At 40.5% G+C, this 288,358-nt stretch overlaps 2 protein-coding genes across 7 annotated transcripts in view; both read left to right on the top strand.

The window, feature by feature from the left end:
- Nucleotides 1-1,223, top strand: part of LOC132380162 (solute carrier family 35 member G2-like) — a 9,643-nt gene extending 8,420 nt beyond the window's left edge. For 3 of the 4 annotated variants that reach the window (XM_059948821.1, XM_059948812.1, XM_059948828.1), the window contains one exon: nt 1-1,222. This exon is cut by the window's left edge. In XM_059948821.1, the coding sequence (XP_059804804.1) occupies nt 1-726 (726 nt within the window). In that variant the 3' untranslated portion in view covers nt 727-1,222. The other variant, XM_059948838.1, reaches the window with a different exon arrangement.
- A 48,378-nt stretch (nt 1,224-49,601) lies between these two features.
- Nucleotides 49,602-249,354, top strand: LOC132380151 (cytoplasmic protein NCK1-like). 3 transcript variants are annotated; one of them, XM_059948779.1, is made up of 5 exons: nt 49,602-49,797; nt 127,812-127,861; nt 185,532-185,775; nt 242,331-243,043; nt 244,157-249,354. In XM_059948779.1, the coding sequence occupies exons 3-5, from the start codon at nt 185,550-185,552 to the stop codon at nt 244,349-244,351; spliced, it is 1,134 nt and encodes a 377-aa protein (XP_059804762.1). In that variant the 5' UTR covers nt 49,602-49,797; nt 127,812-127,861; nt 185,532-185,549; the 3' UTR covers nt 244,352-249,354. The 3 variants fall into 3 exon arrangements, with proteins under 3 accessions (XP_059804762.1, XP_059804771.1, XP_059804779.1); XM_059948788.1 differs by lacking the exon at nt 49,602-49,797 and adding an exon at nt 73,099-73,227; XM_059948796.1 differs by lacking the exons at nt 49,602-49,797; nt 127,812-127,861; nt 185,532-185,775 and adding an exon at nt 205,215-205,333.
- Nucleotides 249,355-288,358: the final 39,004 nt, after the last annotated feature.

The following is a 288,358-nucleotide window of genomic DNA, read 5'->3' as shown; positions in this document are numbered from 1 at the left end:
GTGTGCAATGTCATTTCCATCACCTGTGCTTACACATCATTTTCAATTGTACCTCCAAGCAATGGGACCATCATGTGGAGGGCCACCACTACAGTCTTCAGTGCTATTCTGGCCTTTCTACTGGTGGACGAACGTTTGGACTATACTGATGTTGTAACAGTGGTCTGCAGCATATTTGGTCTTTGTCTAGTAATGATCCCCAATATCGTTGATGAAGATGAGTCATTGATGGGCAGATGGAAGGAAGCCTTTGGCTATACCATGACAGTCATGGCGGGATTGACAACAGCTCTGGCCATGATTATTTACAGAGCTATCAAGGAGAAGGTTAGTATGTGGACTGCCCTTTTCACCTTTGGATGGACAGGTACAGTGTGGGGTGTATCTACAATGTTTATCTTGCAAGAGCCTATTATACCATTAGATGGGGAAACCTGGGGATATCTATTGGGGATCTGTATCTGTTCTACTGTGGCATTCCTAGGTGTATATTATGCATTGAATCAATTCCACCCGGCATTAGTTAGCACAGTTCAACACTTAGAAATTGTAGTGGCTATGATTCTTCAGCTGCTTGTTCTCCATATGTTTCCATCTATGTATGATCTTATTGGTGGATCAATAATCATCTTCAGTGTCTTTGCATTGACTGGTTACAAACTTTACTGCGTTAATTGGAATAAGAGGCAGGATTACTTGGAGATAATAAACTCCCCCATCAAATGAATGTTGTGAAATATTGGAGAATTAAATGTGAGCAAGCTACTTTATGAGTGTCAACTGTGCAATGTTCTTTGGTATTGTGGTGTCAGAAGATGGTGTTACGTCTCAGTGTTGTGTGGAATAAAATGTGCCGCAGATAATACCAAGTGTTTGTATTTATTAATGAAAATAACTTATTGTATATGCAGAGTTGAGAGGATAAATCTTTTATTATCTTAGACTAGGAAACTAATGCCATATATATTTCATAATAAAAGGATATGTTAACTCACTATTTGGAATTGTTGTATCTGTTTTAACTCAGAAGTACTGTAGGTATGATAAATTCTTTGTTCATGGGTTTGTTTAATACTGCAGCTCTAATTCTATTTTTTCATGTATAGAAAATGTAAAAAGTATCTGCAGATAGAATCAATGAAGAATTCTTAATCCCTGTCCTTAACATTATATCAGGTTGAATAAACACCGAGTAAGCTTCTTGCAAACTGGAGTATAATTTTGAAGCACCAATGCCTCTGGCTGCACCAAATTCCCACAGTGCACATATGACTCACTATTGACAGATAGTACAAAATCTCAATTTCATTCTTACTTCATTGAATATGGTGTCTTTTGAATGGACAATTGCCTCTTTCAGCAGCATTTTTTTGAAACAATTAACTAAAATATTTCTTCAGAAAGCTATTTTTTCTCCCTTTCTATTCAATGTATGCAGGAGTTCTGGAAGTATATGGTATCCCATGTTTGAACCATAAGAGTGGAAATCAACAGAACGTTCATTTATATGGGTGTCCTAGTCTTTCCGGAGCAAGGGTCACTTTGAATCAATCTGGAGCTATGTTATCACATGCTGACACAAGATACTGAATCCAGTTGTGGCATCTTCCTTTACTGTCGTCTGAAATGAATTTGGTTCATGCAATGAGATCATATTGCTGTTTACTTAAAAATCACATTTCAAGTGGATAGCGACTTAAGAAACAACATCTAACAGATGTTGTTTGATAACATAGTTATTACTGAAGTAGATATTAAATGACCTTGGCTACTGATGCAAAAACATAAGTTTGAGTCCCACCAAGTTAACTAAATCCATAATAAATCTCTTTCCCATTATTGGTGTCCTTGAAACCTCTGGATTATTGTGAAGCCATCTGATTCACTAATGTACTTCAGTGAAGGAAATCTGTCATTCTTATCCAGTCTGTTCACCATTCTGGCTGATTGTTATCTGTCTCTAGAATAGCCTACTAGCCCAACAACTACACAAGACGTTAGGGATGACATTAAATATTGGCTTTGTTAGCAGCATCAATCATCTGTGAGTGAATTCAATAACTCTTGTACTGTTTTATTTCTCTAAAATGCTACATTCAACATAGCATACAAACTTCAATTATTCAATTAGAGAACAAAGCTGATGACTCTCCATGCTGGTACCAGATTAAGTCATGATGTATATATTCAAACCATATTTAGCCAGACGCACAATCAATCTGCTCTGCTGAAGGTCCAATATGAGCATAGTCCATCGTCAACATATTGGATAATAACACATTTGGATTTTAGGCTATGTTAATTCATGAGGAAAAGGTGAGATAATATTGATGATTCGAATATACTAAACGTCTCCCAAGCCTATTATTACACAACACTTGATGTCCTCCTCTTAATGTAGTCAGATCTACAGGTTAATCACCTGCTTTTCAAGAGTGTTTATTGCCTTTATTACCCTGAATATAACACAGAAGTGTTTTAATTTTTGTCAGAAGATAGCATGGCTACTAATATGGGACTGAGGAGGTGGCAGTGGGGGTAGAATTGAGGAAATATCTAATCATGATCCCTCGCTCATCATGAGTGTGGCACATGCCTCATGTTCCATCTGCACTATTCCCACTCATGGTTCAAATAAACAGATTGTAGATGAAAATGCTATGCACAATTCTGTGAACACTTCAATCAAAAGCCTCCTGTTACTCATTATGCTTTCTGATTGTTTGATACAATCATCCATGTAATCCTCATAAACACGTAATAAGCGAATGGGTGGACAAACAGATATCCATGTAAAGCATTTCATTCTGTTGATTATTTTTCTGCTGTGGACCTCTTGATATGTTTTAAACGTTTTCACGTCTTTTTAATTTAATTTAATGTAAGGATGTTGATGAAGGATTTGTCTTCATTTAGTGATTACTCTGGAATTCTCATTTGCATTGAACAAATGTAAACTGAATGGGTGTGACATATCATGCTATTTGTGAGTTTATTAATGGTTATTGATTCTGTATCATGTACTTTCTTAACCTCAACCAACATTAGAGGTGATAAATTGAATGCAATGCTTTTCTCTGAGAAGAACAAAAAAAATTTGCTTATACCAATATGGCAAATTTCTAGAGGATGTTTTTGGTTAATGTCAGCAAAGTCCTGGACATCTATTGAACCTCTACATTTACTTCCACTCTCCTGCTTCAAGAGGCAAAGGGAAGGTCTGGCAAGAAAATAACTTACAATGCTTGGCAGGGAAGATAAAATCATGTGACAAAGATCAAGAATGATGAATTGTCTTCTTTCAAAAGACTCCTTTACAATCATTACATTCAATAAGCTGAGGTTTAATGAACTGATTTTCAAAGTATCCCGTGCAATGGTTTTACTTTACTCTGCAGCTTTGCATCAGTGTGTTATGTAACCTTTCCAATAAAAAATTAAGATGGAGGTGTAAATACCTCACATTTTCATCTTAGATCTGGCATGGATCATTGCACAGTTACTAATATTTCACATCTGATCTCTGCACCAGAAAAAAAAACTCTAAGTAGCCAAGCCATGAAGGTGGGGGCAGTGGGTGGGGGTGGGGGGGGGGTAGTGGTGCAGAATCCTATGCTGAATTCCAATCAGTGGTGAAGCTGCTAATGGACGATAATAAAGGCACAGTCATTGAATTCAATTCCAAAAAATACCTGGGCCCTGCTCTTGAATGCAATTAGTTTCTATGGCAATGCAAATTTTAAACATAAATAAAAACAGGTTTTTTGCACAGTAAAATTGCCACCCAATATTCATTGGCAAGTTTAGCACATGAATAATCACCATCAAAGAGAGATGGCAATTAGAGTTAATATTCACGGCACAGAAATGGTAGTGGAGAAATTGATATGGGAAAGTTGTTGGAAATTTAGATACAAATAACAATGTTCAAGATGAGGCCTATTCCAAAACGTATGAAAACGGCAGCATTCCAGTTATGATTTTTATGGATGGAAATAAATTAATAATTTATATAACTTTAAAATATTATTTAAATTAATGGCACATACCTTATATTACACTAGACTAGATAGTCCTTAATAATTTAAGGAGTCAGATTGCAGGCACTTTTCTAAATGCTTTTTAACAATTAAAATCTATGATATGCATTGCTTAGTGAGAAGTAGTTCATAATTCACATTTGGTTTAGACACATTGAGAAGATTCTCCTAATGTTTATAGTTTCCATGTTAACCTAGCATAAAATAAAAAGAATTACTCCTGTTTACTAGGAAGAAACATAGGAAAATAAGGGCTAAAATTAAGGCATTAAAATTGACAGGTCATTTTGTCCTTAGCTCCTTTAGCATGCTGTTTCGTTTGGGGCTCTTACTTGAGTCTCGTCATTGGAGGTCCTTTCAGTTTGATAAAACATACTGTAGATGTACCTTCACCCATTAACAGAACAAGCTGATATTCCTCATTCAGTGATGACCTTTCTGGTAGAATAGGTCTTGAGCTCAAATTTGTCTTCTTCTAAGCTCCAAAAAGAATATTTGAGGTACTACCACCACTTAATTTGTCCTACATAGTGACCCAGACATCTTCTGTTCTTTTGCTCAACTTATTCCCATTTCTTTGCCACTATGTTAATGTATTTAGTTTTATATATTTATATTTTCTTCTCTGTGGATTGTCACCTTGTTCTGGTGGAGAAGCTTGTGTGGTTCTGAGATCCTGTGAGCGATGTTGTCTGTGCACCTGGTAGGGTCACCCATGGCATTAGGGTTGAGGTTGAGGTCCCTGACAAAGAACAATCCAACCAAGGCCTCAACGGTGGAACAGGCGGATGAAGTTACTTCGAACTGAACGGCTGAGAAGGCTGCAACAAATCAATCAGCTCCAATCGTCGTGGTTTCCATGCCACTGGAATAATTTGGTTGATTTGTAAAGTATTGTGTGCTTCTTGGAGTGCAACATCAAGTGCACGTTAAACGAATACATGCACAGGCGTCCTTGCTCTGTGATTATTAACGGAATGAAGACCATCATCCTCGACCTCGAGGGATAGCCACGACAAAGACGATTTATATTTTATACTTCCCTATGAGAGCTTCTAAAACATTCAATCTGTCCTATTTACCCATTTATTTCCCAGTGACCTATTCTCTGTCAATTCCCCCCTTTATTTAACTACCAACCATGCACCATAGAATTGATTTATAGGAGGCAAATGACCTACTGACCAGCATGTCTTTAGGTTCTGGGAAAAAGCTGACACTGGGTACTCTGCCATTCCAACCATGAATGCTGCAACAGGTGAATTAGGAAGGGCAAGTTGAAATCAGTTTTTATTAACTTGGTATTCTCACTTGGAATCAGTGTTTCTTCCAGCTGGTGCTCAACGATCCATCAGCTGAGGGAGGATGGGAGGGGCGAACTGTTTGAATTATGAGGAGCGAGCTACTCAGAAATACATAGGCAGCAATCAGTTTTTTTTCTGGGAAAAGTAATGTCTAAGGAATTGATTTTCCCCAAGCATTCTTGCTCAGTGGTTGTTATACCCTGATTAAGAGAGAAAAATGAGATGCAGGAGCTAAAAGTTATGATGACGAGACCAGAGAGTTAATCAATCAGCAAAGCTCTTCTACCAAAGCTAGTCCTCTCTCCAGAAGCAAAAATAATGTATCAAGAGATAATTCCAGCAGAAGTGAAAAGATGATATATATTTCCAAGTCACTGTGCTATGTGACTATGAGGAGGACTTGCAGATGATGATGTTTCCATGTGCCTGCGGCCCTAGTCAATCTAGTGGATGATGTATGGATTTGGCAAGTGCTAAAATTCCTCATTCAGCAGTTGTGGCATATTTGCATGCAGATTCTAGATAGGCACATATGCTGCATGTGTAGTCATAGGAAAAAGGCCTCATCCAGCTGTTGTATATTTGCATGCAAATTCCCGATAGGCATGCATGCTACATGTGTAGACTTAGCAATTGTCCCTGTCAAATCTACTTATGCTCATTAGCTTGTCTTTTCAAGTGCTCTGAGTAAACTTGCTATATCTAGGACTGATTGCCTCAACTCTTACAACATACACAATCTCATATTTAAGGTATAATTGTAATACTTACTTTCACAGTGTAAAACAAACCTTGTTACATTGTATTCCACCAATAATTGTTATCATTAGTTATTATTAAAAGGCCTTGGAAAATTTAAAGTATTTGAAAAATTAAAAGTTGTCAAATTTGAGAACCAACAGATTCACTCTTTTACTATGTAATAAATCAAAATCCAAATATTGATTAAGAATTCAGTATATTTATGGTTTCTAAGGAATTGATTTTAATATTCCTAACCGGGGAGAAAGCCTAGTGAGAAGCTTTTAAACAGAAAAGCAAAGCTGCTCATGTCTGATAAAAGCATACTAACAGAAACAGAAAACAATGAACATAGTTTCCAAATCATCATTTCTCCATATAGCATTGTAATTCCCATTGATAATTAGAGTCATAAAGTACCAGAGCACAGAAACATGCCCTTCAGCACAAAGTATTATTCTACCTAGACTCATCAAACGGCAACTAGACCATAGCCCTCCACACCCTTCCACATCTATGTATTTATCCAACCTTCACTTAAACGTTGCATTTGTTTCCACCTCAGGGTTTCAAGTAAACAATTAATCAACACAGATGAAAGTCTGCTTCTCACACTGTGTGCTATGTGAGGAAATTTTTTTCCAAGCATTAGTCTTTCATGAAGTTTAGAAATTTTAAAGCTGGATCAAATTGCAGGCACATAGACAGTACCTTACATCTATCTTACTTTGATGGCAGGCTTATTACCTCCTTTTTAAAACACATACAGATCTGTCATAATAATAACAATTTATTCTGTAATGTTCTTATTAACAGTAACAGGAATGTTTCAGGCTCATGGTTTTGCCTTGTCTATAACTGCTTTTTGTTCCCATTTCTCCATTGTTCCTGATGTGTGAACACAGAACAGTATTGCATAGAATGGTGCTTTACCTCACGATGTTGTGCTGTACTTTTAACTTACTCCACAATGTATTTCACCATTCCCTCCTATTGTCCATTTTATATTCATCCATGTGCCTAGGTCTTCCTAAGGTATCAGTTTCTACCACCATCCTCGGCAGTACATTCCATAAACCTACCACTTTCTGTGTAAATAACCTACCTCTTACATCTCTTCTAAACTACTCCACTCACCTTAAAAGGATGTCCACTCACACTAGCCATGGCCACCCTGAAAAAAAGGAACTGGTTGACCACTCTATCTTGTAATCTTATACACCTCTATCAAGTTGCCTCTTAGCCACCTACTCCAAAGATAAAAGCCCTATCCTGCTCAGCTTTTCCTCAAAAGATGTGCATACTGGTAAATCTTCTCTGTATTCATTCATTCCAAGTCTATTACACCATTGGCATTCAGGACATCAGCGAAGGTCCTTTATCTGTGATGGTCCTTGGCCATCTTCTCTATAGTGCCCCAGGTGTGGTTCAGAGTTGTCATTTTTGCCTCTATGGTATGGTGCTGAGCTGTCTTTGGTGTCCTGCATTTTCTCTGCCCTTCAGGGGTCCAGTGAAGTGCTGTCTTGATGATGGAATCTCTTCTCATCACATGCCCAATCCACCTCCAGCGTTTCCTCAAGATGCTGGTGGCCATGTCCTCTTTGTGACACTGAAGTCCCTTTCATAGTCTACAAAATTCACATATTATTGCCTCTGCCACTCCGTGCACTGTTCTATGATGTTACGCAGTGTGAAGATCTGGTCAACCCAGCCTTTGTTTCTCCCGAAGCCAGCTTGAACTTCCCTCAGGCACACATTGACAGCACCTGTAATCCGTTGGAAAATGTCATTAGTGAGAATCTTGCTGGGAACTAACCAAAGAATGATGCCACGCCAGTTGTTGCAATCACTTAGTACTCCTTTGTTGGGGACTATAACAATATCTCCTTTTGTTCTGTTGCTGCAACATTACCTCACAGCTCTGGAACTCAGTCCCCTGACTCTTGAAGGCTAGCACACTATATGCCTTAATGACCCTATCAACTTTTACAGCAATGTTGAGGGATTCATGGACTTGAACCCCAAAATTCCTTTATCCATCTTCACTGCAAAGAATCTTGCCGTCAACAATGTACTTTGCCTTCAAGTTTCACCTTCCGAAGTGTATTGCTTCACACTTTTCCCGATTGAATGCCATCTGCCTTTCTCAATCCAGCTCTGCATCCTATGCCCCATTGTAACTTTATATATCCTCAACACCACCAACCTTCATGTCACATGTGTTTACATAACTTTTGGCACCTGTCATCATGAGTGAATGTGGACAATAATAACTTCAAGGTTGTACTTCTGTGGGGAACACCAGTTCAAATTCATTGACAGTGATGCACTCCTGCAAGCCACTTTGAGAGGCCAACCCCACAATCCATGTATCTATGCATGTGAATTCAGAACGAGGACAAGTAGGTGGAGATATCTTGAAGCCAGGATCTGACCAACATTCAGGAAGATACAGCACAGAACAAAATCAGAAATTATAAGGTGCTTCAGAGAATGTGATTGAACTTAATTTCATATCAAGCCATATTAGCAAACGTGACAGGAGTTGATTAAAGCAATAGATTTCAAAGTCATCTTAAAGGAGAAGAAGAGGAGAGCAAAATGTTTTGGGGGATGAATCACAGAGCTGATGGGAATAGAATTCTCAAAAACTTCAGAGAGCTGTAATGAAGTTTAAAATGAAAGGGAGTGGTAAGACTGTGGAAAGTTTTGAAACAAAGATGAGAATATTGTGTGGAGCTGAGGACTGGTATATCAGTTTGCACACCAAGGTGAGTGGAACTTGGTGGAAGATACAGTATATGAGCTGGGATTTTGATGAGGTCAGGCCAATGGATGATGAAGGTGGGAGACAACAGAGGAATGGAGAAGCTTTTGAAGAACAGCTGGTTCAGGTGAAGAGATGTCAGGAAAGTGGAGCTGGAGAAGCAGCTAGGGTTGGAAGATTTACCTTCCCCATGAATACAAACCACCAAATTTTCCTCCACAATGACTGAGCTTGGGACATATCCTGAAGTAACAAGAGATTTAATCAGCTATTTCAACAGTAAACTGAAATCTTAACCAAAAGATCAGGCTTTGTTGCAGGAAATTTACTCCCTTCAAGATCTAAGCAGAAAGGAAAATAATGTCATCATCTTGAGTAGACGTATAACTTCATCCTCAGGAGTTCATTGTAGCCAAGAAAATGGCTCAAGTTTTATAAAAGGTTAAATCCCAGGGGAATGAAACACTGTGGCATAAAGTACTCTCAAATGTGGAGTGCTGTCTTTCATATCACTTCTACCCACCTCCAATACCAACATCCCCAACGCCCCATACCACCCTGCTACTTGCTTTGAACAACAGTGGTTAAAGAAGGAAAACAAAAATGAATTTTAACAACAATTTCTCCCACTCAAATCTCAGAATTGTCTTCCTTCTCCTGGAAAAAGCGATTATTCTGAATTGCCCCAGTATCTTTCATAATTATCTTTTCGTTCAGCTTCACTAACCAACCACCACCCGCTATTTAAGAGTGCAAAAAGTTGTTGCGCTAAAACAAAGTAAATTACTAGGGGCAACAAAAAAATAAACAAGTGAAGCTGCTTAGATAAACTTTGAAACAACAAACACAGACTAGAAATGTGAAGTCATTGCAAAGGAAAAAAACATGTCTCAGTTCCAAGTGAGTTCAACAGGCTGCTTTGACTCATTGCATACCAGGAATTTGGAACTGTGCTTGGAAACTAACCCATAATGGCCTACACACTTGGATGTCTCAAAGGGATTAAAATTGCACAAGGACCTTGACCATTTTTCATTCAAGTAATAAGTAATAAATAAGCTATTACCTTTCATATAATCTACTCTGAATTAATGAGCCCCTTTCACTAAAATCATACATTAAATAATAGTCTTATTCATTAGTATGCTTGTATTTTAGCTAAATATAAATTACTTTCTAAGTACGTTGCAACTAGTTGTGAAATAATATTCCATCAAAATTTGTAGCTGATCATGATTATGGGAACGTCCACAAGTTAATAGATTTAATTTTGGTAATAGTTGGTTTGCGGCTGACATAATTTCAGCAAAAACATATTCTAACCATATGGAATCACAATTTTGGAATCTAATCACAAAAATAAACTGAGCATGATGCCATATAGTGAATTGCTTAAGTGGGTCTCCCCATCAATTTTTGAAGTTGGATTGATTTGCCTTTGATGGTACTCTTGAGGGAGATCATTGAATCAGGTTGCTTTATGTTACTGGTCCATTCACTTGTTTATTTTTAATTAAATGAGCTCAGATTGCTTTGAATTTACAGAGGTGTGGATATAAATTGATCTTTGTGGGAGTACAATTATACTCTTTTCAACAAAGTTCAAATACAGGCTAAAGTTTGTTTTAGAGATACTACAGAATTGTTTGGTCAATCTTAGCATTCAATTACTTCAAACAAAATCATTTAAAAACTTCCCAGAGCTAGCATGAGAACATGCTAGGACGAGAAGAGCAGAAACCTGGGAACAGCAACGCTTGGAAATCCCCCTCCAAGTCACTCACCATCTTGATTTGGAAACATATTGCCATTCCTTCATTGTCACTGGGTCAAAATCATGGAATTTCCTCCTTAACAGCACTATGGGTGTACCCACACTTCAGGGACTGCAGTGGTTCAAGAAGGCAGCTCATCACCACCTTCTCAAGGGCAATTAGTGAGGGGCAATAAATGCTGGCTTAGCTGGCGACACCCACATCCTGTAAATGAATAAATTAAAGAGATGTGCTACCTTTCTATATCAATTATAAGAAAGTTGAAATAATGTGAGAATATTCCCCGGATGTGTCTGTCAGCTTGTGTGTATTTATAATGCTGATCTCTCTAATGTGTATGTTTTTATCTTTCCAGTCATTTGGTGTGGAAAATACTTTGCTCAGACTTCGGTTAACTGTGAAACGCTGAGCTTGAGGCTACTCTGAATATGAAATATTCTATCCAACAATTTGTGCCTGCATCAGATCATTACAGGAGCTTGAAGTAAAACTTGAGAAATATTGCAGCTTGAATTTCTACTGCGGCTTGAGATCGAACCATTTCTGTAAATGGTTCTTCATTTTATAATGAAAGTCTTCATTCCTTGATAACAGAATGTTTCTCAGTAATGTATTTTATAAGGTTTTTTTTTCCCCCTGTCATTAGCAGATTTTGAGGTTGCAAAACTTAATATATGCCATCCTAGAATATCATCGCAGCAAAAAAAAGTAGTTCTGGTGACCATTTTACATTTGAAGTACACACAGTTGTATTTTTGTGTTCCAAAATCTTCTGTAAATGGAAGCTGCTTCTATTTAATATACCTTAAAGAACTAACAGTAGCGAATGAACTACCATGTTTAATAGCTACAGTATCCTCATAAATTCGATTAAATGTATTCTCTAGAGTGTGCTTTACCAAAGCAAATCCCCAGATGGTGCTGCAGTTTTATTTTGTAAGCTGTTAACTGTCACAAGCCGCATACAGCATGACTGACAAAACCAAAATTACACAAAGAAATCTCAACTTAGCCTGACTCAAGTGATTATTTAAGTTCCTTTAACAGGCAGATGCTTATGTCATATGCATCAGAAATAATGAAGCTGCCCATGTTGTACATGAAACCTTTGTGGGAAGTGTTTGAACACATAGGGACATTTAGTTTTAGGGACCAGGAAATTAACTGCAGAACTTTGTATAGGCCTACCCTTTTCTACATCATAACAACAAATAGTAAATTAGTTTGTGATTGAACCACACTCAGTACAAAACAAATGGGGCTTTAATAAAGAACTAAGTATAGATTATTAGCAATGGCAAAAAAAAAACAAAAGCCAATCATCAAAGTGCTTTTGATTATTTTGTGGTCAATTAGCAGCCATAAGATGACTTTATTTGATCAGAAAGTCACAAATGTGTTCAACATCCAGCCATTTCACAGCCCAAAAATGTTTGGTCAGAAACTCTTCCAGTCTACCGCTATAGTGCCGTGTCATTCATTACAGATAAACTACAAACTGTTGAGTGAGATCAATTTAGTTTGGAATCATCCCTGTTATATACCTCTCATTCTTAAAAAGACAAAGGAGGCCATTCAGCCCAATAGGCCTGCGCCAGCTCCCCAGAAATCAATCTCATTATTCCTACAGTACGTCCTCCTTCATTTCCCAGTTATCTCACAACTTATTCTCTCATTCTACAAATGCCGAACTAACACATTTGAAATGGGAGGTTTAGCTTAAATTAATAATTTCTTTTGAAACGGCTTTCTCATTTTAAGATGTATATTCAATAAATATACCCATGCATAGTTTATGAAACATTGATGAAATGTAAATTAGTAAAGAAAATTACATTTGTAAATTTATGTAAACCGTCATCAATGTGCACACTGGGAATGGAAGGTGGATTCATCCTGTGGTGAAGGATCTAGAGCAACAATATGCAGAAGCAGAATAAATGGCAATTTCCGTGTAATTGAGTCTTCATCTAAATTAAATTTGGAAAGTACCCATGGAAGTACAGTACCAAGTGTTACACAGATAAAAAATGTTTCAAAGGGAGACTCTGTCACAGACCATTGCAGCCCCACCTTCCTGAGCCCCCTGCTCAGCTGCCCACAGAGTCTACACCTTCCTAACAAAAGCCTACAGGTGCAATCTTCAGCTGGGATGCCAGCCAGGTTGATCAACTCCCAGAGATGTCATAAGGGCAACTGAAGATAAATTATCAGACTTACTGGCTGTCAGAGTGTCCAATAGATTGAATGATTGTATATATCTTTCACATTGACTTAGAAAAATTCTCTAAGATGAATTCAAAATGTAAATATTACAGAAATATTCTAATTTTAATATGCTGAATTTCTTTAAAATATAGTATATTTAGAATCAATCAACTATACTTAATTATAAAAAGCAAACCAAATAAATGAGAATTTTTTCATGCTCATTTTTGGAACAGCAGCCATTTGTTCCCATTGAAATCAATAGGCACTCTGGACCCTGGCGCAAATTCATTGGGTAGATTTCCCTGCATTAGTGCAGACAAATTAGTGGAGGCTTGCATTCCTTGGGGTGTACAGTAGTAGGCTGCAGGTATCTCTGGAGCAGTGATCAGCTGAAAAGAAACTGCACCAGGGATTCCTAAACGTTCAGGTACTTAGTTACAGCTAACTACCAATTTTAAGCCAAAGATGCACACCACCTTCATTTTAATCTTTTTTTGAAGAGATTCCCATATCTCAGAGGAGTAAATTTATATTATTGCACAGTGCCTGTGGGAAGGGCAATGGACAGAAACATTTTTTAGCAGGTCTTTGTGTTTGGAGAAACACAGCTCCAGATTTGAGATGCTTCTTGTAGGACCCAGGTGGGCATGCAGCTGGAAACAATGCATACTGTCAGCACATCAGACGAGGTTGCTTTCATGTGGCCATTACATTAGCTTGAGCAAATGGGAAATTCTACATCTTGTCCATCCATGTACCTTCTCTCGGGACCTTGCTATCTTCAAGAGGAATTTCACCTCCATTGCAAGATTTCCACTTCAGCCATATGACTGCTGATCTAAATATGAAACAGAAAGTCAGCAGTTCTTCCCACAGACAGACCCACTTGAGTGTTTTAACATTATCTGTGTTTGCTTCAAATCCATACCAACTGAATTTTATTAATTCAGAGCTGGATCCTCCTGAATTGTCAGCCCTGCTGCAGAGCTACCGTGACTAGACGCATCTAAAATTTGTGAATTGTGTCTGAAATGCACCCATATTGGAGATCAATGAGCAGATTGGAATGAAATATAAAGCACATGTTGAGCAGAGTCAAATCTTTGAATGTTCAGCATGTGGTTTACATGAAAGAGTCAATGATTGTCACGTTGCAAGTGTCGCTCCCAACTTCCTTTGAATTTTGTATCCTTTCTTTGGTTGTGAATGTAAGCATGGTGTGTCGGGTGGGGATCTGTTTTACCAATGGGAAGCAGATAAGGAGGTTCATGAGCCCCCAGTGAAGTCTGCAAAGAATTACCAGACTCTTCTTTGGTTCTCAGTGTTTGCTGGGAAAGATTACACTTTTGTTTGAAGCCGCAGTTCTGGTACAATCTCTCTTATAACAGACCCAAAAATTCTGAAAGGTATTTCCAAGAGGCTGAAATGAAAATGTAAAACCAAAAAAAAGCTGATGGTGAACAAATGCAGTAATGTAGGAAACCGAGGAAAAATTACCTTCAGTTCCTACTTGGCTAGCCAAAATTTATGTAGCGCCCTGTCAGCAAACTGCAGTGAGGAAATATGCATATGCAGCAGACAGGTGCTTTCCCATTCTGTCCATAAATTGCTGAAGAGTAGGATAAACGTTCTATCTGGCTCCTCAGATTCACACCAGCGATCACGGCCATATCTGTGCTGCCCTCTTCAGTTTTGACTGGGAAGGTAAGTGAAGGTACTCAGTTTAAGAGTTTGCTTTATTTTAATTAATATGAATGTTCCCAATTAATTTATGAGTGTTTAAATAAACTTACTATTTATATGTTTTTACTTATTTATTTAGTGATAAAGCATGGAGTAGGCCCTTCCAGCCCCTGGAGCCACACCGCCCAAACCCTGACCAATCCATCAGCCTAACCTAATCACGGGACTATTTACAATAACCAATTAAACTAACAAGTACATCTTTAGACTGAAGGAGGAAACCGGAGGACATGGAGAAAACCTATGCACTCCACGGGGAGGACGTACATAGTCCCTTTACAGAGTGGCACCGGATTTGAACTCCAAACTCCAGAATGCCCAGAGCTGTAATAACCTTGTGCTAACTGCTACGCTATCACAGCACTCCAACTTAAGTTGAAATAAATTATCTATAGATAGTTGAACTGTTTCTACATGTCTCTGATAATCAGAAATATTTAGAGTCAGAGGAAATATGCTATTATAAGGCCTTGGCTTCCACCTGCACCCTCATAGCTACACCCTCATTCTTCCACTTCTGGAACAGCACAAACGTCAGAACATTGAAGGTCATGCAGGTGCCAAAGATTAATGAGAAGCAAATGTAAGACATGGGATAGGTCCTGCAATGAGGAGGCCCATTGCGTGATGTTGTGGGTCAAGAGCTTCTCCAAAATAATGATTTCAGTACCTACTGGAAATCTCAAAATTCCATAGTTAAAGGCACATGAGGCAACTCGGAAACATAATTCATAATATATTTGAACATATATTCTTGCAGCATTTGTGAATAATACAAAGTGAAATGCTGACATCAATCTCTTCTTATTATTGTACACCACTAGTTGCATGTCCCATAACCACAGAAAACCCACAGTTAGATAAAGTAATATTATCAGATTATAATCTAAACACTTTTCAGTCTGTTTTAAGATATGGTCTTCATTAGCAGCCTATGAGAAATGAAGTCCATCAGTCGGCTGAGATTGCACACAAAATGTGTAAACAACAGTGAGTTACAACTATCATACTTCTCGTAGCTACTGAACTGAGAACAGTAGTAACAATCTATGTAATACAATTAGAAGAAGATACTGATGTGCTCATGAGTGGAACTTTAAAAACTAAGATGACTGTAACACTCAGTTAACCTTGCCCATGATGTAATTGATTTTGGCAATGGGTTTGAGTAAGTAAGGAATGAGTCACAAAGTGTACAAGCTTGTTTTGTGCTTGACATTCCTTGAAAGATTTTTGTCCTATTTTCTTTGTTGCCACATTAATTGCATTCTTGCAGATTTGCCGCAACATTAGGGACATCCTCAATTTCTAAAGGCATCTTAATTTACCTGAAAAATCGCTGTTTATTGGATTAGATACCTTATAACATCATTCGGTACCGCAATTCTGAGAAAACTTTGCTTTTCTGGTTGGTCAACATTATACATAGGTGAAGTTAACCAGTAAATCATCAAACATCACGGAATCTACGTCCAAAACATCTAAGGAGTGGTCCAGTAGTTACATAAGAGATAAGATTTCACAATCTCGCATAGCAAAGATAGGGTGCAGCTCATGTACATTTAGATGGGCATTCTTCTGGTGCTTCGAAGCAATATCTGCACTAATGCACTCAGCTGCTTGACATTGTTTTAGTGATTTCTTTTACTCTAAATTCTAGATAATGTGATTTGATGGTGGGGGGGAGGGTGGGATTGCTTTTCCACTTTGGTAGAGTTCAGAACAAAGTGATGTAAATCTTAAATTTCATTACATCCTTTCCAGCCCATGTCAGTTTTCACAGCTTATCTATCAATATTATACCCCACCCATTTCCTGCTAACTCTTCTCTCACACATTCCCATCAACATTTCCCTGATTCACACACCAGCTGTCTTCACTAGAGACAATTAACGGTGCTCAATTAATCTAACAGCCAGCACCTCTTTGGGGTGAGGAAGGGAAGTGGAGCATCTGGGGAATGTTCAAACTCCATACAGACAGCAATGGAAGACACAACTCAACCCAGGTCACTGGAGCTATGAGACAAACTCATGACATACTTAAAGGAATCAGACAGAAGACAAGCAATATTTAATGAACATGTAAAGAATTAATGCATATTTTTCTAGAGATATAAATGTGAATGACTGAAGACATGATAGATAGTGCCTGTAGCTCTACTTTGACAAGCAATGCATTGGGGCAGCACAAAGCATAGTGGTTAGCATAATGTTAATATAGCACCAGAGACCTGGTTCAATTCCACCGCTATCTATAAAATGCATTCTTCCCATGACCACATGGGTTTTCTCCCACCTTCTGAAGACATGCAAGTCATTAGGATGTGTGGTTACACAGGTGTAATTTGGTGGCACATGCGCTTTGGGCTAAAAAGGACAATTAGTGTGTTATATCTCTAAATAAAAATATTTTGAGGAATATCCCAAATAATTTCTTCATGTAAATGGAAGAGCAAGTTTGGAATTGCCTCACAAAAATCTGCTGAGGCTTGATCAGTTGGAAGTTTGGAAAAAGTGATTGATAGCTTTCTGCTTGACGGTGTCTTAAGAATCAGAAGACAAACTGAATAAATGGAAGGAAGTTAGATTACAGTCTTTGTATATGAATAGTAAAATAGGCCAAAAAGGATTAACAGTCTTTTCCTGTTCTCATCTTCCTTCCTTTAGATATTAGTGACATATGAAACTGCATCATAGTTTAGAATTGCATTGTCTTAATTTATTGGCCTGAATAAAAATGTTGATGTTATTTGGTGAAAGTAACTTCCAGGTCAAACCTTGCTCAGTTATTCATTTTTGATATTTGCAAATTATGACAGACACAAGTTATCAGTAAGGTGTGCTGAACACACTGACATGAAGCATTTATATTTTTCTCCACCTTCTGTACTTGTGCACCGCTAAGTGGCTGGCACCAATTTCCTGACTGTGTATTATATCTCTTTGTTGCATTTCCCCTCTGCAGACAATGAAATAAACAAAGGCATCAAAGATAGCTGGTAGCAACAGTTGTGTCTTACCACCCGCTGTCTTCAATGCCTTTGTTCGTTTCACTGTATTTTCCTTTGGCGGGTATAGTGAAACAAAGTTTACTTTCTTTGACTATATAAGATCTGAACAATTTCAAACTTTCTTATTTTTGTATTGTGATGTTTATTGATATTGCTGATCAGTTCTATAAGAGGTTAAAAAGTAAAATGCATGCTATCAATATTCAGCAAGACAGCTAGTACCTCTGGAGAAAGAAACAGAACTTATGATTCGATTTTTTTTTTAATGTATTCATTTACAGGATGTGGGTATCCTCAGTTAAGCCAACATTTATTGCCCATCCCTAGATAACCTTGAGAAGGTGGTGATGAGAAGGTAGGTACACCCACAGTGCTGCTAGGGAGGGAATTCCATGACTTTGACCCAGCAACAATGAAGGAATGGTGATGTTTCCGGGTCAGGATGGTGAGTGACTTTGAGGGGGATTTCCAGGTGGTGGTGTTCCCCAGTATCTGCTGTTCTCGTCCTTCTAGATGGTAGTGGTTGTGGGTCTGAAAGGTGCTGCCTTAGGAACTTCAGTGTGTTGTTGCAGTGCATCTTGTAGACAGTACACACTGCTGCAACTGTTCATAGATGGTGGAGGGATTGGATGCTTGTGGAAGGGGTACCAATCAGGTGGGCTGCCTTGTACTGGATGGTGACAAGCTTCTTGAGTGTTGATGGAGCTGCACTCTTCCAGGCGAGTGGTGAGTATTCCATTATACTCCTGACCTGAGCCTTGTAGACGGTGGACAGGCTTTGGGGAGTCAGGAGATGAGTTACACGCCACAGGGGATTCCTCGCCTTTGATCTGCTCCGGTAGCCACGGTGTTTATATGACTAGACCAGTATAGTTTGCTGTCAATGGTAACTCCCAGGATGCTGATAGTAGGGGATTCAGTGATGCTGATGCCACTGAATGTCAAGGGGCGATGGTTAGAGCCTCTCTTGTTGGAGATGGCCATTGTCTGGCTCGAATGTTACTTGCCACTTGCCAGCCCAAGCCTGGATATTGTCCAGGTCCTGCTGCATTTGGGTATGAACTGCTTCATTTGAGGAGTCATGCATAGTGCAGAAATTGTGCATTCATCTGCGAACATCCCCACTTCTGACCTTATGACAGAAGGAGGGTCATTGATGAAGCAGCTGAAGATGGTCAGTCTGAGGAACTCCTGCAGTGATGTCCTGAGGATGAGATGATTGGCCTCCAACCAGCACAACTATCTTATTTTAATTTTAGTGGTTGGATACAACTGAGTGGCTTGGTAGGCCGTTTTAGAGGGCATTTAAGAGTCAACCACATTGCTGTGGGTCTGGAGTCACATATAGGCCAGACCAGGAGAGCAAGGCAGGATTCATCCTCTAATGTCCTTTAGGAAATTAATGTTGTTCTGAGCACTACTGTAAGAGGATTTGAATATAAGAGTAAAGATGGTAATCATTTGTAAGGCCTTACAGAGACTTCACCTGAAATGCTGCCCAACATTCTGATCTCCCAACCTTATGAAGAATATTCTTGTGATTAATGAAGAGCAACAGAGGTTCTGCAGCTTGATTGCTGGGATGAAGATTTTAGAAGAGTTTAAACCAACTGCTTTATACTCTCCAGAAGTTGAGAAGAATGAAGGGCAATTTCATTGAAACATAAATAATCTTAGTTTTTGATCAATTACTTACTGGCATAAGGTTTCCCCTGACATACAGGAGGTGTCAAGAACGAGGGAGTCACAATCTCAAAGGAAGGACAGAGATTAGAAGTAATTTCTCCTCTCAGAGAAGAATGAATCCTTGCAGTTCTCTTCCTAAGAGGGTTGTGGAGGCTTAATCATTGAGTATATTTAAGGCAGTGACTGGTACATTTTTGAATAGTAAGAGCATTTGCGGTTAATTCATGGACACGGTGCTGAAGTAAAACCAAAGTTAGCCATGATCTTATTGAAAGAAGGAGCAGACACAAGGGTCTGAATAGCGTAATCCAGCTACCATTTTCTGTGTAGGAAACCACCAGCAGCAGCCTGTTGAGATGCCTGCAGCTTGATAAGTGAGTGGGAAAGTGAGGAGAAACATTTATGGAAGTAATAGACAGGTACAGCTCATGGGAAGTATAGTCAGCATGGACCGGCAAAGGCTCAGTTTCATTGGGATAGATAAACCCCAGGGGGCAGAATGGATATACACCAGATTACCAAGGAAAAATTCAAAAAAAGTTTAAAGTACATTTATTATCGAAGTACGGATACAGAATACAAAAAGGTTGTATCTCCAGAGGCAGCCATAAAACAATGAAACACCATGGAACCCATTCCTGGGAAAACAAACACCCAACACGCAGAAAAAAGAATGCATTGCGCAAACAGCAAGAAGTGAGTGAACAACACGTAGGATATTAACATCAAACCAAACCATAACGTCACACCAGGAGTCCAGGGTTAGTTCAATTTGGGGCTGATATCTGCCTGCAGGCCACAGAGCCAGTCTACGCTGAAATGCCCCAGTTCTCACCCATCAACCTGCTCAAAAACTGCAATAGATTATCCAGAAACACATGCAACATGAACTGCAAAGTCCGTTAAAATGAGGAAAGTGAGGGAAGAGATTGCTGGGGCAATGACAAAGATCTTTGCATCTTTCCTGGCCACAGGAGTAGTACCAGAGGATTGGAGGATGGCAAGTTTTGTTCCATTGTTCAAGACAGGTAAGAGGAAATTATGAACCAGTGAGTCGCATGTCTATGGTGGGAAAACTAATGGAGAAGATTCTGAGGAACAGGATTTATGGGCATTAGGAGAAGTATAGTCTTATTAGAAGTAGACAGCATGGCTTTATGAGAGATAGATTGTGGTGCATGCATCTGGTTGAGTTTATTGAGGAGGTAACAAAGAAAATTGATGAAGTTAGAGTTTTGAATGTAGTGTATTTTAGCAGGTTGTTTGACAATTTTCCCCATAGCAGGTTCATGCAGAAAATCACAAGGCATAGGATCTAGGGAAATTTGGCTGTGTGGATTTGGTTTTGGCTTGCCTACAGAGGCAAAGGGTGGAACTAGATAGAGCATATTCTTCCTGGAGGTTAATATTTAGTGGTGCTCCACAGGGATTTGTTTTGAGATCCCTACTCTTTGTGGTTGACTTCAATGAGGAAAAGTAAGGGCGGGGGTCAGTAAGCTTATAGATGACACATATATTGGTGGTGTTGTGGACGGTTGTCTTTGGTCATAGATAGGATGCTGAGCTGGTTGGAGAAATGACAGATGGTCTTAAATCTGGAATAACGTGAAGTGATGCACTTTGAAAGATCAAACGTGAACGTGAAGTACAAGGTTAATGACATGATTTTCAGCGGTGTGGAGGAATTTGGAGTACAAATCCATTGATCCCTCAAAGTTGTTGTGTAAGTTAGTAGAAGGCATGGTTAACAAGGCATATGATACGCTTGCCTTCATTTGAAAGGGGTTTGAAAGGTTATGGTGCAGTTCTCTAAAACTAATCAGACTACACTTGAAGTATTGCATTCAGTTCTTGTCACCTCATATGGGAAAGATGTGAAAGCTTTAGAAAGAGTGCACAAAAGATTTACCAAGTTGCTGCCTGAAATTAGAGGTCATGTTTTATGAGGAAATTTTGAGAGAGCTTGAGCTTTTCTGTTTGGAGAGAAGGAGTATGAGAGGTGACCTGAAAGGGGTGTATAAGATTATGAGAGACATAGATAGAGTGGAAAGCGAGTGCCTTTTCCTAGAGTGGAATTGGCTAATACCAGAGTACATCCATTTAAGGTGAGTGGAAGAAAGTTTAGGGGAAACGTCAGAGGTGGGTTTTTTTTTTGCAGAGAGTGGTAGGTGCTGTCAAGTACCTTTTCACTATGTCTTATAACAAACGATGAATAACTCAGAGTGGATCATTCATAAACATACTTATTTTACTTGTAGCAAAGGGAGATTAACACAGCACTAGAGCTGGTAATAGTTTCAAAGAAACAGAGACCATAGTCACTTCTTTAGACACAAGTGTTGGCTACCCCGCCAGATCAAAAACAGGATGCATTCTGTTCATCTGCTTAATCAGTGCACTTGGTGTTCTTCCAGAAACCAAATCAGCTTTTCTTTCTGCAGTTTGTCTTATGCTCATGGTCCATCGGCATAACATTCCATGAACACTATTAGCAAAGCATGCTGGAGCAGTACAGATTCAATTTTGTTACAAGTTAAGTATATTTCCAAATTCCCTCTAATTTCTTATTTCATGACAACATAACATTTCACCAAATACAGTAACTGAAATATGAATATGATACAGTTTCAAAGCCCTACCCAAAATTCCCTCTTCATCTGCCCACTTCAATGAGTACCCATCCCTTTCCTTAATGTCCTCTCCTTCATCCTGTTATTTCACACAAAAAATTGTGAGAAAATAACAACCATTATTATAATACCAATAGTTATGTCATAATACAGAATAGTTGCCACCATACTCCCAGCACTCTGAATGGCCACCATCTGCCTCACAGAGTGTCGTAGTTGTGATACTGATCCCCTGCTTTCGTAAGCTCTTTGGTAGCTTCCCATATGTGATTTGCCAAATTAGCTATATTTTCTGATCTGTTAGGTATGCAACTCAGGCACCTTTCTTTTTCTGATAGAGTAAAATCCAAAGCTATTCTGTTTTGTTATGCTGTTGTACGAACAGCCATCAGTCCTGCCAACAACTTGGTTAATGCTTGTTGGGTTTGAGCAAAGGCATATAGTATGCAGTTTCATTTGCTGTTTTATCCAAAGCTGATTCCATATTAATTAGTTCCTGGGACAATGTCGCAATCTCATATCCCAGAAAGACAATCATCCAGAATCTCTTGGCCTCCGTTATGGATGGTGTGGACCTCTGGTGCTGCTGGACCAGAGGGCAGTAAGTTGGTAATGCCAAGTGTTGCATGTGGAGCACTACATGTGCAAGATAACAGCAGCCCTTCCAGGGATACCCGTCCAATTGCAGTGACATGTTACCTGAGCAACACCCTCAACTATTGAACCAGACATGTGGGAAATCTGGTCCCCATATTTCTTGTGGATGACCAATGTGCTCAAGGGGGTGGGGGAAACATACCATCTATTAAAACACTCATAATGGCAATTGCTGTCTGTCTGGTAACCGTTCAGGGTTTTCAGTTCAGCTTCACTCGTCCTTGAGTTATTCCTGAACTCGTATGTTGAACCCCATTCACAGGAATTAAGTGGAACCACCCATAGTGGAATTTCTCCGTCGGCATGCCCGTGGCAGTATCACTGGTATGAGTAGGGCAATAGGAGCAGCGTTGTGGAGTCTCATGTTTTTATTGGCTTGGAAATCTTTTTACAACACAGGGCATATGTTTCTCTCTTACCTTGATAGCTGTATTAGTCAACAACAGTACCTGGAATTGTTCTTCGAACTGAGGCAGCAAACAATTCTTCCTCTTAAATGCCTGGACAATCTCGTAATCTCCATGCTCCATATTGTGATACTTAGTGTCGCCTGTCAGTTGTTGTGCTTCCTTCACCTGTTGAGAACACTTGGTGATATTTTTTGTCAAGGATATACAATTGGCCAGCACGCTTTCATCCAAATTATGTATGACCATTTGATCAATTCCTAATGTTGCATCAAACTGCAAGCACAATGGCCATCCCATTATGATTTCATCGAGGTACAATCCAGTAGTCCTGTTGACTGGGGCCCTAATGATTATAAGAACCAAAGGTAATACTTGTTTCCATCTCAATCCAGATTCCTCACACATTTCAATAAGCTTGTTTTTAATAGTTCCATTCATCCTGTTGACTGAGGATGGTAGCTATATTGAAAATGTCAGTCAACATTCTTCTTTTGTTACCTTCCCAGGTAAGTGAGTACTGTTGTCGCTCAACAGCTTCAAAGGGATCCCAAACCTTGGGTTCAGTTCCGTCAATAAATATCTAGCTTCTGTAATTGCATCATTCTTTCTACAAGAGAAGGTTTCAATCTATCTCGAGAAACATCTATAATGACCAATAAATATTTATATCCACACAAAAGTAACTCTATAAAAGCCATCTGTAAATGCACAAATGGTCCATCAGAGAGTGGTGTATGAGATCCATCCAGCTTTGCTGATTTCCCTGGATTTTGTAAAATATATATCATACATTGGTCACAGACTTGATTTACAGCTTGCGATAAACCTGGGTCATACCCTATTTGACTTATACAATCCATCAATCCTCCCTTCAGCCTCCAGTGAAAGAGGGAACTGTTCCCTGTGGGGAAGTGGAGTACTCGGGTTCATGGTAACTTTATGTGTGAGCATTTTACCCAGTTCATTTGGTTGGAGGGCCCAAAGTCACAGTGGGACTTTGGAGAGTAAAGGTTCCACATCATCACTAAAACTCCACCTACAACTTCCTGTTCAAAGGTTGCCTCTGCTCCTAATATACTAGGGAGTGATAAAAGAAAGCCCTTACCTCCTTCCACTTGCCACAGACTCCATCCAGTTGTTTCCAAAACCTTCTGTCATGGCAGTCCTTAACTCTGCAAACTGCTAGAGTTGTCGGGATTCCCTGTCCTCCTGATTTTGTTTCATCCACTGAACATCGTGGGGAGGTTGTGCTATGCCACAATACCTGAATGACCCACATGTGTTTCAGAACTGTATAGAACAATTTCCTTACTGATGTAGGGTCCAGTTTTTGATGCAGAAAATGGTCATTTCCAGCCAAGTGATAATCAGTTGTACAGTGAACGTAACAGAGCCATCTACCGATTTGTAGGTCTAAACTGCATCTAGAGAAATCTCTGGAGGCTTTCAAAGCACTATTGTTAAAATGAACCATACTCCATGAATAATGGGTAGTGAGTAGCAGTCACATATACAAAACACATTGACTACTGCTGAAATAGTATCATCCACAATGGCTCTCTGGTAGATGCACGTTAAGTCCCTCAGGAGTGCAAATAATAGTAGCTCACATTTTACACAATAAATTACTTCCACATAAATTTACAGGCATATCTGGAGAAAGTAGAAAGGTAAGATATAAATCCTGGTCTCTGATGCTAACTTCTACCAGGTTTGATTTTGGGACATTAATAGGCTGTCCTTGGGAAGGACAGAATGCAAGTTTGGCCAAAGACCATTCGCAATAATACCAATTGTAGGTCCTGTAGTCTGTCCTTTTGACAGCCTTGAATATTGTTCCATTTTCTGTACTATCTCCTGTATATGTTCTTCTACATACTCATTTCCACCTTGTTGTGTCTCCATAATCTTAGACCTATTAGTCTTTTCTTATGGAAAGGCAACATTTAGTGCATCATACATATTTTTATAAGAGTCTTCATTTGGCATGGTGGCCAGTCCTGGCCTAGTGCTGTTCCAGTGTTCTTGAAAGCCCTGAAATTTAACCTCATGAAACTTGAGTTTGGAGCCTAACCATGTCCTCATTAAGGTTTCCAAATCCATCATACTAAGGTTGTGACACAAAACGATATTTTTAAGTTTCTGAATAGCTTTTTCCAAACCTGTCTCCTGGTTGGGCAGTTCTTCTGCCATGGCCCGTAATTCTCCTGCCATCCCAAGTTGATAGACACTCCTTGGTTCCCCATCCATAATTCTTCCATCAATCCCTTCCCATAATTACTAAATGTATACCATGCTGGTGTCCCCTTATTTGGGACAGGGAAGGACTCCATTTGTCCCATTATTACCAATTTCTAGTCTCTCTTCCTCACTCTATTTACTGTATTTTCTTTCTTTTGTTCACTATGGCATCCTGTAGGGATTAAAGTTATGAGTTCAGTTTCCACAAATCCTGCTCTTACTTGCTCTTTACCAGTGCGCCCCTGACACCAGATCTTAGGTCCTTGACACTCTTACTGTACAAATTTGGTGCTTTTCTGATGTCTGAGGTTCCTCTAACACTCTTACCGTTTCAATTTGGTATGCTCGTAATGTTACACAAACACTATTGGCAAAGCACTCTGGTACAATACAGGTTCCATTTTGTTACAGACGAAAAACTATTTTGTTACTACAAGTAAAATATGTTTCTGATACATTAGGAACTGAAAGTGTTGTATTTAAATCTACAGCATAAGAAATAAAATGTATGATCTTGAAATTCAACTATGGATTGGCAAGTATAACGTTGTGGCTGTTTCTGAAACTTGGCTGAAGCATGGCTGCCATTGGGAGTTGAATGTCCAAGGATATACAATGTATTGGAAAGATAGGTTAGTCAGCAAAGGGGGTGGTGTGGCCTTGTGTATAAGAAATAATATTAAATAATTAGAAAGGGATGACATAGGATTCGAAGGTGTAGGTCTCTATGGGTTGAGTTAAATGGCAAGGGTAAAAGGACCCTAATAGCAGTTGTATACAGGCCTCCAAACAGCAGCCGGGACGTGGATTACAAATTACAGTAGGAGATAGAAAAGGCATGTCAGAAGGGCAATGTTATGATAATCGTTGGGGATTTTAACATGAAAGTAGTTTGGGAAAAACCAGGCCAGTACTAGATCTCAAGAGAGAGGATTTGTAGAATGTCTAAGGGATGAATTTTTAGAGCAGCTCATTGCTGAGCCCACTAGGAGATCATCTGTGCTGTAATGATCCAGAGGTGATAAGAGGGCTCTTTATTTTAGAAAAGATATACTGACACTGGAGATGGTTCAGAGAAGGTTCACAAGAATGGTTCTAGGAATGAAAGGGTTATCGTATGAGGAACGTCTGGCAGCTCTTGGGCTGTATTCCCTGGAGTTCAGGAGAATGAGGGGGGATCTCATAGAAACATTCCAAATGTTAAAAGGTCTGAACAGATTAAATAAGGCAAAGTTATTTCCCATGGAAGGGGATTCTAGGACAAGACGGCACACTTCAGGATTGAAGGATGCCCATTTTGAACAGAAATGCAAAGAAATTACTTTAGTCAGAGGGTGGTAAATCTGTGGAATCTGTTGCCATGAGCGGCTGTGGATGCCAAGTCATTGGGTGTATTTAAGGCAGAGATAGATAGGTTCTTGATTAGCCAGGGCATCAAAGGGTATGGTGTGAAAACAGGGGAGTGGGGATGATTGGAAAAATTGAATCAACCCATGATTAAATGCAGAGCAGATTTGATGGGCCAAATGGCCTACTTCTGCTCCTTAATCTTATAGTTTTATGGTCTTATTTAAGAGACCCTTAGATAGGCAAATGGGTGTAAAAATGGAGAGATATGGATGGTGGAAAAGGTTAGATTAATCATGGAATAACTTTATTTAGGCCAGTATAACACTGAGGTCGAAGGAGCCATACTGTGCCGTGCTGTTCTATGTTCTATATTTATTGATTTGTCAACATAACAATACTTTAGATCCTCAGATCGACAAATTAGCAAATTATAGGCAACCACAACTTTATTAAGGAGAATCTGCTCCCTCATGCACTGAAGTGAGTGATGATAAGCCTGATTCTCTATTGTGGACTGAGTGGGTGATGCACCATCAATAATTCACTCTGAGACGTAAAGGCGAGATATCAACTTTTATTGACTGGAAGAAGGAACAAGCAGTGAGTGACCACCATACTACATCCTGGAGACTGAGAGGCCCGGCTCAGGCCTCGATCGCCTTTATACAGTTGTCTGTGGGAGGAGCCACAGGAGCAGTCAGCGGGGGGGGGGGGGGGGGGGCGTGTCCAGACAGGTGTATGTAGTTCACCACAGTGGGCAGGGAGAGTGGAATCATGGTTGGGAAAAGGGGAAAGGAGAGTGTGAGGCACCAGAGAGGCATTCTGTATTGATCAATAAACCAATGTCTATATGTCTATTTAGGAATCAAATGACCATGCCTTGTGCCTCAGGGCTGGTTGTATGTGCAGCCATGCCACCCCTGCCTCAGTTCTCCTCTGCCACCTGTCCCATGACATTCGACCCTCACAATTCCCAACATCCTTTGCATCCACTAGGTTCACAAACTCGTTCTCCACTCTAAGTTGACAAATACAGCTCTGTGCAAAGGTCTTAGGCACCATAGTTGTATATATGTGCCTAAGACTTTTGCATGGTATTGTATCTACTACAATGGCCAGAAAAGACACCAATATTATTTGTGCTGATGCCAGACAGAATGATTGGTCACTCTGGGTTCACATATCTGACTGGGTTACCATAGGAATGTACATGTGCCAGTGCAAGATGAATGGGAAACATGAAGAAGTGATGTGAATTCACAAAAAGATATTTGTGTGGATCTGCAACAGGCTATCAGGATACAATCCAAGATTCCTTAAGCCATATAAAAACACATCCTTCTGAATCAGGTTTATTATCACCAGCATGTGATGTGAAATTTGATAACATAGCAGCAGCAGTTCAATGCAATAAATAATCTAGCAGAGAGAAAAAAGAAAAAAATAAATATAATAATAATGACAACAAATAAACAAGTAAATCAATTATACATATTGAATAGATTTTTTTAAATGTGCAAGAACAGAAATACTGTATATTAAAAAAAAGTGAAGTAGTGTCCAAAGTTTCAATGTCCATCTAGGAATCGGATGTCAGAGGGGAAGAAGCTGTTCCTGAATCACTGAGTGTGTGCCTTTGGGCTTCTGTTCCTCCTACCTGATGGTAACTGTGAGAAATGGGCCTGCCTGGGGTGCTGGGGGTACTTAATAATGGACACTGCCTTTCTGAGACACTGCTCACTGGGTACTTTGTAGGGTAGTACCTAAGATGGAGCTGACTAGATTTACAACCTTCTGCAGCTTCTTTCAGTCCTGTGCAGTAGTCCCTCCATACCAGACAGTGATGCAGCCTGTCAGAATGCTCTCCACTGTACAACTATAGAAGTCTTTGAGTGTATTTGTTGACATGCCAAATCTCTCCAAACTTCTAATAAAGTAGAAGCACTGTCTTGCCTTCTTTATAACTACGTCGATATGTTGGGACCAGGTTAGATCCTCAGACATCCTGACATCCAGGAACTTCAAGCTGCTCACTCTCTCCACTTCTGATCCCTGTATTACCCTTTCTCTTACCCTTCCTGAAGTCCACAATCAGCTCTTTTGTCTTGCTGACGTTGAGTGCCAGGTTGTTGCTGTGGCACCACTCCACTAGTTGGCATATCTCGCTCCTGTGCGCCCTCTCATCACCACCTGAGATTCTAGCAACAATGGTTGCATTGTCAGCAAATTTGTAGATGGTATTTGAGCTATGCCCAGCTGCACAGTCTTGTGTATATAAAGAGTAGAGCAGTGCGCTAAGCACACACCCCTGAGGTGTGCCAGCATTGATCGTCAGCGAGTAGGGGATGTTATCACCAACCTGCACAGATTGTGGTCTTTTGGTTAGTAAGTCAAGGATCCAATTGCAGAATGAGGTACAGAGGTCCAGGTTCTGCAACTTCTCTATCAAGATTGTGGGAATGCCAACCAGCATAGTCATGCCAACCATTAATTTGCTATCTATACAAGCACTTGGTCCATAGTCTTCTAAGCTTAGAATCCAGAAGAACAAGAAACACCCACTTCAAACTTGACCATTCACACATAGTCAATGAAATGTAATGAATACCTTATTGCCATTAGATATGAAAGTGAACAAGACATACTGAGATTACACTTTAATGCTTAACCTGATCTAAAGACTTTCAGGACAAATCAGTCTGTATTCCAAATAATTATTGTATGCTTTGCTCTGTACAACACTGCTAGTTGGCAAATTTTGACCTGCACATAGAATAACAACATAGGCTTCTCGGGATGCTTTTCGAATGAGAATGAACAGAAATGAATTGCTGTATCATCTATTCACATTAATGCCAGGGAAAGGCAAATCCCTTATTAATCCATCATCATGCTGCTGACAAGTATAGAGTTGCACGTAAAATGCTCTCCTTCCATCCTTGCCCATTCCATTCAATTGCTGTACACACAGAGAAATGCTGCAAACAGTCACTCCTTCGACATCCCATCAATTTACACCTTCCATTTATCATCAAGCAAATCAAAAAGCAACTTCCTAATCAGCAGCCAAAGCAGGTAAGGTAAGATATTGATGCAAATAAATGAGATTTACTAAATAACTGAACCTTACAGCATAACGTGACAACAACCACGCAACTGCAAACTACTCCTTTTTCATTTCCTACAACCCCACGGTTTCATCAAAAGCAGACACAGAGTGCTGAATTCCCCACTTTCCTTTCAGGGATGTTGCCTGCCACCATCCTCTGTACTGCAGAACAAGGGAAAAGCACAGACTTCTTCCATTGTACTGATATGGATGGACATCTGAAGTCATGTGGAAAAGCATTTCTTCACATCTTCTCGTCAATATATGTATATCTCAACCAACAGGACTATAAGGCAAGAGATCATTGCTGAATGTGAACGTTCTGCCTTGTTTCCCTTAATGCAACCTCGTCTAAAATTCAACTGTAAGCCTTTTTGGCAAATCCTGGGAACATGAAAGGTATTAATCAAAATTATTGCTTTACTTATTCTCAGCCAACAAGTTAATTTTTAAATATAGAACATTCTAAAGCTAACTGTTCTGCTTGAGACTGCATATCTGCTGATGTGCACAATTCCCGTGGTCAGCTTGCACATTATTCACAAGAACAATTATGCTTTGACCTAGTACTATTGTGATGTAAGCTGTGTGAAAGATAGAAAAAGCAGAAGTCATGTGAGTTTCTATTTTATTCTAACTGACCTTGCAGAAAGTTTTGCATTGTACTTAGAAAAATGTGCAATTGGCCAAATATATTCTATTTAATATTTCCAATAATATCATAAGCATTAAGTAAAACGATAGTTTGCAAACCCTAAGCAGCTTTGTAGTCTATGGTTCTGAAACAGTCGTAGGTTCATTTTGAAGATACGGTCAGCATTACTGTATGCAGCACTTATTTTCCACTGCCTTTGATCAGACTTTCCATTCACCTCGGTTTAAACAAAAACTGGGGAGTTCTAAAAGAGAGTTAAGAATGACTGCCCTTGATGCCAGGCAGTACTTGATTAACTGTGGCACCAAAGAATAAAACACTCCAATTGTTGGAGTCGAACTTCACCACAAGGAATACGGTTGTTGGTGTTGGAAGTTATTCTTCCCAGCCACAGGATATCTCCACAATTGCTCGAAGAAATATCAGTCTAACCATTTTCAGTTACTTTATCACTGTTCTTCCTTGTATCCAAAGGTCAATAGTAGGAACGTTCTATAAGAATTTTTCAAATTTATTTACAATTACTATCCAAGTTAAGCAGTCTATGTCAACATACAGTATAGCAATATTAGTTTTCAGACAAAGTCTGATAAATGACACATAATATTCAAGTGTCAGGTTGCGATGAGAGGCCTAGGGAAGGATGGTAAGGACACAAGTGCTGGGGCATCTGAAACTACAATTGAGACTGAGATGAGAACATGGTACTAGATGAGAATCTGATGAGACAAGATGAAAATCTAAATGATACAAAAGTCTTAAATGCGATCACAGACTGAACCAAAGTCGAGTTGACGATTGAGCAGCGAACCTGTGTTCAGGTGCTCTTTAAATATCCAAATCTTGGTCCCAAAACATGGTTGCCAATTAGCGGAGCAGGCCAGAATCTTTAAAGGGTCTGTACCAGTAATCCATGTTCTGGAGAATTAGAGCATCTAAGCCCTGGAGGCCAGTGTGGTCGGGTGAAAACCTTAACACAGGTAAGAGAGAATCTAATCACTCAACATCAAAAAGTTATTGAGTCGTTGACATACGCAACATAACCTCTATGTAAACATGATAACTATCAAAGGTCTATCCTATTCCCATTTACTAGCCTAGCATGCATTGGTAATTCAAGTACTTGTCCAAATATGTCAAAGGTCCCCCCACCATTAACATCCTAAAGTCTGTCCCAAGCCTTAAAGGCTCATCAGGCCGGTGCTGATGCCGGTTTCCGTGGTGTGAAGCGACTGAGAGTACGAGACTCCCCCCGGATAGGACGCCCGTCTATTGCAAGGTTAACCCCCAGCATTTTGCTGGTACCCATTTTCAGCTGGGTGGACTGGAGCAATGTGCGGTTAAGTGTCTTGTTCAAGGACATAACACGCTGCCTTGGATGGGGCTCGAACTCACGGCCTTCAGATCACTAGTCCAACGCCATAACCACTTGGCCATGTGCCACACCATTAACATCCTAAGGATCAATATTATTAATGAACTCAAGTAGACCAACCACAGAAATACTGTGGATTTAAGAGCAGGTTAGACACTGTGTGTCTTTAAGTGCATAACTCACATTTTCCACCATCAGCAAGGCATGTTCAAACTTCAATGTTCAAAATAAGTTTATTATCCAAGTACCTATATGTCACCATATAGAACCCTGTGATTTATTTTCCTTCGGGCACATTCAGAAAATCTATAGAACAGTAACTATAACAGGATCAATGAAAGATCAACCGGAGTGTGGAAGACAACAAACTGTGCAAATATAAATAATAATAAATAGCAATAAATAACGTGAACATGAGATAACAAGATAAAGTATCCTTAAAGTGAGATCACTGGCTGTGGGAACATCTCAATGGATGGGCAAGTAAGTGCAGTTATCCCTTGTGTTCAAGAGCCTGATGGTTGTGGGGTAGTAACTTGTCTTGAACCTGATGGTGTGAGTCCTGAGGCTCCTGTACCCTCTACCTGAGGGCAGCAGCGAGAAAAGGGCATGATCTGAGTGGTGGGTATCTCTAAAGACAGATACTTTTCTACAACAGTGTTTCATGTAGATATGCTCAGTGGTTGGGAGGGTTTTACCCATGATGTACTAGGCTGATTCCACTACCTTTTGTAGGATTTTCCATTCAAAGGCATTGGTGTTACCGTGATGCAACTGTGATGTCAGTAGTGAGATGGAATAATCCCCATTTCCCTGGATGAGTGCAGCCTTAACACAGTCCTAACAACGCTCAACACATTCAGTGTCATGCATGACAATGCAGCCACTTTGATTGGAACTTATAAGCCATCTTAAACATTCATTCCTTCTGATACCAAGGCACAGATATTGCAGTACATTATATCTACAAAAATACGACTGCAGTTACTAACCAACAGTACCCATGACTTCTATCACCAAGAAAGGTACAGATAATGAAAACATGGAAGCACCACACCTGCAGGTTTCCCTCCATGTCACGCACCTTTATACTTGGAAGCATATAGTCAATCCTTCACCATCAATAATTTCAAGCACCCTGGTCAATGCCACAGCTGTCACATCACAAAATGTGAAAAAATAGAAGAGAAAACAGTTTGCTGCATACAGCTGCTTGAAACTATTCAGCGGTGTGCCACAGGGAAGCGGCTTGATGTCTTTATTGAGCAGAAAGATACAACTGGTGAGGGAACAACTCTCCTTGAGGACCAGAGGTATGGCACACAATATTTCATTGCTTCTGCAAAAGTGATCATCCCAGCATTAAAAGCCCCTAAATGTGCTGCCTACCTCCATTCCTCTTCATGACGAATCCTGCACAGAAAGCTGACTCTCAGAGAGAAAGGTGTGGCAGACTCTTGGGATCTGGGGTTGTTTCCAGCTTAGCTTCTGGCCTTGAGCAATGGTGCAGCAGTTTAGGTGGTAGCAAATTATTTGACTTCCCTTGAAAGATTATTGCTGAGCAAGTTCAGGATATTGATTTTCCTCTCAAAGCAGATTTAATTCACTTCCCATCATGGCTTTCCACTTACAAAGAAGCAGCCTGACTGCTCTTTCAGCTCTTGAGCAATATTCTGAAAACAGCCCACCTTGGACAAGAGTTCTTGTGACTCATTCAGAAATTCATACATTTAAGTCCATACATTGAGTACTCGGAAGTTCTGCATGAACTTTGGAAAGTCAGCCCTGCCTCTAAAACTATCAATCACCTGACCCATTGCCTGCACCTGCCGGTCTGTGATTCCCATGCCAATCTTACCAGCCAGCTCAGAAGCAGCAGGATTGGAACGGAAGGCACACTTAAACCTGAGGACCTGCCCAAGAAGAAAAAACTGTGTGTGTGTGTGCAATTGTGTTTGCAAGTGTGTGTGATTGTTTATTTGTGTGTGTTTGTGTCCACGTGTTGTGATGTGTTTTTGTGCGTGTGTGTCTGTGTGTGTGCGTATGTGTATGTGTGTGTCCGTGTATGTGTGTGTGTCTGTGTATGTGTGCATGTGTGTGTGCACGTGTGTGTGTGTCCGTGTATGTGTGTGTGTCTGTGTATGTGTGCGTGCGTGTGTGTGTGTGTCCTGTGTGTGTCCGTGTGTGTGTCCGTGTGTATGGGTGTGTCCGTGCGTGTGTGTGTCCGTGTGTCCGTGTGTGTGTGTGTGTGTGTGTGCGCACGCAGATGCATATCTATGAAAGGGTGTGATTGAAGGAAAGTGTGAAGATGTCAGTATAGATCCGGAGAGCGACTATGTTGCCAGATCTTCCATTTGGCGCTTCATTGGGGCATGAACCAGTCTGCGGGAACTCCTGGGTAAAACATCTGTTTCAGAGTCTCCATTTCTTCTGGCAGGATTTGCAGGTTTCTGTCTGAAACCCCCGTACAGTCCCAAATCTTTAACAACATTTGATGATGTTACAATAAAAGGAGTGTGATGATTTCCAGAAGTGATGTAAGATGTTGTCTGCTCTCCTTTTAAAGCTGCAGCAGTGCCCTCTCCTCTCACTGAGTTTCATAGTTGTGCCATATTGTTGCTATATCAAGTGTTTGTTAGGCAACAACAGTGAATCAAAGTACCTTATACATAAAAACGCACAAGCTGTTGCACTAGAAATGTGGGCAATAAGGCGACTCAAATAAACAGAGACAAATCGCCTGGTTCTTCAGTGCAGCAGCAATGTGGCACTCGGTTTTATGGGACCAAGCATTTCCTTGTCATTATTTCTTTCCAAATTCTTCACTCAGATCCTTGCTGCAGCAATATAGGCCTCCGCAAAACTCCACGATGACATGTTCTTGTAAAAGCATTCCACCAAAACACCATGACTGTCACCACAGGAAATCTGCTGAAACCTTTAGAAATAAAATTATCACTCTGGGAAAAGAAGACAAAAATAACTGGCAAGCACACAAAAGGCCTGTGGCTCTTTGGAAACATGAAGATGTTCATATAATAAATACGCTGTAGGATCAAATATCGTTAAGGAATTCAGCTGTAGGTAAAACAAATAATACCGTCTATATTATATTGGTTCCAAAGTGGGTGATATTGCCCCTACCCCAACACCCTGGAGGTGCTGTGAGTTTCGAAGGGAGCAATAAAGATAAATGTGTTGGTGGGGGGGACGATACTCTGTAGAACGAGTTGCAGCTGAGGGATTACAGGCTTAATTTAAGAAATGTATTACTATTATACAAATGTAATCCTCAGTGCCTTATAATTGATTACCATGATCACATAATCACCTAATCTCTTGCTAACCCACTGCTCTCTTCGACATTGCTCTAAGTGTGTTATAGTTATGGAAAAGCAATGTGACACTTCTGAATTGGCAGATCATGAGAAATCTGCATTGAAGAAACTGTGTTATTTCCAGCCCACTTTGTGCATTATTGCCATTCATATGAAGTGTTAGCTAGTATGATTCCCATGTTTTAATCAAGCAGTGACACAACTCCTCTGAATGAGGGTATGACATTCCATGGGGTAAAGTTCAAAATCTGCATTTTCGAATGGTCTTGTCTGCTTTTCTCTAGCCTATGGCCCAAACAAGGTATCGCTGCCCCACTTTAAGTATCTTCACACAGAGTCAGGTTTTGCCTGAGCTATGATCGTACCATAATTTTTCCCTCCGTTGACTGCAGTGCTTGAGGTTGAACTGAAACAACAGTTGATTGACCGTGGTTGTTCATCCATAACAAAAATGGCAGAAGCAGACCAAATGAGAAAGAAGTGTAGAGAGTGTAGTGTGGAGTATCTGGAATATGGATAGATACCAGCACCAAGCAACCAACAGCAGCCAATGTATCCGTTGTGTGAAAAAGTTCTTCAAATGAGACAATGAAACCGTCCGGGCTCCTTGAACACTGAAGAGAATACACTCTGATAAAGCAAACAAGAAATTAACTTACTTTCTGTCACTTTGACAAAACTTCCAGAAATGGAAACCACCACAAAACATGTTTGACAGTGCCTCACAATAAATCAGAGATTCCCTGCATGCTCCATACAACATTTCATTGCTCATTGCTAAACCCAGAAAGCCCCATGTAATTGGAGAATTATATGGGGCTTTTATACAAGGAAGGTTCTGATGATGATGTTGCATGTCACCAGACCAAATAATTAAAGCAATTTTGCTGGGCAACAACTCTGTTCAAAGATGAAATGTCTGAGAATGTGGAAGACACGTTATGCAACACACAACAACAGAATTTGCCTTGCATTTGGATGAATCAACTTCGCCAGGCAACAAAACTTTGCTTCTTGGCTGCATTCACTTCATAAAAGATGAAAACATGATTCAAAAGTTTTTATCTACAAGGGACTAGAAACAGATACAAGGAGGGAGTCAATATTTTGTGTAAACGAGCAAGTTTTGAAAGAGAATGACATTGTCTCAGCAGCCATCTTGCTTGCGCAAAAGATGGGGGTACCATCAATGACAGGAAGCCACCATGTTGTTATTTCTTGGAAAAAAAGCTGCACCAAACGTATTTACCATTTACTGTGTAATTCACAGACAAATCTTGGCACAAAAGATGATTGACTGCGCAGATCATTAAACACTATTATCATGGGAGTAAATAAAATCCAGCCCCATGCTCTCAATTCTCAACTGCTTCAAGAGCTTTGTATAGAGGATGATAAATAATTGGAACTCTTGCTGTTGCACACAGAGGTCTGATGGCTGTCCAAGTAAACAGCCTGAGATGCCTTGATGTGGTTTTTTTTTGAAACTGTGATAAAGTTCTTTAAAGGTACGAAAGCTTTATTCAGTAATCAACTCAAGAATATTCAGCATGATGTTCCTTATTTGTAGAATTATTTGCAAATTTTAATGAAATCAGCCTTCAATTGCAAGGAAATGATGTGAATCTTATGTCAAATCAGTCGTCACCAAACTTCTGTCGAATTAACCCTATTTAAGAGCAACGTTGGCTGTCGCAACCCTTTCCAATGTTGGAGAGGGCCTCTTTGAGTTGGAAAAGAAGGAAAGAGTACCAGATGATGAACTTCAAGTCTACTGTGCCCACCTGAGTAAGCTACATTAAAGACATATCGGACAGATTTCAGGACCTTCTCTCGATCCAAATTCCAGATTGGGTAATAAGTTCATTGCTGAACACTTGTAATGAAGAATTAATAGGAAGGATGGATGAAGAACTGGTCTTGCTACACAATGACTGAGGTTCAAATAAAAATCATATCAAGATCTTTGGTCACAGAATGAAATCTCTGAATGTTATCCTGCACTGTGGAAAAAGGTCAAGGTGTTCTTTATTGCCTTTCTAATGTCATGTTCAGTTTCAGTGCAGTCACCCAGCTTCTTTCAAAGCAATGAAACAGACTACAAATTACTGAATGTGGAGATCTGAGACTTGTTCTGAGTGACATTCAAACTGATTTTGTGAAGCTGACATCACTGCACCAAGCCCATCCATGCAAGGTGAAAAAGCAATGAAGTAATGAAGTTGGACTACTAATATGTTCTGAAATTGTTGATGAAAATAGTTTTTACTGCAAATAAATGAAGAAATAATCTTATTTGTAGCGTTAAATAGAAGTGAATACAAACTGCAATTATCTGTCACAGCTTTGAATTTGCAGTTCCTTTTTTCTTGAACTGTCCATTGTAAATCAAAATTCTTTATAGCTGTTATGTAATGGCCAGAAAGGGAGAGAGAGCACTAGTGATGTGGTCTGGGAGCCAAAGGGGTGGTAACTGAAAAAAAACGTTTGGGAACCACTGATCTATAAAGTCACTTTCCTATTTTTAACTGGTATGATAGTCAGGCACACTCGACTTGAATTGTAATCCTCCCAGAAAATACCTTTACTTGACTGAACAAATAACCTCACAATAAAATCTAACAGTTGTTCAATTGTTTGTGTTGAATGTGGTATTCAAACTCTTTGAAGAAAAACAGCATACTTGTCTGCATAAAGGTCAAGTTCCAAGAGTCCAATGTTTTTGCAACATATTATTTTTTTCCAAGGACTTCCTACTACTTTTCTCTTGTCACCAAATACATAAATAAAGTGGTTAAAAATAACAAAAAGGTACCTCTTATCTTTTCCTCTCAAAGCCAGTGAGAGGAAAGGTACAGCTTTCATGGCCTTTCATCCATGATGGTGAGCGGACATACTTTTAGGCTCAGCCTTAATAGAAATTCTTGGTTCTATTCAGCTTCACAAGACATCTCTGTGCTGCTAATGCCTGATGCCTACAAATACACACTTCCTTCCAGTTATCCAGAAATCCAATTAGATGTCAAAATTCAGGCTGATTTGGCCTGTAACTTAAACGAGAGTTTCTGTGAACAACGATTATGTCCAACCTGTTACCAGGCTAAAATCATCAAACTAGTTCAAGATCGGGAACCTCTGACAACTGAAAGATTAAGTTTATAGTGGACTTTATCCGACAATGCTTTCAGAGGATTTATATCAGTTGATTCTGGCAAGAAGGTGGCACGTTCAGATGCAGTGGCTTCTGCGGGGTCGACCAAAGTTGTAATTGTCTTTTTAAACATGCTTGTTATGATTGCTGTGGGACATTAAGAACTTAAAGTACTGTAGGTCTACCTCATCAGGGAGTTGTTCATTGGTAGAGAAACTGAAGGAGCTAGACTTAGTGTGGATCATGCAGCTGCCTGCGTCAGAGGGGCATTGGTGTGTGAAGGCGGTGTTCAGTCTAACAGCGAGGGACTGTCTTAGTTGCTTTTCCCTGGTGGATATTGGTAATGTGTGATGCTGCAGGTCCGATTCGCTGCTTTATTGGTGAATGGCGGAGAAGCTGCGTGGCCTCAGTCGAGGCGAGGACTGGTCCTCAGGCTGCAGTGTTGCCTATTTGCAGCCTTCCCGGAGAGAGGCATCGGAGCTGGTATGCTCCACCAGAATGGTGGAAATGGTGTGGCCCAGCGCCCATGCTGGAGTTGGTGCTGCTCTCCAGTGATTGCTCGGCAGAAGACATGATGTATTGCTTCTGACTGCTGGCTGCTGCAACATTCATGCACTCAGGGTCTTGGTCTCTGTTTTTTTGTGTGATGTGAGTCTTGTTCTGTGAATGACTGTCGGTGCTGTGTTTTGCACCTTGGCCCTGGAGAAATGGGTATTCATGCATGGTTGAATGAGAATTAAACTTGAACTTGGTTTGTACCTGTTAATTCGTAATCAACATCAGTCATGGTTGTTAAAATGATGAGCGAGCTACAGAAGAAGAAAGAAGAAGAAAGCCCTCAACTCCAAGTGGAGTCATCAGGACGCCGTCATGACAGCATTATTTTTAGCAGGCTTTCTTATTTTTACAAGGCGAGTTGCTAGCTCAACACTCAACCCAGCATGGATGGAAAGCATGCAAGGGGGCTGGCTGGATTTGAACTCAGGAGCCTTTGCTCCAAAGTCCAGTGCTGATGCCACTACACCACCAGCCAGTTGACAAGCTAAAATCTTAACAAAATTATCAAATGCTGAAGTAACAACCAACCATGCCTCTTTGGAAAACATATATGAAGGACAAACAAGTATACTGTGAAAAACAATATTAAATATAAGATATAAATAAGTTGTTTTCCATATAATTATCTACAAAAAAATTGACTGTTGTATATTTGTATCATAAGAAGCATTTAAGCAATTATTATGACTTGTTGAATATCACTTTGAATTGATTACTGAAAATTTGCTCTTTGGAAATTAACTGAATATACCTTCATCTATCCAGCTACAGCTTATAAGCAGTTTAGAGTCAGTCTCAGAGGTTTTATAACACATTCTACTAAAACAAACATTGAGCATTGAAATATGTAACAATGCTCTGCTGATATGAATAAACATTATCACTTCTTACAATTCAGGAAGTTCTTAGATTTTTCTCATTTTGCTGTAAGAAAAGATATGGCAGATTATCAGCTGTGATATAGACATGAGCAACTGTAAGTAAACAAAAAAATCAGAATACAGATACACACCATACAGGCAAAAATAACTTGCAACATAATTAATTAAGAACAAAGCAGATAAAACATTAATTTCCAGACAATATTGGGCTCAGGAAAAAAAGACTTTGTAGGGACTCCTTAATGTCATTAGGCAGCATTCACCCAGACTGTTAAGGGTTAAGTTCACCGTATAGGTTAGAAGTAATTACACTTGTGTTGATTTTTGTTGACAATCCAACAACTTGGAGTTGATTATACCTTTCATGATAGCAGAACGCCCAAAAGTACACAATGTCAATAAAACAAACCTTTGAACTGCAGTCATGTGGGAAATCCAAGAGTCACATTTTCAGTCAGCAATAAGAAAATGACTGAATAATCTGTTTTAATGTTTTAGGCTGAGAGATATCTATTGTTCTGGACATTGTGAAGAGCTTACTGACTCCTTTTCAGACCCTCTCTTTCTTCTCTTTGCAGAGATCCTTGGGATCTTTTATATTCATTCTGAGACAATATAGTGATTCTATTAGGCTTATCATCAAAAGGACAGTATTTCATTTCCTTATTACTCCATAGTGTTAGCCCAGTTAGCAATGTTCAAGACTCAGGAGTACTTGAGGTCCAAATATTATGTTATCAATTGTGTTGGAAGGATGACTCTGTCCAGACAACAAAACTTGCTCATATGTCTTACTGATTCAGGATTTTCCCAGAAGCAATGTATTAACTGATGTTTATCAAGATATCAAAGATTGTGGACATTATGAGTTCCAGCCTGGAAGACAGCAGCTATAAAAGCATTGAAGATCATAACCATAGACTCTGTTATAGATATACATCTTTAAAAATAAATTTACATCTTGTTGGCATGGATGGCAAGAGTCAGAATTTATTCCCCATCACTGTCAAAAATTGCTTAAAGCTGTACCTTTGCTGATGGCAGGAATAATTGCAATATAGCTAAGATCAGTCTGGATGAGTTGAAACATCTTCTCAAAATTATGATAATCTATGACTGTTTTGGGGGAAATTATCATTGATAAGCTTTTTAATATAACAGCTTATCATGAGTAAAATAGATACATACGTTGCCTGTCTTTATATAGAATTCAAGAGTGTGAAGTTTTGTTTGAAATACTTGCCTATTATAAAGAAATGGGTTGGTTAATGAACACAAAAGTTCCACATTAAATGTCAAATGGAAATTTAAATGTAAAAGAGAAAATCGAAAGGTTTGTAATTTCACATTTGGCAAAAAATGAAAACGACTTCAGTCTCAGTTCCTCTCTTCACAAAGATCATGAAGCAGTTGCATTCACTTTAAAGCTAAGTTACTGTATTTCCTTTCACTGAATTTCCCATCAAAATGTTTTCCTTTAATGAAAGACACTAGACAACTTTGAGAAGAAATAAAACAGAAAGGTGTGTGGCGAACTTTCTACCGACCTTGAAAATATCCATCAACAATTTTCTTCTTAAAACTGGTCCAAATAATAAGCACAACTATGTTCATACTGGCAATGGTTGGTGGATATTGCCCCACAATGCCTCTAATCAGACCATAGACAACTCTAGAGATGCTTAAGTGCAGAACAAGCAAATTGGAATGCCCCTGGGGCAAAATACAAAGCTGAATTCTCAGAAATTCCCGCGGCTTTTTTTTTGCTGAGTTATGGAACTTCAGAGACTTACTTCTCTTTCAAGTACCTACTAGAAAATTTTACATTTTGAACTGGATTTCCAATGGAAATTTCTTTCTTTGAAAAAGATGAAGAAACACATGAGGAAGATTGGAGAAACTAATATAATGGTGTCAGTTAATAAGTGAATTAAGATTTTAAATCAAACATAAATGATTATTTTGAATACAAAATACATGCTGTTTCTGCAATTGACAGTCAAGGCACAAATTACACCAATTGGAGAACCGTATTTTTTTCTTTAAATTTCATTTAATCTCATTGATATAGTATAATAAGCTACTGTCATAAAATAATTGATAATCCTCCTTCTACATCAAGGGTGCCTTGTGATACTGTTAGCTCAAACATCTCTGGATTAAGTTGTACAGCCAAAAGATGTTACAAATTATTCACTATGAAATATGCAAGATAAAAGTATTTTACAAAATGTTATTTCATTATTTTGTTTTAGATAGTGACAATGTAATAAATTTATTCAGTCTATATTGTTAACTCCCATTTAGCCTGTTTGAAGAATTTTGGATGCTTGGCCGTTTGAAGTTACTTTCTTTAAAGTAACAAAGATGAAGAAACGCATAAGGAAAAACACATGAGGAAAACTCCTCAGGTGAAGTCAGTAAATTACAAATATAAACATTTTCAATTATGCTTCCAGTCAGGTCACTGTGGGTTACTTAATTTTAAATGGCTGAAAATGATTTTAAAAAAACACTCACACAAAATGCTGGTGGAACACAACAGGCCAGGCAGCATCTATAGGGAGAAGCGCTGTCGACGTTTCGGGCCGAGACCCTTCGTCAGGACACTACCTAGTTGTCTGAGATAAATTCTTTGTAACTTGTGAAAGGAATCGTATTCATGAGTACCCTTTGACCCAGTATCCAATTTAATTTTAGAGCTTCCTCAAAAACTGGAAGCATGTGTAATTAGCAGAAATATATTGTGGCGATTAAACTATCTGATGCATGGTCGGTTCAGTCACAGGTCTTGCAGCCAGCACAATATTTTGTTTTAGATTATTAATTATTTTTGGAATTTACTGACACTTCCACTACTGGAGAAGAATAAGTAACTTCATTCGAAAAGAAGAAAGATTAGTAGGTGGGGGACAGGGGAATGGAGGGCTTTGTAGCAGGTGAGATGGAATGAGCTGCAAGGGGTGGATTATAAACACAAGAATTGATATGCAAAGATAAATGACCTCTTTCTGTACTGCAAAGTCAAATGTGATCCTTGTATTTAATCTCAAGAATCAAAATCTCTAAGAAGAATGAACACAGGTTTCGCAATTGAAATTAAATTCAACATTGGGGCAAATTAGAGCTGTATAGCCAAGCATTTCAGTAAACTTGTTCAAATCATCTTCATTTGATGCATTAATAACCACATTTCCTTTATGTCCTGTTATGATACACACCCAATCATGCCAGCTTCCAAGGTTTAGATGTTCTGATTCTCCATAAAACAGATAGCTGACACAGTCTCTTTAAGTAATCAGGCCTGCCCTGCTAATTGGCAGCCATGTTTTGCTGCCAAGATTTTAATATTTAAAGAGCACCTGAACTCAATCAGTGCTCAGTCATCAGCTCTACTTGGGATTCTCGTCAAGCATCTAGTCCTCATTTCAGTCTTGGATACTCCAGCACTTGGGTCCTATCCATCCTTGCCTAGGTCTCTTGTCAGTGTGACTGAGCCTAACATGGACCCAGCAGAGTATCAGAGCATCCTGCCAGCTGTGGCCAGCCACAGCAAGAACATTTCTAGACAGAGCCTGGAGATACATGACCTCCAGGTTTCCATGTGCCACTATGTCAAGGATGAAGCCAGTCACAAGGGCGAGGCTGTCGGTCGCTCTGCGGAGTCAGTCCATCTTCCAACTCAGGAGAGATTTGGCGGTGGCCGGGTTCTTGCCGCGGCTTCCTCACTCCGTGTTCATTGGTGTTTGATCTCCAGCCATGGTGGCTCCCTGCAGAGTGTGGAAAGGTGACCACATGATCTCTCTCCTGACTGAGACAGTCGTGGCCTGGGCCACTGCACATTGGAAATGGAGGGCGGATGAATTCACGAATGCCATGAAGAAGGTGTTCCATCATCCCACCAGAGCAAACAGAGACTCGGACTGTCTAATGAAGGTGCGTCAGGGTAGTTGGTCAGCAGCCGACTACGTTATTGAGTTTTGGGCTTTGGCCGAGGAGTGTGACTTTGGCCACTCTGTACTACCACGGACTCCAAAGTGATTTAAAGTATACCCTTTCCTTGGGAAAGCCAGTAGAGGACTTTGAGGATTGATCGGTCCATCTGCCTCAATGATCTCCTGGCGAAGACTACCTGAGAATGTCGAAGAATGCTAGCCCAAGCCTGGCCTCAATGCATCACAGTTCTACTTCCCAACCTTGGACAACGACCGACCTGTGTCCTGCACCAGATCCCATCAAGCTGATGCAAATCTGCTGCACAAGACTCTCCGCCAAGGAGAGGTGCTGGTGTCAGTGTTGAGGTTGCTGCTGTTGCTGCGGGGAAGCAGGGCACCTTCCAGTCAAATGTCCGCAGCTGCAGCCATCGGGAGAACCGTTAAGGCAGTTCAATGTCGGGAGGACTGTGACAATAGCAGCCATTACTCCCAGCTGGTTATTTCCTGGTCTTGAGGGCAGCCTGTCAACTCAACATGCCTCTGCGGGAGTCGAGCCAGCATGTGACCGCAGTTGCCCTGGACAGTCATCCTCGGATCTGGACAGATTCTGCGGTTTTACGAATGAGGATAGGGGGACATGTGAAGGACATTTGTTTCCATATCATCGATTCACCTCACGTAGCCCTGATCCTCAGGCACACTTGGCTGTCCAGCAAAACCCTCCTGTGAACTGGGAAGAAAGGAGAATCACTGCTTGGTCAAGTCTCTGCAAGAGGGAATGCTTTCGGTTTGTTGTTCCAGTCCCTAGGCTCTCCTGACGAGGAGGCAGTAACCTGAAGCCTTTGGGAGACCCAGTCCTGGCTCCAAGGGCAGACTAGCCGGCTCCATTTAACAGGACCATGCAGGTCCCAACCCTGTCTTGTCAATGGTGATCTGGAACTGAAGGGAGAGGGTCTGTAGTTCAGGAGCAAGCCAAGAAGCCCACCAAGAAGGTGCCCAAGAATTCTGGAGCCCTAGCAACCAAGATTAAGGGAACCAGTCACCATCCTGTCTAAGTGGAAGGCTCCAAAACATAGACCCTTGGAGCCTAGTCCCAGGAGGACAAAGACAGTTCATAGTGCATCATTGCTGTCCTCTGAGGAAACGGATCAGGATTTGGACTCTGTTTTGACTAAAGACTCCGGTGAACCTATGGAGGAGACTCTGGGGTCTGCCAAGTTACCCCCGCTACCTAAAGAGTCTCAGGAGTCATCCTCAGAGTGATGTTTGGGGTAGTTGCAACATCCAGCCAGTTGAAATTCCCTCCCTCTCTGAGGATTTGGAAGAGGCCTCAGCAAGGAAAATGCCTCAATTCTTCCACTGCTCTGACCTTATGATTGTGCAATAGGCCTACTGCCTGGTGCTTGTCCTCCACAGGGTCTCAGGCCTGGAAAGAGGTGCTATTGAGGGCTATATAAAGGAGGTTCTTGCTCTGGGATTTATTTGGCCCTCCATCTCCCCAGCATGTGCAGCAGCTTCTTGATTCCCTGAAGTCTTTCCAACATCAAGATATGAGCCAGCAGTATGGGGCATGGTGGAATATACTCAGCTAGCCTTGATGTATACAACTATAACAGTTAAGAAGTTCTACACCATCCAAGATAAGGCTCCTGCTTTGGTGGTTTCCTATTCATTTGTATATCTCTCCAAATCTCATATAGAATGGTTGTTTTATTGCTATGGGCAAAATATATTGTTGTTTTCTTCAAGTCATCTTCAGTAGCAACCCTAATTTCTAAAAAAACTTCACATAACTCAATTCTCACATATCTGATATTAGCTTTGCAAATGTTTTCTCAACAAACCACCCTGCCCCCGCACCCACTTTGAAATTCTTCCAAATATATGGTATCGGGAAATGAGCACAATATTTCAGCAGGCTCTACAGGGCTTTACTAGGGCTGACCAAAATTTCCTTGCTTTTTGTTAGAAGAATCATGAGATAGACTGGGTAGGATTTACATGCTTTCTTTCCTCAGAAAATGCCACTGAATCAGTTATTAATTTTGCAACAATGTGACAGACAGCTCAGTGGTCATTTTAATCCCAGATGTCACAATGCATGAAGCTGAAACCTTTTAAAAGTGAACATGAATTTCCTAACACTTGCTGTCAGTCTGAGGGTTAACTACTGGACTACTATATGACAGTTGCTCCTTATTTCTTGATATGTAATACATCTTGTCAGCTGCTGAGATGGCTACATCCACACGCAGTCATTATCTTGGCTGTGTACTCAATCGCGTGAAAGGTCAGTGGCGTGCTTTTGGGGGGGGGGGTGGGAAAATGTCATTTTAAAATATTGTTATGGGCGATAGTAAATAAGCAGCTCCACAATATTAATGACTTGGAAATGAGTAGACTTCCTCTCAGCCATTTTCCTTTTAGTTAATCAGTCGAGGAGCACAATCCTGATCTCGTGTATATAACTTCTATGCAGCTGACCGAGTTTATGGAAGCTCCTCAGAAAGTATATCGGGTGCGTCTCCGTTATTTGGGTTTCCAGCACCAGCAGATTTTCTCCTGTTTGATATTGGGAATTTCTTGCCCTTAGATAATATTTTTTTTCAGTTAAGACGATCAGATGTTCCTACGGTTGCCTGAGGAAGGAACGTTGTGATTGTGCTTGCAGAGATCCCGGGAATGGGGGCAGGTTTGCCGGGTTCGCGCCTCCAGTTCGCCGCTATTATGGATAGTATTAAGAAGTGACATTTTGACTGAAGAAAGTACCTAATCCTACAAACAATAATGCACGGTGGGACGTACTTCTCGTCCCATCCAATTTTAACTACAGATTAACACACGTGCTGTCAATATTATCCACCGAATTGGTTTCAGTTTATCTCCACTCAAGGGAAGCAAAAATATCTCTCAGTGGGCCACACGCGCCCTCCACGTGATTTTATGATGTTAGGTTTCTGGTTTTTTAATGTTTATTGTATTGCTTTCCGATATTTTTAGTGCTTTGCATTGAAGAACGTTCGTGCCAAAAATAGCTTTAACTCAACGTATTCGTTTGTAGAACGCTGGGCCTACTTTCAGTTCTCAGTTTTACTTCAATACTCCTCATTCTTCATGTGCTTCCTAAATATTGCGTGGGCATTTGTTCAGTATCGTTGCTAATGTCACACAAGTCGTTTTCGTCCAGTGAGAAACTCGTCAAAAAGATGTGCCGCCCCCAGTTGAGCTTGTCAGAACCAATTAGCGAAGCACTCTTTTCGAACCAGACCACCAGGGCATATATGATGGACCCGTGCAATTATTTATGGAATGACTAGTCAGTCGACGACATACGTTAATGATAAGTGACAGGAGTTAGACAATAGCGCTGCTAACTTAGGTCACGGCTAGGAAAAAGCCTTATACATTACGCAAATTATAAATCAGAACGACGACACTATCTTTTATTTGACCTTTATTAGTTACTTGGGGCATGTTGTATTTAGTATCAATTCAATACTGAGTAATTGATGTCAGATAACGGCAATAGAATATATAGTATAACATTAAATGTAAGGGAATAATGCAGAATTGTTGTAAATAGGTGGTTGCGAGTCTGTATAAGCTTGTTACGTGCGTTTTCTCCGGGTGCTCCGGTTTCCTTCCACAGGTAAATTGGTTATTGCAATTTGCCCCGTGATTAGGCGAGAATTGACTGGCGTTGCTGGGCATCGCGCCTCGAAGGGCCTGTTCCGCGTTGCAGCTCTAAATAGATAATAACGTCCACTTGTGAATTCCCCGGTTGGGTTTAGAGAAAGTCCTTATTAACTGTAGAAACTCGATTCCTTTTCAGTTTTATCAATTCTATTCGGACAACTAATTGCAGAGTAGTCAAAGCTTTTCAGATTGCTCATTTCTTTAATCGTCTGTACGTGACTTAGTTTCCACCATTAGCAGAAGGTGTGCTGTAAGGTAGCATATGTGTTCACTCAGTTTTCGTACCTACTGCTTTTTAACCTGCGTTTGTACGCATCATTGATGCAACCTATCAATACATTTTTTAAAAGTAGAAGTTAACTTTCACTATTCAAGGAATAAACATAGAACGCGAAAACCAAACAAAAAAGCGTAAAATATTCAGTAAATCGAGCGCCATTCCTCGACCTGAAACGTTCATTCTTGTTTCTCAGTTCGCAGATGATGCCTGACCTGCTGAGTGCCTCTTGTGTTTTCTGGTCCCCCCCCCCCCCCCCAGATTTCCAGCATTTGAAATTATTGTTTTTCATTTCCTTTTTTTTCTTTCTCGAGTTTTTCCAAATGTTATTCTCAGCTCTTCAAAAGGAAAATTTTCCGCGACCTGCTGTCATGAACACTTTTATTCGTATGCTCTTCTCCGTCATATTATATTGTGGTCTTTATTGTCCAAGTAATATATTCCTACGTTTTTTCACCATCTGCGGAAGATCTTTTCCCACGTGCATTAATAATGCGTACAAACGCAAGTTTAAAAAAACCCAGCAGTCTGCTGCATGGTGTCACTTGTATGAAAACATTGGTTGCCCACATATGAGACCGCACAGCACACCTTCCCAAATGAACACGCCCAAAGTATGGCTTTAGGCTGCGAACAGCGAAATGTTGTCGGCAGTTTTCTGCAAGCAAGTTAGACATTAATGAACCCAGTGTACTTCAGACGATGTGCTTTGTGAACCGCTCTCTCAGGTGTGCAGGAATTTGAATGAACGTGCGCGTCTTCTCTTTAAGAGAAGCTTCTCTTTAAGCCGCAGTGCCATTTGGAAGAATCCCCTGGAGGCGAGATCGAAACTGCACACGAACGTGTGAGCGGCAGGACAGGAAACGGCCAGCGGTTGCATTCATTCATTCGTCCACCTAACAAGGTGACCGGAGATGATCGCGTATAAAAATCCGCTTGTGCCTTTCCAATCTCCATTGATACATCTGCACATCATCGACATTCGTTTGCCTTTATTGCTTTTTTGCCTCATTTTGCCCAGAATTGTACGTTACCTTTGTTGTTACCTGAACTATAAAATTATTATGTGATTTCTCATTTGACAGACGAATGATACAACATGGCTTAATCCGTAATATAAAAAATGTAACCTTCCTTGCGTTGTGACAGCTGTATTACTGACTTCAGGGTCCAGATCAACAGATGATAACGTCATCTTTCAATGAAAAAATACTAAGATGATGACAACGTCGGTTAAAATGGGAGCATGTTAATAATTGATTACAAAGAAAAACATTTTTCCTGAAATAATTATAGTACCGGGTAGTCACGAAGAAGCTTAACGGCCCAGGTACAAAGTCTTTTCATCTGCCCTTTGCCCATAGCAATGACCCATTCTCCGATCAATACCATAATTATACTCGCACCAAAACAATGATTTTGAATCCGGTCGTGTGTTGTGTTGGGACTATGCAAAAGTTAAGACAAAAATTGTTTTTTTTTCAAAAGTACGGTATTTGATTGCAGATTAATTTCGAAAACAAAGGAAATTTATTATGTCAAGTAAATATTTAACATAAAGGTTGCATTATAATGTTCTTTAAAGTACATAACAAAGAAAAACGCGTCCCTCCCCAGTCAGAAAACAGAACAAATGCTATTTGTATACGGAACTTCTTCACAGTCCATTGCATGAAGAAATAAGGATTTTCCTGTTTTCTGTAACAATGTTAGTGGGCAATTTCACGGACTGTATTTTCTCTTTTTTTGCCTCCGCGATTGCGGATGACTATCTCAATGACGTCACTACAAAGTTAGAACTTGGCCTAAAAAGATCCCAAAAAAAGAATAAACGGGAAAATAATCAGAGACAGTTCTGCACTTGATCTGACGCGATCCCCTGCAAAGCGAGCTGGGACAACTCCGCCGGCAGATGATGCCAGACACATCGCCGAGGAAGCCAGCACTTTGTTACAATTGTGGCAATCCCAAGTCCAAGACTTTGATTGGCAGGACGTTTAACCAACAAGAGGAGAGAAAGACGACGCTGTCACCCAATAAAAGCGTGTAAAGGCGGAACTTCCTCAAGTAAAACTCGCGGTCGTGAAAGCTCTCATGCGCATTGAGACTTTCGCAGGTCTCGGGGTGGTGAAAGGAGAGTTTAATTGGAAAGAGGGAAAAGGGATCACTTTGTTGTTGGATTTTTAAAGCTCCGGTGGATGTTATCTTATTGATTTTGGCACCAAATTTTACAGGAGTGCAGTTTATTGTTCAGGCAAGTCCTTTTTTTTTTGCTCGACTCTATTTCCTATGGAGAAAGTAGTGATTACTAATGGTAGAGAAGAACAAGCGCTGCAGTTGGTCACCGCTACCAGTACGTGGTCGGTAGCCCGGAGGGGTGGCTGGAGCTTCTGATTGTGGAGCAAGGTCACGCAGGGTTAGGATTTTGGTTGTGGGGTGACTGAACGACTATGTACTTTTAACGTTCCGACGCCTGAATCCTCCACCATTTGGAGAGAGAGGGAGAGAATAACAGTCGCAAACAGTGAATAGTAATGCCGGGAGCTAAAACTTATTTTCCTGACTCTTGCTGCTTAACTACTGAATACCACATCTCAGCAGGTTGTCTTCAGCGTTCAGAACAATTCAACCAACTCTTGAACTATTACTCCTACTAGTTCACATTTAACCCGAGCCTTTTCTTCTCTCCTCATTGCTTTCGTGTCGGAAATTCTCCTCTTCGAGACCGTGAATTAACAGCCCACACTTCTGAATGGAAGAACTGGATCAATCGCCTGTAAATGCATTGAAAACGTGGTGGTGGGGGGGGGGGTCTTTGGAGGAGACCAATCTTGTTAAAACGTGGTGTGTCTCCCCCCCCCCCCAAATTCTGGCGATATAACAAAAAAATTCAAGCTTGTTTGCTCGTTCCCTTTATTTCGGGGGAGGAACGGTCAGAATTAAGCCTGAAGTTTTGTGGTGTCTCATCTTTTCTCATTGGGTCCAGTTCGCGAGCAGGCAACCTAGAACGCCTGTTTGCTTCATTAACACCAGTGAATTCTACTGCTAACAGTATGCACTACCAGGCGAGATTTCCAACTTTCCAGTGTGATTTTAAAGTAGGAAACGTGGGAGAACAACATTTCAGCCCTTTATACCGCGTAGCAGCGTTAGGAAATCACATGAACAGCCATCTAAAATCTGGTCCTTCAGTTTTCGCCTTTTCTCATGGTTTTAACGGAATTGTGAAGTTAATATTTTTCCCCTCGTGGCACTTTTCCCCTCTGCCCGTAAGTGCTCCCTTGTGTACACTAGTGGATATTTTGCTTCTCCGAAATGACCATTCACATCTGTATGCCGTTACTTGCTGAATTTGGAAAATAAATCACAATAGTCGCTCCCTGGCAAATGGATTGTTCAACCAGCTAATTGCAGACATTTTTCACACATGTAGGCAAGTTAACTAAATCGCAATTTCCCATCATCTTTGAGAACAATTTAATTTATTACCCCCCCTTCATCCGCCTCCCTATTTTACCATTAATATTTGCATAGTTTCTGTTGCAACCACCAAACCGTGAAAGTGAATTCACCATCTCTCAACTCTGGTATTGCTCCTGTTGAGGTCCCCACCCTGCATCAGTCTTGCATTTTTATTCCAGCTCCTACTGGAACCAGCTTCCACGTACCTCTTCTGCATTTTGTCCCCATTCATGTATTCATTCAATGCAGCCACTGTATTCATGTGCCTGCACTGTTTCTGCAGTTTAGAAAATATGAACAAAAATAGGTATTGGAAATGTGATTTAAAAACACCGAAAATGCTCATGTCAGGCAGCAATTGTGGAAAGGGAAATACTTCTGGTGTGCAGCCCTTCATCGGAATGTTGACTGTTCCTCTCAGTTTAAGTGCTGATTTAGCTCAACATAATTCCATTAAAACACCTTTATTAAAAAAAAATCTTCAATGACCCCCTTAAGTTGATTACCTTTTAATACACTAAGACAGCTTCTGACACTTGATAGAGGCTTTCAGTTACCTTCTGGTTTTTACTGAGATAAACATTGATTTCAGGTAGCATCAGCCTGTGTGGGAATGCTGTATGTCTGAAACTATGAAATAAAACTATTGTTGTTTTACAGAACTCGGGTTTGTTCCCTTCATATCTTTTAATACCTATATGTATCAAATAAACAACATTAAAATACTTGCTACAAGTTTTAGCATTTCACATTGCTTTGGATTTTAATTTGTTTTTGATATATTTATATGTTTTATCCGTCAGATTTTTAATTTGCATAGAGGCTGAGCGAGAGAGCCTGTGGTATGTTGAATTGTCAGCTGAATGAGCAGTTTTTTGGGGTACTGCAAGTCTGTGAATTTATTGATGCTTTGCTGCTTGTTTGAGTGCTCGGTGGAGGGTGCTGATGAGATTTTGCTGGTGGGGGAGTCGTTGTCTTGCTGCTGCTTGTGTGTGAGAGGGGGGAGTTGCGGGCTTTGGTGTTCCAATGTTTTTACTGTCATTCATTCTTTGAGACACCCCTGTTTTTGTGGCTGTCTGTGAAGAAGGAGGATTTCAGGATGTATATTTTATAGATTTCTCTGATATTAAATGTACCTATTGAAAGGTATCAAAATACAAACTGAACAGCAATGACTCTTGACTGAAGAACACTGCATATCATTTCAAACTATTCCTTGCTTTCTACTCTGTGGAGGGACTCTGAATCCCATTTTCAATATTTTCCGTTCATAGCCATAATCTATAAAAGTCGATGTTGCGTGTCAGAGTTGTTTCTGAAGTTCTGCTAAATTGTATTCATTACAATTTCCTCAGTTAATGTGGTTTCTGAAAATTTAAGGTTTGTTTGGAAACCTTTCCTGGTGGCTACAAATTATTCTTTATATAGTAAGAAATTTGGTAACTGTATCTTAAATTAAAGATTTTCAATTTTATCTTCAACTGCAAGTTAACTGGCCTGCAATTGACATGAGCAGAAACTACGGAAGTCACTTGGCTCTCAAACCTACTCCACCATTGAATATAATTGTTACCGATACTTTTCGTTGGTGTGACTATCCTGGACTACTTCCATCTCCCTTAATGCCATTAATGCTTACGAAATTTTTCATTATCTACTGAACTGAATATTCTCAGCAGCTGAGTTTCTACAGCTACACTGTGTAGAGAATTTCAAAGATTCCGTGATCTGTGTGAAGAAATTTCTTGTGTCCTGGATGCCTATTTCTGACAGTCTTGATTCAAGGTGTCCCAACCAACTCTTCATTTACCCCGACAGATATAAGAATTTTTGGATTTTTCTAAATTCTGATGTATGCGTTCTGTCTGTCTAATCTGATTTTCTACAATTTACCTCTGCTATAAGGAATTAAACTGGTGAACTTGAACTGCATTCCTTCTACTGCAAGTATATCCTCGCTTATACCAGACCTATGTGAATATTTTGACTACAGTCTCATTGAGGTCCTGTATAATTGGGAGTAAGATGTCACTCTTTTGTAGAAATCTCTTTGCAATACAGGTCAAGGTACCACTTGCCTTCCTATTTGCATGTGGTATTTTACTTCATAAAGGTACTCGGTCCTTTCTCGTTGTCAATGTCTTGCAGTTTCTCAACATTTTTAAAATTGTCTAATTACTCTACTAAAATGGGAGAACTGTTTTCATTTCTGTGATTGGTTCCGTCTTTGCTTGTCCTCTGCTATTAATTTAACCTTATTTTCTCCTGCTCTCAGCATACAGTCAAATTCCTTGTTATTGTGAGGAAGCAAACATATCGCTTATGATCCTGATAACCAAATTATTGACATGAATTGAGAGGACAGGCCATTTTAGTACTAATTCCTTTAAAAGCTTTAACCCAAAAGTAGTCCATTTATTCCAGTGTCTTTCAGACAACTTTTCTGTCCTTGGTACATAATGAAAGTTTTAAAGTATGAATTTAATTTCCAGGGCTTCTGCAGTTTCCCAGAATCTGAAATGTGTTCTGTCCTGTTACAGTGCATGTTCAGTTGTCTTTATCCATCCAACCTGTGCCCATCTATCTGAGGATTCATCTGTTCAAAATTCTCTTCAGTCAATATTTTTGGATGCACTTGCTTTATATGTGATATTTTTAAATATCTTCTGCCATTTGACAATCCTCTGAGAGAATGCCTAGATTTAAAGCATTCATGTGCTTTACTGTATGAAAAACATTTTGAATTTGCCTTAACACCTTCTCTCTTTGGACCATTCAGATCTTCTCTGTCTTTCCTTGCAAGTTGTTTTTTAAGAATAGATCTAATGATGCTCTGATCACATCAGGGATGCAACCTGGGGTCAGAGATGTTCCAGGTCTTTAAACATCAGATGCCCTCACCCAGGCGACTCAGCCCTGGTTGATCAAGTCACGACTGGTGTTCAGGTAGCATGTGGTGCAGATCCCCATGGACTGGCTGTCTTCATGCAGACCCACCATGAGTGGGTCAGTGATGTTGCCGATGACTGTCTGCCTCCTTGTACCAGGAATACTCAATGCGCTGAGGGCTCCATAAAGATGTAAGTGAAGCCCCGGTAGCCCGTTTCAGTAGGCATGCATTTTGCCTTTCTGCCCTGCCTCTAGCAGTTGCTCGTTCGTATCTGGCAAGCTTCCTCCCATGGGCACCTTCCAGATGCTCCTCCCATGGCATTGCCAGCTCCAGCAGGAGGATGTATTTTGCTGCCTCTGAGACCAGGAGGATGTTTGGTCTCAAGGTGGTCTTGATCATGTACTGTGGGAACTTTAGTTTGTAATCCAGGTCAGCTTTATTCCTGTCAAGAAATCAGTCGTTTAAAAAACCTTGCTATTTGGTTTGATATTTCACATCAACCAAAAATTTCAGACGGTTCTTTATGGTCTGGAATAGTTTTTCAGCTGCTGTATTGTTTTTGAACAGTTATTGCCTGTGCTGTGTGCTTGTTTTTAACCCCCAAGCTGCTTTCTAATCTTCTTAAATTTGCTAGAATCAACTCTGCTCTTCTATTTGACATAATGATTTCCTTTGCAATTGCATCTGAATTGCAAGATATGTTTATTACATTTTAACTGTTTAAATATATTTAACTCATTTATTTGATCTTTTAAATTAACTACCTAAGGTCTTTAACCTGAAATGTTAAATCATTTTTCCTCTTTCCTCAAATGCATTGCTAATTGCATTCCTCTTTTCACAAATGCATTCAGCCCTTTTAAGTTTACAAATTTCCCATTTTTACTTCTGTTTGTGGCATCTGCAGTTTTGTTTCTCTGGGATTAGGTGTGATTGGTTTTGAGATTCATAACAAAAACCAAAAAAATAATAACGCTTGTTCTTCATTTATTTGTGGGATTTTTACTCAACATAAAAAGAGATGGCTTGTAAAAGCTTCATTTTTATCTTGTGTATAATGCACATGTGCAATGATATTGTGCATTTTTTTCCTGCATGCATACACTTTGCTGTAGTCCCTACAGGTGTCAGCTAGAATTAATTGGTGCACTGAAATGTGGTCATATTTTTTCCTGAACCTAAGTGCATATTGCAGAACCATAGAACTACATATGAATGGGCTGCTTCTCATGTTCTGTGGTTTCTTTTGTAAAGCCATGCAATTGTTTCCATTTTCACTCTTTCTAGATATTTTGTCCTTCAGGCTTGCTTATGTTAGTTTTTAAGCTGCTACTTTGTGGGTACTCACAACACTTCAAAGACCATATTCCAGGCTGTGTATTTTATAAAATTTTAATTCCTTTTGTTGTTCAATTGCAGTTGTTCAGAGTCTTAGTCATACAACGTGGATGTGGGCCTTTCAAATCAACATGTCCATATTGACTGTTGCCCAGAGAGCTAGATACTTGCCTTGTTTGTTCCACAGCCCTCTGAACCTCTCATCTGAGTACTTATTAATTTTTTTAAACTTAATTTGTTACCTCTGATTATCAACTATCATGGGAAATGTTTCACCTCTACAGTGTGTAACTACTTGTCATTGTAAGCACTTCCATCAGTTATCCTCTGAACCTCTTTTCTAATGGGAAGACTTAGCTGTAGTTAACCCATATAGTAAGTTATTTTTCTGTGGTACCTTCTGGTCTGTTTGTGCTTTTTTTGATAGTGTGGAACGCAATCAAACTGGTAGTTTATGAAACTGTTGTCTTTAGTACTGTATGCCTTTATCCATGGTCTCCATCTTTGGTTATTTTCAAAGCATGGTGTATTTTTCCCCCAGTGCTTGCTGTTCTTGCTCCCATTAAAAATGGTGCAATTTAGTTTGTATTGTGATGCCATCTCTTATTAAAAGGTATGTTTCAGTCTTTCTTGCAGCTTACTCAATCCTTCCATAATTATAAAAGTTAAAATAAAAAGGCACCAAATTCCAGTTAATTATATAAAGCAGGGATACAGGATCAGGTAATTTGTTGTAGCTGCATAATGTGGGAGCTGTTGGACTCATTGTGGTTTCTGGTGGCCACATCTGCAGAAAGTACTGGCAGCTTGTGGACTCAAAGTTGGTGACCTGGGTTGTTATCTTCCAACACTATGACGTATCATGCAGGGTGAGAGTTACCTGGGCATGGTGATTCGGGCTGCAACCATGAGAATAGCTATTTCAAATTTTGTCTGTGGTCATGGTTAGGAAGGTGTGACTGAGTGAGGCAGGTAGGAAGAACCAGGAGGAAGTGCTGGAGGAACCAAGGTTGTGGATAAATCATTAAACTAAATAATGGTGATGGGGGTGGGGTATTCCACAGTTTGGAAGCATATGGATGAGGCAAAAGATGGGGGGAAGGTGAAGGAGGATTAGAGGTGTTACTGAAGTCTCCAGAATAAGATGTATCAGTATCACAGTTACGTAAAGGTAATTACAAAGGCACGAGAGGAGCTGATCAAAGTTCTCTGGAAGGGGACTTGAACAGGGATGACATTAGAGCAGCAATGGCTAAAGTTTCTGGGAGTAATTCCAACATTGCAGGATCTCAAACAGAAGAAACATTCTAAAGAAAGGATGAGGCAATGGTGTCGAGAAAAGACACAACGAAAGCCAGAGCATACAGTATAGCCAAAAAGTGGAAAGCTGGACAATTGGGAAGCTTTTTTTTTAAAAAAAAGCAACAGAAGGCAACTTAAAGCAATATGGAAAGAAAAGATGAAATACAAAGTTAAGCTAACCAATGGTATACAAAGAATAAAAAAAGGGGGTAAGAGTGTATATTGGACTGCTGGGAGATGTTGCTGGAGAGATAGCAGTGGGGAACAGCAGACAAACTCTAGTATTTTGTCAGTCTTCATTGTGGAAGAAGCAAGCGGTGTGCCAGAAGTTCAAGTGTGTCAGGGACAGAAATGAATGTAGTGACCATTGTTGAGGAGAAGATGCTTAGGAAGCTGATAGGTCTTAAGGTAGATAAATCACCTGAACAAGATTGAACTGTACTCTTAAGTTTCTGAAAGAGGTAGTTTAAGGGATTGTGGAGGCATTTTTCAGGAATCACTGGATTCTAGAATGGTTTCAGAGGACTGGAAAAGGGCAAATGTTGCTCTACTCTTCAAGAAGTGAGGGAGGCAAAAGACATGAAAGTGTAGGCCAGTTTGCCTGACTTCCATTGTTGGCAACATGTTGGAGCTCATTATTAAGGATAATGTTTCAGGGTACATGATAAAATAGGCCAAAGTCAGTATGGTTTTTTTTAAGGGGAAATCTTGCCTGACAAATCTGTTGGAATTCTTTGAGGAAATAACAGGATAGATAAAGGAGAGTCGGTGGGTGTTGTGTATGTGGAATTTCAGAAGATCTTTGACAAGGTATTGCACATGAGGTTGCTAAACAAGATGAGATTTTTGGTACTGCAGGAATGATATTAGCATGGACAGAAGATTGGTTGTCTGGCAGAAGGCAAAGTATGGTAATGCAGACTTTTTTTCTGGTTGGCTGCCAATGATTAATGTTCTGCAGTGGTCAGTGTTGGGTTTGCTACTTTTACTTTCTATATCAATGACCTTGTTGATGGAATTGGTGGCTTTTTGGTCAAGATAGGTGGAGGGGCAGACGATGTTGAGAAAGCAGGGAGCTCACAGAGAGGGTCTGGAGGAGGTTTGCAAGAATCATTCCTGAATGAGAAGTTTAATGTATGAAGAGCGTTTAGCTGCTCCACACCTGTTCTCACTGGAGTTTAAACAGATGGGGTGGGGGGCGTGTGGAGGCTCGTTGAATCCTACCATCTATTGAAAGGCCTGGATAAAGTGGACATATGAAGGATGTTTCCAACAGTGGGAGGGTTTATCACCAGAGGGTGGTGAATCTATGGAATTCATTGCCGCAGAAGGCTGTGGAGGCCACATCATTGGGTATATTTAAAGTGGAGGTTGATAGGTTCTTGATTAGTAAGGATGTCAGATTATGTGGAGAAAGCAGGAGAATGGCATTGAGAGGAAAATAAACCAGTCATGATCTAATGGTGGAGCAGAATTGATGAGTCGAATGGTCTAAATCTGCTTTGTCTTATGGCCTTAGATTTTCTGGTAGGTTATGACTGTTCATGATTGTACAAGGGAGGAATACTGAAGTAGTTTCTCGTTGCCGCCTTCAGTTGCAGTGTCCGTACTGGATGAGTAAACCTGGCCATTGATCAGCAGATTCATCTGCCCAGCGTTTTTAGTTTTGCAACCATAAATTCCAATTTGTAGAATCTGCTTGTAAAAAAAAAACCATCCACCACCTGCAAGCCATGGCTTCACGTGACCCTGATTGGGAGGCTGAACAGGTACTACACCTTGCCCAAGGGTGACCTGTAGGCTATCGGACGGAAGGAGTGCCTTACACTTCCTTTTGCTGAGCAATTGCACAGCACCGACACAATGCAGCAGAGATGTGGTTCCCCAGAAGAGTGCTATGCATATTGTATCCGGACAGGATAACCAATGAAGAAGTTCTACAGAGAAAGAAAGCAAGTTGTACATTACTTTAAAAAAAAATCAGAAAACGGCAATCAAAATTCTTTGGACACGTCATGCGAAGAGAGACATGAGAACATTTAGTTACAACTGGAAAGCTGGTAGGAAAAAGAAGCAGAGGCAGTCAGAGAATGAAAATGATAGATGGATTAACATCGTGGTTAGAAACAGGGGAGGCAACAACTACATTTCAGAGGGTTAGGGACAGTGATGGATGGAGAGACATGATCGCCCAGGCCGAATCGCAGGGTACCTGAATGATAATGTATGACTGTTATTTGCTCCATTGCTCTGTGCATAACACCAATTTGAAAATCATATCCTGATCAGTAAGTTGAAAAAAAGCATCAATTCAGAATTGGGTTTAATATCACAGGCATATGTCATGAAACTTGTTAACTTTCTGCAACAGTACAATACAGTACATGATAAATATGGGAAAAACAGACTTCCAGTAAATGTATATATGTACAGTATATTAAATTAAATAGTGGAAAAACAAATTAAAAGAAGTAGTGAAGTAGTGCTCAGGGGTTCAATGCCCATTTAGAAATTGGACAGCAGAGGGGAAAAAGATGTTCCTGAATCACAGAGTGTGTGCCTTCAGGCTTCTGTACCTCCCTCCTGATGGTAACTATGAGAACACTGGTGAAAGTTATTCATACTGCCCTTGATCTGAAGAATAACCACTGTTGTCTGCTTTCTATCTGGGTTGATTGGACTTAATCACAAAATAGCTAGTTTAAGAGTTGAGAGTCCAGAATTTTCTGACCAGTTGCTGCCTACACTTAGGCTAAATCTAGGCTTGCCTTGAGTTTACTCCCTGCAGAGCCCTCTGCAAAATTATGCACAAGGTAAGCTTTTCTGGGAATGTACTGTTACAACAGAAATGACAGAATAATAATAGATGCCTCACTAATCTGTTCCCTTAATTAGCCAGGTTGATAACAAAGTTGTACATTTCTTATTTCAGTTGTTTAAAATATAATTGAGGATTAAATAATGAGATGACTGTGCTGTTTGAAATGGATGCTAATTTCTTGATCATTTGGTAAATTTACCCCCTCCCCCTACATATTACAAGAGTGCCTATAGAAATATGTCCTAGAAAATTGGCTGTTATCTTCCCTGCATAGCAACAGTAGGTAGATTTCAACCTGCTGCTTCAGTTGTTAAATGATTTGGGATCAGTTGTCAAATGCTTTGGACCTAAAAAGACATGTCTGAATGACTGGCATCCTGTTGCACTCACCTCAATAATAAGCAAGTGCTTTGAGAGCCTGGTCAAGGACTACATCTACAGCATTGTACCACCCACACTGGACCCCCTACAGTTTGCTTAGTGACGCAACTGATCGACAGATGATGCAATAGCCACAGCTCTATATACGCACGCACGCGCACACACACACCTGGAGAAGAGGGGTGCTTATGTGAGAATGCTGTTCCTGGACTACAGTTCAGCAGTCAACACCATAATTCCCTCCAGGCTCGACAAGAAACTCGGAGACTTTGGCCTGACTTTGGATCCCGGACTTCCTGTCAGATCACCAGCAGGTGGTAAGAGAGGGCTCCCTTACCTCTGCCCTTCTGACCCTCAACACAGGCTGTGTACTAAACCCCTTCCTTTACTCTCCATATACCCGTGACTGTGTCGCCACCCACAGCTCCAATCTGCTAATTAAATTTGTTGACGACACTACACCGATTGGCCTAAGCTCAAATAATAATAATGAGGCATCCACAGAGAAGTCATCTTCTTGAAACTATGTTTCTTGACATAGTGGTGTCAAAAAAACAACCTCTCCCTCAATGTCGCAAAACAAAGGAGCTGGTGGTGGATCTGGGGTTGAGAAGGGGAAGAGCTTTAAGTTCCTCAATATAACCATAGAGGATCTCATGTGGTTGTATATAACCGGTTGTGTGGTGATAAAGGCCCGCCAGTGTCTCTTTCACCTCAGACAGTTGAAGAAATTTAGTGTGGGGGCCCCCAAATTCTAAGAGCTTTCTATAAGGGTAGAATTGAGAGCATCTTGCCTGGCTGCATCGCTGCCTGGTATGGGAACTGTACTTCCCTTAATTGCAGGACTCTGCAGAGAGTGGTGTGGACAGCCCAGTGCATCTGTAGATGTGAACTTCCCACTATTCAGGACATTTACAGAGACATGTAATTGAGGACCCGAGTCACCCCAACCACAAACTGTTTTAGCTGCTACCAAATTGGGAAACGGCTCTGGGACAGATTGTTAATATTGACTGTCCTATTGTACATTACTATAAGTTGCACATTTGGACGGAGGTGTAACGTAAAGATTTTTACTCATGTATATGAAGGATTTAAGTAATAAAGTCAATTCAATTCAAAATTCATTTTGGAAAGCTTTGTGCTAATTGATTGCGTTATCTCATGTACTGCTGATTGCCGGAAGGGAAAGGGACTGTTAAAGTGAAATTCTGTCCTTGACAGGTGGCCTTGATTTAAAGTCACACAGTCATTAGAAAGTCCATATTAACAAAGTGGAGAAGGTTTCTGCTGCAGTTCTCAAACTCAGCATGAGTTTACAACTTTATCTCTCTCATCTGCTGAGGAGAATACTCATTGGTTGTAAGATTTATCTTGAGTTTGACTTCTCCCAGAAACAGCATCTCTGTTCTACCTTTGTTATTTTAAGCAAGTTCACCACAGACCCGCTTGTTATGCAGATGAAGGTCAAGGAACACAGACTGGTTGTTCCAATTCGTCTGTCACCGTTCTGGCAGTGCTGTTGTACCTCACCCCCCCCCCCCGCCCCCCGTGAAGTTCCTCGCTGAAGCAAAGCAAATTTACAAATTGCATGGTAAACTTCAACTTGTTTGCTTCCACCCAGAAGCAAGTTGATTATTGAGCTACAAGTATGCAGATGGTATTTTTGTCTAGGCATACTTAGAAGCTAGTCTTCAAGTCTGGAGGAACATTGTTTTGTTTGGTTGTATGTACTGTCAGATGATAATAAACGAAGTCTGATTTGTTCACTGACATGCACCTGAGAATGGGCCTGGTCTTGTATCTTGAGGTTCACCTTGACTCATTCCTAGTTATAGCAGGTTTATCATACAAGGAGAAATTTAATTTTTGAGTTCTGAAGAATAAGAGGTATTGATATATATTGCATGTAAGCAAATTATGTCTCTTGGCTGAGTTTTGTTTGAGTTCACAGTTCAAGTAAAATTTATTATCAGAGTACATACATGTTATCGCATACAATTCTAAGATTCCTTTCCTGCGAGCATTGAGTCTCAACTGAATAGGTAGTCAGTTTTAAGAGGGAAATGAGATTTTGTGTCATTCAGAAGGTGGCTAATATTACTTCAGGGTATGGAGACTTGTAAATTGCATTTTTTAAAAAATGGTGGAGAAATCGAGGTTCATGTGGATAGGGCAAAGAATGGTGTTGAGGAAGAATGCTGTCGCTGATCTTGCTAAAACAAAGGGAATTGAATTGCTCCTCCTGCTCCTGTCACTTGCCTCTCTACATTCTCCTGGCTTGTGTAAAATGTCTTGCACAGCTGTCTCAACGTGGACATGTAGAAACTGGCTCCCAGTGTTATTCCCAGTTTAGCTTTGATACTATGTTGTGTTAGACTAAAGCAGTGGGCCTATACTTCAAGAAAATTATGCTGTTCCTGTATGCTAGTATCTTGAAAAGAAACCTTTGTGATCATTAACTGAATCACTAACTCATCACCTGAGCTGCTCTGCATTCGAAGTGTATTTAATGTTTCATTTTAATCATGACAGGAGGCAAAGTTAAATTTCAGTCCAGTTAGTGAAAGGAAGCTAAGTATTTTGTGTACCAAATGTGCTTTAGTTACTCTTTGCTCTGTAAATGAAAGTTGTGAATTGTTGTAAGACGAAAGAAATATCTATATCTTGTGTTGGTAGAACCCACTTCAAACAACCAAAGAGAACTAGAGGGCATTTTTTACTTCAGAGAACTGATGAAGTATTCCATGATGCACATGGTGTTCAATTGCAAGAGACCTAAACTGTGAGGTGGTCATTTTAATGTGAAATACTGCAACCTTGTACAAACATCCTGCTTTTTTGAGCAGTTTGCATTTTTGTTGAGATGCAAGTGCTATGATAAACACTTGTGAATATGTCTTTGATAATCACTATTGTCCTATGCAATACTCAATGTGTGGTCAGATTTGAGGGGAGCAGCCGGAAGTATTCATGCAGATAACATATTTAAAAAGAACTGCTATTGTTGTATCATCTATCTTCATCTATCTTAACTGTGCCACATTTTTGTGCACAGTTTCATCTGAGATCTTTAGAGGTGATTTATTTAAAATTAAATGGTGCCACAGTTTTAATACAGCCTTAATTTTCTTTTGCACTTTTGGAGCATGAGATAATGACCTCTGTTTACCTATCCAATTTTTTTTCCAATCAGTTTGAGGATTGCTCTGGGAACTTTGTGGTATAAAGATTGTGTGTGTGTAAATGATCACATTTTAGTGGATGTGGAATAATGTGTAAATGGAGTTTTAGTAAATCTCAATGGTCTACTCATGACTCCTTTATTTATAATATGACTAACTCCTCCCAATCTTTATAGAAGATAGTGTTTATTGTCATGTAGAGTTTGGACATTTTCTGAATGAGGAAATGTAGGCTTGATTTAAAATTGATATTTTGCTGATAGTGATCAGGGTTGGTTTTGTCTGTTGCAGAGAGTTTTTAAATACTGTAGTAGGCATTGTCTTGTTAGACAATTAAGTTTGCATCCATATTGAGGGATTGAAGCTACTATTTGATCTTTTATTCAAATTACTTCGGCTTAGTATTTGGGAGGTACAGTAGGAAATGTTGTTACCCACCCTTGGTAAGAAAAATATTACAGCATTGGAAAGCAGAGCATGTATCAGGAATCAGAAATGGATTCCATGTGATTGGGTTTGCCAAGTGATGGCAATGTCATCCATTTGGATCCGTTAAAAACTAAATATGCAAATGAGTAACCTTGAGCATATGACCTCTGTTTATCTATCCAATTTTTTTTCCAATCAGTTTGAGGATTGCTCTGGGAACTTTGTGGTATAAAGATTGTGTGTGTGTAAATGATCACATTTTAGTGGATGTGGAATAATGTGTAAATGGAGTTTTAGTAAATCTCAATGGCTCTCTAACCTGATGTCACCTCCACTGCCATTTTCTAGCACCACCACCACACCTGGTATAAAAGCAGAAAATGCAGGAAGTATTCAGCAGATCACGTAGCATCTCTGGAAAGCAAAATAAAGCTGATATTTTGGGTTGAAGACCACTTTTTTTTCCCTCTAGCATTTTCTGTTTTATGTTGTAGATGATCAATATCTACATTTTGTTTAAATTGTCATCACCGTAGATAAATTAGTTCATTGTTGTCACATGTGTCAAGGTCTGAGGAAAAACTCTGTATGCTGTCCATTGGATCATTTCATTGTAATAACGCAGTGAGGTAGTACAAGGGAAAACAGTAAGAGATAGAGAGAGAATGCATCCTTGGTTTGCCTTAATATCTAGTTATCTATCAAAGTCTGAATGAGCTGAGCAACTGAGCCTCCACAGCTCTCTGGGATGGAACTGTGTGAAGAAACTTTTCGTTCTATTCCTCATAACCTACCCTTCAATGTTCAATATCAAACTACCCATCCTGAACTTGGACCTCTCAGTCAGCAGAAACATCCTCCCTGCATCTTGCCTGTTGAATTCTTTATAAATTTTTTTTGAAATATTCTTTAATTTCTCTGAACTTAAAGTCAACCTGCTGTAACAAAGCTAGTTCAGTGAATCTTCATTTGTAAGATGAACAAAACTGTAGAAGCTACTCTCTTGTAATTGCAGCAAATCTCAGTACAATTACAATAAGATTTACTCCTGTAATTAATGATATCTTTATGATTTTTATTACAAACCTCATGGAAATGCAGATGTGCCACATAATTTGTTTGCCCCATTTACCTGTTCTATTTGTGACATCCTTAAATATTTAAAAATATGTTTAACTTCCATAAATTATGCTGATATTGTTCTCCTTGGTTCCTTAAGGTTGTCATAGCCAGGTTGAGGGGGGTGTGGTATAGTGTGGATGAACTCCCATTACTTATTAGATGGTAGTGGGAGTTCATCTCAAATGGTGTGCATCTCAAATAATCGACAACCAGGTCCAACTCCTGGCCTTTGTGTGTGGTCCAGCTACTAAGCCTAGCAAAACTGTTTCACCTGACAGGAGAAGGGGCAAAAGTGGGTACCTGGCACCTCAAAAGCAGTCACTCTGAGCAGGTGGGACTTCTTCAGGAGAAGGAAAGCTCTGATTTCAAATCTCCGCTGCCTTGCAGTTATACATATTCACAGGGAAGGCTTTGCAAGTAAAGCTTGAGGGGAAAAATACAGAGCTGGAGCTACTAAGGCAGTCCTTCGTTTAGTCCCACGCTGCCTGGCAGCTCCTGTGATGCCAGTGGTGCCAAACTATATCTGCTGTTCCTTTGGATTCATCAGCTGTGTGAAGGTGGGGAGGCTGCTGCAGGGGCAAAGCTTATTCTCCATGTCTTTCTGCTCGGCTTTCATATCATGTAGACAGCTAGGACACAATATCCATGCTCGACCCCGACCAGCAGAGTCCTTGGCTTAGGCCTGTGACTCTTTTCAAGGTGTTCTATTACTCCATCTTCCGAGCTTTCATCATAATTTTTTTGTACCATTGATGTTGGACTGACCATTTGACTGCCTCTGTTTAGTTCCTAATTGACAACAGCAAACCTAGAATCAGTACTCCCAAAACACAAACCATCCAATATTTCATTGCCAACTTTTCAAAATTCTAGTGTGTACAGCATCAGATAGATATTTGTGTTTCATCAGCTTTCAAGCACATCAGTCTCTCTTTTTGACTAATGTTAGTTCCTTCAGTTTCCCATTCTTGCTTGACTTTAATATCTGAAAGGCTTTCTGTGAAGACAGAACACACGCTAATTAATTTCTTTGCTATTTCCTCTATCTAGGGGGCCATAATTTGCCCTTGCTAGTCTTTTCCTTTTGATATTACTCTACTGTGAATGAATAGAAACCACCTATCAAGATGAATCTTGAAGTAGGTTTTACCTGATCAATGTTTGTATCCATTTGCTTATGTTTGTAAATGATTTAAAGCTGGATAAACTGCTGCCTTGTTACCGGTATCCTTGGTGTAGACAGTGCCTCATGGCATTTGTTTTTTAAGCTCTTTCCAATCTCTTAAAAAAAGTCCAAAGCAGCTTTCATCACCAATTTAAACCATGGTGTGTAAATGGATTCTTTGTTCCTTTGAAATTCCTCATTCATCATTCCTCGGAAGATATCCTGTACTTTATTCCTCATGTGGGCTAATTTATGTACTTTCTTTGGACTAACATTTAAAAGTAAGTTCTTATTGTTCTTTAACCTGTTTGTAGCTGTTGATTACTTGTATAAGTTTGGTTAAACTATATTATTCTGTTCATTCCATGACTAAACTTGAGAGGAGTGTAACAGAAATTGCTTGGCTTTAGTGACTAAAATTTTTGTTTTTCCATGCAAGTAAAGAAAGCTTAGAACATTAATGGAAGTGGTTTTCTGTTATTTGATTCTAAATGCTCATATAGATGTTTGGGGATGTTTTGATCACCCTGTTATTAGTCTGTCCACTGTTTGTTTTAAAGTTACTTTCACCGTTGTCAGATCTTGACCCTTGTGAGATGTTTGTGTTGTGCATTTGACTTTAGCTGCTAGAATTTAAAGGATTTTGTGTATTTAGGCAGAATTCAGTTGGTAATGCATATCATATTGTTTGACTAAAGTAATGCTAATTGCATTCTAGTTTTTGTTAAATATTTGCAGGGGAATGCACATTATGGAAAGCTTGTCCATGTCAGTGACCTTCCCTTGTTTAAGTTGAGGTCCACTTTGGGGAGGAAAAACTTTTGAGACCTACATAACTATAAAAAGTACAATGCTTACTTCATGTAATTTGACATAGCAGCTTGTGTAATTAGAATCTCCTTAATAAAACAATACTGGTTTTATTTTTAGATAAGTCTAAGAAACTTTAGAGAATTAAAAAGGTTCTTATCCAAGTAAACTTGGAGACGACTATTGTTATTTTAAGATGTAGTGTACAACAATAAGTGAAGAACCAGGGAGCGGGGCGAGATTTTAAATGAAGACTTACTGTTTATTTTTTAAAAAGAAGGATGTTATTGTTGAGGAATTTGGGGAGGGTGCTAATGGATTTCCAGGTGGATAAATCCCTTGGGGCCTTGTGATGTACACCAGGATGAAGTGAGAGAGAAAAAATAATAGTTCTGACAGAATTTCAAGTCATCACTAAGACTGCTAAGGTGCCAGATGTCTAGAGAACAAGTGTGATATGGTAAACCCTGACATCCACTACTACATTGTTCAGCAATTCCACCTGTTTAGCATATGATTCACTAGGTGATGTTTCCCATAGATGTTTCCCATGCTCCCTTTAAAAACTCTCGCAAAGTCACAGAAAAATTTTAAGTACTGCATTTTAAAACTTTTAAATGAAAAGGTGTTTTCGAAATGTGCTAACGGATTAGCAATTGTAATGCTCAGCGGACTGTAAAAATCTGGCAGTGCTGCTGAGGATGTTGGATTCTCAGTGTTTTGTTGTACCTTTTTATGCACAAGAATAGCAATGATTCAACTGCAATAAGCCAAATAATTACAGGCCTGTGTGTGTGTCAGTGGTAGGGAAGTTTTTGGAAAAACTTGTGTAGGAAAGTAGGGATGAATCAAAGGAAGTCATAGTTTTAAGGGGCATTCTTGTCTGAACTACTTGATTAAATATTTGAAGGGATGACCAAGTGCATTAATAAGCAGATTAAATAGTCAATGTTGGCTTCATTAAGGTCTTTCCCAAGACTGGCCGAAAGGCGGGGGGGGGGGGGGGGGGATCATGGAATCCAGATCAAGTTGTGGAATCAGATCCAAATTTTGAAATCTAATAGGCTTTGGTGATGGTGACCTTGCTTTTCCTATTGGAGGCCAGGTTGGTGGCTTGAAAATTAGTGGTGTTCATAGTGAGAAGAGTAATCTTGAGCTACATCATAATACTGAGTTGGTAAAGTAGACAAAGCAATGGTAGAGGGAAGTTAATCCTGATAGGGGTAAGATTCTGCATTTTGGAAGTCTAGTAAGACTAGGACATAATAAATGGTGCAAATCTTTCTGTATAGGCCCAAGGATCCTTGACGAAGGCAGCACAAATAGATAAGCTGGCAATGTAAGATGATGCCTATCAGTTGCTACGTAGAATAAGATGTTGGAGTAAAATTATGTAATTGTATATTTTCATTAGATAACAGCTATGGTACAGTTCTGCTTGACTATAGAAATGATACAGTGGAGATTAGCTAGAGTATTGCATGGGGTGAAGGGTTTCAATTATGAGAAGGGAGGGTTGAGGTTGGGTTTCCTTTGGAATTGAGGGGACCAAGAGATACCTGACTAGGGGGTTCAAAAATAGCTGAGAGACAGGAGTAATTTGTGGAGCAACAAAACTTTTTCCCGTGGCAGAAATGTATAAAACCTTTTAAGGTGAAGGGCAGAAGGTGCGGAGGGGATGTGGGAAAGAATTTAATTTGCCCACTAGATGGTCAGAGTATAGAGGATCCTAGAATCGTCAGTGCATGAGGCTTTGGGCCCGGATTTGGAAAGCAGGCTAGGTGTGGGTGGGTAGGTGCTGTGTGGTTGGTGTGGACATGCTGAGCTGAAGATCTTTGTTCTAGGTGGCATCATTCTATAAGCACGAGCTCTGGTGCAGGTGACCTCGGCCACAGCCTCCCTCCTATCGTGTAATGCCCCTGTTCAAGGGGTTCTTTCATTTGGCTTCCTTTCCCTGGCCCTCTAATTCTTTGATCTTCCTGCTTCCCCATGGAATATCCTTCTCTTTCTTCAATTTCTCTCTGGAAACATGGGCTCTGTTTCTCCTGCTCACCTTCCTGCTTCCCTTCACAGCTGTGCCCTGTCCCCATCTCCCACTACCCTTGATCCAGGTTTCCAACTCTAGACCTGCACTTGGGTTGACAGGAACTGCTACAGATTTGCAGGTCTTGGGAAGAACACTAGCCTGTAATTGTCCTAATCTTTCAACTGCAGTATCTTCAGCAGCAGAGTCTGCAGATGTTTTGGTTTGTAATTTGGAGGAAGAGCATGTTATATGGCCAGATTTAATGAAAATTATCAGAGTCAACTTCAAACCTGCAAGCTCTGTAACAGCCACTTCAAATTGATAATGGTTGAATTGTGCATTCCATGATACTTTGATACCAAAGGCCTGTTGCATTTCAAAAGCCAGCTTTGAGGAGGTTTATATAAGGACCATCAGTGGTAAGAGCGTAGTAGAATGCTAGCAGCTTTCCACAGTAGACATCCAGGGCTTTGGTTAGAGCAGCTTCATTCTAGTTCTTTAAACGAGTTCAGCATGAAATTGTAAAGGAGAAATGATATTCCCAGACTAGGTTGTGCTTGTGATGTTAGACATGTTTTCCTATTTAGATCACTGCAGGTGCTTGTAATCCCACCCAGTTTTTTTGTAGTCTGGTTTGTTGGGGCAAATGATATGAAGAGACAGTAACCTAATCTGCAAACACGAAGGGTCTCGGCCTGAAACGTCAACTGTACTACTTCCTCTAGATGCTGCCTCGCCTGCTGCGTTCCTTCAGCATTTTGTGTGTGTATTGCAGTAACCTAATCTGGTTGAGATTTTGTGAAGGAATTAGAAACGAGCAAAATTCAGATTTAAGATTGGATCATGGATGTGAAAGATTATTTCCTAAAATATTTAGGAGTTTGAGAAGTGCATACAGCAGGCTACGAAATCTATTTCTTTTATCCGAAAAACTTCCCACTGCTATTATACTTTGTTAGTATAAAGTCATTGAAGTAATAATAGGAAGTTTGGATTCAAGAATGCATTTTTGCCACTGAATAATGTGCGACTGCGGGTCTTGTGAAAGAAATGAAAGCAGATGTAGACTTGCTGTTCTGTAAAATCATTGCTCTTGCATTTGTTTACATTTTCATTCAGCTCCCTTGTCCTCATCCTAAAAGGAGTACTTGGTGGTTAAACATCCGCAGTTCCTCTGGTCACAAACCACCTCAGCCAGTAACTTCCTCTCAATCCATTATACCAGGTTGAAGTCTCACTCAGTTGTTAAAGCTTTCCAAACTTAGCTAAGAACCTCACAGCATCCATCCTTTTAACATGACTTTAATGGCATTACTCCTCACTCTTCAAAGTCCACATGGATCTCTCCTTGAACAAATCCCTGTACAGGTTGGAGCAAGAATTGCCTGCTCTTTTCTGCAACTTCCTTGCACGGCGCCACGGTAGCGTAGCAGTGTGACACTATTGCAGCTCAGGCTGTTGGGAGTTCAATCCCAGCATCATCTGTAAGGAGTCTGCATGTCCTCCCCAAGAAATGTGTGGGTTTTCCCCGGGCACTCCAATTTCCTCCCCAAGTCCAAAGAAGTACTGGGGAGGTTATTTGCTCATGTAAATTGTCCCATGATTAGGTTTGGGCTAAAATTGGGGTTGCTGGGGTGGAGTGGCTGGAATGGCCTACTCCATGCTGCGTTGCTAAATAAAATGGATGTAAATTATCCTGCGATTAGGTTTGGGTTAAAATTGAGGCATGCCTCAAAGGGCCAGAATGCCTACTCATCACTAAATGTAATTGAAAAGCAACATAACATTTGTGAGGCTTCCCATTTACCCACAGTCATTTTCCATGTTTCAGGAGCCAGAGCACCAAGCTTCTTCTGTACACTGACTTTTACTTTCTCTCCATTTTAAAAATTGCTTCTCTGATCTTCCTGCCAAAGTGAGTAGTCTAGCTCTTTCCAACATTGCACTTTGTCCATTCACTTACTAAAATTTTACATAATTCCTCATCGAATTTGAATGGATCTGGATCCACATGAATAAATTTTGACTTCTGTACAATACATTTTAATGTTTTCTTGTGCAAAAAAGCTGCAGTTTTGATTTTATTAAAATCTGGGTTTTGTATTTCTAAGGCAACTGTCACAGATGAGGCAATGAAGTCAGTGAATCTGGTGCCAATTTGAGGGTTGCTATGTTTAGCTCAAGTTCTGGAAATGTGACTCATTTGCCAGTTTGTTTCACTTTATTTTGTTAAATCTGGCTTCCTTTTCCTGGTAACCGGGTGGGTCTGTCAATAACAATGTAGATGAAGCCAGTTTGTGACTTATTACCATCTGTCTCTTCTGATATGTAATCCTGTACTTCACTGGAAGAACTTCATTTTTACCACAATCAACTTTATTTGATTTTATTTGACTTCTAAGTTGTAATTTGGGAATTGCACACAAGCAAGGTTGCTCTTGGCATTTGTTCCAAGAGTGATGCAACTAATGAACAGTTCAATCACAAATGAGAAAATCTGCAAATGCTGGAAATCTGAGCAACACACACAAAATGCCGGAGGAACTCAGCAGGCCAGGCAGCAACTTGGAAAAGAGTACAGTTAACGTTTCAGGCTGAAATGTCAACTGTGCTTTTCATAGATACTGCCTGGCCTGCTGAGCTCTTCCAGCATTTTGTGCATGTGTTGCTCCTGAACAGTTCGACTTCTTTCATTTCAACTAATATGTAAATATCTACCTTCTGTGGAGTGCCTGGCTTTGCATTCTTTGTATTTCGTTCATTCCTGAGTTGGTGGGTTCACGAAGACTCAACTGCATTCAACAGTTACATATGTTGAGTTGAAAATGCCCCATCATGCTCTGAGGTTAGAACAGTTAAATGCAGTGAAAGAAAAGAGATGTATTTCCAAGTTAGTTATCTTTTTGGAGGGGAATCCTTCTTGAGGTTCCCATGTAAGCCTTGAAGTACAGCAGTATATTTTGTAGATAGTAGTTGGTTTTCTTGCAAGTGCATTGGATTATCCTGGATGGCTGTGAATGTTTTTAAGAGCTGTAGAAAATGCCTGTCTGGAAAGTTGGAGTGTGTAGCATCATACTCTTAACAAGCTTTGTTTAAGGTATTGGGGAGCAGGATTGTAAAGTCTGTAAGTGACTTGCAAGGACCTTGGAGCACTTGTAAAAAAAACTTTTCACAAGGATGGAATGCAGTCCATGTGAGTGTAGTGTCAGTGTATCCAAGAGTCTAGCCTGAGGCCTATATGATCTTACCTACTCACCTCCCCCCCCCCCCCCCAATCTATCACCCAAGACATTTGCTCCCCCTCGAACAGGGCTACAGAGCTTCCCAACCTGGGGTCCATTGACTCCTCAGTTAATGGTGGGGGTTCATGGCACAAGAGGTCGGGAACCCCTACTCTGGAACCACTGCAACTTGGCCATAATGTGTGCTTCTGCAAAATGGGTTGCACTTGGTTTTGCTGAGCTCCGGATGTGCTATACTTGCCACCATGGAGGGCACATGGTAACGTCATTTTCAGGCTCCCCTCCAAATAGTACCCTGTCCTGACTTGAAAATACCTTATTCCCTCCTTGTTCCCTTCCTGACGTGTTTATGTACGGACCATTAAATCTGATCTGGCTTGTGCTGCCTGTATTGGGAGAAAATGAAGAGCTTGGGGGAGAAAAGCTCTTACTGCATCACAAAGGGCATGTGACCTATTCCTGTGGTCGCACTTGCTATTGAATAAGCTTCTAGTCAGTTATTTCTGTGGTGGTGTTACTGAGGGAAGTTATTGAAGATACTGCTGTTCAATAAGAAGTAGCAGGATCAGGGCATTTGTGTCAGTGGTGTATGCTAGTTGCCTCTTGTGTGTTGCAACCGTTTCCCAATGTCTGAATGCTGTCTATGTCTCTCTGGATGTAGGTGCATCCTGTTTCTCTCTGGTGGAGAGAACAGCTGAAGGTTCTTCGTCCGTCCGACTATCCTGAATTTCGGCAGTGTTTTCTCCCCCCCAAGGATTGATCAGTTCCTTGGGGAATATGCTTTGCAAGGTGCTTGATTGATTCAACTTCATTCATCTCGTGAGACACATTTAGTGTGTGCCATGGAAAGTGAAACTTTATCATGGCCTCTTTCTGCACAATAAGCAGAATGGCAGTAAATGTGAAATGAGCTCATCGGCAATTGGGTATTCTGCTCTGTTCAGTGTGGTTTGGAGCAAAAACTGGAAGGAAACCACTGAATTTTAAATTTAACTGCATTAGTAAGTGAAACAGTTGAGCACCTTTTCCTTTGCCAGAAGAGTTGTTTAGCTGTGTTCTTCAGAGCAGTAAATTGTACGTTTAAAACAGGTGACGCTGTTTTGTAACTGTTAAACATTAACATATGGTGTTAGTTAATGCTGCCATTAACTTCTATTTTGCCCAAATTAGTTTACTTTAACGGACATGCAAATCCTAGCAAACTGATCAAACCTGCTTTGCCTCAACATGCATTGTTGAAAGCAGAAGTCACTGACTCTTTGTCAGTCTCTTGGTTCAAGGGGGATTTGGTGTGAGGAGGGGAGGATTTAAGTGAAACGTGTGTGTGATCTTTTTACCATGAGGTTGAAGTTGCACATCAGCTCCCTGGAGAGCTGACAAAGCAAAGCTTCAATCTGCAGATGGAGGGGAGGGTGATGGGGAGTGAGTGGTCCAAGATGATTGGCGACCAAGCTCTGTTGCTTGGATTTATGAGTCCGTGAGCGAATAGTCCATCTGCACTGGACTTCAAGGTGAGTGGTCTCATGTTCGAATCCAGCCGACCCCTTGCATGTTTGCCATCTGTGTTGGGTTGAGTGTTGAGCAAGGCGTGGAGAGGAACAGCAAACAACATGGATGCTGATTAAAGCATGCACTTACAATCTATGGCCCACTGTGGCCCTCTCAGCTCTCAGTTCTTAGCTGTCTTCCTCTAGATTTCCTCAACCATCCCAATATCTCTTTCAGTCTGCTTGCTTCCAAATCGTCTTTCTTTCATTTTTCTGTACTCCTACCATTAAGAATCCACTAGTGATAGTTAGGAGATAATTGAATCTTAAATAGAATTGTAATCAGCAGTGCCTTTTGCTAACTACTGTTTGATACAGCAGCAGGACTAGTGATGGTACTGTGCAGTCTGAGCCAAGTTCGTAGTTTATTTTGGAAAAAGCTGCTGGGAGTTGATCTTATTCTGAATTTCCTCCAAGTACATTTCAAGTATAAACTTGGGAGTTTGACACCTACATGCAGATTTATTTTGAGCAGGAAAATTGTAATGATTCAAATGAGAGCAGATTAGAGAAAATGTGATGAATTTTGCTTTTTAAAAAAAAAATCCATACTAAAGGTACCTGTCCTTCTCGCAGAGACTGATTTCCAGCGATGGGCAATAATTTGCTTTTTTTTTGTTCGTAAGACAATGCTGCCAGGCATTGGTATTCATTGTTGATATTTGTTGTGTATTATACTGGTGGGGAACTGTTGCAAAGGTGAAGCACAAAATCAGTTGATTCAGATACTTCTGTGGGCTGAATACATTTCTGATGTGAAATTGTTTTTGTTTAATGGAGGAAAAAACATTTCAATCACTTTGAAAAATAACTTTTTTATTGTTATAACTTATAATAACAACTATTATAACTTAGTTGTAAATATTTGTAATGGAAATCTTGCAGACAGCATTTTCTCAATTATTTACAGATCTATTTTGGAACTTAACTGGAACATCAAAATATTAAGTGTTTAGGTTTAAACCTTGAAATATGGTCTATTGGCTTGGGTGACTTAACACACAATGAGAAGAGGCAGATGTGGATGCTTTAATTAGACTGTCTGTTGGATTTTTCTAACCCTGTTCCTTACCGCCTTGTTATTACTTGTTGCTGTAACAAGTAATAACAGGGCCACAATGTATTGCAAAAAGGAAGAAACATGAGATTTTAAGGAAAACAGAAAGGCGAGATTGGTGCCAAAAAGTGGAATGACTTGTACGATGACTTCTGCAATGCAGCTTTCCTATTGAGAAGTTGTAAGAAGCAGCCGGTAAAGGTTTAAAAAGTTAGTAAAGGAGTAGTAACACACAGAAAATGCTGGAGGATTTCAGCAGTTCAAGCAGCACCTATGGAAAAGAATAAACAGTTGATGTTTTGGGCCAAGTAAGAAAGGGCATTCAGAGTAAGGAGTTAGAGGGGGTGATGAGGAAAAAGTACAAGGTGGTTGGTGATGGGTGAAGTAAAGAGCTGGGAAGTTGATTGGTGAAAGAGACAAAGGACTGGAGAAGGGGGAATGTGATAGGAATATGTAGAAGACCATGGAAGAAAGGGAGGAGGACCAGCATCAGAGGGAGGTGATGGGCAGGTCAGGAGAAGCAGAAAAGGGAAAACAGGAATGGGAATTGGTGAAGGAGAGGAAAGAATAATTACCAGAAGTTGGAGACATCGATGTTCATGCTGTCAGGTTGGATGCTACCCACACAGAATGAGGTGTTGCTCCTCCAACCTAAGTGTGGCCTCATCGTGGCAGTGAAGGAGACTTGGAATGCAGGTTTGGAAAAAGGAGGGCAGACGACTTTAACTTGGTGTGAATTGTATACTGACAACAAAGATTTAATAACCTAATTTATGGAGCAGAGGACAAGATGGGGTGCCTTTTCTCTTGGAAGAAAGCTTTGTCTAAAGGTCCAATTTAATGTCAGAAATGTATACAATGTACATCCTGAAATGCTTTTACTTCGTAAACATCCATGAAAACAGGGAGGTGCCACAAAGAGTGAACGACAGATAAACGTAAGGACCCCAAAGACCCCCCCCCCCCAGCTCCCCTCCCTCCCACACGTCAGCAGCAATGAGCAACAAACCCCTTCTTCTCTCTCCCCCCCCCCCCCCACCGGCAAAAGGAAAATTAAGCATCGGTACCGCCACTTTGTGTGAGCAAAGCAATAGCAAAGACAGACTTGCAGTTACCCCAAAGACTTCAAGTTTTGTCTGGCATTCAACATACTGCAGATTTTCTCTCTCCCTAATAAGGGAGAAGGAGGTGTCTCTTTTTTTCCCCCAGCGAGCGTGGAGACATAGCAAACAACTCGCTGGTTTACGATGTTAAAAGTCCATTATATCGCATTTTTTTTTAGCTCTGTGCCTGAATATCACAAAGATCTCGGGTCTTTGGACACATAGCAATAGATTTTCCGATTCCCCAAAGACACACGGGTCTCCTGCTGTGACATCGAACCTCAATCCGCTCATTTCCAGAGCCCAGAGATCTTAGGCTTCCAAATTCGAGCCGGACTCTCAAGCTGAACCCTTGGCATGCTGAACAATGGCTGGTCCTGAAACCCTGAGAATGGGTCCCATTCCCATAAAGAACTGTAGTCAGCGTGTGCCTCCAGATCAGGGTTTTCAAAAGAACCCGGAAAAGAAAAAATAAAGATAGTAAAGATGGAAATAGAGCTGTTTCTGAAAATGCAAGCAAAGGAGTCGCCATTTAGTGCCATCTTAACTTCACTGTCAAAGAAAAAATGCAGTTAAACACATAATGCACCAATAAAATTGATTAAATGTGAAATAAAAGACAAGGAAACGCACAGCTGCATTAAGAAAAATGAATACTTTAATGGCTGTAATTTTTATATCATTCTTTAAAATTTTTTTTCATTTAAGTATACTTCTAAATTTTAAACCAAATGTTTCCAAAAAGAAAGTGTGAAAGGGAATACAAAATTCAGGTCTCCTAATTTTCTTTTAATGGACCATAATTTATTTTTCTCATACTTGGAGCTTTTTTCTCAAGGTTTAATCAATGGCTCCTGAAACCTAAGTAAGCTTGAAGCTGATATTTATTCAGGGTTTCATTATCTCTGCATGGAGATGATGTGCAGGGTTTGGGTGGGGGTGAAACAGCTCATTTATGAAGCTGAACTGAATATGGTGAAAAGCAATACTCCGTATACATGTGTCAAGCCAAAGTAACACTGCCATGATGTGGAAAATTGGGAAGAGCAGATGGTCTGCCACTTCAAAACCAACTAAATATGACTAACCGGGACCATCAGTCCACCAGGTGTAAAGGCCTCTGCACCACTGAGCACAACTATGTGGAGCATTGTCGCAGGAAAGCAACATCCATCATCAAAGTCCCCCATCTGCCAGGTCATGCTCTCTTGCTGCTGTCATCAGGAAGAAGGTACAGAGCTGACATAACCAGGTTCCAGAACAGTTATTACCCCTCAACAGTTAGATTCTTAAACCCGAGTCAGCTTCATTTGCCCCAGCACTGAACTGTTCCCACAACCTATGGACTCTCTTTCAAGGGCTCTTTGTCTCATGTTCTGTTTATTGCTTATTTATTATTGTTATTTTTATTTTTTGTTTGCAGATTTATTTTGCATGCAGTCTTTGATGCTATTGTTTATTGTATTCACTGGGATTGCCCACAGGAAAATGAATTTGAGTTGAATATGGTGACATTTGTACTTCAATAATTTACTTGAACTTTAATCTTATTCTGTAGCTATACAACACTTCCTCTCTACATTGATGCCTAACATTAGAACTGCCCCAAAGACATTTTTTACTCTACTACTTAGAATCAAGCCAGTCAAGCACCACAGGATTGTATCTGTTCCAACCTGTTTTTTTTCTCTCTGCTCCATCTGAATTTTTCCCTAACTTTGATCATCAAAATCTATAAGTGTAATCCACTATATCCTCTGGTATTCATCCAGCCTCCTTTATAAATAATCTATATTACTTGTTTGAGCTACAGCAGTTTGTACATTCTGATCATTCATTGGCTGTTCTTCAAAATTCCCAACTAGATTTGTTGGCTGTCGTACTGCTATGACCACTATTATTTTCTTTCCATGGGTAAGAACTCTTTATCCTCCTTCAAAACCTGTCATAATTTTAATGCGCTTTTATGGGGCTGTTGGAGCTATGTTTCTATTTTCTGGTGGTCTGTATTGGATTTTGTGTTGCGTGTGTATTATGGGGTTCAGTAATTTGTCATGGTTTGGGGTGTGGTACAAGCAGATGAGTTTAGTTGTATATGCACGCTTTGTCTTCGTTTAGTTGAGAGGGAATGAGCCATAGGTTGATTGTTTTTGTTGACTGCTAATTATGCTTAATTACACTAATTTGAAAATAAATTATTCTTATTTCACTATATTGCTAATTTAGTTTTGTTAATTTCTAATATTGCTGGAAGATCGTTCACTTTTGCTGCTCTCATAATAAAAGGTTGAATGTCCTTTAAGTAATTTGGAATCATGTTGTACAATGTTGATTCCTGCACTCAGATTCTGTTATAGTTTGTTTTCAAGTAACTGCTACCTTTTGTCCACAAAAAAATAGTTATACCAAACGAACAGCAGCTATGGCAAAGGATTCCCTCTGACCCGTTGGTGAAGCTGGAGCAGTTTGTGACAGGATTATCTGTGGCCTTTTGTTGATTCATGCTGTGTATTTGTGGTTTGAAGAGTTTTGAATGATCAGTGCTCTCTGTTGTGGACTGTTGCTTTATTGCATGCTGTTTATCTAACTACTCTTTTAATGTAAATACCCAATCAGCCAATCATGTGGCAGCAACTCAGTGCATAAAAGCATATAGACATGGTCAAGAATTTCAGTTGTTCTTCAGACCAAACATCAGAATGAGGAAGAAATGTGATCTAAGTGACTTTAACCATGGAATGGTTGTTGGTGCCAGACAGGGTGCTGGAGTGTTCATTGCTTCGCTTTATTGAAATATTAAAATATTCTTCTAGTTTCCAATTTTTGAATTGATCGCTGTTTGTTTGGTCTGGTTTAGGTGCTGTGGATGTGTGGACAGTTTCTTGCATACATTTATTGAACAATATCTACAGTGCATCTTGCAAATGTGAACAGTTAATTGTGAGTTGCGCATGAGTAAAGTGGCATGAGTGAATTGAAGGCATGAAACTGTTGTCAGTGACCTTAAAATTGTGGCTATCAAATGAAAAATTCAAGCTTTAGTGGGTTTAATCATGACTTCAAAAGAAGTACAAAACAAATGTGAACAAAATTAAAAGTTTAACACCATTAATTTAGGATCTTCTGGAAAATAAGGAAAACATCTCATCTTGAGGACTTGTCTAATCCCTGTGAAGCTGTTACTTAGCAACATCAAACAGTGTTGTTGTTAGTGCCCAAGGATGAACAAGAAAGTGTTTTCAAACACTGATAGCTATAGCAGTGCATTCATTGTGGTTGTGAAACAGTGGTTGCCCCAAACTTGTTACATTAAAGGTCATATTGCTGCAGAAAGTGGACGTCTCACCTTCCATCAGCTGATGTTCCGCAAATTCCAAGGCATGGTTTAACTACACATATAACAGGTGATCCGCAGGATAATGTGAAACTGAACGACAATGTGTCAAATGCCAGCACTTGAAGTTCTGCTGCAGGAACAATCTTCTATATCTAATGCCGCCTTTGCATGCATTAAAATAGAGGCTGATTTCGCTGCATTGATTGCACTTCAATGGTTATTGAAGTGAAGATGTGTTGGAAGAGCAAGAGGAACAGCTCTGGAAAAGGAACGATCAGCTTAAATTACAGGAAGAAATTGCCACACAGGTGGCCAAAGTTATTGTGCTAAGGGCTTTAAGTGTGGTGAGTGTTAAAAGTGCTCCAGCAGGACAGTCCTATGGTGTGGATACTGAAATTAAAAAGACGGGGAAAGAAAAAATAGTGTCAATGTTGATTCATTTGTTCTGCAAGTGATTGGGATTCAGGTACAAGACCGCCAAGAGGTAGTTCGGGGTGTTTACTCTCAGCCTGCACCCTGAAACAATGTTATGTCACTTGATGATCATTTTTTACAGGGACCAGAGACCAGATCTTACTAGCTCACTGATTGGAGTCATAACCAGTGTCAGAAAAGAGCCAGTGGTGATTATGGCAGATATTGAATCAATGTTTCATCAGGTTAAAGTACCGATCTGTTGAGATTGCGCTGGTGCCCTGATGATGACTTCAGCCAAGATGTGGTGGACTTTAGAATGGTGATACATCTCTTTGGAGCAATTTCATCACTGAGCTGTGCCAGCTTCACTCTTTGGAAATGCACAGAAGTCAGTGAAGAACAGTTTGACTGTAAGGGAGTGGATTAGGTTCTTGCTTTGCTTCTGTGTTGATGCGTCAGTGTCCTCTGAGGAAGAAGCTGTGTGTCTCTATCATGATCTTGTATCCATTTGTGCTAAAGGTGGCATTCGACTCAAAAGGTTATTAAAGTGCTATCTGTGATAACAGAAGAGCAAAGAGTGAAAGATGAAGGATTTGGATCAAGATGTTCCTTCAGTGGAGGGACTTCTGGGTGTGTAGTCTTGAGACTTGTAAGTTTAAGATCGCGATCCTCTGCACAGTTAGTTCCATGTATATCATTGAGGAACCTTGAGTCCAATGGTGATACCCACTAAGAAGTTCTTGCGAGATCTATGTAGGAAAGAGCGTGGCTGGGATGACGGTATACCAACATTCGTTGCTCATGAGTAGACAAGCTGGCTGGAAGAACTCTGTTAGATGGATGATGTCAAAATTGTAATTGCACAACATACACTCTCAGGTGCACAGTGGTTTTATCATGGGGAAAATCTAGGGCAGCTCCAAAGTCAGTTTCCATCCCTCGTAAGAAGCTTACTGCTGCTATGATGACAAGCTGTATGGGCACATTGTGGAGGAAGGAGTTCCACATGCATCTTCACGACTCAGATTTTTGGACTGACAACACTTCTGTGCTGATGTACATCAAGAATGAAACTTCCAGTTCCAGAACCCTTTTTGCAAACAGTTTCAGAAATTCTTAAGGACTCAAGGGTAACTCAATGGAGGTATGTAAACACTTCAATGCAGTAGATGTGGTCTTTAGAGGTAGAAGTTAAAAATATTCCTAATGATTGAGTTATGGGTGTCAGGGCTTCTGTATCTTCAGCCTGAAAGGAAATTTCCTGTGAATCTTGATTGTCCTGGAGAACTCCTGCTAGATGATCCAAAAGTCATGAGGATTGTTACAATGAATGCCATGCAGATTGAAGAGGAGTTGGATATGGTAACACATATAATCTATCACTTCTAATCTTGAACCCATTTTAAGGAAAATAGTGGCGTGGTTTCTTCGACTTAAGAACCTGCACGTGTTGCAGTCAAAAGAGGAAGCAATTGAACATAATTCTTGCTCAGTCTGACTTGGACGAAGAGGAACAAGGGTAATCTTTGAAAAGAGAAATTGAAAAAAGGTCAGATCAGTTAAGGTTGTGTCTCAGTGGAAGAGCTCTACAGCTGAAATGGAGATCATTGCGTTTTGCCAAAGAAACTATTCGAGATGTAGTTTCAAGTTTGCAAAGGGAAGATGGTATGAAAAGGAACATGGGAGAGATTGATCAGGTCTCATGCAAAAGGTACTCAATCTGGATGAAGAGAGTTTCCATACAGTCTTTGCAAAATAGAGAATTATCAATGGTTGTCCAATTACTAAGGCATCCTCTGATCCAATGATTTAGAAGCACTAACATTCAGTTATCTGTTGCTTCTGAAGACCTCCTTATCCTTGCCACCAGTAGAGTTCCAAAAGGAAGGCGTTTATGCTCATTGTAGATGGAAGCAAGTCCGATACTTGTCAAACTTGATTTGGAAACAGTGAATCAGAGTATTTGCCACAGTTACAGAAATGGTCGGGTCTAAAATGACCAATTTCCTCCCAGGAGACATTGTGTTTATGGTTGATAACAGCGCTTCAACTAGTGTATCATGGGAAGAGTAATTTAAGTCTTTCCAGATGAGGATTTTTACAGCACGTGCGCATCAATACCAAGACCAGCTGTTTCTACAGGCTGATAACCGAGATCTATCTTCTACAGGAGGCAGAGGTTGGAGGCACTACAGTTTCAGAAGCTTCATGACTTTGATTTTACTTCCTTACTTGACAGCAGTGGTAAAAATCACTGTGTACTGGGCTAAGTTCTGGTCTAGGTGACTGTAACACGACTCCTCTGGAAGAAGAAAGAGGACATTTGTATAAATGTTAACATGTTCACTCTTGAAGATTTCATGTCTCCTATTTTAGTAGTTGTGTAGTTGTACTTATTATGGTGTAATTAGGGGCTGGGATGTTGGAGCCATGTATCTAGTTTCTGTCTCTGTATTGTATTTTGTGCTGTGTGTGTACTATGGGTTTCAGTAATTTGTAATGTGGGTTGGTGTGGGAGAAACAAATGCGTACAGTTGCATTGTCTTCATATGGTTGAGAGGAAATGGGCTGGGAGTGATTTTTTTTGTTGAATGCTACTTTGATTCTGTGAATTGCTAATTTAGTTCTGTTAATTTCTAATATCACTATAAAATCATTTGCCTTTGCTGGTTTCATGAAGGATTGGATGTATTTTTTTGACATGGAATTCAGTTATGTGGAAGGGCGTCATAACAGTGTCAGTTCTCATACTCAGTATCTCAATAGTTTTGGCTTGTTTTCAAGTCACTGCAACAGGGCATCCCCTGGTGATGAATCTAAAATATTTCATTGTAGGTCTCCCCAGATTTACTAATCCCTTCAGCATTTTCTTCATGCACCTCTATTTCATGTGCTTGCTGTACATCTCTTTCCTTAGTCCTCGTCCTTTGCTATCCACTTCTGTTTCAGAATCAGAATTATTGAAAGATAGAAGCCATTTGCCCCTTTGATTCTGTGGTAGAACATTCCCAACAGTTCCGGACCGACCACAGGACTGGCAGATAATCTAATTTCCTCTCCAACAAGTGAACGTGCGCAGCGGTGTGAAACACCCTGGTTCCATCGGCTGCAGAAAAGGGCTTGGAGCTCGACGTGACAAGTGTGAATTCTTTAAACCAAGCATTACTTAATGTGGTCACTCTATTGACGCACAAGAATTACACCAGCACGCTGAGAAAGTTCAAGCAGTGGTAGATACCCCAAGTCCAAAGGATGTTTCAGAGATGCGGTACTTTTTAGAATTTGTCAATTACTATAACAAGCTCCTGCCGCGCCCAGCCCCCCCTATCTCATTACTAGAGATGGGGAAGAAATGGCAAGGACAAAGCAGTGTCAGGTGGCTTTCAAAGAAGTTTAAGGAAATGGCGACATCAGACACCGTACTTGCATGTTATGGATCACGTCGTCCAGTGCCTCTCCATCTCTGAGAATGACCTTCAGTGCCATGGTAGAGGATTCATGTGGATTTTGCTGGACCATTCATGGGCATAAATCTCTTGCAGGTGGTAGTGGATGCAGCTATCAAGTGGCCAGGAGTATTCCCAGAAGCCGTCACTACGGTCTCGTAAACTGATGTTTAGAGAAGCTGCTTTGCAAAGATAATGGACCACAGTTTGTGGCGGAACAGTTTCAATCCTTTCTAAAATTGAATGGATTAAGACTTATTATGTCTGCACCAAACCACCTAGCTACAAATGGCTTGGCAGAAAGTTTGTACAGATTTTAACGAATGCACTGAGTAATGTCGACAGGACACACTACACTGAAAGTGAATCAGAAGCTTGCCAGCTTCCTCCTTGCATATCTCAGTGCAGCACACTCCACAAGCAGCTAGACTGTTCCTGCGTCATCCCTTGCATTCATGGAGGACAGACAACTGCGACACATTGAAGGCTCAAACAAGGTTTGATGCTTCATTCTTGATGAGCAATGCTGGCAAGGGACTACAGAGGTGATCAAAAGTGGGTACATGGAAATATTAAGGATAGGCCTGGATCAAACTCCTACACAGTGGAGATTGTTATCTACAGGCACCACGAAGGAGGCCCCAGGACATAAGGTTGTTTTGAAGTTACAAAACATAAGTCTACCCATTCAGTCAGCTATAATCAGCCTGCCATTAATCTCTCTGTTTCCACGTGAACAAGTTTTGTATCATCTCCATATTTGGAAATCTTCAACTATTTTATACTCATTGAAAATATCCTTCTGTTCTCAAGTTCTCTTGGTTTTTGTACCAAGCTTAATAGTTTATTACTCTTCCTAATGTTTCAATCATTTTTGATCCCTACTGTCTCTGCCTCATTAACTGCAGCCAGTCAGATCGTATTTCCTTCCTGATTGGAAATGAGCAGAGTGCAAAAACATCCTCTCCCTGCATTTTTAATATACTAGACTAAATTTGGGTGCTGCAGATCTTGGTGTTATTCTTGTACTAATTGTCAAGTTTAATTAGTTTTCATAGGATTTTTGGACAATAGTGGCTACTAATGTCAAATATCCCTGATTTATCAGTAACTATATTCTGCTTGGGCTACTTTTAATAGAGTTATTGAATTTATTAACACAAATCCCTCTTATTTTCAACGTTATCTTTTTTTCTTGCTCTCCCTTCTGAAAAGTTCATTGGAAATATAATTGCCAACCCTGAACTACCTACAGATGTATTTCATACATCGTTAGGATTTTCTAAATTGATCTGTCATTCCATTTCTTTAAAAAAAGCTGCTTTATTATCTGTAATTTGCATTCTCTCTGTTTAGTACTTTTTTGCCTTTGTTCTAAACTTGTTCCATCTTATTTCCTGTGTCTGAAGCTAGGTTTCCTTTTGAGCTATCTAATCAATTTTTTGCTTTGTTTTTAAAAAATCTGCCCCCTGTTCTAACTTCCCTTTGTTTTAAAAACATTGTTTTAAATATTTTAAAAAATATGAATCATATTTCTAGTATCTGCTCGCTGATTATCGTGTCATTACCAGTTTCAAGTGGCATTATAACCCTGAACTTGAGGCATTAAACATGTCAGTTCTCATTCTCCTTTTGCAACTTGATTCAGTTCAATGCAAGAATCTTCTAACTCCATCCGTTATCTGTCTTGTTACATTGCAGAAGTCTTGGGATGTTTCCATTCTTCCTGCCCCCATCTTTCTCGAACTCCCCTCTGAAAGTGCATTCCAATTACACCTCCCCAATTCCTCTGCCAAAAACATCCTGAGAATAGAGCTTGACTTCCAGCAATTATTGCTTGTCTCTTCTCCATGAATGTCAATATATCAGAGCTGCCTCTGAATATATAAGATGTAGCTGAATGTCCAAGGTTACATGTTGTATTGGAGGGATAGGAAGATGGGCAGAGAGGGTGGCGTAGTTCTGGTAAAGAATGGCATCAGTAGAAAGATGTGACATAGGATTGGAAGATGTTGAATCTTCGTGGGTTGAGTTAAGAAACGTCAAGAGTAAAAGGACATTGATGGCAGTTATATACAGGCCTCCCAACAGTGGCTAGGAGGTGGACCACAGGTTACAATAGGAAATAGAAAAGGTGTGTCAAAAGGGCTATGTTATGGTAGTCATGGGAGATTTTAACATGCAGGTCGATTAGGGAAATCCAGGTTGGTAATGGATCTCAAGAGTGAGTTTGTTGAATGCTGACGAAATGGCTTTTTAGAGCAGTTTGTCATTGAGCCTACTGGGGATCAGCTATACTGGTTTGTGTGTTATGTAATGAACTGGAGGTGATTAGGGAACTTAGGATAAAAGAACCCTTTAGAACCAGTGGCCACAATATGATTGAGTTCCACTTGAAATTTGATAGGGAGAAAGTAAAGTCTGTAGCAGTATTTTAGTGGAGTCAGGGAAATTACAGTGGTAGAAGAGATGAGTTGGTCAAAGTAAAAAGCAAAATAGTACAACAGTGGCTGACAAGGGAAGTTTAAAAAAAGTAATGTAAAGGCAAACGAGGGCATACAGCAAAGCAAAAATTACTAGGAAGACAGGATGGGGAAGCTTTTAAAATCCTACAGAGCAACTAAAAGAATCATTAGGAGGGAAGAGACTAAATATGAAAGCAACCAAGGAAATAATATTGAAGTGGATAGTAAAAGCTTTTTCAAGTATGAAATAAATAATAAGAGACAAGTGGATGTCGGACCACTAGGAAATGAGTCCAGAGTAATTACAGGGGACAGGGAGATAGCAGATGAAGTAAATGAGTATTTTGCATCACTCTTCACTATGGAAGACATGCACAGTGTGCCAGATGTTGAAGGGTGTGAGGGAAGAGAAGTCATTGCAGTTACTATTACACAGTAGAAGGTGCTCAAGACACAAGTCACCCGGACCAGAGGAACTGCACCCCAAGGTTCTGAAAAGATAGTGGTAGAGATTGTGCCAGCATTTGCAATGATCTTTCAAAAATCATGGTGCCAGAGGACTGGAAAATTGCTAATCTCACTCCACTCTAAGAAAGGAGGAAGGCAGTAGAAAGAAAATTATAGACCAATTAGCCTGACCTCAGTGGTTGGGAAGATGTTAGAGTCAATTGTTAAGGATGAGGTTACAGAGTACTTGGTGACACAGGACAAGGTAGGACAAAGTCAGCATGGTTTCCTTGAGGGAAAATCTTGCCTGACAAACCTGTTGGAATTCTTTGAGGAGATTACAAGTAGAATAGATAGAGAATGCAGTGGATGTTGTATGTTTGGACTTTCAGAAGGCCTTTGACAAGGTGCCACACACGAGGCTGCTTAGCAAGTTAAGAGCCCATGATATTACAGGAAAGTTACTAACATTGTTAGAGCATTGGCTAATTGGAGGCAGTGAGTGGGAATAAAAATCCTTTTCTGGTTGGCTGCTAGTGACTAATGGTGTTCTACAAGGATCAGTATTGGGACCACTTCTCTTTATGCTGTGTATAAATGATTTAGATGATGGAATAGATGGCTTTGTTGCCAAGTTTGCAGATGATATGAAGATTGGTGGAGGGGCAGGTATCGTTGAGGAAAAGGGTAGGCTGCAGAAGGGCTTAGACAGATTAGAAGGGGCAAGAGAGTGCAAATGAAATGGAAAATGCATGGTCATGCACTTTGATAATAGAAATAAATGTGCAGACTATTTTCTAAACGGAGAAAATCCAAAAATCTAAGATGCAAATGGACTTGGGAGTTCTTGTGCTGAGCTTCCAAGTTGAGTCGGTGGTGAGGCTTTATAAGGCACTGGTGAGGCCTCACCTTGAGTACTGTGAACAGTTTTGGGCTCCTTATCTGTGAAAAGATGTGCTGGCATTGGAGAGGGTTCAGAGGAGGTTCACAAAGATGATCCTGGGAATGAAAGAGTTAATCATATGAGAAATTTTGACAGTTCTGGGTCTGCACTCGCTGGAATTCAGAAGGATGAGGGGAGAATCCCATTGAAGCCTTTCAAATGCTGAAAGGCCTGGATAGAGTGGTTATGGAATGGGTGTTTCCCATGGTGGGGCAGTTTAGGACAGGAGGGCACACCTCAGGATACAGACGTGTCCATTTAGAACAGACATGCAAAGAAATTTCTTTAGCCAGAGGGTGGTGGACTTGTGGAATTTATTACCACAGGCAGTTGTGGGGCCAGGTCGTTGGATATATTGAAGGCTGATCTTGGTTGGACATGGCATCAAAGGTTACAGGGCGAAGGCCAGGGAGTGGGGCTGAGGAGGGGGAGAAAAGAATAACCATGATTGAATGGTGGAGCAGACTCTGGGCCAAGTGGCCTAATTCTGCTTTTATGTCTTGTGGTCTTTTGGAGTGATGCTTGTACAACAACATCTTGATTATACAATTGAATTATAACCTCAATTTTTATATTTTCCCACAACAAGGACTTTTCAAAACTTGAAAAGCAAAGACACGATCGCTCCTGCACTGGTGAGGTTCCAACAAAAGTTTCCGAAATAGTTTGTATCACTGGTTACCCATTTGTAGCTTGTGAAATAATGACTGTAGCAAAATTGATCTTCAAGTAACTTGGTTAAAACGAAGGTAAAACAATTTCACTACAAGTCAAGAACTACAAAGAAGGTATCCACAATCATCTTGAATGTTATAGTGAAAGCGAAGATCGGCAGATACAATCGTCAGCATCATCGTATGAAAGCGGTCATTATCTGCACTGTCAGCACTGATTTCATTCATTTATAGTCAAAAGAATGACACGGATGAATTTCTCCGAAAAGTATAAGGAACTGATGCAGTTTTATAGTACTCTTGTACTTTTGGTAGTGTTCTCATTTGTTCTGTATTTCATTGCATAGTCTGTAACTCAGTTTGCCTTTCTGTGCTCTTTTTACTATTTCCAGTAACCATTGACTAATTGGGGCAAAATGTACTGTTCTGAGTGTAATAAGTTGGGCTACATACCATGTTCATTATTCAGTCATAATGTCGGCCTGTTTAGAAAATTGCTGCCATGAAGTCAGAGAATACTCTTCCCAATCTACCTTTTAACAATGTGCTCTGGTAATGGACTGAAGATGGTCAGCATCAAAATTCAAGCAAGAGTCGCCATTGATGAAATAAACCTTCTTCAGTGATTACCAACAATTAGCAAAGTTCAAAGTAAAGACTATTAGAGTACATACGTCTCACCACATATAACCCTGAGATTCTTTTTCCTGTGGGCACACTTTGCAAATCCATAGAACAGATTTGCTAGATCAGATTTATAGTAACTGTAAACAGGATCAGTGGTCAACAATCTGTGCAAATATAAATAAATAGCAATAAATAACAAGCATGTAATAACAATACAAGAGTCCTAACTGAGCGCTGGTTATCCTGTTTTGTTCAAAAGCCTGATGATGGAGTGGTTGTAACTATTCTCGAATCTGGTGTGGAAATCCAGAGGCAGCAGTGAGTGAGGAGCATGGCCTGGGTGGTGAGCATCTTTGATAATGGATGCTGCTTTCCTGTGGCACCGTTTCATGTAGATGTGCTCAGTGGTTGGGGGAGTTTTACCCGTGATGTACAGGGCCAAATCCACTACATTTTCTGCTCGGAGACATTGGGGTTCCCATACCAGGCTGTAATGCAGCCCAACAGCACACTTCCCACCACACATCGAGAGAAGCTTATCAAGGTTTTTGATGACCTGCCGAATCTCTGCAGACTCCCGAGGAAATGGAGCCACTGATGTGCTTTCTTCGTAATTATATTTGTATATTGGGTCCAGAGCAGGTCCTGTGAGATGGTGATACCCAGAAATTTAAATTTATTGACCCTCTCCACCTTTAATTCTCTGAGCACTGGCTCATGGACCTCTGGTTTCCCTCTCCTGAAGTCTACAATCATTTCCTTGGTCTTAATGACATTAAATGGAAGGCTGCCTTTACTAGACCACTCAGCCAAATTTTCAATCTCCCGCCTGCATGCTGATTTATCACCATCCCTGGTACCACAACAGTGGTGTCATCAGCAAACTTGTCTATGGTGTTGGAGCTGTACTAAGCCACACAGTCATAGGTGTAAAGTGAGTGGGGGGGGGGGGGGTGGGAGACAAGTACACATCGCTGTGGTGCTCCTGTGCTGATGGAGATTGTGGAGGAGATGCTTCTGCTAATCAGTCTCACTTACTCAAGATGAAAATGTATTAACTTCATCTGAACTGAAAGTTAAACCTAACTGGATCTGAATCAGTGGAAAAACTTATAGAAAGTAGTGGATACAGCCCAGTCCACCATGACAACATGAGTAAAACCCTCCCCACCATTGAGCATATCTACATGGAGAGCTATCACAGGAAAGCAGCATCCATCGTCAAGGACCCCACTATCTAGGCCATGCTCCTTTCTCACTGCTCCCAACAGAAAGGAGATGTGGGAGCCTCAGGATCCATATCAACAGGTTCAGGAACGGTTATTGCCTCTCAACATTCAAGCTCTTGAACTAGAGGGGATAACTTCACTCATCCTATCACTGAACTGTTCCCACAACCTATGAACACACTTTCAAGGACTGTCTCTTGTCCTTGATAATTATTGCTTATTTATTATTCATTTTCTCTTTCTGTATTTGCATAGTTTGTCTTTTGCACATTGGTTGTTTGTCCATGCCATTGGTGTGGTCTTTCAGTGATTCTATTAAGTTTTTTTGTGTTTACTGTGAATGCCCACAAGAGAATGAACCTCTGGTTGTATGCGGTGATATAATAAATTTACCTTGTGGTTTGTTTTATAGTAAACAGCAGCTACAATTAAACTCGGGTATCCATTATCTCGTTCTTTGATCCTTCACTTTTTTTGTCCATTGCCACTTCCACCTCTGGCTACAGACTTTTCTCCCGGTGAGTACTGTCCTCCATACTCCAATTAATCTGATCTCCTAAGCTAGATCCTTCATCATCCCTGTTCTTTAGGGATGATATGTATACAAAGCACATTAAAAAGCATTAACTCTCCTAACTGTAACCTTCTGATAGCCTCAGAATCTTTGCCCTTCCGCCCAGCTGTCTCCTGGTTAGGTGCTCGGACACTCAACTCCAACGGATCACACTTCCAAGCTGTTGGAGCCACAGAAATTCTCTAAAATGCACCAGCCCCTCCCCCCCCATCTCTGAATCCCTTTTTAATACCATCCATTACACTGATCTGTGTGCATGACATCAGAGCTAAATTCCTAAATGCATAGTCAAGTGCTGCTCAGTGAACTCGGTTCCATACCATCCGGACTAAATTGTGCTGTTTGACAGATGCATTCAAACAGTGGCTTCCTGTAAAACTTATTTCCTGAATTGCTGCACTAAAATGATCTTGTCCAGTTTCCTCTTGTTTGGTTTGTCTCAGTTTTCTGACAAGATACCATTGTTAATCTTCTAAGATGAAAAACTGCGGCATTAGTGTTTGCTGTGGTCAGCCCAATGATACCCCTGCTCATAAAACATGAGAAAATCTGTAGATGCTGGAAATTCAGAGCGGCACATAATGCTGGAGGAACTCAGCAGGTCAGGCAGCATCTATGGCAATGAATAAACAGTTGGTGTTTTGGGACTCTTGTCTGGATGAAGGGCCTTGGCCTGAAACATGGACTGGATGCTCCCGCTCGTGTGCTTTGTTCTGGTTCTGCATTTGCACTCTCATCTCTGTTATTTTTCCCCCTTCTAATTTCCCCGCAAGTTTTATATTTTATTTATCAGATGGTTTTTACACAGGGCAAATTGTGAAATTTGCCTTTGGTAACACTTGTTAAGAGGTGATTGATTGTAACATGTAGGCAGCTGGAGAAAATCAGTCTCCTCAAGAATCGGAGTTGTAATATGACAGGTATTCTTGAAATATCGTTGTTGATTTCATTTATCTAAATAGTAAAGTTTAATAATGAAGTTGTAAGTCCTGCAGGCTTAGTTATGCCGTGGTGTGCTTGCTGATGTGTGGCTAGCTGCTTCCTTTACAGTACTTTTGAACAGCAACAGTCATGCTTGCACTTTGAAGTTGGTTGGACCTGTACCCAGAACAATTGAAGATGCAAATTTTAATTCTATTGTATTCTATAAAGCATTTTCAAAAATTGTTTTTTTTTGTTTTGTACACCATAATAAGCAAAGTCAATTTCTTCACTACTGCATTTTCCCTATACCCACATTTCTGCTTCAAGTAGCTTAGCACTTTCAGCTGAAGTAAATTGCAAGCATTAAATCAAGCTTTAAGTAAAGTGAAGGTAGCTTCCTGTACACAATTTGTGTACCTCGATCAGTTTGAAGTGACCTTTTAGCTCTTGCTACACTCAAAGGTGTTAATATGGATTTTTGACTTGGGGCTCTTTTAACTGGAGAAAGATGAAGTCCCATGCAGTGCAAGAGGAAAACAGTTGCAAATTAACTCAACTGCAATTCATTCTTTTTTCTAGCTTTGAATTATCAATATAGATTACAATAAAAAGCTTTTTAAAAAATTTTAAAAGATCAGGTGACATTCAGTCTTGCTCTGTATATTTTTCTCTCCTAAGCAACCTTGTCCTTGGTTCTTATTTTAATGTTATTTTAGTTGTACATCAATTGAGTCATTTAACGTGTAGCCATTACTATCGGATAGTTACTTTAATCTCCAAAGGAATGGGGAAATTGATTGTCAAGCGTTCTTCAATACGCAGTAAATCATTTTTATTTTTTAAAAAATATTTTTCTAGGGGATGCTGAACAGGCCCTGTCCATTGTTCACCTATTTAACTGTAGCCTAATCACAAGACAGTATACAATGACCAATTAATCTACTGGCTGGAATGTCTTTGGAACGTGAGAGAAAACCAGAATACATGGAGGAAACTGGTGCACTGACAGAAATGGGACACAAACTTCTAACAGATAGTGCTGGAATTGGTTCCTGAAGTCCAGCCTGAGCTGTACAGTGTCATGCTAACTGCTAAACTGCTGTGATGCCCAAATCAGCTTTGAGTGCAGCTTCCAATCCACAAATGTTCAGATTGCTTGAGGGGTTAAAAAGATGATATTCATAAAATGCTAGTTTTGAAAACTGGTCATCATGAGAGCTACTATTTGGGGTGGAAAATATAAAATGTATTGTACTTGATTCCACTGCTGATTTGATCCATACCCTGGCTTTGGGAACAAAGGAATAAAGTAAGGTATGATAAGTAACTAACGTGATGAGATGTGAAGCAGGAGCCTGGGTTGGAACAAAGCCTGTGTGTATAAACCCCTTCCTTTTTAGAGTTTGTTCCAAAATAGCTTGCAGGTAAGAGCGCATTTTTGTATTGCATTTTGTATTTGTATTGGATTGTATTGGATCAACTATCGACTTGAAAAGTTATTTTTGTGTGTTCAAAGACTAATTTTTAGCCTAGAAATCAGAAGAGCTGCTATTCAAGTTCTTTCTTGCCCCCCCACCCCCATTACTACTTGCGAACAGCAGAAGTACAAAACTGTCCATGTAATCATCAAATTCTGATGTCTTGGCCTTGATGGCTTTTTTTGCTCGTGGTCTGCAACAGGGATTGAACTTCGTGGTATCATGTCACAATACAGTTGTCTATATTTGTCCTGTGTTTAATATCGTAGAATAACCCAAGGTGCATCACAGGGAATGCTTTCAAACCAACTTTGAAATGAAAGCAGGGAAGAAGTTTGGGCAGATGACCAAAACCCATGGCCAAGTGGGTCTCATTTTTGGCAAGTTTTGAGGAAGGGGAGCTGGAATCCCAGAAGTAATTGTCTTGGTATTTGAGAGCATGGCTGTTGATCAGCATTTCAACTCGGGGCAGTTCAAAGATTGGACAAGCACAGATTCCTTGACTGGTGGAATATGATATGACGCTACAAAGGTGCATGTAGACAATAGACAATAGGTGCAGAAGTAGACCATTCGGCCCCTAATCAAAGAAGTTGGAATGGATGAGAATTTAAAACTATGAATGGTTTCTCAAGCAGAATATCCGGGTGAGTAGGGATTAGAAACTGCACAAGTTTGGTTTTCATTCCGGCATGGGTTTTTTCACCTTTATCTTCAGCTGGATACTTGTTCTTTTCAATGCCCTTATTTTATATACATTTGTCTGAGCCGAGGGAGTGGATCTTTGGTGTCAAATAGCAGAATTGGGATGATCTAAGCTTTCTGCAGAGTGGAATGAGGGAGGTTAGATTGGTGTGCATTTGAATAATTAAGACAACTGATAAGTAGGAGATGAACTGCATAAGATAGTCCTCTCCTCAGTTAATGTTGATTTGGTGATACCTGTCAAGTTAGCACTGCCAGTTTGGAACAGTCCTGCTTTGTTTGGGCAGTTGCCAGGCCAAGTAATTGAATCGACTTTATTTCTTACATTTTCATATACATGAGTAAAAATCTTTTAATTAGCATCTGTCTAAATGTGCAATTTGTAATTGATAATAAATAGTATGTACAACAATATAACAGAAATTCAGTTGTCAGGATGAATTAATCAGTCTGATGGCCTGGTGGAAGAAGCTGTCCTGGAGTCTGTTGGTCCTGGCTTTTATGTTGTGGTACCGTTTCCCGGATGGTAACAGCTGGAACAGTTTGTAGTTAGGGTGACTTAGGACCCCAATGATCCTTCGGGCCTTTTTTACACACCTGTCTTTGTAAATGGCCTGAATCGTGGGAAGTTCACATCTACAGATGCACTGTGCTGTCCGCACCACTCTCTACAGAGTTCTGTGATTGAACTAAGTACAGTTCCCATACCAGGCAGTGATACAGTCAGTCAGGATGCTCTCCATTTTGCCCCTGAAGAAAGTTCTTAGGATTTGGGGGCCCATGCCAAACTACTTCAATCGTATGAAGTGAAAGAGGCGCTGTTGTGCCTTTTTCACTACACAGCGGTTATACACAGACCATATAAGAGCCTCAGTGATGTTTACGCTGAGGAATTTGAAGCTGGTATCAATAGGGTTAGCCTGGCTCCATTCCTCCTGTAGTCTGCAACCAGCTGCTTTGTTTTTATGACTTTGAGGGAGAGGCTGTTTTCTTGACACCACTGTCAGGGTGATGACTTCTTCTCTGTTGGCTGCCTCATTATTATTTGAGATTAATCCAATCAGTGTAGTGTCATCAGCAAATTTAATTGTTGTTTTGATAAAGGGTTTATAGTAGGGCTTTGAAATGACACCTTCAGACTTTTCATTGTTGTGCAAGTGGATCTGTCTGTTAAGTCTTTGCTCAATGTTAGATGAACAATTTGAGATTGGTGGATCAGGAGCAGGTCATAATGTGGATCTAGCTGTTAGTCAGGATTCTGGTAGATACTGACAACTTTTTTGCCTTGAATGAAGTAGTGATGTGGTGGACTTAGGATGTTAAAGATGGATCCTTGGGGCTAGTGATAATGTGTAGAAGCAAGACATATAGCTACAGTATCTCTTGCTATCTTCTGTCTTCCCCTCCTGTCTTCTTCTCCTATCATTTTGGATCTTCCCCTCCCTCCCCCCCCCCCCCACTTTCAAATCCAGTCCTGATGAAAGGTCTTGGCCCGAAATGTCGCCTGTACTCCCAATAGATGCTGCCTGGCCTGCTGCGTTTCACCAGCATTTTGTGTGTGTTGTTTGAATTTCCAGCATTTGCAGATTTTTTTGTGTTTGTGTTTTTAAATTCGCTACTATGAACCCTCTCCCAGTGATGCCTACACTGAAGAAGTTTAAATTGTCTCTTCGGGAGTTTAGTGAAACCCCCTCACACTGCTCCCCATCTATAAATTCTTTAACCCTTCAACTTTTTGACCACATTTTGACCCAGACCCGTTACTACAGCCATATATCCTTCCTTGGAAAGTATCTCCGCCGCCAACTTACTCCAGTTGGCTTCAGGATTCGTTTTCGAGCCCCTCAATTTGGACCTTCTGAGGATCCCAGGTACTCACATTTAATTGACTCTGCCTCCCGTCGTTTCTCCTGTCGAGCTCTGAGGGTGACACTCTCTGCCATGAGGAGGTACCTGGCATCCCTATCCCAGTCCCTTCTACATCTCTGGGACACTTTCTTCGCTGTTTGTAATGGACCTGCTGGTTATTTCATCCTCAGTCGGATCCATGTGTGCAGTCGCGGTTTCCTTGACTTTGTCACGTTAGGCAAGGATCGCAAGATCTTCCATCGGCAGACCCCAGAGCCTGCCGGCTTTGCCTCTAGCAGGCATAATCTTCGGATCACAGCCCCAGCAACCCAGGGGCATATTCAAAACCCGGACTCAGCACCATCAATGGGAGTGCCAACGACTATGGACACCTTCAAAGCAATTGCACAGCCTCCAGCTTCGACTCCAGCCTTGAACTCCAGGCCGTGTCTTCAAGTGCTGCGATTGGATTCCAGACCTAACCAGTTCCCCTCTACCACCACTCATCTCGTCTCCGTCTAGTCCTTACTCTTAATAATTTCTCCTTTGTCTCCTCCCACTTCCTCCAAACCAAAGGTGCAGCCAAGGGCACCTGTATGGGTCCCAGCTATGCCTGCCTTTTTGTTGGCTTTGTGGAACAGTCCATGTTCCAAGCCTATACGGGTATCCGTCCCACTCTTTTCCTTTGCTACATCAACGGCTGCATTGGTGCTGCCTCCTGCACGCATGCTGAGCTCGTTGACTTCATTAACTTTGCCTCCGACTTTCACCCTGCCCTCAAATTTACCTGGTCCATTTCTGCCACCTCCCTCCCCTTTCTAGATCTTTCTGTCTCCATCTCTGGAGATGGCTTATCTACTAATGTCTACTATAAGCCTACAGACTCTCACAGGTACCTGGACTATTCCTCTTCCCACCCTGTCTCTTGCAAAAATGCTATCCCCTTCTCGCAATTCCTCCGTCTCCTCTGCATCTGCTCTCAGGATGCGGCTTTTCATTCCAGGACGAAGGAGATGTCTTCCTTTTTTAAACAAAAGGGCCTCCCTTCCTCCACCATCAACTCTGCTCTCAAACGCATCTCTCCCATTTCCCGCACTTCTGCCCTCACCCCATCCGCCTGCCACCCCACTCAGGATAGGGTTCCACTTGTCCTAACCTACCACTCCACCAGCCTCCAGGTCCAACATATAATTCTCTGTAATTTCCGCCACCTCCAACGCTATCCCACTACCAAGCACATCTTTCCCTGGCGGCCACCCCCCCCCCCCCAAGCTTTCCGCAGAATCACTCCCTACGCGACTCCCTTGTCCACTCGTCCCCCCCATCCCTTCCCACCGATCTCCCTCCTGGCACTTATCCTTGTAAGCGGAACAAGTGCTACACCTGCCCTTACACTTCCTCCCTCACCACCATTCAGGGCCCCAGACAGTCCTTCCAGGTGAGGCGACACTTCACCTGTGAGTCAGTTGGTGTGGTATACTGCGTCCGGTGCTCCCGATGTGGCCTTTTATATATTGGTGAGACCTGATGCAGACTGGGAGACCATTTTGCTGAACACCCATGCTCTGTTTGCCAGAGAAAGCAGGATCTCCCAGTGGCCACACATTTTAATTCCACGTCCCATTCCCATTCTGATATGTCTATCCATGGCCTCCTCTACTGTCAAGATGAAGCCACACTCAGGTTGGAGGAACAACACCTTATATTCTGTCTGTGTAGCCTCCAACCTGATGGCATGAACATTGATTTCTCTAACTTCCATTAATGCCCTTTTCCCCTTCTTACCCCATCCCTTTATTTATTTGTTTTTCCACCTTTTTTTCTCTGTCCCTCTCTGCCCATCACTCTGCCTGTTCTCCGTCTCCCTCTGGTGCTCCCCTCCCTTTCTTTCTTTCTCCCTAGGCCTCCCGTCCCATGATCCTTTCCTTTCTCCAGCTCTGTATCCCTTTTGCCAATCACCTTTCCGGCTCTTAGCTTCACCCCACCCCTCCAGTCTTCTCCTATCATTTGAAGTCGTCAACTTTTATTGTCATTTCAACCATAACTGCTGGTACAGTGCATAGTAAAAACGAGACAACGTTTTTCAGGACCAGTACAAAAAACTAGATTGAACTATGTAATTAAAAAAAAACACAGAGAAAGATATACTAGACTACAGACCTACACTGGACTACCTTAAGTGCACAAAAACAGTGCAGCCATTACAATAAATAATAAACAGGACAATAGGGCAAGGTGTCAGTCCAGGCTTCGGGTATTGAGGAGTCTGAAAGCTTAGGGGAAGAAACTGTTATATAGTCTGGTTGTGAGAGCCCGAATGCTTCGGAGCCTTTTCCCAGACGGCAGGAGGGAGAAGAGTTTGTATGAGGGGTGCATGGGGTCCTTCATAATGCTGCTTCCATTGTGGATGCAGTGTGCAGTGTAACTGTCTGTGCTGGTGGGAAGAGAGACCCCGATGATCTTCTCAGCTGACCTCACTATCCGCTGCAGGGTCTTGCGATCCGAGAGGGTGCAATTTCTGAACCAGGCAGTGATGCAGTTGCTCAGAATGCTCTCAATACAACCCCTGTAGAATGTGATGAGGATGGGGGGGGGGGGGGGGTGGGAGATGGGCTTTCCTCAGCCTTCACAAAAAGTAGAGACGCTGCTGGGCTTTCATTGCTATGGAGCTGGTGTTGAGGGAGCAGGTGAGATTCTCCGTCAGGTGAACACCAAGAAATTTGGTGCTCTTTACGATCTCTACCAAGGAGCCGTAGATGTTCAGCGGGGTGTGGTCGCTCCGTGCCCTCCTGAAGGCAACAACCATCTCTTTTATTTTGTTCACATTAAGAGACAGGTTGTTGGCTCTGCACCAGTCCGTTAGCCGCTGCACCTCCTCTCTGTAAGCTGACTTGTCGTTCTTGCTGATGAGACCCACCACGGTCGTGTCATCGACGAACTTGATGATGTGGTTCGAGCTGTGTGTTGCTGCACAGTCGTGGGTCAGCAGAGTGAACAGTAGTGGACTGAGCACACAGCCCTGGGGAGCCCCCATGCTCAGTGTGATGGTGTTGAGGATGCTGCTCCCGCTCTGGACTGACAGGTCTCCCAGTCAGGAAATCTAGGATCCAGTTGCAGAGGGAGGTGTTCAGGCCCAGTAGGCTCAGCTTTCCAATCAGTTTCTGAGGAATGATTGTGTTGAATGTTGAACTGAAGTCTGTGAACAGCATCCGAATGTACGTGTCTTTTTTGTCCAGTGGGTTAGGGCCAGGTGGAGGGTGGTGGCAATGGTGTCATCTGTTGAGTGTTTGGGACGGTACGCAAACGGCAGGGGGTCCAGTGAGGAGGGCAGCAGGGTCTTGGTATGCCTCATGATGAGCCTCTCGAAACACTTCATGATGATGGATGTAAGTGCAACGGGACGGTAGTCATTTGGGCAGGACACTGAAGACTCCTTTGGCATGGGGACGATGGTGGTGGCCTTGAAACACGTTGGAATGCTGGCGCTGCTCAGGGAGATGTTGAAGATGTCAGTGAGAACATCTGCGAGCTGGTCTGCACATCCTCTGAGCACTCTACCAGGGATGTTGTCTGGTCCAGCAGCCTTCCGTGGGTTGACCCTGCACAGGGTTTTTCTCACGTCGGCCACGGAGAGACACAGCACCTGGTCGTTTGTAGGATGGGTGGACATCCTCACCGCCACGTCATTTTCCGCCTCAGACCGGGCGTAGAAGTTATTCAGCGCATCTGGGTGGGAGGCATCACCTGCACAGTCAGGTGGTGATGTTGTCCTGTAGTTGGTGATGTCCTGAATGCCCTTCCACATGCGCCGCATGTCACCGCTGTCCTGGAAGTGACTGTGGATTAGCTGGGCATGTGCACGCTTTGCCCCTCTGATGGCTCGGAACAGTTTGGCCCTTGTTGTTGTTAGAGCTGCCTTGTCATCTGCCTTGTCAGTCGCGGGACCTCAGCAGCGCGCGTGCCTCTGCGGTCATCCATGGCTTCTGGTTAGCGCGTATAGTGATGGTCTTGGACAGAGTAACATCATCAGTGCGCTTGCTGATGTAGCTGGTCACTGATGCTGTGTACTCCTCTAAGTTGGTAGAGTCGCCATCGGTTGCAGCCTCCCTGAACATGTGCCAGTCAGTGTTCTCAAAGCAGTCTTGAAGAGCAGAGATGGCTCCTGCTGGCCAGGTTTCCACCGGCTTCTGAACTGTTCTGGAGCGCCTGACGAGCGGTCTGTATGCTGGGATTAGCATAACAGAGATGTGGTCTCAGTATCTGAGGTGGGGGTGGGGCTCTGCCTGGTACGCGTCGGGGATGTTTGTGTAAACCGGGTCCAATGTGTTCTCTCCCCCCCCCTCCCCGTTGCGAAGTCCACATACTGATGGAATTTGGGGAGCACTGACTTAAGGTTCGCGTGGTTAAAATCACCGGCGACAATAAACAGACCAGCAGGGTGTGCGTTCTGCAGTTCGCTAATAGCCCTGTACAGTTCACAGAGCGCCTCCTTAGCATTAGCGCTGGGGGGAATGTAGACACCGAATATAAGGACAGAGGTGAATTCCCGTGGTAAATAAAATGGTCTGCATCGAACTGCACAAACTCCACTAACGATGAGCAGTGTCTGGAAACCAGCACAGAGTTTTTACACCGTTCCATGTCGATGTTATCACAGACTCCACCACCGCGAGTCTTACCGGAGACAGCTGGATTTCTGTCTGAACGAAACAAAGCTAGCCTGTCAAGCTGGATGGCAGCGTCTGAATTCCCATCAGTGAGCCATGTTTCTGTGAAGACATACGCGGAGCAAACTCTGTACTCCCGCCGAGTATTACGTTGGAGTTGGATGTAGTCCATTTTATTGTCCAGGGAGCGGACATTGGAGAGCAGAATGGATGGGAGAGCTGACCGGCTAGGGTTCACTTTTTGCCTGGCACGGACCCCTGCCCCGCTTCCGCTTCCTCGCACATCACTTTCGACGTCTCCATCTCCGGCTCCCAGCATCAGGCAAGTCTGAGGAATGTAGGCCTGTTCCCCTCAGCAAGCTGACGTTGCATAATTCAGCCAGCAGATCTTTGTGAAGGTTAGTTTTTGGGCGATCTCTGTATTGTAGTAGTATCTGGCAATGGTAGATAGCTGCTCTGTTCTCCATGTGCCCTAATCGAAAATTGTGTATCAAACTTAAAATAGAAAATTAAATTAAAGTAACACCAGGTCTGAAAGGCCGCTGCTGCCTCAGATCTCCTCTCCCCCTCCCACTTTCAAATCTCTTACTATCTCTTCTTTCAGTTAGTCCTGACGAAGGGTCTCGGCCTGAAACGTCATCTGTACTTCTCCCTATAGATGCTGCCTGACCTGCTGTGTTCCATCAGCATTTTGTGTGCGTATCTCTTGCTATGTCTGAGATCAGTTGACTGTGGTAAAGAATATTAAAGAATTGCATGATGAAACTATTGAGTAAGATTCCAACTTTGGCAGGATAATTATATAAATTTAGATAAAGTTCAATGTCTGAAATGTGGTTTCATTTTGCTTTAAAAATAGGAAACTTATATAAAAGCCTCATGGAAGTGCAATGAATTATGTTTTAAATGTGGAATGGTTCTTGGTAATTTGAAAGCCATTAGTTATGTTTTTGATTAACTATTTCCTTGTGCTGACAGATGAATGTTAAAATTGACAGTTTGAAAGTGACCAGTGTTTAAGAATGAATGCAACTTTTGCATACAAATGCAGTTAACTCCAACTGTGCCTTCACTCTGAACAATCAATAAATTTCAGCCAGCATTTAGTTGTATTTGGGGTGCATTCAAACCAAAGTAAGTAGATAACTTTCCTATTTTGCTAATCAAGAAACATTTGAATTTCCATTATTCCATGTGTATATGATGATCATCCCCTTGCATCTCATCTACCATTCAACACACTCTACTCTCTTCTATATCTCTTGGTTAGCAGAAAGCTAAGCAATATTTGTGTACAGGATGATTTAATTTTTGTTTTAAGAACTGTTGCAAGCTTTCCTGAAAGGCCTATCTAGGAGTAAGGCAATGTCTGCCCTTAAGCTTCATTACTAAAATAATTTCCCTTGACCTTCGTCCTTTCAAAATCTGAAAAAGCACAATGAAATCAACTTGGTGGTTTTTCTTCCAGGGAAGGCATCTAGTTCAATTGCTCCTTGTATTAAAACTCCAAAGCACATTGTATTTCCTTCACATTCCTAACATATCCTTTCTAAAGTGAAAGCCTTGCATACAAATGAGAATGTGGTGCAGTCTTGGCTTGGTCAACAGTTGTACACCCTTTCCTATTCTCAAGCATTGTTTCAGGCCAGTAAGTATTGGGTCTATTACAGCTAAAATCCACAGACACAGCTCTGGCAGGGTTTGCAGGCCATTATTTCCTACAAGGCAAATCCTAACAATATGACTGACTGTGGTGCTTCACTTCCAGATGAGTCCAGCACTTTTTAAGCATGCTTGAAAAAGGAGAATAAAACTGCGGTGACATCTGTTGACTGTGATCTGTCTCGGAGGCCAAAGTCAGAACATCTTTCATGAGAGTGAGCCCTCACAAGGCAACAGGCCCTTAAGATGTACCTAGAAGGGCATCTAAAATCTGTGCCAACCATCTGGTGGGAAGTGTTCAAGGGCATCTTCAATGTCTCACTGCTGTAGTTGGAGGTTCCCACCTGCTTAGAAAGTGCAACAATCCTACCAGTGCCCAAGAAGAGCGGGGTGAGCTTCCTCAATGACTGTTGCTCACTTGCACTTAAACCTACTGTGAAGTGCTTTGAGAGGTTGGTCACAGCCAGAATCAGCTCTTGCCTTAAGCAAGATCTGCGCTCACTGCAATTTGTCGATTGCCACAGTGGATCTAAATGGATCCAATCACACTGGCTCTCCACTTGGCCTTGGGTCACCTGGACAATAGTTGTTTCTTTTCTTTATTAATTTACGGGCTGTGGCAACTAAGTCAGCATTTACTGCCCATCCCTGGTCGTCCTTGAAGATGGTGATGAGCTGCCTGCTTGAACTGCTGCAGTCAACAGTCAGGCTGCTGTTTATTAATTACAGCTCAGCATTCCACACAATCATACCTCAGATCTACTCGACATGCTTTAAAATCTCTGTAACTGGATCCTTGACTTCCTCACTGAGAGACCAGTCAGTGGGGATCAGAAATAACACCTCGCTGACAATCAAAACTGGCAGATCTGAAGAATGTGTGCTTAGCCCACTGCTCTATTTTCTACACACATGATTGTTTGGATAGGCACAGCTAAGGCATCTATAAACTTGCTGCTGACACAACTATTGACAGAATTTCAGGTGGTCATGAGGAGGCATTTGGAGCGAGATAGATCAGCTGGTTGAGTTGTGTTGCAACAACAACCTTGCACTCAACATCAGTAAGACAAAAGAATCGATTGTGAACTTCAGGAAAGGGAAGGTGAGTGAATGCACATTAGTCCTCATCAAGGGATCAGCATTGGAAAGTGTGAGCAGTTTCAAGTTCCTTGGTGTCGTCAACTTTGGAGATCAATCCTGTGCCCAACATATTGGTGCAATTACAAAGAAGGTATGACAGCAACTGTGTTTCATGAGGAGGTTGAGGAGACTTGGTATGTCACCAAAGACTCTTGCAAATTTCTACAGGTATACTTTGGAGAGCGTTCTTACTAGTTGCATCACCATCTGGTATTTAGGAAAATGCTGCAGAAAGTTGCAAGCTCAGTCAGCTGCATTGTAGGTACTAGCCTCCCCAGCATCAAGGACACCTTCAAAGGCAATGCCTCAAGAAGCCAGCATCTGTCATTAAGGACCTCCATCGGCCAAGATATGCCCTCTTGATAATAGCATTGAGAAGAAGGTGGTAGAGGAGACTGGAGACACACACTCAGCATTTCAGGAACAGCCTTTTCCACTCCACTGTCAGATTTCTTAATGAACAATGAGCACATGTACACTACTTAATGTATTTTCCTCTCATTTTCATACTTAATTTTCTTTATATAATTTACAGCTTATTATCATATTGCAGTGTATTGCTACTGCAAAACACCAAATTTCATGCCATGTGCCAGTGATTTAAGCCTGGTTGAGGTTCTTATTTGTGACAATTCTAATTGCCAGTTTGAAATGTCTGGGCTACTATACTTAGTTGGTCTGTTGTCAAATTTCCCTGTTTGATCTCACATGTAGCCTTGATGTTGGGTATAGATAGCCAATATGGACCATTTGTGGCTGAATTTTAAATAAACGTTCAGGGTAACAATGAAGAACTTTTACAGTTTTATCCATTTCCTTAAGTCAGGAGCCCAGAAACCCTTTGTAAAACCTCCTGTCATTTTCCTCTATACTGATGCAATTCAGGAGATCCTGCCTAATCTAATGACTAAGATGGATGCCCATGCTTTGTGACAGGAGTTAGCAATGAAATATTAGCACATTGACTTGAGATATCAAAATATTATGCAATCTGAATTTAACATTAGCTTTAATGTTTGCTCAGTTTCCTCTTGGCCCTTGCGGAATCAACTGTACCAAATCAGATAGAATGTGTAAGGCACTGGCATAGTTTGATGCGGTGTTTGCTGCTCTGGGCAATTAATATGCAGATATTTCATCGCCAGTTGAGGCAAGATCCTCAGTGCAGCTATTGGTGTTTCTCTCTGGGAGTGCTTGTTTATATAGCACCCATTCGCTTACATCATTCCTGATTGGCTACCCCTTTAGTTAACCCTTGAATTCTATTGGCTTGTGTTTCTTTGGTATAGTATTAATGATATCTCTCTTATTGTCACCCTTCGCAAAAGGTTAGAGGAACATTGTGTATGTAATTTTCCATTTAACCTCAAATTTAAATTTATTTCATAAAATCCAGTAAATAAGTTAAAGCAATTGCTGATTGAATGACCGTTTTGTCAGTCAGAGACAGCGGAGAAACGGGCCTGATCCACGTTAATCATCAACTACCTATGGGGAAGAATGCTATGTGAATTCTGTTTTTATTCTCTCCTTATTCTCATCAATTCCCTCGGCGCCGCCCCTCACCCCCAAACCCAGAATCTGCCACTGGCATACAAGTTATTTGTGGGCAGTTAGCTCCAATTTGCTCATCTTTGGGATTTGGGAGGAAGCCAAGGTACCTTTGGGGAAGCTCATATGACCACGGGGGTGGGGGGGCGGGGTTGAAATTCCACACAAACAATACCTGTGATCAGGAATGATGAAACTGGGTCTCTGTGGGTTTATTTTTATTATGTAGAGATACAGTGCAGAACAGGCCCTCCTGACCCTTTGCACTGCTCAGCTCAGCAATCCACCAATTTAACCATAGCCTAAAGTACAATAGCAAATTACCCTGCTGACCCACGTGTCTTTGGACTGTGAGAGGATACTGGAGTATCTCAGGAAGGAATATACAAGCTTTGAGGATGCTGTGAACTCAGGCAGTATTGTGTCACTCTAACTGCTGTGTTGCCACGTTGCCTGCATAGCATAACGTCAGTAACTATATACAGGCATTCTTATTGCATATCCGCCCCAGGAAAAGTGATTCCAATTACGAAGGGATAGTAGGAAGCCAGTTGACCGGTTCTGATACATAACCAGTTTTAAAGACGAGCTTTATTTGTCATATGCACATTGAAGCGTACTGGGAAATGGGTCGTTGGTGCTAAGGACCAGCTCAGTACAAATGTGCTCAGGGCAGGCCACAAGTGTCGTCAGCTTTTGGTGCCAATACAATATGTGCACAATTTACTAACTGGAACCCTGCCTATTTCAACTGTAGGAGGAATCCGGTGCCCCTGCGGTCCCGGAGAATTTACAAACTTATGGTGGGAATTGAACCCTGACAGCCAACAATGGAGTGTTATGCTAACAGTTACGCTACCGTGCTGCTCTAAGTTTTGAGCTCAATCCCCAATTTTCAAGCTGATTCTTGAATCTCTTGGTTCCCGTCTTGTCCAAAAACCTGTCTCATTCTTACACGCAGTTCTTCAAATCATGTTGAAAGGAGCCAGCAGCAGTTTGTTAAATCCACAAGTTTCAGAAGTCCATCTGGACGTACTGTGAGAGCTGCTGATTCATTGCAGGAGTAAAATGGCAAAGCCCTGCAATTGTCTGCTGAATTATGGTGGAGAACTGCTTTGTTGAATTTGCTTATGTAACATTGAGCTTGTTGGGTTTTTTGTTTTGGAAAATAGGAAAACTTCTTTAAAAAAATTTTATAGGCATGTTAATGTGGTTTTAACTTTTAATTATGTGCAATTTAAAGTTTTTAAATGGCTCTGAAGATCATTGGCAAATTTAAAATGGTCTAAAACTTGTGAGACAAAGCGCAGGACCATTCCTTGTTTTGCCGACTGCTAAATGTTACCAGTGTTCTGTTTTGTGGACCCAGTAACAGCCAACTAAGGTTTAATTGGTACCAAGACTTCACTATATACTTTGCTGTCTGATTTCCTGATTGTGAAGGAGCTGTGAGATCGGTAAGTGTCGAGTGGTAGGGACTATATGTAGGTTACCTACTATATAAGTAGGTAACCACTTAATCAGAAAGTCCTCAACTTTCTCAGCGGGGAAGCTATCTTCGGGGATCCTATCCCTTTGTGACCCCTCAGTTGTGTTTAAATTCTCATTCTTTGTAACTGTGTGGATATTGGGAAATTGTGTTGTCCTTCCTCCAGCCCAGAAATTGATCAAGTGAGCCTTTAATGTACTGCCTTTGTGCATGTTGCTGGGAATAAGCTGATCACAAGTGGATCTGTCAGTGTCCAGATTTTACCACAAAGGTGTCCATTTTGTCATGGCAGGTTTTACTTGGATACTCTAAAGTGAAATGAAATCAGTTTCTCTGTATAATCATTTTATGTATGACATTGTCACTTACAGCTCCATAGCAAAATGTCGGTATCTGAAACTGTTCACAATGTTGTTTTCAGCAGTGCAGATGTTTATTGCAAAGTGGCCTTTTTTTTCCCTCTCAGGCTGTCATTTCAAAAACAACATTTCTGCATTTTGTTTAAAAATAACTCTTGACCAGTGTGGAGGCTGTTACAGATTTGCCAAGGGGGAGAAGAACCATATATGGGATATAATGACAACAGGAATGCTTTTTGCTTTTTGTTTGTCTCGGTTCTAGGGGGAAGAAAGGTTACACTTAAAAATAACTTGTAAACAAGTAAGTAGTCATGTGTATGGATTTTGAATTGCTTCTTTGAGTAGCTGCAATTTTTTCCCAACTTTACGAACAGATTCCTAATTTAAATGTGTTGAGTTGCAACACGCTCCATCTGTTGAGGCTTGTGGTTTTGGTGCTTTCAAGTCTACACTTGCAGGTGTTGTTCTTAGCGTGTTGGGATGGTGAAAAGTGTCTGTTTTGTTTTCTGGTCTGGAAATGTGAATGCATCCAAGAGATAATGAAGGAATATATTTCCCTTTAAAAGTGGATTTAAACCAGTTATTTATCAGGAGTTTTTAATCATTCTGATACATTACAATAATTTATTCAGTCAAGCAAACGATGTAAGAGGATGACTTTAGGATATAGCTTTTAAACTGTTTGCAAGATGTGCACTTTTCTACCACAGTCATTAATTTGGAAAATGAAGTATTTCCAGTCTGAGAAGAGAGAAGCTTGGGGAGGTTCAAAAAAGAAACAATGGCAGGGCACAGACATGATGGGTCACATGGTGGTAGGATTTTGGGAATGTATTGTCAGTAAATTGCAATATTCTGAAGAAATCCAAGTAATATTTCTGTAATTAAGAGCTTCTTAAAGGTGGTAATTTCACTTGAAGAACTTGAGAAATATCTGAGCATGACAATTGCTAAAGAAATATGCACAATATGCTCTAACCAGTTACTATTCATAACACTATTACTGTTGTTGTGCTCTTTTTGTTTTCTTGATTTCGATTTTATAAACCAGTTTAAAATTGGGTAACTGTACTGACTGTTTTTCTATTTGAAACATTTGTTCCTCCATTTGTCAAAAACCTTTGTTTAATATCCTCAAAACTCTGTGCCAAAGTGTGTGTGACATTAATCTTGGATTGTTGACAAGATAAATCTGAGAAAAGCTGGACAGTTGAATGAACTTTTTTTATATCTTGCATGATCTGTAATGTGGAAGCCACTGATCCTGGATAAACAAGGTACAGGCAGGTTTGAGTGCAGAAGGTTGTTTCAAATCTAGATAAATAGCTTTTGCAAACCTCACATCTGTTCATGTCAGAATTCTGTGATTGTGGCCACGCACACATGCTGTTTATTCAAGCTTTGAAGCGTGCATTTTTCGAACTGTGTAGCAAATAGCCGTCAATGAGATTGCCTGTCAGTAGCTTTTGGAGTTCTTTTATTGTATTGGTATGAGTAGTGCAGAGCTACAAGCACATATTAATATGTCCTGAAAATACACACATGCTACTTAATTTTCTTGCCTGTTTTCCTTCAGCTGGTGCAAAATCCTGAAACTTGGTTATTCTGATGGTTTTTGTTTTTGACTTTAGGGACATGCTGTCTAGTATGATTTTTCCAGCCTGTTGGAGAATAATTTCATTGGCAGTATTTTCCTGGTTATCAGTTTCCTGTGACACTTTCTACAAAGATGACCCTTTTTGTTAGGTGTTCTTTCATCGTTTAAGAGCTGAGCAAATAGATGGGGACGGATTCTGAATCGGTGAGTGTTTGGGAGCGGGGGACGTCCATTTACTCTTGCTCCTCAGTCCCAGCCCTGCTGACCTACGACAATCGGGGAGATGCTAGCTGGAAGTGGGAGCACAGAACAGACTTGCTTGCTCTGAGTTAGAGGTCAGCTGGTGGCTCTGTTCCTTACATCTCTGCATGCTGTCCTGTACACAGCCATTCCTCTCAACTTCTGATTGGTATCATTACTTGGGGACTTCCTGCAACTCCGCTTGAGTTCCCATGCTTATGTAGGGGTGGGTGCTGCTCACTGATCTATTCCCTCAAGTTGATGTGCACTGTCCTTTAGCCTTACTGATGCCGTTGGTTGGGTGGACCCAGTTAAGTATCAAACCGTAGATGGAAGATTGCGTTCTGGCAGTCTGTTTCTGTGAGGTTCACATTTTTGATTTTTTTTTGGAAGAAAAGTCTAAATATTTGTTTTGTGGAACAAAATGTATGAAGTTGTTGGCATGGCAACCGTTAGTAAAAATCTCAACTTGCAACTGATGTAGACAGTTTTTTTGCACATTAAATATTTTATCTCATTTGAGAAATGCAGATAACGTGATGTGGAAAATTAAGTTAGAACAATGGTAGTAATTGGTTGTTTGATTTCAGCTCATCTTCTGAAGCAAATATTGTTGCTGGTAGTGAGAAACTATTGTGGTTCTATCTCTGAGGACCATATGAATATTTTTTTTAAAAAAAACGTAGTTGGGTCAGAAATGATCATTACAAGGTGTCTCGGCTGACTAGGGTATTATGTACATCATGCAAAAAGTTTATAAAGAATTTGTTATCTGTGCAGACTTGAGTGTAAATCCGCTGAATATTGGAAAAGCCTTGCATTTTTCAATCCCAGTTGAAGCAGACTGATACTGGTGGTGTAGATCGGTGTTCAGATTGAGCATTGGCCACAAATGAAAGCATGTGTCTGCAATGGCCCAGGTTTAACAAGCCTTTAGAAGCGATGGCCTTTAAAAGTTAAAGCTGCTTTGGAAAGGAACTTGCAGAAATCATATAGCATTTGAGCTTTGGTAGATTTAATTAAGATGCTGAAATTCTGAAAACACATTGGAAGTATTCAGCAGATCAGGCACCATCTATGAAAGACTGTACAGAATTAATGTGTCAGTTGGAAGACTCTTCCTCTCTTTCTGAGTTTGACCTGAAACAGTTTTCTCATTCCACCAATGTTACCTGATCTGCAAAGTGTTTCCAGCATTTTTTGATTTTTCAGATTTCTGGAATCTGCAGTTTCTTAAATTTTTCTTTCAATATGCTAGGATGTTTTACAGCTGGGGTCAGAAGCAGGAGAGTGGCGTGTGCCGGGTTGCTGTTGCAGCTACGGACGGAGATGGGGAGATGGGAAACTGCTTTGGTTCTGATGATCTGAACCCAGAGTGGATTTCTAAAATGCTTAACTAGGATGGGGACAAAGTTGGACCTCTAGGTGTTGTGAATTTTGATGCAAAAAGCAGGATTCAAGATGAATTTTGGGCCTATGTAAACTTGAAGTTCGATTGATAAACCTAATTTTGCTGCAGGATGAATATGAGTCTGTTTAGGTTTAGAATTGCTGATAACGGGGATTGTATTCATTTGTTAACCAGTGGGGTTGGATGTCATTTTTTACTTGTGGGTCTGGGAGCTGGGATTTTCGGGTTTCGGGTGGTCCCAGGTGCGAAGTCGTGGAGGTTGGAGGAGAGCTGTCCGACAAAATCTGGGCATGTAATGAGTTGCTGGGTGGCGTCATCTAGGCCCGGAGTTTTTTGCAGCAGTGGTGCCCAGGTCCGAGTGTGACGTATACTTTGCTATTTAGACAATTTAAATGCTGGCATAGATTGGAGGCGGGGGCTGATTTCACTCGCTCTCCCCGATCTTCAATCTCTCTCCAGGGTGCTGGAGCCTTTTGCTGGTCCGTTAGACCGTGGGCCTCCTCTCGACTGCCCTGGGGTTTGAATCCGAGGACTCAGTTTTGGCTTGAAATGATGTTGCTCGCTTCAATTGTTTGCATGATTTGTATTTCTTTTCTCTCTTGCACATAGTGTTGGTCTTTTTGCTTTATTTTCTTGAATTGGGTTCTCTCAGTGCCTTGTTCTGTGGGTACCTGTGAGCAAGCAAATCTCAAGGTTGTATTATTTATACATTCTTTGATAATGTACTTTAATCTTTAATGACGGACTCAGTTTACAGTACAGAAGCAGGCCTTTTGCCCCACCTAGTCCATGCTGAATTGTTCTGCTAAGTCCTGTGACACTAGCCCTCCAAGCACCCCACCGCTCCATCAGTGTACTTATCCAAGCTTGAACGTTGCAATTAAACCCGCATTCACCATTTCTGCTGGCAGTTCATTCCACATTCGCACCATCCTCTGGCCATCTCCCTCACAGCTTCCCCTGAAATATTTCACTTTTCAACCTTCTCATTCTAATCTCACCCAACCTCAGGGAAAAAGCCTGGTTGTCAGACTTATTCATGTGGCTGAAAGCTTTTACAAGTTACTAAAACATTGCGGAGGGAAGCATTTTGATGCACCATCAATAACTCACACTGAGACGTAAGGCGAGATATCGGCTTTTATTGACTGGAAGAAGGAACCAGGAGTGAGTGACCATCATACTATGACCTGGAGACTGAGGCCGAGCGTCAGGCCTCAGATCGCCTTTATACAGGGGCCTGTGGGAGGAGCCACAGGAGCAGTCAGCAGGGGGAGTGTCCAGACAGGCACATAGTTCACCACACATTTTGACCAAATTGTTCATGTTTATTGCAGTCCTACCCATGCCTCTATTTAGCTATATTAATGTGGCATTTTCTGTTTCTTCATGCCACATCTCCACAAAGAGGTCCTGAAGTCAGCAATGCTATATTTGAACAACGCATTGGATAAACTATTCTCCATCAGATGTGCATAACTCTGATCTTTTATTGATGGGTTTGATTTTTCTGCACACTTTAGAATACTTTTGGGTCATCCTTGAAACTTCTCCCGGTTAGAAGTGTTCATTTTTGTTTAAAAGCTATCTCAAATGTCTAAAGAAGAAAAACAAGTTTTAATTTGCTTTTAAAGTTAATTTTGTTCTACTTCACTTTTGCTTGCATTGTATATGACCAGTTTGTTGGGAGTCAGAATAACATTTGAATGTTTTTTTTAGTTTCATGTTGAAGAGAAATTCAGTACAGCAAAATCAAAATATTGTAGACATTGGAAGTAGTCATCTGGTCAGTCAGCATCTGAGGTGAAAGAAACTTGATGTCAGGTGAATGACCTTGTGTCAGAAATGGGAAAAGTCTGAAAGATGTTGACCTGAACTGAAATATTTGCTCTTGATTCCGCAGTTGCTGCCTGATTTTTGACAGCACTTTCTGCTTTGTGTTCTCAATCACATTGACTATGTTTCCCTCCCTAGTCAGTGTTTAAGTCGCTTAGATTCTTCACATCTGTATCTGGTTTCCATTCCATAAACAGAGTAGCGTCAATAATATTCTATTGTCCTACTTTTGTCCGTTTGCTGCTGAGGACCTTGTTTCTGCTGTTACCTCCATACTTGATTATCTTAATCAAGCTTTTCAGTTTCCACTTCTGAACTTCAACTTGTTCTCAGCTCTTAGTCTTGTTATAACTTGCATCAAGTCTCATTCTTAGTATACTTGTGTCCACTGCTGTGTCAGTAATCTTGTACAATTTTGAGTTTAACTTTCTTATTTTGTGTTTGTATTTTTCTGTAGTTTTCTGAATAACCTCTTAACCCTTCATCACGCAGGTTTCTGCCCTACATTTTCAGCTTATTGGACATCCAATTTTCATCGTAGCGACTCTTGACTTGGATAAAGCTTTGGAATTCCTTTGCTGAACTGTCTCTTCTTAAATTGCTCTTAACTTTTTCACTTTTATCCAAGGTCTTAACTATCTTCCCTAATATTTCTGTATGGTATGCTTTAAACCTTTGTGCTATGCCTTAGAGCACTTCTGCTATGTCAGATGTGCTGACTACCGGTGAATTCAGCAACAAATGTGAATGCACCTTGGGAAATGGGGAATGGCTGTGGAGTGTAGTCAAGACAAGAATGCTGTCTTCCGGTTCATTTGAAGTTGCATCTACCTCCCATAGCTGAATTGGAGAACTATTCCAATTGTAGTACAGACATTAATGCAGAAGGAGGTACAGAAGCCTGAAGGCACATACTGAGCAATTCAGGAACAGCTTCTTCCCCTCTGCCATATTCCTAAATGGACATTAAACCCACGAATACTACCTCACTTTTTTATTTATTTGTTTTTGCACTGCTTATTTTAATTTAACTATGTAATATACATATAAATTTACTATATTCAGTTTTTTCTTCATTTACCAAGTAGTGCTATTGCAAAGTTAACAAATTTCATGCCAGGTCAGTGATATCAAATCTGATTATAAATAAATGAGTTGGGTTGCTGTATGTCTGAGTATTTGGACCAAATTGTTGATCTGTCATTTACACAGTATGTAATTTTTTTAAAATGAGGATTAACTTTACTAGGCCTTTCTAGTCTCTGCACTAACAATATGGGTATCTGACCTGAAAGCAAAGGAACCTAATTATGTGTCAGGTTTGATTAAGCTATGAAAAAGATTAGAGGTACTCAGGTTGGATTGGATTGATTCAACTCTTTACCAATGAATTAACTTCCAGATTCCACTACACTTTGCAAATGTTGCTTTGTTAATAACGCAAGTCTTTCTTCTTTTTAAATTGGTTGCATTAACAGATTTGCTGTAACTAAATTCTGAAATACGTGCTCCACAAAACAGTTCCTGCTCCCATACTCTAATTCTTAACCAACACGAATCGCTTGTCAGGAACAGATTTCATCAAAGATACTATGAAAATGTAACCAGATTTATAATTTTTAAAGCTGAATCTGTACATGACAGAATGATCTGGTCCTGTTGAGCACTGGAACCACACAGTCAGTAAATACTTTGTGGGTATTTGTACAAGAACTATCACATTGCATGCACAGACAATACAGATGACTGTCTTGAGGCAAGAATAAGATTTGGGGAAACAAAATTGAATTTGTGGCACACATTCAGTAATATCTTGTATTAGAAAAATTAAGTGTGCCCGAAGATCAATATTGAGGTTGCTTTTCCTATGGTCTCCCAAGTATCATTTGTACCCTTCAAAGACTCCAGATGCCATTCACCAACGTTTTAGTCCAAATGCTTGTCCAGCTGATCATGGGATTACCGATAACAACAAGCTAGAATTGATCCTAAGGGTTTCTCCATTCAGCTAAGTAGGACCTTGCTGTGGCTGAAGGCGTTTTTAAATGTTTGTGAGGCACAAATGAAGATGAAAGACAGAAGTGGTGACAGCATTGGTGAACCTGAAACTTCCTGTCTATCGAAGCATAGACCAGCAATGATTTGAAAGGAAGTTGGATGGTATTGGAGTAAGACAAGCTTGCAGGGCTCTGTATGAACTCGTGAGTCTTTCTGCACTTGTGGCTTTTCTTTTGTCACTGGTACATTCTTTAGTCATATTAAGAATTGATTAAAAATGTCATCTTCTCCCATTAGACATTATATCGTGGGAACTTGCTGGCTATTGCAGCACTTAAATAGTATTTCAAGCAATTTAATATTTCAGTTTGGCTAGTTCTGTTGAGCTAAGTCACTGTAAATGTTTTGTAATCCTCGTGTTTCAATGGAACATAGCTAAAAAAAGTGACATTTTGCAAGTTTTATTTGGCAACATCTTGAGCCAGATGTTTGAATTTTTCCTGTGCAGAGGCTCCCATGCTCTTATGTTGAAGGTCAAAATACCATGTGCTGTCTTTTAATGAAATTATCCTGTGACAGTACAGAATTGTTCTGAGGAACTTTCTGGAACATACCAGAGGTATTGTATCATCTTTTTAAAGAAATATGTTTGACAACATTTCTGACATTATTTTTTCTGTATCTTTATGGTTCTGTTTCCTGATCAGTTTCTGTTTGGTGTCAGCCACCCATCAGTTCCTTCCTTGTTACTCACCTGGATTTGTCCTCCTTTGACATCTCTGTGCCAATTTCAACTCTTTCCAGACTTTGCACACCACAACCAATGGTGTTGGGTCTTCCTGTTGATCCAGACTGCATCTGTGGTAAAAATCCAAGCCATGTTATAGATTGTACTTAAGTCCTTGGCGATCAAAGTCAGCATTAGTCTCTGAGATCAACAAAGCTATCTACTGGTTCTCAGCTCTTGCTGTTAACTCAATTTTAAGTATATATCCATTCCATTTTGGAAGTCACAGATGAATCCACTAAAAATGAGATCTATCTTGAAGTATGTGTAGTTTTGCAAGCCTTCTACAAAATCTGCTTTAAAGCTTATTGCTCAGTGCAGCAGAGGTGTATAAATGAATTTTTTTGCACCTGCCACCACCTGCATTGGAATATTCATTTCTTTGCTTTTGTATGAGCTTTTTTCCAGCTGTCACAGAAGATTATATTTAAATTTTAGTTCCTTGTCTTGTAATATTGCTTTTAGTAGCAACAACTGAAATACCTTTCTGTTCACATGCTCCTAAGGAATGAATCAACACCTGGAATTATGATATTGTAGTTATTAGTGAAACTTGGTTGCAGGAGGGGCAGGACTGACAGCTCAATACTCGGGTTCTGTTTTAGACACAACAGAGGGGAAGGGATTAAATGAGGAGGGGTGATGTTACTTGTCAGGGGAAGTGTCACAGCAGTGCTCAGTCAGGACAAACTGGAGAACTCGTCTAGTGAGATTTAATGGGTGGAACTGAGAAACAAGAAAGATATGACTATGTTAATGGACTATATTACAGACCACCCAAGGGATATAGAGGAACACATTTGTAGAGATTGCAGACAATTGCAAGAAACAAGGTTGTTGTAGTTGGTGATTTTTAACTTTCTACATTGACTGGGACTTCCATACTGTAAAAGGACATCACGGGATAGAGTCTGTCAAATGTGTTTAGGAGAATTCTGTTAATCAGTACGTGGAAGTCCCAATGCGAGAGTGTGCAATACTTGATTTGTTGTTGGGGAGTGACAGGGTAGGTGCCACAAGTTTGTGTTAGAGGAACTCTTTGCATTTAGTTATCACAGTGCCATTAGTTTCAAAGTAAATATGCAAAAAGGTCTGGTCCATGGTTTGAGATTCTAAATTAGAGAAAGGGCAATCTTGATGGTATCAGAATTGATCTGGCAAGTGTGGATTGGGACAGGTTTTCAAAGTGAGGTAGTAAATTGTATTAGACAATGGCTTTGTGGTAGTGTGGTAGTAGATGGTTGCCTCTCTGACTGGAGGCTTGTGGAGTGCTGTGTCTGTTGTCATCTCTATCAACGATCTGGATGATGTGGCTAACTGGATCAGCAAATTTGCAGATGACGCCAAGATTGGGAGAGTTTTGGACAGCGAGGAAGGCCCTCATGGTTTGCAGCAGGATCTGGACCAGCTGGAAAATGGCAGATAGAATTTAACGCTGACAAGTGCAAGCTGTTCCACTTCTGTTGGACCAATCAGGGTAGGCTAATGAATGGTAGGGCACTGCGTTAGAACAAAGGGTTTTGAAGCACAGGTCCAGAATAACTTGGCATCAATAACTTGGAAAGTGGCATCACAGATAGGGTGATAATATTTTTGGTACATTTGCCATCATAAATCAATGTGTTGCGTATAGGAAGTGGGATGTTATGTTGAAATTGTAGAAGTCATTGGTGAGGCCTAATATGGAGAATTGTGTGCAGTTTTCATCACCTACCTGCAGGAAAGATGTAAATAAGATAGAAAGACTACAGAGAAAATATTTAAGGATGTTGTCAGGTCTGGAGGACCAGAGTTATAAGGAAAGATTTTATAGGTTGGTACTTTATTCCTTGGAATTTAGAAGATTTAAGAGGAGATTTGAGAGGTATACAAAATTGAGGGGTATTGATACTGGAAAATACAAGGAGGCTTTTTCCACTGAGGTTGGATGGGGCTAGAACCAGAGGTCATGGGTTAAAGCTGAAAGGTGAAAAGTTTAATTTTTCACCCAGAGGATCGTGAGAGTGTGGAATGAGCTGCCAGCACAAGTGCTGTATGCAAGCTGGTTTTCAACATTTAAGAGAATTTTGTATAGGTATTTGGATGATAGGGGTATGGATGGCAATGATCCTGGTGCAGGTCGAGGGGAGTAGGCAGTTTAAATGGTACATGAACTAGATGGGCTGAAGGCCTGATTCTGTGCTGTACTTTTCTTGGATTCCATAACTTTACTATAAGCTAAGTTTCATTCTAGATTAAGAAAAAAATTGTGTATCAAATATTCAGAATGAGAATTCATTATGGAAGGCAGATTTCCCATAAAATAAAAACTTCAAATGCCTAAATCAGTGGAGCCCTTTAATAACTGGTTCCTCTAAAAATGTTCCAGTATGTGGCAGCTTTCAAACAAGTTGGTGTAGACACACAAGCGCACAGAACTATTTCCCTGGGCCAAGTTTTTCCAAGGCCTAATTGAGCAGACAGCTGCTCAAGGCTAGATTTTCGTGATAGTTCATACTATGAATTGCAAAGGCAAAAATTTGCTGCTTACCCTGGGGACTTAATGGTAATAGCAAGAAATTGTATTTTTTGTCATCTCAGAGCCAAAATGAAAAGCATGGTAATAAATAGATTTTTATGTAAAACCACATCGGATTTTTTAGCCTTATGTATGTGGGGCAAGTTCTTAATTTCTATTGAAGTATTCTATGCTTACTCTTTTGAAATACAAGCTGATTTTTTTCCCCCATGGCTGGGGAAAAAGACTGAGATGAAGAGAGGCAGTGGTGCTCTTTGTATTAGCTAACGTTACCTGTGCATGTGGCATGCACTCCACTTTACATGATGCTTTTTTTCTTTTTGCTATTTTGCTATTTGGTGAGCTGTAGACCATAGTTCGATAATTTTATTTTGCAAACCTGGTCACATTTTCAAATATTGTGTCTGGAGCAATATATTGATAATTTGTTTAAAAAGGGAGCTCGTGCATTGATATAGGGCCTTTGGCTATCCAAAATTACTGTTAAATAATTGCAGTTAACATGCCTTGGCTTAAAATAGTGTGTATAGGTTCAGAGATGATTCAGACAGAAAGTGTTTGGTTTCTGCACATTGTAGTGATCACTACCAGAGCAACTCCTGCACAAACCTCTGGGCCAGGTGGTATCCCTGTGGCTTTTGTTGTGTGTAATACATGTCAGAAAAATAGTTCATGTATCACACAGTATATTCTGTTACATCAAATATTAACTTCAGGAGGACCATTTTTGGCTGAAGGTTATCATATTCTATGTATGTATTTGCTGTTAAGTTGTCTTGAAGTGCCGTTTTGGTGTAACAGCTTATTTTTCCCCAAAAGCTATTTGGTGCCTAAACCTGGCAGCTTGGGTGAATAGCTTTTCAGAATCAGTATGGAAAGTATAAAACAAAATTTTGAAATCCAGTGTTCTTTAATTGCATTTCATTTTCTCCATAAGTAACTCATTACTTTCTGCATGTCCTGTCTCAAAATTGGTGTGCCAGCATCGGGAATCTGATCTTCTGTATCTGAGAAAGGTGATTTTAAAAAGGCAAAACATTCACTTGTGTAGATTTCAGCGTGAACCTCCAGCAAATCACTCCAAAATTGTAGTGTGAACCAATGGTCAGGCCATTTGGAAGCAATAAAAAAAAACTTTTGGACAAATTGAAATGCTGGCATTCTGTGTAATTAGATGGTAGTTGCTGTGGCCTTGCAATTGTGAACAATCTGTAGTTTCACTAAAGACTGCATTTTATTCTCAATTAAGTGCCTTGTTGAGTAATTTCACTGGTAGTAGATGTTACCAGTGTAATTAACTCAACAAAGCACTTGTGTGAGGATAAAATACAATCTTTAGTGAAACTACAGATTCTTTACAATGTTAAGTTCTCCAAAAGGTAAAAGAGATGCATTAAATATGCAAGTGAAGGTTTGGTCCTTGTGACACTTGGTTGTAATGACATCATGCTTAGTGACCTCTTCAGCATGGCTCCTACTGTTTTCATTCCTATGGTCAGCCATGACCGACTTTGACAAAATTTCCCATCATTTGAAGTATCATTTTTTTTGACGGGCTTATTTGGAAGCTGTGAGAAAGAGGCACGCATTGTTGTGAATGCAATGTAAAAAATTGAAAACCAGATGATGAATACTGTACTTGCAATAAAGTTTTATAAATTGAGAACCAGCTTTCACTGGTTAAACAATTTGGTTTAATTGCTTTTCTTTGTAATTTCATTTGAATGATCTTGTGGGAATTTCAAGGGTAAAGCTGAAGTTTAAAGCTATTTTAAGCTGCTAATGACAGAGTTGGTTTCCTTCAGTATGTTAATATTAATAAGGTTAACCAGAGGGCAAGGTCACATTGTTGTAAAGAGTCCTTTGATCAGTACTCCTGCATCCACAGATGGCATTTATTATGAATATGAAATATTCACAATATGAAAGCTGCCCATGCCAATATATAATCATGAAGTAATAGTTCTACTTTATTTAAGTTGTCTTTTGGAAGATGTGTATTGGCTTCGATATAACAAACATGAAGTTAATATGCAGATTTTACTGGTTCATTGCATTAGGTCTTTTAACCCATAGAATTTGGTTGAAGCATTTCTACCTGCATTAAGTGTGACGGCAACGTGTTTAAAAGTCTTAAGTATTGATTTTGGTTTTTAAAAGCAGAATAATCTCTGGCAATATTTCCAGGCTGTGAACAAAAAAATTGGTAATGTTAGATTTCCTGCTTTGCACTGTTATTCTGGCCATCAGTTTTGATGGAGCACCATGCATTTTAGATTTCACAAGTCATACAACAGCAGATTAAAAATAGGCATGAATTAAATGGTGCCTTTAGAAGCTTGAACTGCTCAAGTATGCCCATGATGTCGGAAGTTGGAGCAGCACAGGAGACACTGAGAAAGGAGAGTAATGACCCGATGCAGACTGTGGGACTACTATAGGTAGCAGGCAGGCCAGTTCTTTTTGTTGTTTTTTTTAATTCTGCATGAATCCCTGGAGGTAAAGGGGAGAATAGGATAAAACACAAATTGTGCATAATTGTTGAGTTCCCAATTCAGTTTGATTTTTTTTTGTGCAGTTAACAAGCTGTATAGTCACTGTAATTTGCAGGAGTTATTTCAACATGACCCACTTATAGAAGGGCTATTAACTTTCTAAATGTGGCTCCTGATGTGTCGACACACGTTCTTGGCTTCAAGTTCTCTTCCCTTTGCAATCCTCTGCTGATTCAATGTGTTCATTGTCCTTCTCTGCAGGTCTCTGCTGGGCGTAATGTAACTGCTGGAAATGCCAGCTTTACAATAATATGAATGTTTGCTGGTTCCTGACATTGAATGAGGGAACTAAATTTATTTTATATGGATTTTTGTTGAGGGACAAAATTGTTGGCAAGGGTTTGTAATTTTTGTCTATATTGCAAGTCTTGTGCTCGTGCCAATAATTCTGTCTCCAATTCTGGCCATTTAATATTAAGGTAAATGCTTGTAATCTCTGTATTAAAATTGAAGTTTATGCTGTGCATCACAAAGAAAACTGCTTTTGTATACATTAACCTAAGGTTTCTGTCACTGGCAGGTTTAAGATGCATTACTTCTAAAGGCAGCCTAGGTCCTTTTGGTTCACATCCAAGAGATAATGGTGAAGTCTACTTGTATTTGCCTCTCTTAAACTACTTATCATAGACCATCTCTTTCTGGATCTGTGCTTTCCTCATATCTCTAATCTTTTGCTTTTTAGATTCCTTCTCTAAATCTTGCTCCCTTCTTTCTCTATGCCGCTGAGGTTATGAAGACTGCCTCGGCTGCTGTGCTTCGTGCCTGCTAATATGGTGGGTGAACTGATACTGAGGCTTAGGCCCACTCCAGGCAGCTCCAGGGTTCAGACCTAAGGACTCATTTTGGCTCGTAATGTTACTGCTCACTTGTGTTGATTGCATGATTAATGTCTTTTAACCCCTTTCTCTGCACATCAGGCATTGGGTTTTATATTTTCTTAAACTGGGTTCTTTTGGGTTTCTTGTTTTTTGGCTGCCTGTTGGCAAACAAATCTCAAGGTTGTATACTTTGTATACAGTCTTTGATATTGTACTTTGAATACTCTCTAATCCAGATCTCCTTCATTTAAGATGCAAATAAGCTAAGTCAACGTGACTTTGGTTAACCCCATTTTTCTAAAGCTTACTCATTTTGGTGTTACTACTTAAAGAAAGATATTTTTGTAATTACCTCTACTTCCCAGCAGAGCAATCCCTTTATCAGTCATTAACTTTATCAGCATTAACACTGCTTTTTGTGTACACATGAAACTTCTAAATTTCATTATTTTTCACTTTGCTCAGTGATTCACATGGTCTAGTTCTGACTCTCTTTCTGGATAGACAAGTCACAAACCAAATACAGTGTAGGGAAGTGTATGATCATGCACTTTGGTAGAAAAAATAAAAGGGTTGACTACTTTCTAAATGGAGGGAAACTACAAAAAACAGACACAAAAGGACTTGGAAGTCCTTGTGCAGGATTCCCTGAAGGTTAATTTGCAAGTTGTGTCTGTGGTGAGGAAGGTAAATGCAATGTTAACATTCATTTGAAGTGGACTAGAATATAAAAGCGAGGATGTAAATATTGAAATTCTGTAAAGAACTGAGGCCTCACTTGGAGTGTTGTAAGCAGATTTGGGTGCCTTATCTTTCAAAGGATGTACTGAAACTGGAGAGGTTCAAAGGAGGTTCACAGAAATGATTCCAGGATTGATTGGCATGTTACATGAAGTGTTTGATGGTTCTCGGCTTGTATTCTCTAGAATTCAGAAGACTGAGGGGTGACCTCATTGAAACCTATCAAATGGTGAAAGACCTTGATAGGGTTGATGTGAAGAGAATGTCTCCTATGGTGGGAGAGTCTTAACCAGAGGACACGGCCCTAGAATAGAGGGGTGTCCTTTTAGAACAGAGATGGGGAATTTCTTTATCCAGAGGTTGGTGAAACAGTGGAATTCTTTGCCACAGGCAGCTGGGAGGCAAGGATTTTACTTTCATTTAAGGCAGATGTTGATAGATTGATTGGTCAGGGCATGAAGGGATATGGCAAGAAGACAGGAGATGGGTGCTAAAATCACTTCCACTTCCAATATAGTGTACCACATTTCTTATTGACAGTGTAGTTGTCCTCTCTGCTTTGCAGAGACTAAATGCCGATTGGGTGATAACCTTACAAGGGTACTCATGGTTAGGCTGCTTGGGCAACCGTAGTTTGCCATTGACTGCCGTTTAAATTCTCCATCTCACTGATTTCCAACCCATCTAAGATGGCTTCCTGGACTGTGGTAATGGTGCCCAGTGCATGCTTGAACTGAATTTCATCTGTGTCGGCACACTGCAGCTTTCCACAGTCTACGTTAATTTCCTCAACTTCAGTTACCTGCCGCCTCTGCATCTCATCTGACTATTCCATTCAGCTCTGATGTGACCTGCTGTTTGCAAAAGTGTTGGCGCATGGCCAAGTGGTTAAGGTGTTCATCTAGTCATCTGAAGGTCACTAGTTCGAGCCTTGGCTGAGGCTTGCGTGTGTGTCCTTGAGGAAGGCACTTAACCACAAGTTGCTCTGCGGTGACACTGGTGCCAAGCTGTATGGGTCCTAGTGCCCTTCCCTTGACAACAACGGTGGTGTGGAGAGGGGAGACTTACAGCTTGGGCAACTGCCAATCTTCCATTTAAAAAAAAAACCCTGCCCAGGCCTGTGCTTGGAAACTCTCCAAGGCACAAATCCATGGTCTATCGAGACTAACGGAGGCCTACTACATATATTTGCAAAACTTTGTACTTTATTTATACCAGACCTCATTAACTAATTTGACCTGAGGATAATTGCAACTTTTCCCCCTGGCAATCCTGGTTACCCCATCATGGATGTGCCTTTGTCCTATTTGTTCCTTCCTCTGCCTTCTCTACAACTTAAAATCATTTTTCTTCCTTTCTGACTTCTGACAGTATTTTTGGTCTGAAACAAATGCTTCCATGGATGACGTCTGACCTGTTTACACCAAGTTTTTCTTTTTAATTGTAAGCAATCCCACCAGTGTCATTTTTACTTCTGTCTTGTGTCATGTTCATCAACTCAGCTTTGATTCTTAACTAAGGAATTTAAGTGGCGAAAAATTATTTCTTTGAGAGTCTATGCGTAGCAAGCATTTGTTGCCCATCCCTAGCGGTTCTACAGAGGATGGTGTTGAGCTGTAACTTGAACTGAGTGTGAGTTTTCTAGGTATTTTAGCCAGCAGTTAAGACTCGTAAATGTATTTCCATATCGGTATGATTTTGAATTAAATTGAATAATAGAAAGTTTGTGTTTGGCTTGTGTATCATCAAACTTGCAAGTTGAAAATTAACCCCATTGCCCATTTATTACACAATTGATCCCTTAGAATGCGGGCATCCTTGAGTTTGAGGACATTTTGTTCATGTGAGGTGAGTTTGGTGTTCTGAAGTGAGTTTTAATTGCTCAAAGCTCTGCTCAGATCTCTCAGAATCATGTACACAGTAATTTAATCACTCAGGATTCAGAACATCTGAAATCCAGACCTAAAAATGGAATTAAAGAAGAATCTTTCTCCGGCATTTAATGAGGTTCCTCTGTAGAAGAAAGCCAAAAAAAACAGTCAGATTGAATCCAGACTGGCCAGATTAGGAAAACCGTAGGTGGAAAAACTTGGCTCAAGAGATGGTAGCAAGCAGGATAACATGACAGTTCTCTGGAGGGAAATGTGTTCCAGAGGATGAGTAGAGCATGATGGAGATGGGTATTGCCTCCACTCCCGTTAGGCACGAGCACCCTAGCTGAATGTGAACATAGTATTCTAAGAATTATTTTCTTGTGCCTTCTCTCTAGCATCTGGAATGGTGGTATTTACTTGTGAAGCACACCAGTATTAGCTTAGCAATTGAAGGGGCAAAAAGAATACTCAATACCACCTTTGGAACTAGCAGACGTTTGCTTCATTACTTTGTAAGTTTTTTAAGAATGTGAAGTGATATAAAACGGGCTTGATTGTAAATTTGCAACATGTGAGATAAAAAGCAGAAAACCATCGTGTCAGGAGTCTTGTTCTAGGTGTCATCAATTCCATTCTCTAAAATGAGCTTTGATTTTTTTTTAACAGGTTTCTTGCCATGTGTTTTATTTTTTGGTGTTTTAATGCAGTCTTTTCTCCATATTTGAATATTTGAATTAAATACTCCATTGAATTTTTGTTTGAAAACTTTGAAACAAACTTTGTTTTAAAAAAAAACCGTGACAATATCCAGACGAAGATGCCGTCAGTAAACAATGTGACCAAGGGAAACCTTCTCCAGAAGATACTCAAAACTACTACTTTCACTTTTGTCTTTTCTTTCAAATGTGGTTCTACTACTGCTGGAGCCTACAATCTACACTTGGGTTATCTATTTTCGGGCCGATAGAGCAACCTGGTGCTTTGCTGTCTGAGGCAGTTCTGGGAGACTTCGAAGTGTGCGGCCTGGATATGGGGCACAAGCCCGTGTTCGATTTCTCGATGATCTCACAGATGAGAGTGCTGAGGAGGAGTGAAATCATTGAGGCACGTACAGAAGGCAAGAGGATGTTCAAAATCATCTACCCAGCTTCTCGCTCAATCCTGCCAGAGGAAGGAGTCTGCACGTGACGGGTCTGTCTCCTCCTCAGTGCTGTTGGAGGATGGCGCTGGAGTCCTTAAACAAGGTTTAATTGACATGGTTTGCAGTTCAGGTTATGATGTGTCTCTGGATTCTAGTCACTTTTTTGTTGTTGCTATTTTGCAGATAATGAACACTGAGCTGAATTGAATATGCCTGGACTCCTTTGATTTTGTTTTATATTTTTTTCACACCTTTTGTCAGTTACCGGACGTGTTTTTTTTCCGCATGTGGTGAGAGGGGGGATTTGATGCTTTTTTGAAGAGGTTTCATGGTTTTCTTTGTTTCATGGCTGTCTGTGGGGAAGAGGATTTAAAATGCTGCATACATGCTTTGATAGTAAATAACTGTACTTTGAATCTTTTAAAATGCTCTGAAGCTTAGACTGTAGGTAAACTTAAGGTATTTTTGAAACCTTTTAGGATTTGGCAAGCTGTTGTGCCATTTTTTTTAAATAGAAGGAAGTCTGGCTCCGGTCTGTCATTAGTACATTAGGATAATTAAACTCTTGCTTTTTGAATTTGTTCTTGCATATGAAGATAGAAAAGTATTGCTTTGTTCCCTGGCTCAGTTTATATTAAAGGTGAACTCTTTTGGGACACTCAACTTCAGAAAATAACCACATTAAATTCCATTGTAACATGATTATTGGCTAACAATTGTCTACAAATGCAAACACTGTGTAGTGGATTTTGTTTTTAATCCTAGCATTAGAAGCATTTTTTTGGAAAGCAGCTGTCTATCCTTCATTTCACTGTTAATGGGCAAATTGTTTTTTACATGTATTGCCTTGATGCCTGTGTTAAGTGCAAAGCTGGTAAACAATACTGGAAAGGCACCCCTAAAATAGTCTTGTGAAAGCTATTTTTTATATTGGCTGTAACACAATTTACCATGAAATTTAAAAAAAAACCTGAAGATTTGGAAATCTGAAAGCTAGAAAATACTGGAAATATTGAGTGGCCAGGGAACATTTGTGGGGTGAGAAATGGAATTAGTGTTACAGATTGAAAATCCTCTGCCAGAAGTGAGAAGAGAAACTAAATGGGGCTTAGGTTGAGTGGGGGCCAGGGGGTGTTGGGATGGGAATAAATAAGGTAAAGCTGTGGTACTATCTGAAGGGCAGTTTGGTGTTTGTGAAGCAGTCTGGTTAATAAGTAGAGATCCAGGGGCTGTTAGACCGAGAAGCCATACAGGATGAATATGGGAGGGAGTATAGTTGAGATAAATGTGGCAGTCTAGAGTCCTGTAATAGGTGTTTGGTATTAGTGTATCTCTGAGAGGGAGAGATTAGAGTTGGGGCGAGAACACATGAGGTAGAGCTGTGCGAGCGATGGAACAGTGTGAGAAAAGAAGCAGCACAAATTCAGTTTTCAGTGTACTCGAGTGAGAGCAGCTTTGGTATGACCACTGTCCATAAAGTCCACATGCTGCTTGTCTTCTACTGTGGCAGGGAGCAGTGAACCGTTTGAGAGTTGATGCTACTGTTTGAGGCAAAATGGTGTCTGATAGGGAGAGGACTTTTCACCAACTGGAACAGTACCACCTTTGTCAGGTATCTGGTTTGGCCCTCATTGCTACAAGTTGAGAAGGGGATAAGTTAAAGCAAGTCAGGAAAGAGAACATCCAGATTGTATTCCCCTTCCTTCCCACCCCCCAAACACACCCTGCTTCTTGAAACCTGGATGGGAAATGGTGTCCACAAACTACATAGTTTTGAGGGTGTAGGGATCAGTGACACAGGGAGAGAAAGAGGCTAGGTGTTTTGAAGTTTAAGGAGAATTGCTGTATAGGATGTCAAAGGATATTCTTGACTCCATAATGTGAGTTCAGATTAGTGTTCCTAGCTTCACTGGATTTGTTTATTTCATTCACCTCCGGTGAACGCCTTGAACATTGTTTAATGATGACACTCACTGGGTTTGAGGAAACTTGGATAAGGGCATCATGTTCATCCTTCCTCCTTGTAATATATTGTAGTAAATCAGAACTTAAGATCAGTCAATTGAGTTTTAGAATATCAAAGTTCAAAGTAAAATTTATAATCAGAGTACATTCCACCTCATACTTGCTACCCTAGATTCTGTTTTCTGCGGGCATACTTAGCAAATCTATAGAACAGTGACTAAATGGAATCAATGGATAACAACCTGTTCATGGTTATAAAGGAACTGTTTCTGTGGCAGGATGGGGAGAAAGAAATTTGTTTGGCAAGGATGATATGATGCACAGCTGTTGAAATGGCCTATGGATTTGGTGACAAAATTGCATTCAATATTTGCAAGAAAACTGTGGCAGAACTCAGAACAGCACAGAAGATATTGGCCAATAATGAGCGAGGTGCTGGCAAGAAATAATAAATTGAGCTCAGTTGAAACTTCTGTGTATAAATAAATATGAAAAACATTGCCTTGTAGAGTGCATTGTTTGGTAAATGCCCAGGATTGAATTAATACCCTGCTTGGCTTGTAATGATCTTCCCCAATCTTGTAATGTCAGGAAGTTGATTTGGCCTTGGGGTGAAGGGAAACTTTTTCACACAGTTTTTTTTTGCTGTTTATATCCAGTCTATTTCATACATTTTAATTTGTCACTTTAAAGTATAAAGTTAAGGATGTTTCTTGATCAGTTCTTGGTGGAGAAGAGAAACAATGAGCAATATTTTTATAACCTTACCTCATATTTCTCAATACTTTCAGGATTTTGGGAACTAATGAGTAAAATAGTAAATGTGAGCAAGATAGTTCAACTTTTAAACAAAGTTAAATAGCAAACTTTGTTTTTGCTGACTGGCTTTGACTTTGTTTATTACAGATGGCTTGAATCCTGCTTTACAAAAAAGTGACTCTAGTCAGAAACATAGTGCAAATAATTAGTGAAAACACAAAATGCTGGCAGAACTCAGCAGGCCAGACAGCATCTATGGGAGGAGGTAGTGAATGGAGGTATGGGAGGTAGTCTACCTCCCCACTAGCCCATTTCCCTTCAGCCTATCACTTCCCAGCTCTCTACTTCATCCCTCCCCCACTTCTTATCCCCCCTCGACCATCCCATGTTATTTCACTCCTGATGAAGGGTTTCGGCCCGAAACGTCGTCACTACCTCTTCCCATAGATGCTGTCTGGCCTGCTGAGTTCTGCCAGCATTTTGTGTTTTTATTTATTTCCAGCATCTGCAGATTCACTCGTGTTGCAAATAATTAGTGCTTCAGTTTATTCAAAGAAAACTTGTTGCTTTAAATGGTTTTGTAAAATTTGGAAGTTGTGCTTTGAATACTCAGTAATGTTTATCCAAAAGTAATGTCCAGGATAAATGTCAGTTTTATCCTTTTGGAGGGGGGAGGGTGTTGTGGATGACGCATTTGGGATTTGCACTCAAGTTGCAGAATGGAAATTGATTTTAGTTGGGAAGTGAAAGTCGAATGCTAATATTTTTTAAACAAGTTATGTGAAACAATAATAACAGACTAATTAACTTGGGAATGTATACTTAAAAGCAGAACAAAGAAGTTTATTCAAATTCAGTGAAGATTTAAAACAATTCTCCTTTGCTCTTACCTCCACATGTGATAGAGGAAATTAGATGATTCCCGGACCAAGCAGTTAACACGTTTGCAGACTGGTATTTAGTAATTTTGATATGTTCAGCATTCATACTAAGCTCCTGATAGGAGCTTGAAGGTTTTGTTTCAAATGTAGGTTCTGAGTGCCAATCTCAAGTGATGGGCTGAAATAAATTTGGGGCCAGTGCAAGAGATGACTTAATGGCAGATCGATATCGGACACCATTCCATAACACATTAGGAAAGGTGGCCAATCCAGATGAAGCATTTGGGTGTTCTCAAAAAAGCTTGATTCTGTGCCTGCAAAATAAATAACACTTCAAATTAAATTCGTGGTACAGTGTCTCCAAGAAAATAAAGAGCAGGTTCAGTTCAGAAGTCTTTCTCATTTCTGTATGCTCTACTATAATTTTAAATAAGTAGTCAGACAGGTTATTTTCTGTTTTGTCCAGTCAGATTTGACTGCTAGTTTCTCTTGTTTCTTCAGCTTTACTTCTGTTTCTGTCCTTTACCAAATATAGCTTTTCTGACTATTTTAGCTTCTGGCATAAAGGCATTCACTGTTGAATGTTGTGATTTATATTAGTGTTTGATATTTTCAGAAGCAGTGTTTTTACTTTTAGTCGTTTTTAGGAAGTTCATTTTCATTTGAGATGCATTATGCAATTATTCTTTCCAAAGCATGTAATAACTAAATGAGGAAATGCTTGCAGATGAATGAAACATAAAATGAGTAAACTTAAAAAGGGCCCTTTGCTGGTTTACAAAATGCTTTGGTCGTTACCTCAGAAGGGAAGAAAAAATGCAGCTATTTTGTTGCGTTGATAATTCTTGCAGCACTTGTTACAGCATGGAGATCATTTGGCCCATCAGGATCATGCCACTTCTCACCAGTGAATCCAGTTCCCTTCCCCTCCTCTTTTCCCTGTGTTCTCGTGTCCATCAAATCACTATCGATTCATTTGCCGCTCAAGTACTCAGTGTTTTTTTACGGAGCTAATTAACGTACAGTACCAGCACATCTTCAACTGACAGAACTCAAGCCCACACAGAGCAATGCAAACTCCACAAATTCCCGGGAGACTTTGAGGGGGACAGGTGGGATAGAGGGGGGGTTAGTTTTCAGTATGGGCCTCTGCAGCTGCGGGGCAGGGGTAACTACTGTACCATCAAGTTGCCATTGTTACAACAATCATATTGGTTCTAAACACTGATGGGAAAATCATCTAATAATGCAGTGAATTGAATTGTTTTTGTTTTAATTTCAGCTCGTCATTGAACAAGAAACTCTGAGGCTGGCTGTTTTGATGTGGCACAGGTAGAATATTTTTTATTAACCAACAAATAACTTTAAAATCACTTGATTTGCCATAAATTGGGGTACCTGTATAATTTTCATAATACATGGGGGGAATTGAGTCTCTAAACAGTGTGATTGCATTTTTTTCAAATGGCATTACTGTGGTGTTCATTGCAACATAAATCTTTAGCCTGGATGCTGACGTTCGAATAGGTTTTGTTTAGTGCTATGCAAAAGGATCTAATGAACCTGCCAGGCAGAATAATTGCTGATGTACAGTGGTATCAAATCCAGGATAAATAGCAATACAGCTTAAGGCCTATGTGGCCTTTTCACAGGTGTGATCAGAACCATACAGAATTCTTCGATGTAGTCCAGACGAAGGTTTGTTACACTAATGGCTAAACGCCTTTTGATTTCCAACCTTGAAGCTTTCCATTTAGCCTTTTGGATTTCTCTTTTGTAATGGAGTTCATTTCTAGCTTTTTTTGGCATGAGGGAATTGCTTGTCTTTGTGTTTTTGTTTGGTCCCAAAGTGCTTGATCTGAGCATCGATCTGCCCTGAAATCTAGCTACTTTTACTCTTACCCACTCAATTAATCAATCCCTCTGTAATTTAATGCTGGCATCTAGTTGTAGAACATGCAAGACAAATATAATTGGAACGTTAAATGAATTTATATTTTTGTAGTTATGGCATTAACCAAATATAGATTCTGGAGGAGTGAACAGAATAATTGTTGGAGGTAACTGCAGATTACAAAGCGGTTACAAATTTGAGTACAGCCCCATTTTGGGTTTGGCGGTGGGTGTAGTGTACATTACCAAAGAACAAAAACTTGTTAAGAAAAAAAGTTAATGGCTAGTCCATCTTTTGTGATACAAAATAATTGTTAAAACTAAAGAGTACATGCCCATCAAAATGATGCATGGTGACATTGACTGAATTGTGGAGTAACTTAATGCTGGGACTAGTTATTCAACAAAGAGGGACAAATTTATGGTAAATATTTTCTAGTTCTTGGGACAATGATTTATTGTCAGTTTCAAATGGAAAAATGCATAACTTGGAAGCAGTGGGAAGAGACAAGGCTAATAAGGTTAGTTTTATGCTTTATGAAACCTATTTTTTCAACTTGACTGCTCTGTAGGTTTATGCTAATTGATCAATATTACTTATGTCATGGTACAGTAAACAGGTGAAAACCTACAGTATCTAGATGCTATCTGACCTGTTGTGTTCTTCCAGTACTTAGTGTTTATGGCACTGTAAACCTTTTATTTGCGATTATTGAATTAAGGCAAATATCCTTTAGTCAAAGCTCATAGAATATCTTGCTAGGATTAAGAATTACTGTTTCATAGTAAATACCTATTTCCAATTTCATAAGAGAGCAATGGTTATTTAAAACATTCATGTTTTTTAAACTGAGTTTCTGCTTGCTGAATAAAGGTAGTAAGTTATACAGACAAGGTCCCTTAGCTTCAGGTCTAGCACAAACCTGGTCAATAGTACTGGAGAAGAGGAAATTCATCCTGCTGCACTTGGACATTGCTTGTGTACTGTTTAGTAATAAACAGTAAGTAAAAATACTGAACATGTTTTATAAATTTTTAAATCTCATCTCAAATTATTCATTATATAGTATTTTGCTACATTTTGGGTTTTGATTTTAAAAAAGATTATGAAATACCTACTTGGCTGTTTTTCAGTATGTGTGATTGGGACTTGTCCTAAAGGCACCACTAAGTAAATGTTGTTGTTTTTGGGGAATGTCCTACTAACATTAACAGAACATCCACCCACTGGTACCATTTATGGTGACTTCAGAACAGATTTTTTTCTTTGATATTTTTGTAGCATGAAGCACATAGATGTGGACATCAGACAAAAAAAAGGTACCACATCTGCAGTTACTAAGCGAAGAGCTAGTCGTTTCATTGCCCTGTTTAGAAAATGACTGAAAAGGGGTTTTACGAGTTGCATTGATTGTAAACCTCAGATAGTCTCTCTGCCATGATGTCTGGCAGAGGCATCATCATCATCTAACAGCTTCAGTAATTGTTGCTAGCCCTTCCTCATTTACTTGCCTGGTTTCCCTCAAGTACATCCATGCTCTTGGACTGTTCCATATGACAATCAGTTCTGTATTCAAACCACTCAATTTTCATTTCTGTCTGCATCTGAACATGCAATGGAAGTACTGGTCATACAGGGATACAGACCCTTCAGTCTAATGAGTCCTTGCTGATCATGGTGCCTGCCTAAATGGTCCCAATTTCCTGTGCTTGACTCATATCCCCATGTACATATCAGAGTCATTTTTAAATGATGCTGTTGTACCTTCCTCAGGCATCTCATTCCATATAAACAGTCTTTGTGGAAAAAGATTTTCCTGTCTTCTTTGGTAATGTTCACTTTCAACAACACATCCTAATTTTGTGTCATCTGCAAATTTCCCATTTCAGTCTTGTGCACTCACAACCAAATCATTTGCATAAATAATGAAGAACAAGGGTCTCAACACCCTTTCGTGTGGCAAACCATTAGCCTCAAGTCTGACAAACAACCTTCAACCACCATCTTCTGCTTCCTGAGGCAATTCTGAATCCATCTAACTAGCTCTCCCTGGATTCTGTGACTAGTCTATTATGTGGGACCTTTTCAAAGACCCTGGTGAAGTCCAAATGGACAGCATCCTCTGCCATGTGCTCATCTTTTTCATTAGCTCTTTAAAAAAAAAAGCTATAAAAATTCATCAAACATGACTTTCCAAGCAGAAAGCTGTCTTTACTCTCAATCAGATTGCATCTATCCAAAAGCTGGTAGTGCTGCCCCTCAGAATACCCTGCAGCAGCTTCCCCTTACTGATGTCAGGCTGTCTGGCTGTAGTTCTCTGGCTTGACTTGGCAACCCATAACCAAAACAATACAGGCTGCCTTCCAGTTTTCAGGAACTTCACTGAACAAATATCCCTGCAAGGGCTTCGCAATTTCTTATCTAGACAAATTGAGAATGTCCTTTGTAGGGTTCTGGGGGTTCGTACATTTTAATGCACTGTAAGCCTGCAGATACTCTTGTGTAATCTGATGACCTCCACATCATCCACCTTTTTTCTGCTATCTCTTGAGCAACCATGATTTTCTCCTCAGTAAACCGAGGAAAAATATTCATTAAAATCCCACCCATCTTCTGCAGCTCAACATAGATGATCTCCAAGGGGATCCCCAATCACTCTTTTACTCTTAAGGCTATAGAACCTCTTGGAATTCTCTTGGTGCTACCTGCTGGGTCTGCCTTTGTGGCCCTGTTTTCTCTCAGAAGGGTATGATTAATCTTTTTCGAGTTACCAAGGGATTTGGTTGTCCCCAACTTCCTATACCCACTGCAGGGCCTCCTTTTTCTTGACCATAGTCTCAATATCTCTCATTAGCCAAGGTTCCCTAAGCTTGTTAGGTTTACTCTTTATCCTACAGGAACATGCTGCTCCTGGGCGCTTGATATTGTGGCGACTCATTTCCTAGCGTATCCGAACCGACTCACAATTAGATAGCCTACGGGGGTTTGCGAGCACAGAGCTTTGGAGCCTCTTCGCCATGGGGGGCCGGTTGACAGAGGCTTAAAAGTGAGGCTGAAGTTTTCGAATAAAGTTTTTCCTTCGACTGCAGTTACCGACTCCGTGTCGTAATTTTAGCGCTGCGTGTAGCACACCGCTACAATATCACATTTTTTGACCGCCTCCCTTTCCTTCAAACAGTCACAATTGACTTCTGCTTGATCCTCCCACATTTCTCCCAAAATTATCTCTGCTACAGTTTAGGGCCCTAAGTTGTGGACCTTCCATCCTTTTCCATGACTACCTTAAAACAAATTGATTTATGGTCACGAGAGCCAAAGTGCTGTCTGATTGCCCCTTTAGTTTCTTGCCCTGTCCCTTTCCTTAAGTGAAGGTCCAGTGTTGTGCCCCCACTGTGTAGAGCTTTCAACATAAAGATTCAGGAAGCATTTTCCTGGACCTGTTGATAAAATCCATCACACCCAGACTCTGGATTGTCCAACAAGTACTGGGAACATTAAAATCTCCCATTAAAACAACTGAGCTATTTTTCTGCACACTTGCTCAAGTTCCTGTTAACTGTTGAGTGTGTGAGGAGTAATTTAATAAGGCTTGACTAGAATGACTCTGCCCTTGTTTCTATGTTCTACCCATAATGGCCTCACTGAATATCTAAGAGATGCCGTTATCTCCATCTTTATCAAAAAGGCATCCTCACCCTCCACTTACCTGTACTACCTACATGCCTGTAGCATCTATAACCTGGAATATTGAGCCATCAGTGCTGCCCTTAGCCATGTTTCTGTCATGGCTACAGCATCCCAGTCCTTGGACTCAATCCACGTTCAGCGTTAGTCTGCCTTTTCTGTTAAATGTCATGCATTGATATAAGTGCAGTTTAAATGAGTGTTCCCTTCCCTGCCTTTACTGTGCCCTTGGCTACTGTTACTAACCGTGTGCTCTGCTTTATCCCAAGACTTCCTCCTTCTCAATGTCCCACTCTCCACCAAACTGTTTTAAACACTCCCATGCAGCATCAGCAAATTTCCCTGCAAGGATTTTGGCCCTTCTTTAGCTGAAGTGCAACACGTCCCTCATGCATGTTTCCGCTACGCCATAAGAGATCCCAGTGTTCCAAGAACCTGAATCCCTGCCCCCTGCTTCATCTCCTCAGCCAGGAATACATCTGTCCTATCTTTGTATTTCTGACCTCACTAGCTTGTGGCACCAGAAGTAATCCACCACTCATTATCCTTGAGGTCCTGCCTCTTAGTTTTTAACTAACTCCCTCTAATCATGTTGCAGGACCTCATCCTATACTCTAAGTATGTCATTTGCACCAACATGTACAATTACCATCTAGCTGTTCGTTCTCCCACTGGAGAATTTTCTGCAGTGGCTCAGAGACTTCCTGGATTGTGACACCCAGGAAGCAATTCTTTCTCATTCAAAGTGCTTTAGGAAATTGAGATTGTGGAAGCTTTTATGAATGGAGTTCTTCATTGAGCAATACTAGTTACTTCATAAAGGAATTGGGTGAATTACAATTGCATCATCTTCATTGCAAGGTGATTAGGAGAATTCAAATGGTATTGTCTAAATTTAGACTTGGTTGGGCTATGAAAAATCCATTATTTCAGTGCAATTTTTAGTCTTTGAATAGATCAAAAAAAATTCTATCAATTCTAATGTATCTTTTTACAGTTGAATTGTCACTCTATCCCTTTAGTAACTTGTGCTTAAAATGGTTACATTTACTGAAATATATGTATAATTAGATACCTGTTAAGCAGTGTTTTGTATAATATTTGTCATCGTGTAGCGAACTATTTGAAATCTACAAACTTAGCACTGAAAGGCAAGCGTTTTATTTTGGTTTGCAAATATTCCATGGGTGGCAATGTGAGCCATAATAATAACTTAAATTCTCTGTCTGAGCCATGCGTTTGGCATGCCACATCAGTTTCAATTCCTCCTCCATCTCCAAGGCAGCATACCTGCAAATGTTTGGGTCTTTTCCCCCTCGCACCATGAATTGAATAAACAAAGTGCCTCTTCATTTTAAGAGGTGCATTTTCACCTTGATCAAGTGATTAAATCTGAATTGAAAGGCACATGAGTGAATCTGCAGATGCTGGAAATAAATTTAAAAAAAAACACAATGCTGGCGGAACTCAGCAGGCCAGACAGCATCTATGGGAGGAGGTAGTGACGACGTTTCGGGCCGAAACCCTTCATCAGAAAGGTGCCGCATGGGATGGCGGAGAGGGGATAAGAAGTGGGGAAGGTGGAGAATTATGGGAAATAAAAGAGAAAGAAAAGTAGGAGGCTACCTCGGCGGGAGATAAGGTAGAGGAGGCCATGGACAGACATGTCGGAGTGGGAGTGGTCTGTGGAATTGAAGTGTGTGGCCACAGGGAGATCCCGCCACTGCTGGAGGACTGAGCGCCGGGGTTCGGCAAAACGGTCTCCCAGTCTGTGGCGGGTCTCCCCAATGTATAAATGGCCACATCGGGAGCACCGGATACAGTATATCACCCCAGTTGACTCGCAGGTGAAGTCCTCCTCAAGATGAGGTCACACGCAGGTTGATGGAGCAATACCTTATTTCCCGCCTAGGTAGCCTCCTACCTGCCGGCATGAACATCCAACTTGCAGACCTCCGTTGATACCCCTGCCCCCCCCTTACCCCCATCCCTATCTATTATTTTAGTCTGGTTCTCTTTCTCTCTCCCCCCCCCCCCCCCACTATAATCTCCCCACAGCCCTACCTTTCTTTCTTTAATTTCCCATAATTCTCCACCTTCCACCTAGCCCATTTCCCTCCAGCCTATCACTTCCCAGCTCTCTATCCCTCCCCCCTCGACCATCCCATGTTACTTCACTCCTGATGAAGGGTTTCGGCCTGAAACGTCGTCACTACCTCCTCCCATAGATGCTGTCTGGCCGGCTGAATTCTGCCAGCGTTTTGTGTTTTTTTTAATCTAAATTGAGTTTGGTTTCCAAGAAGGTGGTGTCAGAACCACAAACCCTTTTTTCAGCACGTGGACTTCAGCTTTTTGATCGCGGTCCAGCGGTCAACAATGAAGTTTGGCCATTCATACCTCAACCTCATAAATAAGTAAATTAATTGAATTGAACGAGGTTTAGGAAGCAAGAATCAGACTGTGCTCAAGAGTTAAGGTAGCCAGGAAGGAGCTGAAGAATGGAGTTAGAGTTTGGGGGCATGAGAAGGCCTTGGTGAGTGGATTAAAGAAAACCCCAAGGTGTTCAACATGTATGTGGAAAAACAGGAGAATGGTAAGCGTGAGGGTATAGTAGAACAGTGGTCCCCAACCTCCAGGCTGCAGACCGATACCGATCCGTGATGTATGCAGGGGTGCAGCGGTAGCCGGGATGCACCCAGCACATCTTTAAGAAAAAAGCCGAAATAAACAAGCTAATTAATTAGGTGCCGCCTGGCACGTAAATGTCGGCCTAGATCAGAAGTGATTGCCGATTGCGTCACCTCTGATCTGGGCCGACATTTACATGCCAGGTGGTACCTAATTAATTAGCTTGTTTATTTCGGCTTTTTTTCTTAAAGATGTGCTGGGTGCGTCTCGGCTACCGCTGCACCCCTGCATATTTCGTGGATCGGTATTGGTCTGTGGCCCGAGGTTGGGGACCACTGCAGTAGAAGGATAGGTATTGAGACATGGTAGAGGGTATAGTATCAGGGATAGTAGAGGGAATGTGCGTGGGGTCAGAGGTAAGGAGATCCTTAATGAATACTTCAGTGCTCATCAGTGAGAGACTTAGTGAGGACGGCCTGAAACAAGCTGATATGTTTGAATATATTGATGTTAAAAAGAGGATGTGTCTGAACTTTTGGAAAAACATTTGGATAGATAGGTCCTAAAGGACAGACAGGATATACTGGAAATGAGGAAAGAGTTACTGCACCTTTGATCTTTATGTTCTCATTGGTCACAGGAATAATACCAAATGATTAGAGGATGGCCAATTCCTTTGTTGAAGGAATGAAGTTCAGATAATCCTGAGAATTCTTGTCCACTGAGTCTTCAGTGGCGGATAAATTATTGGAGACTATTCTCAGAGACAGGATTTATAAGTGCATGGATAACATAACCTTATTAAAGATACTTGAGCAACACACACTAATTGCTGGTGGAATGCAGCAGGCCAGGCAGCATCTAGGAAGGAGTACAGTCTACATTTCGGGCTGAGACCCTTTGTCAGGACTAACTGAAAGAAGAGATAGTAAGAGATTTGAAAGGGGGAGGGGGTGATCTGAAATGATAGGAGACATGAATTTGGAAGGGCAGGTCATGCCTCTCAAACCTGTTTGAATTCTTTGAGGATGTGCCCAAGCACATTGAAGGTAGAGCAATTGATTTGGTGTATGTGGATTTTAGTAAAGTGTTTGATAAATTTTCGCCATGATAAGTTCACTCAGCAGGCATGGGATCCAAGGAAACTTGGCTGCGTGGCTACAGAATTGGCTTCTCCATAAAATGCAAAGTGTGGTAGTAGATGGAGAGTTTTCTGCTTGGAGTTTAGAGACCAGTGGTGTTCTACAGCGATCAGTTCTGAGACCCCCGCTCTTCATGACTTGGACGAGGAAGTGGAAGGGTGCATTAGGAAGTTTGCAGGTGACACAAAGGATGTTGATGAAGTGAGTTGCAATGGGGCATTGACTCAAGGCAGCCCTGGGCTGAGAAGTGGCAGATGCAATTCAATCCAGAAAAGTGTGAAGTGGTTCACTTTGGAAGGTCAGATTTGAAGGCCAAATACAGGGTCGATGGCAGGATTCTTGGTAGTGTGGAGGAACAGAGAGATACTGGGGTCCATATCCATTGAACCTTCAAAGTTGCCTGCAAGTTGGAGGTTGTTAAGCAGTTGTGTGGTGTGTTGCCTTTGTTTAGGTCAGAGGTCGGCAACCCGCGGCTCCGGAGCCACATGCGACTCTTTGATCTCTGTGATGCGGCTCCCCGTGGTTTGTTAGCTTTTGAAATGTAATTCGAAATTTGAAGATTATGGTGATCTTGTACAATCTGAAAACTTTGCGGAGACACCGTTTCCTGGCACATCCGAACCGGCTCACAATTAGCCACAGTTCCGGCTAAGGGAGATAGCCTACGGGGGTTTGTGAGTACGTGTCTTTTGGAGCATCCGCGCCCACGGGGACGGGTTGAAGGAGGCTTTAAAGCAAGGCTGTTTAGTTCGAATAAAGTTACCTTTGACTGCAGTCTTTATTTTAGCGTTGCGTGTAGCACACCGCTACAACGTGTTTTTTAATCGCTATTAATATACATCACAACTGCCAATGCCTGACACCCGCCAGTGCGCGCATTCTTTTAATTCTTCGATCCAAGGTAGGCTAACTATGGAGTAACCTTCAACCCAACGTCTTTTTTTCGGAGTTCAAAATGTTTTTGTTGCATGCAGAAATGTAATTTCGTTTTCTCTGCAGGAGTTCATCAATTTCATAAATGCAACACATTATAGTTTGTTTATACATAGCATAAAGGCAAAAAAAACCCGTTGTATGCAGTGTTATTTCATTTTGTGGCTCCCAGTGTTTTCTTTTCTGTGGGAAATGGGTCCATATTGGCTCTTTCAGTGGTAAACGTTGCTGACCCCTGGTTTAGGGTATTGAGTTCAAGAGCTGCAAGTTAGTGTTGGAGCTCTTTAAACCCTTGGTTGGACCATTCTTGGAATACTGTTTTCGGTTCTGATCACCTCATTATAGGAAGAGGATGTGGAAGCTTTAGAGAGGAGATGAGGAGAGCATACTGCCTGGATTAGAGGGCACGATTTAGGTTAACTGAGCTAGCGGGCTCATCTCTTTGGAGCTAAGGAAGATGAGATATGGCCTGATAGAGAATTTACAAGATGAGAGGCATAGATCGAGTGGATAGCTAGACATTCCCCCCCACTCCCCCCGATGGAAATGGCCGATAAAAGGAGTACAATTTTAATGTTTGAAGGAAAGTATGGGGGTGATGTCAGAGGCATGTTCTTTATGCAGTGGTGGGTGTATGGAATACTCTGCCAGGGCTGGTAATGGATACAGAAGAACTGGGGGCATGTAAGAAACTCTTTGGCACCTGGATGAAATAAAAACGGAGAGCTGTGGAAGGGAAGGGTTTGATTGATCTTGAGCAGGTTAAAAGTTCGGCACAGTGGTGTGGCGTGAAGGGCCTGTGCTATGCTGTGTGCTATGAGCTGAATTGCAATGGAGTTTGCATTCTGATCAACGTTATGAAGCACCCATAGCCGGAGTAGGTGGAGCCGACTGTGCTTTAAAATGAATGAAGGAGCATTGTGCCACTGCAGGGCTTTAGAAATAGTTGAAACCCGGCAGATGAGAAGATAACTTGCCAATATGGCTCTAGTGTGCAAAATCTTTCATCGCTGACGGCATAATACTTGTAGTTCTGAGGTTAATTTTACTTTGAATGAAAATAAAGAGTGTTTACTGTTTCTTCATATTCTATTATATTTTAAATTCATAATGAATGGTTTCCTAACCTCATGCATCCAATTTCTTCCCTCCTTATTCCCATCAATCCCTCAAACAACTGCTCTGAAAAGTCACCTTTTCATTTGCAGCATTTTCTGAATTTGTAGAATGTCTGATAACTGGTTATTTGATCTTTGAGTGAAGTTTCTCCCACTCTCCCTTTGCACTGCATCTTCCAATATTGTTTGGAAATAGAAAGCTTTTAGGCTGCCGGGTGCCTGAAAATTATTTCCTCCATCAATCTGTTAGTGAGAAGTCTGCATTCCTCATGGTAGATTGCCCAGGACTGGGCCTTCAGGAGTGGCTGTTCACCACTGTTTGCCATAAATCTGCTGCCTTAATTAACAACAAGCTCAAACCTTCCCAAGATCTCACTGTCATAGCAACAATGACCATTTAAGAAAAAGCTGTAGAAAATTTCTTCCAGAAATTTCTTTCAAAAACAATGCCCCTTGGATATTCCTCCCTGGTTAATTGTCATTTCAGAACCTTACTTGCGCATTCAGCTTTAGAATAATGCATATTTTTGAAACATATTCTTTGTCTTCAGCCTTGGCAACAAGCTGATTTCAGCAAACGTGTTTTAGCAGTGTTTGTGTTGAATATGCTATTTAAAGCATCGAACCATTTTAACTGAAAGTATAACCCTGGATCATTATTTTAAATGATTTCATGTTTATAAACAGAGGTCTTTGTTGAAGGCCTGTTTAGGGATTGTAAACAAAAAGTAACTTGTACTTCAGCTTCAAGTCTCAGTTTGTGCAATATTATTCTGTTTATGTATCCTTAATATAAAAGGGAAATTAAATTCTGTTTAATAATTTAAAATGATTGTGTCCAAACTATCTGGTGCATTTTTTGAGTAGAGTGTTACATTTGTGTTTTAGTGGCCTGATATTTGAGATTTAGATGCATTGTGCCTGTGTCCTGGAAACTTCCAGTTTTGTGTGATTTTTTTTAAATGGAAATTTTGGGGAAATCCAAGCATGATTAGTTGTGAAAGCAGTTATTTTTCTGGAATATATCTTCAAATGACCCCAATGATCTTGTGTGTGTGTTTTTTAAACAATTTTCAAAAACAAGGCTGACTTTGGCCACTATTGTAAACTTTGTTGTCAAGGAATTCACATGTTGTGACATTGTATTATTCAAAACTTAAGCTTTATTTTTCATCAGAAATGTCCCCCCCCCCCACCCTTTAGTCATGTGCATCTGATCTGACTTATTCAACAGGAAATAACTTAACAAATGCGCTCTTCAATGTGACATGGGCTTTTAAAAAAAAGTCATGTCAAAGCTGATAAAACCAAGCTGTTTGTTGACCTCAACCATTTGATTGTTTAGTTCTAAACCATATTCTGAAACTCCTAATCTGCTGTCGGAATATTCTGCAGTGCTGATGGGTCTGCGTGTCCCATTTCCCACGCTCCGTCTCCACTCACTGCTAGGCCTTGGTTTCTGGGCCTTGTTTAAACTTTCCCAGTTCGCTGGAAAGCTTTGTACAGTGTGATTAAAGTTAATGACACCAACGTGGGTTTACAATAGAAAAAATGTCATTGTCTGGAAAATGTACTAGTTCAGCACCAGCAAATTATATAATTTTTTTGCCAGACATTTGGAGTTCAACTCTGGAGGCTGGTATATGTGGTGCACTCTCAGCTGTCCGGAGTGCCTTTCCACTTTTGCTCTTATTCTGTGTCCAGTGGCTGTGTCGAGTATTCGTAGGTCTGCTGTTGAGCCCAGTTATGAGGGCTGAGTGTGCACATTTTAAGTGCTGCATTGTCGTTGCCTCTCTGAGTCATGCTTCAAGGCTCATAGGAATGTGTTTGAGTTGATCAGTCACTCTAATTGTGATCTCTGCATTAAAGTAGGCCCAATTAAATCAAATCTACAATGGCAGGAATGCTTTCACCTACCTGAACATTGTAAAACTTTGACATATTTAATAGACATCCTTGAGCAGTTGCCCTCTGGCATTGGGATCTGTTTGACTGGTCTTGAGCCCTTCTATTGCTGTTTGTTTCTGTAGTCTAATCATTTACAAAATTGCTTGTTGTATTGCCTGCACTATTGTTTTGTCTACCGAAAAGATCCGGCTGCTTTTCTTGCACTTGTGTAATTGTTGCGACGTTTGGCAATGTAGCATTTCTGTGACAACAATTTATTCCATATCTCACTGGACTGTCATTGTATTGTATTTTAACACTGGATGAATCAGAATTCAACTGAGCATCTGAGGTGGTCTTTAAATCCGATTCCCATTCTGACGTGATAGTCCATGGCCTCTCTTGTGCTGAGATAAAGCTGCCCTTGGCGAAGGAGCAACAACTTGTATTCTGTCTGGGTACCCTCCAACCTGGAGACGTGAATATTGATTTCTCCTTCCGGTAAATAATTCCCCACTTATTTCCACTCTGACCTTCTGCTACTTTTCAGCTGCCTAGTACCCCTCTACCTGATCCCCTCCTCATTCCCTTTCTTCTATGATCTACTGTCCAATCAGATTCCTTCCTTTCCAGCTATTGACCTTTCCCACTCACCTATCACCTTACAGCTAACCTCCTTCCCCTCACCCCACCTTTTTTATTCTGGCATCTCCCCCCCCCCCCCCCCCCCGTACTACTTCCTGAAGAAAGATTTTGGCTGGAAACTTTGACTATCTGTTCGTTTCCATAGATGCTTCCTGGCCCTGCCGAATTCCTCCAAAATTTTGTGTTGCTTTAGCCTTGAGTTTCATCTTCCATATCTCATTCAACTGCATTTTTTTTTCCAGATTATGTATGTTCTAAATTCTGGATTAGATTGTAGACAGATTGCTACGCCATCGAACTTTCTACTCCCCCCCCCCCCCCCCCCCCCCGCTGTCATCTCCGAGATTGGCTGCTCTGTGCTGCCACTGCAGGCCTACTTCCCTGCATCTTGCAGGAAACCTTGCATGATCGCATTGAGTCATGCAAAATTTTTCAGATGCCTCATGGGATAGACGAAACATTCCTTGACTGATGTGTTCAGAACCAGGGATGTAGTGCCTTAAAGTAGTGGTTTTGTTAGTCAGAACTGTGATGAGAGGTAATTTTTTTCCACTTAAAAAGGTGAATAATTGACATTCTCAGAGGGCTGTGTGAGGTAGTTTGCTCATGAGCTATATTGAAAATGGATTTCTGGATTTTAATAACATCGGAATAATGCAGGGACATAGCATTGTCGTCATACAAAGTGAGTGAAGGCAAATGGCCTATCCCTGGCTACGCTTCCTGTTTCACCTTTCACTGAGTTTCATTGCTTTCTACTGTATGCAGCTGAACATAGTTACTTTAATCATATGCACTGTCAGGAACGTTGACATTCATCAGTTCGTAATGCATCATTTATTCAAAATCGGTTAATGAAGTTGTCAACGGATTAAAGCAGCACACCTGTAGTAGCAGCTGGAAGCCCTGTGAGCAGAATGTGTTGAAACATCTGAGTAACAGGAAAGGCACCAGCAGAGTTTATCTGCACAAAAACGAATTTCATCCAGGTTCATGACTCTCGGTGAAATCATTTTTTCATTTTTCTGTTTTGCTTTGAAACACTGGTTGATTTAAAAGGCAATGCATGAGAATAGGTATTGTAGACATTTTGCATGCAGGCTCCCATAACTGAAAGGTATACAACTGGCTACACTAATGTTAACTTTTTGTTCAGTATGTCTTCTAATCTTGAGTGTAACATGTCTTTACTGCCCATTTAGTCCTGGTGTTCCCCATCAGCCTGACGGGCAATCAGTGCAGTTGTCTCTGTTTGCAAGACAAAATGAGGCTCCTGTTTGAAGTCCATCTGAAATGGGTATTCTAATTGAAGGGTACAATTTAAGGTTTGCCGTGAATATACTGGAAAAAGGGGACCAGGTCTGCTGTAGGGCAATCAAGATGCTTGCTTTTGTTGATCCACAACTCCACTGGATGCCCCTTCTCTGTGATTTGAATTTCACAATGTTTTACTGTGAATCCTGATTCAATTTGTTAAAGTTGGAGTAAACCACTAAACATTTTTGTGCAATAAATCAAGCTAGTGAAAATTTTATTTTATTAAGCCCAAATTAGATAATTAGTCTGTTGTGAAAGAAATTTGACAAGAGATGAAACCCACTTCCGAAACCGTGTAAAGTCAATAATAGTATTTAATGTACTTAGTGCTTTAAAGTATATTTAGTTGAGCTTGATCCAGGATAGTGTTTGAAGAATGTATTAACATGTACTCCTAGTTGTTATTTCCAGTTCGCCTTTTTCATTTTAACCATGTAAAATTAAGAATTTTTTGTTCTAATGTACTCAGAATATTTGAACCTTGTTTGTGTCAATATGGTAGTGCAGTTCTAGTTGAGCTGCTGAGATATGAGATCGCATTTTCAGACCTGTCTGACACTGGACTTTTTTCAGTAACGGGTTTCTCTGAATTATGATTGTAGCGCCAAAACCAAACTACTGTTAGCCTGCGACCCTATGGATTTGTTACACTTCCATGAAGCGCCTCCAGGTCCGATGACTTTTGGCATAATCAAATCCTTTATTTGATCCTTTTCTAGCAATTAGCAAACGTACAGTTTTGAAGCAATGAACTTAAGTGTACCCAAGTGTAAGCTAAGCATTATCTCAGTGGTTAGCAAACGATACCTCTGCTGGTCCGAAGCTACAAACTGCCATGGAAATAATGAGTATGTAACTTATTCCCGTCACTTTTACCACACCTTCAATCATGTGATTGTTACCATAATAAACATAATTAGCCTGCAACACTGAATACAAACCAGATAGAGAACAGGTGCATGTCCCTTACGTTCCAGGCCCCTATGACAAAATGGTCATGTAATCTCAACATTTACACAAATGCCCTCTTTTGGTAAGCAGTCTATCTTAGATTGTGACCTCTTGCCAAACCAGGTTGTCCATCCTGACTGCACTCAGAAAAATCTGTCTTGAATTGCTGCCAAAGCTCATTCAAGCACAAAACAGAAGTCCTGTTAACTGTAAGCTCTTGACTGAGCATAAATCTCTATCATCACTACCACCATTACAGTCTGCTTTCAGTGGACCGTTATCAGTCCAACCCAGCGTCCACCACTAAAACTGCGAATAACTTGCAATGGATCCAATGCCTCAGACACATTCATCTCTATCAGGAGCTCAATTTCCAGCAAATGAACATACTTCAGGTGAGACCATTCCTGAAGATCTGTGACGAGGAGTGTTTGTGGACAGGCGTACTTTCCTGCATCGACATGTTAGGCAGTTAATAGTTTTCACTACCTAACCCAGCCACTTCCAATCCTGAGTCAACCTAGATGCGTACAACCTTCTCTGGACCTAGCATGTTTAAGGGAATGCGTGTTCCTTTTCCTGTCGGGTTGAACTTGTTCATGAGGCTGTCCATGCGGAACACTACTGTGCACCCTTGAACTTGGAAAGCCTAAGTAACCACTGTCTTGTTACTCTTCATAGACTTCATCTGAACTGGAATAACAAGTTCTTAAATACATAAAAACTGGAATCATGATGACCAGCCCCTGTAAGGCCCTTAGATACAGTGGTACTAGAAAGCTTGTTAGCCCTGTAGAATTTTCTTTCTGCATAAATATGAACTAAAATGTGATCAGGTCTTCACACAAGGTTTTAAAATTACATAGCGAACCCAATTAAATAAGTAACACAAAACACATTATACTTGTTCATTTATTTATTGAGGAAAAATGACCCAATATTATGTTGTTGAATAAATTATGTGAATCTTTGCTTTCAGTAACTAGTGCGACCCCCTTGTACTGAAATAACTTAAGCCAAACCTTTCCAATAACCGTTGATCAGTCCCTGTAAAAGGAACTTCAGGTCATTTTTCTTTACAAAACTGCTTCAACTCTGGGCTTCCTTTCAGGGCTTTCCACGGTATTTCTATAGGATTAAGGTCAGGAATTTGACTGGGCCATGTCAAAACACAGATTTTCTTTTCAAACCATTCTGTTGTTGATTTATTCTTGTCTTTTGGATCATTGTCTTGTTGCATCATCCAACTGTCATTAAGCTTCAGGTGACCGACAGTTACCCTGACACTCTCCTGTAAAACATCTTGATACAATTTTGAATTCCTTGTTCCCTCAATGATTGCAAGCAGTCCAGACCCTGAGACAGCAAAGCAGCTCCAAACCATGATGCTCTTTCCACTATGCTTCACAGTTGGGATAAGGTTTTGGTGGTGGTGTGCAGTGTCCTTTTTCCTCTAAACATAGCGATGTGCATTTCTGCCAAAAAGTTCAACTTTTGTCTCATCTGTGCACAGAACGTTGTCACAGAAACGTTGCTCAACATCCAGGTGGTCCTTTGCAAACTTGAGATGTGCAGCTACTTATTTTGTTGGGAGAGCAGTGGTCTTCTCTGTGGTGTCCTTCTGTGAACACCATGGAAGCAGTGTTTTTCTTAGAGGGGGCACGTGAGCAGAGACTTCAGCAAGTTCTAGAGATTTCTGCAGGTCTTTTGCTGTTACCTCCCTCAGCATTGCACGTTGTGCTGTTGGTGTGATCTTTGCAGGATGCCCACCCACCCTTGGGCAGAGTAGCAACAGTACTGAGTCTCCTCCATTTGTAGACTGAGTTCTCTTACCGTGGGCTGATGAACACACTGGTCTTTAGAGATGCTTTTGTAGCCTTTTCCAACTTCATGCAACTCTACGATTCCTGTAAGGTCCTCTGAAAGTTGCTTTGATCGATGAATGGTGCACATAAACAGATCTTTTTTTTGAGAGGAACAGGCTCTGTCAGTAACCTGACTTTGTGTGTGTCTTTTTTATAGGGCAACCCACACCTCCAATCTCATCTGTTTGATTTGGAACACCTGACCACAAATAGCTTTTGTAGAAGGCATTACCCCAGAGGTTTACATGCATTTCCAACAAATGCATGTAATATTGGATCGTTGTTTTCAATAAAAAAAAAATGAGCAAGTATAATGTTTTGTCTAATTTATTTAATTGGGTTCTCCTTATGTAGTTTTAGGACTTTGTGAAGATCTGATCACATTTCAGTTAATTTTTTTGCAGGAAGAGAAAATTCTGCAGGGTTCACAAACTTTCTAGCACCTCTGTTTGCTTCATTCACAGCTTGTTTTGAGTCTGCACTCTTTTAATCAGTTCCGGGCTCAGTTTTAGCTTCATTTTCCACAGTAGCCACAGTGATGGCAAAGCAGCTTCCTTTAGCTTGAAAATGACTTTGTGATCCAGTTTTGTTCACTCCTTTACTTATTACCAGAGATGTAGCATTGTATCTTTTTCAAACACTGGGGGTGTAGCAGTCTTCACTAGTCTTTCCATAAAATCAACAATGTCAGTGGAAGTAAACTTGCGGTTATGCCTTCCTTGCAATTTATACACTGCCAATCTCCATTCTTTCCAAAGTTTATTGGGTAATTTTTTACGACAATCTTCATTAGCCGGCATGTGCAACTCATACCTATCCAGCTCGTCTTCTGTGGCATTGCAACGGTCTCTTAAGGAAAGAACTGTAATGCTGAAAAGCTTGTACATCTTCTGATTTGACTTGTGGCCAGGAAAGAGCCTTTTCCATGTAGGCCAAAGCAATTTTGTGCTCAGCACCAAAATGTTCCTGTGGTAATGCATGGTTCTTTAGATATCCTTGTCAGACTGCTGGCAACTTTTTGCAAGCTCTCTTGGGTAGCCTCCAGTTACTGATCAAGAAAATAGAGGTGGTCATCAAAATTATTAGTCTAGCATTCAGTATCATGAAGCTAGACATGAATGGATGACACTGTCATGGATTATTATTGAAGACTGGAATCTCTCTTTTAGGCAGAGATGCAATGTGTTATCGCTTGTTGTTTCCTTTTGTGTTCCTGTGGCCTCTAGTGCAGCATGTATACCTTATCAGTATGAGTGTCATCATACTGTCAGTCAGTGTCCTCGGAAGATTGCCTCCTTAGTGTAGGCTGAGAGTGAACACCCTGAAATACCCCTTGGGGTTCGAACTTGTGGCTCATAGACATTTGTTCCTCAAATTGTATTGGAAAAGAGTACGTTGGATTTCCTGTGTTCCATGTGAACTCTCATCATAGAACTGCTCAGCCGGAGCATGTTTATAGCCTACGGCACTTTTAGCTCTTAGCACCAACTCTGGCCAGCTTGGGACTGCAATTTCTTCCTGCAACTTGAGCTTCTCCACCACCCTCCTAGTTGTTCTTCCAGCTCCTCCTGGTTTCTCTGTTCTACCTTTTTTTCCAAGATACCAGTTGTTTTGCGTGTAACTCTGCTAAATCTGTCTCCATTTTAATGAGGTATCAGACACAAGTCATTTTGCTACCGATAGAATGTTCTGCACGTGTGTTAGATGTGCTGTCTTAAGTGCGTACATCATTCTGTACCTAATCAACTTAATGTAGTGACAGCCTATTTGGTTTTGTAAATATTTTCATTTACTCTATCAAACTGTCCTTCAACATCTCATGCTTAGTTAATTTCTTAGTCTTGGCTTCAAGATCACTGCTTCCAGCTGGACTTGTGTTGCTTTCCAAGTGTACAAGTCAGACAAAACAGCCAATTCAATTCAGCTTTCAACAGTTCAGTTCTTCAGCTTTTCAACAGACCCAAGTGTTTAAACTCTTCAGGCAGACACCACTAAATAGTTTTTCAGTCCACCAGTTGGACATGCAGCGCTGACCCACTTCAAAACTTTCAAATCCAAACACAGGATAAATCCACAAAAGATTGTCACTTGCCACAAGTGGCTCTTGGCTGCTGTGCTCCTTATTACATGGACCATCTGAATGCTTGGTGTTCGTTTGGTTATAACATTTGAAAACTTTTGCTGACGGAATTGTAGGAGCAAAACTAAACTACCACTAGCCTACGGTGCTGCGGATTTGTTATACAGCCATGATGCACCCGTAACTCCAATGATTGCTCCAAAAGGCGAATCCTTTATTCAATCCTTTAATAGCAAGCATATAATCTTGAAGCAATGAACTTGAATGTTCCCAAGTGTAAGCTAAGCATTATTCAGTGTCATCTCGGTGGTCAGCAAAAGATACAGCGTCCACCGCCCCAAGCTTCAAGCTGCCACCGAATAAGTAAGAATAGGTAACTTATTCCCTTTATTGCACTTCCACTCATGTGACGAGTTACCAAAGTAAACCTAGTACACCCTGTAACACAGAATACGAAGCAGATAGAGGACAGATGCATGGCTCCACCAGCGATGGAATTTTCATTGTGACCACACGGACTACTTTGTTGTTGATATGCAGTTGCTTATTATTTATTCAAGTTATTATGGTTGAACTTTGCCAAGTGATTGCATACATAATGAGTCGTGAGAGAGTTTGGTGTCCTAATTGACTCAATCAATTCCTGTGTCGGTGTTGTGACCAAAGTCCTCCAAGAAGAGCAGTGTTGCTGGATTCTTAATGCACATAGTTAAGGAATGACAGTGAGGCAAAAATGGGAGTAAGTCAGAAACCGCAATTGTTTATATTCCCAGGATGAGAGAGAGTCTTAAAGTAACCCAGATAATGCAAGTGGTTGCTCTAATTTATGAATTCGTCACATATATTACAGTAACTTAGCTGATGTTTTGAGGAATGTCATCACAGCATATTAAACCAGCCATCTGGATTTTTCTGCTATCTATGTTTATTGGAGCTTAATTTTCAAAGTAGCATATTTCAGGTTCTATTTAAGGAAATAGCCATGCTTTCAGACAATAGCACTTCCACAATACTGTTAATAAAACTGCCATGTCATTTAATCCACTGAATAAAATGATGAATATATTTTTCCTTTAATGTACATCCAAAATTAATTTAATGATAATTCCAGGGTTTCAGCCTTTTAGAAAGATATTGAAGGAGCTAAAAGGATGGTGGGGGGGGGGGGTAGAGGTGAGAATTAGTGCTATTAATCTGGATAACAATCACAGCTGTGCTTGGGTGCATAATGTAGGGCTTGTCCACTGAAACTGTTGGTAGGTCTTAAAATAGGCAAGGTTCATCACTCCAGGCTTGTACAGACCCTTCATTAGCCACTGGATATTAAGGAACAGATAAGAACAAGAATTTAAGACATGAGCAGGAATATGCCATCTGGCCCATTCAATGAGCTCATGGCAGATCTGACCATGGATTTAGCTCCATCTACCTGCCTTTTCCCTTAACCCTGCTGCTTCCCTGGGCAGCAAATTCCACAGATTCACTGTTCCCTCAAAAGCAGTTTCTTGTTATCTGTCCTAAATCCATTTGGGGCCTTGTCCCCTAGCTCTCGTCTCACCAATGGAAACAAATTTTCTGCCTCTATCTTATCTATCCCTTTCCTAATTCTGTTTCTGTAAGATTCCCCCATACTGTTTAGAGCAGTTTCACTGGTTGTACTGTCTGTTAGGGAGGAGCCTCTGTACATGATTGGAAAAAGCTGCAGAAGGTTGCAAATTCGGCCAGCTCCATCAGGACACCAGCCTCCCCAGCACTGAGGGTTATCTTCGAAAGGCAGTGCCACAAAAAGGTGACATTTGTCATTAAGAACCCCCATCACCCAGGACATCTCTTATTACTGCCATTAGAGAGGAGGAACAGAAGCTTGATGACACACTCCATATTTTAAGAAAAGCTCCTTCTCTGACATCAGATTGCTGAATGCACAATGAACTAACCCATAAAACACCAGCTCCTATTTTTGCTCTTTTTGCACTACTTATTTAATAATTTTTAATATATGTTTCTTATTGTAATTTAGTGTTTTTATGTATTGAACTGGACTGTTGTCACAAAAGAAATAGAACATGTCAGAATTAATAAATCTGATTTTGATTTTTCTGAATTTCAGAGAGTATAATCCTAGGCGACTCAGTCTCTCCTTCCAGGTGCTGGAATGTGGAACTAAAAGCAAACTGCTGGAGGAACTAGTCATGCCAGGTAGCATCTGAGCAGGGAAATGGGTAGCTGGCCTTTTGATGAAGAGTCTCAACCTGAAATGTCAACTGGCCATTTTCCTCCCTTGGATGCTGCCTGATTGGGAGTTCCTCTAGCAGTTGGTTTACTGTAAATCAAAAGGACAAGTGCTAATTCAGCCAATCTGATCTCACTTATTCAATAGTTATACCAGACATTGAATAATGCAATAAGTGCACTCCTTTAAATATGTAGGTCTTAAGTAATTAGTCTGGTAATCCCGAAAATAATGTAGGATCCAAGGCAATGTCCTAAAGCCTCATTTCACCTATTAACCATTGTAGTTCCAATGTTCAATATTCACAACCATAAAATGGAACAAATAAAAAGATAGTTAATTATAGCTATAGGATAAAACTTGAATAATGTGCATCATTTAGCCGCTTTTCTCAGCAGCTCATTGAGCAAATGTGGAAATAGCTATAGATCTAATGTTTCAGGTTGAACTTTCATCTGAAGCATTTAACTGCTTTCCTTTAACCATGGATGCTTACTGCCCTGCTGAGTGTTTCTGGCATTTTGTTATTTTGTCAGATTTCCAGAAAAACAGTTTCTGATTTAAATGAATTTTGTGCATTATAGGTATCAAAATTGTTTAAATTAAGAAAATGTGACTGCTGTGAAAACTGTCTATTTCTTCTCATATTTGTGTACTAAATCATTTCAACAATGGTTTGCAGTTTGTGCCTTACTTTCTGAGCTTTTCTTTAATGACTTGACATGCGTTGGCAATTATGTGATAAATGTGATGCGTAAGTAAAATGGTCAAATTGTAAATTATTGAGAATCTCAGTCTAATGCATTTTATTAAAATAATTTGAAAAACCTGTAGGCATATTGGAAGGCTTGTCATCACAGTTCAGTCTTTCTATTGTAAATTGTATACATTGTGCCTTGCTTAACAGCTTTTATGGTTGGAAAGATTGCAGCATTTAAATGTCCTTTTAACATAGTTTATTCTAAAACGTGAGTCTTAAATAGTTGCAACAATGCCATCTTTTCTCTGTTCAAACTTAATTGTATCATGCCCACAGTAGTGGGATAAATAAATAATTATTTCCCTTTCTCCCTTGAAACGATAGACTCGCATCTTGAGTCGAAATGTAGTCTTGTCCAAAAAAGTTTCTTGCCAATAAGCGTTTGTATTTTGTGTGAATAAGTGACATGGAAAATTTTATTCATCTAAGCTATAATGTGGTTTCCTGTCTTTTTTGTATGGTGACATGTAGTACACTGTTAGAGGTTTTCTTTCAATTTTCTGCAATTACATTCAGTCCCTGTTTGACAAGTTTTTCAGTTAACACAATGGCGTGACAGGTACTCAGTGTGATATGTGGAAAGGGTTGTCTGCTTTTCCATACTGCCACCAGTTTTCTCAACTTCCCAGAATATTCATGTAAAATGACTAATCTTAAAATTGTTGAGGAATCAGCTCATAAATTTGAGCGAGATTTCAGGGCTTAACGTGTCCTGATAAGGACAATTGAAAAAGATGGAATGATTAAGGAATCTCGGATGACTGACATTATTGAAGGTTTGGAAAAAATTTGTAGGTGTATGACAGGTGAATCCCTTAAGGAATACAGAAGTTGTAGGAGGGTGCTGGAGGGAAAAATGGTCCATGAAATACCATTGGCAGGCAAAATTAAGAAAAATCCCAGTTTTTCTAGAAGTATATTTAGAGCAAGAGGGTAGCTTGGGACTAAGGGGAGAGCCAGAAGATGTGGAGAGAGCCCTGAATGAGTACAACTTACCCCTATTCTCAGAAGTGAATGTTAGTGAGTTAAATGATAAGCTGGTAGTCTGGAACATGTTGGTTTTCAGAAGGTTTGGGAGTTAGCTGAGGTGAATAAATGTCCAGGGGTGGATGAGATTTGTCCCTGAATGGTATGGGGAAAGAGGGAGGAAATTGCTGGGGACCTGATGGGATATTTTGCATCTCTGAGGTGTAGAAGACTGGAGGATAGCTAATATTGTTCCTTTTAAGAAAGGCAACAGAAATAAGCCAAGTATAGGCTGTATCTGAGTAACAAATGGGTTACGTTTTTTAGATGTTCATTAACTTTGTCTGTGAGGAAACACACAAAAAAACATCTTGTATAGTAATCATACCATCATAGCATTGGGAAAATTGACATCAAAAGCATGCAAGACTAAAGCTAAATAATAATTTCTGGAATATAAAGCAGGACAGCACAGTGCAGGCCCTTTGGCTCATGATGTTGTGCCAACCATTGAATCTACACCAAGATGTAACTCTTGCACTCACACATCTTAAATGCCTCTACCAACATCCCTGGCAGTGCATTACACATTGTGAGTGTGTCTGTCTGTCTTCTTGGGGGAAAAAAGGTGCTGTCTGTCTACTTTATCTCTTTCTCTTATAGACATCTATTGGGTGTCCTCTTGTCCTCCTCTTCTTCCAGGAGAAAAGCTTTAGCTTGCTCAACCTTTCCTCCAAAGATATTCTCCCTAATCTAGGAAGCATCCTGGTAATTCTTCTCTGCATCCTCTCTAAAGCTTCTACATCCTTTCAGTTCTGAGGTGACCAGAACTGAACTCAGTACTCCAAATGTTGTCTGACAAGAGATTTCTAGATCTGCAACATGACGTTGTGGTACTTGAGCTTGATCCTTTGACTTATGAAGGCCAGTCTACCTTGTGTCACCTCAACTACCCAAACAAATTGCACAGCAGCTTCGAAGGATCTATGGAAATTGGCTCCAAGATCCCTCAGTTCACCTACACTGCTAAGAATCCTGCCTTTAACTTGTACTCGGTCTCCAAGTTTGATCTTCCAATTGTATCACTTCACACTTGTCCAGATTGAACTCCATCTGCCGTTTCTCAGCCCAGCTCTGTGTTCTATCATTGCCCCGTTGTAATGACAACCTTCTATCCATAGCACGACTTTTGTATCATCTGTGAATTTACTAACCCTCCCTTCCACTTCTTCATTTAGGTCATTTATGGAAATCATAAAGAGCAAGGGACTCAAACAGATCCCTTCATAACACCACTGATCACTGACCTCGAGGCAGAATACTCTTTATCTACTACCAACCTCCAGGTTCCATGGGCATGCTAGTTCTGAATCTGTGCCTGGATCGCATGCCTCCTGACTTTCTGAATGAACTTATCATGAAGAATTGTCAAATGCCTTACTAAAATCCATTTACAGTGTAATGCTCTATCTTCAACAATTTTTTTTTCTGCCTCAAAAAAGATTCATTCAGACTCATAAGGCACAACCTGTCCATCAAAAAGCCATGCTGACCATCTCTAATCAAACTATGCTTCTAATGCTCATTGATGCTCTTTTTAAGAATCTTCTCCAATAATTTGCCCATTGCTGATGTAAGGCTCACTAGTCTGTAATTCCCAGGATTATCCTTATTACATTTCTTGAACAAATCAATAATATTTGCTACCTTTCTATCTTCTATTCTCCTGTGACCAATAAGGACACAAAGATCAAGACAAAGGTACAGCAATCTTTTTAATCCCTTCTTGTAATAACCTGCGGTACAAGTACCAGGGACTTTTCTGCCCTATTGTTTTCCAAATTTTTCTGATTTGTGCCAGTGTATTAGCCTGTTTTGTGCTGACCTCACATTAGTCAAGATTTCTCTCGCTGGTGAATATTAAAGCAAAGTATTCATAAATGCCCCCCCCCCCCACCACCATTGTTTACAGTGGCATGCTAAAGTTTGGGCACCCCTGGACAAAATTTCTGTTACTGTGAATAGTTAAGTGAGTAAAAGATGAACTGATCTCCAAAAGTTATTAAAAAAAAATGAAACATTCCTTTCAACATTTTAAACAAGATTAGTGTGTTATTTTTGTTTTGTACAATTTTAGAGTGGGGGAAAAAAGGAAAGGAGCACCACGCAAAAGTTCAGGCAACCCCAAGAGATTTGAGCTCTGATAACTTTTACCAAGGTCTCAGACCTTAATTAGCTTGTCAGGGCTACGGCTTGTACACAGTCATTGTTGGGAAAGGCCAGGTGATGCAAATTTCAAAGCTTTATAAATACCCTGACTCTTTAAACCTTGTCCCAACAATCAGCAGCCATGGGCTCCTCTAAGCAGCTGCCTAGTCCTTTGGAAAATTAGAATAATGCCCACAAAGCAGGAGAAGGCTATAAGAAGATAGCAAAGTGTTTTCAGGTAGCTGTTTCCTCAGTTCATAACGTAATTAAGAAATGGCAGTTAACAGGAACGGTAGAGGTCAAGTTGAGGTCTGGAAGACCAAGAAAACTTTCCGAGAGAACTGCTCATAAGATTGCTAGAAAGATAAATCAAACCCCCTGTTTGACTGCAAAAGACCCTTAGGAAGATTTAGCAGACTCCGGAGTGGTGGTGCACTGTTCTACTGTGCAGCAACACCTGCACGAACATGACCTTCATGGAAGAGTCATCAGAAGAAAACGTTTCCTGCATCCTCACCACAAAATTCAGTGTCAGAAGTTTGCAAAGGAACATCTAAACAAGCCTGATGCATTTTGGGAACAAGTCCTATGGACTGACGAAGTTAAAATAGAACTTTCTGGCCTCAATGAGCAAAGGTATGTTTGGAGAAAAAAGGTGCAGAATTTCATGAAAAGAACACCTCTCCAACTGTTAAGCACAGGGGTGGATCGATCATGCTTTGGGCTTGTTTTGCAGCCAGTGACATGGGGAACATTTCACTGGTAGAAGGAAGAATGAATTCAATTAAATACCAGCAAATTCTGGAAGCAAACATCACATAGTCTGTTTAAAAAAAGAGCTGAAGATGAAGAGGATGGCTTGTACAACAGAATAATGATCCTAAACACACCTCAAAATCCACAATGGACTACCTCAAGAGGCGCAAGCTGAAGGTTTTACCATGGTCCTCACAGTCCCCTGACCTAAACATCATCAAAAATTTGTGGATAGACCTCAAAAGAGCAGTGTATGCAAGACAGTCCAAGAATTTCACAGAACTAGAAGCCTTTTGCAAGGAAGAATGGGTGAAAATCCCCCAAACAAGAATTGAAAGACTTTTCTGACCACAGCAAGCGTTTACATGCCAAAGGGGGTTTTACTAAGTACTGACCATACAGGGTGCCCAAACTTTTGCTTCAAGGCCCTTTTCCTTTTTGTTATTTTGAAACTGTAAAAGATGGAAATAAAAAAGTAATCTTGCTAAAAATATTAAATGTGTCATCTTTAACTTTATGCCTTTTGGAAATCAGGTAATGTTTTACTCGCTTAGTTATTCACAGTAACAGAAATCTTGACCGGACTGCCCAAACTTTTGCATGCCACTGTATTACTGAATTTGATGTTAAGATAGCTTGTCTCCTATACAGTTGATTCTGGTTAATTGGGACATATCAGACCAGTACATTTTGTCCCAATTAAGTGACTACCTCAATTAGACGAAGTTTCATCGAAATGGCTGAAAAGGTATTTTTTTCTAAAAAAAAAGACAAATTATTTAACTGAGTAACAAATTGTGTTTGAATGAAATGCAGAACAAATTAGAACAGTACCATTGCTACAGTCTTGTAAGACTATTCATTCCTTATAGTTATTGATGGAGGAATTCATCCAGTGTACACTGTCATGTTCTTTTGACTGTAAATAACCAATATCATTGCAGAAAATAGACTGCCTTTGTACAATGCTTCAAATTGTCATTTTCTTTGTTAAATTCAAGATAATTGTTGATGCCTTCAAAGTCTTCGTACTTCCTAACTTGAAGTAGTGACATAGTTTCATTTCACTCCCGGCCATGTCTGACCTCTCCAAGCCTGAATGCTTGAAAGTGCAGTGAACAAAGCAGTTCTGAATTGTCTTGCTGCTTATTTCTCACTAATTTATCTGTTATAAAAATCAGTGATTTTTGAAGACAAACCCACGCAATTGACAGTATTTTAAAATCGTTCGCTGGAAGCATGGCTGATGTAGAAACGCAAGTGCACACGACTGACGCTAGTTTGGCAACAGTCTTCTGTTACAATCAAGTGGCAGAGTGTCCAAAATAAACTAAAGGAATCCTGGCTTTTTCTTGGAGCAAAGGCATGCAGGTGATGGATGAATTCGGATGAGGAGGGAAAGTAGGAATATGTAGGATTTGGGGGTAAAGGGTAATGTGAGAAGCCGAGTGGTGGAAGGGCTGTAGAACAAAGAATCTGATTGTAGAGGACAATAAGGGGAAGAAGGTAGGGAACCAGAGGGAGCAGGTGTAGATATTTAGGCTGTTGAGAAGGGGAAGGGAGAGAAGGGGTAAAGTGGCCAGAGGGATAAGCCCAAACAGAAGTTGAGGAGGAGGTACAGGGGACATGAGTTATTACCAGCAGTTGGAGAGACCTGTGATACCATCAAGCTGCAAGTTACAAAGGTGCAATATAATGATCCTATAATCTACATCTGGCTTCAATGTGGCAGTAGAAGAGGCTGTGGAGACTGTTAGAGCAAAGAATGTTGAGAGATTAAATAGAAAAGTTTAAAAAGGCATGGTTGTTGTAGGTTTGTTCAATACCAAATTATCTCTATTCATGGATAATTAAAATATTGGACCATAGACCTATAGTGATGGGAAAAGGTGTGAAGAAACCTTTTTTGAAGCAGGTCCTAATCCAGAACACTCTGCCAATAGGAGTTATAAATCAAGACAATCAGAGTTTTAAATCTGAAACATTAGCTGTACCACAATGAAGGTCAAAGTAATAGAACTATTCTCATGCCTTAATATAAAGTAGCTTATATGATTTTAAATGTTTCTTGCTAATCATCTGCTATTGGTAATGTCCCCGGTTAGCTCTCATATCGATTAGTAAATTATTGCATTATCCTTTTGCTTTATTACTGCAAATCCACACGGTATTTTAATATTAGAACACTTGGTACAATTCAGTATTTGCTTTTGGAAATAAAGGTGAGATCAGTGTCTTGATTATGAATGGTAGCAACATTTGAAGTTGAAAAATCCATTCTGGCACGACCAGAAACCTCAGGGCTGCATTAAGTGTTATGTAAATACTGTCAGATAGTATTAAGTGTTTAATCAGTGCTGCTTGAAGCTTACTGGAATGCTTTTGTGATGTTCCACAATCAACAACTTTGGGCGTTATCTACCTTTTTATTTTTGCAATGTTGTACTTCCTACTTTTGAAGTGACTGTTTACCAGTTTCAAGAACAACTGCTTCCCTTCCATTATTCAGTTCTTCAATCAATTAGTAGTACCCTAATTATGACAGTTCAGCAATGTTAGTGGTGTGTTAGTTACAGTAAGGCGAAAGTTAAATACAACAGCCAGGTCAGGATGACTGTGGCAGCGTGTAGTCAAACACAGACAAGGGGGTCTTTTGAAGTGAGATTGCTAGAGCCAGTTTTGCTTACTACAGACAGATGACGGTGGCATGCTGTAATCAACCGAGATTGTCCTAGAAGAACATGGCTTCCCTTTCCACAGCAAGGGGTGCTGAAGACAAATGAAATGGGAAAACAGAAGGCTGTGAAATAACACCCAGGGACAATTGCTTTACTGACTTTAACGTGTCACTGGTTGTCAGCTTGTCGTTTCTCTAGGCTTTTATCTCTATTGTGAATGGTGATTGATTAGCAAACATGTCCAGATTGCCAAATGGCCAACATCCGTAACTGATAAGCCAATTCTGTATAAAAATAGCAATTTTCTGTTAATGTTTCAGAACAGTGTGGGTAACGGGCGCATGCTGTTCTCCTTGGGCACAGGTAAATAAAATAAGCTTGAATCGTAAGAGTGTGTCTGTTCTGGGCCCAGTTATTTTAATTATTTTATTCTTGTGATGTAAGCACTTTGTCTTTAGCTTTTTGAATCTAATTATTTTTTGTTAAATATTGTGTATAATTTGCTTAATTGGTTTGCCTTAATGCTGCATTGAATGACCTGAAACCACACACTTAGTGATTCAGGAACAGCTTCTTTCTCTCTACTATCTGATTTCTGAATGGACATTGAACCCATGAACACCATCTCACTTTTTTCATTATTTCTGTTTCTGCACTATCTTTAATTTAACTATTTGATATACACATATACTTTAAGTATTTATCTTTCTATCTTGTATGTTGCTTTATTCTGCTGCAGCAAAGTTAACAAATTTTGTGACATATGCTGGTGGTATTAATTCTGATTCTGCTAATGATGCCATGCGCCTGTGATCCTGCTGTAAGATGATTTCTCATTGTGTTTGTGCATGTGACAAATTCAACTTTGAGTTATTCTTCTGGAGACACATCTGTGCATTGTAGCTTACAAAGAGGATTGCTAATTAAAGTATTTCAGGATAATTTATACTTGTTGGGTAAGAACATAAACTGCCAATGCAGGGGTTTGGGGGAGAAAGCAACTGTCCCGAATGATTGCCAGAACAGGAAGGTGCTAAAAGACAAACTTTGAGTATATGAAGTTACTGTTGTTGTACTACTGCATTTATAAATTTGTGCTACCTAGCTTGAGCTGGACATGCAGCAGTTGTTCAATTGTCAGCATTTTTTAAAAAAGTTGCTTAACAAAGACTTGAGCCTAATTCAATATCCTCTGCATTTGCCCACCTGGTCAACACCCATGGTTGTACGAAACCCCAAATTTCCGCGCGCCCCCCCCCCCCATGTCAAACAGAATTACTTCTTCCTGCTTTCTTATTTACACATTGGCAGAGCCTCTCAATGTTGGAGATGAGTTTAAGGTTTAAGTAACTAAGCTGCCTCGAGTTAATCATGCTGGTTTGTTGAAATACCACATTATCATTAGACAGGAAAAACTACCAGTTTCAGATCCGGCAAAAGCATCCTGTACAAAACCAGTGAGACTATTGTGAATTCAAAGTTGTAACAAGTAGCCGTTGTGAAATTATGTAAGACAATTGTTCTAAACTTTTGATTTGCTTAAATTCTATCTACACAACACAATGAAATCCGATAATCTGAGAGGTTTCAAAGTTATTTCATGAATCTTTATACTGGTTCTTTAAATATTAATCCTGACCTGAATTAAACATTGAATTGTCACGGTCCAGTCTTGTGCTTACATTTCTATTTCTTACAATAACCCTCTGTATATCCCAGATTTGATTGCAGATAACTTTACCAACCAGACTTCAAACATTCTTTATCATTAACGTTTTTTCCACTTGAGCCATTGTAAGTGAATTGAACACAAGCAGGACTCAAAGCCGAAGCACCTGCTTCCAGACACTGAATTACTGTTAATTTGTGGTAGTCCAATGCTAAACTGCATGTAATTCATAAGTACTTAAATTTGAATATCAACTTTGCTATTTTTAGCTCCAGATCCCTGGCTGTTACCAAACCATGCCACCTTCTGATTTAAAATAAATAGTTTAAGAGGGAAAAGTTGATCTTCTGGCTGTCTCTGTGAAATAATGGAAATCTTGTCAAAAGCACATGAAAGTTGTATAGAGAGCAATAAAGAAAAGTTCATACTTGAAGGGAACGACAGATTAAAATCCACGTGCTGTTGAGTGTAGCAATATTCTGCTGTGAGTTGAGATTAACTCTTAATCTATTTAATTTCTGCATCATTATTTATCTAATTCCACCAATGCCGCCACCTGCACTTGCAGTCAGTTGAGGAGTGACATTGAATTTTCATGGAAAAATGGAAGTGTCTTTTCACAGTAATCATAAGCAAAAAAAAGGGTCAGGAATAGCCAACATTTGAGCCACCAAGTGGCCATTTAGGGAAGCTGTCAGTTTTCTTGCTGAAGTTGTCCAGATGGCCAATATTTTACTGATAAAAGTGATTGAGCAGGTAGTTCTGCAAGTTCTAAGTTGAAGATACCAGAAATAGTGGCACTAGAACAAAAATGATGCGCATCCATATTTGGTTGTTTGAAAATTGACCTTGCAGTAATTTCTTTAAAATTGCACTGTTGCATTTCAGAACTACTTATTAATTAGTAACCAATTTTAATATCCTAGCCTTTCGACTCCCATGAAAAGGAAAACGATGGAAAGCATTCCTAATGGTATAAAATGGTTGTTTTACATTGGCCTTTCCCTTGCCAAATGTACTGTCCTGCCATATTGGCTAGGGTCCTTCCTTAGGTGTCCATTAGTGTGGAATAATGTATTGCATTGCTCACTTAATTTATTTTTTAAAATAAAGTTGGTGTGTGCCATCCCCTGACATGTGATTGAATGAGTCATTAATTCCTCCTGCCACAGACAGCTGCTTTCTTTCAGCAGTGCTGTCTGAAGCCTCAACCTTGCCTTAGATTGATGTTTACTTGTGACTATTTTGCAAATTCCAGCCTCTGCCGTCAGAACCTGGATGTTTTGTTGAGGGCATGGTCAATCCTCTTGCCCCGACTCCTGCCAGACATCCTGTGCAGAATGGGCATCCATGCTGCCACCAGCGATAATACTTGTCAGACCTTTTTGGCTTGAGCAGCATTTCCACTGCCAGTGCTGCTCAGCTAGGAGTACATCTTTTACTGTGTGTCCACTTTTGTGCTTGAGCACTTCATCTTGTTTCACTTTTACTGATGAGGGATCATCTCTTGCCATCATTTAGCCAAAAAGAAATTAGAAACAGGTGCCAGAGAACGTAGCATAAGAGTGCCGTAGCTGTTTCAAGTTGCAGGACCTCCTCAAAAAAACCAATTATCAGACATAAAGATATAACTTGTTGGAAATACACACCTCAGTTGAGTAAAAGAACAAATGATGGTTCCAATATGGTTTCCAACAGTCTCATTTTGAAGGGAAATTGTTTTTTGTTTCACATTCTATTGATATGTAACAGTATGATTGCTTTATGATTTTCCTCTCACACAAAAGAAGTCCTGGGCCAGGAATCTAATGAGTAGAATTTGTGGTTGAACTCTGGGACCAGAAAACATTCTGTAGGAGCAAGATTAGGACTTGTTTGAGTCTGCTCCACCATCCAATCATGTATGATTTATTAACCCTGTGAACTCCATTCTCCTACCTTCATCCCATTACCTTTGACGTGATGCCCTTAATGATAACTTTAAATATACCCAATGACTTGGCATCCACAGCCATCTGTGGCATTGAATTCAACCGATTCAACATTTTCTGGCTGAAGAAATTCCTCCTCATCTGTTGGAAAGGGACATCCTCCTTTTCTGAGGCTGTACCCTCAGGTCCTAAACTCACCCGTGAAAGGAAATATCCTCGCCATGTCTATTCTATCTAGGCCTTTCAATATTTGATAGGTTTCAATGAGATCCCACCACCTACCCCCCCACCCCCCCACGCTTCTAAACTCCAGCGAGTACAGGCCCAGAGCCAAACACCCGACATACCTTTCATTCCAGGGATCATTTTCATAAATCTCCTCTGGACCCTCTCCAATGCCAGCACGTCCTTTCTTAGGTAAGGGGCCCAAAATTGCTCACAGTACTTCAAGTGTGGTCTGACCAATGCCTTATAGCAAAGCAAGGTCTCTTGGGGGGGGGGGTGATGGAGTGGCAAAAAGAAAATAAAACCAGCGTGAGTTGAGGAAAGAAGCAGATAAATTTAAAAGAGCTGTAATTGCCATGGGGATCTCCATTGCCTGTATTGCTGTTTCTAAAATAGGACTCCAATACACTGTCGAACTGAGTCATGTACAGATTCAATCATTCAGGAATACTTGAGAAAACCACTTGGCCTGTCCTCAAACAAAGGTCCTATGATTTTTATCCCTGCTGTCCTTTACTTTCTTTGTCTTCGTTTTCAGATCAATGAAATATTAATATCGACAACTCCGTTTGTTCTAGATATATTGCCTCTGTGTGTTACTTAGCCAGTGTCTTAAAAAAAATTATTCTCTTGTAAACTTTCAATGTCACTTCACAAATCCTCATGCTTTTCTGTAATGGCTGCAGCTTGGGAGGCAGCTGTTGGCTGAAGTTCGGATAGATAGCCTTGAATACTCTACGTACCGAGGACCTGTTCTTGGCATTAGTCCAGGTTATGAATAACTGGAGTCATAGGTCAGGGTGCTTTGCCTATCTTTTAAATGCCCATATTAATAATGATGATTAAAGTGATTACATGTTCTTTCCCATCTGCGACCCAAATCCAATTAATCTGCAGTTTTAAAAAAATATTCAATGGATTTAACTTTGCTATGTTGTAGAGTACTACCTCAGACCTGGAAGAGTTTTCAAGATGTATTAATTATGTGTTTCTCAAAATTGGTTTTCAAAGTGTTAGTGTCCTGGGCACATAATATGCACGTTGCTAAGGTCTTTTTGAAAAGAGAACATGAAATGTATATATTTTTTTAAATGCCAGAAGTAGCTTTTGGTAGTTTTTAAACAGAATAGTATACTAAAACTGGACTTGCTTGATTCCTGTGGGACCCTGCTCAATTTAGCACATTTGGAAATGTTCTTTTGACTGAAGGTATTTAACAAACAGACTCCCTTTGGCAGCTGGGCAGCAGCAACACAAATTGGAGCCATGACACATCACGGAGGAAGGAAGTGTGCAGTATGCCTCCTGTGTTTTAGTTAAGTGGTGCAGCTGAAAATGTTGGACACGGTGAGGTTAATTGCACAAAGAAGGACCAAACAATTTTGTTTTTGCCCACAAATGATTGATAATGCTCTGATTCTGGATTAAATTGCTGTTTTGCGTGAATTGAGTGTGCAAGTAGGATCTTAATGAATCCAGTTCCCAGGCTGCAGCTTTTTTACTCAACAGTGGATGGGAAAGAATGTTTATTCTTGCTTCTGAGGTCCTTTGTAATGTTAACTGTTAAGTACAATATTAGGTGAAACAACAATGTTCAAATGGTAGGTAGAGGGATTGGGAAGGCTTAGAAAGTTTTGGGCCAAATGCTGGCAAATGGGGTAAGCTTGGTTGAGGCATCTTGGCCAAAGTCCAAAGGGCCCACGCTATGTTGGTTCATTCATTGAACCAGAAGGTTACAGGGGAGATGGGGACCATTATGTCTATCTTACATTTTTTGGTATACAGTGTGCAATCGGCCCTTCTGGCTCTTTGAGCCTCACCACCCAGCAATCCGCCGATTTAACCCTGGCCTAATCACTAGCAATTTACAATGACCAATTAACCTACTAGCCAGTACATCTTTGTGCTGTGGGAGAAAACTGAAGCACCCAGAGGAAACCTATGTAGTTAAGGGAAGAACTCTTTACAGACAATGGCAGGAATTGAATCAAGAGTTGCTGGTATTGTAAAGCGTGGTGTTAACCACTACACTACTGAGCTGTCACCACTCCATTAACATTTCTAATAATGTAACTAATTATCATGCGTAAATGGTGTGATATGCAGTATACCAATGGTCACATGTGCTGCCAGTTGATGGGAACTTTATGCGTATTTATGAGTGTTTAAACATAGTGAAACAAAAATCCCTCTCAATTTGTAACTTTAGAGTCTGTTTCAACAACAAAAGGATTAGACTTTGTTAGAAAACTTGTCTGGTTACCCTACTTATACTTGTAATGTGGTGGGTAACTTTTTATATTCGAAAGAACCTTGAAGCTAACATTAAGACAACAAATGAACGGTTGAGAAGATGGTTGATGGGTTGTACAGAGCTGTTTAATGTTTGAATGTAACTGCCGAAGGTATCTTGTTAAACTATATTTAAGGCTGTTAGGATTTAGAAAGGACACAATTTATGAGTTTGCATTTTAATCTGACAGTTTAAGTATGTAAGAAAGGTGGAACCAGAAGCTCAATATCTTAAATAATTGTGTGAAAATAATTCCATGCTGTGCTTTTGCAATGTGAAAACAGAAATTAACTGGCATTGGTTATATCATTTATTGTCTATCCATTATGCCACTGAGATTACCACATCTCCAATATGCAATCTAATTTTTTTTAACTGCCTTAAGGCTGCAGACATGTGCTGTATATTTTAGGTAGCAGGTAAGTTTGCCTGATTCTACCTGTTTGCTGACTGAGTACAGCATTTTTCATTCTAGCATCAGTGGTATTTTGCTGCTTTATAATGTTTGTTAATTTGAGTCCTGTTGATAGATTTATTTGCAATTAATCTCTGTGTGTAATCTGTAGCATTGGATAAGCATTTGATCAGAATGTAATCAGGCTTATGATTTATCCTCTTCCACACTGTAAATAGAACAGAAGGCATGAAAGTCACTCAATCTCTATCGGTTAAAGGACAAAAGTTTTTTTTTAGAGAGCACTTTTTGTAGAGGGGACTTTTATTAACCCTATTTCTGATGCAGATTTGAAAGGTTGGCTATTGTGTATCTGGATAGCAAAGGCTCAGGGGAAACTGACCAAACTGAGGCTAACTTAGTTTGGAAGAGTTGTGCTGAAGGGTTTTTTTTCGGCGCTAAGCTTTGACTAACTGAAATTGTTGAATTTAATCCTGAATTTAAGGGTTATAATATGCTTAGTTAGGGCAAGAGATGCTCTCCCTTGGAATGGATTATCAGGAAGCAAATGAAAGGCTGCATTCTGCTTAATAAATATTCTGCTTTCAGAATGTTAAAAACTATTTCCTGAACGATTAAGCTAAAGGGACATTGAAGTATTATCTCCAATTAGGAAGTCCAGAAACAAATAGCAGAAATCAGCTATGTTTGCCAGTTAAAACTGCCTTGAGGAATTTCTCCAACTCCAGAGAACTGGGTGCCAATTACATAGTGTATGCAAGCCAGAGCTAGACATTGGAAAACAGACAAAGGAAAAGGTTATGGAGATTTGGTGGAAAGATGGAAAAAGTCAAAGCCAAAGTTCAGAGCAGCCAAGATCTTGTTTAATGGTAGAATAGACCAGTCCAATTTAATGGCCAACTCTTACTTTGAGTGGGTTGAGGAATGCAAATGGTATGATCAGCTGTCAGGTGTGGTAGTAATAGGCTGATGTGCAATTGTGAATCAGACTCGTTTTGCAGCAGGGATAGGTACTTGATTTGGACCAATTCAGATGTGGAGTCGGAAGGAATTTGGTGAAGAGATTGGAAGTGAAGTGAGAGTTTGAAGTGGTAGTTTCTATGGGAGAGTAATAATAGGTGCATTGAGACTCCCTCTTAAAAGGGAGTGAGGGAGTAACTGAGAAGATGAAACTCCTGTGTCAATAATCCTAGGCTTGGCAAGTACAGTGCAAGAATTTCTGCAGAAGCTTAAAAAGGGGCAGCACAGACTGGGATGATGAACCAGTGGCATGTGTGCCCAAGATAGCATGGACAAAATTTTTGGAACGCAACGTTGTTTAAGCACAGCCCATAATAAAAAAAAGTACATAATCTGTATTTCCAAATGAAGTAGTGAATGAGTTTTTCCAATCTGAGAGTAATGAGATGTTTTCACAGGAAATGTCTTTTGCCAGCTTGGCACCAATTAGACAGTTGTGACAACACATGATGTTGGATGATATGCTTTCAGACCTGGTAGTAAATGATTGGGGCAGATGGCATTGGCTTTGCTCTGCTTATTTTTTCTGCTGTCATTTGTGAGTGAATGCTGGATAACAGTTAACAGTAAATACAGTATGTAATTTGCCACCTCTATGAATACTTGCACTTTCAATAAACATTTTTAATTAGTAAAAATGTTAAGTTTATCTGTGACATTTTTTGTCGTGTTTACCCTTTTCAGCTAAAATGTCAGATACACTAGCAAAGAAACAGAAATAGATGCAGCAGAGATTTTCAAGAGTAACAGGGTGAAAGATTAGGCATGATTTAACAAGAGCAATAGAGCATTATTTATACGTTCTGAAAGAGTAGTGTGCAGGACTTCCTCCGTAAAGCAACATGTCATTTTGTGCAGCAACAAATGTCTCACTGCTTTCCTTTCCTTGAAGTTATAAACTTCATTGCAGATTTATTAAAGATCATGGTCATAATTGAGGTACAGCAAAAATATTCTTTAGAAATATTACTTTTCAAGTATCTTTTTAAAAAGATTAATATTAATTTTTGAACATGTTTTTAAATTCATTTCTTTCAATCTCTCATTTTTATACTTTTATTAATAGCAAAACAATGAATACACTTAAATAAGCACCAGGACTTGTTATGCAGTATTGTGTAAACGTCTTAAACACGTATACAGTTGAAGTCAGAAGTTTACATACACTTAGGTTGAAGTCATTAAAACTCATTGTTTAACCATTTCACAGATTTCATATTAGCAAACTACAGCTTTGGCAAGATATTGAGACATCTACTTTGTGCATGACACGAGTAATTTTTCCAATAATTGTTTATAGATTTTTTCACTTTTAATTGACTATATCACAATTCCAGTGGGTCAGAAATTTACAAACAAAATCAAAAGAAATCAGCCAAGATCTCAAGAAGAAAAAATGTGGACTTCCACAAGTCTGGTTCATCCTTGGGAGCAATTTTCAAACGCCCGAAGGTACCATGTTCATCTGTACAAACAATAGTACACAAGTATAAACACCATGGGACCACACAGCCATCATACCGCTCAGGAAGGAAACGCATTCTGTCTCTGAGAGATGAAAGTACTTTGGTGTGAAAAGTGCACATCAATCCCAGAACAACAGCAAAGGAACTTGTGAAGATGCTGGAGGAAACAGGTAGACAAGTATCTATAGCCACAGTAAAACAAGTCCAATATCAACATAACTTGAAAGGCTTACACAGCAAGGAAGAAACCACTGCTCCAAAACTGTCATAAAAAAGCCAGACTACAGTTCGCAATTGCACATGAGGAGAAAGATCTTACTTTTTGGAGAAATATCCTCTGCTCTGATGGAACAAAAATTGAACTGTTTGGCCATAATGACTATCGTTATGTTTGGAGGAAAAAGGGTGAGGCTTGTTAGCCGAAGAACACCATCCCAACTGGGGATGGCAGCATCATGTTGTGGGGGTGCTTTGCTGCAGGAAGGACTGGTGCACTTCACAAAATAGATGACATCATGAGGAAGGAAGATTATGTGGATATATTCAAGCAACATCTCAAGACATCAGCCAGGAAGTTAAAGCTCGGTCGCAAATAGGTCTTGCAAATGGACAATGACCACAAGCAAACCTCCAAACTTGTGGCAAAATTGCTTAAGGACAGCAAAGTCAAGGCATTGGAGTGGCCATCATAAAGCCCTGACCTCAATCTGATAGAAAATTTGTGAGCAGACCTGAAAAAGTTTGTGCGAGCGAGGAAGTCTACAAACCTGGCTCGATTACACCAGAAAAAAATGCTGGTGGAACACAACAGGCCAGGCAGCATCTATAAGGAGAAGCACTGTCGACATTTTGGGCCGAGACCCTTTGTCAGGACTAACTGAAAGGAAAGATAGTAAGAGATTTGAAAGCAGTGGGGGGAGGGGGAAATGCGAAATGATAAGAGAAGACCGGAGGGGATGGGATGAAGCTGGAAAGGTGATTGGTGAAAGTGATACTGAGCTGGAGAAGGGAAAGAATCATGGGACGGGAGGGCTCGGGAGAAAGAAGTGGGGGGGAAGCACCAGAGGGAGATGGAGAACAGGCAAACAACTAAGTATGCTCCCCTTGTCCTCACTTACCACCCCACCAGCCTCCAAGTCCAACGTATAATTCTCCGTAATTTCCGCACCTCCAACGCTATCCCACTACCAAGCACATCTTTCCCTGGCGGCCACCCCCCCCCCCCCCCAAGCTTTCCGCAGAATCACTCCCTACGCGACTCCCTTGTCCACTCGTCCCCCCCATCCCTTCCCACCGATCTCCCTCCTGGCACTTATCCTTGTAAATGGAACAAGTGCTACACCTGCCCTTACACTTTCTCCCTCACCACCATTCAGGGCCCCAGACAGTCCTTCCAGGTGAGGCGGCACTTCACCTGTGAGTCGGCTGGTGTGGTATACTGCGTCCGGTGCTCCTGGTGTGGCCTTTTATATATTGGTGAGACCCAACGCAGACTGGGAGACCCATTTTGCTGAACACCTACGCTCGGTCTGCCAGAGAAAGCAAGATCCCCCAAGATCCCTGATGGGATGAAAGATCCACACATTTTAATTCCACGTCCCATTCCCATTCCGATATGTCTATCCATGGCCTCCTCTACTGTCAAAATGAATCCAAACTCGGGTTGGAGGAACAACACCTTATATACCGGCTGGGTAGCCTCCAACCTGATGGCATGAACATTGACTTCTCTAACGTCTGTTAATGCACCTCCTCCCCTTCTTACCCCATCCCTGACATATTTAGTTGTTTGCCTGTTCTCCATCTCCCTCGGGTGCTCCCCCTCCCCTTTCTTTTTCCCGAGGCCTCCCATCCCATGATCCTTTCCCTTCTCCAGCTCGGTATCACTTGCACCAATCACCTGTCCAGCTCTTAGCTTCATCCCACCCCCTCTGGTCTTCTCCTATCATTTCGCATTTCCCCCTTCCCGCACTACTTTCAAATCTCTTACTATCTTTCCTTTCAGTTAGTCCTGACGGAGGGTCTCAGCCCGAAACGTTGACAGTGCTTCTCCTTATAGATGCTGCCTGGCCTGCTGCGTTCCACCAGCATTTTGTGTGTGTTGTTGTTTGAATTAACAGCATCTGCAGGTTTCCTCGTGTTTGCTCAGTTACACCAGTTCTATCTGGAGGAATAAAACAAAATTCCAGCAAATTATTGTGAGAAGCTTGTGGAAGGCTACCCAAAATGTTTGACCCAAAGCACCAGAGAGACATGCTTGGTGTTTCAGGGCTGTTTGTGCCACCATCCGCCTCTGGCACTTCTGTCACCTGTCCCACACCTCTCTGGTGGCACTCCACCCTCATCATTCCCAACATATTTTGCTTTCACCAGATTTATGAACTCTCTCTCTGCTCCACGTTGACAAATACAGTACTGCGCAAACGTCTTGGGCACCCTATCTATATTCCTTAAAATGTCCGTAATTATTGCTGCTAATTCATTAATGATAATCTCTGCTGAATTACCATGGCATGTGCGGGAACTTTTTGGAAGATTATTGCCAGTTTGGTACACACGCAAATAGGTTTGCCACCAGTTTTAAATCTCAATCAATTTAAATTTTTTTACAATCATAGATTACTTAGAAGGCTGTTATGGCTTTTGCCATAACCTTGCAAACTTTTCAGTTAAAATTTTCGTAGAATTGAATAACATGTTTAACTCTAGAATTTGCAATGAGTTACTACTTAGTGGATTTTATGTGCCTGTTAATGATGGTACGACTAGCAGAGCAACTGTAAATGATCTGCATTTTTCCCACAAGGCATAGGCATGAGAAAAGTCATAGTTGTGAACAATGGCAAACAGGCATGACTGAAACCACAATAATTCCTCTGTAGCAAAGTCAAGGCAGTATTTTCAGAAAACACCATGAGTGGAGAATATTTACAGATAAATGTATGGGTAAAAGTAATTGTATTCACTAACTGCAGTAACCGATGCAGGAATTCTCTCACCGTGTAGGCTTTCTTTCTTTTCTTTTTATATCTTTTAAAGTTTTAAACACGTATACAAAGCAGTCATAATAGTACAAAGAGAGTGGGATTAAATTATTGGTAGTTAATACATATAAGCTATTGGTAACACCAATATAGTTGACCCCCCCCCCCCCAAGCTCTTAATATAAACATGATATAAAGAAATAAAAAGATTAAAAAAAAGAGGAAAAAACCAAACTGGAAAATCAAAAACAAGGTAAACTAAACAAAGCTGGGCTGATTTTTTTTTACATTGGATACAATCATTAATGTCATCAACTCCGTTCCTCTACCAATATTTAAGGTTAATACAAAGGAATCAGAAAGGGTCAAATTACATTCTATGAAAATATTGAATAAATGTCCTCCAAGTTTCTTCAAGTTTAACCAAGGGATCAAAAGTACCACTTCTAATTTTTTCTAAGTTTAAGCAGGATATGGTTTGGAAAACCATTGAGATATAGTTGGAGGGTCAATCTCTTTCCAATTTAATAAAATGGATCTTCTAGCCATTAAAGTGGCAAATGCAATCATCCGACAAGCTGAGGAGGGTAGTCCATCATTGGTAGACCAAAGATTGCAGTAATGGGATGAGGTTGTAATCAATATGCAAAACTGTAGAAATAGTATCAAAAATATTTTTCCAATATTTTTCCAAAAGAGGGCAAGACCGAAACATATGAGTCAAAGAAGCTCCCTCAGAATGGCATCTGTCACAGATCGGATTTATATGAGAATAAAAGCAAGCTAATTTATCTTTAGACATATGGGCCCTGTGTACCACTTTAAATTGAATCAACATATGTTTAGCACAAATAGAAGAAAAGTTAACTAATTGAAAAATTTTCTCCTATTTCTCTCTAGATAAGGAGAGTTGAAGTTCCTTCTCCCATTCATTTTTAATTTTATCAGATATACCTGACTGTTTTCATATTCATATCATAAATGATTGCTATTAAACCCTTTTGATAAGGGTTTAAACCTAAATTTTTTTTTCCATGGTATCAGTTGGATATGAAATCAGAAAGGTAGATAACGTAGTATTCAAAAAATCTCTGATCTGTAAATATCTTTTAAAAAAAAGGGGGATCTGGGCAAATTATATTTATTAGACAACTGTTCAAAAGACATGAAACAGTTATCCAAAAGTAAATCACAAAAACATATTATACCCTTCATTTTCCATAATGAAAAGGCTTGATCCATAATAGAAGGCTGAAAAAAATTAGATGTAATAGGACTTGATAGAATAAATTTACTCAAGCCAAAAAATTTACGAAACTGAAACCATATTCATAATGTTTATTTAGTTATTGGTTTAACCATTTGTTCAGTTTGGAAAGAACTAAGGGAAGTTGAAGTCCATAAGATGGAAACCAATGAAAACCCTTATACAGAATTACATTCAAGGTTAACCCATTGTGGACTTATATTTATATCCACACCCTGTGTCCAAAATATTAAATATCAGATATTAATTGCCCAATAGTAGGATCTTAAATTCGGCAGTGCCAAACCGCCATCCTTTTTGGATTTCTGTAAATATTTTTTTACTTAACCTAGGATTTTAATTCTGCAATATGTAAGAAGAAATTTTAGAGTCATTAGTATCAAAAAAGGATTTGGAAATAAAGATCGGTACTGCTTGAAAACCATGGAGGCTCTGATAGAATAGATATATCAGGGTTCTTTATCTGACAGGGCCGTATGCTATTTGCAGTGTACTTGTGGTCAGATTTCAGTAATAGAGGAAGAACTTGAAATGTACGAGATAAATTTCAGAAAATTTTATTGCTTAAAATCTTTTATGTCCATTCCAATGCATATACTGCAAGCTACAGCATGCTTTGTTCTTTTAAAAAGTCATGCTCTGACTTGCCTTTTTAGTGTACCCATAACATTGTTCCCCCCTTCCTCTATGTTCCACTCAGATATTTTACCTCCTCTCACCTACCTTTCTTCTCACCCTGTGTGCCCCCCTTCCTTTCTTCTGTGGTCCACTCTCCCCTCCTATCGGACTCCTCCTCCTCAAGCCCTTTGCCTTTCCCATACCTCTGGCCTCACTTATCACCTTTAGCTGGTCCTCCTCCTCCTCCTCCTCCCCCTTTTTATTCTGGTGATGTCCCTTTTTCCTTTCCAAGCCTGATAAGGGATCTCAGCCTGAAACATCAATCATTATTTAACAGGTACATTTAATATAGAAACATAGAAAACCGACAGCACAATACAGGCCCTTCAGCCCACAAAGCTGTGCTGAACCTGTCCTTTCTGTAGAACTACCTAGGCTTGCCCATAGCCCTCTATTTTTCTAAGCTCCACGTGTCCATCCAGGAAGCTGTTAAAAGACCCTATTGTTTCCGCATCCGCCACTGCCACCGGCAGCCCATTCCCCGCACTCACCACTCTCTGCGTTTTTAAATAAACACAAAGAAACTTGCCCCTGACATCTCCTCTGTACCTGCTTCCAAGCACCTTTAAAAAATATGCCCTCTCATCCTAGCTATTTCAGCCCTAGGGAAAAGCCTCAATCAGGTCACCTCTCATCTTCCGTCGCTCCAAGGAGAAAAGGCCAAATTCAACCTATTCTCATAAGATATGCTCCCCAAACCAGGCAACATCGTTGTAAATCTCCTCTGCACCCTTTCTATGGTTACCACATTGTTCCTGCAGTGAGGCGACCAGAAATGAGCACGGTACTCCAAGTGGGGTCTGACCAGGGTCCTATATAGCTGCAACATTACCTCTCGGCTCTTAAACTCAATCCCACGATTGATGAAGGCCAATGCACCGTATGCCTTCTTAACCACAGTCAACCTGTGTAGCAGCTGTGAGTGTCCTATGGACTTGAATCCCGCTGATCCTCCGCACTGCCAATTGTCTTGCCATTAATGCTATATTCTACCATCATATTTGACCTGCCAAAATTAGCCACCTCACAATTAACTGGGTTGAGCTCCATCTGCCACTTCTCAGCCCAGTTTTGCATCCTATCAATGTCCTGCTATAACCTCTGACAGCCCTCCACATTATCCACAACACCCCCAACCTTTGTCATCAGCAAATATACTAACCCATCCCTCCACTTCCTCATCCAGGTCATTTATAAAAATCACAAGGAGCAGCAGTCCCAGAACAGATCCCTGAGGCACACCGCTGGTCACCTGCCTCCAAGCAGAATATGACCCATCTACCACCACTCTTTGCCTTCTGTGGGCAAGCAAGTTCTGGATCCACAAAACAATATCCCCTTGGATCTCATGCCTCCTTACTTTCTCAATAAGCATTGCATGGGGTACCTTATCAAATGCCTTGCTAAATTCTATATACATCTACGGTTCTACCGTCATCAATGTGATTAGTCACATCCTCAAAAAATTCATCAGTCATAAGGCACGACCTGCCTTTGACCATGCTGACTATTCCTAATCATACTATGCCTCTCAAAATGTTCATAAATCCTGCCTCTCAGGATCTTCTCCATCAACTTACCAGCCACTGAGGTAAGACTCACTGGTCTGTAATTCCCTGGGCTATCCTTACTCCCTTTCTTGAATAAGGGAACAACATCTGCATCCCTCCAGTCCTTCAGAATCTCTCCTGTTCCCGTTGATAGTGCAAAGATCATCACCAGAGGCTCAGCAGTCTCCTCCCTTACTTCCCACTGTTGCCTGGGGTACATCTCATCCAGTCCCGGCGACTTATCCTACTTGATGCTTTCCAAAAGCTCCAGCAGATCCTCTTTCTTAATATCCACATGCTCAAGCTTTTCAGTCTGCTGAAAGACATCACTGCAATCACCAAGATCCTTTCCATAGTGAATACTGAAGTAAGATATTCTGCTATTTCCTCTGGTTCCATACACACTTCCCCACTGTCACACTTGATAGGTCCTATATTTCACGTCTTTAATGTCAGAGCAATGTATACAATATTCATCCTGAAATTCTTTTTCTACGCAAGCATCCACGAAAACAGGACTGCCCCAAAGAATGAATGAATGTTATAACCCTGAAGCCCCCCCCCCCAGCTCACCTTCCCACGCACAAGCAGCAGCAAGGCAACAAACCTCCCCCCCCCACCCAAGCAAAAAAACATGGGAGCCATTCATAAGCAAAGCATCAATAAATACAGACATGCAGTACCCCAAAGACTACTCATTCCCCTGGTAGTTCGACATACCACAGGTGCTCCCTGTCTCCCTAATAAGGCAAAAGAGGTGTCCCTGTTTCACAGCGAGGGGGGAGGCGTAACAAACAACTCACTGATTTATGATGTTAAAAACCTGTTGCGTCGCTTTTTCCGAACTCTGCGCCCAGAGAGCCGGCCCCAAGACGGGTCTCTGCACACACAGCCAGCAGCTAACCTGCTGCTGCTGATGGTCTGTGTTCTCCTGCAACGCCTCAGTCTGAGACACCAGCCTTGAATCAGCCCGTCTCCAGAGCCATGAAATTCCAGCACCCTGAAGGTGCACTAGTCTTCCTTAGGATATCAAAAAGCGGCCGGTTGTGAGGTCTATAGGTGCTGCCGAACCTATTGAATTCCTCCAGCATCTTGTGTGTTTCCCTTAACAATGTAACTTTTCTGTAATAAAAAATTGAAAGTGACCACTAATTTTGTTGAAGTTTTTTGCCAATTAATAATACACTAAGCAATGAGAACAGCACTGCTGCGTTTTGCATGTAATGTAGCGATGTGCTACACACAGCGCTGAAATAACGACAGGCAGTCGGTAAATCATTTCGAGACTAGTTTATTCAAACTTCGCGGCGCAGGCTATTTGTGAGCCAGTTTGCCTGCGCAGAAAGTGGGTCGCCACATCCCCCCCCCCCAGAACCGGCGATACACCCCCCAATGTCCACAGTCTGGATCAGCCTCTGTTTGAGAAGTCTGCCTCTGCGCTGCGGTGCCTGAACCTTGACCGGCTGTGCCAAGTCCACATGGGCTGGTTTGAGTCGGTCCACCATGAAAACCTCCCCTTTCCCCCCAATGTCCAGATTGTACGTGGACCCGTTGTTGCTGATCACCTTGAACGGCCCCTCGTACGGCCGCTGTAGCGGTGCCCGGTGTCTGCCCCTTCGTACAAACACAAACTTACAGTCCTGCACGTCTTTGGGTACATGGGTCGGGGTCCATCCGTGCTGTGAAGTTGGTACGGGGGCCAGGTTGCTGAGCCTTTCACGTAGTCTGTCCAGGACTGCTGCGGGTTCTTCCTCTTGCCCTCTTGGGGCTGGTATGAACTCTCCTGGGACGGCCAGGGGCGCGCCGTACACCAACTCGGCCAACGAGGCGTGCAGATCCTCTTTGGGCGTTGTGCGAATTCCAAGCAGGACCCAGGGAAACTCGTCCACCCAGTTAGGTCCTCTCAGGCGGGCCATGAGAGCCGACTTCAAGTGACAGTGGAAGCATTCCACTGGTCAATTTGACTGTGGGTGGTAGGCAGTAGTGTGGTGTAGCTGCATTCCCAACAGGCTGGCCACAGGCTGGAGGTGAACTGGGCGCCTCTGTCAGAGGTAATGTGGGCCAGTAGCCTGAAGCATGCTACCCAGCTTGCGATCAGTGCTCGGGCACAGGAATCGGCAGATGTGTCGGTTAGTGGGACTGCCTCTGGCCACCTCATGAACCGGTCTACCATAGTTAGGAGGTACCGCGCTCCTTGGGACACTGGTAGGAGGCCCACGATATCCACATGAACGTGGTTGAACCTCTGGTGGGTGGGTTCGAACTTTAGTGTGCCGCTGCACCTTGGCTGTTTGGCACTGCGTGCACATTCTGGCCCATTCACTGACCTGCTTGCGAAGTCTGTGCCATGCGAACTTGCTGGAGACCATCCCAACAGTTGTCCTGATAGATGGGTATGCCAAACCGTGTATGGAGTCGAAAATTCGCTGCCTCCAAGCTGCCGGGACAATGGGGCGAGGTTGGCCGGTAGCCACGATGCACAAGAGGGTCCTCTCACCTGGGCCTACGAGAAAGTCTTGCAGCTGCAAACCCGAGACTGCGGCCCTGTAGCTGGGCATCTCGTCGTCTGCCTGATGTGTCTCCGCCAGTGTTGCATAGTCCACCCCCAGGGACGGCCTGGACAGCTGGTCTGGAGTGTGCATCCGCCACGACGTTGTCCTTTCCTGAGACATGCTGGATGTCTGTAGTGTACTCGGAGATGTAGGACAGATGTCGCTGCTGGCGAGCCGACCAGGGATCGGACACCTTTGGGAACGCGAAGGTCAACGGTTTGATGTCTTTGAACGTGGTGAACAGCCTGCCTTCCAAGAAGTACCTGAAATCACCAGATAGCCCTGGCTCCTGCAGGGCAGGCGACAACGGCAGGCTTTTGTGCCCTACCGCTGGTGGTAGAAACACCACTGTTTACTGGCCTCCTCACTCCTGCCTCTGTGTTGTGTGCGCCCCCCGCCGGGCCTGTTCTGGTCTGCTGCTGGGCGCGTGCCCTGGTAATCTGACTGACGGACGCCACGCTCTCCCTCTTGGCTTTCCACAGCACATCTGCCCGGGCCGCCACCTTCCGGGGGTTGCTGAAATCTGCGTCGGCCAGCAGCAGATGTATGTCCTTGGGCAGTTGCTCCAGGAACACTTGAGGCAGGGCTTGTGTCCTTCGGCCAGGGCCAGCATCTCGTTCATCAATGCTGACGGCAGTCTGCCTCCCAAACCATCCAGGTGAAGCAGGCGGGCACCCCGCTCACACCGTGAGAGGCCAAAGGTCCCAATGAGCAGCACCTTGAATGCTTCACATTTGCCTTCTTCTGGGGGCGACTGTATGAAATCTGCAACCTGGTTGGCCATCTCCTGGTCAAGGGTGCTCACCACGTGGTAGTAAAGCGTGGAATCAGAAGATATCTGCCGAATCTGGAACTGGGCTTCTGCTTGGCTAAACCACATGCGTGGTCGCCGCGTCCAGAAAGTCGGCAGTTTCAGGGAAACTGCGTGAACAGATGAAGAGTCGGTCATCTTTGGTCCAAATCCCGTTTGGACCGCTGGGGTCACCAATGTAGTGATGTGCTACACACTGCGCTGAAATAACAACACGCAGTCGGTAAGTCGTTTCGAGACTAGTTTATTCAAACTTCACGGCATTGGCTATTTGTGAGCCGGTTCGCCTGCGCAGAAAGTAGGTCGCCACAATAAAGCAATTGTGTTGCATTTTGAACACAAGCCGAAAGAAGCAAAAATCTAAAATAAAATTAGAATGCTTGAATAACTCAGTAGGACACAGTACATCTGTGGAGGCAAAAGGTTTAAATTGGGGTTTTGGTTCAGAGTCTCAACCTAGTATTTTTTTTTGCCACCACAGAATTTCTTTGACTTCTCAAATTCTGTTGCATTTTGACATGGTGCATTTCAGAATTCTTCCTTTTGTTAAAAAAAAAATCGGTCAGTGTGTGCCCTCTTTTATGGTGGCGCTTACCATTATTTCCATTCCTTTTCCCCCATTTGTTTCTAATGTAAGTGTAGGTACTTATAAATTTGAAAGCATTTTTTAATCAATTTTGGTTTATCTTCAGACTTTTGAAGTATAAACGGAATTTACATTTCCTAATGGCTATTTATGTGAGACCTGTGTGCATAATTGAGGTCAAGAATTATTTACACTTGCAAACAAAAATAGCAATCCCTGGCGCAAGATCATTACATTATTCCTGTGCATAATTATTTAAATTCCTACTCATTACTGTGAGGTAATATTAAAGCTGTATAAGACCTGAGTTAGTCCCCACTTGGAGTACTCTGTTCAGTTCTGGTCACCTCACTACAGGAAAAATGTGAATGGTATAGAGAGATTGCAGAGGAGATTTACAAGGATGTTGCCTGGATTGGAGAGCATGCTAATGAGAATAGGTTGAATGAACTTGGCTTTTTCTCCTTGGAGTGATGGAGGATGAGAGGCGACTTGATAGGGGTGTATAAGATGATGATGCATTGATCGTTTGGATAGCCAGAGGCTTTTTCCCAGGGCTGAAATGACTAACACAAGGGAGCATAGTTTTAAGGTGCTTGCAAGTAGGTACAAAGGGAATGTCAGAGGTAAGTTTTTCACACAGAGAGTGGTGAGTGTGTGGAATGCACTGCCAGCGAAGCTGGTAGAGCAGGATACAACAGGATATTTTAAGAGAGCTTTGGGTACATGGAGCTTAGTAAGAGAGAGCTATGCAGTAGGGAAATTGTAGGCAACTTCTAGAGTAGATTACTTGGTTGGCATAGCATTGTGAGCAGAAGGACCTGTAATGTGCTGTAGACTTTTCTATGTTTCTATGTTATGATTTAGGAGAAAAACTTTATACTGCAAGGAGCCTTCAAGTGATGCACCATTTCTTTATATTTTGTCTGCTTAATAAATAGAAAGGGTGGGGAATGTATTTAGTATCTTGTTAATACAAAATTCTTATTTCCATTAGGGGCTATTAATCTTGCTGAGCACCCAAGAGGGAGAAAAGAATATCTTGGCCTTTTGCCTTAAGTTGTCCATTCCACATCCACTCACCTTTTGTTCTCATATCGTAACCTCAATTTTCTTTGTTCTCATGCACTGTGAGCTCAATCTCTTTCTCAAATTCAAACATTACAATCTTTAGAGTTTTGGGATTGGATTCAGCAATTTCACATAACCAACCTTTCCAAATTCCATCAGAATTGGCCAGTATTAGGGAAAGATGATCAATCTGTAATAATACAACTTCTGTCTCCACAAAATGGAACCTTCATTGGAGTATTTCTAGCATTTTTAAGGTAATATTCACAATACAAAGTTGTAGAAAAAGCTGTACAAATTTCCTACTGCTCTATATCCCACAGTTCCTGCAATTTAATTTTCTCCTCCTTAGACATTCTTCGGACAGATCTCCAAGGGGAAATAAATGCTTTTAAGCTATTGTCAATGATTTGGTTTTTCGTGATCTCCACCCTTTCACAAATACTTCAAGTGCTTTTTTAACTCACCACTTTCATTGTGCTAAAAAGGACTTCAATTTCTAATTCTGATAAAAGGTCAACAACCTGGAAACTTAAGCTGACCTCTCGCTGTTCTAATGCTGTCAAACTTGCTGAATATTTTGCAACATTTCCTATTCTGTATAGGTTATTAAAAAAAAACATATACCGCTGTTGCTTTAGGGCCTACATGCAGTTTTATTTATAAGTATATGTCACATTATTGACAAGTGGGGGGGGGGGGGTTGAATGCCAATAAATCCATCTTGTGAAAGCAAATAGTTTAATCATCTTTTAGGTTAATGGGGAGAAAATAATTTGTATGCTGGTTGCCCCTCTTAGAATAACAGGATGTGCAAAACCGTACCTTTCTAAAATGTCTTTTTTTTGCATTATGGCAACAAGGCTACCAACTAATGCTCAGTACTGATATTGGTAGTGTGGTGTGTTTAGAGATAGTGATTGTAGGAAACATGACCAGCTTTCATTCAAAATACTTTAGAATTGTGACCTGATTTGGCTGAGAATTGGGGCCTAAATTGTATAACTTCTATGAAGAATGGTACTTCTACATTTGTTGTCTCTCCATAAGAAATGCGTGTAAGTGTGTGGTGAAGAGTGTATTGAATGGTTGCATTATGGCCAGGTATGGAATCGGCAATGCCCTTGTATAGGTAAGCCCTCAAAAAGTAGTAGTTACAGCCCAGTCGGTCACAGGTAAGGCCCTCTCCATCACTGAGTACATTTACAAGGAGTGCTGTCGCAGGAAAGCAGCATCCATCATCAAGGACCCCCACTATGCAGGCCATGTTCTCTTCTCACTGCTGCCATCAGGAAGGAGGTTCAGGACTCGCACCACCAGGTTCAGGAACAGTTATTATCCCTCAACCATCAGGCTCCTGAACCAGTGGGGATAACTTCATTCGATTTCACTTGCTCTGTCACTGAACTGAGGTACAAGCATAGCCAAGTGAACCCATTTCTTAATTGCAAGAAACTTTTGCATCATTCTAGTGGTGCTTAATATTGTGGCTTTCTAAAGATTTATATAAATATTGCTGTGTAGGCCTAAGTGTTGAATGCTATTGTGTAGTGACTTTGGGATGTTGCCAGTTTTAGATATTACTCTTGGGACAATGTGCGCCTGTTCATGTTGCACCGTCTTTCAATTTCCTCTTTCAATTCAGTATGTTTCTGTTGTTTTTCACTTGGTGATTTCTGTATGTTGTGTGTGTTTGGAATGGCTCTGTTTATTAAGTTGTTCTTGCTAGTTTATCCTGTAACATTATATCCAGACAGTGATTATGGATTGTCCTTTCTTTGATAATGATTTGTCATAATATAATTTGTAGGACTCTGATTCTAAAATTGGATCAGGCTTGTATTTCCAGTAATCTATGGTGTCTTTTATGAGTTTGTATTTTAAAGCAAGATATTGGTGAATGATGTTTCTGTAAGTAATTAGTTTGAGTTAAACTGCTGTAGAATTATGTAATGTGTTGGATTGTTTCTGGTTTCTCATGGCATTTTCTGCACTTATCATGCATGTTATGGTCTTCTGTTGTGGATGTTTGATATTTTTGTGTTAACTACCTGGTTCTGTTTTGTCACATAGAACTCCTCTGTTTCTGGGAAGGGGTCTCCAATGCTGAGCAAGGTGTTTGCTTCCTTGTTGACATCTAGTCTGCTCAGAACACAGGGATGCTGTCCATGAAGGGTCATGCTCTTCCACTGGTTGGCATTTCAGTGTACTGGGTTGTGCTTTAAGTTTAGTGATGTATGCTCAATAGAATCACATATGCTGTTGTGGAGTGCTGAATCCTGTGTTCCTTGATGAAAATGTGCCCCAGGAATTTTTAGCTGGCTGTTGTGTAAATTTTTTTGTCTATTGATTCCTCTACATCTTTCTGTCCTAGGTAGTGTTAATTGAAGCGCATTCGAGTGCACTTGTTTTTTTAAGTTGTCATTTCAGTTCTTATTTTTCTTTGTAAATTTCTCAGATTGGTTTCGATCAAGATATTATGCCAAAAGAATATTAATATGGGTAAAGTGAAAGTGTTCATTGCATTTGTTATATTTTTAACTATTGAGCTGTGATTGCTATATTAAGCTAAGTAAATTCTGTGAAATGTTTTCCCTTTATCGGAACTATGATGTATTTTCTATGCTTATTGATATCCCAGATACTTGTGGGTTTCACTTTAATCTTCCAGTTGTATTGTATCCTGTTGCTCTGTTTTGTATTCTAGTACCTTTCATTATCTCTAAAGTTCTGCTCCTATCTAGCCCAAAGTTCATGTTTATCTTCAGAAAATAGTTCTACTATTTGAGTTATTTGCTTCATCTTTACTAAAGAGCATATAGTTTCAAATTGTCCTTTTACACGTTTGTCAAGGTAGAATTCATTAGGTTGTCTCTGATTTGATGCCCTGTTTTCATCTGATTCAGTAAATTAGAGAGCAGGTTTGAAGCTAGACAAAACCACGGTGGGCTCGAGAGCTTTGCTGGAAAATACCTCAGCTTATTTTGAAAATCGTGGTGGTCCTTTTGTAGTTGTTAATAGATAGGATGATTATAGTATGCCAATGCTTCATAAGATGATGCAGGAAATTCACAAGTATTGGGTGTTTTTAAAAAAAAATTATATGAACTTCTATTAATCAGGAGTCTGCAACAGAAGCAAATGCTTTTTGGTAGTCAATAAAACACAGATTTCTGCATTATTTATTAATAATTCCTTTCTCTTTTTTATATCTGCTGTGTTTTCTTAACACATTGGTGTTGTCCGTCCTGTTGGGTGCAGTCTATCATTGATTCTGTTTCTTGTATTTACTGTGATTCCCACAAGAAAATGAATCTCAGGGCTACTTATGGTGACATAGTACTTCGATAATAAATTTACTTTGAACTTTGAATTGCTTGTGCTTCTGGGGTTGCACCATAATTTTCTGATTCAGAGGCAGAAGTCTGAAGACATGGGTCAATAATGTTGAGAATATTCATGGCTCAAATAAGAAGTCACTGGTCTTCACCAGCTTCTCTGGGTATCCTGTCTTTGGACTTAGTTTCATTCTGCATGCTGTTGCTTGCTTTTATTGTTTGCAAGATTTGTTTTTGCATTCCTCTCTCTGCGCATTGGGTATTTTAGGCTTTTTTAATGGGTTCTGTTGGGTTTGTTTTGTGGCTGTCTGTGGTATAATTCATAGAATGATATTAAATGAACTTTGAACTTTATACTGTACAAGTAATAGCCTTGTATCTTGAAGGCTTGTTTGTTTTGTACCAAATGGGATTTAAGTTGGCAAAAGTGTAAAGGGGAGAAGATGTGAGCTGTGGTGAAAAGGAACAGAAAGGAGATTTTGTGAATGAGAGCAGGATTCTGGGATGGTATGTAGATTCTGACAAAGGTGTACTTGGGAAGAGGGAGGCCTTCACAACTGAAATTTTGAGAGTGCAAAGCTAGATTTGCCTGTCAGAGCAAAAGGCAAAGGTAACAGTCTTAGGGGACGTTTGTTTTCAAGAGAGATTGAGGCCATGGTTAAGACAAAGGAGGAGGTGTATCGTAGGTATGGGCAGGAATGAACAAGTAAGGTGCTCATGGGGTACTTGAAATGCAAGAGAACACTTAAAGAAATCAGGAGGGCTAAAAGAAGGCTTGAGTTTGCCCCAGCAGACAAGGTGGTGTAGAATCTGAAGGGATTCTGCAGATACGTAAAAAGATTGAAAGAGGCAAAATTGGTCCCCTGGAAGATCATAATGGTATTCTTTGCATGGAGCCAAAATAGATGGGTGAGATCTTAAATGGATACTTTGCATCTGTATTTTCTTAGGAGGTAGCAACAGGGTCTATGGAAAGAACGCAAAGCAGCAGCGAGGTCATGGGCCCAATACAGGAGGTGTTTACTGTCTTGAGGCAAATCAGGGTGTGGATAAATCCCCAGGGTCTGGCAAGGTGTTCCCTTGGGCCCTGTGGGTGACAAGTGCAAAAATTGCAGGGGCCATAGCAGAGATATTTAAATCATCCTTAGCTACATGAGGTACTAGATGATTTGGGCATAGAACCATGGAAAACCTACAGCACAATACAGACCCTTCAGCCCACAAAGCTGTGCTAAACATGTCCTTACCTTAGAAATTACCTAGGGTTACCCACAGCCCTCTAGTTTTCTGAGCTCCATGTACCTATCCAAGAATCTATTAAAAGACCCTATCATATCCATCTTCACCACCACCGTCGGCAGTCCATTCCACGTACTCACCAGTATCTGTGTAAAACAAAAAAAAAACACGGGGATCAGATGGTAGAAGACTGGGAACACATGCACATGCCACTGGCCAGCACCCAATGGCCCAAGGTGATCCAGATGGCGACAGTGGAATTCTCTGATCAGGTCTGGGTCTAGGATGTCATGGGAGGGAACCCACAGTCTTTCCCCTGGGCCTTAGTCCTCTCAATCCATCAAGTACTGGAGACAGCGACGGACCAGACCAGAGTCTAGTAGCTGATGGAAGGTATATGCCAGCTCACCACCAATGATGCAAGGAGCTGGGGCTGTCTCGGACTCATGGCAGCAGACTGCACAGAAAGGGTTTTAGACAGGAGACATGGAAGCTGGTGTTAATACGTATGGCATGTGGCAACTAGAGACAGCATTCAATGCAGATCAAAGAAATACAAAAGAAACAATGAAAAACTACACACAAAGACTGACAGGCAACCAATGTGCAAAAGAAGACAAGCTATGCAAATAAAAATAATAGTATTAAGTAAGTCAGTAAATAAAACTGAGAACATCAGCTGTAGAGTCCTTGAAAGTGGAGACATGCCTTATTCTGATTGTCAAAAATTACTTCCATTGTGATTGGTTAGTTTAGAAGCTGCAGCTTCTTTTCCCATTGGATAGCTGCCTATGCCCAGTTTCAGATATCCTGGCTATATAAAATGGCACATGGAAGGGGCTTGCTCTCTTCTTCCTTTGTTTAAAGTAAGACCATTGGGAAGGTGTGCTCCGTGTGCACTTTTAACCAATCATGTTTGTTAAATGTACGCATGTCTGTTAAATATTCAGCTTTGTACTGTCTGTAACCTGGGGAACATGAATGTTTGGTTGAATTTTTACTGTTTGTAAATAAATGATTAATATACATAAAAAAACTGAGCACAGTACTCCAAGTGGGGTCTAACCAGGGTCCTATATAGCTGTAACATTACCTCTCGGTGCTTAAACTCAATCCCACAGTTGATAAAGGCCAATGCACTGTATGCCTTCTTTACCACAGAGTCAACCTGCGTAGCAGCTTTGAGCGTCCTATGGACTCAGACCCCAAGATCCCTCGGATCCTCCACGCTGCCAAGTGTCTTGCCATTAATACTATATTCTGCCATCATATTTGACCTGCCAAAATGAACCACCTCACACTTACCTGGGTTGAACTCCCTCTGCTACTGCTCAGCCCAGTTTTGCATCCTATTGATGTCTCTCTGTAACCTCTGACAGCCCTCCACAATATCCACAACGCCTCCAACCTTTGTATCATCAGCAAATTTACTAAACCATTCCTCCACTTCCTCATCCAGGTCATTTATAAAAATCACAAAAAGTCGGGGTCCCAGAACAGATCCCTGAGGCACACCACTAGTGACTGACCTCCATGCAGAATATAACCCGTCTACAACCACTCTTTGCCTTCCGTGGACAAGCCAGTTGTGTATCCACAGAGCAATGTCCCCTTGGATCCCATGCCTCCTCACTTTCTCAGTAAGCCTTGCATGGGATATCTTATCAAATGCCTTGCTGAAATCCAAGTACACTACATCTACTGTTCTACCCTCATCAAAGTGTTCACTCACATCCTCAAAAAATTCAGTCAGGCTCATAAGGCACAACATGCCTTTGACAAAGCCATGCTGACTATTCCTATCATATTATGCCTCTCCAAAATGTTCATGAATTCTGCCTCTCTGGATCTTCTCCATCAACTTACCAACCACTGAGGTAAGACTCACTGGTCTATAATTTCCAGGGCTATCCCTACTCCCTTTCTTGAATAAGGGAACAACATCTGCAACCCTCCAATCCTCTAGAACCTCTCCTGTCCTCATTGAGGATGCAAAGAACATCACCAGAGGCTCAGCAATCTCCTCTCTTACTTGCCACTGTAGCCTGGGGTATATCCTGTCCAGTCCCAGTGACTTATCCAACTTGATGCTTTCCAAATGCTCCAGCACATTCTCTTCCTTAATATCTGCATGCTCAAGCTTTTCAGTCCACTGCAAGTCATCCCTACAATTGCCAAGATAGTTTTCGGTGGTTCTCCAATCCCTCAGCCACACATTTATCTTCCTCCTCATTCTATTCCTATTCTCACTGTCACGTGGCACAGGCAGTAATCCCGAGATTACTACCTTTGCGGTCCTGTTTCTCAACTTCCTTCCTAACTCCCTGTAGTACTTTTTCAGGACCTCTTCCCTTTTCCTACCTCTATCATTGGTGCCAGTATGTACCACGACCTCTGGCTGTTCTCCCTCCCACCGCAGGATATCTTGGATGTGATCCGAAACATCCCGGACCCTGGCACTTGAGAGGCAAACTGTTTCTTTCCTGCGTCCACAGAATTGCCTGTCCGACCCCCTAACTATAGAGTCCCCTATCACTGCTGCCATCCTCTTCCGTTCCCTACCCTTCTGAGCCACGGGATAGCTCATGTTCTACTGTGTAAGAAAAGATCTAAAAATAATCCAGGAAATTGTAGGCCAGTAAGCCTGACATCAGTAGTGGAAAGTTATTGGAAGGTATTCTAAGAGACCAAACATGAGTATTTAGATAGATGCACAGTTGGGTATAGTCAGTATGGATTTGTGCATGGTAGATTGCGTCCAGCCAATCTTGTAGTTTTTTTTGAGGAAGTTACTAGGAAATTTGACGGCAAGGCAGTGGATATTGTCTAAATGGATCTTAGTAAGGCATTTGACGGGGTCCTGCATGGAGGTTGGTCAGGACTGTACAGCCGCTTGGCATTCAAGATGAGGTAGTAAATTGAATTGGACATTGGCTTTGTGGGAGAAGCTGGAGAGTGGGAGCAGATGGTTGTCTTTCTGACTGAGGCCTGTGACTGGTTTACTGCTGCGGGGATTGCTGCTGGATCTGTTGTTGTTTGTTGTCTATGTCAATGATCTGGAACATAATGTGGTTAACTGAATAAACAAATTTGCAGATGACAGCAAGATCAGGGGTGTAGTAGACAGGAATTCTATTGGCGTGATCGGAACCTGCTGGAAAAATGCCAGATGGAATTTAATACAGCCAAGTTTGAAGTGTTGCACTTTGGGAGTCCAACCAAGTTAGGTCTTGCACAGTGAATGTAGGGCACTGAGGAGTGTGGTAGAACAAAGTTACCTGGGAATACTGGTCCATAATTCATTGAAAGTGGTTGCATGGGTAGATAGGGTTGTCAAGAAAGCTTTTGGCACGTTGGCCTTCATAAAACAATAAGGAGATGGGGTGTTGTGTTGAAGCTGTATAAGGTGTTGGTGAGGCCTAAATTGGAGTATTGTGTGCAGTTTATTTCACCTATCTACAAGAGAGATGTAAATAAGGTTGAAAGAGTACAGCGAAAGTTTACAAGCATGTTGCTGGGAGTGGAGGACATGAGATATAAGGAAAGATTGCATTGGTGAGGACTTTACTTCTTGGGACGTAGAAGATTGAGGAGAGATTTGATAGAGGTATACAAAAGTGAGGGGTATATATTGGGCAAATGCAATCAGGCTTTTTCCACTGAGATTGGGTGGGACTACAATTAGAGGTCATTGGTTAAGACTAAAAGGCGACGTGTTTGAGAGGAACATGAGGGGATTCTTTACTCAGAGGGCCATGCAAGTGGAGGATGTGAACTTGATTTCAACGGTTAAGAGGTTTGGGTAGGTACGTGGAAGGAAGGTGTATGGAGGCCTATGGTCTGGGTGCAGCCAATGAGACTAGGCAGTTTAAATGGTTCAACATGGACTAGATGGGCTGAAAGCCTATTTCTGTCTGTACTTTTCTATGACTCTTAGAGCATTTCTACTTGTGTTTTTTTTCAACAGCTCAATAAAAATACAAATAAATTAGCTTCACACACAAAATGCTGGAGGACCTCAGCATTTTGTGTGTGTTGCTTAGATTTCCAGCATCTGCGGACTTTTTCTTTTGCTTGAAATATATTGGCTTGCTTTTAGTGTTTGAAAAGCATTGCTTCTTTTGAAGTACCTTGCTAACGTTAATATTATCTTTTAACTTAGTGCTGATCCCAGGGGAAGATGACGGAAGAGGTAATAGTAATTGCCAAGTTTGACTATGTGGCCCAGCAAGAGCAAGAGCTGGACATAAAGAAGAACGAGCGATTATGGCTGTTGGATGACTCCAAGTCATGGTGGCGTGTTCGCAACTCCACCAACAAAACTGGCTTTGTGCCTTCTAACTATGTGGAAAGGAAAAACAGTGCCAGGAAAGCTTCTATTGTGAAAAATCTAAAGGATACATTGGGTAAGTTGCTTTTCAAGTTTCATGATGGATGGTTGCATTTTTAGCTACTTAAATGTTTTTGTTGCCTTTCTAACCCAGGTAAGAATCATATCTCTGAGTGTTTATTGGCCACAGGGCCATGAAACCAAACCGTGAACATCAGCAGCCATCATGAGAAAAATAAAATGCTGTAGCATTGATGGCTGAAAGCCCTGCTGGATGTTTCACTGATTAAACTGGACTGATCAGTGTATATAGTAAATGGAGCAAATGTGCAATGGAAACATTATCCTCCTGTATTAATATCCTTACATGTATCTTTAGTTTTATTTAAGTGTTAGGGCTTCTTTGGAGCATGCGTTAGTGGTGCTGCTTCTTCAGGTCCGGCAACCTGGGTTGGATAAATAGTCATTGATATTTTGATTGCATTAAAATCTCATTTCATTGAATATAATTTTTCATGAAGCAGAAAATGTGGCTTTTTATTGTTAAAGAATTTGTTTATTAACAGAATTAAATTATTGAAATATTAGCTTGGAGCCTTTATCTCAATTATAATACAAATATTCTGTATATTCACTGAAGTTGAGCTTTTAAGCATTAATTATGCCTTATAAAATATGGTTTCAATACACTTATTTGTTGCTTATCTGATTACTATCCACCTGAATCATCTGTTGTCTGGATGAAATTAATTGGATGAATTTGTACATCTGTAGATCTTGGCTAATAAATAGCATAAGAAGATGGTATTGGTGATTAAAAGATCTGTGGTAAAGTGTGTCGATGAGAGGCGACTGTAAATATTTTGGTTTCCCTCATATCAGTATGATGTAGTTCATAAAAGTATCATGCTTGCTGCCCGTTGGATGAGCAAAATGTACTTCAGAAATGACAGGCATCACCTTCCCCCACTGAGCTAAGAACTAAAACAAGTGGGAAAGTTCTCATTGGTTGTGCAGGTATTGACTTTCCTTAAGAATGGGTCTTCTTTCTTTCAAGGAATAGCTGGTATTTTCTCATTTTTGTCTTCCTCTTTACCATTTAGCAAACTTCACAGATTTCAAATTCTGAATGTTTCTGGTTCATGTTTTCAAGCTGAAATTAGGGGATTATATTTTACAATAGGGGCAACTTTGCAAGACTAGAATTATTTGACAGGGTTGCTTTGATGTGTCACCTCAGTCAAATCTGTAAAGTTATGTATATGATATCTAGGTAAGGATATCAGCGTCCCTTCTTAATGAGAAATCCCATTGAATTCTTGAGCCTGGAGGTTTTCAAGGTAAATGAAACTCAGCATCAGATGGTTTAGGGGGCAACAGGGAAAGACAGTTTTTATGTTCAATGTGGGTGGTTGAGCATGAGGAAGCTTATTCTAGACTCTGAGGTTCTGAATAATCTAGTGGAACCTGAAATGGTGGTCAGATCAAGATGCTAAATTAGTGTTAAGCATGGCAAGCAGTAAAGTTACTGGCTTAGGCCATAAGGTATAGGAGCAAAATTAGTCCATTTGGCCCATCAAGTCTGCTCCACCATTTCCTCACGGCTGATTCTTTTCTCCCCCTCTGCCCCAATCTTCCGCCTTCTCCCCATATCCCTTCATGTCCAACTAATCAAGAATCTATCAACCCCTGCCTTACAGATACCCAATGACTTGGCCTCCACACCTGCCCGTGGCAATGAGTTCCATGACTTCACCATTGTGTTGCTAAAGAAATTTCTCCTCATCTCCATTCTAGAGTGACACTGCTGTTTTGAGGCTCTGTCCACTCTATTGAGCCACTCTGTTGTCCACTATTCAATGTTCAATTGGTTTCAGTGAGGTCACCCCCATTCTTCTAAAATCCAATGCGTACAGGCCTTGATTCATCACCACTCTTCAAATGACAAACCTCTGAATCTTTTTCCGATGGTTGATAGAATAAAGTTTGTGCAAGACTGGTGATGACAGTACAGAGACAGTGTGGAAGGAAGTCTGTTTGGTATTTGTGGTAATAGATGGACAAAATTAGTATTGTTCCATCTGTTTAAAATAAATATGCCATGGATTTGAGAGGATAAAAATGGGAAAGAGCATTTTTAAACAGATTAGAGAATGGAATATATAAACATTGTATAACAAATGCTTAAATAAGAACTGTGTGACTCAAATAATTGGGCATAAAGTTAAAGAGCAATAAATTCTATGAGCAACATTCAACTTTCAGTTGACCTTTTGCAAATGTCAACTGCAGTGTTGATTTTCATAGTTTGTATATATTTTTAAAATACTTCGTTTTGCATAGGAACTTTATATTGGTCTGACAGAGGAAGAATCATAGTGAGGACAAAATTGATAAAAAAAAAAAAAATTGTATATGCTGCTTTTGGACATGTTCATGCTCTGCAAGCTTTTATCAGCAGTAAATGATGTGGAATTTATGGACCAAAGCCCATTTTTCTGTTGTGCAACTCTAGTTGGGGATGCTATTTTATAATTAAGTAGAGGGAATGACTATTATAAGCCAACTTTTGAATTGAGCTAGTCTACTTTTGGGGATGAGTTTGTTGCCCGCCTGTGCATCGCTAACCTCCAATTAAAACAGTTTGGGGATCTTGCCATGTAAATGAGATTCATGGCAGCTGAATGGATGGTTACATGAAGCCTCATTAATATATGATATTGCCTACTTTTGCATGCTTGAAATGTATGTTTCATAAATGCTGAAGAGCTCCATATTTTAAAATAGATTAGGAAACAAACATCAGTGCTAATGTTTCTGCATTACTGAGTATGAAGTAAATTTATAATTTTCCATGTGATTGAACCTCCAGCACTTCATTTTTGAAGGTGTTGGCCATTTTATTTTCTCTTTCACTGTAGCTGGTAGGCATCTCATTACAGTGACTAAAAAAGAAAATTCATGCAAGTATTATTTAAAACATCTTTCCTTCTGGCTCTGCAGAGAGATCAATGTGGTTTAATTGATGAGTGCAAGGTGTGTTTGTTCATTCCTTTCCACTTGCATCATTGAAAGTGTGAAACGCTGACTTAAGTAATCTTGAAGTGTGATTAATTGACCTTCAATAATAATATGTTGAATGGAATGGCCTGGAGTGCTTCCATCATTGCATTGTGTAGTCATTTTGGCAAAGGGCTGGAATTAAAGAAAACTGAAATTTTAACAAATGAAATTGTATTTTATAGTAACATGTTAAACAGACATATCTGGAATATTGAAGCACTGATTTGAGGTTCTGCTCATTGTAAGAAGACATTTCACTCTTGTATCACTTTGTTTAAGCTATTAATAAATTGGTGAAGTATACATGTATTTCCACCAGTCCAGTGAGGTGATGGGGATCTGTGCACCTGAACATAAGATAACTATTTCCCTGTTGTTGATCCAGTCAGCCTTGCATTGTCACAGTCACTGACCTTTGGCTATGTTTTTGAATGTGATGGTGGACTAACAGCCCTGAGGAGCAATGGTCTGGTGCAGTTCTACTCTCAGAACTACGTATTGAGACAGCTCCATTTGAGTATGTTTTGAACAACAAACAGGATCCATGAGCAGTGTTGATGCAGTGATAATATTTAAGGTGAGTCATCCTGGAAATACCTTGAAAAATAATCAGTGACACCAATCGAACTGTGGGGAAGAATGCCGACTCATGACCAACTACTGCTCTGTCATCTGATGTATTTGTCTGCTGTCCATGTTGTGTTTTGAAAATGGGAGTTGAGTGCAGAAAAGACGGTGTACTCTTTCCCTGACATTTCAGTGTCTACTACCCAAGTGCGACTGTCAATTTGTTGGTGAATCCTGTACAACGTGACTGCCACAATGGATGTAGATATATAAAGTGGAATTTGGTTCATTGGGACCTATCGGGTCTAGTACACTTTGGCCCAATTAAGTGGCTGCCCCCAATTAGAAAAAGCTTCGTGGAAATAGTTAAAATGGTTTAAAACAAAGACAAGCTACTGTTTAACTGAGTAACGAATTATGTATTTAAATGAAATGTAGAGTGAATTAGAATATAGCAATACCTCTATAGTACATGTGTATTGGTTTTTATTAAGTAATCGATGTAGGAATTCATCCAGTGTATGTGGCCATGTTGTTTTGATTGACGGTAAATGAGTAAAATCATCAAGTGCATATGATGAACTGCCTTCATTGAATGCCTTTGATGATGAAATCTTCCAAATCTTTTTAAATTGTTGATACCTTAATTCTTTGTAGTTCCTAACTTGTTGAACGAGTGAAATTATTTTCATTTTCACTCGTGGCTCTTTCTGGCATCTCCAAGCCTAAATGCTTGCGATCACAGTGACTCTATAAAATTTTGCTTTAAGCACGGCTTAGTGTAACAGCCACATAAGTGCACATGATTGACACTAGTTGGAAGCGGTTTGGCAGCATTCTCCTAATCCAATTTAACAATAGTATCCTAAATAAGAGAAGGGAATCCCAGTTATTTTCTCAATTTGTTTTTGTTCTTTCAGAGTTGTTCCAGATAACATGCTGCTCTGCTTAACTGATGGCCCAATGAACTAGAATCCACTATATTCATAAAATTATAGTTAATGTAGCTAAAGTGCAGTCTTTGTGGAGATCCGCTGTGGTTCACTCCATGTTGTGCATCATGGCCACCGTCCTAAAATGGCCAACATTCAAAACTGTTCAAATAGCTCAACTGGTCATTCTCTGAAGCAAAGATTTATCACCCGTCATTAGCTGATCCTCAAATTTCTCAAGGACCATTTGTCAGTCCACTGAATTCACCATGTAATTAAAAAGTTGAATACAGTACATGCAATGAAGACTATAATATATCGCAGTATCTGTGCTGCTGTAGCAAATTAGTGAGACATCAAACCACACTGTTCAAATACAGTCTTTCTGCTGATGACTGTGGAAAAGTACTACCTTGCCCACTACACTAAGTAAGTGAAAGCTACCTGCTTATCAGGCCTCTCTTGTTAGATTAATGCAAGGTGTTGTTAAATGTGTTGTGTGGCATTCACTTGCCAGTATACTTGGGGCTCCACCAGGGCACTTGAGCTCTGGTCTTAATTACAGTCTTGATCAGAATAATGCAATGAAGGCAGCATCTGATCAAATGTCTCTTGAAGGAGGTTTAATAAATCTGAAGCCAGTTAGCACGCGTTGTGGTTGGCGCGATTGCAGCTCAAGGCTTCAGAGTTCAGAGTTCAATTCTGGAGTCCTCTAGAAAATTTTGCATTCTTCCTGTGAAGACATGGGCTTCATCCACATGGTCCGGTTTATTCCCGTAGTTCAAAGGCGTACCAGTTAGTAGGTTAATTGGTCATTGTAAATTATCCTGTGATTAGCCCAAGGTTAAATAGGTGAGTTGATGGGTGACACAGCTTGTTGGGCCAAAGGAGGTCATTCTGTGCTGTTTCTTTGAAGATGTTGGGTGGGTAAAATTTTAGTCTTGGTGCAGAGGAGGCTGGCTGGTTGATGCTGTGATTGCTGTAGGTTTCCCAACCTGGTGTTCACAGATCCCTCGGCTAATGGCTGGGACCCGTGGACCCCTCGGTTAACAATCAGGGCCCACAGCACAGACCCTGTTCTACACAGTGCCTGACGCATTGCCATTTCCAACTGCCTCATCAGCAACATTTCCTTTTGTTTAGAAATGCGATGCTCATCTGTGATTGCACTGAAGTAAGTTCTGTTTATATTGTTTAATAAGCCTGTCTGTACTCACTGCAGCAAAACTTGGGCAGCAATCCAATTGAATTAGGAGCAGAAACTGCTGGAAGTGATCAGCAGGCCAGGCTGCATTTGTAGAGAAAGAACCTATTTTATGTACAAAGCCGATGACCCCTTTCATTGGAAAGTAAGCTTCCCTGGCATCCCCATTCTTTAATTCCTTCCACCACTGTGGCTGCAACAAGCACTGCAGTAACTTGCCTGTTAGGCCGCCTTCCGTACCTCCTCCACTGAGTTCCGTCACGTGAAGGCTGAGGGTGGGTAGAAGGGTATGACATTAAAATCCCATCAAATTGTACAGCATCCTGGCTTGAAAGTATTTCGGAATTCATTAAATGTTGTTGTCTCTAAATCTTGCAAGTCTACCTGAAATACTTTGAGTGAACCCTTAGTGCATGGAATGGGATAGTTCAACAAATTGGCATCGTTCTCCTCCAAGTGCATTTGGAAATTGGTACTCAATCCCATGCTAGCCAGCAATCTCCTCATCTCTTGAAACAGTGAAATAAACATAGGCATGATGGGAAACCAAGCTATTTTAATTCTGTTGTAAATTCACAGTAGGGAGAATGGCATCCTTTCATTGCCCAGTCAGTCATTTGAACTGCATTCATATTTTATATGTAACATTTTCAAATATAGTGGATTCCAGTTAATCGGGCCATCAGTTAATTGGAGCATCGGCTTGTTTGGGGCAACTCTTAATGAACAAAAACTAGTTGAGAAAATGGCTGGGATTCTGTTTATTTGGGACACTGTGCTTGCTTAACTGGGACAGAAAACTGTCACTGACAGTTTCTATCTAGCATCTGATGCGCGCACTTGCGTGGCTGTTAGACACTATGCCGCGCTTAGACCAAAGAGTGTTTAAATAGCATCAGTTGTGTGTGATGGTGTACATAGTTCAGTGAATTTTGTCACTCAGTGGCAAGAAGTAAGCAGTAAGACAATACAGAACTGCTTTCCTCACTGCAGTTTCAAGTATTCAAGCTTGGAAATGTCCGATTTCCTGCTGAGTTCCTCAAGCACTTAGTGTGTGTGTGTGTGTGTGTGTGTGTGTGTTATTAGTAAATGTCAGAAACAGCCAGGAGTGAGAGTGAAAATTAAAAGATATCACTACTTCAAGTTAGGAACTATGAAGAATTTGAGGGCATCGACCATCATCTTGAATGTTGCAATGAAAATGATGATTTGGAAGAACCAATTGTCAAAAGCATTATATGAAAACAGTCCATTATTTACACTATGTACCTGTGCTGATTTTGTTTATTTACAGTCAACCAAAAGGACACAGCAGCATAAACTGGATGAATTCTTCCATCGATAACTTTTATAGGAACTAACATCTTTTTAGGAGCTAATGTAGTTGTATAGTACTGTATTGGTAGTGTTCTAATTTGTTCTGTATTTCATTTAAATACCTTATTTACTACTCAATGGTAGTTTCTTATTTTATACCTTTTGTAACTATTCCCATGAAACTTCAACTAATTGGGGCAGCCAGTTAATTGCGCCAAAATGTGTCCCAATTAACTGGAATTCACTGTGAATCAATATTTTATTTAACTTGGCCAACATGCAATGTTACTGAAAGGCAAAAAAGACACCTGCACATCTTTGACATTGACTTGTAACGAAATGTTTGAAAGATTCAAAGTTGAGTATATGCATCTGCTGATGCCTCTGGACACATCATCAGTGATGTTCCTGGAATCATCGGGTGTTTCGGGTCTTTCAACATCATACACCCTTCTCCAGGTGACCCAACCGGGGCTGATCAGACCCCTGCTTGTGTCCAGATGACTAGCTACACATGACTCCATGGCTCCCCTCTCTTGAGCCACAGCCACCTTGAGACTCTCTCTGCTGCTTCGGTGGTACTGTGGATGGCTCTCCTCTTCCTCTCTCCCTCGATGCCCAAATTGCTGAAGGCTCTGGCTAAGGAACGGGCTGCGAATCCCCTACAACCAACTTCCACTGGGAGACACCACGCTCTCCATCCAGCCTGCTGGCAGTTGCTGACCAGTCAAGTTAACTTCTGCAGAGGGGAACCAGGGTTAACATTTAAAGTCTGATCTAATTGGAAAAGTAGAAAACTAAAATATTCGATGGAGCAATACCTTATCTCCCGCCTAGGTAAACTCCTAGCTGCCGGCATGAACATTCAAATCACAGACCTCCATTGATACCCCTGCCCCCCCCCCCTTACCCCCATCCCTATCTATAATTTTAGTCTGGCTCTCTTTCTCTCTCCTTTCCCCCCCTCATTATAATCTCCCCCCAGCCCGACCTTTCTTTCTCTTTTATTTCCCATAATTCTCCACCTTCCCCCAACCCATTTCCCTCCAGCCTATCACTTCCCAGCTCTCTACTTCATCCCTCCCCCCACTTCTTATCCCCCCTTGATCATCCCATGTTACTTCACTCCTGATGAAGGGTTTCTGCCCGAAACGTCGTCACTACCTCCTCCCATAGATGCTGTCCGGCCTGTTGAGTTCTACCAGCATTTTGTGATTTATTTAACTAAAATATTTGGCTGGATTCAGTACTAGAATTGCAATAGAAGGAGCTGTACAATGAGAAACAAAGCTTTCTTTTTACAAAACTATAAAAGTTTATTTGCATCGCACATACACAAGATACAGACATTCAGTATTTACAAGATTATCAGTATACTCAGATCAAAATATGGTTATTACTGTCTCTCCCCCCCCCCCCGGGGTCCCACTGTTCTCGGAAGTCCCCCACTGTACCTATTGTGATCGCGTGCTCCCTCTCGAAGGCCAGCTGGGCATGGACTTATCCTCGGAAAGGGGCAGACAAGTTTTCTGCATGTTGATCTGCAGTAATTTTGAGATGAAAACGCCAATTCATTATTGGTTTCTGATTGGGAAAAAAAAATCCTCAGTTAAATGTCTGTTTTGTGAGATAAGATTATCTTAGCATTAAATTGAACCTTTGATAATGTATCAAATCGAACATTGAAAATAACTGCATTTTGTCCTTTCATTGACTGGCTTGCCTTTTGTGAGGGAGTTCTCTCTGCTTATTCAAATGTATTTTGTTGGCTGGCTGTTTTTTTTAGTCATGATGACATCCATTGGCGAAACTAGGTAGTGCAAATGAGGTATGTCTAGTCATATTTTGAGCAAGCAAGAGCATTGCTGATGTTAGGGTTTCCCCTTACTGTTATGCTTTCTGCTGTCTGAAGTCAGAAAGCTTGTCTTTATTTTCCCCCTTGCTTAAATGGGATATGCGGACTTTCCTGGGTCTTTCAGTCATTATGTTGATTGCATGAGCTCTTTAAAAAGTAGTACTGTTCATAAATCGCTTCACATTTTAAGGGTACTTTAAGGCCCTGAAATTGCTTCTCTGTAGAGACACTAAATGGATAATTGTTTGTGAAATGTTTTTTTTAAAGAGTTTTACTTTCTATTGTACTACAGTTGTGAAATTAGGTAATTTATGCTGGTATTGCTGTATCACAGAACCCCTGAGGGTGTGAAATGTCAATGTTGCATCATTGCTTTGCCAGTCTAGTCTTTTGAGCTGAATTATTTAAAATGGTTCACTAAATTGCCATCTTTATTATTTGATAAATGTGTATTTATCGACATACAGCAAACTGTATTACTGGATTATTATTTAAATCAAGCTTGTTCTCCAACCTGTCTTGGAAGATCTTTTACTAAATGGATTGATTTTAGTGACGTTTTCCCTTGTAACGATGTAAGTAAGTAATTTGAAGCTTGTAAAGAATATGTAATCTTAGCAATCATAATTCGATAGTACATAATATTTCCCTCTTGTCCTTGGGACATTCAAAACTCCACACAATGAACTGTCTTATAGTAGTAATCGGAAATTGCATCAGAGTGCTTGAATGAACAATATATTCTTGGAATGTTAATGAGCATTCAAAAGTATGTTATTGGAATCCAAATGCCATATGGCTGGTAAACATCCTTGTTGGCAGTCATTAAATCTGCACGATCAAATTCAGCTTCGAACAAAATATTTCTGGCATTATTATTATGAACAAACATTTGCACTTTCTTGAAACAACCTCCCTTGGAGCTGGCTTTCCATAAATGAGTTTTTGTAGCGTGCGTGCTAATAGGACAGAAATATTCTCGCTTGATAGAGTCTGGAGATATCTACCATAAAGGAAGCATATCGATAACCATTCCATTAAGTAACTTACTTGTGTTCAAAAAAACTTATCCAGTTACTTGCATAGATCAGTAAAATGATAAAATTGTGAATTCTACAATTCCTTCAAGATTAAGTAATTTCTATTTCAGTGCTTTAAAAAAAAAAGCTTTTCACATTGCAAACAAGAGAAAACTTGTAGATGCTAGAAATCCAAGCAACATACAAAATACTGGAGGAACTCAGCAGGCCAGACAACATCTTTGGAAAAGGTTGATGTTTTGGGCTGAGACCCTTTAGCATGCTGTCAGTTTTAGTATTTTGTTAATGTGAGAAATCGTTTGATTCAAAGTGCCATTACCTTGTAAGTGGCCAGGAGAAAATTTACCTAGGTGTTGAACTTGTGTTGTACTAGTTTGTTCTTGTTCAAGTGCTCTCAGGTTTGTTGAGTGCTCCAATATATTTCAGCGCGCAATCTGTATTCCATAAAACAGTGAGTCCAAGGATGTAACGATTATGGTAGGTAAAATTAAGAACAATATATATTTTTTAAACCTTCTGTCTCTCCTCTATATACCTGCTTCTTAACCACTCCCATGACTTCACTGAGCAGAGTTTCTCCTTACAATTCTCCCTTCTCCAATCTCAGTTAATATTAAGACCTACATATCTACCCTTGGTTTTACTGGCAACCACCATGCCAGTCCTCTTCTGCCAATTCCTGCCCAACATGATTGGAATATGTTTTATGTCAGCACATTTAGCTCTGGCTGTGCTGTGAAAAGTGATCAAGTCATTACAGGTTCAAGTTGTACTTTTCAACGGTCATTGGGCATATAATACAGGCTGACATTTTAAGTGCATTTCTGAGGGAACACTGCGATTGAGTATTTGGCTGTTAAAAGTTGAGCACTCTGTTGCTCTCAGTGACTGTAAATTTCTCTGATTTTTGAATAAGGAGGCAGCTCAATGTATCCTTTGCTTAAAAACAAGTTATACGCTCAGAATCCCATTGGTCCAAAGGTTGGTATCCATAATGAGTATCCACAGCCTGCCATTCTTACTGGTTGACCTTTAATAATGTTTACTTTCTATTCTTGCATTTGGTTAATATATTCCATGCATGTCTTAGCATTTCACTGAGCAGCCTGATGGATTTTTCAGTCAATGCTCACTGACCAAACTGATATTTTTTGTCAGTATTAGCAATGTAGTACAGTTCTTTAAAAAAAAATGAATGGCAGAATAAATTTGGACAGACAACAAAACTGTTGCTTTTGTTTCATTTTTTGCCTTGCCTAAAAAAAAAACAAGTTTTTCTTCTTCTGATGTGTGCAATTTAAAAACTAATGGTGTTGAACTTCAATATCCAGGGGACTGAATGTACAGCAATCTTGGGCACATTTTTAAAAAAAAAAATCAGTGAAGTGAAGATGCTTTCAAAAATATTGAGGTTTGTAAATATCAGAACATTAACTATAAAGAACAGTAGATAATTTAAAAAACTAATCAAATCAATATTTAGTGTGACCATCCTTTGACTTTAGAATTGCATCAGTTTTCTTAAGTACATGGCCGTGCAGTTTATCGGAAAATCAGGTTGTTCTAAGCATCTTGGAGGATTTTTCACAGTTCTGCAGACTTTGGCTGTTTTGCTTCCTTGTCTCTAATGGTGATCCCACACAGCCTCTACGTCGAGATCAGGGCTCTGTGAAGACCATACCATCTGTAGCAGAACTCCTTGTTCTTTTTGCTGAAGATAATTCTTTATCCTTGGTTGTGTTTGGGGTCATCGTCCTGCTGCAGAATGAAGTTGGGGTCGATCAGAAACCTTCCTGATGGTAATGCCTGATCGATGACAATATGCTTGTACTGTGGATTCCATTAGTTCTGACCAGATCACCAACTCCATTTGCAGAAATGCAGCCCCTAACCTGTAAGGAACTTCCACCGTGCTTCATTGTTGTTTCCAGACACTCATCTATGTAATGCCCTCCAGCTCTTCCACAACAAACTGCCTCCTTTTTGAGCCAAAAATTTCAAATTTCGACTCGTCGGCCTAGAGCACATATTCAGCACCCCAGTCCTTGTGTTTTTGTGTTACAGGTGAGTCTCCACTTCAGAGAAAGCCTTTTGGCAGCAACTCTTACGTGAAAACCACTTCAGACAAGACTTATCGGGACTATAGAGGGGTGTACTTGGGTTTCAGTAGGTTCTGAGTTCAGAGCTAATAGCAGTGCTGGACTTCTGATTCAGAAGGTACATCGATTTGATGTATCTTGTCTGCAACACTGTTTCTGGTCCTCAACCATAGAAACATAGAAAATATGTGCAGGAGTAGGCCATTCAGCCCTTTGAGCCTGCACCACCATTCAGTATGATCATGGCTGATTCAGAACCCTGTACCTGCTTTCTCTCCATACCCCCTGATCCCTTTAGCCACAAGGGCCATATCTAACTTCCTCTTAAGTATAGCCAATGAACTGGCCTCAACTGTTTCCTGTGGCAGAGAATTCCACAGATTCACCACTCTCTGTGTGAAGAAGTTTTTCCTCATCTCAGTCCTAAAAGGCTTCCCCTTTATCCTTAAACTGTGACCCCTCGTTCTGGACTTCACCAACATAAGAAACAATCTTCCTGCATCTAGCCTGTCCAATCCCTTTAGAATTTTATACGTTTCAATAAGATCCCCCCTCAATCTTCTAAATTCCAGGGAGTATAAGCCTAGTCGATCCAGTCTTTCTTCATATGAAAGTCCTGCCATCCCAGGAATCAATCTGGTGAACCTTCTCTGTACTCCCTCTATGGCAAGAATGTCTTTCCTCAGATTAGGGGACCAAAACTGCACACAATATTCTAGGTACGGTCTCACCAAGCCTTGTACAACTGCAGTAGAACCTTCCTGCTCCTGTACTCAAATCCTTTTGCTATGAATGCCAACATACCATTTGCCTTTTTCATCGCCTGCTGTACCTGCATGCCCACCTTCAATGACTGGTGTACAATGACACCCAGGTCTCGTTGCACCTCCCCTTTTCCTAATCAGCCACTGTTCAGATAGTAATCTGTTTTCCTGTTCTTGCAACCAAAGTGGATAACCTCACATTTATCCACATTAAGTTGCATCTGCCATGAAATTGCCCACTCACCTAACCTATCCAAGTCACCCTGCATCCTCCTCACAGCTAACACTGCCGCCCAGCTTTGTGTCATCCGCAAACTTGGAGATGCTACATTTAATTCCCTCGTCTAAATCATTAATATATATTGTAAACAACTGGGGTCCCAGCACTGAGCCTTGCGGTACCCCACTAGTCACTGCCTGCCATTCTGAAAAGGTCCCATTAACTCCCACTCTTTGCTTCCTGCCTGCCAACCAATTCTCTATCCACATCAATACCATACCCCCAATACCATGTGCTTTAAGTTTGCACACTAATCTGTTTGAGACCTTGTCAAAAGCCTTTTGAAAATCTAAATATACCACATCCACTGGCTCTCCCCTATCCACTCTACTAGTTACATCTTCAAAAACTTCTATAAGATTCATCAGACGTGATTTTCCTTTCACAAATCCATGCTGACTTTGTCCAATGATTTCACCTCTTTCCAAATGTGCTGTTATCACATCTTTGATAACTGACTCTAGCATTTTCCCCACCACCGATGACAGACTAACTGGTCTATAATTTCCCGGTTTCTCTCTCCCTCCTTTTTTAAAAAGTGGGGTTACATTAGCCACCCTCCAATCCTCAGGAACTAATCCAGAATCTAAGGAGTTTTGAAAAATTATCACTAATGCATCCACTATTTCTTGGGCTACTTCCTTAAGCACTCTGGGATGCAGACCATCTGGCCCTGGGGATTTATCTGCCTTTAATCCCTTCAATTTACCTAACACTACTTCCCTACTAACATGTACTTCCCTCAGTTCCTCTGTCAACCTGAAATTATTAACCTGCTCAGTTGAGGAAAAACACCAGAGACACGAAATTACCTCTGAAACGGTTTTTATTCAGAGAGGAGTTCGCAGTGTTACGTATCCCGTAACTGGATAACTCACCAGCAAAGATAGAGAGGTCCGTTGGAGTCTGATGGCACTATTTTCGAACGGTTTTATTCATAAAGGGGGGCACAAAAATAAGGTTAATGCAAACATTCAGAACATATACATCGGCAAAACTCAATCTAAAAACCGGGTATTGCAATATTCATCATTAAGAAATAATCTCGACTGTTGTCTAGGGGATAATATATTGTCCTTTGGAAATATAAAAGTCACTCAGAAGTCTGCAGCCTTCAGTCTTTTGGGAATCGCTGAGTTTCACGTTTTTCAGAGAGAGTGAGGAGAAACGACAAAACTTGCCCGGGTCTTTGACGAAGCAACTCCGTTGAATCAGGGGAGCGTTGTTTCCCTGTTATTAGTTCGAATTCCTTCTCGGTATTATCAGCCACCCGCTCCCCAGGCAAAGAAGTTACGTGGCTTTTGACTGGCTTCCAGCTATCACGGGAGCGTTGAGCGATCGAGTCCTTCTGGTGCGTCTCTCTGGGGTACCGCCTCCTGCAGTCCCCTTTTATCTTGACTTGCAGAGTTGTAGATGTCCATCAAAGTAGGATGATGCAATCCCCACCCCCACATTGCCCGAGGGTGTCCATATCCATGGTAGTTGTCACGTAGCAGGGTCATGCACTTAGCACAGGTGTCTCTAAGAGCAATGGCCAAAACCGTTACATTGTCTCTCATTTGCCTGGGTCCGAGACCCGAATTCCACCCCTTCCCTTTCTGCCTATGTAGCCTTTACCTGTGGTGTGGCCAACTCACTGAACGTGCTATTCACGACTTTCTCAGCATCGCGGATGCTCCAGTATGAATCCAATCGCAGCTCCAGACGCTCAATGCAGTCTGCCAGAAGCTGCAGTTGGACACATTTCCTGTACACATAGTCATCAGGGACACTGGAAGGATCCCTGATTTCCCACATGCTGCAGGATGAACAAACCACGGGGCCGATCTCAGCTGCCATGACCTACCCAATACTTGCCTCAACTTTTGAAACTTTCTCCTTTGAAAGGAAGTTACCCGGCCTTACCTCACTTGGAGTGAAGCTCATCCTCAGCCTCTTCTTGTCAAAGCCTCAAATCTCCACTCTTTCACTGGCTGCTCAGCTTCAGGGAACCCTCTATTTATTTGCTTGAGCTTTTCAAACTGCTTGGTCACCTGACCTCAATTGCCCAATCAGCTGCTTTCTGCTGAGTCTGAGCTATTCAAATCTTGATTGACTTGATTGCACAGTCCAACTGCCAAAACTGCCAGAATCTCTCTAGTCAAAGCCTCAAATCTCCACTCCTTCACTGGCCCACTCACTCACTGGCTGCTGTGAACCTTGTGCTTCTTCAGAAGAGCTTGGACAGCACATTTTGAAGCTCCTGTCTGCTGTGAAATTGGTGCTTGAGAGTGACCGTGCTCTCCTCGTATGCAGACAAAAAGATATTCCTGATATTCTGAGACTGATTTTTTTGGTTGAAGAATGAGGAACATAGATAAAAGCCACTACTTGAACTTGGCTCATAGATCAACCCAAATCTCATTGAGAGGTGGAGCAAGCTGCAGAGGATATTACCTTATTCCTGTATTCCCAAATTTAAAATTCCTATTTTTTTTAGTTTTTTTTCAATTAAGTCATCACATGCAGTCATGGTTGCTCTTAAATTACTGTTGCATCCCTTGAGATATATATTCTACATCTTACTGTGACTTAACATCAGAACTTGCACTCCAATATGGGGAATAATTTTCCTTCTGTCTATCCTGCTCAGTGTTGCCCCTCCAACATGCTATATTTCCATCAAGTAAGGCCTTGACTATCTGCTGCTAACAGGTGATCTTGATGCTGTCAGAAATCCTCCAACCTGGATTGAAATTCTCACCCCTGACCTGAGGAAGAGTCAAAACTTTACTATCTCCTGTAGGTATCACTTGCGTCTGTCAATCAAGATTGGTCTCATTCCTTAAATTCCTTTTGCCTGTTCTTTCTACTTCAAAGTTCAAAATTTATTATCAGAGTACATAATGTCACCGCATACAACCCTGAGATTCTTTTTCCTGCAGGAATAGCAAATCTGTAGAATAGTAACTATAAAAACTATAAACAGGGTCTGTGGTAGAGCAGTAGAGCACAGAAGAGAACAAATTGTACAAATGCAAATATAAATAAATAGCAATAACTAATGAGAACATGAAATAACAAGATAAAGAGCTTTTAAAGTGAGATCATTGGTTGTGGGAACATCCTCCCTTGTTCAAGATGGTTGAGGGGCACTAGCTGTTCTTGAACCTGGTGATGTGAGTCCTGAGGTACCTGTACCTGCTACCTGATGGCAGCAGTGAGAAAAGAGCATGGTCTGGGTGGTGATCGTCTGTGATGATGGATGCTGCTTTTCTTTGGCTATGTTTCATGTAGATGTGTCTAGTGTTCGAGAGGGCTTTACCCTTGATGTGCAGGGCTGAATTCACTACCTTTCATAAGATTTTCCATTCAAAGGCATTACTGTTCCCATACCAGGCCGTAACGCAGCCAGTCAATACATTTTGCTCTTCACATCTATAGAAGTATGTCAAGTTTTTCGATGTCATGCCGAATCTCCACAGACTCCAAAGGAAGTAGAGGCGCTATCGTGCTTTCTTTGCAACTATATTTGTATGATAGTCCAGGAGAGGCACTCAATGTCAGCAAGACCAAAGAACTGATTGTAGGTTTCAGGAGAGGTCCTTACTGCTACATATACTGTGGCTGTTGGGAAACAGATGTTCGCCATTTCTCAGGTTCCTCAAATCGCTTCCCAGAAATTTGAGATCTGAAAAAAATATAGCTGATGCGTTTTGGTTATGTTTTGAGATGTCCAGGGAAGTATGTATAGTATTCAAGATAGTTGTAGCCAGACCTAGTTAGTCTTGTGTTTGAAGCTAGATTGTACAAGCCAAGCAGGTAGCATTTGTAAATTTAGATGTTGCAAAAAGCTTCCTTCTCACTAAATTTCCCTCTATCTTCTTTCATCTGTTTATTTATATGGATGCCTATTCAATTGTAATGTTCTTGTCTTGTTTTACCCATGAGCTCTAATTTTTTATCACTTAAAACACTTTATGCTAAAATTTCTGAATTAATTTTGTATCATGTGTATTTTGAAATTTGGATAAATGAGTTTAACTATGCTTCTAATGAATTATCATTAATTTCTAACCTAAATAACTGGAGTAATGTCATTTTCATGAGCATACTGTGGATCATAGTTTCATCTATTTGGTGAGCTTTGAGAACGATTCTCTAATGCATAGAATGTAGGTCATAATCAAAATTTTTAGCTGTAATCTTAGAAGGAAGGCTAGATTAATTGTAGCAATGCTGCTTCAAACTGGTTTCAGTTACATCAGTACTAAAATTACTCAGCAAGTCCAGAATATGAAAATCTTGAAGATTTGAAGATGTGGCTCAGTGCTGTCACAACAACCAGCTCTCACTCAGTGTTAGGAAGACCAAGGAGATGATTATCGACATCAGCAGGAGGAAACGGGAGATCCGTAAGCCAGCCTTGAGTATCGGTAACTTTAAATTCCTTGGTGTTATCCGCAGTGTATCTTCCTTTCTTCTTCCTACATCATAGGTACACATGAGGACCACAACTTTTCAGTTGAGGATACTCCACTACAAATTCACCTGACGTTCACAAGGCATGTCTCAAACTCAGGCACCAGGCAGACAATGCACACTCCGGGACTTGCTATCCTTGCAACAGAGAATTGTCTATTTCCCGAATATGCTATCTCTAATTACAACTACATTTCTTTTCGCTCCCTTTTTAAAAGGCTCCCTGAACCACAGTTCAATGGTTTGATTGCTCATCCTTCCTACAATCCCCACTTCCATCCCTCTCATCCTCACAGGGAGCGGCAGCAATTCCTCTTGGAAACCCCTGCCGGCCTTTCTCTAGTCACACCCGCTTATCCGAATTTGAAGTAATTAATCTAATGGGTGTGACCGCTTCCCAAAACCGTTTCCAGGTAACTCTTCCTGTCCCTGATGCATTGCAGTGTTTGAAGCTCAGATTCCAGGTCATCAGCCTTGAGCCTGAGTTTCTCAAGCAACCAATACTTGAGGCACATGTGACCACCAGAAACTGCAATGGGGTCAATCATTCAGCTACATTACGTCACCTGATGTTGCATCGCCATTTCATTTAATTTGATGTGATTTGGTATCTTTTTAGTCGTATAAAACTAGTACTATATTTAATTAACATTTTTGGAAATGTTAATATAACCTTTTTTACTACAGGATGGAAATATTAAACATTGAGTGATGATTAAGTGTCTGGCAATCAGTGGAGATAAGATGACATATTAAATATCGTTTTGTATTATTCAACTTTTTACTGGATGGAGAGATCAGGGGGACAGTGCTAGATTTGATGATTATTTCAAGATCAGTGTGCGATCTCGGTGATTTTTCTGATCACTAGGTTCTTTTAGGAGTCCAGAAATAAGTGAAACCTTGTTGCTTCATTTTTGTTTGTTTTACACTTTAAATAAGGAACAGATATAGAACGTATAAAACTGAAGATCCTCAGGGAAAGACAGAGAACGAGATATAAAGTTGGAGCCTTTGCAAAAGCTGGCACTTTTTTTTTGTGACTTCAGAAAAGAACACATTCCTGAGAAAAGGAATGACCAATTAAGACACACAGTCAAGCACATGTCATGTGCTAGTACTTAGCCAACAAGAAATGAAAAAGGTGATAGTGTTATCTATATTGAGTCTCCACCACTAGGTGGAGACAAACACCACTTACTGTGAAAAATATACGAGTTAAAAATGGAAATTGTGTGTTAGTAAAATCACCATTTAAACTATCTTATTAAAAACATAATAAAGTAACCGATTCTAACACCAGCATTAAAGTGGATGTGGTCTACAGAAGTTTTGGACAATCAAGTAATTAGTTGACGGATTCCAGACATCCTGTAAATGTCTGATATGCAAATATTTTTGAAATTTTATTCTTGTAAAATGTGGGTTTTGGGTAAGTGGGGGGGGGGGGGGGGAGAAATCCTCGGGTCACACAATTCAACTAACTAACCCTGCATTGCTGTTTGCCAGCCACATGCATATAAATAAATAAAGGTCATCTGGACAGATCATTAGTTCCTACTGTGCATTTTGTTCAAGCGTAAAGTTGTTGAAGTAGGTAGACAGGAAGCTGTAACTGATCTTGCACAATGCTAACTGGAAGAGAATGCTGCTGCATTACATATAGGGATGAAGGAAATGAACGGGAAGGGAAAAAGAGGATGTGGATGTTGAAAGATTGCAGCAGTTTTGCGTTCTGGTCACTGAATCTAATTGAATCATTCTTGCAACTAATGAAAATTTCTGAAGTGATGTAATCAGTGTTACCATAACGACTTGATTCATTTGTTAGACAGGTTTTGTGAGACTTCAGACCAAGCCCTGTGCAGTGAGTGGTTGTAAATTATCTGAAATGTTTGGGCTGATTTGCTGATTGGTCACATGGTCTGGGATTGGGGAGTTTCTTTGCTGATAATTGGAGCATAATTGCTGAGTGCCTCACTTGGTTTCATTCTATTTTGGAGTTAACAGAAGCAAGAATGGAATCGGTTAATATTATCAAGCAGTTCTTTGGTAAGTCTTGTTCTTTCTAAATTTCTTAACTTCTTGTCTGTTTAATTAAAGTAAGTAGAAATGAGTAGTCACTGCAAGTTTACTGAGATTTCTGAATTGTGGTTAATGATATGGCAGGAGTTTTACAAACCTGCTAGTGGAATTTATAAATGGTCCAGGTAAAAGCAAAGCATGGAATTATTTTGCCTTGTTAATTGTAAGTGTCAGAATCCATTTGTTGGAAATGTGGGTTGGTGGAACTTTTAACATGTTTTACAGTTTTAATTGGTTAACACTGAAACTGGACTGTAACATTAGTACATTTAGGATTTGAGTTTTGAAATGGTGCTTTGAAAATGTTTTATTTTTGAGTACAAGTTCTCTTCACTATAGCAAGCTGCACTTAAATATACCTGATATATTCTGGAAAATTACTTGGAAATTTGACTTTGCAGTTTATTACTATGGCTGATGAGCATATGGTGGAACTATTTCATAAAACTTGCTTTCCTGTATTTGTAAATTCTTCACCCAAATGTCAGTGGAAAATGACATTTGTACTGTTCAGTTTACTTGCATCTGACATCTCTGATTGAAATGAGAGAGGAGAAAAATTTCAGTCAGGAAGAAAGTGCAAGGTTAGCTATCCTGATCCTGTCAACTCTGCGTTAATCTCATGATTGCGCAAACCACATTAACTAGGCTTTAATCATTAAACTCGGGATTTCTCTCCTAAACATTGAATACTACTTCTGAAAAACTTTGGGAAAACTGTCAGGTATTTTGCCACGTTGCCTTAGAATCTCCTTGTGTGGCTTGTATCCAAATTTTATTTACATTCCTGTGAAGCAACTTGCAACCTTTTGTTAAATAGTTTGAAAAAGGCCGTACTTCATAGCCATTATCACTAGAACACTCATGCAGGCACTTACAAGTATCTTCGGCATGCGGCCAGCTTTACCTGCCCATCCCAGGTGACTCAACGATGGAAAAAAAAGTGTATTTATATAACACAAAATGCTGGAGGAACTAAGCAAGTCAGGCAGTATCTATGGAGAGGAATAAACATTGTTTTGGGCTGAGACCATTGGGACTGGAAAAGAAGGGGGTAGAAGCCTGAATAAGCAGGTGGGGGGAGAGGAACGGAAGTCAGGTGGTAGGTGAAACCAGGTGAGGGGATAGGGGAGGGGTATGAAGCTGGGAGGGCTTAATTCACTTTTCTAACTTCACCTCCCTCTTCTCTCTTCCATACCCTTTTCTTGTTACCCTCTCACCTCCCATATGCTCCTCAACTGCCCTTTATCTTCCTCTCATTCCTCTCCTTCCCTTTCTACTATGGTCTACTGCCCTCTCCTATCTGATTCCATCTTCAACTCTTTACCCCTTCCACCTGTCCACCTACTCATCTTTTTCTTCACCTACCCCCTGCCAGCTTGTACTCTCTCTGTCACTCTTTTCCTCGCCCTTCCCCTTAGCTTTATTTTTGGCTTCTGCCCTCTTCCTTTCCAATCCTGATGAAGGATCTGGTACTGAAGCATCGACTGTTTATTCCCCATGATAGATGCTGCCTGAATTGCTGAGTTTCTCCAGCATTTTGTGCCTTTGCTCAAGATTTCCAGCATCTGCAGAATATTGTTTAGTTGCCTGCAAAATTGAACCACTGATATTCCAGAAAACCTATCTATAAATATTAAGTAAATATGGCAGCATGATTCTTGTTGACAGATGTAGCTAATGTGTTCTGAAGGAAGCAATGAACTTCCATTTTAATATCACATTTTGTAAATATTTGTTTCGTGCACACACCATGTCATTTGAAAGAAGTCTTCATTCTTGCATGTCAATAGCACTGTCAAATATGTACAAGGAAGGATTTTGGGTAAGCTCTTTCTCGTGTATTGACCTGTTCCAGTGTATGGGCTCTAGTAGCACAAGAAGGTGGAACCACACAATCTTTGGTCATTTTGTAATGAAAACCTAGTCTTTGTTCAGGAGAGATTGATGGCCTTCAATTGCGTTGATCTCTATCATTTTGAATTGTTAAGCTTCGAAGGGATTCCCTCACAATCGACTGAAGCTAAAGTAAGGCTCCCTCATTTTAATTTGTGTAATGATACAAATTACCAGATGCGTGGGAGCAGGATAGTTTCAAACATCCATTGGATTGGAACACAAGAAATAGGAGTTGGAGTCTGCCATCTTGCTCATTGAGCCTGCTCCCCCATTCAATAAGATCATGGCTGATCTGGCCATGAGCTCTGTTCGACCTACCTGCCTTTTCCCCATAACTCTGTTTCCTGCTATTCAGAAATCTATCAATCTATGTCTTAAATATACTTAGTGAGGTAACCTCTACTGCTATTTCAGGACTAGTATTGCTACCCCCTCCAGAGAATTTGACATCCACTACCCTCTTGGAAAAGAAGTTTATCCTGATCTGTTCCGTCCATTCCCCTGAATCTTAAGGTAATATTCCCTTGCTTTAGTCTCACTTACAGGTGGAAGTTACTTTCCTGCATCTACTTTCTTTTCATTATTTAATTTTTCTATTAGATGCCTTCGCATTCTTCCATACTCCATCAAATATTGAACCAGGCAACTAAGTCATCAATTTTAAAGTTGTGTATTTGCCCAGGTCAGCTTAATCTATCATTAGCTACTTCAGTTAGTATACTGAAATGGTTGTAGTTCATGTTGTACAGTATACTTTGGAGTATACTTCTGTCTTGCTGGATTCCATCACTTTTTTCTTTTAAGACGATTTGCATAGGGTTTTTCAGTTATTGGTTGTGATTTTGTTTCAGATAAAAATATTTTTGTTGATCAGCTGAGAATATAACATTATATCATGATGGTGATTATAATTTGGGTGCCTTAGTTGTATATTGTTACATCAAAAGGTTATTATTTTTGTCCATATTGTTCCCCACCCCCGTTTTCCAAAATCCATTCAATTAACTAATCAAAAGGATAGGTGCGACCATTTTGGTAGGTGGTTGTGGTTAATCTCAGTTTTTACTGCTTTTGCAACTCGTTAAACAATAGGGATTCGGATAATAGTTTTCAAATGTAGATATCATGCATACATTGTTGAGCTTGTCTGTTTAATCTTTCAAATGTGTAGTGTTGAATTTCAGTAAAGGTCATTGTATAATTTGTGGATCAACAACACTGCTTTTATTTCTAAACAGTGCAATGTGTCGCTGTACTGTTATTCAGGGGTAGCAATTGAATTATTTTAATCAATGTACATCAAAGGGTCGTTTTTTTAATCAAAGTATACAACTCTGAAATTGTTCTTCTCCAGGTAGCCATGAAACCAAGGGGGAGAAAAAGAATGGTAACGTAATCATCAACCCCCAAATCCACACCCCCCTGCACAAAAACCAAACAGATATAGAACAGGAGCATCAACCCCCAAATATCCCCTCCTCTGCACAAAAACACGAGAAAGATTGGGCGAAAAGCACAGAAAACTGTAAGACTTGGTGGGGGGCTGGGGGGGGAGGAGGAGAAGAGTCCACAGTCCAGGTTGATAACCATATCCAATAACACAGAAAAGCTCAGTAGCACTCCCCAGCATTCGGCACTCACCTTCTGCATTCACTTTCATCTTTCACTCTGCAGTACTGATTGTTAATACTTTCAAATGATAATAATATGCTGATTGAATTATTGGTATTTCATATACATTCCTAAATGTTATTGCTGTAAATAAGTTCCAAACGACAATAAACCATGTTTTATTAGTACTGTATATATTCCAGAGTATAACATTGTGTAAACATACCCTTGATTTTCTGTGAACAATAAGGGATATCAACAATAGATTTTAAAGCAAAGCTGAATCAGCCTGCTATAAGTATTTGTTAATTATATGTAGAAGCATTTTGTATTGCATTGCTAATATTTTTTAAAAGTGAATTTTTTTGTTGTGTCCTCCAGCACTAGTTTAATTTATTTTCCACGGTATCGTCAGGGTTAATGCGGCACTATTGCAGCTCAAGGTGTTGGAATTGAGAGTTCAATTCGGGCACAGTCTGTACGTTCTTCCTGTGAGCATGGGGGTCTGCTCCGGGTGCTTGGTTTCCTCTCACATCCCTAAGACGTTCCGGTTACTGGGTTAATTGGTCAGTGTGAATTATCCTGTGATTAGGCTAAGTTTAAATATGGGGTTGCTGGGTAGAATGACCAGAAGAGCCTGTTCCTTGCTGTATCTTTAAATTAAAAAAATGCTGTAATTTTTGCAATAATTCCCTGTAACCCATATGATATGAACTTCCAATAATAACAGTTCCAAATATTTTATTTTTCTCTGTTGCTTATTTCCAAGTGCTTGTGTAAATGTCTGGCATTGAACTGTCAACACTGTATTAGGACTGCACGCAATCAATAAGTATTTAAAGTGCACGAACCAGTATTTTGGAAGCTTGTTCTTCGCCACGCCTTGTGGCGCATCGGGCGGCAATCTTGCCGTTTTGTTAGTGTTTTTGTCTGCTTTTTAACGAGGCAGCTTCGCTAGCCCGACACTCAACTTGGCACAGATGGAAAGCGTGCAAGGAGCCAGCCAGATTTGAACCTGGGACCACTTGCCTCAAAGTCTGGCACAGATGCCACCATACCACTGGCCAGCTGTTTTGGAATATGTTAGACTTTAAATAGAGACGAATTAGGGGTTGAGATCTTAGAATATTACTGACCAATAGTGGTACTGAGTATTCTAATGATTTTAAAAGTTTGTCTTTTATTGAGATTCAATGGATTTAATCTTGCCGCTTTCACAGTGTGAATGATGAACAGGCTTTTAGCTGCTAGGGCAGTTGTACAATTGTTTAGGTACAAGTTAGAAGTGATTAGAGTGTCTGCTGATTTCTGTCAACCTGGGCAGGCTCTTTGGCTGCTGCATGGAAAGACAGCGCAGTGTTTGACGGAGAAAATTCAGTGAAATGTGGGAAAGAGGTATCACGTTTGTAATTTGTAACTGCATGAGAGTTAAATCAATGTGAAGTGTCCACAAATTAGGAGCTTCAGAAAATCAGGGAGGATCAAAACCACTGTGTATTAGTTTTTAGTCCTAAACTATGATTTATAATATTAAAAAAGAAGAGCCACATGCAAAGTTTTGTTGCCTATGACATGTGCCTACAGATGGAGATCAGTGACCCACTGTGGCCGTGTTTGCAGTGCACCAGGGTAGGAGGTCACCACTTGTGATTACCTTTCAGAAGGAATTTACTGTGCTGGATTGAGGGTAGTGGGACTTCCAAGTGAGACAAGTATGGAAATCCGACAGGGAGATGGTAGGGCTTCAGTTCTTGTACTTATCCAACCAATCAGTGGTTTTTATACTCCGTGGATGATGGCAGAGAAAGCTAAGTGAAAATTAGAGATAAGAGTGGGGAAAAAATAGTTCTGATAAGGGACTAATTTAAAAGGCTAATGCTCTGTGCCATTTCGTAGAAGTACCAGATGCTGCCTGCAGATATCAAGGTAAAGGATTTCCCTGAGGATTTGGGGAAGATTGTTGTGGTGAGACCATATAGATAAACATAACATAGAAAGGACTAAGAATTTCTGCTGGGGAAAAAGTATATGAGCAACTAGGATTTAAATGAAGAGGACAACGTTATGATTTCTGAATTACAACATACAAATTAGTGCAGAGGTCAGAGGATTAAAATGCTTGGCTTGAAGGTTGGTGTGGAGAAGGTGTGGAAGAGAGGTTGGTCAGTTAATGGAGTACTGGCACCAGTAATGAGGGAGAAGAATTATCCTTTAACAAGTGCTTGAATCAGCATGGGACCAGCATCCTGCAGAATTGAGTAAGTAAATGAAACTTTAACCTTTTATCTTGCTGCTCACATGCACATATCCACCTCCACAATTTAGATTAAATGACAAGGTTGCAGTATAATGCAGGGAGAGCATGTAATGGCAACCAGACTGATAAGAAAGGAGCAGGGCATACAAACAATTCTTCAATGCAAAGTTGGAAGGAAAAAATCGTTAACAGATAAAATTGCTCAGCTGCCTGTATATAGTGTTGGCACAAATATAGATTGCTTGATCGCACAAGAATGAAAAGAATTGTGGCAACTTTTTTTTCTGGGCAATTTGACATTTCAGAATGATAATCAGAAAGGAAATAGCAGTGACAACAACTGACAATAATTGGTGAGATTGGTACTATACCGGAATAAGAAATTATCTTGGTTCTAATCAGAATCGGTTACAGTGGAAATTTTATAAAGGAAAAGAAAGTAATCACTGGTGGGAACAGTCTATAACCCTCTCTCCCCAAGGGCAGTTCAAATTGGTAAGGCCAACCTTGAGTGTTCATTATGTTCTCTTGAAGAATGCAGAGTGGAATCAGATCAAGAACAGACTATATTTGAAACAGTGCTATGGAATGGGAATAGTTTGCTCAAAGTTCAAAGTACAGTATGTCACCATATGCAACACTGAGATTTATTTTCTTGCAGGCGTTGACAGTAAATACGAGAAACACAATAGAATCAATGAAAGACTGCACCAACAGGGCAGGTAACTGCTGTACAAAAGGCAATATACTGTGCAAACATAAAAAGAAAAATAATAAGCAAATGAATATCAAGAACATGGGGTGAATTATTATGTGTGAAAAGAACTTCAGTTCCCGGTTTGCAATGCAGGCGGCTCATCCGGAATCGGAAGTATCATTGGTGAACGGGTTGTAGCCAATCGTGTGGAGCTAGAGCCATTACTGTAAATAAATATGTTGGGGTCTTTATTAAGAACAAACATTAATAGCGAAGAGTCCTTGAAAATGTGTCCATGGGTTGTAGAACACTGCAAATGTTATAATCCTATGCAGGGAGGCAGGAAACAGTCTAGTTAATCAAAATTCTGAACTCCATTATTAAAGGATAGTGATTAGCCAGAAATTTAAAAATTAGCAAATAGTCAGTCTTTTATTCAAAATGAATAGCATTCGATGCATCAGGATCGTGTTTAATATCACCAGCATGTGTTGTGAAATAGAGTATTGGAAGATCTGTGATCACAAGTGCTGACAGTGGGAGGTTTGCCAGTTTTACTGCAACTGTACTTTTAAAAGCTCCTGAAACAATGTAAAAAAAATGGTCTGTTATGGATTTCTTTGTCGCTGAAGCTTGGGAAGAAATCTACATTTGATCCTGGGTCGTACCAAGTTTATTGTGCACAGTTGTTTCCTGAGTCACACCAGAGGCTTTGCAACATAATTTATTTGGAATTTTTTTGAAATTCAGAGCAATGTAGAACTTTTCCCAATCTGAGAAGGGGGAAGTAAAAACAGAAGATGCTTTAAATACTCAGCAGGTCAAATTGCATCTGTGGAATGAAACAAGATTTAATGTTTTAGATTTCAAGCATCTGTAGATATTGATGATAGAAATTGTATTTTATTCTAAAATGCAGGTCACTGGACTTCCAGGTAGATTAATGGAAGAGCTTCATAATACCTGCTACTGGTGCATGCTAATCTGGATGCAAAGCATAGAGCCATATAGCATGGAAACAGACCCTCAACCTAACTAACCCATGTCGACCAAGATTCCAGTCTCTGTTAGTCCCATTTGATCCTGTTTGGCCTATATCAGTCTAAATTTTTCCTATCCATGTTGCCTTTCCAAGTTCCTTTTAAATGTTATTTAATCTGAACCTTTTCTGGTTTAAGATGGTGCTACTGATGATATGCAACAGTTTACTGGTAAATCATAAGCCACGAGAATCAACTAAAAACGTTACTTAAAACACCTTTCATGAAGCAAATTGGCTGGGAGAGGAGAGGTGAGGCTGGTCTAGGGGTTGAGCCGTGCTGGGGCATGGAGTGAGCCATTTGGAGAGGAGTTTGGATGCCTGTCCACCTAACCTAGGTCGCTCCAAGAGCTGAGCCGATTTGGCGACATGGAGAATAGCTGCAGGCTGGGCAGCCTGGGTGCGTGCTGCACCTGGGTCTGAGTCCTGGAATGTGGCACTGATCGGTGCTTGGATAATTTAAACTTTAGCTCGGGTAAACTGGAAAGCTAGAAGTTCAGGAGTCCGGCTGATTTCGCTTGCTCTCCCGTGAATGTTTATTCCTTTTCCGTGGCACCGAGGCTGTGAACCGATCTAGCTGTTGTGTATATCTGTCCTGTTGGTGTGATGAACTGGGGACCAAGGCTTGGGCTTACTCTGGCTGCTCTGGGAGCAGATCTGGGACTCAGTCTAGTTCAGGGTGCTGTCGGCTTGTTTCAATTGTTTGAATAATGTTTGTTTTATTCACCCTCTTTCTCTGCACAGTGATTTTTGGTCTTTTTTAATTGAGTTATTCCTGTTTCTTGCTTGGTGGCTGCCTGTGAGCAATCAAATTTCAAAGGATATAATTTATACATACTTTGATAATAAATGAGCTTTGAGTGTTACTGATATGTTGTGACCTGTACAAAAAAGGGTTGCACTTGAATCCAAGGAAAAACCAATATTCTTGCTGGGAGGTTTACTAGAGCTTTTGGGAATAGTTTAAACTAATGTGGCAGGGGGATGGGAATCATGTCATGGAGCTGAATATGAGCCAGCAGGTTTACAAGTAGATGATGGATGTAACATGAAAGTAAGGAAGGACAAGCCAATGATTGGGTACAAATGCAGACAGTGCAAAGAGTTGAATTGTACCACAGATAAAATTCAAAAGGGCAAAGAATGGAGGACTGAAGGTGCAGTATTTAAATATGCGTAGCATTTGGAATAAGTGGGCGAGCTTGTAGTGCAACTAGAGATTGGTCGGTATGACTGTGCGCACCACTGAATTGTGGCTGAAAAAAGGCCAAAGTTTGGGAGTTTAACATCAAAGGATATACTTTGTATTGACAGGACAGGCAGGAAGGCATAGGTGGTGGTGTGGCTCTGGTAAGAGAATTATATCTTTAGAAAGAAGTGACATAGGGTCATAGACTGTTGAATCTTTGTGGATGGAGTCAGGGAACTGCAAGGGTAAAGAAAAACCATTGTGTGAATCATATGTAGGCCTCCAAATAGTAGCCAAAATGTGGGGTGAGATTGCAAAGGGAGCTGGAAAAGGCATATAATATGGGTAATGACACAATTGGAATGGGGGAATTCAATATGCAGGGGGATCTGGAAAATCAGGTTGGTGTCAGATTGCAAGAGAGGGAATTTTCTTTTTGAATGCCTATGAGGTGGCTTTTTCGAGCAGCTGGTGCTTGAGCTTACTCAGGGAAAGGCCATCTTAGATTGGATGTTGTGTCATAACCCAGATCTTATTAGGGAGCTTAATGTAAAGGAACCCTTAAGAGGCAGTGATCGTAATATGATTGAATTCATACTGCAATTTGAGAGGGAGAAGCATAAGTTACATGTATCAGTATCGTTATAAAATAAAGGGAATTACAGAGAGAGGAGCTTGCCCAGGTAGTTTGGAGGAGGCTACTGGCGGGGATGACTGCAGAGCAGAGATGGCTGAAGTTTCTGGGAGTAGTTCACAAGGCACAAAATAGATATGTCCTGCAGAGGAAGGAATTCTCAAATGGCAGGGGTAGGTAACCATGGCTAACAAAGAAAGTTAAGGACTGCATAAAAGCCGAGGAAAGGGCATATAGGGTAGCAAAAGTGAAGGGAAGTTAGATGATGGAGAAGGTTTTGAAATCCAACAAAAGGCAACTAGAAAAGCTGTAAGAAGGGAAAAGATAAAATGAGGGCAGACTAGCCAATAATATAAAGCAAGATACCAGAAGTTTTCTTTTTCAGTTATATGAAGAGTAAAAGGGAGGTAAAAGTTAATACCGGATCATTGGAAAATGATGCTGCTGAGGTGGTAATGGGGTCCAAGAAATTGGAAATGAACTAAATACGTACTTTGCTTCTGTCTTCACTGTGGAAGATACTCGCAGTGTGCCAGAGGTCCGTGAGTGTCAGGGAGCAGAAATGAGCCCCATTACTATTACAAAGGGAAAAAATTGCTAGGCAAGCTGTAAGGTCTTAATGTGGGTAAGTCATCTGGACCAGATGGAGTACATCCCAAAATCCTGAGAGGGGTTGCTGAAGAGATAACAGTTGCATTGGTCATGATCTTTCAAGAATCACTTGATTTTGGCATGGTCCTGGAGTACTGGAAGATTGCAAATATCACTTCAGAAGGGAAAACGGCAAAAGAAGGAAATTATCGGTCAGTTAGCCTAACCTCAGTGGTTGAGAAAGTGTTGGAGTCTATTATTAAGGATGAGATTTTGAGGATAAAGGAGAAGCAGGCAGTGGATGTCATTTACTTGGATTTTCAGAAGGAATTTGATAGGTGCCACAGAGGAGGCTGCATTAACAAGATAATATCCTGTGATGTTGCAGGAAAGATGCTGCCATTGGTAGAGTAATGGCTGACAGGCAGGAGGCCTGTGGGAATAAAGGAGGCCTATTCTTGTTGGCTGCCAGCGACTCATGGTGTTCGTCAGGGGTCAGTATAGGAACCGCTACTTTGCAGATTGTCAATGATTTGCATAATGGAATTGATGACTTTGTGGCAAAGCTTGTGGATGATATGAAAATACGAAGGTGGAAGGGTAGGTAGTGCTGAGGAAGCTATGCAATTGCAGCAGGACTTGGACAAATTGGGAAAAATGGGCAAAAAAGTGCGGATGGAATATAGGGTTGAGAAGTGTATGGTTATACACTTTGGTAGAAGAAATGAAAGGGTTGATTATTTTCTAAATAGAAAATGCAAAAAAGCTGAGGTGCTAGTGGACTCGAGAGTCCTTGTGCAGGATTCCCTAAAGATTAATTTGCAGGTTGAGTCAATGGTGAGGAAGGCAAACGCAATGTTACCATTCATTTCAAGAGGACTGGAATATAAAAGCAAGGATGTAATGTTGAGACTTTATAAAGCACTAGAGTATCGTGAGCAGTTTTGGGCCCCACATCTTAGAAAGGATGTGCTGAAACCGGATAGAGTTTAAAGGAAGTTCATGAAAATGATTCCAGGATTGAATGGCTTGTCGTATGAAGAGCGTTTGATGGCTCTGGGCCTGTATTTGCTGGCACTCAGAAGAATGAAGGGTGACCTTGAAACCTATTGAATGCTGAAAGAGTGGATGTTTCATGTGTTGGGAGAGTCTAAGACCAGAGGACACAGCCTCTGAATAGAGGGACATCCTTTTAGAATGACAGTGAGGTGGGCAGCCGTGGAGACCAAAACATTATGTATACTTAAGGCAGATGCTGACAGATTCTTTGACTAGTCAAGGCATGAAAGGATACAGGGAGAAGGCAGGAGATTGGGGCTGAGAAAAAACTTTGATCAGCCATGATGAAAAGGCAGAGCAGACTTGATGGGCCAAATGGCCTAATCTGCTCCTATATCTCACGTTCTTCCATGAACATTGCACATTTTATCCCTGTTGGGGAGATTCCATAAGATCAATTTATACTAATTTAAACACCACAAGAATGGTGGACGCACGCATTGGAGATATCATACTAGTGCACTAGAATGTAATGAAAATTTAGGGCACACTCTTTAGCAAATGGAATTTTATCTCCCGTTATTGATGCAGCTTATATTAGTCCAGAATTATTAACTAAGAATATTGGGTTTAAATTTGCTCCCTCAGATTAACTTGTATTTTATTCACTCAGAGGTTAATGGAACAACTAATATATCAAATGCAAAATGTTAAAACAATGCGAGCACCTTCCAGTCAGATTATGACTTCCTTGGAATGTAGAGTTGTTTGTTGTGATTAGAGCTTCCTATAGAAAATATTTGGCGTTAAATCCCGATTCAAGTTTTCATTGTTGACAAATATAAATACCAACCAGTATACAAAACCTTTGGTTGTTGGCCTTGTATCTTAACAAAGTATTCTCCAATTTTTTTTCAAAGGTTTGGCATGGTGAAAGTTATTCCACGTAAGCGTAGAGTGAAGATCTGTAGCACAGCAGCCTGGAAATGAAGTGAATGCTTGTTTGTTTTCTGAAAATTTACTGGTTATAAACAGTCTGTTGAATAAACATTTATGGAAGATCAGTGTTCTAGGTTTAGATATTGAATCTGCCAGATCTTTCCTCCTTGGCAGTTTTTAACTTAACACTGCCTTTAACGTCATGTATAAAATGAGCTCTCTCACTCTTTCATCCATGGAAGATGTGCTGCATTTGGATGTATTGGTAGAGGAAACACAAAAGGGTGGATTTGTTGCATGTAGTTAGCCAAGGTCATCAACTGGCAAATTGCTGACTTAATACGATATCCTTGGTTTGAGATGATTATTATTCTGCAAACTGAGGCTTCAGTCTGATGGCATCTCTGGGCAGTGCACTGGACAAAGGCTGATCAGTAAATTCTATGGCATGTAGTGGTGAAAAATGACACCAGTGGCTGTAACTCCAGTTGTGTTCTGATGTGGTTCCCTTCAAAACCTGAACAGCTTGAGAGCCTGACACTGATGACTTGCTGCTTCTGAGGTCACAAAATAGAAAGGTGTTTCCTTTAGAGGCATAGAGAAAAGTACAGCACAAACAGGTGCTTTGGCTTGAGTCTGTGCCGAGCCATTTAAACTGCTTATTCCCATTGATTTGCACCCTTTATGTTGCCTTTTCTCAAAAAGGTGGGAGGTTAATCTTGGACAAGCACTTTCCTATACTAACGCGATTGGCAATGAACTTGGATTCAGATTTATTTATCACCTGTACATTGAAACATATAGTGAATGCATCATTGGTGTAAACAGTTGACAACTGAAGGATGTGCTGTGGGAATTCTGGCACCAGCATTGCACGACCATGATGTTAGCTGAACAACGGCAAAACAAGTCCTTTCCTTCCTTTCTTCCAAGCATTCACCCACACAGTCCTATAACCCCAGGGCAAGCCAGGCTTTCAGCCTCTGTTATGCTCATGGACTCACAGACACTGGGGCCCCAAATTCTCGACATGATTGGGCTTCAGTCTTCTGTACTGAACCCAGGACTTGCCGATGACAGGGCCTTGAGCTCCAGGTTTCGAACTCCTGGCTTGCTGACTCTCTTTCCCCAGGGAATCACTGGCCTATGTACTAGCTTCTTGCAATGGCCTGTGATCCCCTGGAAGCTCGCTGACTTGAAGCTACAGCACAGAGTCTTGCCATCTTCAAAAGTTTTCTGATGACTCTGCCATAGTTGGATGCATCAGCAGGGGAGATGAGGCTGAGTACAGGGCGACTGTGGGCAACTTTGTCACATGGTGCAAGCAGAATCATCTGCAGCTTATTGTGAAAAAGACTAAGGAGCTGGTGGTGGACCTGAGGAGGTGCTAAGGCACCAGTGACCCCTGTTTCCATCCAAGGGGTCAGTGTGGACATGGTGGAGGATTACAAATACCTGGGGATATGAATGGACAATAAACTAGACTGGTCAAAGAACACTGAGGCTGTGTACAAGAAGGGTCAGAGCTGTCTCTATTTCCTGAGGAGACTGAAGTTCTTTAACATCTGCCGGACGATGCTGAGGATGTTCTACGAGTCTGTGGTGGCCAGTGCTATCATGTTTGCTGTTGTGTGCTGGGGCAGCAGGCTGAGGGTAGCAGACACCAACAGAATCAGCAAACTCATTCGTAAGGCCAGTGATGTTGTGAGGGTGGAACTGGACTCTCTGACAGTGGTGTCTGAAAAGAGGATGCTGTCCAAGTTGCATGACGTCGTGGACAATGACTCACATACACTCCATAATGTACTGGTTAAGCACAGGAATACATTCAGCCAGAGACTCATTCCACTGAGATGTAACACTGAGCGTCATAGGAAGTCATTCCTGCCTGTGGCCATCAAACTTTACAACTCCTCCCTAGGAGTGTCAGACACCCTGAGCCAATAGGCTGGTCCTGGACTTATTTTCACTTGGCATGATTAACTTATTATTTATGGTTTTATATTGCTATATTTCTTCACTATTCTTGGTGCGGCTGTAACAAAACCCAATTTCCCTCAGGATCAATAAAGTATGTCTGTCTGTCTGTCTTGGGGGTGTGTACCAGCTCTCATCCTCTCTGGTCTTTGTCCATTGCGCTTGCCTCTCTGATATCCATCCACAGATGTCCCTTGTCCATGTTTTTGCTGGTGTTTGAATACAAAGCAGAGGCTCAACTCCAGCTGGATTTCTAACTCCCACATCCTTGTCCCTAACCCAAACCTGACCAAAACTCCCCTCTATCCCCAAAACCATCCCAATGAACCTAAAAAAAAAACACGACCAAGTCTGAGCCATGACTTCAGTGGGAACCACTGTTCAGTGCCATATTGACCGGAACTCATTTCCAGCCCTTGTATATCCTATTTTAATTGGCAAGGATTTTTACACAGTTCTTAAAAGCACATGAAAAATTGTGAAATGTAGATGATGAATGGTCTTCCTATCAGATTGCAAAGCATTTTTCTATATTTACAGTTATGAAAACAATTACCTTTTGTAGCCTACATTTCTTGTGCTCTAGGCAACGTGTCAGTCAAATAATAATTTGTCTAAACCTTTATTCCTGACCTATATGGAAAAAGCACAAAGATTCATTGTATTTGTTGCAGTCATATTATTGCTTGTTTTACTGAACCTGTTATTTCTGTAAAAAAGAATTATCTAGAAGTGTTCAATTGCAAGAAAAATTAGTGAACCCTTTGCAGTTACATGGTTTACTGCATTAATCTCTTTAAACGTGGTCTGATCTTCATCTGAGTCACAATAACGGGACAGACACAATCTGCCTAAGTAATAACACAAACAATTGTACTTCTCATCAATACTAAGTACACCATTTAAACAATTGCAGGCTAAATTTAAAAAAAAATATCTGTGAGCCTCTGAGGTAATGCCTTTTATAAAAGCTGTTTGGAGTCGGGTGTTCCAGTCAATGAGATGAGATTGGAGGTGTGGGTTGTAAACATATCCTGCCCTAGTAAAAAGTCAGATTACTGAGAGAGCCTGCTCTTCTCAAGAAAGATCTGTTAATGTGCATCATACCTCAATCAGAACTTTCAGAGGATCTTAGAAGAAGAATTGTAGAGGTGCGTGAAGCAGGAAAAGGCTACAAATACATTTCTAAAGATCTGAGTGTCTATCAGCCCACAGCAAGAGAAATTGTCTACAAATGGAGGAAATTCATTAGTTTTGCGACTCTCCCTATGAGTGGGCGTCCTGCAAAGATCACACCAAGAGCACAACGTACAGTGCTTAAGGAGACGAGAAAGAACCCAAGGGTAACAGCAAAAGACCTGCAGAAATCTCTAGAACTTGCTAAAGTCTCTGTGTCCACTATAAGTAAAGCACCGAACAAGAATGGTGTTCGTGGAAGGACACTACACAGGAAACCACTGCTTAACAAAAAAAAAAGTCTCAAGTTTATAAAAGATGACCTGGATGTTCCATAGCGCTTGGAACAACAATATTCTGTGGACAAATGAGACAAAGGTTGAATTTTTTGGTAGAAATGCACACAGCTATTTTTGGAGGAAAAAGGGCAGCATTCCGCACCATCGCCAACACCTACCCCTACTGTGAAACATGGTGGAAGGAGAATCGTGGTTTGGGGCTGCTTCGCTGCCTCAGGGTCTGGACAACTTGCAATTGTTGAGGGAACAATGAATTCAAAATTGTATCAATATTCTTTACAGGAGAATGTCAGGTTAGCAGTCCGTTGCCTGAAGTTGTGGATTGATGTTGAATTATGCAACAAGACAATAATCCAAGAGTAAATCACAGCGAATTGGTTTAAAAAGAAGAAAATTTGTTAGAATGGCCAAGTCAGAGGCCAGATCTTAACACAATTGAGATGCTGTGGCACAACCTGAAGAAGGCTGATAATGCAAGGAATCCCAGAAATTCCACTCTTTCCGCTGCGGCCAGGGGAGAAAAAAACCAGAGGACATGGGCTAAGGGTGGAGGGGGAAAAGTTTAAAGGGAACATTATGGGGGGCTTCTTCACACAGAGAGTGGTAGGAGTGTGAAATGAGCTGCCAGATGAAGTGGTAAATGCAGGCTCTCTTTTAATATTTAAGAAAAACTTGTTCAGGTACATGGATGAGAGGTGTATGGAGGGATATGGGCCGGGTGCAGGTCAGTGGGACCAGACAGAAAAATGGGTCGACACAGCCAAGAAGGGCCAAAAGGCCTATTTCTGTGTTGTAATGTTCTATAGTTCTAAATATTAATGAACTGAAACTGTTTTGCATGGGGGAAAGTTCTAAAATCCCTCCACGCCATTGTATATGTCTGATCAGCAGTTACAGGAAATGTTTGCTGGAGGTTATTGCTGCTAAAGGAGGTTCTACCAGTTGTTAAATATTAGCGTTCACATACTTTTTCAGCTTGGACTGTGAATGAGTAAACAGTGTTCAGTAAAGACATGAAAAGTATAATCGTTTGTGTTGTTAGTTTAGACTGTGCGCGTCTATTACTGATTTTATGAGCAATTAATGCCAAAAAACCAGGTGACTACAAGGAGTTCAAAAACTTTTTCTTGCAACTGTAAGTTGCCTTTTTGAAAGATAGTGTGCAGTGGCTTAGCACACTGTAAACGATTGCTGCTTTCTCAACCGTGAGCAATCAACTTTCTGTGGTTATTCTTAGGCATTATGCATTTGTATCTGCGCGTACAATGGGTTGAAAATGACTTGGAAAGCAGCTGATCTATACCTTATCATGTGTGCTGTTCGATCACTAGCCATGTAGTAATATTGTATTAAAAACATCTTAAATCTCCACACGTAGTAGGTAAGTGTATTATCATTGAAGTTCCTGTTTCTAACAGATTAGCTGAGGAAAAACTGTTGCAAAATAGTATTCTAATGCCATACTTAAAAGTATTAAATTGTCATGGGTTGCTATCTTTAAAAATACAAACACCTTTTAAAAGTTTTCCAGCAGCTTTCCCATGAAAACGCTCTGTGTAGATGTGCTTAATAGTGAGGAGAGCTTTACCCATGATGGACTGGGCTGAATCCATTACTTTTTTGTAGGATTTTCTATTCAAAGGCATTGGTGTTTCCATATCAGGCAGCCATTCTACATACTCTCCACCATACATCTATAGAGATTTGTGGAAGTTTTAGATGTCATGTCAAATCTTTGCAAACTTCTTAGAAAGTAGAGGTGCTGCTGTGCTCCCTTCGTTATTGCACTTACGAGCTGGGCCTACTTCCTTTTAATAAAAGTTGATGCAAGTCCTCTATGAGACTACATGTCCATGAGACATCTGAAGAACAGCAGATTTCTCCATAATGAGCTGTTTAATATTTGTCCCTTGGTGAATCCTTTGGTTGTCTGTCTGGTGTACCGCTGTTCAGAATCAGCAATGCACAGATGAACAATGTGGGTGATTTTGCTTTTTCATTCTCTCTAAGTACTTCCCAGCAAGCTTTTGTTTCAGGTTGCTTGCAACTGTCGTGTTCTCCATCTCACCATTCTGAGATGTTTTTTATTTTAAAATATTTTCTTCTAACTGCTCTCCTTCACCATTTAACGAAACTGAAAGCATTATTCACCACTTATTCACCTTAATCACCACTCTATGACAGACATAATCCTCCTCCTCACCACCTTTCTCTGCAAATAACAACCTTGTTTGCTCTTTTTTTTAACCTGAATTGTTATGTCTCTCCTTACACAGTTGCCACCTGACTGGCTGAGTATTTCCAGCATTTCCAGCATTTTCTGCTTTTTATGTTTTTGTTTGTTTTTCAGTTTTGGTTAATATTAATGTAAATTTTCTTGATCAAAGACTGAATATTGTAGATCTAGCTCCAGAGCTTATCCCACATGAAGTTTGAGATCCCCTGGTGCTCTACTGGCTTAGTGCTATTCAAGGTCAGTTAGGAAAGGGCAATAACCCAGCAAAGTCCGCATTCTTTAAAAATGTTTTTTTAAAGTACAGATTGACATGCTTTGAAGGATTGATTAGCTTACCCTGTCTCTGTGCTTTTGAATACTGAAGCAGTTGTATTGCATCATTATTGCAGTGCATTTTTAAAAGGTTTCCTTTGTATTTTTCAAAAGTTCAAAAGATTTGCTAATTTTCAGTACAAATGACAATTTGAGATTAATACAACACTAAATATTGAGTAGCATTTTTGCTCCAGTATCAATTACTTAAATTTGAATAAATAATACAGAAACTTTTGCAAGATGATTCCCTCAAACCTATGCAGCCAATGTAACAGAAGGCTACTTGTATGTGGGAACCCCAGAAAGGTTGGAGACAAAATACTGAGTATTGCTCTTGGCTGGCCCATCTCTGATTTCAATTTTGCCCATTCATATTGTAATCCCCTGTCAGGAAAAAAATCTCTATCTGCTGTATCAAATAACTTTATCATCGTAAACATCTAATTAGATTATCTTTCGATTTCCTGAACTGAAGGAAATTCCACTCAGTCTTCATCATGTAATTCCCTATTATTGAGTTATTTTTGCTTTGACTTCCCCTTCCCTGCCAGTGCTAGAGTTGTAATGCATAAGCTAGTGAGTTGCCTCTTTGTCATTTGTTTTCTGAAGTCACCCTAGTAATCTTAATTGAATTTTGCAGTATTTAATAATTGATCTGATTATGCTAATGTTTTAAATTGTGATCAAAGCAGAAAATGTACTGTAGGTTGGACAGTTAGTGAAAAGAAACAATTGACATTTTTTGTATTATTTCATTAGAACTGCAAATAGATGCAGACCAATTTGAAATTTGGAATGGAGCAGAAATTTGTGCGGATGCAAGGCAGATGTGAGATGGTATAAGCAAGTGATGATGGGGCACCCATTAAAAAGTGAATGTTGATTGGAAGGGAGCTGTCGAAGCCAGCCGTAAGTTTGGTATAATGGGAAAATGGAGAGAAGGGATGATAGCAGAAGGGCATAGTGGATAGATAAGGTCAGGGTATTGACTGCAAAGGCGGAAGGGGAAATCTCATGATTAAGATGAACTAAATATACACTCAGTAGCCACTTCGTTAGATACACCTGCACACTTCATTCATGCAAATATCTAATCAGCCAATCAGGTGGCAGCAGCTCAGTGCATAAGAGAATGCAGACATGGTCAAGAGGTTCAGTTATTGTTCAGACTAAACATTAGAATGGGACAGAAATGTGATCGAAGAGGCTTTGATAGTAGAATGATTTTGAGTGGTTTGAGTATCTTAGAAACTGCTGATGTCCTGAGATCTTCACACGCAGTCTCTAGAGTCTATTTTTAAAAAAAGGTGCAAAAAGCCACAAAAATCATGAGTAGCAGTTCTGTGAGCAAAATGCCTTGTTAATGAGAGAGGTCAGAAGTGAATAATCAAATTAGTTCAAGCTGACAGGAAGGCAAAAATGACTCAAGTAACTGGACATAACAACTGTAGTGTGCAGAAGAGCATCTCTGAGTGCACAATATCAAACCTTGAAGTGGATGGGCTACAGCAGCAGAAGACTATGTATGTACACATTCCTAATGAAGTGGCCATTCTGTATGATGAGCACTGATATGGAAAATGCCTGTGATAGAACAGAGATAAGGAAGCTGTCAATGCTACAGAAATCTTGCAGAAAGTGACTTGTAAGGAAATGTAGTGAAAATAGCTCTGGAAGTTTTGTTTTGTAATGCATCCTGAAGATGATGAAAAAAACAAAGAACCAAAGATGGACCATGTAACAATAAAGGAGGGTGAAAAATTGTATAAAAATGTAATTTTAATTGACAGAAAACTAGACAATCATCACTGTACATGAAATTAGCTGAGAGGATGCTAAAGAACTGGAACAAAGCAATTATACCCCTGAAAAATGAATGCATAACTGGGACCCATATAGATTTCAATAGCAGCATTTCTTAAAGAGAATATATGGAATCAAATTGCACACTGTAAGAAATTCAGGTAGGCAAAGGGGAGTGATGACAAAGGTGTACTTCTGATCCCATCTTCAAGGAAGGTGTGGAGTGAGTACCTTGGGCCACTCTCGCTGGGTATGGAATAATGGCATGTTGGACACCAAGGATGAAGTGTCCTTCCATACTCCTACCCCAAACAAATATTTAAGAGTTATTTATGTATATAATGAGAAATGATTGGCTAAATGAAGGATTGTTTATGTTGGTTATTCACTGAAGAAGTAATTTAGATTAATTTGTTTTTCTTGTGAATGCTCTCTAATGCCATGTGCTTATGATGCTGCTACTAATACGTTTTTCATTGCACTTGAGCACATGACAATCAATTTATCTTTGACTTTGGAATCAGAATAGCCACATGAGATTAGGAGTACAATTTGAAAATAACAGCATCACTAAAGGGAGAGATGTAACAGAGAGGGAAAAAAAATCATGAAAATGAGAAAGGGAAATTGGAAATGAAGTTAAGTGAGGTAGGTGGTAGAAACTACAATCCTATCAGAGAGAGGGCCAGGTTTTATGTAATAGACTAAATTGGGGATTTCAGGGAAGACCTTTTGGAACATTATCTTCATAAGCGATGAAGACAGACGTCTTGTGTCCAACACTGAAGGCCTGATGAAAATGGATTAATAAAATTCCACACTGACAACCATCAACATCCATTGCATTTCTGGTAATCTGATGCTTCAATAATGTTGCTGCTGTTGGCAAAATGCTGTCAAAGATTATCATGTACTGCAAATAACCTGACAACCTTGTCATTGAATTATCAAACTATTATGGAAGTAGGAACTGCTTTCCTTGAGTCAGTTATACATGTTGCAAAGATTATTTCTGTCTGAGTGATAGTCGATGTCACAGCCTTGCAGATCATTAGCATGGTTTCCCAATAAATTATAGAACCTTTTAAAAGCACATCGGTGCATCCGGAAACATAGGACAAGTTCCTCTTGTTGCTTTGAGAATCTGACTGCTTTACTCTTGCATCAGCTCAAGACACATACGCTAACCCAGTTTTTTGAACATTATTGTTTACAGTAAGTTTGTTTGTTTCTTTCTACGTACGGTTCTCTCATTGATTTACAGCCTTTTGCATGCAAGTTTATGTGGAGCTTGGCAAAAATTAATTGGCTAACGTTATTTAAGAGTCCAGAGGAGGTTCACGAGGGTGATTCTGGGAATGACAGAGTTAACATATGAGGAGCATTTGGCAGCTTTGGACCTGTACTCGCTGAAATTTAGAAGAATGAGGGGGTTCTCATTAAAACCTACTAAATGTTGAGAGGACTCGATAAGGTGAATATGGAGAGGATGTTTCCTCTACCGGGGGTATCCATAATGCAAGAGCACAGCCTCACAATTAAAGGTGGACCTTTTAGAGCAGAGGTAAAGAAGAATATTTTTAGCCTAAGAGTGGTGAACCTGTGGAATGTTCTGCCACTGACTGTGGTGGAGGCCAAGTCCGTGGGTATATTCAAAGCATAAGTTGATGGATTTCTGATTGGTTTGGGACATCAAGGGATATGGTGCAAGGGCAGGTGTGTGGGGTTGAATGGGATCTGGGATCAGCCATGATGAAGTGGCAGAGTGGACTCGATGGGCTGAATGGCCTAATTCTGCTCCTATGCCTTCGGGTCTAATGGACAAACACATCTTCCACTAATTGGCATATAACCTGCTTGACAATGTGCTCTCTTTCCCTTTTTGCTATGTTTTCAGGTTGAGTCTGGTTTCATTTATGTACTCCTGTCAAAGCTTTCTGAAGGCAGCTCATAACCCCAGGATTAACCAGCACAATTGCAGGGTCTTTGACCATTTTATTCCAGTCCTCAAGATCACACCTGCTGGGGAGGGCTGCTAGTTTCCAGTAATCACATAAAAATGCATAGAATTGTGGCACCCTGGTGTAGGTGTAATTTGCTTTTAATTGTTTTGACCTTTTTATCTTGATCAATCAATAACATTGAGTCTACAACCAAACCACTACATGTAAATAATTTTAAAATATTTATTTACTTACCTTTCACTAGCCCTTGCTCATGTTGGAGGCTGTGGGTGAGCTTAACTGAAGGCCTCTAGTTGGATGTTGGGTACCATTGCTGTAGGTGTAGTACATTTATGCAAAATTGTTGCAGTAATAATTATGCTTGTGATTAGAAATACTCTTCTGTTCAAATAAATTACAGAACTAGAATCAAAACTGAGATAGCACTGTGGAATTCATTGCCACAGACAGCTGTGGAGACGAAGTCAATGGGTATATTTAAAGCAAGGTTGATAGGTTCTTGATTAGTAAGGGTGTCAAAGGTGACAGGGCAGAGGTCAGGAGAATTGGGCCGAGAGGGAAAAAGAATCAGCCAGGATAGATAGTCGGAGCTTCCTGGGTGGGCTGAATAGCCTAGTTCTTTTCCTATGTCTTATGGTCCAATCCTGGCTGTAGTTATTTGGTATCAGAAATTCATGCATGTTCTACAAATACATCTTCCCCAAACAAGTCCCGAATTCCAGCTTATCATTTATCAATGATTTTATCATTGACTCAAAATTGACAATCGTCTCGAAGTCTTACATACAAGTTCATTCAGCCGAGAGTATATCTGACATTACCCAACTAAAGGGGACAGATCCTGTCACACAGACAGAGTGGAACTGGATGGTTATTAAGAAAACGTCCCCTGATTTTTCTGAGTCGATTCAAAAACACTAACAGTTAGTTAGCAAGAACTTACTGTGCAGCTCCATATCGATCGTTCTATTGATACAGTCTCTTTCCATTTCATAATATAGAGGAGCAAGTACTCTGAAGCTAATGCTTTTACGAAGTTTATCATCTGTCCATCTAATCCTACATTCAAGTTGGAGGGTGTACTTTTGGAAGAGACCTTGCCATTATAATGTGAAGCATTCCAGGTCTTATGTGACCAACTGTTCAGGTACATGTCACTATCGCCCTGGCAGGGCTTCGCTTCCAGATCAGATCAATGCCCTCTGTGCTCACTTTTGTCTATCAAAGCATGGAGTTACCATCACAAATGCCAACAGCCCCGGATGCCCCCTGTGATTTCAGTCTCTGAGGTCGACATGCGAGTGTCTTTCAGGCGGATGATCCCACAGAAGGCATCTGGCCCAAATCTAAAGACCTGTGCTGATCAACTGGCTGGAGTGTTCACAGAGATCTTTAACCTCTCACTTCAGCAGTCTTACATACTCACCCGCTTCAGGCAGGCTTCAGTCATACCGGTGCCTAAGAAGACTGTGATGACCTGCCTCAGTGACTATCATACAGTAGCACTTACATCCACAGTAATGAAATGTTTTGGGAGGTTGGTGATGAAATATATCAACTGCTCCCTGAGAAGCGACTTGGGTCTGTTCCAATTTGCCACAACAGATCCACAGCAGATGCCATCTCATTGGCTCTTCACTCAACCCTGGAACATCTGGACTGCAAAGGATATTCTTCATCGACTACAGTTCAGCATTAGTTCTGAAAGGATGGTAGTATTTAATCAATAAGCTTCATGACTTTGCCCTCAATACCTCCATAGGTAATTGGGTCCTCGATTTCATCACTTCCAGGTGGCATTCAGATTAGATTGGCAACAGCATCTCCTCCACGATCATCTTCAGCATAGATGTAGTGTGCTTAGACCCCTGTTCTATTCACTTTGCACTTATAACTGAGGCTAGCACAGCTCCGATGCCGTATATAACTGTGATGACACCACTGTCATTGGCTGAATCAAAGGTGGTGACAAATCAGCATATAGGAGGGAGATTGAAATTCTGGCTGAGTGGTGCCACAGCAACAACCTCTCACTCAATGTCAGCAAGACCAAGGAGCTGATAGTGACTTCAGGAGAGGGAAACCAGAGGTCCATGAGCCAGTCCACATCGGGTCAGAGGTGGAGAGGGTCAGCATCTTCAAATATGTTACTGTTATCATGTCCTGGGCCCAACACACATTGCAGTGTCTTTACACTTGTGCTTCTGGTGTGGCCTCTTGTATATCGGTGAGACCCGGCATAGATTAGGAGACAGGTTTGCTGAACATCTACGCTCCATCTGCCAGAGCAAGGGGGATCTCCCAGTGGCCACCCATTTTAATTCCACTTCCCATTCCCATTCTTATGTCCATCCATGACTTGCTCCACTGTTGGGATGAGGCCACATTTAGGTTGGAGGAACAATACCTTGTATTCCATTTGGGTAGCCTCTAACCCGATGGTATAAACATCGATTTCACAAACTTCCAGTAATGCCTTTCATCCCCCCCCCCGCCCAACATTTCTCATCCCCCGTCCTCCTTGTGTTATCTCCTTGACTGCCCATCACCTCCATCTGGTGCTCCTTCCCTCCCCCCCGCTTATTTCTTTTTTCCATGGCCTTCTGTCTCTTTCACCAATCAACTTCAGAGCTTTTTCCTTCATCCCTCTCCACTCCCCTCAACTTTCAAATTTACTCCTCAACCTTTTTTCTCCAGTCCTGCCAAAGGGTTTCAGCCCAAAACGTTGACTGTACTTTTTCCCATAGATGCCTCCTGGCCTGCTGCGTTCCTGCAGCATCGTATGTGTGTGTGTGTGTGTGGCTCAGATTTCCAGCATCTGTAGATTTTCTCTGGTTAGTGCCTTTGCTTAGAAGTATGTAAGATTTGGCATGACATTAAAACCTTTGACAAATTTCTATAGATGTGTAGTGGAGCCTGGTGCAGCATCAATGACCTTGAATGGAAAATCCTACTGAAAATAGTGGATAAGGCCCAGTCCATCATAGTTAAAGCTCTCCCCACCATTGAGCACATCTACATAGAGCATTGTCACAGGAGAGCAATATCCATCGTCCAGGACCCCCACCATCTAGTGCATGCTCTTCTCGCTGCTGCCATCGGGAAGAAGGTACAGGAGCCTTGGGACCCACACCATCAAGCTCAGGAACAGTTATTAGCCTTCAGACATTAGGTTCTTGAACCAAAGGGGATAACATCACTTGCGCGATCACTAAACTGTTTCCATAACCTATGGACTTGCTTTTGAGATCTCTTCATCTCATGTTCTCAACACAGTCGGCCCTCCTTATCCGCGGATCCCCTATGTGTGGATTCAACCAACCACGGATCAGGAAAACCCGGAAGTTGTCTCTCCAGCACTCGTTGCTTGAGCATGTACAAACTATTTTTCTTGTCATTATTCCCTAAACAATACAGTATAACAACTATTTACATTGTATTAGGTATTATAAGTAATCTAGAGATGACTTAAAAGTACAGGCAGTCCCTGGGTTATGAATGAGTTCCATTCTTGAGTCCTCCTTTAAGTCGGATTTGAAGTTGGTTCAGGTACATCCGATATTATTTAGCGTCAGTCAGTCAAATGTTTTCTTAGTATATAGTACATATTTTACTTTCTATGCATATAAAACATTTAAGAAACATATGTATTTCATTAAATTAACCACTGCGTTGCTTAGTAATAATTATAGCTTTCATGGGGCAGGGTCTTTCAGATTCTCCATTAAAATTGTTCCAATCATTGACCGACTGTAGCCTAATGCTTTTCCAATGACCAATGGCATTTCACCTCTTTCCGATCGCTTTATTACTTCCACCTTATTTTCAATCATGATCGTGATTATTTTTGTGAACAGGAACACTGCAGATTCAGAGCTACGCCGCCAGATCCTAATGTCCACAGCACTGAGACAAGTTAAAAAGTTCAGGGTTCTGCTGGGTCCTAAAGACCACATCACTGATACATGTTAAATAAGGGCCTTGCGCATCCGCGAATTTTAGTATCTGTGGGGGATTGGTTCCGGGAACAATTCCCCGCGGCTGTGGAGGGCTGACTGTATTTAATGCTTATTTATGTGCTATTGTTTTTGCACAGTTTGTCATCTTTTGCAGACTGGTTGTCTGTCCAGTTGGGTATGCTCTTTCATTAATTCTATTATAATTATTGGAATTATTGAGTATACCTGCAAGAAAATGCTCAGGATTATACAAGTATATGTACTTTGATAATAACTATACTTTGAACTATTGTCTATGCCTACCTAGCCCTGATTTGGCTCCATTATCTTTAAATGCCAATACCCTGAATGAATGACTGCATGTTGATTTATGGTGCTGCTGAGAAAATGGACTGTGTCATTCATTGATCTGGTAGGCAATGAATGACTGGACTGTGCTCTGCTCTTGTGCACCAATAAAAATGGTCTGCATGCACTGTACTAGGTGAAATAATCCTGAAATATTTGTGGACTAGTTTAGTTATGCTTCGCTAATTGGCCATGCCATTAACTTAACATGACGCCTTCAAGCAACTGCATTTATATTTGTGCGTTCTGCAAGTAAAGCGCATACTATTATCTGCATCTTGAGGTAGGATTTGTTCTCCTGTATAATGTAGTTATTTTCCTGACTGGTGATTGTCTTGTCTATCATCCAAGTGTCACTGTGGAAAGAATGGTTTTAGGCCATTATCTGACATGAATTTTTCCACAATGCTGGGTATTTGCAGTTTCCAATCTAATTAAATCACATTCAAAAGTATTGATACAGATCCTGCTTTGTTTCTGCTGTCAGCATGTTGCTTCATAGATTAAAGTTTGCAGGTTGAGTCGGATGTCATTGTCTCATTTTGCCAAGTTCACTGGTTGTAGCAAGAATTTTCAGTGTTCCACTTCTCATCAATGGTGGTATGTTCTTGTTAACACTATTTGCCTTTAGCCATCTGTGCACTTTACACCAAGTCCTGACATAAATAGCTATTGTATGATATATTCAACAAAGAAAAATTCTGACTCACTTCTGAGCTAGATAGTTGCTGTGCAACTGAAGCTGCACTCCAGGGTGTTGGGAATGGTGATGGAAGCTCTGCATGTCATTAATGTACTGTGCTCTGGTTGGTTTATCTTGATGTAAATTACTTTAAAGCTCTTAAATTTTTAAATGATTTTAAAGCTTCGTCCAGGTATTGTTAAAATGTATTAAACAAGCAAAACAATCAGTGAATAAAATCTACTGTTAGGCAGGTTTTGATAATGTCTGATTTGACGTTGAAATACATCAAAAAGGGAGTGTGTTCATTTCTGGAGGTGCACCCTATAAGAGTCTGAAATGTTTGAAATAAGTCTTAGAGTTGGGCTTTAACCCCAACTATATGTGCTCTGTTCACTCTGCACATGAGCTTGACTTCTATTCCATGTGTGTGCTCTGAACCATATTCTTTTACTTTGTTCATCTGTGTAAGCAATACTTGTCAAGGCATTGGCACCAATTCTTAATAATGCATTTTCCAAAGTTATTTTTTATTATAAAAACAATTTCCTGACCTAAACTTGCATATGCATTATCTTCGACTGTATCCTGCAACCATTAGCAACTGTTTCTCATAATGTTCTATTTCTTTGTAGCATTAGTTGAATTACCCTGAATGTGTTCTACTATCAAAACCAGCTAGTATTTTCCGAGTCTTTTTTTTTGTATCAGGTGGCTTCTTGGTGAACTTGTGTTATTCTTTGAGAATATTATTAAGCTCTAATTCTCATCACTATTCAATAGGAATAGTGATGAGAATATTTCTGATAGGAAAGGGTCCAATTCATCCTTCCTGAGCATGATTTGCATAGAAATAACATTCGTGCAAACCTACAGAATCATCATACTCCTATTTTGATATCTTCAATAATTTTTATTATGCCTTTGGTATATAACATACAGCCTTCAGAACGTTACCCTTTCAGTAACAAAGTAAACTTGTAGCTATCAAAGACATTTAATTTTGAAAATCCAACAGTGAAAATAATTGTTATGGTAAGTTTGAAATTCTTGACGCATATGAGGTATTTTTTTCTGTAACACAACGTTTCTTAGAAATGCAGCTATTGTGTTACCACCTGCTAGGTCAATGGATAGTGATCAAAAGCAAGAGGCTAGCTTTTCCATATTAGAGGAATTGCATATGGAATTGACAAGCCAGAACTTAGTGTACTAACAACAACATTTTAGTTGGAATATTTGGATTCGATATCCTCTGTTAGGAAGCAAGTTCAAGTCTTAAACATTGCCTTGATTATGACTCTCTGTTTGAATCAGGAATCAATCACGTTTCTGTATGCACCAACACATAATTTCGTAAATCATGTAGATTATTTCCATGCAGAACAGCTATGTTTAGAATATGAAAAGATTCATCAGCGAGTCCGGAAGTGAATCATTTCCTGTTTGAATGTTCTGTTTCAAATTGTGATAACAATTGGTTTGAGTTTAGTTCATGTTCTTTAAAATTAATTGAGAGTTCAACCAGGGGAAAAAAAAAGCAAATATGGCATTTTACTGTCAAATGTCTTGCAACTTATGACCAATCTTATGGTTGTATAAATATTACAATGTTACTGTTGCTGTCTGATTTGAGGAAAATGTAAGAATTCTGCCTTAATTTGGAATTGTGGCCTTTATTTGAGGATACTCAAAATTAACATTTGTGTATTGCAATAAACGTGCAATCAGAGCACAATTTGAATGTATCTGGAGAAGATGACAATCTCATATAAAACTTTCAACCTGTACATGTCTCTGGTGCTTATGACTCATTTATTTCTTTATTACTAAGGGTGTATCCTTCACTTATTTCATCACTTGCCAAATCATCTTCCATTATAGTTATTGGAGAAACCAAATGAGTGCTAGTTTGGATTCAAAAAGTGACTTGGGCAAATATGTGGGATAAAAAATATTACACTTAAAAGTATTAGATTTGGTTTAAATCTAAAATGCAGATCAAAGGATTTATCTGAAGTAATGCCTGAAAAAGTAGTAATAGAAAAACTGGCTAACAAATACAGTACAAGTAACACTACAATGTAATCATTTAAATAATATCATTTGCAAGTAGCCTACAAGATATGCTGGGTCAAATTAGAATCATATTGAATTATTGAGGGTTCTCTCTGAAATGGATTGTTTGATTGAAGGAAGAAAATAAAGATTAAAATGATTTCTTCTGGTACTTCTATTGGATTGATTGATGATTTAGTTTATTTATGCCCATTTCGTTATCCATATTAAATCCATGACGTTTTTTCCATATAGTACGATTGTACTATTTCTTGACACATTTATTTTTGTTTGAAGATCTTGGTGAAACTGTCTATGGCTTACTTTGCATTTTTCCAGGAAGAGAAAATGGCACGGCAGGACTACTAAACATTTCATGTTTTTTAAGTTCTCCTTAGCCAAGGAATATCCATCATTACACAATGTTTATCCATCTGTTTGGATTATCAAAAGTAATTTAAACAGTAATTTTGTGCTCTCAGGACTAGGAGACTGATTTCACCTTTTTATAACTTCATGTTTATTGGCCATATTGCAAGCCAAAAGGAATGGTGGAGATGCAGAAGCAACATTAAAATGTACATGTTATTATGTACATAAATACGAGAAATTCTACAGATGCTAGAAATCCAGAGCAACACACAAAATGCTGGAGGAACTCAGCAGGTCAGGCAATATCGATGGTGGGGTAAACAAATTCTGCAAGTTATGTGCATAAGTTATTAGACCGAATGCCCTTCTCATCTCATTAACTCATTGTCCCTGATAAGTACTTCACTTTGAACCATCTTGAAAAAAGTATCTTAAGTTTGGTGTGGAAAGTCAGTATAAATCCATGCAGTTACCAACATTTTAATGTGTAAACTCAAACAATGTTCACACAATCAGACAAGTCGTGAAGCTGCAGCACCAGTTTGCCAGTTTCACCTATTCAAGATGCACTTCATCACTGGACTTCTCAAGAATTTGTTGAACAAGAATGCAACATTGTGTTATTTGTCTGTTATGACAGTCTTAGTTAAGCCAAGGGGTGACTTAGCTGATTTCCAATAACTTGTTCCGTGCCCCGTCTCTCTTCTATCACATTATTACACAGAAGGACCTCTATGTAAGAGATCATGCTAACTTTGTATTGCATGTCTCCAGTGGAGTCAACTCTCTGCCCCCCCCCCCCCCCCAAAATACTGAAACTTTGGTTATTGGCTGCAGTAAGTAGCTTACCATTGACCTCAAATTATCAGACTGTCCTCCATTCATAACCTGTGCTATTGAGTTTTATCAGATTTCTTTGAAATGGAAAATCATGAAAATTACTAAACATTATTAATAATTGCCTGAGTTTTAGGATTGTTTTCTAATTTCTGGAAGTGAATGAATTTTCTTATATCCTTTCTGTGTAAAACAGTCCTTCTCAGGAATGTGAGAGCTTCATTTTTAATGGGATGAGCATTCTGTGAGGTGGTCAGTATTATTCTACTGTAACTATAGGTGACAGTGCGGAAAAACCAATAACCCTCTTATTGTAGAAACGCATAATTATTGAAGTGTGTGGATCTGAAGTTCTATGATCAAACTATTTTCTCCATTAGCATTTCGTTCAGTTAGTATAGTTGAACATACTTCATTAAAATATCAACAAATAGCAATTTTAATTTTATTGATCTTATTCAAGATCATCTGAATCTTTAAAACTGAAATTCACTGAAACATAGCATGAATTGATATTTTGTTTTGTGTATAATAAATTGAGTGACAGCATCATTAATGTTTATTGCTGAATCTTTGAGTCCTTCAGCTGAAAATCATCTGAAATTGAAATAACCATAAAATCCAAGTGTATTTCAGTTGGAAGTCTACCGTTTACTTAATTATTTGTGGTGCCAAGTGCATTTAGTTAAAAAAAAATTTAATTGAATTTTCAAATGGTGACAGAAGGAAAAAAAAATTTATCAACCCTTCCCCACCTCCCCTTAACCCCTCCCCCTAACATATCCCTGTAAAAAGAGGGAAAAAAAAGAAAGAAAGAAAGAATGCCTGGATATTGGAAGATCCCCACATGCTCCATGGAGTTCATAATAGCTTTAGTATATATATTTATTTCTTTACCCAAATAACCAATAATTTTTATCTTTGGAGCACCTATATATTTAATCCTATCTTTTGTAAATAAGGGCGCCAAATTTTCAGAAATATTTTGTATTTATCTCTTAAATTATAAGTAATTTTTTCAAATGGAATACAGCTAAAAGCAACATCTATTTTCATTTTCTTAATGTATGTTAAAATTCTTTTTCTTTTCACCGGTCCATTAAGCCCATTAACATTAAAACTTTAAAAATTCAGTAAAGTAGTCATTATTTTTAACAGAGTTACTCCAGTCTATAGTAATACCTAGCTTTTCAACTTTCGTAGTACCTTGGGGAATCTTTTTAAAATTCTCCATGTTGCTATGTGTCTCTCCCCCCCCCCCCCCCCCCCCCGATTGTCCAGGCAAAGAAAGAAAGATTAAAGAAAAATAAATTACAAAGGAAAAAAAATAACAAAATACCCCCCTACTAATGTTGTGAATAAAGAAAAAACACAACATTACCCCCTTCCGTTGTGCGGGTCATGGCAGTCGCCATGATTACACACGTGAATCTCGTAGCAATTGATCCGAAGCTCCCCCGTAACATAAAAAAACATATAAGAAGAAAAATTAATATCACTACTCTCGATTAATATTTCTCAAGTTTTTACCTTTCTCCCCCGTATCATATAATTAAGAATATATTTAAATATTCTTCTGTCGTTAAACATCCATCAACTCCATTCACTGTCCCTGCCTTCATCTTTAATCCGTTTCACTTTTAAATCTTTGGCTGTGGTTAGCGAATATTTGGGAGTTCTTGTGCAAATTCTTCCACATCCTGATAATCAGTAAAAGATCTTTTTCCATCATCCAAAAATATTATCAGGGTTGCCGGTTGCAATATAAATTTATAACCCTTTTCCCATAAAACTTTTTTCGCTGGGTTAAATTCCTTTCTCTTCAAAAGGTCATAACTTATATCAGGATAGAAAAGAACTGTTTTCCCTTCTATCATCAATGGCCCGTTTCTCTTTCTGGCACGTTGGGCAGCCGCCTTCAGGATCTTTTCTTTATCTTGATATCTTAAGCATTTTATCAAGATTGATCATGGGTTTTGATCAACTTGAGGTCTTGATCTTAATGCTCTGTGAGCCCTTTCAATTAACTGGGTTCCTTCTTCCATTTCCAAAATTTCTGGAATCCATTTTTGAAAAAAATTTATTGGATCCTCTCCCTCTGTACCTTCTTTAAGTCTAACAATCTTAATATTATTTTGTCTGCTAAAATTTTCAAGTACATCCACTTTTTCCAACAACCGTTTTCTTTCTGATGTCCAGGCAGAAATATTATCTTTCATTTTATTCACTCTATCAATGGTGTCTCCCATTATTTCTTCTGTTTTTAATTTTCTTGTCCATTTTGTCCTGCCTTTTCATCATTTTATCAAACATAATCTTCATATTTTAATATATTTTTATTACTTTTAATGCTTTTAATTCATGCAATATTTGCACCAAAGATTTTTTTATGTCTCCAATAACACCTCCAACCTCTTCCTGTTGCTCTTCTTTGTTTGTCTCTTCATCTTCATCTGATTTATCCAGAGAATCTGATGCCACCTCATATTCACTTTCAGTTTCAGTTCCGATCATAGCTGGGATTTGTAGTTTGGGTTCCTCGTGTTTACGCATGCCCCTTCCTTCACGCATGCGCAATTCCTGTTGCTCTTTTTTTTTGGAAATGGGTGATGTTGCCGCAGTTTCCTGTTCTGTATCGCCGGAGGTAAAATGCACTTGAGCCCGAGGCTCTTTCATGGCTGCCAGCCTTGATTCTTTTCCAACTTGTGTTGTCTTCAAAGTAGTAGTTTTCTTCTGCTTCTGTTTAGGAGACATATCTTAAGACAATCCTAAGTAGTTTATAAGTAATTTTTAAAGTATTTACTAACTTTTCTTCACTTAAACATTATTTTACTGGTTTTTTATGGGAGAGCTGGATTTCCTCATCTCGATCCCACGTCATCACGTGACGTCCCCCCCAGGTGCATTTAGTGGATTGTAAAGATAATCACAGATTATGTGCAAAGTAAGTTTATTATTAAAGTCCATAGGTTATGGGAACAATTCAGCAAAGGTGTGAGTGAAGTTATCTCTCCAGGTTCAAGAACGTAATGCTTAAGGGGAATATATCTGACCTCTGGTAGCCTCTTGAGGCTTCTGGACCACCTTTCTGACGGCAGTGAGAAGAGAGCATCACCTAGATGGTGGGAGTACTTGGTGAATGCTGTTTTCCTGTGACGGCTCTCCGTATAGATGTGCTCAATGATGGGGAGGGCTGTGCCCATGATGGACCGGGCCATATCTATTTTCTGGTCAGGGGCATTTGTGTTTCCATACCAGGCTGTGATGCAGCCAGTCTATACTCTCCTCCTCTCATTAGTCAAGGTTATAGATGTCATGCCGAATCTTCACAAAGTCTTAAGGAAGTAGAGGTGCTGCTATGCTTTCTTTGTCATGGCAACTTATCTGGTGGACCTGTAACACAAGGAATTTTAAAGTTGCTGAGCTTCTCCACCTCAAATCCCTAATGAGGACTGGCTTATGGACCTCCGGTTTCCTCCTGAAGTCAATAATCATCTCCTTGGTCTTGCAGGCATGAGGTAGTTGTAGCACCATACAGCCAGGATTTCAATCTCCCTTCTATATGCTGGTTTGTCACCACCTTTGATTCAGCAGTGGGGCTGTGCTTAGCCTCACAGTCATAGTATAAAGTGAGTAGAACAAGGGCTAAGCACACAGCCTTGTGCTCCTGTGTTGAGGGAGATGTTGCTAATCTGAGCTGACTGGGGTCTGCAAGTGCGGAAATCAAGAATCCAGTTGCACAAGGAGGTATTGAGGTTATTGATTAGTTTTGAGGGGATGATGGAATTGAATGCTGAGCTGTAGTCAAAGAATAGCAAGCATCCTGGTGTATGCACCTTTGCCGTCCAGGTGTTCTGGGATTAAGTGAAAAGCCACTGATATAGCATCTGCATTGATATAGCATTGTGAGGGTAGGCAAACAAGAGTGGATCCAAGTTGCTTCTTGGGCAGGAGTTGATAGGCTGAACTGATTGTCAGGTGTGTTATATCATTGCAAGTAAATTGGGCTACATCTATCCATTATTTAAGTATGAATTTGATAAGACTATATAATATATTGTTATAAACAACAATTCACAAGTTGTTGAGTTATTCTGCTCCTCCAGAAACTTATTATTTTCTAATAGACTTAAGAGTTGAAGTACATGGGAAGACCTGCAACTACTGTCCTTGAGTGGTAATTTGATTCCATTTATGCCAGGAGAAGAACAGGTTTTTAAAAATATTTTAGTTCAAGTGAAGTCATAATAGCTATCAGTCAGGTTTTCTGGCCCTAAAGTTAACATTTACAAGTCTTGAGTTATCTCCCAATTTTAATTATTGTTAATCATGTTTTTAAAATTTCCATTTATTTTTTACACACTGTTTAGAATTGAATTTACTCATTCAATCTATTTCAGTCTGTTCTGCCCATTAATGATTACTAATCAGTAACGAATATAACTGCATCTCTAGATCCCATGTACAAAGAGTAATTTTGTTTTACATTATTTCTGATTCTGTTCAAAGCATTCTAGGATTTTATAATTTGAAAGTGGGTATTATTTTTGATTTCAAGTTTATTGTCATTTAGCCGTACACATGTATAGTGCCAAACAAGACAATGGTCCTCCAGATCAAGGTGCAGGATGCAGTACGTATAGCTGACACACAAAGTAAACGGTATAACGTTACTGGTGCTTCATGTGTGATGAGACTTGGGTGGTGGCTGGGAGTTCATTACTATTACAGCCTGGGGGAAGAAGCTGTCAACCACCCTAACAGTTCTTACCCTAGTGCAGGGGTCAGCAACCTTTACCACTGAAAGAGCCACTTAGACCCGTTTCCCACAGAAAAGAAAACACTGGGAGCCGCAAAACCCGTTTGACATTTAAAATGAAATAACACTGCATACAACGTTTTGTTTTGCCTTTATGCTATGTATAAACAAACTATAATGTGTTGCATTTATGAAATTGATGAACTCCTGCAGAGAAAACGAAATTACATTTCTGCATGCAACAAAAACATTTTGAACTCCGAAAAAAAGACGTTGGGTTGAAGGTTACTTTTAGGTAAAATACTCAACGTCTATTTGAGTCCTTCTTGTATTTATGAAAAACGCCAAACTTAAATTTGCCGCCAGCAGCAAACCAAAAATAACGTCAGCCAGCTGTCAACCTGAAAAATAAAAGGACTATTTCACTGAACAATGAAAACATATGAATATACGTAAAATAATAGGCAATTAAAATATTTATCATACTTGGTCAGGTTGACTCATACCTGACAATGCAGTCATATTCAGTAGGGATGGATCAATGCTTAGGGGAGTGACCGGGAAGGATGATGTGTTTTTTTCCTCTCTGAACTCACAGAAGCATTTCCCAAACGATGTTTGCATTGCGATGATTGCAGAATGTAAATACTCCGAATTTATCATGTCGTGACATTGTTTGAACTCTCTCAAATTGGGGAAGTGAGACAATGTGCCTTTCTGTAAATCTCTGGCAAGCAACGTCAACTTGCGCTCGAATGCCAAAACATCCTCCAACATGTGCAGGGCTGTACCCCGTTGAAGAGCTGTGTTCAGCGTGTTCAGGTGCGCTGTCATGTCTACCATGAAGTGTAGCTTTTCCAGCCACTCTGGCTGTTCCAGCTCAGGAAAGGTGAGCCCTTTGCTGCCCAGGAAAGTTTTCACTTCTTCCAGACACGCGACAAAGCGTTTCAGCACCTCCCCTCTGGACAGCCAGCGATAAAAACACGTTGTAGCGGTGTGCTACACGCAGTCAGTAAACTGCAGTCAAAGATAGCTTTATTCGAACTAAACAGCCTTGCTTTTAAGCCTCCCTCAACCCGCCCCCCATGGGCGCGGATGCTGCAAAAGACACGTACTCACAAACCCCCGTAGGCTATCTCCCTTAGCCTGAACGCTGGCTAATTGTGAGCCGGTTCCGATGTGCCAGGAAATGGGTCGCCACAACGTCTTATTTAGATTGTACAAGATCACCATAATCTTCAAATTTAGATTTACATTTCAAAAACTAACAAACTAACATAAAATACATTTTAATTAAATACTGACCATGTAGCGGTGTGCTACACGCAGCGCTAAAATTACGACACGGAGTCGGTAACTGCAGTCGAAGGAAAAAACTTTATTCGAAATCTTCAGCCTCACTTTTAAGCCTCCCTCAACCTGCCCCCCATGGAGCAGAGGCTCCAAAGCTCTGTGCTCGCAAACCCCCGTAGGATATCTAATTGTGAATCGGTTCGGATGTGCCAGGAAAAGGGTCGCCACAACCAATTATTTCCCAAAGCAACAGGGAGCCGCAGCACAGACGTAAAAGAGCCACATGTGGCTCCGGAGCCGCGGGTTGCCGACCCCCGCCCTAGTGCTATGGTACCTCCTGCCTGATGGTAAACAAGTATTTATGTCAGTGCAGTATAGCATGTATAATGTGAACAGATAACTTCTTTGCTAATCTAACATTGTTTGAAAGTCACTTCCACAGTACTGGTTAATGAGGTATGTGGTTCCCTTCCCATTGGTTAGCACCTGTTCCCTGTGTCACAAGTTTCTGGTCCCAGGCCGTGTGCTGTGATACCTGTTACCTGATTTCCGGTCATCGGGTGTCTAAAGATGAACAGACGTGTGCGATTGCTCTTTTTGACCCTTGAGCTTGCTGCGGGCTGTGATCCGCGGGTAGCGCTGCAGGTGTGGAAGATGTGTTACAGTTAATGGGGGAGGGGCTCATGTTTTGGATTTACACCTAGTCAAGTAATGTTTATTGCTTGTTTAATCCTGTGTAACATGGACTGACTTAACAGGGGTTTTGAATGTTTACTGTTGTAATTTCGGGTGACATGGATGAGTGCTTGTTCACTTCCATTAAGTGGAGGGTTTCATTAATTGTGAATAAACAGTTACTAAACATACTGTACATGCTGTTTCACTCACTGACACTGTGAAGCTGTTTCCATACATGTCTCCATAGAATACTCATGAATCGCCATTGCTTCATACTCGTGTTTGATATACTACTGTGCGTGATTTTATTCTCAGATTTGGTGCAATAATACACTCTCTCCTTTGTTTTAAAGGAATTGGAAAGGTGAAACGGAAACCAAGCATTCGAGACACGGCATCCAATGCAGACAATGATGGTTATGCTGACAATGGTGAACGTCTGTATGACTTGAATGCTCCTGCTTATGTGAAATTTAACTACACAGCAGAGAGGGATGATGAGCTTTCGTTGGTTAAAGGGACCAAAGTTACTGTCATGGAAAAATGCAGCGATGGATGGTGGAGGGGTAGTTATAATGGACAAACTGGTTGGTTTCCTTCAAATTATGTTATGGAGGAACCAGAGGGGACTACCGTAGAACCTGTCAGCTCATTAACAGAGAGACTAGCAGTTGTGATGAATGCACACAATGCTAAAGTACTGCATGTTGTGCAGGCTTTGTACCCATTCAGTTCTTCAAATGAGGAGGAGCTTAATTTTGAGAAGGGCGAGGTGATGGATGTTATTGAGAAACCAGAAAATGACCCAGAATGGTGGAAATGCCGGAAAGCTGATGGGCAAGTAGGGCTGGTACCCAAGAACTATGTGAATACCATACCGACATCACCACCAACCAATAGTATTGGTCCAACGCCACCTCGATGTGATTATATAGGAGTAGCAACCACTGGCAAGTTTGCTGGTAGTCCATGGTATTATGGAAAGATTACAAGGCACCAAGGAGAAATGGCTCTGAATGAAAGAGGGGTTGATGGAGATTTCATAATTCGAGACAGCGAGTCATCGGTAAGTAACGGATTAGTTACTTTTAAAATTTTGATATTTTACTAATCATATTCTAATAATCCTTACTGAGGATTTGTAGCTTCTGTTGCTACATAATCGTTTTTGGGTTTTGATGTCAAATTGTTTGCAAAAGAGAAGTGACACTTCATTGTGGTATAAATTGGTACCCAGATTTATTACTGCTGGTTGTATCTAGATTTATTGGAATTTTACTGGCTTACGTTAAAATATTAGTGTGCAGAATATAGTTTGCAACTCCAGCTGCAACAGCCAGGATTTCCAGCTTGGCACCAATTTCAATTCCACTTCCAACTCCCATGCTGACATGTCTGTCATTGCTCCTTTATTGCCAGATGCAAGTTGGAGGAGCAACACTTCATAGTAGTTGCCAAACTCGCCAGCATCGTCACTGATTTCATCAACTTCATGTAACCACCTATTTTCCTTTCTTCCCCACACCCCCCCAGCTTTGTTATCCCTCATTCATGTGGCCTCTTCACCCCGTCTTTTCTCCTCTCCCATTCTAAAATCCTGCCCGTCACCTCCCCCTGGTTCCCCACCTCATTGTCTTTATTCCATAGCCTACTGTTCTCTCATCGCCCAGCTTATCACCTCATTCCCTTTCACACCCCTCCCCCACTACCCCTCACCTGGATTCACCTATTAGCTGTCTGTGTTCCAAACCTTTGCCCACATTTTCATTGTGTTTGCCCTTTTTTCCAGTCCTGATGAAGGGTGTAGGCACCTCCATAGAGGCTGGCTGACCTAATGAGTTCCTCCAATATTGGAATTCGAGCATCCTTTTCCCATTCCCATCTTGGGAATATATTTGAAATAATATTGGCACTTTTTGATTCCTCTCCATGAATTGAACCATGACAACAAATCTTTATAATTTGGGGTAGGAATGTTAAACGTTTGTTTTTAAGGTATGCAGCCATCAATGAAAATAAGAATTTGGATTGTGGTTATTGTTGAATTTTATTTCCTCTCATTTATTATCTGGTGATACTTAGATGTGATTACATTTGCAATGTGTAACATAAGATGGGACCTAATTATCAGAACATGTTTTCAAAGGATTAATCAAGTTTGCTTTCACTTCTTTCACAGCCAAATGATTTTTCTGTGTCCTTGAAGGCTCAAAATAAAAATAAGCACTTCAAGGTACAATTGAAGCAAGGCCTGTACTGCATTGGACAACGAAAATTTGACAGCATGGAAGATTTAGTGGAACATTACAAAAAGGCGCCAATTTTCACAAGTGAACATGGCGAGAAATTGTTTTTGGTGAAACCTTTATCTTAATGGAGGGGAGAAAGATCCACTGAACTGGATTGTTCCTAACAATTAAAAATAAACAGCGGAGAAAAGGAAAAATGATCATGATTTGCGACTTAATGGCGATAGTGACATAAAAGAACAGATCAACTTTTAACTTTTCAGTTTGAACTATTGTCCTAGTTGGATTGTACTGCTGTTTAATTTTCAATAGCTTTTCTTGTTTGTAAAAAGAATTTTTGTGCCTTGCTTTGGTAGAGCTCCTCATTGTGAATATACTATCAACAGTTGCTTCTAATTTTCCAATCATCTTAACCCTTTTTTTATATTCCACCTTCTAAATGCCAGGAATGTGTTTCATTCTCATTGCAGATCTTTGATTATTTCTGTGTTTTAAGAACCTTGTTGAGTAGATTGTAATTTGAGAGATGTGATGTTTTGTGCATGATGAAATTGGAATACTCAATTGCCCCTTTCTCAATTATTTACAGAAAATATCAATCGGCTTTGGTTTAATTTGGTTGGAATTCTTTTGGGTGCAAGTTGCATCAGAATAAAGCTAAAATGTGGACGTACCAGATTCTGCCTTACAATATTTCAAGCCAAAGGCTGTGTTTAACTGTTGTAATAAAGTTGCAGTTGGATTGCACTTTGGTAGATCATGCAATGTCCTGCAACTTCAACAATACCTTTTAAAACTTTAATAATCATTTTTAGTTCTCTTTAACTCCCAGATTATTTGTAAACAGAACTGCTTTGAATTGTTCAACTAGAGTTGATAACTTTAAAATAAAGTCCGTTGCATTTGTACTTGTTCATATTAAGGATACACTATATATTATGCTCTTAATTTTGTCATGCAGTTGTAAAGAATAATGCCATTTAACAGATATTGTGCTGTCACTGATTGTATCAATTTTTGTTTGACACGAGTCAGTGGATTTGCATAAACGTAGACCCCAGCACCTATAATTGTATATACTGTAGGCCACTATATGTAGTGCATCCTGGTCAATGAAAGTGAGCTGTTGTATTGTGGGGAGGGAGAGTTACAGTCAATTACTCAGACATGAATATGATAACACATAACTTGTGTACTACACACATCACTTTATAGCATCGCTGGAAAAGAATTGAGTGTCAGGAATTTGAATGATATTATTTATCTTTAATTTATATTTCAAACTCACCCCATGGTTATCACCCCATTGAAAGCAGTAGTATGTATTTGTACTGTTTTGCAATGTTATTAATACCAGAAATTGTACCCAAGGGTCCAGGAGAAAAATGTTGTACTTTGTCTTGTGTAAGTTAAAGACCAGTGATTAGAATCTTGTTGGAACTACAGGTGAATAGAAATGATACTGCAGCAAGTGCTGACACTAATTTTGAATGCAGTGGGTCACGGAAAAGAGAAGTGATATTGCAGTAGGTAATTCAAGGAAACCCATGAAGAGAATTGTTGGATCATATTTTTATATATTGAATTTTAGGCAATTCAAGGGTTTCTGAGCCCTGGTCTTTTGATGTTCATTATCGTTGTAATCCTTTAGAAAAAAATTGAATACAAAAACCATTCACATATTGTTCCTAATCCAATTTTTTTGTATTGAAATTGCTTTATCATATGCATATATCCCCCTTTTAAATGTTGAAAATAACTTATGAAAGCATAAGATACTGTGAAGTCAAATTTTTTTGCTGTACGGTGCAGCAAATATCCTACATGCTTTTAGCAGCTTATTTCAAAGTATGATTCTTCACTTATAAAATCCAATAAAGTTTGTAAATCATCTCCTAATATTATTGTTTCGGATACTTTCCTGAATTTAGCAGCTTGAACTTTGTAATACCATGCCATTACATAACTGAAAACATCAGGTGAATTGAGCACATGGAGTTTTTTATGAAAATGTGACTGGATGACAACATCTATGGTTATTAGGCTCTTGAGGGAGCAATAAAAGAAAATGTTAAGCAGTAGCTCTTGGTAAAGGAATGGTTGGATAGTAGCTCTTGATGGGAAGGAATTGTATTTTAGAATAAATGTGATTCTCTAGGTTAAATTAAGAATCAAAGACCGTAACATTGTTGAAAAATATGCTGCAAAATTGTAAGCTAACTAAGTGAAAGAGAGATGCTCTTCCCAGGAGGTGCATGTAGCTTGGGATACAGTCAGTATTAAAGGTGTAGGGTGTGCAATTCCCAAATTGGAATGATGGAGGATTTTTTAAAACCAGTATATAACAAGAGGTGGAAAATTTTCTTCACTTAGTTTTGGAACAGAAAGTTGGATAAGTGGGAGGGAGGGCTAAGGGGAACATAATTGTTTAGTGATCTTATTTCCTGACATTTAATGTAAAAAGGGCAAAGAAAAAGGTCCCAAAATTGAGGTCTGCTTTGCTTTATTTAGAAATGCCTCAGTACAGATGGACTGCAAATAGTTTTGTGAAGTTAAGTTGGTGTCAGGTAAATTGGAGACATTAAGAGAACATTTCATGTTAATGTTTCCACAAAGTAACAGTGGAAATAACTGTTATGAAAGCATAAGATACTATGAAGCCAAATTTTTTTTTTGCACAGTTTTTTGCCCTGCACAAAGTAACAGATCTAAGCTGCATAGGATAAGAGATAAAAGAGAAAGCACATTTAGATATCAAGAACTCTATATCAGAAAGTCTACAAGAGTATACAAGGTGTAAGAATGAAACTAAAAATGAAGTTAGTAGTTTGAAGAACATTGGGGAAATGACTGATAGCATCCCCATTTGCTTTTTTGAAGGAACTGCCACAGATTTAATGTGGCACAGTTGCAAGAAAACATTTGTGAATACTTTGTAATTACCTGTATTGTATTTCTGCATTAATTACTCATAAAATGTGGACTGATCTTCATCTCAGTCACAATAATTGACAAACATAATCTGCCTAAACTTACAACACACAGACAATCGTATTACTTCTCATCAATACTGAATACACTATTTAAATAAATGTAGTCTATGTTCAAAATTATGGAAACCTCTGGGGTAATGCCTTCTACAAAAACTTTTTGGAGTCGGGTGTTCCAATCAATGGGATGAGATTGGAGGTGTGAGTTGCAGGGGGGCCCTGCCCTAGAAAATAGATGCAACATCTGGTTATGGACTGAGCCTGCTTTTCTAAAGAAAAATCTATTTATGTGAACCATGGCTCAATCAAAACAACTTTCATTGGACCTTAGAAGAAGAAGTGTAGAGGTGCATGGAGCTGGAAAAGGTGTCATTTCTAAAGACATGAGTGTTCATCAGTTCACAGTAAGAGAATTTGTCTACAAAGGAAGGAAATTCAGTGCTGTTGCTACTCTCCCCAAGAGTGGGCATCCTGCAAGGATCATGCCAAGAGCACAATGTGCCATCCTGAAGGAGGTGAGAAAGAACCCAAGAGTAACAGCAAAAGATCTGCAGAAATCTCTAGAACTTGCTTAAAATCATGTGCCCCTATTAGAAGAATAGAAAACAAGAATGGTGTTCAGGGAAGGACACCAGAGGGAAAACCACTGCGCTCCAAAAACAAAATTGCAGCATGTCTCAAGTTTGCAAAAGACTACCTGGATGTTTCACAATGTTTTTGGGACAATGTTGTGTGGACAGATAGACAGAAGTTGAACTTTTTGGTAGAAGTGCACACTGGTATCTTCGGAAGAAAAAGTGCACTGCATAACAACACCAAAACTTCATCTCAACTGTGAAGCATGGTGGAAGGAGCATCATAGCTTGGGGTTGATTTGGATGATGTAATAAGACAATGATCTAAACCACAAGAGTAAATCAACAGAATAGTTTTTAAAATGAAGAAAATTTATGTTTTGGAATGGCCAAGTCAGAAGCCAGATTTTAACCCAATTGATTCCTGAAGAGGGCTGTTCATGCAAAGTATCCCAGAAATATTGATGAACTGAAATAGTTTTGTATGGCAGAATGGTCTAAAATTCCACCTTCCTGCTAAAGGAGCTTCTACCAGTTATTAAATACAAGGATTCATATACTTTTTCCAGCTTGGACTGTGAATGATTAAGCAATGTGTTTAATAAAGACATGAAAAGTACAAATTACTTAACTGTTACAGTGACTTAGATGATCAGACCACATTTCAATGCATAAAACCAGGTAATTTTTAAAGGGTCCACAAAATTTTTCTTGTCACTGTAAATGGTTTTGTGCCCAGTTTGTTTGGTATCTCTGCTCATTAAAGAAAGAAACATATTTTGAAATATCTGAACTCAAAATTCCAACGTTGATAACAGATTAAATCTATATATGCCCATCCAGGCTCTGCACGTAGATTGGAACATGTGTGCTTATAATGTTTACAGCATTCCCTAAGCAGAAGTTATATTTGCACCAAGCCATTCTTATTGTTCTCTATACTACATGGTTTATCTCCGATGGCAGGAAACAGCTTGGGAACAGACACATTCAACAAACACTTCACCCAATATTAATTTGGTTAAGTTTCAGAGAAATTAAATAACCATCTATGCTTAAATAACAGAATCAATCTCAATCCATCTGTTTACAACATTAATTGATAAAAGGCAGTGGCTCCCTCATTGAAAAAGGGATAACCACCAAGTATCCTCATGTCAGAATTGTGCATGCAGATCGGAATTGTTAAGTCTGTTATTGAATTGACTTCTGTAAATTCTGAAAGAGGTAGCTAAAGAGATTATGGAGGCATTAGTCGTTATCCTTCAAGAATCACTAGCTTCTGGAATGTTTCCAGGGGACTGGAAATTTGCAAATTTTACTTTAAGAAGGGAGGAGGCAGAAGACAGACATAATTCTGCTGCCAAGTCTTTTTGTCTAATATGCATAATATGTTTATAGATCATTATAATTTGGAACTATTGATAAGTCGTGAAGAAAAAAAATTAGAAGTTGATGATTTTTCTCGGCAAGAATGTTAATCAAAAATTGACTTTTTTTCTGTATTTTCAGTTCTTACTTCAAAGTTCAAAGTAATTTATTATTAAAATACTTATGTCACCATATATTACCCTGAGATTCATTTTCTTGTTGGCATTCACAGATAATACAAAAAACACAACAGAATCAGTGAACAAATGCACACAACAAAGGCAAACAGCCCAAGTGCGACAGAGGATGAAATGTGCAAATACAAAAAAATTATAATAAAAATAAATGAGCAATAAACTAGAGAACGTGAGATTGTATAGGCCTTGAAAGTGAATGTGTCGGTTGTGGTATCAGTTGTGTTGTGTGAAGTTATCTCTTCTGGTTCAAGAACCTGATGGCTGACAGATAATAACTGCTGCTGAACTTGGTAGTGGGAGTTCCTTCCTGATAGCAGCAGTGAGAAGAGAGCATTGCCTGGATGGTGGGGGTTGCTAACGATGACTGCTGCTTTCTTGCGACAGATCTTGTAGATGTGCTTAATGGTGGTAAGGCCATCTGTGATGGACTGGGCTGTAGCCACTACTTACGGATTTTCAATTTTTTTTTCCCCAATTCATCATATATTACTTCAGCCTATCACCACTCCTGAGTCAGGCCGCTGACAATAGTTTGCCAGTATCCTGTCAGGGGACAGACTTTCAAGTTGTCACCAGGCGTATCCCATCTTCTTGTTGTATCCTTCCTCTCCCATGGAGGGGGTCTTTGGAACTTCCAGCGGAGTTTCTATAACTATGTTTTTATGGGATAAATTGCTAGTCCCATGACCAACTCTTTTCCTTTTGCAGCTGGGCTTGGGGATGTTCATGTCAGAGTTAATTTATCATGTGTATTAATTGGAATTCAGGAAAGAAATATGTTTGAGATTATTTCAAGTACGTTTATCAAAGTACTTTCAAAGATGCTTATCCAAGTATCACCATATTCAACACCGAGATTTGTTTTCTTGAGGTAAATCCAAGAAAGTTATTAGAATCAATGAAAGACCACACCACACAGGATGGCCAAACAACCAATATGCAAAAGGCAGCAAACTGCAAATGTAAAGGAAAGAAATAATAAATAAATAAGCAAGAGATGATGAGAACATGAGATGTATTTTTGAAAGTGAGCCTATACAATAGGTGTGGGAATAGTTCAGCGATGGTGTAAGTGAGGTTGACTGAAGTTATCTGCACTGGTTCAGGAGCCTGATGGTTGAGCATAATAACTGCTTTTGATCCTGTGCTGTGGGTGGGTTCTGAGGCTCCTGTACCTCTACCTGATGGCAGCGGCAGCAGCAAGAGGAGAGCATGGCCTAGGTGATAGGGGTCTTTAGTGATAAATGTTGCTTCCCTGTGACAGAGCTCTGTGTAGGTGTGCTCAGTGGTGGGGAGGGCTTTACCTCAGGTTAACTGGGCCATATCCAGAAAGAACTTCTTATAGGACTTTCTGTAAAAGGGCATTCGTCTTTCTATACCAATCTGTGATGCACCAGTCAATATACACTCTGTAACACATCTACAGACGTTTGTCAAAGATTTAGATGTCATGCCAAATCTTCGCAATTGTCTAAGGAAGTAGATGCACTTTTCATGCTTTCTTCATAATTGCACTTGCATGCTGAGCCCAAGACTGATCCTCTGCAATGATAACACAGAGGCATTTTAAGTTGCTGTCCCTCTCGCCCTCTGATTTTCCTATGAGGACTGACTCATGGATGTCTGGTTTCCTCCTCCTGAAGTCAATAATCAGCTCCTTGTTTTTGTTAGCATTGAGTGAGAAGTTGTTGTGGCATCACTCGGTTTGTTCCATTCATAGATCCAGGATTTCTTGTTGTAATTTTTTAACTTGTGTATTTCAAATTTATCTATTATTATGAAATCATTGCATTTATCTTTAGAAAGCCAATTGATCTGATTTAAATTTAGAATACGTCACCAAAGGATATCATCAAGAGTGCTCATGGAATTCAGTAATAGCAGCGGTACTTTGAGCTTAAGATGAGGGTGTACCAATGGATAGATATCGTCATTTATAGTGAGATCAAAAAAAGCTTCCATTCCATCCATGGAGTCCCAAACCATTTTGTTTGATTTCTTTATGTTTAGGAAATATTCTCAGTTTAAATAGCTGTTGATCAGATGGTATTTCAATAATGGTGAATTATTGGATTCAATTTTCCAGATTATAGAAATGGTTTTTACCATTACAGAGTATTGTTAGAACAAAGAGGATAAATGGGTTGCTTCCCGTAACTCCCAATTTAGCGCTCTCTTCCTGTTTCTATAAATGTTTATCTTTTTTTAGGAGTGAAAATCATAAATTAATGATTGGGGTTCTGCTTTTCCCCACAATTACTCTGGGTCCATTAAACCTTTTCATTATTGTAAAAGCCTTAATTGCATCACCTTATCACCTTGGGTTCTGGTATGATGATCGTAAACCTCTTCTGCAACTCCATATCCTTTCTATAAAGTGTCAACCAGAGCTTCACTCCATGATCTAAACAAAGCTAGCTGCAAGTTGTGAATTACTTGACTTCTTTCCAAATTCCATCCTTTTTAGGACATTTACTTCTTTGCCTTACTTTTCTGTAGCACAGCTTATTTATGTATTTTTCATCAGTTCCTCTTGTTCCACAATACTCTCACTTCCTGAGTAATATATGCTAGCTTCATTTTTATCAGTGTTCAAATTCTCTTGTTAATTGAATTTATTCTGCTAAATTATTGTAAGTCTCTTGTAATCTTTCATAAACTTTCTACACCTTTGAGCATCTCTCTGAATTTGATGTTCTCAAATTTAGAAACTATTTTGATTCCAGTGTTTTAACATAATACAAGTTATAAACAATGGTAATCCCGGCATTGATCCTGGGGGACCTCCCTTCCTGCTTTGAACCGTTTAGAGTATCTGCCTGTTATTCTGCTTCCTGTTTTTCAGCGTTTCATTCCACATTATTGGTTTATTGTGTGATACTTTGTCAAAGACCATATTATCTTTGACCACTCACTGTAACCTTTGGTTTCTTAAAATAAGTTATTGAAGTTGATACAAGATGTTTTGTCTATATTCTTCCTTTGTAGGGATTACATTATTTTTCCTATAGCTGATGTTAAGATGACTTGACAGGTCACATCCCTCTATTTAAATATAAATTATATAATCATCAGTCTTTTAGCTCTTTATTGCATTGCCAAATATTTGTGATTGTAACTGCTGTTGTTTTGTAGATTATTTTAAAATACGTGAATGTAATATGTTGTGTGACGATTTTATTCTGCTTTTGATTAGTCTGTTTTCTGAACGAGTTGGAGTATGATAGAACTGCATTTAAGACATGAAATTCCTCTGTGACATTTGCAAAATTCACCTCCCAGCTAAAAACAAACTAATGATGTCATGTGTGTCCCATTTCCCTTCCCCTACATATGGTTTTTGTTTCATTCTAACCCTTGGAGAGCCCCTTTTCTGATCCTAACTCTACCCATTTTGTCTAAAGAATGCTTTTACCCTATTTCTTTATAATTTAATTGTTTTTTTGGCTTTCTAATTGCTTTTGACTTTTCTCCCAGTTTCTTTTAACATTCTCCAATGTTATTCTTCGCAGTGGTATGCTCTTGAATCATTCCTTGGGGTCAAAGATGACTTCCTTTCACATTAATTTGGTTGGCTTAGTGCTAACTAATGATGCCAACGTGGCACTTGCAAAATCTGCCTCAAATGAGGAAGTGCCATCTAAAGAACAGTTGGGGAGATATTGAGCCATGTTATGTTTTCTGTGTGTACCCAAGTTTCTCATGCCAATATAATTTCGTGGCACTAATTTGGAACAAGGTAGCGAATTACACAGCATCCACACAAACTGGGGGTTTCAGCCTCACAAGTTTGGCAGGATCAGAGGCTGTCTTCCTAGACTTATGTAGTCGAGGAAACCGGGGGGGTTTCATAAGTTACTTACGTGATTCTGTTCTTAAGCATTATTTAAGAGTTCAAGTCTAATATGTGATTTAATCTGCTATCTAGGTATTTAGTAAATGTTAATTAAAATTTCCCATGTTCATTCATCCAACAGGTTTCATTTGTGTTTAGTATTTTTGGAAGGATATATTTTTTTCCGTAATTCTGCAATATTTCATTCATATTCACACTTTCTCTGCAGCCATATCTTTCCTGTCCTGACTCTATCTAATTGCTTGTATCATATTGTTTCTGATTTCTCTGCCTTATTCCAAACCCTGGTTATTGTGTATTTCAATACATTATCAATAGCTGTGTTTGTCGATTTTATACTCAATATGACTATTTTGCACTGGTGATTTGTGTTCTCTTAAATGTAGCCCATACCGTCTTTACCTGTTATGCCAATTTCGAAGTAATTTGTTATTGAGGCTTACATCATAACTCCACCGTCAGCCTGTTAGGTTAGAGCCTTTGCCACATCTCTACTTGCCCATTTTGTTAAGGCAGTGGTTCTTCCATGGTTCAGTTGGAGATGACCACATTGTTACTGCTCCTTGTGCCCTATGACAACACAAGCACCTATGTCTGGATGCTGTTCATCAACTATAGATCAGCATTTAATACCATCATTCCCTCAATCCTAACTGAGAAGTTGCAGAAACTGGGCCTCTGTACCTCCCTCTGTAATTGGATCCTCGACTTCCTAACCGTGTTCTTCCTAACCTTCCAATCTGTGTGGATTGGTGATAACATATCCTCTTTGCTGACGATCAACACTGGCGCACCTCAGGTGTGTGCTTAGCCCGCTGTTCTACTCTGTATTTACGCATGACTGTGTGGCTAGGCACAGCTCAAACACCATCTACAAATTTGCTGACAATACAACCATTGTTGATAGAATCTCTGGTGGTGACAAGAGGGCGTACAGGAGTGAGATACGCCAAGTATTGGAATGGTGCCGCAGCAACAACCTGGCACTCAACGTCAGTAAGGCAGAAAAGCTGATTGTGGACTTCAGGTTGGGTAAGATGAAGGACCATATACCAATCCTCAAAGAGGAATAAGAAATAGAGACTGTGAGCAGCTTCAAGTTTCTGGGTGTCAAGATCTTTGGCGGTCTAACCTGGAACCAGGATATTGATGTAGTCATAAAGAAGGCAAGGTAGCGGCCACACTTTATTAGGAGTTTGAAGTGATTTGGCATGTCAACAAATACGCTTAAAAACTTCTATAGTTGTACAGTGGAGAGCATTCTGACAGGCTGCATCACTGTCTGGTATGGAGGGATCACTGCACAGGACCGAAAGAAGCTGCAGAAGGTTGTAAATCTAGTCAGCTCCATCTTGGGTACTAGCCTACAAAGTACCCAGGACATCTTTAGGAAGTGGTGTCTCAGAAAGGCTGTATCCATTATTAAAGACCTCCAGCACCCGGGGCATGCCCTTTTCTCACTGTTACCATCAGGTAGGAGATACAGAAGCCTGAGGGCACACACTCAGTGATTCAGGAACAGCTTCTTCCCCTCTGCCATCCGATTCCTGAATGGACTTTGAAGCTTTGGACACTACCTCACTTTTTTAAATATACAGTAGTTCTGTTTTTGCACATTTTTAATAATCTATTAATTATACATAATCAATTTACTTGTTTATTTATTATGTTTTATTTTATGAACCCTCCCCCAACCCACTCCCACACTTGTGCACCAATTCTCACACCTGTCCTTGCGTCATGGTTAATTCTGTGAACACGAGGAAATCTGCAGATGTTGGAAATTCAAGCAACACACACAAAATGCTGGTGGAACACAGCAGGCCGGGCAGCACCTATAGGGAGAAGCGCTGTCGATGTTTCGGGCCGAGACCCTTTGTCAGGACTAACTGAATGGTAAGATAGTAAGAGATTTGAAAGTAGGAGGGGGAGGGGAAATGCAAAATGATAGGAGAAGACCGGAGGGGGTGGGGTGAAGCTGAGAGCCGGAAAGGTGATTGGCAAAAGGGATACAGAGCTGGACAGTTTATAAGGGGTCTGGATGTCAGTGTAGTAATTATCACCCTAGTGGTTTTAATTTTAAGCAAATCCCCACTCCTTTAAAAAGGGCTTTGCTGGAACAAGACATTCTGATTTTCTGCCTGCCTTTCCAAATTAACTTAGCTGCTTGACGTCTCTTCTCAAGGCAATGACTTGGCAACATAATCTTTGCTATCCTCCTGGCCCGGAAGGATACATTCCCTTTATTTGTAGAATATCCTATCATCATTCCTTCCTTGTACAACATTCTGACCCATAGTGGCCTGACCTTTCTCCTCTCAAGGGATGAGTATTCAATACCTGCTGGCCAGGTCTGCATGAAGACATCATCATTCCCTGCTTTTCAATTGCTTAACTATCATATTTTCCTTCCTTGGATGAATTTTCCTCTCAAGGATGCCTGTAACTAATAAAGCTATGCAGAATTTTCTAACCCTCTAATCTTTTAGAACCATCATGTTCAATGATTGAGTCACAGTGACTTCGGACAAATATATTTGTGCTGTTGCAGAAATCCTGGACTTAGATAAGCTGTCATGTACTGCATTCCTAAGACCCTTTGCTTCTGTAGGGGAGAGGGGTGGAAGTCCACGATACTTGAGTAATCTGCCATTGCTTTGTCCGCAACAAGAAGCAGGATCTCCTGGTGGCTGCCCATTTCAATTTGATTTCCCATTCCCACTCTGATGTGTCTGTCCATGGCCCCTCTGCTGCCCTGATGAGGCCATACTCAAGCTAGAGAAGCAACAGCTCACATTCAGTCTGGATAGCCTCCAACCTGATGACATGAACATAAATTTCTTTAACTTCTCCCCCTGTTGTTCATTTAGTATTTAAGTAATATTTTAGTAGTCTTGTAAATACATAGTTTGATTAAGCATTCTTGTTATGTGTATAAGTATGTGAATTACATACGTCATCACGCTACCACATGATATGTGGGTGCCCTGCTTAGAGCAAACCTGAAGTTAGGCCTACATTTTCAGACTCCTGTGTCTTCCTTATAATGAGATTAATGTTTTGAAGTTACAAAACGTAACTTTGACGATAAGGTATTTTTTTAATGAACCCATGACTGCCACCAACTTGTTGATGTGCAGCGAGACACTCAAGTTCAAAGAAAAACGCAGCCCAGCACATGCTGAGGCAGTCGAGTATTTTCTAAAAAAAACAGAGCAGCATGTGTTCTTCAGAAGGGAAAGCATTATCGGTTTTTTTTAAAGTCAGAAAATGGAAGAATTCACAGTTTCATAAAGAGTAAGTATTGCTTGATAATAAGCATAAAAAAGCAGAAAGTTTGATTACTTGAAAGGTAACTGGAATATGTAAACTCAGCTAATTAAGCAGTATTTTGAAACAAATGAAATAGCCAATGAGAAACAAGTACTAATTTTGCTGAGTGCATTTGGGTTTAAAGGCTTACAGTTTGCTTAGAAGTGTGACTGCTCCAACCAAACCAGCAGAAATTAGCTTTGCTGATGTTGTTAAAGTAATGCAGGAATGTTTAGAACCAAAGCCATTATTGATTGCAGAATACTTCAGGTTTCATAAGTGGAATCACAAAGAAGGGGAGCCCATTTCAGCATACAGGGCTGAATTGAAGAAACTGTCTGACCAACTTCCTTCCTTACTCCTTCCCCTCCCCTACTTTGCTCTGGCTTCTGGCCCCTTCCTTTCCAGTCCTGAACAAGGGTCTCGGCCCAAACTGTTGACTGTTTATTCCTTCCATGGATGCTGTTTGACTTGCTGAGTTCCTCCAGCATTTTGTGTTTGTACCGACTACATTTGAAAAAGTTTGCACATTGAGTCTGGAGCTGCACGCTGACAGCAAATTAGTTATTGATTGTACAAGGAACAGAAAGTACTGGGACTACATGGCACAATGGGCTGTGAGGAGAGAAACAGATAATGTTTTTTTATTTATTCATTTACGGGATGTGCGTGTCACCAGCTAAACCAGCATTTATTGCCCATTCCTAGTTGCCCTTGAGAAGGTGGTGATGAGCTGCCTTCCTGAACTGCTGCAGTCCCTGAGGTGTAGGTTCACCCACAGTGCTGCTAGGGAGGGAATTCCATGACTTTGATCCAGCAACAATGAAGGAATGGTGACCTGTTTCCAGGTCAGGATGGTGAGTGACTTTGAGGGGGATTTCCAGGTGGTGGTGTTCCCCAGTATCTGCTGTTCTCGTCCTTCTAGATGGTAGTGGTTGTGGGTCTGAAAGGTGCTGCCTTAGGAACTTCAGTGTGTTGTTGCAGTGCATCTTGTAGACAGTACACACTGCTGCAACTGTTCATAGATGGTGGAGGGATTGGATGCTTGTGGAAGGGGTACCAATCAGGTGGGCTGCCTTGTACTGGATGGTGACAAGCTTCTTGAGTGTTGATGGAGCTGCACTCTTCCAGGTGATTAGAGAGTATTCCATTATACTCCTGACCTGAGCCTTATGGTCGACAGGCTTATGGAGTCAGGAAGTGAGTTACACGCTGTAGGATTCCTAGCCTCTGACCTGCTCTGCTAGCTACAGTGTTTATATGGCTAGACCAATTCAGTTTCCATGTCAAATGTAGCCACTAGGATGTTGATAGTAGGGGATTCAGTGATGCTGATGCCACTGAATGTCAAGGGGCGATGGTTAGAACCTCTCTTGTTGGAGATGGCCATTGTCTGGCACTTGCATGGCTCGAATGTTACTTGCCACTTGCCAGCCCAAGCCTGGATATTATCCAGGTCCTGCTGCATTTGGGTATGAACTAGAAGTCATGAATGGTGCAGAACATTGTGCAGTCATCTGTGAACATCCCTGCTTCTGCCCTTATGATGGAAGGAAGGTCATTGATGAAGCAGCTGAAGTTGGTTGGTACTAGGACACATCCCTGAGGAACTCCTGCAGTGATGTCCTGAAGAGGAGATGATTGACCTCTTGCCACCACAACCATCTTCCTTTGTGTCAGTTATGAATCCAACCAGTGGAGAGGTTTCCCACTAATTCTCATGGACTCCATGTTAGCTAGCGTACCTTCATGCCATACAAGCTGAATTTAATGATCCAGAACAGATCCCTCCAACCCACTCTTTGCAGGTAACTAAAATAATGGTACAGGCCAGCTGGGATTGAGGGCAACAATGATAAATATGGATTAATTGCCTATTATTTACTGTTGAACTTTCTTGAATCCCTGCAAGCTCCTTGTTCTGAAAATGGGCACATAAATTGTTCTGAAATAGGCAGGAAGTGCTTTTCATTTTTTTGAAACACTTAGTATTTTTTGTGTAACTATTAAATATCATGAAAATTACTTTTAACTACCTTGTTGCATTGGTCTAGAGTGAGGCCATCAAACCTGTGGATGCATTGCCAAAGATGGCATATGCAAAAATTTTGTTGGCAAGTGGCATTCAATGCCACCCATCAATTCTTCAAAAAACACCTGCTGCAGATTAAAAAGATTATCTTTACTGCCAAGTGAAGCAGTGAATGAATTTTTAACACAATCTGAGAGCAGTGAGGTGTTTTCACAGCTCTGCTTGGTGCCAGCTGGACAGTGGTGTACACCCATGATATTTTGTACCATACAGTTTGAAATCCTCGCACACCTGGTGTGCAAATCAGTATTTAGATTGTAAATGGATACAATGACAATGCTATTTAGAAATCACAAACAAGAGAAAATTGACAGATGCTGGAAATCAAAGCAGCACACACAAAACGCTGGAAGAGTCTCGGCCCGAAACATCGACAGTACTTTTTTCAATAGATGCTGCCTGGCCTGCTGAGTTCCTCCAGCATTTTGTGTAATTCACCATTTAGAAATGTTATTTTTCCATGTTACTATAAGAAAATAATTTTTGAGCAGGCTTTCTAATATGCTTCTTTTACAATCTGTCTCTGTTATGATTTTATTAATAGTAAAACAGTGAATGCACATAAATAAATTGAATTCATTATTTTTCATTTTAAGAATGTCATTATTGTTACTAGTTCATTAACCAATGATAATCTCTGCTCAATATTACCATAACAATTTTTAGGGGATTATCACCAATTTGGACACACACACCGAAAAATCTTCACCCCGGTCTAGAGCAACCAAAGTGTACCTAAGACATAAGACATGTGTTAAGCTAAGACACAGTGTTACCTGAAGCCATTGTAGAGATGCAAGGAGAAATAATGAATATTAAAATCTCATTTAAAACATGCTCTGTATCAAGCAACACACACAAAATGCTGGAGGAGCTCAGCAGGCCAGGCAGCATTTATGGAAAAGAATAATCAGTTGACATTTCAGACCGAGACCCTTCATCAGGACTGGAAAAAAGAGTCAGAAGATGGAGGGGGCAGGGGAGAAAGAAGTACAAGGCAGTAGGTGGTAGGTGAAACCAGGAGAGGGGGAGTGGTGAAGTAAAGAGCTAGGAAGCTGAGCAATAACAGAGATAAGGGGCTGAAGAAGGGGGAATCATTTTGGAGAGGGTAGAAGACCATGGAAGAAAGGGAAGGGACAGGAGCACCAGAGGAAGGTAATGGGCAGATAAAGTGAGAGGGAAGTAGGAATGGAGAATGGTCGGGGGGTGGGGGCGCAATCAATAGAAGTTTGAGAAATCAATGTTCATGCCATCTGATTGGAGGCAATCCAGACAGAATGTAATGTGTTGCTCTTCCGACCTGAGGGAGGCCTCTTCACAGCAGTAGAGTCACAATGAGGATATGAAGTATAATTGAAGAAGGTGGTCACCTGCTTTCTCTGTTGGATGGAGCATGGGTGCTCAGTGGAGTGGTCTCCCAATCTAAGTCGGCTCTCGTCGATATACAGGAGGCCACCCCAGGAGCACCAGTTACACTCGATGACCCCGCTATACTCACAGGTGAACTGTTGGCTCACCTGGAAGGACCTTTTGGGGATCTGACTGGTGGTGATGGAGGAGATGTAGGGGCAAGTGTGGCACTTGTTCCACTTGCAAGGATAAATACCAGGAGGGGGCATGAATGGACAAGGGTATCACATAGGGAGTAATTGCTGTGGAAAGCAGAAAGTGGGTGGGGGAAGGGAAAAATGGGCTTGCTGGTGGGATCCCATTGGAGATCGTGGAAGTGCACCTGATCACTAAGTATATCAGAGGTGAAAGTGTGGATTAACATGCTGGCTGCGGATTTTTCATCAAAACAATTCAATTATGTATATTTTCATCCATTTCTGTTCTAGGTATGGGAATTATTTATATGGTTCTATTATGCAATTAGTAATTTTATTTTGCCTAAGTACATGCTTCAAAGCACTGCTGTATTGTTACAAGTCTAACGTTGAATGTGTAACAAGGGTAAACTGGTGTACAGCAGTGAGTTTACAAAAAATAGATTTGTATTGGAGTCTCTAGTTGTTCCCTTTAACGAGCCCTCTAAGGTGAATGCAATAACATTTGATTACACGACAGGGTCAGAACATTCTCAATTATTTTTTTTTTTTGCTTGCTAACATTACAATATACTCAATCCATGCATGGTGTGTTCTGGGTGTGTTAATGCGAAGGAATGAGATTCTCCAACTTGGGAATAGTCTTTGGAAATTTGGTTGATACATTTACAAGACAGTATGAAGGAACTTGATTAGATGTTGACTTGTAATGGAGAAATTCTGATCTGATTAGAACTTTAATATAGTTCTTCATTCTACTGCAATATTGCAAAATTAATGCAGCAGTGCCTTAGCATTTTCTAATAAGGTAGTGTTTTTCTGCCTCTGTTGAACATTGTTTATAATAGCTTCTCTAAGTTCTATAAATTCATCTACAGAAGGACCTTGAATTAATATTCCTGGCTGTGATTATCTCCTGTGCTTGTGGGTTTGTTGAGAATGAGGCTGAATGACGGAGAGTTTATTTATATTTTCTGAAATCTGTTTATAAATCAATTTGAATTTGTTTTTATTAATACCTAAATTTAAAAATTCTCCTTGAGAATATGGGTAGATTTGTAATGGGGTCTTTAATGAAATACAAAACTCGGTTCTATTGTTCCATCTGTATTTTTTCAACATGCACATATGTTTCTGTTGAGGCAAGCTAATAATGTGATTGCTGGCCTATAATTTCCAAACTTACTCTTATAGATGTCCTTAAACAACAGAACATTAGCTATTGTCCAATCCTCCAGCATCTCACCTGTTGCTAAGGATGTTTCAAATACCTCTAGTAGGATTCCTGCAGTTTCCGACTAGCCTTATCAGGTCCTGGGATTTATCCATCCTAATCTTCCGCAAGACAGCAAACACGTGTCAGCTAATTATCATTTCATTCTGATAGTATTGAACTCCATTCTTTCTGTTGTAGTGCTTGTCGAGACTTGGACACAGCACAGCAACACTTCACTGCCTGCTTGCATTTGGCCTTGCCTGAGAAATTGGACTGTCGACTCAACTGACTCTGAAGACTCGCGGTATTTGTTTTATATTTAGTTGTTCTTTTCAGCCGCAGTATAGGCTTTGTTTTCCATTTGAGAGTTTTAGTTAATGGCCCTGTTTGGCCTCACATTTATTGTTTTCTTTTCCCTGTTAACTTGTTTGCATTAAAGTCTGTGAACTATCGACCTGCTTCAGTGTCTCTCGCTCTGCACTGGGTCACATCCGAACCCAGTGACATTGTGTCTGTCTGATCCTGAGTAAGTACAGATGCAAGAAAATCAATTTCAGATCTTCATAAGACCATAAGACATAGGAGCAGAATTAGGCCATCTGGTGCATCGAGAATACTCTGCCATTCCATCATGACTGTCCCTTTTATTTCTCCTCCTCAACCCCAGTTCTCGGCTTTCTCCCCATAACCTTTGATGCCATGTCCAATCAAAAACCTATCAATCTTTGCCTTAAGTACACCCAACAACCTGGCCTCCACAGCTGCATGTGGCAACAAATTTCACAAACTCACCACCCTTTGGCTAAAGAAATTTCTCTGCATCTCTGTTTTGAAAGGGTGCCTTCCTCTCCTGAGGCTGTGCCCTCCTTTCCTCGACTCTCCCACCATGGGAAACATCCTTTCCATATCTACTCTGTCTAGGCCTTTCAACATTCGAAAGGTTTCAATGAGATCCCCCCCTCACCCTGCTGAATTCCAGTGAGTACAGACCCAGAGGCATCAAATGTTCCTCGTATGATAACCCATTTATTCCTGGAATCAACCCTGTGAACCTCCTCTGGACCCTCTCCAATGCCAACACATCTCTTCGAAGATGAGGGGCCCAAAACTGTAAATACTCACCACTGTCTTATAAAGCCTCCGCATCACATCCTTGCTATTGTTTTCTAGACCTCTTGAAATGAATGCTAACATGGCATTTGCCTTCCTCACCACCAACTCAAACTGCAAGTTAACCCTAACTTTCTCCACCATAACTTTCAGCTGCAGGCACAGATAATTACTTTGATCTTCAGGAGGACCGATTTTGCCCCTTGCTGTCCTTTCTGTATTTGTAGACACCATTGGGTTTCTCCTCCACTTTGTCTGCTAGAGCAACCTTATCCCTTCTTTTAGCCATTCTGATTTCTTTAAGTGTGCTCTTGCATTTCTTATACTTCTCAAGTATCTTATTTGTTCATTCCTGCCTGTACCTGCTACACACCTCCCTTTTATTAAGCAGGGCCTTAATGTCTCTCAAAACTCGAGGCTCTCTAAGCCTGTCATCCTCATCTTTTATTCTGACAGGAATTGTGTCTGTGTACAACTACATGAACAAGGGGTGACTGATAAGTTTGTGGCCTAAGGTAGAAGGAGATGAGTTATGCAGCTCTCTTTACATGCACATGCAGTTCAACTATGTTGAAAAATAAATGTGCTAAGTTTTCTAAAATTGACTCCTTCTACCTTAGGCAATGAACATATCAATCACCCCCCGTATATTAAATAGAAGTATGCACATGGGAAATGGCTTTAACTGGAGTATTCACATCGCAGTGAAAGAGAGAGAGAGAGAGAGAGAGAGAACTATGCACATGTGCAGAAATCAGATCAATTTGTAGTGCTAAGGGGAGGGGGTCATTGCCTAATAGATCCATACATTACATTTCCTCTTTAGATTAATGCAATATAGAACAGTGTATGTACAAAATATTCTGTTTCCCTCTCATTAAGCCCATATTCCAATTAACAAGTTTTCACACTAACAGTCCATAACTGACTTCACAGTTCTAAAGATTCAGTCTTTTGGTGGGCACTGTGTCTCACTGTGGACAATGTAAGAAGAACTCTGTGCAGTGTCAACCCATGGAAGGCTGCTGGACCGGACAACATCCCTGGTAGAGTGCTCAGAGGATTTGCAGACCAGATAGCAGATGTTCTCACTGACATATTCAACATCTCCCTGAGCAGCGCCACCGTTCCAACGTGCTTCAAGGCCACCACCATCGTCCCTGTGCGGAAGAAGTCTTCAGTGTCCTGCCTAAATGACTACCATCCCATTGCACTCACATCCATCATCATGGAGTGTTTCGAGAGGCTCATCATGAGGCATATCAAGACCCTGCTGACCCCTCACTGGACCCCCTGCAGTTTGTGTGCCGTCCCAAATGCTCAACAGACAACGCCATTGCCATCACCCTCCACCTGGCCCTAACCCACCTGGACAAAAGAGACACATTTGTTCGGATGCTGTTCATAGACTTCAGTTCAGCATTCAACACAATCATCCTTCAGAAACTGATTGGAAAGCTGAGCCTACTGGGCCTGAACTCCTCCCTCTGCAACTGTATCCTAGACTTCCTGACTGGGAGACCTCAGTCAGTCCAGATTGGGAGCAGCATCTCCAACACCACTACACTGAGCACAGGGGCTCCCCAGGGTTGCGTGTTCTGTCCACAGCTGTTCACTCTGCTGACCCACGACTGTGCTGCAACACACAGCTCGAACCACATCATCAAGTTCGCCGATGACATGACCGTGGTGGGTCTCATCAGCAAGAACGACGAGTCAGCTTACAGAGAGGAGGTGCAGCGGCTAACGGACTGGTGCAGAGCCAACAACCTGTCTCTTAATGTGAACAAAACAAAAGAGATGGTTGTTGACTTCAGGAGGGCACGGAGTGATCACTCCCCACTGAACATCGACGACTTCTCGGTAGAGATAGTTAAGAGCACCAAATTTCTTGGTGTTCACCTTGCGGAGAATCTCACCTGGTCCCTCAACACCAGCTCCACAGCAAAGAAAGCCGAGCAGCGTCTCTACTTTCTGTGAAGGCTGAGGAAAGTCCATCTCCCACCCCCTATCCTCATCGCATTCCACAGGGGTTGTATTGAGAGCATCCTGAGCAGCTGCATCACTGCCTGGTTCAGAAATTGCACCATCTCAGATTGCAAGACCCTGTAGCGGATAGTGAGGTCAGCTGAGAAGATCATCGGGGTCTCTCTTCCTGCCATCAGGGACATTTACACTACACGCTGCATCCGCAAAACAAACAGCATTATGAAGGACCCCATGCACCCCTCATACAATCTCTCTCCTGTTGTCTGGGAAAAGGCACCAAAGCATATGGGCTCTCACAACCAGACTATGTAACAGTTTCTTCCCCCAAGCTATCAGACTCCTCAATACATAGAACCTGGACTGACACCTTACTGCCCTATTGTCTTGTTTATTATTTATTGTAATGCTTGCACTGTTTTGTGCATTTTATCCAGTCCTTGGTAGGTCTGTAGTCTGGTGCAGTTTTCTTTTCTGTGTTGTTTATTACGTAGTTCAGTCTAGTTTTTGTACTGTGTCATGTAACACCATGGTCCTGAAAAATACTGTCTGATTTTTACTGTGTACTGTACCAGCAGTTATGGTCGAAATGACAATAAAAAGTGACTTGACTTGAACAGCATTACAGGTGTTTGATTTGTTATCAGATGAGCAGAATTCTGAACACAAAAAGGGACATCGTCCACCTTGTGCTGCAGAGGAATGTCCTCCTTGTCTAACACTTTAGTGGACTTCTTGAGCTAACCTATTTGTTGCTGGGTGGTGAGGAGCTGACTTAAAATGTCTAATGTTTTTTTAATTCATGAACAGTCTGAATTCTTCTGACATGTATTGTGGTCTGTTTTCACTATCAATTTGTTCCGGTAAAGTGTTTCTGGCGAAGATAGTCCTCAGAGCAGAGACAATCTTTGCTGAGGTGGTTGACTTCATTGGTATAACCTCCAGCCACTTTGAATGAGCATCCGCAGCAATCAGAAACATGGAGTCCATGAATGGCCCAGAAAAGTCAATATATACTCTTTGCCATGGTGAAGTCTTTTGCAACACTGAGCTCTTCTCTAATGGTATCGCAGAAAAAAGTCTGTTATAGTCAACCTCTGGGATTATGGACAAAGCTGACCCTGTATCCAGCTCCATCTTCAGTGTTACACCAGACACTTCTATTGTGATCCGTATGATTTTGTGATCTAATTCAGTTATACCTGCATTTCTAGGCATGACATTTCACCTCTTTCACGGTCTGCGTTGTCTGATTCTGTTTTACATTCAGTAACTTTATGCATTAGTTGATTAGTTTGGTGTTTGGGACTTTTTACTCGGTTGTGGTTTTTGTCTGTCCTGCACACTCTCTCACTCTGTGGCCTTGTCTGTGACACTTCCTGCAGACTTTTGCTTTGAACCAACAATCCTTTCCACCATGGGAGGATTTGCCACATTGATAACATTTTTGGATTTTTGCACCATTCAGGGACATTTTGTTCATTTCTCATTCTAACCTTTTTCTCTGTAGTTCTGCTGCATCATTTGCTGCAGTCTCTAGTGATGGTCAATGGCCATTCCTACGGTTAGGTCTCTTTCTGCCAGTAGCCTCTTTTGAGTGCTTTGACTATGCATGCCACATTCAAGCTTGTCCTTTAACACATCAGAACGTCCATCTCCAAAGTTAAAGTACTGGGAAACTTTGCATAGTTCTGCAATACATTCAGAAATGCTCTCATCTTTTGACTGGTTCCTTTTATAAAATCTAAATACCTCAGCTATTACCATCAGTTTAGGGCTCAAATGATTTTACAACAATGGTAACAATTTCATCAAACATCTTGCTTGCTGGCTTTTCAGGGGTTACTAGTGACCTTTGTGAAGGGGGGGGGGTTGGGATACAATTTCTTTAGGCATGGAAGAGGAAATCGGGACCAATGTGACCAATGTGGAACTACAGTGAAGACAGAGATCACTGGCAAGCTTGCTGCACCTCCGAATGCTCATGACCATGAAACTCCCCCCATCACATGGTAGGAATCAAGTCACTAAGCATAGGCATCTAATCGACTACATCATCATCAGGAAGAGAGACAGGAAGGATGTAAGTATGACAAAGTCTATGTGTGGTGCTGAATGCTGGACAGAGCACCATCTCATCATTTCTAAATCATATCCAGCCCAAGAGACGCCCACAAGGAAAGAAAGCCCCAAGACGGTTGAAGGTCTCAGCTGAAAAGCAGTAACACAAAGCAGACTTTTGTTGACACTCTGGAAGATCACTTAAACTCCGCCCCTCTGGACAATCAGTAAGAGGAAGCTGCTTGGTCAAGCCTTCCAGAGCTGATCTACAACACCACCACAGAGGTTCTGGGAGCTGCTAGCAGAAGTACAAGGACTGGAATGATGAAAACTGTGTTGGAATCAAATGACTGCTGGATGAGAAACATTGTCTCCAAAAATCTTTCCTCAGAGACTCCAAGTCCATCTCAAAGAAGAATGCCTCCAATAATATACAAAGAACCATACAACCCAAACTGTGCCTGATGCAGTTTTCCTGACTTAGCAATAAAGCTGGTGAGATTGAGGTGTATGCAGATAGGTGTGATTTAACAAACTTTTATGCTGCACTAAAAGAAATCTACATTATCAGGATCATTCATTCTCCTTAGTGCTGATGGGAACATGCTGATCATGGAGAAAGAAAAAATTCTTCATAGGTAGGCTGAGCACTTTAACAATGTCCTGACTTGTCCTTTGACTATGAATGATGAAGCCATTGATTGCCTGCCCCAAGTCAGTGTAGCACTGGGTGTTCCACCAACCTTAGCTGAAACCCAGAAAGTGACACATCAGCTTTCTAGCAGCTAAGCGCCTGGATCAGATGCGATACCAGCTGAGGCACACAAGGAAGGTGGAGCAAAGCGGAAAAGCTCCACCAGCTCTTCCAGCTCATTGGTAGAAAGAGATGATTCCACAGGAATTTAAAGGCGCATCCATAGTTCACGTAGTGAAAGAGAAACTCACAATCCCGCGACATCTATCAGGGAATATTCTTGCTGTCTATTGCAGACAAGGTCCTATCCAGACTTCTTCTCAACTGTCTGACATCACCGCTTTACCGGGGACTCCAACCAGAGAGCCAGTCTGGATTCCAGAAAGAAAGTGTCACTCTCAACGAGGTGTTTGCTGCAAGAGAAATGCCAGGAGCAAACGTTGATCTGTTCACCTGCTATGTCCATCTGACTAAGGCATTCAACACTGTTAGCAGGGAGAGTCTGTGGAAGATCATGGCGAAGTATGGATGTCCAAGGAAATTCATCACCGTAGAGCAGCAATTTCACAGTGGCATGCAAGTGGGAGTTCAGGACAATGGAGAGACATCTGAGGCTTTCCCTAACTCAAATGGGGTCAAGCACGGCTTCGTCTTAGCATGAGTGCTATGCAGTCTGCTGTTTTCCACCATGTTGACTGATGCCTTCAGAGACGGTGGTGTAGACAATGGCATCAGATTCCACACGGATGGAAAACTGTTCAACCTCAGGAGAGTCCAAGTAAAAACTAAGGTTACGACAGAGATGTCCCTTTTGCCGATGACTGCGTCCTCAACGCTGGTTCAAAAGATGATAGGCAGCGCTGTGTTGGCAAGTTTTCTGTTGCAAGCACCAACTTTAGGCTTACCATCAACACCAAGGAGACTGAAGTAATGCATCAGCCAGTTCCAGGAAAATTGTTTGATGAGCCAGACATCACAATCAATGGTCAAAGACTCAACCCAGTGAACAGGTTCACATATCTTGGCAGCACACTGTCCCGGAACATTGTCACTGATGATTAAGTAAACGCCAGTTTCACCAAAGCAAGTGTAACCTTCAGCAGACTTTATACCAGAATAGGCATAAGTCTACAAATGAAGTTGAAGGAATACAGGGCCATAGCACTTCCCACTCTGCTTCACACCTATGAAACACGGACAGTGTACCAACAGCACGCCAAGAAAATGACCCATTTCCATGCTGTCTGCCTCAGAATGCTCCTCAACTTTAAGTGGCAAGACAGAATGCCTGACACTGAGGGACTTATCAAGGCAGGCCTGCCTGGCATCTGCACTGTTCTGTCCCAGTCAGTTGCAACAGGCAGGCCACGTAGCTCATATGCCAGGTCATCAACTGGCTAAGAGACTGCTCTGTGGTGAACTACAGAAAAGAAAGCACCAACCCAGACACTTGGGAACATACTGCCTGGGATCAGGTTGGATGACACTCCTCACTTCAGAAGGGTTCAGTGACATGAGGCAGAAAGGACAATTGCAGCAGTGAGATGTAGGCTGGCCAGGAAAGTCCGAGCCAGCGACCCCCAACCTGATGTGTCTGTCATCTTTTGTCCACACTGCCAAAAAGCTTTTCGAGCATGGGTTGGCCTCTCCAGCCATCTGTGTACCCACAGACCAGCACAGCCCCTACAAATCATGGATGATTAGAGGGCTTCTCATCATCGGACAATGGATGAATAAATGAACGAACTAATTAAATGGATACAGACTGCAGATAAATGCAGTGAAGAGGGGTCTAGAAGCTATTAAATCACCAAGAAAGTCACAGGCAGCTCAGTCAGTGATGAGGAAGGAAAAATGGCACATTGATCAATATTGCAAGAGAGAGTTCAAAACAGGAAGTTTTGTTACAACATTACATTAAGGCCACACCTGAAGTATTGTGCAGTTTTTGCTCCCTTTATTTAGGAAGGGACACACACTTGGAGGTTCAAGAGTATCATGAGGCTAATTCCTGAGGTGAGGAAAACTGCAAACGGCTAAAGAAAAGGCTTTTCTTTGGAGTTAAGGTGAATGAAGGTGGTCTTAGTATTATAAGATAAGATAGATGCCAAGACGTATCTACCAATGGGAAATTCCTGTGAAGGAACATAGTTACAAGATTCAGGAACAGTCATTTAAACTGCAGATTGATAGAAACAACTTCTCTCAGAGAATGGTGAATGTCTGCAATTCTCATACCTGCAGGGTTGTGGAAGCTAGAAAATTGGGAAGGCATGTAATTAATTCAAAGATTCAAGGTACATTTATTATCAAAGTATGACTTTGTATACATGGTAAATGTATGAGAATGTATTTTGGTAAAAGATCAATAGTATGGACTTCTATCTAAGTGGGGACAAGGTTCAAACTTCAGAGTTGCAGAAGGACTTAGAAGTCCTTGAGAAAGACTGCCAGAAGGTTAATTTACAGGTTGAGTCTGTGGTAAAGAAGGCAAGTGCAATGTTGACATTTATTTCAAGGGGAATACAATATAAAAGCAAGGAGTTAATGCTGAGGCTTATAAGACACTAGTCAGGGCACATTTGGAGTATTGTCAACTGTTTTGAACCCATATCTCAGAAAGGATGTGTTGTTCAGAATTAGAAGGCATAGCCTCAAAATTGAGGGGCGACTTTTTAGAACAGAGTTAAGGAGGAATTTTTTAGCCAAAGAGTGGTGAATCTGTGGAATGCTCTGTCACAGACTGTGGTGGAGGCCAAGCCCATGTGTATATTTATGGCAGAAGATGGTGGTTTCCTGATCAGACAGGGCATCAAAGGATTTGGCTAGAAGGAGGGTGTATGGGGTTGAGTGGGATCTGGATCAGCCTCGATAGAATTGCAAAGCAGACTCAATGGGCTGAATGCCGTAATCCTGCTCCTATGTCTTGTGGTCTTTTGGGCTACAGCTCTGAGATTTGTCCTCCTGCAGACAGCAACAAAATAAAGAAACTCGTGGAACCCGCTCAAGAAAACATCAAACACCACACATGAGAAAAAAGAAAAAATTGTGCAAGCAGCAAAAAGCTAGCGAACAACACGGAGAACATCAAATATCACAGCAGGAGACCAGTCGTATTCAGTTCAGTTCAGCACTGCGCCATTAGCCCATTGCAGGCCTCAGAGCCATTCTTCACCGAAGTGGCCCAGTCTACATTGATGGCCCCAATCAAACCACTCAGAAATTGCAAAAAAGGGTAAGCAGAATTCAGAAGCACATGCACCATGAACCTCAAAGCCCCCCAAAATGAGGAATGAGAAAGTAGAGTAGAAATACACACAAAATGCTGGAGGTACTCAGCAGGCTGGGCAGCATCTATGGAAAAGAATAAACAGTTGATGTTTCGGCTGAGATCCTTCATTAGGACTGGAAAAAAGAGATTAAAAGTCAGAGTAAGAAGGTGGGAGAGAGAGAGGAGAGGAAGAAGTACAAGGTAGGAGGTGATAAGTTAAACTGAGCGAATAGGAGGGGTGAAGTAAAGAGCTGGGAAGTCGATTGGTGAAAGAGATAAAAGGCTGGAGAAGGGGGCAGCACCAGAAGGGAGTGATAGGCTGGTAAGGAGATAAGCTGAGAGAGGGGACCAGGAATGGGAGAATGGTGAAAGAGAAGGGGAGAGCAATTACCAGAAGATTGAGAACTTGCTTTGTGTGATTTGCACTTTATAAATTCCTCAGTCTGCTCTGGTGTATCCTGGGCTCTGCTTCTCTGGAACATGGGTCAAGCAGACTATATTCCAAGGAAAGATCTGTTTCTATGCAATGAAACAATTCTGTACCGGATTTATTTCAAATTCAGGTCAGAAACTGGTAACTGTACATGAGAGTGATGGAGTGTCAGCACACAGGAATTTCTGTGTAATGTAGGTGGTTGGATTACTAACGATTTAGATGCCACACTACCAGGTTTAGCAACAGATATTGCCTTACAGCCATCAGGCTCCTGAAACAGCATGACTAACTTCAATCACTACTATGCTGAGCTGATTCTATGTCCTATAGACTTGCATTCAAGGACTCTTAACAACCTATGTTCTCTGTATTTTTTATTTGCATATTTGTCCTTTTTGCTTATTAGTTGTTTGTCTGTCTTTGTTTATGTGTAGTTTTTCATAAACACTATCGTATTTCTTTTTTCCTTGTAATATCTACGAGAAAAAGAATCTCAAGGTAGTATTGTTACATACCCCGTGGGTATCTTGTGACTGTCACATGACCATGATGTAATTGAATCTCTGCTGGGCATGATGTAATGGTCTTGTGATGGTGGGGTGATGTAATTTCCTGCCAATGTGAGGCCACATGATGTAATTTTCCTGCCAGTGAGAGGTCATGTGATGGCCTGTTTCAACAGGTATAAAAGGGGGAAAACTTGCTGTGATGCAGGTCAGTTCATGGTTTAATTCATCAGTGACTCCATTATGTTGCGTATTTACGTCATGACGCAGTTTTATTTTAAAGTGGAGTTTTGCTTTCTGTCTTAAGTCTCAAAGGTTATTGCCGGCAGTCTCACCAAATGTTGCCAGTTTAGTCCAGTCAGAGAGTGAAGATTTATGTAAGTACAGAGACCTGAAGGATGGAGTAAAGTTGGTGTCATCATCGGTAATACAGGATCGACCTTATTGAATCCTCATTCGGAAGAGATAGTAACCTGCATCCGAGATAGTCCCTGCAATAAGAGCAAAAAGGGCTGGAGCAGGGTTATTCACCAAGGAAAGGTCAGTGCCTTTAAGCTGCTTTATTTCCTACATCGTAAATCCTTTGGGCAAGGCATATTTCGGCGGGGATCAGCAGTAACGTCATGTCGTCCAGGAATTCAATACTTCAGGAAAGTCTCTCCTAGTTGACTGTGTAAATCATTTGGACTTTTGCATTTATTGCTTCAAGAACTGTGTTCACATGTATTGCTTTAAAGACTGTTCGAGTTGCCATATAGCAGTTAACTTCCGGTTAAGTTAGTCATTTGTTTACTTTTCATTTGTTGTTGAGCTGTGTGTAATAAATTTCTTATTTGTTTATCAAAAACAGTCTCAATTCTATATTCATTGTTGCCATATCGTAACTGTATATGGTAACATATATGTTCTTGATAATAAATTTACTTTAAAGTTGGTGATCCTATTTGTGATACTGTACAGAGCCACTGAGAGTCAGTTGACTATAAGTTCATGAGGGCAATGAAGATAATATCATTCCTTGGGTGTCCTTATGGCTGAGCAAGAACAACAAAACTCTTAGAACAAATAACTTAAGCTTGGAAAGTGCATGTCTTGAGAAAAATAATGAATGGAAAAATCAAAGGAGCAAAAGTAATCTCAACATAAAGTGATAAAGTTTTTTTTTGAATAGCAAGCTCATTAAACACATCAGACACACTACATTGTGACCAGAGCAAAATGATGATGGATTGTGCTGGCAATGTACATAATAATCATATTATCCATTGAGAGGATATTTCCAATGTGTCATAATTTCCTGGAAGCATCTTTGCTTACTTCAAGAAATTAATTTTGTTTACAATGCCTCGTTTCCTGATGAAATACCCTGAAGTTGCAAAAGAACCTGGATGCATTTAAAGCATTTCTGCTGTACATTCATCAGATGGTTGGGTGATAATGATAAAGTGTAATCAATTCCTTCAGTTTCTATGTTGCCAATATGGCAATTATATAGACATATTTGTCTATTTATTTATCTATCACACACACACACACACACACACACACACACACACACACACACACACACACACACACACACACACACACACACACACTCACACACACACACACACACACACTCACACACTCACACACTCACACACACACACACACACACACACACACACACACACTCACACACTCACACACTCACACACTCACACACTCACACACACACACACACACACACACACTCACACACACACTCACACACTCACACACACACACACACACTCACACACACACTCACACACTCACACACACACTCACACACACACACACACTCACACACACACACACACACACACACTCACACACACACTCACACACACACACACACACACACACACTCACACACACACACACACACACACACACACTCACACACACACACACACACACTCACACACACACACACACACACACACACTCACACACACACTCACACATACACTCACACACACACACACACACACACACACACACACTCACACACAGAGTGCAGATTTGGCCCTTCTGTCTCTTCAAACCATACCGCCCAACAATACCCTGATTTAATCCTAGCCTAATCACTATTCAGAGATTTCTTGCTGGTTTTTATCCCAAGTGTTGTTAGTTTAGTAAATGTTAATCTTCTTGTAATTCAGAAGCTCATGTTTATTTAGTACTTTTTAGCTACATTGATTAGTTTAGACTTTCATCTACATTTTTTGAAGTTGCGAATAAACACAGCTTCAGGAATAATCAGCGCCACCACTCCAGACCCTTCACTTGCTCCCAAGAGCCCTCAGTAGCTGTAAGGAGCAGAGCTTGACTATGTGGGTGGTGTCTGCTGTCTGACCTAAATCTTGACACACCAGCAGATCTACAGCATAACATTTGCAAATCAAGCAATTTGTATGCAAACTGCAAAATGTCTGGGTGCAAGCATTCATGTGAACCAACTTTAAATCTAATTAGACATATGACTTTTGTTTGTTAAAAACTTTATAGCATGTGCTATCAAAGCGATGCATTGAATATTAAAATTCTTTCCATGTTTCTGAGAAGCATTTATTGTGTAATTAAGAGCGTGTTCTTGTTGCATGCAAGTTCAATTTATATTTTTTATGGAAATGAACTCTTTGGAGTACATTACTTTGATTTGTAAAATCAGTTTTTGTTATACTAAACAGTAATCCAATCTCAAAAAAATGCATTGAACCAAAGTATTCATAAATATATGATGTTTAGGTTTTTTGATATGGATCTTCCCTTAATGGAATGTTACAAGGATGTTGGACTTTGTGAATGTAGTATTTGTATATGTATTTGTAGGAAAATCACATTACGATCATAACCACTGTTTGGTTAAGTGAACATTGTGTTGGGGCACACACAAATACATTCCAAAGAATGTCAGTATCAGGTGAGTTAGAAAGATTACTCAACAATCTTCTCTTGAGAATGCTGATCCTTGCTTGTGATCATTGCTTTTCAGAGAATTGCAAGAAGTAAATCCAGCTGTAGCTTTTAACAGAGTATGTTGAGGAGTTGGAGTTGGAACTGGATAAACTTTGGATCATTCAGGACGCTGAGGGTTGATAGACAGGACATACAGGGGAGTAGTTACATCCAAGATGCAGGACAAAGGAAACTAGGTGACTGTCAGGTGGGGAAGGGGATAGGCAGCCAGTGCAGAGTACCTCTGTGGCCAACCCCCTCAAGAACCGGAATTCTGCTGTGGATACTGTTGGGACAATAACCTAGCAGTGGTCATGTCTCAGGTATTGAGGCTGGCTCAGTGGCACAGAAGGGTGGGGGTGAGAAGAGGTGAGCTGTAGATACAGGGGATCCATTGGTTAGGGGAGCAGAATGGAGGTTCTGTGAATGATAACAAGATACCTGGATAGTTTGTTGCCTCCTGCGTACCAGGGTCAGGGACATCTTGGATTATGTTCTTAAGCATTCTTAAGTGGGAGGATGAGCAGCCAGAGACCACAATGACTTGGGTAGGATGGGAGATGACGTCCTGAAAAGTGAGTTGAGGGAGTTGGGTGCTAAGTTAAAGCACAGGACCTCTAGGGTTGTGACCTCATGTCCGATGGCATGTGCTAATGTGGCCAGAATTAGGAAGGTCATACAGTTTAACATGTGGCTAAGGAGTTGGTGCAAGAAGGAGGGTTTCCGAATTTTGGATCATACGGCTCTCTTCTAGGGAAGATGGGGCCTGTACAAAAAGGATAGTTTTCACCTGAACTTGAGAGGAACTAATATCCTTAGTGGGAAGCTTTGCTAGTGCTACAGGGAGGATTGGGGGTGGGGTTTAAACTAGATTTATAGGACGGAGGGAAGCAGAGCATGAGAATGCACAGTAGAGTGCTTGTGGAGAAAGATGTTATTAAGGCTACATACAAAGTCAGGAATCACAAGATTTGAGTATGGTGGGGCTAATGTGCTGAGCTGCGGATGTTTCAATCCAAGGAGTAGTGTAGGGAAGGCGGATGAGCCTAGGGCATGGTTCAGCAAGTGGAATTATGATATTGTACCCATTAGTGAGACTTGGTTGCATGTTGATAGTTGCCTTCTAGCACAAGTTAGAGGGGTTCTGAGGAAAGCTGAACCTTACCAGTGCCAAAAGCCAACCATCCAGGGCTTTAACATTAATATTTTCTCTCGATTGCCAAGGTGGAATTCTCCATCGTTGAGCCAGAGAGATAACCATGAGGTTCCCGGCTGCCGCAGAGTCAATAGACACTTGAAGCTCATGGATCTGAGACCCCCACAACAAGGAAGCTGGGAGCATCGCACAGTTAGGGGAAGATGCCTGCAGAGAGAAATGACCCATGAGAACCTCCCTTCCTGCTGACAGGTTTCCTCTTTTATAGGATGTTTCAGACATGGAGCCTGGAAACGTCGTGAATCACCGCAACACAGGCAGGAAACACAAACAAGATACTGGAGGAACTCAGCAGGCCAGGTAGCATCTATGGAAAAGAGTAAACAGTCGATGTTCTGGGCTGAGACCTTTCATCAGGACCGGAAGTAAAAGATGAGGAGGAAAGCGGGGGGAGGGGATGAAGATCCACAAGGTGATAGGTGAAACCGTGAGGGGTGAAGTAGAGAGCTGGGAAGTTGATTGGTGAAAGAGATACAGGTCTGGAGAATGGGAAATATGATTGGAAAGAACAGAAGGCCATGGAAAAAAGAGAAGGGGGAGGAGCCCCAAAGGGGAGTGTGATGGGCAGATAAGGTGATGAGGTGAGAGAAGGAAATGGGAATTGGGAATGGTGAAGGAGTGGGGGGGGGAGACATTACTGGAAGTCCAATAAATTGATGTTCATGCCGTCAAGTTGGAGGCTACCCAAATGGAGTATAAGGTGTTGCTCTTCCAACCTGGCAGCACTTCTATCTCCTTAGAAATTTGATTTTTGGCGTGACATTTAATACTTAGCCAAACTTCTATAGATACCTGATGGAGAGGACATTGACTGGTATGGAAACTCCAATACCCTTGAATGGAAAATCCTACAAGAAGAATGGTTACAGCCCAGTCCATCACAGTAAAGTCCTCCCCATCATTGAGCAAATCTACATGCAGTGTTGTCGCAACAGTATCCATCATCAGGGACCCCATGACCCGGGTCATGGTCTCTTCTCACTGCTGCCATCACAAGGAAGGTACAGGAGCCTCTAGACACACTCTACCAGGTTTATGTACAGTTATTACCCCTCAACATCAGGCTCATGAACCTGGGGATAACTTCATTCAACTCCATTTGCCCCATTAATGAACTGTTCTGACAACCTTTGGAATCATTTTCAAGGACTTTTCATCTCATGCTCTCAATATTTATTGTTTGTTTATTTATTTATTTAGTTTGTTCTCAGCTCAAGCTGGTAAAATCTCATTTGTGAATTGGTAGGAACTTTTGGACTATTCTAGTGGTATTTAGTATTGTGGCTTTCTGAAGATTTAGAAGTTTTTCTGAAGATGTAGCCATAATTGTTTAATGCTATTGGGCAGTGCCTTTGGAATGATAGCAGTTGTAGATATTGCTATCAAGACAATGTATACCCTAGTCATGTTCCAAAGTCTTTCAATTTCTTCTTTTAATTCAGCATATTTCTGGTGATTTTCACTTATTGATTTCTGTAAGTTATGTATGTTTGTAATAGCTATATCTATTCATTAAGTTGTTCTTACTTGTTTATCCTGTATTATTACAAATATCCAGGCAGTTATTATGGATTGTCCTATCTGTAATAACTGATCTGTCATGATATAATTTGTGGTATTCTAACTCTAAAACTGGCTCAGGCTTGTATTTATATTAAAGTGTGATTTCATTCATGATTTTGTATTTTAAAGCAAGATTTTGATAAATGGTGTTTCACTTGATCATGCCTGCGTAAATAATCAGATTGTGTTAAACTGCTACAGGATCTTGCAATGTGTTGGATTGTTTCTTGTTTTTCTCGGCATTTTTTTATATTTACCATCTTGAATTTGTTGGTCTACTATTATGTCGTTTTTATAATTTTTTGTGTTAACCACTCCATCCTATATTGCCACAAAGTACCCCTCTCTTTTTGGGAGGAGGTCTCCAAATCTGAGCCAGGAGTTCAACCCATCCTCGTTGACATCTATTCTGTTCAGATAGTGGGGTGTCTTCCTTGGAGGGCCATGCTCTTCCATTGGTTAACTTTTTCATCAATAGTAATGATGACCTAATTTTTCTTGGTTGTGCTCTCATTTACGTTTAGTGATGCATACTTCTTATCGGAGTTGCAAATACTTGCATGGAGTGCTGATTCCTGTTTTCATTGATGGAAGTATATCCTCAGAAGTTTTATCTGACTGTTGTGTGTAATGTTTTAACCTCTTCTCCTTTCTGTCCTGGGTAGTGTTAATCTATGCGCATTTGAATGAACATAATGTTTTCTGAAATTTGTCATTTCAGTTCTTATTTTACTTTGTAAATTTTCCAGATCAGTTCCAGACCAAAATATTATGCCAAAAGAATATGTTAATATAGGCATAGTAAACATGTTTATAGCCCTTGTAATATTTTTACTGTTGAGCTCTGTTTGGCAGATTTTTCTTAAGCCTTGAAGTAAATTCTGTCAGAAGTTTTTCCTTTTCTATTTTCTTCCCTTGTTGAAACCCCAGATGCTTATATGCTTCATATGTGTCCGTTAGTTGTATTGTTACCTGCTGTTCTATTAGCTTTATTACACATTTCTTGATGTTTAATGCTCTGTATTTACCCAGTCCAAAGTTCATACTTATATCTTTCAAATATAGTTTTACTATTTGAATTAATTGATTTGGCTTAACTGATGAAGGAGCATATAATTTCAAATCATCCATGTATAAAAGGTTAAGGTATAGCTCATTTCATTGTTTCTGATTTAATACCCAATTTTCATCCAATTCCATAAATTAGAGAGCAGGTTTAAAGCTAGACAGAACCATAGTGGACAGCAAGTTGTCTTGGAAAATGCCTCGGTTTATTTTGATAACCATGGTTATTCATTTTTGGCTGTTAATAGATAGGATGATTAGAGTACACTAATGTTTCATCGGTTATTGTGTGAATTTCACGAATATTAGGTGTAATTTATATATATTAAGAAATTATATTCACCATTAGTGTGAGACAGAGGCTATTGGTAGTCAACATAGCAACATAAAATATTTCTGCTTTCCCTCTGAAAATTTAGAATTATGGAATCTATTAGTGGTTATTCTTTACATCCTTTCATACCCATATGGCATCTTTTCTCCTCTTCTGTATGTATTTTTGGTATCTAAGTGAGTGGTGATTAGTTGCGAGATACTACAAGTTCTGTGTATTTGGAATGTCTATATCTATTAAATAAGTTGTTCTTGCTCATTATTGTTATTATTTTCTTCTTTTCTCTCTTTGGTATTTGCAGTTTGTTATCTTTTGCACGTTGGTTGTTTGTCCAAAGTGTTGGATGCAGTCTTTCATTGATTCTATTATGGTTCTTGGATTGACTGAGTATGGCCGCATGAGAGCAAACCTCAGGTTTGTATATGGTGTACTTTGATAATAAATTTACTTTGAATTTTGATTTTTTTCTTAGATAAGGAACTCAAAACTAATCACAATAACCCAGGCCTTATAAAGCCTTAGCATTACAACATTACTCTTACATTCTAGTCCTCTCAAAATGAATGCTAACTTTGCAGTTGCCTTTCTCACCACTGACTCAATCTACAAGTTAATCTTTAGGGAATTTTGCATAATGACTTCCAAGTCCCTTTACACCTCCCATTTTTGAATTTTCTCTCTTTTAGAAAATTGTTTACGCCTTTATTCCTATAATATATTCCATCTGCCACTTGGCGCATTCTCCCAATCTGTCTGTTCTTCTACAGACTCCCTGGTTTTTCAAAACTACCAGTCCCTTCACCCATCTTTCTTGGAAGCACATGATAAAATAAGCCATACCCAACATGGTTTTCTCAAGGAAAAATCTTGCCTGACAAATGTGTTGAAGAAATAACAATCAAGACAGACAAAGGAAAATTGGTTGATGTTGTGTCAAGCCTTTTCTGGTTCCCTGTTGGTCACTAGTGGTGTTCCACAGAGTTCTGTGTTGGGACCGATTCTTTTTACGTTATATGTCAATGATTTGGATGATGGAATTGATGGCTTTGTTGCGAAGTTTGCAGATGATATGAAGATAAGTGGAGGGCCAGGTAGTTTTAAGGAAGTAGAGAGGCTGCAGAAGGACTTTGACAGATTAGGAAAATGGACAAAGAAATGACAAATGGAATACAGTGTTGGGAAGTGTATGGTCATGCACTTTTATAGAATAAGTGAAAGGGTTAATTATTTTCTAATTGGAGAGAAAATTCAAAAAACTGAGGCACAAAGGGACTTGGGAGTCCTTGTGCAGGATTCTCTAAAAGTTAACTTGCAGGTTGAGCCTGGTGTGAGGAAGGCACAGGATTGAAGCAAGCTGCAGAGAGTTGTAAGCTCAGTCAGCTCCATCTTGGGCACCAGACTCCAGGACATCTTCAAGGGGTGATGCCTTAGAAAGGCGGCATCCATCATTAAGGACCTCTATCACCCAGGACATACCTTGTTTTCATTAGGAAGGAGGTACAGGAGGCTGAAGGCATACATTCAATGATTCAGGAACAGCTTCTTCCCCTCTGCCTTCTGATTTCTGAATGGTCATTGAATTCATCAATACTACCTTACTACTTCTTAATTTCTATTTTTGCACTTATTTAACTATTTTATATATTATTAATTCACATTTTTTCTATTATTATGTATTGTAGTGTACTGCTGCCTAAAAACAACAAATTTCATGACATGCCAATGGTATTAAACCTGATTCTGAAATACAAGTTCTTCCACCACTTCTTTGTCTCAATTACTAAATTACTACCTCTCCAGCATCATTTTCACTATTAGCCCGATATCCACTCTCAACTCTATAATATTTGAAAAAGTTTTTGCTATCCTCTTTTATATAATTGACGAGCTTCCCCTCATACTTCATCTTTTCTCTTCTTATGGCTTTTTAGTTGCCTTCTGTTGGTTTTTAAAAGCTTCCCAATCCTCTAACTTCCCAGTAATTTTTGCAATATTGTACGCCCTCTCCTTTTCTGCCTTTGACTTACCTTGTCGGTCACTGGTGCTTCATCCTCCCTTTAGAATACTTTTTCATCCATATATAACCGTATAACAATCACAGCACGGAAACAGGCCATCTTGGCCCTCCTAGTCCGTGCCGAACCCTTAATCTCACCTAGTCCCACCTACCCGCACTCAGCCCATAACCCTCCACTCCTTTCCTGTCCATATACCTATCCAATTTTACCTTAAATGACACAACTGAACTGGCCTCTACTACTTCTACAGGAAGTTCATTCCACACAGCTATCACTCTTTGAGTAAAGAATTACCCCCTCGTGTTTCCCTTAAACTTCTGCCCCCTAACTCTCAAATCATGTCCTCTAGTTTGAATCTCCCCTACTCTCAATGGAAACAGCCTGTTCACGTCAACTCTATCTATCCCTCTCAAAATTTTAAATACCTCGTTCAAATCCCCCCTCAACCTTCTACGCTCCAATGAATAGAGACCTAACTTGTTCAACCTTTCTCTGTAACTTAATTGCTGAAACCAAGGTAACATCCTAGTAAATCGTCTCTGCACTCTCTCTAATTTATTGATATCTTTCCTATAATTCGGTGACCAGAACTGCACACAATATTCCAAATTTGGCCTTACCAATGCCTTGTACAACTTTAACATTACATCCCAACTTCTGTACTCAATGCTTTGATTTATAAAGGCCAGCGTTCCAAAAGCCCTCTTCACCACCCTATCTACATGAGACTCCACTTTCAGGGAACTATGCACAGTTATTCCTAGATCTCTCTGTTCCTCTGCATTCCTCAATGCCCTACCATTTACTCTGTATGTTCTATTTGGATTATTCCTGCCAAAATGTAGAACCTCACACTTCTCAGCATTAAACTCCATCTGCCAACGTTCAGCCCATTCTTCTAACCGGCATAAATCTCCCTGCAAGCTTTGAAAATCCACCTCATTATCCACAACACCTCCTACCTTAGTATCATCGGCATACTTACTAATCCAATTTACCACCCCATCATTCAGATCATTTATGTATATTACAAACAACATTGGGCCCAAAACAGATCCCTGAGGCACCCCGCTAGTCACCGGCCTCCATCCCGATAAACAATTATCCACCACTACTCTCTGGCATCTCCCATCTAGCCACTGTTGAATCCATTTTATTACTCCAGCATTAATACCTAATGACTGAACCTTCTTAACTAACCTTCCATGTGGTACTTTGTCAAAGGCTTTGCTGAAGTCCATATAGACTACATCCACTGCCTTACCCTCATCAACATTCCTCGTAACTTCTTCAAAAAATTCAATAAGGTTTGTCAAACATGACCTTCCACGCACAAATCCATACTGGCTACTTCTAATCAGATCCCGTCTAACCAGATAATTATAAATACTATCTCTAAGAATACTTTCCATTAATTTACCCACCACTGATGTCAAACTGACAGGTCTATAATTGCTAGGCTTCCTTCTAGAACCCTTTTTAAACAATGGAACCACATGAGCAATACGCCAATCCTCCGGCGCAATCCCCGTCTCTAATGACATATTAAAGATCTCCATCAGAGCTCCCGCTATTTCTACACAAACTTCCCTCAAGGTCCTGGGGAATATCCTGTCAGGACCTGGAGATTTATCCACTTTTAAATTTCTTAAAAGCGCCAGTACCTCCACCTCTTTAATTGTCATAGGTTCCATAACTTCCTTACTTGTTTCCCATACCTTAGACAATTCAATATCCTTCTCCTTAGTGAATACCAAAGAGAAGAAATCATTCAAAATCTCTCCCATCTCCTTCGGTTCCACACATAGCTGACCACTGTGATTCATCCTTGGCATGTATCTTTCCTTTGCCTTCCAAATTGTCCCCAGAAACTCATGCTATTGTTATATTGCCATCATCACTGCCAGTGTTCCCTTCCAATCAACTTTGGCCAGCTCCTCTCTCATGCCTCTGTAATTCCCTTTACTCCACTATGATATTGATATATCTAACTTTACCTTCTCACTCTCAAACTGCAGGGTGAATTCTATCATATTATGATCACTGCTTCCTAAGGATTCTCTTAGCTCTAAGCTCCCTAATCAAATTTGGTTCATTACACAGCACTGAATCCAGAATTGCCTGTCCCCATGCTAACTCAACAAAGAAAGTTGCTCTAAAAAGCCATCTTTTTGGTATTCTACAGATGCCCTGTCTTGAGATCCAGCACCAACCTGATGTTTCTACTCTGCCTGCATATTGAAATCCCCCATGAATATCATAATATTGTCCTTTTTGTATGCCATTTCTATCTCCCATTGTAATTTTTATCCCATATCTTGGCTACTATTTGGAGGTCTGTATCCCTTCAGCATCTTTTTACCCTTGCTGTATCAAGAGATTCACTATTAACACTAGTTTATGCGCATTATCTCTGAATTGACCAGGCAGGGCTTGGAAAGGCAGCTCACACTGGGTAATAAAATTGCTGCAGCTGTCAGGGTCACTGGAGTATCTGCCTGGTGGATGAATACTCAGTTCTAGCACAAACGTGGTTATGTGAGTCGTGGAATTAGTGGCTGAAGTTGATGAGACTGTTGATGAGCAGGCTCTATGAGATGCTGAGAGTAGGACTGACATAGCTAAAGGCTGCCGAATTGTGGCAGTGAGAGTGGTAATGGCTGTCACCTCATTCTGTCTGTCTGCAGTGGGTTCCCGAGGGCTGACGGCTGTTTTCCCAGCTGGTCTGGGCATGCCACTCTAAGGATATCTGTCACACTGCCTGAGACAGTCTAGCCTCTACTGATTTTAGTTTCTCCTCCACGAACTTCGGTCTAGACTGGGCTTGTCACTCTGCATTACAAGAGTCACTTCTCGCATTGCTAGAGTCACTTCTCGCAATGCAGTTTCAACTGACTGTAACTTCTCACCTATCTGGCCAATGAATGTAAGGGATAAGGTCAGCTGTTCTCTTTCTGATAGATTCATTTTGTTTGGCTGAGGCTTGTTGACTCAAGGTGTGCAGTAATGGCCTAAGTGCCGAGAGAAACGCACTGAAGTGGATCAACTGTTCACTGACTTGAATAGGTACTGTGCAGAAATAAAGGAGAAATAATAAACACTAGGCCAACCAGCCATAGACTAGAACTTTCAAATTAAAGCTAATACCAACACAGCAGCTCAGCAGTAGTAGCTTAAAACTAAATAAATAATACTCCTTAACAGCATCAGTCTAAACGGTAGTTTCCTTTCCCTGAACCAGGATAATGCTATGCAGGAACCGTTGACAGTGCTCTGTCTTTGGTCAGGTCTTGACTGAAATAAGGGGAAGAGAGTTAAGTACCATCACGGTGAAACACTAATTTGCTGAAATATGCATACTGAGAAGCGTGATTGCCGAACCCATTCCACAGCTCACCTGTGAGGCTGCACAGACCCTACAGCAGAGCCTGTAATTATGATTCATGGACCTCCGTTTCCTGCTCCTGAGGTCCTTGACTGTAGTAAGATTGTATAATTGGTCTACATAACTCAACCAACTTCAAAGGAAATCTATGGCACCAGCACTACCCTGGCATTCATTATCTTGTGGGTATTCAGTAGATACAAAAAATACAAGAGAATCAATGAAACCCTGAACACACCAAAGATAGAGAAACAGCTAAAAAACAATGACATGGGCAGGAAAAGGAAGGAGGTCCTGAAAACAGACTACAGTGAGTTAGGAAGGAAGTTGAGAAGCAGGACCTCAAAGATAGTAATCTCAGGATTACTGGCTATGCCACCTGATAGTGAGTACAGGAATAGCATGAGGTGAAAGATAAATGTGTGGCTGTGGGATTGGAGCAGAGGGCAGGAATTCAGATTTAGAAGTATAGAAACATAGAAAACCTACACCACAATACAGGCCCTTCGGCCTACAAAGCTATGCTGAACATTTCCTTACCTTAGTAATTACCTAGGATTACCCACAGCCCTCTATTTTTCTGAGCTCCATGTACCTGTCCAGGAATCTATTAAAAGACCCTATCATATCTGCCTCCACCACTGTCACCGGCAGCCCATTCCACACACTCACCACTCTCTACGTAAAAAACTTACCCCTGACATCTCCTCTGTACCTGCTTCCAAGAATCTTAAAACTGTGGCCTCTCGTGCTAGCCATTTCAGCTGTGGGAAAAAGCCTCTGACTATCCACATGATCAATGCCTCATCATCTTATACACCTCTATCAGGTCACCTCTCATCCTCCATTGCTCCAAGGAAAAAAAGGCCAAGTTCACTCAACCTATTCTCAAAGGGCATGCCCCCAAATCCAGGCCACATCATTGTAAATCTCCTCTGCACCCTTTCTATGGTTTCCACATCCTTCCTATTGTGAGGTGACCAGAACTGAGCACAGTATTCCAAGTGGAGTCTGACCAGGGTCCTATATAGCTGCAACATTACCTCAATCCCATGATTGATGAAGGCCAATACACCGTATGCTTTCTTAACCAAGGGTCAATGGGCACAGCAATTTTGAGTGTCCTATGGACTCAGACCCTAAGATCCCTCTGATCCTACACAGTGCCAAGAGTCTTACTATTAATACTATATTCTGTCATCATATTTGGCCTACCGAAATATACCACCTCACACATCTGAGTTGAACTCCATCTGCCACTTCTCTGCCCAGTTTTGATTCCTATCAACGTCACGCTGTAACCTCTGACAGCCCTGCATATTATCCACAACACCTCCAACCTTTGCGTCATCAGCTAATTTACTAACCCATCCCTCCACTTCCTCATCCAGGTCATTTATAAAAAATCACAAAGAGTAGGGGACCCAGAACAGATCCCTGAGGCACACCACTGGTCACCAGCCTCCAGGCATAATATGACCCACCTACAACCAGTCTTCGCCTTCTGTGGGCAAGCTAGTTCTGGATCCACAAAGCAATGTCCCCTTGGATCCCATGCCTCCTTAATTTGTCAATAAGGCTTGCATGGAGTACCTTGGCAAATGCCTTGCTGAAATCCATATACACTATATCTACTGATCTACTTTCACAAAGTCATGCTGACTATACCTATCATATTATGCCTCTCCAAATGTTCATTAATTCTGCCTCTTAGGACCTTCTCCATCAACTTACCAACCACTGAAGTAATACTCACTGGTCTATAGTTTCCTGGGCTATCTCTACTCCCTTTCTTGAATAAAGGAACAATATCCGCAACCCTCCAATCCCCCAGAACCTCTCCTGTCCCCGTGAATGATGCAAAGATCATTATCAGAGGCTTGGCAATCTCCTCCCTCGCCTCTCACAGTAGCCTGGGGTACATCTCATCCAGTCCCGGCGACTTATCCAACTTGATGCTTTCCAAACGCTCCAGCACATCCTCTTTCTTAATATCTACATGCTCAAGCTTTTCAGTCTGTTGTAAATCATGGGTACAATCACAAAGATCCTTTTCAGTAGTGAATGCTGAAGCAAAGTACTCATTGAGTGCCTCTGCTATCTCTTCTGGTTCCATACACACTTTTCCACTGTCACCCTTGATTGGTCCTATTCCCTCACATCTTATCCTCTTGCTCTTCACATACTTGTAGAATGCCTTGGGGTTTTCCTTAATTCTATCTGCCAAGGCCTTCTCATGGCTCCTTCTGGCTCTCCTAATTTCTTTCTTAAGCTCCTTCCTGCTAGCCTTATAATCTTCTAGATCTTTGTCATTACCTAGTTTTTGAACTTTTTGTAAGCTTTTCTTTTCTTCTGGATTAGATTTACAACAACATTTGTACACCATGGTTCCTGTACCCTACCATCCTTTCCCTGTCTCATTGGAACGTATCTATGCAGAACACCACACAAATATCCCCTGAACATTTGACACATTTCTTCTATACATTTCTGAGAACATCTGTTCCCAATTTATGCTTTCGTGTTTTTGCCTGATTGTCTCATATTTCCCCTTACTTCAGTTAAACACTTTTCTAACTTGTCTGGTCCTATCCCTCTCCAATGCTTTTGTAAAGGAGATGGAATTGTGCCCGCTATCTCCAATATTATCTCCCACTGTGACATCTGACACCTGATCAGGTTCATTTACCAATACCAGATCAAGTACTGCCTCTCCTCTTGTAGGCTTATCTACATACTGTGTCAAGAAACCTTCTTGAACGCACTAACAAACTCCACCCCATCTAAACCCCTTGCTCTAGTGACATTCGATATTTGGGAAATTTAAATCTCACACCACAACAACCCTGTTAATGTTACAGTGGGATATTGATGGGGTGCAAAATTGGGCTGAGAAGTGGCAGATGGAGTTTAAACCAGATAAGTGTGAGGTGGTTCATTTTGGTAGGTCAAATATGGTGACAGAATATATTATTAATGGTAAGACTCTTGGCAGTGTGGAGGATCAGAGGGGTCTTGGGATCCGAGTCCATAGGACACTCAAAGCTGCTGCGTATATTGAATCTGTCATTAAGAAGGCATACAGTGCATTGGCCTTCATCAATCGTGGGACTGAGTTTAAGCACCAGGAGGTAATGTTACAGCTATATAGGACCCTAGTCAGACTCCACTTGGAGTACTGTGCTCAGTTCTGGTCACCTCACTATAGGAAGGAAGTGGAAAATATAGAAAAGGTGCAGAAGAGATTTACAAGGATGTTGCCTGGATTGGGGAGCATGCCTTATGAGAATAGGTTGAGTGAACTCGGCCTTTTCTAGTTGGAGCGGCAGAGGAAGAGAGGTGACCTGAAAGAGGTGTATAATATGATGAGATGCATTGATCGTGTGGATAGTCAGAGGCTTTTTCCCAGGGTGAAATGGCTAACATGAGAGGGCACAGTTTTAAGGTGCTTGGAAGCAGGTACAGTGGAAATGTCAGGGGTAAGTTTTTTTACGCAGTGAGTGGTGAGTGTGTGGAATGGGCTGCCAGCGACAATTGTGGAGGGCAATATGGTAGGTACTTTATGAGACTCCTGGATAGGTACATGGAGCTTAGAAAAATAGAAGGCTGTGTGTAACCCAAGGTCATTACTAAAATTAATCCATGTTCAGCACAGCATTGTGGGCTGAAGGGCCTGTATTGTGCTGTAGGTTTTCTATGTTTCTACAACAAATTGTGAAATAAAAGATGTTACCAATAAAAGTTAATAATAATTTTCAGGAACATAAGTTGCAGTCTCCGTTTTGATTCAGGAGGCTAATAGTTGTGGGTTAATAACTGTCCCAGAACCTGGAGGTGAAGGACCTCAAGCTCCTGTACCTCCTTGCTGATGGCAGCAGTGAAAAGATACCACGGTCTGGATGACTCATTGCCTGCATTGCATCTCCACCTCTGATGCCCCAATGAGGACTGGCTCATGGATCTCCAGTTTCCTCCTCCTGAAGTGAATAATCAGTTCTTTGTTTTGGCTGACAGTGGCTGAGAGATTGTTGTTATGGCACCATTCAGCCAGATTTTTAGTCTCCCTCCTATATACTGGTTCATTACCACCTTTGATTCTCCCAGCCACAGTACTATCATCAGCAAACAAGAATATGGCATTGGAGCAGTACTTAGCTTCACAGTCATAAATATAAAGTGAGTCGAGCAGGGGGCTAAGCACACAGCCTTGTGGTGCACCTGTAGTGATGGTGATTGTGGAGGAGATGTTGTTGCCAATCCAACTGACTGGAGTCGGTTCTTTACATTCTACTGAAAATAGTTTTAGCAGTTGATTAAAATCAGAGAATGGAAACTTCATTTAGTTT

The sequence above is a fragment of the Hypanus sabinus genome, chromosome 2 (genome assembly GCF_030144855.1).
Source record: "Hypanus sabinus isolate sHypSab1 chromosome 2, sHypSab1.hap1, whole genome shotgun sequence".
NCBI classification, from domain to species: domain Eukaryota; kingdom Metazoa; phylum Chordata; class Chondrichthyes; order Myliobatiformes; family Dasyatidae; genus Hypanus; species Hypanus sabinus.
This window is presented reverse-complemented; position numbering and strand designations above follow the sequence as displayed.

What these genes read in the sequence shown, in the direction of transcription:
- LOC132380151 (XM_059948779.1), top strand. Translation starts at nt 185,550, where the DNA reads ATGACGGAAGAGGTAATAGTAATTGCCAAGTTTGACTATGTGGCCCAG. An exon ending in AAATCTAAAGGATACATTGG is followed by an intron (nt 185,776 to 242,330) that starts GTAAGTTGCTTT and finishes TTTGTTTTAAAG; the next exon opens with GAATTGGAAAGGTGAAACGG. An exon ending in TTCGAGACAGCGAGTCATCG is followed by an intron (nt 243,044 to 244,156) that starts GTAAGTAACGGA and finishes CTTCTTTCACAG; the next exon opens with CCAAATGATTTTTCTGTGTC.